This window comes from Megalops cyprinoides, chromosome 7 (assembly GCF_013368585.1).
Source record: "Megalops cyprinoides isolate fMegCyp1 chromosome 7, fMegCyp1.pri, whole genome shotgun sequence".
NCBI classification, from domain to species: Eukaryota; Metazoa; Chordata; class Actinopteri; order Elopiformes; family Megalopidae; genus Megalops; species Megalops cyprinoides.
Window position 1 is genome coordinate 34053544 of NC_050589.1, and position 288358 is coordinate 34341901.

At 44.4% G+C, this 288358-nt stretch overlaps 7 protein-coding genes across 12 annotated transcripts in view; 5 read left to right on the forward strand and 2 right to left on the reverse strand.

Moving 5' to 3' along the window:
- Positions 1-764: 764 nt before the first annotated feature.
- On the reverse strand, positions 765-39285 carry si:dkey-65j6.2 (uncharacterized protein KIAA1755). Its single transcript, XM_036534126.1, has 24 exons — positions 38993-39285; positions 25358-25555; positions 21755-23066; positions 18676-18855; positions 17492-17615; positions 16130-16223; positions 14740-14826; positions 13561-13677; positions 13293-13391; positions 12813-12961; positions 12072-12210; positions 11149-11271; positions 10639-10830; positions 9227-10158; positions 8429-8678; positions 7580-7669; positions 6666-6890; positions 5855-6025; positions 5393-5570; positions 4174-4290; positions 3259-3519; positions 2888-3135; positions 2427-2506; positions 765-2091 (listed from the first exon to the last, which is right to left on the reverse strand). The coding sequence occupies exons 1-23, from the start codon at positions 38993-38995 to the stop codon at positions 2465-2467; spliced, it is 5331 nt and encodes a 1776-aa protein (XP_036390019.1). The 5' UTR covers positions 38996-39285; the 3' UTR covers positions 765-2091; positions 2427-2464.
- A 54829-nt stretch (positions 39286-94114) lies between these two features.
- LOC118780162 (disks large-associated protein 4-like) lies at positions 94115-230387 on the forward strand. Of its 4 annotated transcripts, XM_036532503.1 has the most exons (16): positions 94115-94416; positions 108126-108260; positions 130449-130521; positions 177051-177111; positions 192671-193917; positions 194658-194881; positions 195947-196033; positions 196777-196930; positions 198955-199195; positions 217800-218176; positions 218625-218713; positions 220951-221378; positions 223920-224011; positions 226148-226300; positions 227440-227689; positions 228332-228349. In XM_036532503.1, the coding sequence occupies exons 5-15, from the start codon at positions 192745-192747 to the stop codon at positions 227662-227664; spliced, it is 3243 nt and encodes a 1080-aa protein (XP_036388396.1). In that variant the 5' UTR covers positions 94115-94416; positions 108126-108260; positions 130449-130521; positions 177051-177111; positions 192671-192744; the 3' UTR covers positions 227665-227689; positions 228332-228349. The 4 variants fall into 4 exon arrangements, with proteins under 4 accessions (XP_036388396.1, XP_036388395.1, XP_036388398.1 ...); XM_036532502.1 differs by having other exon boundaries at positions 227440-230387; XM_036532505.1 differs by lacking the exon at positions 195947-196033 and having other exon boundaries at positions 227440-230387.
- Positions 230388-249363: 18976 nt separating this feature from the next.
- On the forward strand, positions 249364-255553 carry LOC118781002 (homeobox protein TGIF2-like). Its single transcript, XM_036533831.1, has 3 exons — positions 249364-249687; positions 251400-251641; positions 252878-255553. The coding sequence occupies exons 1-3, from the start codon at positions 249669-249671 to the stop codon at positions 253721-253723; spliced, it is 1107 nt and encodes a 368-aa protein (XP_036389724.1). The 5' UTR covers positions 249364-249668; the 3' UTR covers positions 253724-255553.
- Positions 255554-257441: 1888 nt separating this feature from the next.
- Positions 257442-263727, reverse strand: LOC118780472 (myosin regulatory light polypeptide 9-like). Of its 2 annotated transcripts, none has more exons than XM_036532969.1 (4): positions 263623-263727; positions 260401-260596; positions 259447-259608; positions 257442-258336 (listed from the first exon to the last, which is right to left on the reverse strand). In XM_036532969.1, the coding sequence occupies exons 2-4, from the start codon at positions 260582-260584 to the stop codon at positions 258161-258163; spliced, it is 522 nt and encodes a 173-aa protein (XP_036388862.1). In that variant the 5' UTR covers positions 260585-260596; positions 263623-263727; the 3' UTR covers positions 257442-258160. The 2 variants fall into 2 exon arrangements, with proteins under 2 accessions (XP_036388862.1, XP_036388861.1); XM_036532968.1 differs by having other exon boundaries at positions 260401-260592; positions 263623-263687.
- A 2395-nt stretch (positions 263728-266122) lies between these two features.
- Positions 266123-267800, forward strand: LOC118781259 (E3 ubiquitin/ISG15 ligase TRIM25-like). The gene has a single exon (XM_036534212.1). The coding sequence runs from the start codon at positions 266138-266140 to the stop codon at positions 267728-267730; it is 1593 nt and encodes a 530-aa protein (XP_036390105.1). The 5' UTR covers positions 266123-266137; the 3' UTR covers positions 267731-267800.
- A 1658-nt stretch (positions 267801-269458) lies between these two features.
- On the forward strand, positions 269459-270856 carry LOC118780839 (tripartite motif-containing protein 14-like). Its single transcript, XM_036533556.1, has one exon. The coding sequence runs from the start codon at positions 269459-269461 to the stop codon at positions 270854-270856; it is 1398 nt and encodes a 465-aa protein (XP_036389449.1).
- Positions 270857-275227: 4371 nt separating this feature from the next.
- Positions 275228-288358, forward strand: part of chchd6a (coiled-coil-helix-coiled-coil-helix domain containing 6a) — a 68219-nt gene continuing 55088 nt past the window's right edge. For both annotated transcript variants that reach the window (XM_036533945.1, XM_036533946.1), the window contains exons 1-4: positions 275228-275502; positions 278369-278459; positions 278881-278947; positions 280373-280517. In XM_036533945.1, the coding sequence (XP_036389838.1) occupies positions 275419-275502; positions 278369-278459; positions 278881-278947; positions 280373-280517 (387 nt within the window). In that variant the 5' untranslated portion in view covers positions 275228-275418. The remainder of the gene's footprint in view (positions 275503-278368; positions 278460-278880; positions 278948-280372; positions 280518-288358) is intronic.

Consider the following 288358-nt stretch of genomic DNA (forward strand, 5'->3'; position numbering starts at 1 on the left):
CCTGAACCCAGCCCACATGCGTCCACACGCATAGCTCCTTAATCAAAGTGAGCTGGCACCTTTCTGCCAACCACACTGCATAGTCTTGGCACCACTTTGATTTTGCAGTGTCGAGGCAGAAAAATGGTCTGTCGTTGCCCTCTATCTAGACTGACATGGTCCACAGCTGCTGTTCCCTGTTTTTGCAATCGCTCCTTGGTTCACAGCATGTCATCCAATAGTAAGTCACGTTACAAACAAAACAATGGCTGTCCAGTGGAGGAAGGTGATCCTTTTGTTATGCTCCTTTTGCCTTTTGAATGTGATCTGTCGAAAATCTGAAAACAGTCGTCCATTACACTTGAGTACCTTGATCTTCTCTGTGTGAAGCTGTTAAATTGACAAACCACGATCCTGTCATTAGAGAGCCATGAACTTGTCATACTGAATTTGTCATAGTGATTAACATTAGCAGGTCCGATTATCAGGCCAATCCTGTCATAGCTATTACATGATCGGTCTGACCCTGTCACAGTCATTAACATTAACAGGCACTGACTGTGGGTTATAACAGTCCTTTATTCATGACAAAGTTATATTTAGTAAATGCTTTATTTCCTACCTAACCATCAGTGGACAGCTTTATCAATCAGAATGTGAAGAGTGGTCCCAAAACAAGAGCATCTTGTAAATTGTAAATTCTGCTATAGTTTAATGAATGAAAGGCTATAATTATTATTATTATTTCAGAAAAAAACAGACCACATACCTAAATCAGTGCTTTCCTCACACAATTGCTATGCTCATTGAATGAGCTACAATATGTAAAAAAATATATATATTCCTGCCACATGGTTTTGCAGGTCCCTCACTGGCACGAATTATACTGTGACTGGAGGATTGCCAAGTCTTTCAGTACTAAGGCACGCTGACTTTAGTCCATACATACAACATCTTTCATAAGTCATCAAGTGACCCTGAAGAATCTCCAGTATGTTATCCTCCAATCACTTTCATCAACAGGTATCTCTCCACCCTTTCACCCTTTCACTCCTTTCACCCTTTCAAACAATAAAGGCCACATTCTGCATAGAGAAATTGCCACAAATATGTACATTTTTCTCAATAACATAGTATGACTAAAGGGGATGTCTGGCACAACTGTATTTTACCCAAATATGTTTACAGGGCTAATTGAACAACACAGATATTATAAAAATAATATAAGGTACAGTGATCAGTTTCCCTGATATATAAACCATGCATTTTCCTCTAAAATGCACAAAGTGGTTATATTTCACTTGTATCCTACCAAAGCCCAGCACTGTCATAACAGGGAACACCATTAAATTGATTTGAAACAAAAAAATACCACACTATTCGCTGTACTGAACTATTCTGAGTGAGTCTATTTATAAGTAGGTTTTGTTTTGGCATCACAGTAATGTGACATTACCACCATTATTAAAGTCATAACAATATTTCAAAATAATACTGTGAAGGTTATGCTGCCATCTGTTGCCAATGAGCACTGTACACAATGCAACATTTTAGTGCACCAAAATTAGTAATATATTAATACATCATTTACTACCAATGTGAATGCAATGTTCCCCATATTGACTGGGCATTGTGCTAATAATGATAAACTGCAGGTCTAAGGTGCTATATAGTAACATAAGACCTCCTGATAATGTTGTTCCAAGTCATGTTGGAAAAGGCAGAAATTTCAGAAACTTTACATGCTTTTGCAACAATGGTAAAAAAAACAAGTAAATTCAACAGTGAATTCATATCTGGATGGGAACAAACATCTCAGAATATAGACCAAGTTCCAGTAATAGTGTGTGGCCCGCATCCCTTTTCATATTCCACCATCCATTCAGCTTCTTCAGCACAAACTCAGACTCCCAGGTCATGAATGCAGAGAGGCGAAAGGTACCCGATCCAGAGGATTTGGTGAGTCAGTGCTTGTCGAAAAAAATGAAATGTTCCCTTTATACAGCAGAATTTTGTGGAGTTCTGCTGGAAATGATGTGCCAAAGCTGCTTATTCAAGCTCATTCCAATTCCTTTATTCCTCTAAGGCCCAGCTCTTTTTGATGAGTCCTACCTGTGGTCAGCATTGGAAAAGATAACATGTAACTCATTGTGACCCTGAAGCTGTATTATTTGCAATAATATATCAAAATAATAAATCAATAGTAATAAAACTGGTCTCATTGAACTGGGAAATAAAACCAGTGCCATCAATATGATTATGTATTAAAACCATGGTGTGGAGTTAATGGTCTAAATATCATTCATTATGCACAAGTGTTCTTTATGTTCATAACTCTCCAGTTGCACAACAATATTGAATCAGTGATGAATGTTGAATGTAAGTAAAAGCACTTTATAATGTAAGTACACACATACACACATTTTAATAATCCCTCTACCACTTACAATCTCACCCATGGCTTCAATTCACCCACAGCAACAGGTCAAACCTCAGTAGATTTCCCACTGGCAACCATCTCTTGAACCTGCAGGGGAAAACATGTTTGACTTCTGGGGCTGTGATTCTTCAAATGTCCAAAACAACTCTGTCTGTTTACTGAAATGTCTAGAGGTATTCTATTACAATCCTGTTTAATATATGGCTGGTAAATGTGTCTTGTATTCATAAAATATTCTGCAGGATCAGCAAATATTCCTGTTTTCAGAATGATTGGCTGGGAAAATATTTATATTGTATTTATAAAACATTCTGCAGGATCAACAGTACCCTAACCCCAAATGCTCAAATAAAAGGTTCACATTTCAGATCTAAAAATATGATAACTATATCTTTCTCTTATAGAAAGGAATTTAAAGACATTAAGCATACTGTACAATAAGAAATATTTTTAATTGCTATTTACTACCTTTGCAGGGCCCTGAGAGTTGGACTGAGCCAGGGGTTTGGGTGCAATGGAGGGTCTGTTCCTTGATGCCACAGACGTGGTGGGTTTCTGGTACTCTGGCTGTGTCTGGTGGGCGTGGCCAGCCTTGGATCGCAGGGAGGAGGTGATGGAGCCGGACTCCTCTGCCTCTCCACCAATCACAGACAGGCAGCTGCGATCAGAGCCGCTGAATCCGCTCACGCTTTCCCCGGACGACTCGGAACTGTCCACTGGAGCACAGCAGTGAAGGATACAAGTATCACCCAATGTCATATTCCTCTGTCTCTGTGTCACACATCTTTTGTTTCCTGCGTAACTCCTTTCCTAACACATCATGGTCGACAGCAACTCACTCAAAAGGTGAAGCTTCTCGCTCTCATGATCCAGGTCATCGTCCCCAAGGGTTCCTGGCCTGGAGAAGTCCTCATGGGGCGTGTCTCCTTCCTGGGACTGGCTGCAGAGGTAACTCACAGGAGGGAGGGACCCTCGACCGGAGGAGGAGGATGAGTGGCTGCCAGAGGTTGACGCACTGCTGCCCGAGCCAATGGAGTTGGGCCGAGATAACATGTGATCTTGTGTACCGGAGACTACGGAGGTGGGTAACGCCTTGGATTCTGGAAGGTGGAAATTGTCCAACGTCACAACAGCAAGTGAATGCATTACATAATAAAAATTACAACTGAAATGCAAGGAGTTGTTTTATGTCTCAGACCTCAGAAGAACCACCATTCAAGAACCACCCATCAAGACCAATCGGTCTTTAAACCGTATGCGCTGCCCAGATGCGCTGTGCAACCATGGGGCAACTGACTGTCCCATCCCGATGAGGTGGCTCCTCTCAGACACAATCCATGTCTGCACTGGTCCCTCAGTGGTGGAATGAACTCCTCATGGAGTCAGGACAGTAGAATCACTGGCCATCTTCTGATGCAGACTGAAGATCCATCTCTTCAAACTGCATCTTGGTTCCACCTCAGTCCCCACCCCCTACCACCTGCTAATTGTACCACTTGCTGTTTATTTTATGTGTAGTATTGCAATGTGTTTTGGATTCTGTGATCTAGTGACTGATTTATGATAGTATACTTGGCTTCTCTTGACTAGTCAGGTTGCACAAGTCACTGGTTTGGAAGTGTTGTTAGCCTGATTTGACACTGTTGATCACTTAACTTAAATGAATATATCTCTGTTCTTGTGTTGGAAGTCAGTCTGGATAACAGTGTGTGCTAAATGAATGTAATGTAATGTATGTAATGCCTGAGCAGTACCTCTCCCAGGCAAGACGCAGTTGATGGCCCTGTCACAGATAGCTGCATCACTGGGCTGGATATCCATGAATGGTTTGCTGCCAATTCCCATGGACACCCTCTCCTGCATTCGGATCTCTGCAGAAAAAGCACCACAGTAAAGGTTTCTACATTTATCTGAGAGAGTGTTCCTAACTGAGGAGAACAGCAAACCCTCCTGATTCTTTAAAATGGTTAAGGCTCTATTGGGAAATGCTCTTGTTTTTAACTTATCTATAGGTTTATATAAGAGTGCAAGACATTTCAAGGATCAGCATCAAAAAAGGCACCTGTGGTTGTTCTACTAAAATTATTCAACCCTGTGTTACCCAGGAGATTATTTACTGGGTAATCCAGTCTTGTAAAGATTATTGACCTGGTGGGTACCCAGTCTGTCCATGTAGCAAAGGGCGAGAGCAGCCACCCCACCTGGCCTCAAACCCGGGTCTATAGGGTACCAAACATGTGACTTTGACCGCAACACCAAAGAGGCTCTTTGGCCATATGAGGGACCCCCACGTTAGGTTGACCCCAGTGTGAGGGACCCCAGAGATGGGAGAAGTATGGCAGGGGAATGCGTGAGGGACGCCTCGGTGCGTGAAGTACATGGGACGCGCTTCCCAAAGGGGAGGGCAGTGTGACAGAGTGCTGTCTACTACAGTTGAGTATGCGCTCTGTCTGCCATAAACACAAGCCTGGCTCTTTGGCGTCATGGTCAAAGTTGCAGGGTTGATACCCTGTAGACCTGGGTTCAAGGCCAGGTGGGGTGACCCCTCTTGTCCAATTAAAGTCTGTCCCTGAGGTTTTCAAAAAAATCAATCATTTTTTATTACAAAATTGAAATGTTTACTAAGGAAAAGCCATGAAATAATAATTGATCAATAGTGATAAATTCCCAGTGATGATTCAGAGAACAGTCCCTGTGCACACACTTGATTATGATAATGGGAAACATGCATTCAAAAACATTTTGAGTTAAAGGCTCATGCTTAAATGCTTGAAATTTGTTTCTTAGACTATGAATAGTGAAGTTGATGCCTATGTATGAATTTCTTTCCAAAAAAGTTTGTTTTTAAAAAATATTTTTGGCTACTTGGTTTTTATGCCTTTACTATTATTCTAAAATGTGGAAAATGGTTTAAAATTAAAGAAAAACCGTTCTACGAGTAGTTGTGTCCAAAGAGAAATTAAGAGCCCTGACCTCTGCTGCGCATTGCCTGATCCCACAGGATTCGCTCCAGGTCCCTGGTCCAAGCCTCCTTCACTTCCGCCCTCTCCGCCTGCAGGATGTAGGTGTCCTGCGACTTCCTCCTCCGGAACCAGATCTCGAAGCCCAGCCCACTGTCTCCAGAGTTGTGCGTCATCCCGATGTCTGAGGTCTGTGGGAAAAGCAACACAACACCGAGTATAGCTATGTGAGAAGTAGCAGGTGTACCTTATCAATATTGCACTGCCTGATAGGGTAGTGGTGGGAAGGAGCCGGGCTGGCTGGCTCAATTCCCAGGTGGGGCACTGCTGTTGTACCCTCAGGCGAGGTACTAATCCTGAACTGCCAAGTAAATATCAAACTATAAGAATGGATAACATTTGTACAAAAATTGTACACTATGGAAGTCATTTTGCTAAAAACCAATTACAATGTCATATAAATGTGTCTGGATACCTTGAAAGACTGCTTGTAGATGTACACATCATTCCCCACTTCTGTTTTCTTGGTCTTGCTGAAGAGGATGAGGTCCTGAAAGAGGAAGACATGGCGGAAGCACTTCTTCTTCTTGAACGACACCATGAACTCGTCCTGACGGATCAACTGTCCCTGCTCCTTCAGGTTCACCTGGTGACAGGAAAAAGTAAACAGTGGCAGAGGACGGAGGTATCCATGATGACTCTTCATCTCAGATATACCTGTCTCATTTCCTCAGTGTAGCATAGTAGTTAAGGAACTTGACTTGTCCCCACTGAGTTTTACCCTTGAGCAACGTATGTAATATGGTGAGCTTTGTTAAATATACAGCTAGAATATGAAAATATATGGAAATACAAGATATGTAAGTCACCTTCATTACGGACTGCTAAAAAATTAAGAGTGATACATGTACAAGTAAGTCCTTATTTTTCACTTCGAAAAATGTCTACAGCTGTTTTCTTGTACATTGTATTAGGAATAAAAAAGATTTCACCAAGTGTTCTGAAATCAGCATTGAAATTGAATATTCAGCAAAATAAATAGACAACAAAATAAAAAGTCTTTCAAATTTCTTCTCTTCAGTGTTGCATAGTGGTTATGGAACTTCACCAATGACCACATGCCACAGATTTCCCCGTGGGTCCCGACATGAGCACCTTCTTTATTGCATTAGGAACACAAGAGATAAGACACATTCAGAAATCAGGAGTGGAACTGAATAATTCCACGCACTGACACACACACACACGTGTCTAAGAACAGGCCCCTATCTGAGCTTGGCGCTTACGTCACAGTCGCGGATGTCGTCCATGGTGAGGAGGTCGTTGCCGTGGCGGAGCTGGAACTGGACGACCTCCAGGGCGGCCTGGATCTCGGCGCGCTCGCGGTGCCGCTGTGAGCCGCACTCCTTCAGCATGTCCTGCAGCAGGAGGCTGTACTTGCTGATCCTTTGCACTGGCTTCAGCAGGTAGGACGACAGGTCCATCTTGTCCATTAGCTCCCGCTGTTTCTGCTACCCTCGCGGGAAAAAAAACTGAGGTTAGTGGGAGCATCTCTAGCCACAGCAGACTCATATAACACATAACAGTTCTTATAACCAAATATAACAGCTGCCTCAAGCCACTGACTGGATGTAATGTCACCTCACTTGGTGTTCCATATGTCAAACACATGCTGCCTGAAACAATTGTCACTCTAGGACTGAATTTCCAACCCATCAGGTCCAAAATTAGGAACCCCTTTGGGACCAGCCAAGGATAAATGTAATGCAAATGTATTTTAATTGTTTAATTCACTATTTTTAAGTCAGCTCTTCAGTCATTGATTTTATAAAGCATCCCAGCTCTCAGTCATTCACTGATTGAAAGGTAACTCTAAATCTCTATTGGAAACTGGAAATTCTCCCGCAGCAAAATGACCCACTGATTGGGGGGTGCAGTGAAGGAAGAACTGGCGTTGTTATCTAAAGGCTGAGAGGTTGAATCCCAGGTGCAACACTAGCATTGATGCTAAATGAGTGTTGGGTTAAATGAGACATATTTAAGTTGTTGTTGACATGGGCATCTACTAAGCACATCCACAATGTCATGGAACCAGTATACATTGACTGTGAGAAATTCAGATTAACAAACCAGAAAATGCATGCACAGAATGCAGCCATTGAAATTCTTCTCTGATGGCCCACTTGGAAGAGTCCCTCACCTGGAAGAAGTCATGACCGTGGTGAATGAGCAGGGAGTCAGACTGTGGTTTGTTCTTGCTGTACAGCGCATAGAGGCTGAAGCTTTCTTTCTGATTTTGGAAACAAAATATCTGTCAGTCAATTTTGCTAAATTACATTACATTCTGAGCAATTTTGAATATTCTGAACAATCTAAAATTTCTGAACATTTTTTGAAGAAAAAACTTTGTAGGGTTAACAGCATGCATTACTTCAGTAATAGCACCCAGGTCCCATGTTGACAATGAATAAGTATATACATTTGGTTAGACAAAATAATGGAAACACAAAACAACATGTGAATGTTTACTAAGTAGTTTGGTCACCTTTTGACTTCAAAACATACCCATTCCTTCTTGGAAAGAAGTTATATAAGTTTTGAATAGTTTATAGTGGGATGCTGGACCATTTCTCACAAGGTTAAACCTCCACTTCTTTGAGAGATTAAAGGAGGTGGAAAACTACTCTGTACTCTATGGTCTAGAATTTCTGATAAGCATTCAATGATGTGTAGATGTGGTGATTTGGGAGGCCATGAAGATGTTTGACTTCATGCTGGTGTTCATGAAACCACTCCTGAGTCTTTTAGCAGTGTGCATGGGGGCATTATTGTCTTGAAATATGGGAACATCTTCAGAAAACAATGGCTGTGCCAGAAGGTGCACCTGGTCGCCTAAGATGGCTTCTTTTCTTTTGTCATAATTCTCAGACCCAATGACTCCCATGTGAAAAAGTAAGACTATTTAGTGGGTCCCCACGACCAACACTGAGAAACAGCTATCGATACCACACTGGAGAGCGGTGATCAGCGAGGGGGTTCTGGGACGTACGTGTCTCAGGAAACAGCGGCCCACTCTGAGTGGCTCCCTCAGGCAGCTCTCCAGCTCCTTGAGGAAGAAGAGCCGGTGGAAGTCGTGCAGCTTCTCAAGGTTGCCGAAGATGCGCCCGCGCTGGCCCCTCAGGTCCTGGGGCACGTCCGGCCTCTCCAGCAGAGGGTAGTAGTGCGTCATGATGTAGCCCAGCGAGCGCGTGTACTCCCGCTCCGTCAGCAGTAGCTCCTCCATGATCCTCTGCAGCTTCCTGCCACAGTGTGTTACAACACGCGTTACCCAGGAAACCAGGCATTCTATGACCAGAGGGAGCTGGTATAGCATCCCATAGTTTCCTCCAACATTGCTTTCTGGCAATCCTGGAGGCTGAAAGGAAGGTTAGAAGTTGTTGTTCTGCTTGATCAAAAATATCTACTTGTGAACATGGAAGAAAAAAATGACTTGTTTTAACATAATTTAAAATTACAATTATGTAGCATCAGTTGAGTAGGAGCAGTATAATATGGAGGGGTAATCACTGGATGGCCAAAGTGAGCTGTGAAAGCATGATGGGCAGTAGGATCATATGTGTCAGAGTAACTGTTGCTCTCATTTCATCACCTGAGTCATTTGTCAACAGAGACCATGTTGTCATTTGTCTGAATTGTTACACATGAATGCCAGATAATTGGACCTGTGTGACTTCATAGCAAGCTTTGTGAACAAGGGAAAACAGGAGAACATAAACCCAAATAACATACAGCAACCAAGAAGCATTTCTCAGAATTTTTTTCCAGGTTGCTGGACGGAGTAACTCACAAAACATTGCTGGCACTTTCCTCCACGTTGGGCAGGGACGCCGTTCCCTGGCACCTCTGAACGCCGGGGTTGAAGGCGGAGCCGGAGGGTCTGGAGTCCTGGCTGTCGCCCGCCGCCGCACAACAGAGGTCCTCGCTACAGAAGCTCCCGTGCCGTGAGATCTGGAACTGCTGGGCCGCCTGCAGGATCCGGCGGGACGGCTGGCCGCAGGCTCGCAGGGAGGGCGGGGCCTGTGGCTCGGAGCGGACCGAGTCGGCCCCGCAGCCCTCGCTCAGGGACCTCCCAAATGCCTGCTGCCACGGGAACCGCTCACGCCCAGCGGCATCCACACGCCCAGGCCCCGCCTCCCCGATCCGCTCCGGGACGGGCGTATCCTTCGACTCTGCGGGGGGCCTCCTCTCCCCCTTTTTCGCGGGGCTCCGGGGTTCGCTCCCAGGAGGTGGCACCACCTTCATCCCTTTGCAGCTTTTGCTGTCGGGTTTAAAGTTGAGGTTAAAGCAGGTCACGGTGCCGTAATCACTCTCAATCGCACCACAGTCCATGTCCTGCTCAGGACCTGTCAAAGTCCTCTCTGAGTCGCACTGCGACGGAGCTCCAGCGGAGGGCGCTGATGAGGCAGCCTCCTCTGTCATCCGGCCATCTGGCACGGCTGCACCCGCATCAGTCCGCTGGGCCTCGTCGGTGCTGCTCATCCACTCCTCCAGCTGCTGCCTCGCTTCCTGGCACTTGAGCCAGGCCACGTTCCACGCCCGCATGCCCCGGGAGCCTTTCAGGGAGCAGGCGCGGATCTTCACCTCCTGGAAGCGTTCAGGGGAAAACTCACTGAATCTCTCCCGGAACCTCTGAAGTGTGCTCTCATCGCCCTCAGGTGGGAGGCAGCCAGCCTGCGACCTCTCCAGGTACTGTTTACAGTCTTTGGCAAGTTCACTAGCCTAAAAACAGAGGCACATATGCATTTCATATTATATGTATTCTATATAATAATGTTATGTATTGTATATAGTCTCTCTCCACAACTTGTTCAAGAATGCCTTTCAGTCATTTCAAGGGACTATACTTCTCAGTATTCAAGATATAAAAATAAACTGCTAGCATAGACCCTCCTTCCAGAGCAGCTAAGTATTACATTGCATTGCGTTATTTACCTATTATATTACCTATTCATTGATATTTTTACGCATACATACTGTATATACACACATATACATACATATATATACATTTATATGCTTATAGCACTGTACTTATCCTGGATGACTTGTATCAGTCAAATTATCCATCTACACAGCTTGATAGTTAATGAGGCAATTATGCAAGGGTATGGGAGCTCCTCCCCCAGCCTACCAGGACTCCAGCCTGCAAACCCTGCCCATCTTCCCACCCCCATGCCTCCCGACCGAAACTGGGCCAACCTTTTCACAGAAGCAGCACAGGCCCGCCATGGTCTCCAGCTCTGTGCGGCACTGCTCCGCCCGCGACAGGAAGTTGGCCAGGCTAGACTCGAAAGTGCACACCATTGTGCGGAACACCTCGGTCTCCGGGTAGGAGGACCCCTGGATCTTCTCGGCCTCCGTCACCAAGGCCATGGCCTGCTGCTTCCGCTCCTGAAATGGGCAACAGGTCCTGTTAGATGCCGTGTGATTGGACCATTTTACTGTGTGAGTGGGTGTGTTTCTGAGTTAGTAATTTTTCATTATTATTATTACACATATCACAGAGGCAATAATAACATTGGTACAGAACTCTCAGAATTACAATAAAAAGGCATAAAGTGCACAAGCAGCTCTAAAATAAAAGCATTTAAATTTAAGTACACAGTACCTGTCAATTATCAATGACACAAGATACTAATATCATTCTAATGGTAATGCAGAGACCCACACGGAGGCAGGTCCTTATGTCTCTGACAGATGTTGACTTACGCTGGCCTGAGAGAGGAAGAGGTTGAAGCTCTGAAGAGTCTGTTCCACTCTTTCCAGGGAATCCTCAACAGATTCTGCCTCCAGTAGCCTCTGCTCTCCCTCTGCATTGAACCACTCCCTGATCTACAGGCACCAGTTACGAGGAGAGGATCATCAGCAGCGGAATCATCATCGCCATCATTATTACTGTCAGCATCGTCATCATTTACATGGTCACCATCATCATCATCATCACCATCATTAATACTGCCACCATCATCATCCTCAACACGGTCACCATCATTATCATCATCATCACCTTCGTCGTGACCATCATCACCATCATCATCAACATGATCACCACCATCGTCATCATAACTTTCACCACCACCTTCGTTAACGTCTGCATTACCACCTTCATTATCATCATCACGTTGATTAACTGACATCCACACGTCACAGTCACATAACTGTAATTTCAGCTATAAACACATTGGGGTTATTCTTCATCTGAATTAACAGTTACTATTACTACTATTCATAAAGACTTTCACATATTGTATACCCTTTTCTAGGTACATTCTCTCTGCCCCATTTTAAAATTTCAGACTTACTGGTCTGCTCAGTCAGACCATGTGCTTTGTCTTAAACTCAGAGTAAGAAGTGCTGCACCTTTTTCCTCACACAACATAAAAAAGTCCAGCACACGCTTCATGATGTTGCTGGCAGTGTGGAACAGTGGTTAAGCGGCTTATTCAACCCCAAAGACAGCAGGTTCAAGTGGGGCAATGCCATTGTACCATTAAGCAAGGTACTTAATCTAAAGTGCTATATTAAATAAGCATCTGTATACATGAATGTCATGTAAAATGTGAGCTATGGCTCCGGATGAAGGCAGCTGCGAAGGCAGCCATACTGTAGCGGGAGACTGAACTGTGGCCTACCTGCATGAATCTGCCTTCCAGCTCCCTCAGCTGGAGCAGAAAGTCGAGGTGCTGCAGAGACTGGTTGGACCTCATCACCACTGTGTGGACACGCTCCTCCACCTGGTTGTACAGGCTGCTGACTGTGTCCATCGCGTCCCTGCGGACAGAGAGCACAGTTTGTGTCTCTCTAACCTCACAGGAAGCCATGTCACTCACCATGTCAAACTTAAGGCTAAGCTATTTTTTACAGTACACAGCGTTCACTTTGCGTTTCAGTAAATGGACAATAGAATGAATAGAAGCTTGTGTACATAAGGTTGTTGTTTTTTGTTATTATTTTGTCATTTTGGTAGTTGTATATTTTTGTTATTATTCCAGTAAACAGACAATAGAAAATGTGTTAATTATGATTTCAACCAAGGTTATTTTTTTGGATTTTTGTCAATTACATTACGTTATTTATTTTGACATTAATTTACGAAAAAGTCAATGCTACCTTGAATTTATTCTTGGAGGTTGAAGCAAATATTAAGGGATACCATTTTGATACTGTTTTCTATCTCTCCAAAAACCTTATTTAATCATTGCTTTCCAGGCAAACAGAAAAGCTACATCTGACAAGACAAGACAACCTGTTTTGTCCTCTTTATTATACTGGTGTTAAGGGTACACTGTTCACATTCTGTGTACTGACTGCACTGGAATGAAATAAATTCAATAAAATCTTCACAGATTTTTCTACAGTGATGGCTGAGTTACCGGTAATCTTCCGACTGAGAAAACCGAAACTCCTCCTTCCGCAGTCTGGCCAGGATGGCTCCACCTTCCCTCTGCAAGGCGACCAACTGAGCGTCTTCCAGCACTGCTTTCATCATCGTCTTCTGCTCATGAATGCATTTCTGCACATCCTACCACACAAAACAAGATCCTGGTGAGTCCAGTCTATCGGTGGTAACACTGTTTCAGGTAATACTGCAGGAGTGCAAATTACAGTCAAGAAAACCTTTTGAGGATTTTCTGCCTTTTAAGAACAGGCTGTTCATGTAATATCATTAATATAATATCCTACTGAAAGTAAATATATGGTATACATTTAGGACTTCTCTGAATCCATTGGGTTGTATCTGCAATTCATGTTTATATGAAATGCAGATCGTCAAGTGCTCTTAAAATTCTTTGTGATGAGAGCTGCTAAAACCGTTTGACTTATTGATCAGTTAATGGATGTATTGACTATACCTGCACAGTGTCAATTTTATTGACACCCTCAAATTTCCTGATGGCCTTCTGGAGCAAAGCCGAAGCCTCTCGCAGGTTTGATACAAAGGGTTCCAGTTTCTGCAAACACAGGGATTACTCATACCGGTTAGTAAGATGTGTGTTTCAATAAGTGTTTCTAAAGTACACCCAAGATCCAAACTCATAAACTCGTATTATTACTGCACGTAAGGCTTTGTAGGAGGCCAGGGTGTTTACTGGACTGGAGCATATCACATGATTTCCTCACCTGATAAAACTGCAGCCAATCACTGTGGCTGTATGGAAAGCTCCCTTCCAGGCCCGCAGTCAGTTGGTGTCCGTCCACAGTCTTGTGGAGTGCCTTCAGTGAGGTCACCACATCCATCTGGTCAAAATGCACAGATGGTGATGGTGGTGTTGGCATGTTAGCCCTTGTTTTGTCTATGGGGTCAAAAACGACCCGTTTCTGAGTTTAACAGCAGAGAAAACCCCCTAAATTCATTTTTTTTAGCATGAGATTCAATGACTTTTCCTGGAGTGACCCCACCACAAGAAAGTGAAAAATTGCCCCTTTTTACATTTTTATAAATGCTGTACACCATCAGCTGTTGATTGTCTTTGGGTCTTTTTTCAGTACGCAGGGAATATTAATAATAATAATAACAATAACAATAATAAACACATCATTTAAACAAAAAAAATATTATGTGTGTTTTGTAGTAAAAACAAGTGGTGTACACTGAATAAATACAGTCTCTCTGCACTGTGAAGTAGGGAAACACAGTTATTCACCAAGTTGTTGATGAGTGACAGGTTGTTTCTTCATGCAAAATAGATTTGGGGTTTAAAATTCAATTAAGAGGCTTTATCATAGGAGTGTGGTGGGGTGGGTCATTTTAACCCTGAGGGAAAGGGGAGTATACGGGATGTGGGCGGCAGTGTAGCATAGTGGTTAAGGAGCAGGACTCGTAACCGAAAGGTTGCCGGTTCAATCCCCTCTGGGACACTGCTGTTGTACCCTTGGGCAAGGTACTTAACCCACAGTTGCCTCCGTAAAAATATCCAGCTGTATAAATGGATAACTTTGTAAAACAACTGTACCCTATGTAAGTCACTTTGGATAAAAGTGTCTGCCAAATGAATAAATGTAAACATGAAGATTAAACAAGGGTTCAATGATTTGCTGTCATATACTTTTATTTTATCATTACTATAATTCTGGCCATTCTGTACACATAGTACTGATTTTTGGTTGCTCAAGTATTATGTATTAAATGCCATATTAGATGAACGTACCTAAGAGTAACTAATAAATGAGTACATAAAAGGAAAAATAAATAAATAAACAGCCCAGTACAAAGCAAACCTGCCAACAGATGTTAAATGAACACCCCACTTCCTCTAACTCTCTCACTCTGTTACCCCCTCAGCCCACACGAGCCCTGACCTGCAGTCCTGGGTGTCTCTCTGGACGGGGGCTGGTCTCTTTGTCCACCAGAATCAGGACACAGTGGACTGCATGGAGGGCCTGTTCCTAGGGCCAAAAGAAAGAATGTCATATGTGAATTAACAGGGAAACACCTTGAGGTTGCAGACATGCTCAACTTTTGTTCGCAAATGGTACAGAAGTGAACAAATGCGTTGTTCCCTACCCTGTTTTCAATATTACTGAAAATAAATACAGGATGGCAGGTGAGTGAGTTGGTTATTGTACTTGTTGACTTGCATCTTTGTGCTCGCAAGCTCAAAATTAATTTTATTTTTTACTGTCCCCATGTGGTATTTTTGAGTAGTGCAGGTATAAACACAACCAGAACAGCACTTCTAAACAGAGAAGAGAGACCCACCAAAATAATTCTTCTGCCCTCTCCTGACTCCTCACAGAAGGCAAATTCAAAGTACTTACATGGTGAATGAACAGATACCCTGGAATATTTAAACTAAATAAACATTTATTCACATACTGAAGCATTTAATTATGATTTCATTTAAGATCACCTGGTTATTCTTGAAAGCCTGAAACAAATACAGTTGCGTCATGGTGAACTGAGCATAATACAATGTTAATTCATATTTCATGTTCAATTACGTAAGTATACGTTATTTAGTCGTTTTTAAGAGGTAACAATACCAAAAACTCACAGTATGATAATATCACGATAAAAAGTCCACGATACGATATTTATTGCGATATTAAAAATGAAAAAAATGATGCCTTGAAAAATGTCCTTTATTAAATAATAAATCAGCTTTTTTTATTCATATAAAATTTGTTTTTCCTTTTAAATTAAAGTGCTTCTGCTTTCCTTCTTCAATAAAATAAAATTAGCCAGCCATGACCTAAGCATGTGCAAAAATTGGCATGAATTGTTTTTGGCAATGAATGATTGAACTAAGTATGTACATTTCAGTGACGGCTCCTACCAAATCTGTCAAGGGGGGGGGGGCAATTGTTGCGATGATGGCTAAGGTGACCCGTTCCATGAGTAAATTAACAGCTAGCTAACCAGATATTGTCACATTGCATTGTGCAAATTAGTCAGCTAGCTAACTTGACATTGTCACATTGCAAACAAAGCGTTAGCTACTTCGCAGCCTGCTAGCCACATTTTCTGCTCATACCAGCTCTGCGAAAATCCCCAGTTATACAATTTCCCCGCCTTTGTAGATACATTATATGTAGATACATATATTTGGAGAGCCAATATTTCTGGTGTGTTGGTAATGAAAATAAATAACTACTACTACTGTTTATTTAATCTCTCCTTGATCCAGTGCAAACCTGGCAGGGCGACACTTTCAATTCTGAACCCTAGTTTAAGAAGCAGTGGGGTTACCTGGGCCAGCAGTAAGGCCTTATAGAAAGCTGGGGGAGGGGGTGTCTTCCTTGCATCCGTCACCAGTGTCATCCCGAGATCTCTAACCTCTTTCCTAGGACAAAGAAACAGGGCACGAGCTCAGACCTGAACGTGTGTTCAATCAGGTTTCTTTGTCTACTGTCCTGACTCCAGAGTGCTAGTTACCAGCATTTTATTCAGCCCATTTTCATTCAACATGATATAATTTCAACATTTTAAGGTAAACAGCTCTAAGACAAAAACAAAAAGGAAAAGAAGAGTGTAGTGATGTCATTGTCTCAATGTCTTTCTCAAGAGGGAGGAGGGAGGTAAATTGTTTAAAAAGTCTGCCATCACATGAACTTTCACTTTACTTTAACTTTAACTTAACTTTGCTTTCAGGAAGGCTGTGTAATGGCTGGCATCTGAGCCAAGTTTTGTCGACAATGAATAATTAACTACCTGTTTTACTCCCAATAAGACTGTGCAAACCATCTGTATCTCTATGACTATGCAAAGTGAAGTCTCATTTGAGTGAAGTGATCTCTTTTCAAATCATTTATTTCAATTGCTTTATTCATGTTGACAGCTTTGAAAAAAATGTATTAACCATTACAGAAATGGCCCTCTTGCATGTATGGGGCTGAATTTAATATCTTTAAGTCTTGCTGCCCCCTTGTGTTGAAAGAGTGTAACAGATTTGCCACTAGATAATGTAATTTCCAGGATAGCTGCCAATATTTTTGGGAAAAAATACATTCATATCTTAATGTCAAGATACATTTGTTAAATTGTCATTTTTAGTCCAGTAATTTGAAATTGAATAACTGTCTTCCTGGAACTGATACTCGTGACATATTGGATATGAATATTGGATATGAAGTATGAAGTACATAAAGACCCAAAAAAGCTGAACTATTTCATGACACATCCAGCTGTTTGGATAAGTGCAAAATGTAAGCCGGACCTGACAAGGGTTCCTTTTAAACTGACACAAAATGTAATGATACCTTTATTTTTCAGTTTAAAAAATCAGAACCCAAATACTGTAAATGTCATGTGCATTAAAACCAATGAGGGAGTGCCAGTATCTGAAATCTAGAAGGGGATCTCACTGCTCTCTCTCTCTCTTTACTTGACAGCTGTCAGAACAAAGGTGAATCTTAGAAAAAAAGGGAGCACTTCATTTTGAAACAATCAAGGCCTTCATCCAATAATCTCAGACACAAGCTCCACCAAGATCTTTGAGATTAATAACCGGGCGATCCACCGACCGTTTCTCAGGGGACGGCCCAGGATGGCCCCTCAGAACGCTCTGCTTTGGTGGGATGGGGTGGGGGGGAGGGGGGGGGCGTGCCGTACCTGGGAATGGAGTGGAAGTAGACCAGCAGCTTGCACAGCTCCTGGCTGGACACCAGAGGGGATTTCCAGCCCTTGTGATCCCCGTACACCTCCACCACGGGCCGGCCTGTCCGGTCTCTGCTGCCTGCGTGGGGAGGGGGGGTAGGTGACATCAGTCTGGAACACAGTGGCTTGAATGCTGGTGCCAATCCTCAGCCTGTACCTCCATTACCAGGTACTTTCCAGAGTGCTCACAGTATCTAATCATTCTGCCAAGCTTCGCAGATCAAAGCCCTGCTGGCACTCTGTTTGAGCATTACAAGCGTTACAAGCATACAGTAAACAACAGGATAGCTGAGGCAAAGTGAGAGACATTCGTAATGTTTTAAAATGGATGATTATGCAGTATACATATATATACATCATAAATAACCAGTGTCCTCTAAGCAAGACATGTGGAAGGAAGAAAGCTGATGATTGTCAAACCTGCTTTTGATTGTTTTGATGATTGACAGTTTCAGTAAGGATCATCGATCAGCAGCTCTTTTGCTTTAATTATACATAGTGTGGCCATGTCAGCTTTGGACACTTCAAAGCCATTTTGACAATATGACAACCCCATTAAAAGGTGATCTCCGATCTCTCTTTGAAATCATCTGAATTATGCAACACAGCCCTATCTTCTTTAATGCGGATGCTTCCATTCAAATAACAAATAGCCAATGCTTAAACATGGTTAAATGTAAAGCAAACCCTGGCAGGTAGATGGCTGATTCTAAATTTAGAAAGAAGGACAATTATCATTTTTAAACTTTTTATCCCCCCTATCTCTTGTTCATGCGCTGCCACAAATCTAATTACTGCATTTAAATAGTGTGTACAATGATCAATCAACTCAGACTAGCTCACACAAAAAAATTATGAATTGAGAATTTATATTGCAGTGTTTCTAATCCTGGAGCCACCCTGACCTGCATATCTTCTATCTATCTTTGCTCCAAACACACCTGGGGGAAGATGGAAAACATGCAGAGCAGGGGGGCCCCAGGACCAGGAATGAGAATCAGTGTATTAGAGAATGTATAAATACATTTCAAAATATATAAATTACACAGGACAATGTTACAATAGTGAGCCTACTCAAACAATATAATTGAATGAGCTGATCCCATGAGCAAGTGAATAGACGAAACTGGTGATTTCACCTGGAAGACATGCGATCCCCAGGTGGAGGAGATAGCTGCCGGATTCCCGTGATGAGGAGGACGGGGGGCCCGAGGGGAAGGGGGAGGGGACCTCCGCCGGGAGCGCTTGGAGCTTCTTCTGCTGTCCATTAACGTGGGGCGAGGGAGTGTGCGTTTCAGCCGGGCCTGCCTGGATAAGATCTTCAGACAAGGGGAAATCACAAGCATCGCGTGACGTGTGTGAGTTAGTGAGAGCACTTTCACGTTTACGTTTGATCTTTTGGCAGACGTTCTTACCCAGAGCGACTTACAAAAAGTGCACTTCCGCAGTATGCGCTTTAGCACAGATAGGACCCAAAGAAAACCTGATGATAAACTGATGTCATGACAACGACAACAAAACAAATGGCATGAAAACGATGCATTGCATCTTCTAACCATTAAAAGAACACTGTACCCTTCAAACATGTCCATGTGTGTCTCTGTACTGGCAAATGGCATCCAACGAAGATCCAACACAGATCCTATCAATTTTCCCAAGTAAAGAGCATGTCTGGATATTTGTACAGGAGTATGCAGCATATCAGTGTTATCAAATATTATACACCCCCCCCCCACCCAACTAGTTGGATGTCCTGCCATCTGGCCATAGGATCAGAATGAAACCAAATTCAGTCAAGAAACCTTTTGTACCATAAGCATTGTTTTATAGGTTGATAGATCAATGTACAGGGGAACAATGATCATAAACAAATTATTGTAGACAACTGACATGAATCAGCATGACCTAGCAAGGGTATTGTGGTCATACAGAAGACGTTATTAATGGGCCATCTATTCTTTTAATTTGTTATTGTTTTTATTATTTGTAATTATCATTATTTTCAGTAAACCGAAAATGAAATGAAAAATGAAAAGTTTGAGACGCCTTTGTGTTTTCTGTATAACTGGCTTACATTTTATTAACTTAAAATATAGCACCTTAACCTGCTGACATACCACCCATACCACCACTCTTTGGAAATTCTTAATATTAATATTATTATACCATAATATAACCATAATATTGTGCGCATGTGTATGCAGTCTTTAAAGATGACAGAGGTATGTCTCTGTATATATGTTGCCAAATGCTGGAGTGTTGTACATCAGGAAGAAAAGAATATCAATAAAGTAGAGCTCTTGATGAGTGTAGCAAACATATGCTGTATGTATTCACAATCCAAATGACCCTGACCTCCCCTTTACCATTCCCACCCACAACTGTGTGACAGCCTGCAGCATGGTGACTGATGGCCTCATTCCCACCCCAAACCCTTGAACTCTTGCCTAAATATAACACCCTCCCTCCACTGAAAGGTCAGAGGTTAAGACTTCTCTGGGTGTAAGAATAGCATTAATATGGATCTGGCTTGTGAGAAGTTGGCCAGAACTTGTATTTTGAAAAGGTCCAATGACTCACCCCAATTCCTGTGAACTGATCTGTCCTTTAAAGCAGTCTCACACCTGATTGAACTCCAAGTGAAGAAGGATAAACACAGACCTCCGTAAACAGTACTGAAAAAATTGCTACTACGTGTTACTGTATGTTCAACCTACGGTCATCACTTCCACGCCTCTTTGGATCACAAAATGATCGGGTTTCAAGTTGTTTTTCCCACTCTCCCAGGGCTGCTCCAGATTGTTTTGTCTGCTGGCTATGAGGGCACCATCAATTGTGGAATTTTATCTCCTGTCAAATGCCCCCATTCTCCCTCCAGTAAGCACTGGAGAAACCCGATACCGGGAGCGGTTTCACACTTCCCCGCTCAGCGTTTACCGTTTTGAGCCAAAGCGAACACGAGCACTGCTGCTCCTTTGTCTGGCCTCCTTCATGCTCGTGTGATTGACAGGCCACCCTGTGCCTCTTTGGCTGGTGAGCTTGGCTTTTCCTTTTTTCCCCATTTGAACAATCTGGCTTACAGGCCGACAAAGACGGCCTGTGTCCGCCACCCCCCAGCCCCCCCGTCTGCCCTTACACCCTTTGCGTGTGTCTGAGGAATTCCCCTTGCCCTTCTTAGGGCGACAATCTTTCCCCTTTCTTCCTCTGACATGGTCCCCCCCCCCATAAACAGAGAGCACAGGTTATGCCAGTCAGGAGACACTGGGCATTCTCTGGGCAGGCTATCCTGGCCCCCACCCCAGCTCTGATCGTTCGGTGGAATTGAACGCCATTGTTGTAATGGGAGACCAGGCAGTGGCTTAACAGACACAGCTCCCCCCCCACTTTGGTTTCCTCCACTGGGTTTCTATTCACTTCAGCAAAAAAGATGCTTAGATCACTGTGCTGTTCAAAGCTCAAACAGCTTTAATGTCTGATAGTGCCATGCGTGAAAAATGGGAGGGTGGTGTCTGGGAGGGGTGGGGGGTGACAGTAGTAATGAAAAGGCCACCCTGTTGGGACGAGTCTATGCCAGGGAGGCCCAAACCTAACCTTTCTACCGCTGATTGTATCAAGCCTGTTTCGGACTGTTTTGCATGACTACAAAGTGTGTAGACTGAAAAAAGGATCATCCACCTGCAGCTGATTCCTTCTTAGGTAATCACATTCACTGTACTCAATTTGACTTTTCCTACTTGGCATTACATCCTTTCAGTCATAAAAAAGAGATTGAGTTGCAGTGCATGACGTACTTCTGTATACAGAGATTAGAGGTCAGTCTTAGCTTTGAGGCAGTCTTTAAGTTCTAATTGGGTCAGTGCCACCACATTAGACGCAAATAAGTAAAAAGAATCGGCTACAAATGGTCCTTATTGTTGGACACGAATAACATAAAAACAGAAAAATCAAACACCATATAAGGATAATCCAAAATTTTGGCCTTTCTCTTTTCAAGCTAAGAGCCTCCACAAAATTTTTTTACTGAAGAAAGACAGAGCTCAAGCATGCAGTCTGAGACATAAAATGTCTACAACTTTTGTAGTCTCCAGAGATATAAAAGCAACTGATAGCATATCAGGTTAAAATCATTTGATGAACAGGGGTGACAATATATCGTTTTAGGTAACAAACATGAATGACATGACATGACATGAGTTGGAGCACAGTGGTATCACTAACCTTGCTTGCTGCCTCTCCGTCTGTCTGTCTTTGGGGACACCAGTCCAAAGGCTGTGGTCTTCTTGCCATGCACCACGTGCACGGTGGGAATCATTTCCGGACAAATGTCACTGTTGCTCCGACTGCTCAGTCTCTGTACCACAGGGAACTTTCTTGCTGTCTCTGACACAGACGAAGGGGATGGGGAGAGGGCCCTTCCCGCCCTTTTAATCTCGTCTTTCAAGTCTTGTGCAGTAAGACGGGGCTGACCGTTGATGACCCTGTTGTCCCCAATGTTACCATGACCTGCAGCGAGGGCGTGGCAGTGGTTTCCAGGTTGGCAGCAATTCAGTGGCTGAATGGGGGCTCCTCCCTCACCCAAAAGCCCACCTCCATGTTCAGCCTCCTCCAGTACAGCCAGCATGCTGCTTCTTTCGAAGTTGACTGGGTTCTGTAGAGCGGCCATGTAAGACTCTCTGTACCTGCACCTCAGCTCCTGTGATCTGGGGTCCTGGCCCATCCTCCGCCTCATGCAGGGGGTGCACGGCTCCTCTGAAAACTTGACTGTGCGGCCACAGGGGGTGGGGGCCCTGGGCGGGGCCGGGGGGGCTGGCCGGACCGGCCTGATGGCGGGGAGGGGCTTCCCTTGTGCTGGCATCCTGCCAAGGGCCAGGGCCTCCTTCTCCTTGCTGAACTCCACCAGATCGACGTAGTCGCCCTCCATCTCGCGGTTGTGGCGGCTGTCCCAGGTGTTGGGGGACACCCAGCCAACGGGTCTGCCAGCTGGCCTGGCCCGGTCCACCTTGATGAGCCGGGAGCAGCTGTCCACTAGCCGCAGCGAGACGGAGATGCCATCCTTGGCCGGGAGGATCCGCGTCTCCAGGGAGAAGGAGGAGGGGGACTGTGGGCAGGCGGGCCCGGTGGGGCCCTGCGGAGAAACGGGAGGCGTGGCGGCCATGGATTTGGGCCTGTCCACAAACTCAGGGTTAGCAACCTGCGCCCACGGCACTTTCACGATTCCCTGATCCGTGGACAGCAGGCAGCGGCGCAGCGGCGTCCCATGCCGGCCCTCGTTGACGTCCCGGAGCCAGTCCTCGGTGAAGATGCTCGGGTAGGACGTCTCGGGGATGGGCGTCTCCTCCACCTGCCTGTGCTCCTCCAGCAGGCTCTTGAGGACGATGCGGGCGGCCTGGTCTGCGAAGGGCGCCACCTGCAGGTAGAAGTCCCCCGGGCGCAGCAGCAGGGGGTTGAGAGAGGCCAGCTGAATCACCACCCGCTCACGCAAACACAGTGGCCAGCCCTCATACCTGAACACCACGTCAGAGTACGGTGCCTGAAAAGGGACACATGACATTAGCTGCAAAATGTCTTTGAACAACTGATCACATACACATAAACACATATGCACATATAACTCAGATATAGATCTATATTAGCAGTGATGACAGTGCAATAAGCCCTGTAATGACCCAATAACTGCAAGACTAAAGACAGGGCAGACACAGAGATAACTGAAAAAGTGATGTACAGTTTGTAAGTCTTCCCGGGCAAATGAATCACAGAGCAAACTATATTTGAAACTGTGTGCAGGGAAAAAAGCATGAGTTACAAAAATGAGTTTATAATGAACAGGGTTATAAAATTCACTGTAATATACTATATTTTGACATATCAAACATTCAAAACATTCAGACATTGCTCAGGGGGGTATGCGAGTGTCGTAGGGGTATATTTTGCTGTCAGTGAAACTAATAAAATTTGACCACTGTATTATTTTAATCACGAGTGGATTGGGATGAATGACATCAGGCATACATTGTCGAAGATTACATACATACGTTGGCACTACGGCAGTCAATGTGAATGATTGCGTAACCCATAAAAATCATGCTTAATTGATCAAAGTACTGTGCATATGTCTTTAATTATTGTAGACAAGCTAAACTTAGTGAAAGTACTGAAAAGTCAAGGAAAATTGAAAACTGATGTTTTTTAGCTGTTCATTTATGGGGTATCGGAACATACCCTCAAAGTCGCAACATGAAATTATCAGAAGTGCATTAAATAATAATTATTACTTTTTGTCTTTTCCCAATAAAGGGAGACATTTAATAGGCCTTGTGAACTAAACGTTTATAAAAAGGTATGCTCCAAGCCTAAGACGCCGCTTTCGCCGGAGCGAGATGAAGGGCACCGATAGCGGCCGGCTCCTCTGAACTCGGCGCACCGTAAGAGCTCCCTCCCGGCAAGATAATCGCAGGGAGGAATGCGCTGCAACGTGAGAGCGATCCTCTTGATCCCGGTGCCAAGGCGCTGCCTCCTCAGCCAATTAGGTAAACATTACACGTTCGGCGGCTGTGCGAGCCACGGGCTGACCTCGGACGCTGGTACCAACGAGATTCCTCTACAACCGTGTATAGCGGAATATGCTTGGAATGTTAACGTGCCGCGCTACTTATTCAGACCGGCGATAAAAAATACGATTCCCAGGCGTACGGTCCTGTCTACTCAGCTGCCTGCCTGTCTCTCAGGGGCATTCAAACCTCCGGGATCCTCTTAGCACAATGGGCTGATTGTTTGCCGACCGGCACCAAACAAAACCCTTTGTTTGTATGCATTATCGAGTATCGTCTTAGTCATGATCGGTCTTTTTTTGCGGACTGATACAATGAGTGACTGTAGGGCCACATCCTCCCTTATACTACGTGGGTTTGAAATGTGAGATATGTTAGCTTTACAATAACGTCATCTGTTCAAGTATGAAAACGGGTTTGGGGAAAGATCTTCCACAAGTTTTTACACTGAGTTTAGATGTAGGATTGTACTGTACCATCGTTGTACCCTGAGTACACTCTTAATAACATCTTCAATCTGAAAATGCCAAAATACTTTCACTATTTTATTTTTCATTGTAAGTGTACAGTTGAATGCAGGGTGTTAAAGGTTGAATCCCTGGTCAAACTGGATGGAGTGTTAAATAGATATTTAATTAAATGGGAGTTATCAAAGCTTGTTATACTATTTATACAACAACTCAGTATGCAGTAACTCACTCGCAACCTTTGGGAAAGAACTGATTTTTTTATAGTGTACGTCAAAGGCTTTGCACGTCACCCCGTCGTTGCATTGTTGTTGTTCACTATCCAAAGCAGTAGAGGGCGACAGTCCTGCATTTGTTTTCCAGAAACAAATAAGCTGCTCGCCTAGCAACACAATGAGGCAGGTTTCTGAATGTACTTTCAAAGAACATAATACCTCTAGACTAACAAAATACCAGGCTACATCTTCAATATAAAGTTGCAATATAAAGGCTGTTCATGCACGGAATTGTTACATCAAAGGCAAAATTGTTCATTTCAGCTGTTAACAAGCTCGTATTGTGACATGCTTGTAGATGATATGTCTACACTAATGCCAAAAATACAGAATTAGGGGGAACTGTATGATGCTTAATGCCATTTTTTTCTGAGGTATGAACTATATTGTCTCTAAAAACTAGTATTACATAGTGCATCTACATTAATGCAAACGTGCAGAATGAGGAGCGGCTGCGCTTTGCTTCAGACCAGCATTATTCCCTGGGTGTCCGCTGCACTGCCTCTGCTGTGCGGGTGCCATACTCACACACGCGGCCTGCTGCACGCTCTCTAGGATGTGCTTGGCGGGGATGAGGAAGTCCAGCAGGCACTGCAGTGCGTCGCCCCGGTAGCGCTCCTCGATGACCCGGAAGAGCTGGCTGAGGACGGTGGGCGCTGTGGCCTCGAAGGGCGGGTACAGGGCAGCGAGGACGCCCTGGATGGAGGAGTCCAGGGATTCCGGGTTCTGCAGAGATAAAAAAAAGAGTGCGCCTGTGTTGACGGGTTTCCAATATTATAGGCAATTTAGATGGAAATAGGAAATATTACCTCAGGTCTTGAGAATGTGTAGCCTACCCTTAAAATCACTGGTTATTTTTTTTACATTCTGCCCAGCATTGGTAATTAATCATAGAAGTTGTTATGCACCCCATTAATTAGGGCTGTAGTGATTAAAAGATTTATGAGGTAGATTAGTCAACTGAAGGTTTTTTTTAATGCTTCAATTAATCACAGTTTTTCCAAATCTTGATATTATATTATAAAAGCTGCATACCGGACACAATATATAATTTCTAATAAACATGATTCATGCTCCAAACGGGTGACACAGGGGCAGCCTTCCAAAGTGTCTGAGGAACAGGCTGGCCCATGAATTGGGGCAGTGATGACACTTCTCCAGCGCAGCGGGATGGTGCAGATAGAATGTCAAACGGTGCACAGTTAGCATGCAGCACAGCGTCCCCGCATCAGGCATACAGTGCAGAGCCGTCAGCTCTGAAGGCTGAACTACGCCGGAGAAATTCATTTTGGCTGTTTGATATAATGGCCGATTGTTCCTTGGCCAATCGCTGCAATCAGGTCAGGCCTTTGATGCCTCTGTGAATTTCCACAGCCCTCACTGCAGCTGTGAAAATATGAATTCCAGTTTCCGCTGGTGGCACCTCGAAGTTTTAGCAGAGAGGGGCTTGTCTAATTTCATTTGTTTTCCTCAGGGGAAAGTATGACATGTGAAAAGAATGGCAAAGGCTGTTTTGAGCTCTTGTTCACCCCTTTCTTTGCCATCTTTTAGCCTTGAACTCCTCCGTTCAAATGCCTATTTGTATCGCTCCCCTGCTATGTAGCTACAGCATGTCCATGTTTCTAAAAAGTCCCTGACTGTGTACAAGTCATGTATAGATGTACAGCTCATGTCACATGTCTCTGTGCTCTGCTTTTGATGTGTTACACTCATCAAAATCCTCCTACTGCTCAGTCCAGCTGTACCTAACCACAACGTGCTTTGTCCTTTGACCACATACAAAATGTTTGTTACTTTTTACCATTCTTACGCAACATGTGTTCGGTGGCAACTGAAATGAATTGGAAATGCTGAGCAAGAGCCGAAAAGGCAAGAGGCTGATTTTAGTTCATTATGCAAAGCAAACTGCAGTTCAGTTGAAGAGAAACCTCAGACCTTGTGTTTTTGAACACAAGTTGACAAAAATAGATGAAATAACTATGCATATAAAAAAGGACAATTTAAAGATGTTATTCTTGGAGTCTGCAGTAAAACTCTGACCCTCAGATGTGTCTGCTGCAGTGTTTCAAAGGCATCAGATACTTTTTGTGTATGTCTGGGTGCGGCTTTGTGGTGCACTTCTGGTGTGAGAAAGAGTTTCTAATTCCATCCCGAACAATGAAGCACAGCGGCATGGAAGAAAATGAAAGAACTACCACAACAAACAAACGTTATGAAAATTTGAGTGGTTCTCACCAGAAAACGACTATCTGGCTCTTAACTTCGCAAGCAGGGGTGGTGCTGCGATTACGGTCGGATAAAAACAACTGTGAAAGCACGGAAAGAGTAAGGTTGGAGTGAGTAAGAGAGGTCTCTCCGCTCTCCATCTTACGGCCAGCTGGAAAGGAAGGGGTGTAAAAAGACACAGATGTGCGCTGGAGACGGTCGCGGAACCCGTGCTAACAGCGCCTGTCTGGTTAAGATAGTCATGCTAATACAATAAGACTGGAGCTCAATTTATATGTTATCACTGCTCTGCACTCCTCAAATCAACCAACTGTGCTAGAAAAAAACACACACATGCTGAAGCAATTGAGTGCAAGACTGATTTCAGCTTTCTTCCATGCGTTTCCAAGGAAATATAGCCTTTTTCTTTGTCCTGCCAGAGACAGATGTTTTAAAAAACATGAGGCAAATCCAGAGGTGAAGTTCCTGTAGATCCAAGTGTGTTTTGCTTTACAGAGGCTTAGGGAATGCAGAGACTGCATCTGCGTGTCACTAAAAGGTCACAAAGACATGTTCTGCAAAATATAATAGATCAATGGCTTAACTAATAATTTACCATTTCATATATTTGAAGTTTGATATGGATTTGAAGCGTCCTGGGGCGGAAAAAAAAAATCATTTGAGAAAGCTCCCTTGGAAAGTGTTTTGATGGAAACACGCTGATCTGACCGCCCCTGATGGGGCTCGTTGTAAACGCTTGTTGCAGCCTGCCCGACACTGTCCCTGGGTTTTACTTTATAAACAGTGACGGCGTTCGAGTAAAGAGGCTTATGGTACTAAAACAACAATACCACATCCTGGCTGACCTTGTGACAAGTTTTGGTAATTCACTCGGACAAGCAGAATTAGGCGAAGGGATTTTTTCTTCTTCTTTTCGTTATATCAGTGGCTCAGGCTCTAGAGTCATAAGAAGGTCATGAAGACAGATCCTTAAACATGGGTGCAGGTATGCAGGTTTTATATGCAGAGCAACAGCTTGGCACAGTGATCAAGAAACCAGGCTTAGAACCGTAAGGTCTCCAGCTCGACTGCAGGTCGAGTTCGGACGGTGTACGTATGTTGCACCTTTAAACAAAGCGCTCGATCTGAATTGGGTCAGGAAGAAATCTCCTGTATAAAGGGAAAATATGTAAAAACAAATGTAAGCAAACAATTACGTAAGTCACCCTGGATATGACTGTCTGCTAAACAAACACAGCAATAATACAATGCTCTGTTGCTCACAGTAATTCAACTACGACCAGAGGTTTATGCTCAGCATAGCTGTGGCAATGGCATTGCTCTGGAGATGCATATTCATGTGTGGCTGCACTGCACTTGCTTGTGGCGTCACAGCAATCGCAGTTGAGAGAACTTTCCTGCATCCATGGCATGTACCTGAGCACAGTGTCCTCAATGAAAAATTCTGCCTCCTTAAGCCGACTACACAAGTTTGCCGCGATACAAAAGTACTGAAATAGAGAAGCACCACAGTGATTGCTGCCCAGGCTTTAATCCATCCCAGGTGCAGACGGGGAGTGGAAACAGGCCCGAGAGCGGGGTCGGTGTGCATAAATATTCAGAGAAATGCACTCGAGAGCCGTGTGGCCGAGTAGGACCTCAACAGGGGAGCAACGGCACATCTAAAAGCTGCTTGCAGGACAAAGACACCGAGACAAAACTTTTAGCAAATGATCAGTTTGAACCACATGGGCAGTTTTTAACTTATATTACAACATTGCAAGTGTAAATGAGATCACTTCCATAAAATGGCAAAACAATTGTTTAATCTGCCAATGAGATATGGCGTAGAAATAAAAACTGAGCTAACGACTCAGGTTGTGCCTTTGTCACATATTTGATTCCACATTACTGTGCTGTTTGGTCAAGGATGCATGTCATCCAAGAGAGGGAACCCCAAACAAGCACAAGACCCAAACATGCTAAGTTAGAGCAGGTGTGAAAGGAAGAGGAAAAAAATGACACATCTTAAAACAAAGTTCAGCTAGATGTGTGCAACTTGGGATCAGTGTCCCAACTTAAATTTAATGACCCAAATACTTGTGTATTTACACCATATTTAACTACACACACTGTAATTACATACATACACATAGTTACTTACTTACAGTTAAACCTGTTTGTGGATTATGCAATCACGCCTCTAATAAATGCAATGTGTATATATGCACAAATGTTGCTGTGTGGGTATACAGTAGCATCAATGTAGTACAAATGCACACATATTAGGGCCACTTCATGTAAAGTGGGACCAGGATGAGTGATTAGCATGGTGGAAGGCAGCTGGTGGCATCAGAGGTTGGTTGCACCTACACTATGTATCCTAGAGGAGCACGGGAAAACCCGTATGAAAGTCTCTTTATAGGGTAACAAGAGATTGCTACCTTAAAGAAAGAACCAGACAGAAAAGGTTAAGATCATTTTCTTGCAATGTTTAAGGTTCATACCTGACAGTATATCAATGAATGGTCTAATATAAACCTTCTACAGTGTGTGTACTCTGGCATGAAAAATGGAAGTTTTTTTTGCTGATTTATAACGGCAGTATGCTTAGGCGGAGGTCCTCCTGACAGTCTCTTATTGAGGTGGCAGATGTGGTGTAAAAACTACTTGAATGCTCCCTTGCCTCATTCTCAGAGCTGGACACTGTGCAGGACCCTGCAGTGCTGACAGTCTCAGATGTGCAGCACAGGCCAATGGAAACACAGTTGAAAAGGTGCTGCTAAATTTGAATGAGGAAATCAAACTCACTTTAGACCATAACATTACATATTATCCACAGTACACTGGCAGATGTAATTTTCAAAATACATAGCATTATGTAAATGACATGCTACAATATGTACAATCAAATATCTACAAAAGTACAAAAGTACTTTTATCCCTGACGGTTTCAAGTATAACTGGAGCCAAAAATTGGAGAAAGGGTATTTACTTCAAGTCACGCTTAGCTTGTATTGTAACAATGCATATCTGGTCTGTCAAAACTAGATTCCTGCTGCTGGACATCATTGATGCACTGTAGCATCTAACCCATAGCCTGGTGACATAGTGTAACAGCAGAATTTATTGCCAATGATGATATAATAGCATTCTGGCAGTCTGTTCAGTGACAAAAACAATTCCTACTAAATGAACCCAGTGCTTCTTCAGTACTTCTGCACTTCTGTGGAAAATTCTTTCTATCCCAAATGGTGTGGAACTAGCCGCCTCTGCCCTGTTACTCAGTGTGCTCTACTGGCTGCTCTTATCCAGTCAGGAGGACTGCTGAGGGACTCCTAATTACCTAGGAGTAGGTGTACAAATTAGGACTTAGCTCAAGGCTAAAAACACCCTATGACTAGCTTTTATTCTTACTCTAACACTTAAGGGCACATTTGCCAAACAGGGTTTTTTTCACACATGAGTTCAGCTTTTCACTTTCAGTGGCTTTGTGCGTGCTTCCCCCGCTTTCTGCAGTCTGGCCCAGTCTGGCTCTCTACCTCAAACCGAAAGCTTTGCTTTGGCGGAAAAGTCCACCTGTGTGCTGTTTCCGTTCACGCGATTCTGGACCTTGCTGTGGGGGAGTGAATGCTTTCTTGTGGTAGGTGGCATCTGTTGGAGGTAAAAATGGCGTAATGTCTACACAACTGACTATATAACTTCAGACTGTCCTCCTCCTGGAGCCATGAGGGGAGCCTCGCGTGAGGCCTTGGTGTCTGGTTGCCTGTTGGCCTGCTCTCCGCCTTGCCACCCAAGCCACATGCTTGAAGTGGCTCAGAACCGACCTCCACTCGGGAACACTGTGAATGCTCTGCGTTTCAACGGCAGCTTGCGCAGGCGTTGAATGAATTAATGTAGGCATAAATAAATGTGAAACGCACTTGGAAATGCACCCTGTGAGCCACGGGGACTACAGTCTTAGAGAGGGTGTGTTCCCTAGCCATCTGCAAGACCAAGACTGTGTCTGCTTAACAAGCGAAATTGAATGGAGCCATTGTAATTCTGCTCTAACTTAAAATCCAAAAGCCGAAATGTGGCATAATGACCCATGGTAATAAAATGCAGGACACATGTACTATAGTATCAGGGAAAACTGTGGATTATTGTGTCCAAAACTGGGCTTTGTCTGCAGGCCATTCCTTGTCGTCCGTCACATTTTGCCATCGTTTTACATTTCAATGTTTGACGCAAGAACCCGGCAGGAAAAAGGCTTGCTCTGTCCTCCATAATGTCATTGCTGCCCTACAGACCTCCGAACCTGGCTGATTTAGCCACTCCTAGCCAAACTTTACATCACACTTGAAAGACATAAACAAGTCATTGGCTTTCTTAAGTAAGCCTCTAAGGGGATGTGTGCCTCAACCAACCCTGACAGAGGCTTTTGTAAACCTGAGGGATTCTGCAGCTAGTGCTGCCCGTCCCTCTGCTCGGCAGATTCAAACCTGCTGAGCAACATCTGTGAGACAGTTTGTTTCTGTTGTCCCGTGGTTGGCTGCACTAAGTGGCTTAGGTCTGTCGGCCTGCTGAGCCACACCTTTGTCCTGTTAAAAAAAAGACTGCTGAAGATCTTGTGGGGGTGTGCTGCAGCTGTATTCAAGGACACCTCTCTTTCCATGGATCTTCCCATTGCCCCAGGGGTTCCTGAATTAACCCATGCATTACTTACAGCCCTTTATTTCTCAACCTCTCTTTCACTAGATGGAACATAATATGTTTCCAAAGTGAAAGTCAAAGGTCATGGGCTTAAGTAAGCTCAACTGTGTGGCTGCTAGCTGCTTCTGCTGTATTTCAGGATTGATGGTGTTATAAATGGATCAAAAAATAAAATGAATGCTTTTACGGTTTCTGAGAATGACATTTTCTGAGAACTACATTTTCTACTCTTCAGTTTAGAATATGAAAAATATGACAATTTGTCCCATATATTCACACATACTTCCAGTAAACATCTAGAACTGGGGAAGCACATTTACATTTGCATTTATTCATTTAGCAGATGCTTTTATCCAAAGCAACATACAAAAGTACATACAGTGGGCAAACAGGCACAAGGGCAAGATGTGTACACGTCATACAATGCAGATAGTGCTGAAGCTGAGCACAAGGTCGGTGTAGCAAGCCAGAACTAATCTAAAGGTTACATATATCGACTACAATCACTGGGACAATAAAGTACCACTGTACTACCTAGGCACTGTTCTTCATTCAAATACATAAACTACCAACACACTGATTTTCATAAAGGATCTATTGTAATGACTTTTCCCCTCCAGTTTTCCTCATTTTTATCATTTTCAAACAACTTCTCATCAGAGAAAATGACCATTGAAGATATGGAGACATCTTCCCAAAAGACCCTGACAACTCATCGCGTTCTGCAGAGATAACAGCTCTCCCGGTAAACCTCTGGCTCTTTGTCATCCAAGAGGATGTTTGTTGAACTAACAACCCCTTTTCAGCCTGTCAGATCATTTCAGTGCACCCCTTTGATGCCAGAGCTGCACATTTACATGGCATGAGGGCCACCAGACATTAGGCAATGGCCCACAGGTAAGCCCACGCTTAGTGGAGATAAGAGACTGGAGCCAATTCAGCGAGCCTGCAGCTGAAGTCTCGAGCACAGCAGAAAATCCGCCATGTGGGAAAAGCAGTCATAAAGTGTGGCTGTGACTCAAGAGTGACTCACATCCCTGAGCAGTCTGGGAACAGGTAGGTATATCAGCCCCCCCAGCCCAGACACAATACTACCCACATTACAGTCACGTCTCTGGGGACAGAGGGCTGAGGGAAACGCAAATCCATCAGGAGTTCCTACGTGCGTGTAACACGGTTTTACAGCTCCAGGGTGTGTGCAAGCGCGTCTGCACACAGGTCAAACGCAGACATAGCAGCCCTTTATCTGGCTGTTCCCAGACTGACCGTAAATCACTGTCAAAATGCCTTTATTTGAGTGGTTAAGAGTCTGACTTTTAATGCCCCTTTCTTCTTCTTCTCTGGAGTCTGTGCTTAATGGTCTGGATTCAGTGATGAAATATTGCAGCAATCCTCACGTTAAACAATGCTAATGAGTGTTTTTTCAGTCTTTTTTTTAATGTTTTCAGAAATTCAATCACCCACAGACTCCTCACCAAACCCTTTTCATCTGAACTCGTAAATCGAAATACTTGCAAATCCCAGAGTGCTGGTCGCCTGAACCACCCCTGTGGGCAAAGGCCTTGTGCTGCAGAGCACGAGGGCAGCCTCTTCAGATGGGAAGCGTGAGCGGGCAGTCCACCATCGCACGACTGCGAATGAATGAAAACAAATGGAGGGGGAGGAGGGGAGGGGGGGTGGCTGTGTTTTCAGCTGGCAACAAATAGCAGCTCTCTCAGCTCTCATCATGTCATTCCCTCCTCTTTCTTCCTGTCTTTTTCCTCTCTTTCTTCAGAAAGGGGGAAACTCAGAGCGACAGTGCTGCCTTTGTCTCCCACTGCTCCTCTAGGCCAAACTCAGGGGTTTGGCAAAATACACCACGACTGAAGTAGGCTGCTCGCTGTTAAAAACAGAGCCCCTAAAAGAGGGAGTACTTAATTTATCCTGGCTTCAATGCCAGTTAATGTCACCTGTTCAAGTGCATGCAGCGTGAAAAGCTATCAAAGTCTAAGAAACAACTTCTTTTTGTATTTATATGTTGGGAAACAGCCATTACTGGAGAAGACACAAAAATTTCCCAAAAACACAATCTCAAATTTCTGCTTTTTCTACTCTGAAGCACCTCTAGCAATGAGGCAGGCAGAATGTCCCCAAATAACAGTGCTGTTCAAATCTGTACCCTTGACATGAAACTATGGAAAAGGTCTGTTATTTTCAGCAAAGGGATAATTCATGTTGATTCACTGACAGAGAGTCACATCAAATATGCACTTAGACAAAGCTATTCACCATCTGGGATGGCTTTTGGTCGCTTTGGACTGACCTGAAAGGTGAGTTAAGAGATGTTTCTGTCCCTTTTAGCTCACAATCTCATAAAAAATATCTGAAGTGTTGGACTGTACATTATATAGGGATATCAAAGGCACTAGAAGCCAATGAGCTACAATCAGTGGAAGCAGAGACTTTCCTTCATGCAATGACCAACTTGTGTGAACCTGAACGTGTTTTTGATCAATTCGCATGAATAACATCTGGTTCCTGGTTTACCTGATTGTATTGAATGTGACAGCGTTAACTTTGTGCACTTAAAATAAAATACTTTTAGTTATAGTTAAAAAGCAACCACTTGTTAAAAACCACAAGTTAAAAATATTCAATGTCAAGCAATTTTGCCAAGTGCAATCGAATTTCTAAGTAGCTAAAATAATTCAGTGTGGAGAGCATTAAGTTGCAGTGACAATAGACACAATTAAGTAAGATGGAATCAGCTGCTGACAGGTGATTTCTGTTTTAATTGGCAAGCTTGTTAATCATGAAAAACATAATTAACCTCTTCTTAAGCCCTATTTCTGCCACCACAGAATCAAAACAGCAGGCATGGACTCCATTTGTATACGGGCACCTGCACAATATACACTGTGAAAAGATACTGTAGCAGTTAACCTGGCTACTGGAGTCCAGTTAAACAATACATTAGAGACTGTTCGAAATGAAGCACACATACTGAGGAGGGCACTCCAGGGAATTCAAAAAATAAGGACTGTCATTGGCTGTCCCTCATTCATTCCATCCTATTCCTGTCTTATATGCTGTACACCTGAGGAAAAAAGAGAAGTTCCTAAAGACTTCATTCCAACAGCAGCTGTGTCTGGGCAATTTGCCAGGGGAACTTTTGAAGTATTCTTTCAGCGTATTTTAAGTATGGGATTATAGATTTTGTTGTGTACAGAACATTTGAATATATATTTTTGGGTGGACTCCGTATGGTACTCATTGGCAGGGACTCTAAACCACTTCTGTGATATCTGACCCAAAACTTCAAATAAAAAAGGTTCCAGATTTCCTCTGTTTACATCTTCTCAAAAACCTTTTTTCCAAGTTCAACATTTGAATGCCAAATAAATCCGTCTGGGTGCTCCCCTTGAGGGACAGAGCTTTCGATTAGTCATAACCGACCACCACCTCACACCCCTCCCATAGTCAACATAAGCCAAACTCAAAACAGCCCACGTACCCCCTCTGAGCACTCCCTTTTTCAATTTGGCCTAAATCATTTTCTACACAGTTCACAGAATCCAGGAATAACAGGGTTTCTCATTGCCCAGCGGTCAGGCTTGAAACATCCCATGAGAGATGCGAATACTTCAGAACGGTCAAGAATTCAATAACATCAACCTGCCTTTCATTTCTCGGGTCACAGTGTGAAATAACACTCCTGAGAGCGCCGAGTCGACCAATCAGGTGCCGCGTGCAAATCGCACGGACCACACCTGCGAATCACGCACCAGGAAGTAAACAGGGCTCGCCGCAGCGTTGGCATGCAAATGTTGGCCCTTGGCGCAGGTCGGCCCGGGGAATGAAAACGGCCCTTCAGGCAGGACTGCTGGCTGCACCCGGGGCTGAAAGCCTGCACTATGTTCCCGTGACCCACCCAACCCTGCCTGGGAGACCCAAACAGCTTACGGGCAAGCCCGGTGGACATAGTGTCGTCTTTGTGCATAAAAATAACCCTGCGTGTCTTGGAACGGGAGGGGGTGCTTGCTGTAGTTATATGAGAGGCAGAGCTCCTCTAACGGCTGTTAAAATACACAGGTTGGAGAGATATCCCCCTCTAATATTTATGTGCCTTTCCAGAGACAGGGTCACTGAAGTCCAACGTACACTGAACACTGTGAACCTAAACGTTTCCTCTTCATTCTGTCAGCTACTTTGATGAGGGTAGTGGTGCCTATTTCAGTATGCAGTAACAACAAATACCTCAGGGCAGGGCAGATGCATTGAAACTGATAACTGAATGAAAATGTTCAGTTTATCTGATTGACAATATCTGATTAAACTGAATTTGTTAATGCCACAGGATACTGGTCAAACATAACTGATTGTTTCTGTGTTAGCCACACTTTCGAACAGTCCGACTGTAACTAGTTAATTACTATGACTGAGCGTGTGTGCGTACAGATGCCAGGGGCAGTTGCTGTTTTTTGTTCTGCCTGCTGTCTTTTTTCAACCGTTTTCAGTGGGAGGAGTGTGCATGTGCTGCAACAGGTGCTGTATAATGACAGAGGGGAGTTTGTGAGAATCAGACACTAAACACACACACACGCACATACAGACATGCATAAAACCGAATACGCGCGCACACATGCACGCACACGCACATGCAGACATGCACACACTCACATACACGCACACAAATGCACACTTAGACACGCACATACACATACATTAACATAACATAAATTCATACACATCCATGCACAAACACCCTCACATAAACAGACTCACACAACCACACGCATGCCTGCACACATGCACACATATGCACATATGCACGGACACACACAGACAAAGACACACAGACACACACATTCAAACGCATGCACGCACACACATACACATGCACAGTCGCACACACATGCACACTCACTCTGATTTGACTGTTTTTACATTGAGGAATTTGAAAATCTGGCTTTGCATACACGACACAAACCACAACCATTAATCTGAATTGTCTCAACTGCATCTACGTTCATTCAGGGAAAAATCAGATCTGATATCAGAAAAGACGTACTTAGCTTCTTTCATAATTTTACACAGCACTGTATTGTTCAGTGCTGCAGTCATTAATTTTGTGGAGAAAAAAATGTTTGACTTGACAGGAAAGCATGCCATGACCTCTAATAAACACCCACACTGAAATGCTTTCTGGAGGATCCAATCAGAGAAAACAGATGAGAGCACTGTTGAGCTGCGATGAGTTGTCATTGGCTGGGGGGTGAAGTCCAGATGAGTCTTGTTTGTTTGGTGGGACACCTGTGAGCTTGTTTCTCTCTGGTGTAATGGCTGTGAACACACAAGCTTCTAAATAATGGCTCTGGTATCTGCAAAGCCATAATCTTATCTGCAAATGGGTTCCATATCAAGCCGCGAAAGAGTAGAGGAAGAAGTTTCAGATAAGCTTGCGTTTGATAAATAATGACGGTAGACTCTACTAAATTTAACATTAAATGCATGCTTCATTTTAGTTTGGAAAATCATAACAAGACAAAAGAGGTCAGATGTGAAAAGAATTTAATGCAAATTTTATTCCATTTCCAAGCTCTGGCCTTTTATTATCTTTAGCATTTTGGCTATTTGGGATCAGTCCCAGCTCTTAAAAGGCTAATGTCATTTGCAGTTCCTAAAGTCAGTCACCATGACCAGAATGGTTTAGCACTGGTCCAAAGCACAACTGCCAACGTCCTTTTCACAGGTGGGTCTCTAGCAGCAAGTTTTAGTTTACATAAGCTTTGAATACATGCACCAATACACATATTACCTCTCCCAGCATATAAAATTACAACCTTCAATACTGTTGCTTGCTGAAAAGCAGGTGTTGCACACTAACAGTCCACTATATAATGCTAACCTTTGTCAATGTGATAAACAGCAGTAAACAGCTAGTGTCTGCATGTGACCCCCCCCACCACCAGCTACTGTACAACTGAAAAAAAGAAAGAAAAAAGGAGGTGCTATCTGCTGTTATAACGTAAAACCTTCAGCTGATAAGACTGAGACAGGAGCAGTGTTTGAATATAAACTCTGACAATGTCAGAGCAAAGTCAACCGCTTGGCAAGTGTAAATATATTCCTGCTTATGAATGTACGAGATGGTGTGTTTTTGTTAAAGTGCATGCATGTGTCTGCACGTGTTTATGAAAATACATATGTAAGTGTGAGAGAGGCTGCGTGTGTGTGTGTGTTCATGAGAATATGTAAGTGGGTGTGTAAATGTATTTGTATGCACACACAACTTAACACACCTCCACCCTATGAAAACAAGTAGATTATCATGAAAAAATAACAAATAACAAGCATAATCTTTGAAGATCTATGATCACTGGGTTTGCAGAACAGCAAACATTATATTTACAACCCCAATAAGCTCTGCAAATGGGGCGTTCTCGCACCAAAACACCAATTATATCATCTTGAATCAACAGTGAGATTTGAAGTTGGTTTAAAAACCTGCTGTCAGGCAATTTAAGGGAACTTAAAACCACTTATATTAAAGGGCTCCAACAACAGGCGCTAAAGCAGACATCTATTTTACCCACTTACTCATCTTACTCAGCTCTCGTTCCTGTGTAATCACACTGAGCCAAATTAACCGGTGATAGCCATTCCCCTTGGAGATCATAGCGATAAGACAAGTGGAAACAAATACAGGACTTATGGTGACCTCATGGGACGAACTTTGGGCTTTAGCGAACTAAATGTTCATGGGTTTTGAGGTCACTCAGCAGACGGTGCATCACTGCTGTGTGTAAATGAGAACTACCATGCGATGTTCACAAATGTGTCTTCATTATTTATATTCTACAGAGCAATGCGGGGAAATCCTCTTTCTGTAGTTTCATTTGTTTCCTGCCTGAGAGGAATTGCTCAGATGCCGAAGCAAGCGCTACTCAGCAGTAAAGACACAGTGGCTGCATTGTTAAGCTCTTCAGTAGGCATGGTAACCTAAATCTCTCACCTGAAAGCAAAATGCTGTACCATGTAACTACACTCAGGCTACATGGAGAGAGGGAAACCAGCCGTTAACCTGCGTGTTTCAGAGTTTGTTGTGAGGGTGCCTTTCAGGCTGTTACTGACAGCGCTGTGACCGCAAATTCAGACAGCATTTCACAAAGTTGTAAAAACTCTGAAACCACAGTCCCAGCACTCATGTCTCTCTCAAGAGCCCACAGAGATCTGGAAAGCAGACGCACAACCAGAAAGCAAACCAACAATAAGTGCAGTTACCATCTTTCCTAAGGTGTCTTGGCTATCCGGCTGCAAGCAGTCATCCTCCTCACTGTGTAATCCTGTCTGGGGGGAAACTTTTGTGGCTATCCGCCCCGGGGCTAATTTAGTCCTCTGTCCATGCTGATCGGCACTAAAAGAACGGCCAGAAACGAAGGAGTCTCCGTGTCTTAAGACGCGACCGACTGACCGGGGCAGCTCCCATTCTCTGGCGATTTTCTGGCCGTCTGTCAGCCAGCGTGGAGAATCCCCTGCTGCAGAGAGCTCAGCTGCCTGTTGTGCTGGCTCTCTCCCTCTGCTACACGCGATGTGCGCTGACCAAGGAGTCGAGGAGAGGGCAGAGCATGCCAACAAGGGAATGAGAGAGAGAGAGGGAGAGAGAGAGAGAGGGAGGGAAAGAGAGGGAATGTCTGAGGAGGGGGGGGGGGCGGAGAAAAGCCTTCCCTTTCAGCGGAAATCCCCCTTAAGACTTTTCAGAGTTTTCTCAGCGGCTACTCCAGACCCCTCTCTCTCTCTCTCTCTTTCTCTCTCACTCTCACATACACACACACCCACACACTCTTCAGAACACAGCAGGCAGAACAAGGAAGACCTAACGCCTTCTGTGCCTCTCCCTTCCCTACAGTATGGTGTCGTGACAGCATATCCCGCTAGACCCTGCCCTGCCCCCACCACACAAAAACACACACACGTGTAAACACAGCAGAGATCCCCCCTCCACCCCCTTTGCACCCCTCAGCGGCTGTCTGCGATACATACTGCATCAAAGGGTCCTCAAGCACAGAGTGTCAGCAAGCGTGAAGGACGCCTGCCACACAGACACATGGTGACAGGAGGGAGTGTCGATGGAATGTTTCACCTGCGTGGTGCATTGGTAAGTCAGGGAATAATACAGGGGAGAAATGTTTGGCAGAGTGGATCAGGAGGCTAGCCAGAGGGGCTGTGGGAAGCTCCCTTTCAGAATGTGGGCAGACGCTGGATGAGCTGACAAGAAGTGTCTCCTTTAACCCCTTGCCCGAACAACCAGAGACTTCCCAAAAACAGAAAGAGATCAGCTCAGGGTCTGGGAGGATGTTCCAGGTCAAGAGTGGGAAATACAGGTGACGGTAGGATGTGACCAAACTGCTCTCATGAAGCCCATCAGCCCACAGGGTTTTCATCAGTGTTTTTCATAATGGTACGTCCGCTTACAGGGCGAGAACACTGGCAGCGCTGAGCCCTTTCCAGGCTGTTTTGTGTGGGCCAACGCTGTTCAAGTTTTGGGGTTTTGAGACCCTGCAGGGATGAGAACCTAATCCCTCCCGGTCCACTCCTCTGCAACGAGCAGCAGGCAGTCCCATTGGGACGGACGTGTGAACTGACAAACCTCTCATTCTTCTGCAGTCCTCCAACTGTGACTAACCTTAAACAGGTCCTTTTTAGATCTGCACGCCCCCACGGTGGCCTTCCACCCCGTGCCCTTTAAAACTGTGCGCAGTCGAAACCCGGTCACGCACCACAACATCGCTCCTCTCGGCCAAACTAATAAAATCACGGTCAGGCAGACTCCAGAATTAATTAAATGTTTTCGACGCCATCTCCAGTTTGGACTGGGCCTCCCCACTTGGCCTGGTTAGACACGCCGGTCTCTCCTCACCATTGTGTCCAGATGTTTCTGAATAAGTTGATTGATGACTAAATGCATCCCGCACGGCTATTGCGGCCACAGATGTTCCTACTGCCCGAAAAACAAAAAACGATCAACAGATGTTGAAACTGGCGCTGTCCGTCTGCAGGAGGAGGCAGCTTCTGCCATCCATCCACCTGCTGATCTCAGCGAACTCAGTGGGTTTGCTCTGCATGGCTCATTTCTGGCTGGTCTGCGAATGAGGACTTCATAAACATAGCTTAAAATTTCCACGCTTGTTGCACATTGGGCTGGTATGACCTGCTCATACCAACGTAATGAGCAACTGCACCAGCTGTAACTGAACTGGTGTCTCTCCTTGTGTGAGAATGCATGCCTGTGAACTGACAACATTCCTTCACTTCTGTGTATGCGTATGTGTGTATATGTGCCTGTGTGTATAAGAGATATGACACTTATACATGACTTAGCGCGCATGCATGCAAGTGTGCATGCATGTGTATGCATGTGAGCTGATGACATTCCCTCGTTACTGTGCATATGGGTATGTGTGCATACACATGTGCCTGTGTCTATACATGTGTGTACAGGTTTGTGACTGGAGACAGTGTGCAAAGCAGTGTGTGTGGTGGGATAAGACATGGAAGCTAGACTCTGAACTCTTCAGCAGAAATCTGTCAAAGAACTTAATTTTATGGAGAACAACTCAGTCCCTGAAACAAGTCAGTAAATCATCTTTTACAAGACCTGCACCTCCAAAATCCACTCACCGCTCAGCAGGTCAGATAACAGGAACCTCCAGCATGTGTTGGGCTGAAACGTACCCGAGACATGACAAGTGAGTCATCTGAAAAACCCTGCTCTCTGAGTCAGAGATCTTCTGGGCGAGAGTCAAAGTGAGATGATTAAAGCCAGTGACGAGAGACTTACAGTTCATCAACCCCACAATAGGTGGAGCTGTCAACTTTTCACTCACTCATTGACCTGTCATGTCACTAACCAGTCATGATGGTTTGCTATGGAGAGCCATTTCTTCTGATTGGCTCATGCAAGTGAGTGGCCATCAGCATCTGCTAGCTCCACGTATTATGGGACTCAGGAAAAAAGCAGATGGATCCCTTTCTGCCTCCTCCATCAAGATGAAGCAAAAGGCAAACAGGTCAGCCAGGCACTGCAAGGTGCTCCGTCGGGAAAGGTCACGCTCTGCGACGGAGCGCCTCGGAAGGTTTCGAAGGCTAAAGCGCAGGCCCTGGGCTGAGAGGGGGCGACCGCTGAAAAGCACAAACAAAGGCCAGTGATATCCGTCTTCCACTCTCACAGCCCAGCCCTTCCCTGCCGATTCATTATCTCCGTCTACCAATCTCTGAGCAAACACTAACCTCACTCTCCCACCGGCTGTGCCCCAGAAACTGGCGTTTACAGAGCACGGGGAGTGCGCCCCCATTTCATGTCCAGGCTTCCTGCACTTATCTGCACTAGGTGGAGACAGAGCGGCCGTCCTACACAGGCGAGGAGCTGGAAGCACGGCAGCACAGAGTAAGAGGGAGGACTCCGCTCCTTTCTGTGGCCGTGGCTCTCTTCCAGGGAGATACCAAACTGTTTACGGCTCTGATAGGCTTTGTTTGGGCTGCGGGATGCGTTATCGGGGCCGTCAGTGCCAAATTCAGTCACGATATGTAAATACAGATCTCAGACAGGAAGACCGCCCAGACGTGACTTCCCCTGGAGAAAAGTGGATGACATCATTACTCAGTTCTCCGTTTCTGGCCAGCGTCTGACAGCTAGGCTCTAGCTATTGTACAGTGCAGAGTGACAAAGCACAGCACACACTCTTCTGTAAGCTCCTGTCATTGCATTGTTGTCAATGTACAGTTATACAGTCATAGTGAAAGTACATACAATATGGGGAAGGGACCAGCAAAACATCATTAGTGGCTTTTTCAGAAAATACACACATATAAAGCATTTAGAATGGCCCTCTGGGAAAAAAAATGTGTTTGGCTGGACATTTATCAAACAACATAGTTAAGGTTGTCCAAACAAACGCTTTCCACAAGTTTCACTTTCAACCAAGCATCTTTTACCAACAGCTCAGATGCTCATCTCAGATTAGACTAATGAACAAAATGACTGCTCAGTGTAATGCTTAAAGATTGAAGTACAACATTTAAGAGAAAAATGTCAATTTTTCTGTATATTTTGTTTTCTTGCCATGTTTCTCATCATGTTTTAAATAATAAGAAAAATGCAGAACACAGTATGTATATATTATATGATAAAACTGCTTAACTTTTTCTATCATAATGACACAAGCACTAACATTAAATAACATTGCTGTGTTTTAACTAAATCTACTGCTTCAGTATGGTCTGGCCATACTGTGTAAGTCTGCTTACAGTATCCTTGCATATCCTTGTCTCTGTTTTACTAGGGCACAAACCAGAGTGACGATCATTCATAGAGACATGAAAATTTGCACTGTAGATAATGAAAGCTGATGGGCCTCCAGGTTGCTGATCTAAATATACACTTTTTGATTTGGGCAAGTTACCCTTCTATGTACTGTGCTGCTGCTGCAGATCCTCATGTCAACCCAGTGATAGAAGCTAGTGGCATAGTGTGTGCGTGTGTGTGTGTGTGTGTGTGTGTGTGCGCGCGTACGTGTGTGTTACAGGGAGAGAGGGAGAGAGACAGACCGTGAGAGAATATATGTGTGTGCAGAGAGAATTACTAACCTGAAAAATAAACACACCTAAAATGCTAGTATTAACTGACTACCAATCACATATAAGATTACAGATTACATCTCACAGATTAGACTTGATTTACTGTTGCACTCTTTTAGGAAATTACATAACATTTAGGTAGTTAATGCATATTACCAATATTATCACCAGTAGATGTAAGTAAGTATATACGTACGTTTATTTTTTCTGTATCTATAGCTACTACAGTATTACTATGACTATGCTCATTTGCTACAAGTGGAATCACTATAACTCAGTGATCATATAGCATGCCATTATACATTTTTTCTACATAATGTCTCTTAAATATATATCTCAGCATACAACATTGTGCCAGGAAATGCCAAACATCTCATTTCTCCCACTCATGTGTTATTAGACTGTCTTCACAGGTGGGAGTTATCACCTTTGGCCAAGGGGTGGTTCAGACAAGGAGGTGTAATCTGACAGGAGGCTCCTCCCATCCTGTAAAGGTAGGGTGCCGCCCCGCTGCAGGGGCCCCCCCATGCCTGAGGAAGGAATGCCAGCAGAGGGGGCCCTCAGGAGACAAGAGGACCTACACTCGGTGGCCCTGAAGCTGCATGCAGCTCAAGGAACGTCTCCCTTATTGAAAATATCACATGGGTTCCATTACAGCTGGCCCGGGCAGCAGGCGGAAACCTTTTTATAGAAACGGGGCCGGGGCTTCGAGGGAGGGGTGCTTTAAACATTAAAGAGTGCTCCGAGTCTGCTGTCTGGGTTTTGTTATGGAGGGGAGGGTAAAGCGACAAGCCCTGACTCATCTCTTTCAGCCAGACATTTTCGATTAACAAAAAACCCCCCCCCCCCCCACCACCCCAACTTATCCCCCACCATCCATGCCCTGTCCTTCTTTCTCCCCCTCACTAGAGGCGTGAATGGCAGCTACTGATTTATTGAAACATGTGGAATGCCAAACGTCGCTGTCACGCGCCTCTGAGGAGATGGGAATAGGTCTTCACGCTGGCTTCGACACGCTGCTTTGAGTTGACCTGTTTGTGACTTGGCTGACGTGACCAAAACAAAGCCCTCCACGGCGCTCCGCTTGAGTGAAAGCAGACCACCATCCCCTGCTGCCGCAGCACAAACTGAAGTGCGCAGAACCAAACCGCTACAGAGGCTTCCAGGTTCGGAAAGTTATTTTCATCCAGAGCGGGGGGGAGTCTAACCCATCTCCCGGAGGCTTGAACGCATGCCGCTTTTTTGCTCCAAACCTCTGCTCTTAATTGCTTAATTTCCCCAATCATTCATTCAGTTTGACCCCTTCCACATTCCTGAAAATGATTAATTACAGCAGACCAGCTGTGCTGGGAGAATCAAGTGGGCCAAATGCCAGCATTCCCAGTGGTCCTCTGGACATTGAGAGTGACACCTTGGTTAAGATAACATACACAGTTTAAGATCCGTGTCTTATAAGTAATTACTACTGCAATCTACTACAGCAGTGAAATATGCACTCCAAGCATTTGGCATGAGGTGCCAAATTAAGGAATTCTTTTTCAAATTTTCCAACACAAATGTATTAATTACCTTGAAGTAAGACAGTAATCGTGTTCTTTTTTGGTGCTTTATAAGTAATTTCCGGCATTTACTTCAAGTGCAACATCTGGGATGAAATCACGGAACATGGAACCACTTTGGTCTTTTCAACTTTGGAACACAGACAATCATTAAAACAAAAAAACTTCTTAGAGGAAGTAGTGTGATGCATTCAGACACAATACAGGAGCAAAAGAAGGCTTTTTAAAATCTGGCCATGGAGACCCAATTTGTAAAAGCCTCTTTGCCGTGACAAGAAGATTAAAGGACAATGACACGCTAAGTTTTTGGTTACTGAAAGAAATTGTCTGCAGACCTCCCACAGCAAAAACGCCCTGCATATTAAATCTGCACAGCTCATGTATCCCACTTTGACACTTTGTGTCACTCTTTTTTCTCTGTAACAGAACAGTAGTTAATGCTGGTTTAGGGGGGGTCTTCACTAACACAGACTCACTGGCAACAGCGCTTGGGGCACGTGCTTGGTGATATTAAATGCTGAGACACACCCAGGCTTATTTCGGGAGGGAACGCTCGCCCATGCAGCTTGGGGGAGCGGGAGGTCCACTCTTGGCGGTAATTGAATGAGAAGAGGATGGATTGCAGACTGCAGGGTTTCTCTCATGGTGTTAGTGACACCCACACGGCCATGTTAGGTGCAGCAACCTACATTCAGGCCCTCTTTTCTCCTAGCAGACCTATTCTGTGAACGTCCAGGGTGTCAGGTGTCAAGGCGTGGCCACAGAGGCAAGACAGCTGTACAGGTATCATATATATATATGGCATGGGAACAGGTCACTTGGATAGGACATCCTGATAAAAAAGGATGCCTCTGACCTAGAGGAAAAACACCTTAAGGTTTTGTGCATTTAGAGGAAATCCCCAACTTTAAACCTGACGCCCATTCATTTTGTTCTGTTGTAGACTGGTGGTATCCACTCCTATTCCTGGATACCCACAGGGTTTTAGAGTCACCTTTCCACCAGATGGTCAACATCAGGACCCATAGGGGATTACTTTCCAGTTAAAACCTGATCTGGACAGCTGCTGAGATTCACTCGGATAAGGTCCTTGATTCAAACCCAGGCAGCATTCTACAGCCCAAGACACTGCAAGTTGAACAGTACAGAATGCGTCTGAGGGGAAGAGAAGCTGGGAAAAAGCAATGTTGAAATACAGTTGGAGTACTGTGGAGGATTTCATTGGCCGGAGTGGAATTGGATTGCATATCTTTAAACCCTACAGAACTGCTTGTCGGTGCTTAAAGCATGTCCTATTGAATAAAATGACATCAAAGGGTTCTCTGGGAGTGGTTATTGAGAGCCCCCTGTGGAGCCTGTTCAGGTGCACTGGTTGCCAGGGGAGACACTTAGCATGCGGGTCAGCCGTGATGCTCTCATGATCCTACAGACGTGAATCTCTCTGGCTCCCATGATTGCTGCTGCTATTGGAGACATGAGCTCAGCCTTGGAACTGCCAGAGAGTAGCTGGAAAGCATTAAGCAATAAAGGACTTATTCCTTCATGCAAATGAAACCAGACTTTAAACTCTACTTTACATGTACTGTATGTCAGCATGGAACTTGGACAGTTTTATGTAAAAGGGTGGTGTTGTCAAGCAGTTGTCAGAGAACTCGAGTTCTTACACGCTTCACATTCAGTTCCCTGGTGGGACTACGTAATTGTACCACTGAGCAAGGTACTTAACCTGCTCTGCTTCAGTAAATATCCAGTTGTGAAGTGGACAATGTGTGCACTGTATGGTACATAAGTCAATCCAGGTCTGTGTGGCAAAGGTACTGTAATGTGTGTGTGTGGACAAGGATGCAAGCATGTGCCGACTCCATATGATTTATTGCGCTAAACCAAAACAAAAACACTTACAAAAACAGTAAGCCGAGGGAAGAACAACATGTAAGAGTTGGCCTGACGCTGGCATCCCTCTGCCCCAACGCCCTCAAAATACTTATGGACTTTTTTCTGAAGACTAAAGCTTTTCCATACTGAATACATAAGCTGCTTAAATGAAAAATGTATGCTGCAGAAATTATAATCGTTTGAAGATCGGCCATAGACGCCCTTTATATGCCCCATCTCCTTGACAGCACAAATGCCTTCCACAGGGTTTCTGAAAACACCCCTATAAATCAATGTTATCCCATTGTAGAGCTGGACTACAGCCTGCGACTGACCTCTTTGTGAGTTTGGTACAGGCATAGTATTGTTAAGTACTCTCAACGTAAGAGGTTTCACATGGAGTTTATCACGACCGCAATCCGCGTGCCTGTCCAATCATACATGTTCATGGAATGTGCAACTCATCTCAAATGATGATTCACTGCAGCGGAGAGGTAGATTTTTTTTTTATGGTTCCCAGCAAGGCCAGTCAGAAATGACAGGAACGAGAAGGCCCAGGTCAGTGGTTTGTTGAGCTCCTAATGGGAGAGCGACTAATCTCTCCACGATTTATCACCCCCTTAGAACCGTGTGGAACCGCTAATCCCCGGTGGGGAAGCGGGAGGGTGTAAAAACCTCTCGGCCCAGTGTGGTTTGGAGGCAACAGATGTTTTTTTTTTTTTTTCAGCCGGAGCGCCGTGCCAGAGAGGCTGCGGTCTAGCAACCGTCGGGGGGCAACTGTTGGGAGGGGGGGCGGAGTAAATAAAACATGCTCGGGAGGACATAACGGCAGCATTGAAAAACAACACCGGCAATGGGACTGTTTACTTCAGGAAGGGACGTTATAGCCATGTCAGGCCATTCCAAACTAAACAAACAGGAGCACCTGCAGACCTGCCAGCTATCCTGTATATTCAGCCGTGGGCCTGTGTATGTTCCCCCTCCAATCAAAGCCCTACACAGCAAAGCCCTGTGCACCATTCGAGTGAGCCAGCATGACCACATGAGAGCGCTGATCTGTCCAGGCCTCTGCTCCCTCCAAGAAAGTGTCCTACAGCTTCTAGTTTATTGGCAGAGGAAGTGGAAAGGGAGATTGGCAAATTAAACATCTCAAGTTTTCACGTTTTCAAATCTACAGCTGCAGAGGTGTTACACTCCGAAAGCTTAGGCTTTGGACATACTTATGACACATGGTGAATGGCACATGGCTCTTTTTTAACGCCATGTTTCTAATCTCATCTTTCTTTGCTTCTTAACACATTTTTTCTCCACACTCACTGCTGCAGTAGATGCTGGTTAAGTTATTCAGTTATTCTTGCTTGGGGCTTGTATCCAACATTATTATTACTAAGTCTTACTTTAATAATAATCATGAATGCATTCATACCAGCAGGTCTTGTATGTCTTGGATGTCAGTGCAGTGAACAAATAACTCCCATCATGCTTTGAGCATTTACAGTAAACACACAAAGGAGAAGGAAAGACATAAAAGTGCCCCATAAAACCTCCCACTTGATGACACTTGATTGCAATTCCCTTGGTACTCCTAACAGTCTTCAATATTTTGTTACTACTGAGATTATGTGATTCCCTCAATCAAACAAGACCAAAAATATGATTTCTGATTTAATACTGGTATTAATACTCTAAACAGCATCAGTCACTGTGTGTACGCAGACAAAAACTACCTTTTGTAGTATGACTTGATGATAACTGTGATTGAGATTCAAACCATTAGGGGGCATACTTCTTCTGCTCCCACAGAAGACAAGAGGACCTTTACTAAGTGTGATATTTCAGCCGTCACACAACACTCTCCCCAAGAGTGCTGCATTATTTAAGTGTCTGCCGTCCCTAATCAAAAGGATGCAGTATATGTATTTTACTACAAGAGATTGATCTTAAATCAAAGGGGCAAGGTTCTGTAATCTACAATTAAAGAAAACAGCTAGATGAGCAAGACATTTCAATACAGGCCAGACAAGACATGCACACACACACAACAAAGCCTTGAAGGGCCCCTAAGGCTATTCTGAGAGTAAATCATTGGTATTTAACCCTACCTTTAGCATTTAACATGTAGTATTTAAAGATTAACACTATTTTTAACAGGCCTTTGAAAATGAAACCAGGAGAAAGTTTTTGATTGAAGATAACTGTCTGGCCAATCAAAAGTTTTCTGTGGGTTTATCTTTATTCAAAAGTTCCATCAGAAAACTTGCAGGCAAAGTTGTTCTGGTTCCTAATTTCAAGCTTGGATTCCTTTCAGATGAAAAAGCCCTCATCTCCCCAGGTCATAATCTGCAGCTTGTTTTTATATACCTGCTAAAGCAGCAGGATGATCACACACCTCAGTGATAGCAAATCTAAAACACCTGTACTGATACATACACACACACACACCCACACCCACACACACACACACTCACACATACACACACATGCACACACGCGCGCACACACACATAAGCACACACACACAAACACACATGCACACGCACACTCACACACACACACACACACACACACACACGCACAAACACACAGGATCTGCCAATTTGTTACATTGATACAAGGTGCTAAATATTGATATAAGATGCTACTTAACACCTTCAAGCCAATGCCTCTTCAAGGCCTCTCAGGAATGCCACTTCACTTTTTGAAGTTAAGATGAACATCAAAGCTAAACTGAGGAAAATCCATAAAGGGCTTTTAGGGGTGCCCTCACCTAAACCTCTTAATTTAAAGAAAATCTTGAGAAGAGCGTTAGAGCTCCACTGAGTTTAATTTCCTGTCAGCTACCTTGTCTGTCCTACAGTAATAAGTCAGTCAGCCTCTGGCTGAGCAAAGAATCAACTTCGGCCGACACTCCTGGAGCTGAAACTGTCCTTGAGTGAGTGAAAATGTAAGTCAGCCACTTGCTCCCACTCTGTGCTCTCCCTGAGAATGTCCCACAAACATTTACGAATCCCCCCGGCATCACTGGAGATGTCATATCATATACCCGTAATCTGAGTGAACGAGCGCCCGAAAGCTTGATCTTTCTCCGCTCTTCGGCGAAGGGGCCCGCGACCTTGCACGGCTGACCTGACGTGTCACGGGCCTGCCTCCTCCCTGCGGACTCAAAACCTCAGCCTGTCCTTGAGCACCGCGATGACCACGTGAGCATTGCTTTAAAGCTACGTAAATTAGGCTCTCCCCTCAAGCATGCATTAGTGTCTCGCAAAAACGGCTGAAAACATGGGAACACAAACCCTACCGGAAAACAAAATCTTGTTGAAAAAGTGTGACATAAGGTTTTCAGTGACAGGCAGCAAGGCTTGTTTAGTAGGACGAATCAGTCCTGTTTTGTAAAGATAAATGCACGTGCACAGCTTTTCTACCTGAACAGTTTTCCTGGTGTTTCAGGTCCAAATGCTTACTGTCCTTTTTAAAGAAAGCTTAATTGAGTATATCTCAGTTGATGCATGTAAAGTAAACTACAGATAATTTCTTAGAGAACAGTCCTAAGTGCTCTTTAAGGTCATCCAAAAGGATAATGGAGTCTCCGTTGTTGTTTTTTTTCTACCTGAGCACTCTGCACACAGTCCTTAGTCATGTCTACGGACAACTTCAGAGGTTACTCAAACACAGGCAAAAATCTGTCTCTTTAACAGCAAACAAAATGACATGCAGCCAGCTTCACTTTCTGAACAAGGGCATAGACCACACATTTCAAAAACCAGTTAAGACAAACAAAAGAATGAAAATAAAAATCATTGTTATTACTCATTATCATTATTATGTTTATCGCCATCACTAGGGTGGTTCTTTGTACAGGGCATAACCTCAGCCATTCTTGGGAGCTCTCATTAGCCCTAAAATCAAATCATTTTTCTTGTTCCATATCCATCAGTGCTTTCAATGTCATCCATATCTGTGCACAGGTTTATCACTTATCCTCCACACAGACAGCCACAGAGGAGTGGTCACATGCCCTCCGCCAGCTGGAGGCGGTAGGGATGGTGGAGCTGATGGCCCGTGGAGCAGAATATGCACTGTTCATTATCTGCCTCTTTCAGAATCCCTTCATTTTATCAGCGTTTCTAATGGACACTTGACAGCTCTCTGCAATTACTGGCCTGCAAATGCGAATCCATAATTAACTCAGGTGGGATGAACATCAAAACTAGACGTGCATCTTAGAACCCATCACAATTCCTAAAAGCCCACTGCAATGTTGCGGTGTGAAGACAGCCAGATGTGAAGAGGTTTTCTCTGCTGGCCCGGCGGGGGCTGGGGGGGTTACTGTGAACTAATTGAAGCTGGCACGGTAAGGCCTTCCAGATGGCGGCGCGAGGTAGACAGGAGTGCGGCGCGTTGTTTCACGGTGTTATTACCCCTCCGGAGACAGCGCCGGTCTGGAGCGCACGGCATCCACACGGCGTGGACACCCCTTTAAAAAGGGGGCACGAGAGGGCAAGGGGGAGGGCCCCCAAGACCGGTTCTTCAAAGGCCTTTGGCAGTTCCCTGCGCTGATGAGGCTACAGTATGGAGCTCGCACTCACGCGATGAAATTCTAGCCCCCGATCAGTGCTGAGACGCTGCTCTACCATCCGATACTACGCCCTGATTTCCTCTGCTTTAGTTGGTAATGTCCGGAAACACTGTAAATTGTGAGCAAACAAATCTGTCGCAAGCTAGTTTCCTCTAAAGTTTGCTTACCTATCCTATCCATCCAAACAGACAAAGCAGGGAAAGTTTCACCTTTTACCACTTACAAAGGTTTGAGGGAGTTTTTGTGTCTGATTTAAGCCCCTTGTGAGAAATATTGCTTATGTAATATCGTGCCATATTTCAAGTGTTCCTGTTGGGCATCTGAGGAACCGTTTATGTTACATGAATTACATTTGTGTGAATGTAAATGAATGATCTCTGTAAAGCAGTCTGTAAGAATTGTTTCGTTATAAGCTGCATCAAAATCAAAACCTCCCAGCTGGGGTCCAAATGTGTGAAACTGAACTAACTGGAAACAGCCACGTGCAACCCTGCTGCCATATTCGTTATCGCTGCCGATGTAAGGAGAGCCAGAGCCACCCGGTGGGAGAGCCGCGTTTGGGACGCTGCGGCGACCTGTGTGAGCCTGTCCCCTGACCCTGACTTTCAGGGCGGTCACAGCGTCATAAATCACAGTGTTGTTTTTAGTTCCGCTGGCCAGAGAGCAGCTGCAGGAGCTAAACTCTGAACCTGTGTGGAGACTGGCTTTGAGTCACACTGCTTGAGGATGTTCCGAAAGCGCAGACCCCGGTTTGGCAAATGGACATGGAGAGAACGGGTGTGTATGGCATGTGGAACAGGGTGAAGAGAGGAGAGAGGAGATTCCAGTAAATGAAGGAACGTCGAATATCTTTGCCCCGGGTGCAGGAGACCTGCTGAGAGTCAGCCTCGACAGCAGAGCGGATAGTCCTGTAGCCATTTGATGGGACCTCACCCTGATTCACCTCTCCCACGTTCACCCCCGGCAGCCGGGGGACGAAACTGACAGTCTGCAGCTGCTTAAACAGCAGGAGATGGAGGCCCTGCTGGCCTGTGCTTCCAGGCCCCCATATTTATAACCAACCGACTGCACGGCTATACTCTGCGCTGGAGTACAGACAGCAGCAGCTGGAGAGAGAGAGAAAGAGTGAGGGAGTGAGTGAATGACAAAGAAGAGAGAGGGAGGAATGGAGAGAGGAGAGAGTAAAAGAGACAGAAGGGGGCAGAGAGAAAGAGGGAGGACAGAATGGAGCCTGAGACAAGCAAAAAGGAGACAGAGAGGGGGGCAGACAGCGAGGGAGGTCTGGGTGGGCTACAAAGGGGAAGAGGGGGGGTGAGAGAAATGATCTTTGGAATGTGAGTTATGGAGACTTTTCAAGAAAAGGCTCCAAGATTTTCCTTTCTTCCTCTGTTTATAAATGTTATTATGCTTTTGTGAAAACAGCACTGTTTACATTAAAGATCCATTACAAACATTCTTGTGCAATACTGTACATTTTTAATGTTATGCCAATGAAGAGCATTTGAATTTGAATGTGAGGCGGGGGGGGGAGAGAGAAGGATGGGTGGAGCAAAAAAGAGAACACAGGAGGGTGACAAAGTTGGGAGGGGGGAACAGAGGTGTGGACTAATCACACCTCTGCAAGTCTAACAGAAACATAGCCTGGTGTTCCTGAGCAAAGCCTCAACAGCAAGCTTACAGGCAACAATCACAGTCAGAACTGGTCTGAATGAATTGTTCCTGAGATTGACAATTTGTGTTGTGGATCACCTATCTATATCACCTAAGCAAGAGACAGGTATGAATACACCATTATTTGCAAAGGTTTGAATGGGCCTAGGCTTCTTAAGCGAGAGAATGTGGTCCTGAGTAACATTAGCGCCATCTCCTGGACATATATTTAGAAAAATAATTTTACCCACAGTGTGGCAAGATAGTGAGAAAAGCAAGTAAAGATTCAACACATGAGGGTTATGACATTAGACAGCAGTATATCACAGGATATATTTTCAGAGTCAGATTACCCACACTTGAAATGTAAATCAGTCACTTTACACTCAGTAAGCAGGGCATGTGATTATTTCTACACTTCCAACCAGCATCCAGATCAGATGATTTGGCTGGAATTCACTCTGAAAGCATTAACAGGGACCCAAATGTAGGTCTTGGCAGAGGCACTGCGGAAACACAGGCAGGTTTCTGCTAGATCTCTAGACAAAGCAAATCTGTGTGTGTTCTGACAAGCACTCACATCTCTGACATATCTGCCCTTTCAGATAAGGTCAGATAAAACACCATGAGGAGGGGACGAGTCCAACTTTTACAGTAACGGTGACAATAGCTGTAGCAGTAGTAGTAACAACAGTAATTGTGGTGGCAGAGGTAGCAGTAGTTTAGTGTTAGCTGTGGCTGCATAAGCTGTAGTAGTGGTAGAAGTAGGTAATAGTAGAAATGGTAGTAGCAGTAATGGTAGCAGTAGCAGTAGTGGCATAATCCTCCTAAAGGGCATTTTAACTTTTTTCTGAAAATATATCCGTACAATTTTGATTGACCATGTCTATGCAGTTGAAATGAATTCTAGTTGCGGAAAAAAGTCAACAAGTATTAAAAGTCAAACCCCAGAGAAAGCGTATGGTTGGACAGACCAGTCAAATCTGTAAATGCAACCTTGTATTTAGGCACAAAGCACTTTCTTGAATGACATCCACTGCTAAGATCAAAGCATTGTCATAAAGGCTAAGTCTACACAGTTGAGTTCACTTGAATGGTGGTGGAGAGTCTTCTGTCACAAGCTTCCATCGATAAACAAGCGATGAGACAACTGTCCAACAGTTATGTCTTCCTAACATTTTATTACCTTCTTCTGTGATTTAGCACTTAAATCCATTATCAAGTTGATCTAATGAAGAATCACAACCAAAAGAAATGGCTCCTTGGCGTCAGTACAAACATTCTGATTGCCCAGGCTTTCTTCCATAAATTTCTGCAGGTCAGCAAATTAGTGCAAAAAACACTCTTCTGATTCTTTCCAGGTTTCTCTGTTGAATAGCTTGAGTAAGATTTATTTCCCAAGGGCTGAAAATATACACATAGGATCATCTCTGCATAGTCTGTTGTGAATTAAAAGAAGGTATTCAAACTAAAAAAAATCCCCATCTTCACTTTATGATCAGTGTTACCCAGACATGTCATATAATACTGTATACAGGAAAAGGTCTACACAATACATTTGCCTCTCTTTGATTATATCAGACTCAGTCTCAAGCATGGAATTTTGCTTGCTGTTTTTTCTTTTTTGTATTGAAACATTTTAAGATCATGCACTGTTTCCCCCCATGCATTTAATGATGAAAAATGATGATGACAAGGAGCTTCGTCTTGGAAACAGATGAATATAATCTGTCATAACTTCCAGCCAACTGAAAACTGCTTTTGGGAGGTTAATGAAACAGAACATGAAAGCATCCAATAACATCCAAACATTTCGGCAGTTCTTCACCCCCGCTACCTCGGCTTTGGCATCGGAGGTCGACTTCCTTTGCGATGAGGGAATGGTTTAAATGATTCAAAGCAACTGTGCATCAGGCTACCTTTGTGAACTCCTGGTTTTGCCATGCGGGAAAGCTTTCAATTAGCAGCTGGGTGACAGTTCGACTGACTGGGGCCTCTCTGGGCAGCAAGACTCTGTCAAAGTAAACGCTGCTCGTGACATGGTGACTGCCGGACACTGCGGCCAAACAGCAATGCATGATGGTCCAATGGCTGCTATGGCAGTGTGGTGTGGCATTGAGGGAACTTGACACTGTCAAAAAAGGTTGTTGGCTCAAATTCCATTGTACTCTTCTGCTTCAGTAAAAAAACTGTTCAACTGTAAGACACATCAATATGTAAGCTATGCAAGTTGATCCTGGATATTCATTTTGACATATCACTACTGAAAATCTCTGTGGCTCAATGAAAATGCTTATGGCTCCTATATTTGTTATTACATAGAATTTGGCAGTGGGCACATTAAACAGTCCTGGGAATACAGAGACATGTGACTGTGTTCTCTTAAGCAGTATTTGCATGCACAAGGGCACTAGGGTAACCCACTCAGATGTGAACGTGATAAATGGTATTCAGTGATATTGATGTGGGACAGCACTCCTATCGGTGTTTTTCTAACATCAGAAAGCTCTACAATTAATACACTGTGAAAGTGGATTTGAAAATAATTTTTCATTTCTGGGTCAGTGGAATGTGCATTCATTCAACAGTAAGCAAGTCTTTTCCTTGGTGGTCTTATCTCCACTTTGACATTGTAAATCACTCCCTCATTGCATGCAGTCTAGAAAAAAGCTGTTAAGCAACCTCTGTTGGTTCTACTATTTGCTGATTAAGGATTACACATTACACATGACAGAACACTAAACTCATTTCAAACAGGAAAAATCCTGATGGTTTTCACTACAATGGGGTTTTTGGGGTGTGTGGGGACAAGAATTCCATGTTGTCTTTCCCCAGCAGCTGAGACCATCAGGACACGTGACGTGACCTGGCCAGGTGCAGCATTAAAGCCGTGACCTCTTGCCGTGACCTCTCCTTTCCTGGACATGACAGATCTCATGGAATGGGGAAGGTGTGAGAAAGTTGACCCACACTCCCTGGCGTGGAAGGGAAAATACACTGCATGCACAATTAGTAGGCAGATTGTATTCCTCAGGATTAATTTTATTGTTGAGCAAATACAATGCTCTCAGTCAATTCAAAATGTTATTGAACCTCAAACCTGAATGTTTAACAAAGGAAAAGTGAGTTTTGTTTTTCTCAGGGGAATATATAAGTGTGCACAATTATTATTCAACTATTAGCGTGCAGAATTAAATTACAAAAACTAAATTACTACAACTAAATTAAAAAAAAAGATTTTTTCCCAACTCACTTGTATATTCTCAATTTTTAGAGTAAGTGAAACAAATACGTAACACAAAATGACAATTAAATAACATTTTTGGCCTTTCAAGAATATTCAGTGACCAATATAGCCACCCTTCTTTTCAATAATTGCCATGAGCCTTCCATCCATGGAGTCTGTCAGTTTCTTGATCAGTTCACGATCTTCTTTCACTGAAGCAGCAACCACAGCCTCCCAAATGCTGTTCAAAGAGGTGTATTGTCTTCCCTCACTGTAAATCTCACAAGGGCCCCCAAGTTCTCCATAGGATTTAAGTCAGGTGAGGAAGGGGGCCAGGTCATTATTCGGTCATCTTTGTGGCCTTTGCTGGCTAGCCAAGCAGTGGAGTACTTGGATGCATGTGATGGAGCATTGTCCTGCATAAAGAACATGGCCTTCTTGAATGCCTGAGGACTTCTTCCTGTACCACTGCTTGAAGAAAGTATCTTCCAGGAACTGGCAGTAGGTTTGGGAGTTGATTTTTAGTGCATCTTCAACCCGAAAAGGTCCAACTAGCTCATCCTTAATGATAGCAGCCCATACCAGTACCCCTCTTCCACCTTGCTAGTGCCTGACTCGTGCCCTGTGTCCATTAGTGATCGAGCCACGGGCCCATCCATCTGGTCCATCAAGAGTCACTTTCATTTCATCTGTCCATAAAACCTTTGAAAAGGTCTTCAGGTATTTCTTGGCCCAATCTTGACACTTCAACTTATTCAGTGGTGGTCGTGTTTCGGCCTTCTTTTCCTTGGCCATGTCTCTGAGCACTTGACACTTTGTACTTCTGGACACTCCAGGTAGGTTGCAGTTCTGGAATATGGTGGCACTGGAGGATAATGGGTTCCTGGTAGCTTCACATTAAATTCTTCTCAAGTCTTTTGCAGTTAATTTGCGCCTTTTCTTCTCCATGCATTTTTTGCGACCCTGTTGACTATTCGCAACAAAACGTTTGATTGACCATTGGTCACACCTCAATAGTTTAGCTATTTCAAGAGTGTTGAATCCGTCTGAAAGGTATTTTACAATTTTTTACTTTTCAGTGTCAGTTATATATATATTTTGCCCATTTTCCCTGAGGTAATGAAGCTGCCTACTAATTATGCACACCTTAATATAAGGTGTTAGTCACTTTAGGCCACATCCTCCCTCATTATACAAATACATATCACCTGAAAATGATTAAATCCAATAAGCATTCAAGTTTATATGGTTTGGAGTTGGAAAATGTGCAGAGAAATAATGATAAGGTCAGAATACTCACTTGCCTAATAATTGTGCACACAGTGTAGACACACAGTTAAATACATGGATCATTAAAAAACTAGCTATATATATTAAAAACTGTCACTACAAGCAATTTCTTCCATGTTTAAATAATCAAACAGCTCAATTTGAGTGACGACCACCTCTGATGACACTCACATCATGTGATTAAAAATCTCCCTCTCTGGAATCACACATCTATCTACGTAAATGGACTGTCTAATGACCTACAAGTGCACTGGTTCATAGCAATTAACTGCTGCACCATCGCCAAGATTGGTAAGCCTGCGCCATTCACAGCAAAATGAAACACTAACCCTAATTGTTACTAAGGCTTATTGTTAGGAACAGCAGTGATAATGAGCTGTAGGAAACTGGAAAAAGATTGAAGCCAGTCAGTCTGTAAGGCGTTCAAAATGGAGGTGCAAAACATTTAATCTCTTCTGTTTCAGGCTCTCAGTATACCACCTGTGTCTGACATTAGCATATAAAAACATTTCCACCTGTCAATTGGTGGAAGCCACATCTTCAAAGGCACACCATCCACACAGCTCCTTTAACAATGTCTGAAACAGGAGAGAGATATCGGTGGAATTTCAGCTGCTTACTTCTGAGGGAATTGTCAATGACATACTTCAACAGATAAAGAGATGACCCACTTCTGAGCATGTCTGTTTTACATGACACGTCATACTTTGTCATGTAAAACATGCCTGTCATAAAGGGGTGTATATCATAATATAGACAAGTGTCATATTGACTTCCATCCACTCATAGAGGAGTGGTGATTCACAGCAGGGTGATCGCCTGTGGGCTTTCAGTAAGCGTTGGCCAGGGGGCTTTCTTATTATCCTGTATCTCACTCCAGCACTGAGGAGGATAAGGAGGACTGGGCTTGCCAGCTTTCTTGAGGGTCTATCAACATCCTCTGAGTTCATCCTCCCGGCTCCCTTTGAGATTTACCCGACGACGAGATAACAGCTCTTATCACACTACAGAACAGCAATTATGTCTGGATTAAGATGACTCACTTCCTTGGAGGGCAATCCACTTCTCAATATCCCACACTGCCCAGTGGTATCCACAGACTTGCATGTAGGAAGCAATTTGCAGATCTTTTGAGCACATAGGCAGCAATAATCATTCCCGGATGCATTGCTAAAAAGGCCCACCGGTGAATTACCTTTCTGTTACGTTACCTTTGAGGCCGCACAATGCATTCTGGTAACGGCATGATTTTACTGTTGAACTCTCACATAGGCACTAGGTATTAATTCAAGAAACAAAACCCTGTTAAGTGGGGCTAATGACAGGGAATGTAAATTACGTGGGAACTGTTACACCATTAGAGGTGAACACACTTTGCACAGCTGTGCAACCAAATTATAATAATCAGTACAAGCAATTAGCTTTTTGGGATTCCTCTAACATTTATTGTACCCATAGTGCCTAGTATGGCAGAGCACCACTTGACCTGCTACATTCACTGAGCTGATGACTAATTAGTGAGCAACAGGCAAGCCTCTCTGGTCTTTACCTCTAAGTTAAGCTAAGACCCTGGTCAAAATATATTAGATCTCTAGCCGTTGCACTGTAATTACAGTGTCACTTTACAAGAGTTAATAAAGCTTTAATTGTTAGTCTTCTGCGAGTATGTAATCTATCCTCTTGCAACAATGTGAATGAATATGATTTCCGCCTCCCACCACATCACAAAATCCACCTCTTCAATGCCCCCCGCCCCAACCCACTTAGCCACAACAATGAGATGAAAGATGTACCCTCCTCTTGTAGCCATAATAGCAGTTTGAAAGCTTGGGACTGCTCTCCCAGGTAATATAGCGCCATTCATCACTGTCTCGCTGCATTCAGCTTCCTGCTGAAAGGAGGATGTGCATTTTAAATCAAGGTCAATTTCGCCTCACCGCTTAACAAAGCTGCTCACAGCAAGAGCTCTTTCGCCTTCCTTTGTGCAACATTACCGACAAGAAAATCCACAGGAAAAAAGAGAAAATATTACCTAAAACCACAAGAGCCACTCATTCTAACACTTATGGCACTTTGTACTTAACCATAAACCCCAAAATGGCTAAAACGTTAGCTTAAATCCATTTTTTCCAAACATACTTTGACAATAAAATATGCTGCTATTATTTCATGCATGGATTTGTTTTCCATGGGTTTAAGTTTTCTCCCAAGCTGAATAAACTGTGCTTGTGTGTAAAGCACCACTTCTGAGTTTCAAGCAAACAAAACCCTCAGCGCTGTGCAAACGTTAGAGCCGCTGCCTTAAAGGGCAGGCTGCGGAAAGCTGTGGAGTGTGTCCATGATAGACATCAGCAAACTGGCAGTTTTGTGCTAAAGTTGCTCTGACTGTGCCTGTATGCCTCTGTTTCTGCTACCAGCATTGCCCAGACGATGAAAGCTGCAGTCACAGGCTCCCTCTCCGAGACCGCATTAACCCAAACACATCCCCACGGCCACACCCTTTGTGAAACGCCGCCATTTGGTTTCCAGACCCATGGGAAAACACAGTCCATGCTCTAGTAGGCCCATGGTGCAGCAAAGTCAAAATGTTGCGAATGTGTTGTTTCATTTTTTTGGTGGAAACTGGGGCCCTGCTTGAAACAGACACGCAGGCACCCAGCTGAAATAAAACTGACCTCCATTACCATGCCCTCTTACCAGCATCTTCTTACACCTGAGAGCTGACTTGGTGGGTCAGATATTCACAAAGCGTCTTACGTCCTGTGGGCACCAGGACGCTGCGAACTCATTTTCAAGCTCAACAGAGAAAAAAAAAGAGATTGAGACAGAGACAGTGTGAAACTGGGATAGGTCAAGACACAATCAATGAAGATACTGTACACTGGTGTCGCTTTTGGGGAATTGCAATTCAGGAGTTTCAGAGAGTTCTGTCCACATACCACGACCCAATATAATTTAACCACAGTTAATTTTGATCTTACCTTTGATTATGGAGTTTAAACAAGTGTTTACTTTAGTTAGATCCCTGCACAGCATTTTTTCACTACTTTCAGCAATGGTCAAACTCACGTCACATACAAAAGTGAGCAACACTTGTCTAAATCGTTACTCAAAGTGAAGGACAGTTGCAGTTAGCCTGCATCTGGGCCTGTGCTCCAGGCCACCTGTGTGTCTCATCACAGTCTATTTTTGAACCTGGCTTAGAGAATCAGTATTTAACACACAGGCTACATTTTATTGTGGGCTCCTGTCAATATTTGTCACCATTAGTGGGACTAGGAGGAAGGTAGCTGCCAATGCCAGCTCTGAACAAGAGGGCTTTCATACCTTTTTTGCTTTCATTGTGAAAAATTCTGAACTGTCATCACGTGGCAACTATTTTGCGGTTATTATATGTGCAGGCGTCAGAATTGGGTTATATGTATTGTATACTACCTGACTAATAACAGGAGTTGCTTTGCGTCAGAAATGGCTGAACCATAAGAAACCCGAAGGATAAGAATACTACACCATGTATGTGTCGAATTGTGTAATGTAGCTCGATTATACAATCCTCATCTACATGGTACAGAAAAGTCAGTCTGACATAATTTTAATCCCGCAAAATTCACTTGCGCACATCTTGAACATAAAGCAGTTTCAAAGAAGCAATACACGGACACGTTTTTGACAAGGAAAATAAGGTTTTGTTAGCGTGTTCTTTTCCATAGCTGAAATATTAGCCACATTTTGGAGGTGAATTCTAAGCTATATGCCTCATTGCAACAAAATTGATCTCTGAAAAATTCCAGAACAATAACGGAATACACAACGCAAAGTAACCTCAAAACAAACATGCTTATCATAACAAGGTGTGACCGGCCAATTAAAATGTATCTATTACAACTACGTTAATCAGTACTGGCAAATAGGTGCCTTAGCTTAGTACTCAGTTAACAAAGATCTTTATATGCGCATCCTTTCGTAAGAAATCTGAAATCATTCAAGGAATTGTCAGCAACCTTACCTTTTAATTCGTCCCCCCTGCACAGTGTATTTTGTCAAAAGCCAAAATTCGTCGGTTGCAAACGCAGAGTGATCCAAGTCCGGCTTCCCTCGGTTGATCTAGGGTCTGACGTTCAGCTACTGTACCGATTTTCGCCGCTCTTTCCGATGCGCTGCAGCACAGTCTACAGGTGGGCGGCGTTGTACTGCTAGAAGCTGATCCACTTTTCAGCGGAAGGGAAGGGAGACGAGAAGGTTCACAATGAGAATGGCTTCTAGGAGATTATATTTCAATCAATTATGCACTGAATGACAGTTCCGTTTGTTAGGGTCAAGATAGATGTTGCCACGCTGGTGCCATGGCGTCTCGACTCTCCCTTTCAAATCTAACTAATTTGAAAAGTGAGTACTCTGTTCTACTTTTCTAGCCACTGCAACTTAACTGACATTTTTACTGCAACTTTACTGACAAGTTTCCCAGTGAAACCGTCGCCTAATGAAGATGAAATCCCTATTTGACGCAGTTTAATCATTAGTCTATCCGAATGCAACCAACATGCCATTTCTTGATAAACGTCGGTTTAAAACGGTATCTTCCAATGCATATTAAACTAAAGTGAGCAGATTGCAGTCCACTGAAAGCCACAGTTAAATGGCTTTCGTGACATTTGAAAAATCATGCACAGAACACGCAGGAAGGAAACGGAGGGAAAAGTCGTGCTATGTGAAAGTGTGGGAACATTTTGAAAGGCCACCAGCAAGATGTTTATTTAAGAGGGATACTATTTCTGAACTTTTCCACCATTTCAACCGCGGGCCACGTACACAAGTCAGCTGCTGCATTGTCGTTAAGAAAACAAGGGCACTAATGCTGAAAGAACCAGACATTATAACAGAAATAGTAATGCAATCATCTGAAATAGCTACATGATGATAGTGTACATATGAACTGTATTCACCTCATTGCATGATAATTATGATTTTATAGTAGACCTAGCAGTTATTGTATCCAGCTTTTTTAGTCTGAATTTTGTTTGATGCATTTATGTCATATATGTAAAAACAGTTAAGTAGATGTGTACATATAATAATAATAATTTTCATCATCATGTTCATCTTCATCATGATCAACTATATTCAGATATTATATTTAGAACAATTGCTATAATTGACATTAATATACCATATCATATACTGTGTAGATGATCGAATGAGCCTGAGATTGGGTACAGAAGTGTCCGATTACAAGTGAAGATGCAGACAAACACCTGCTTGTGACTCATCGTAATGACTAAACGCCTAAAAAGTTGTACAAGATGAAATTTATCCATACAAGATTAGGTCTGCATGGATATAATACTTCATAATGAGACTTTAGTCAAGAGATGAACGCAGGACATACTGTACATTGTGTCAGTGCTTGGCAGGACTCCAGAGCTCTGGGTCTATTGGCTAGAAGGCCTGAAAAAGCTTTGACTTTTAAAACAAATACAGAATCTACCAGAGATTGTGAGATACAATTTACGTTGGAAAATATGTTGTCTGTTTATTTGTTTTATCCTTTTTTAAGAACAGGCCATATTGATTTGAAGTGGCCCTGCTCTTGACTTTAGAGTCATATTTCACATTCCACAAATCTCATTCTAACCTTTCTCTTCTTGGGAAAGTTGATGCACAGTATATTTTGTTTTAAAGTATTTTGAAAAATCTCATCGATTAGGTACAAAAATTGGAGTGTGTGTGTGTCTGTCTGTGCACACATGGATGTTTATCTGTCAGTGCAAGCTGTAATAAACAAAAATTTCCTAAATAATATAGACCTTAAGGTATGTGAAGACTGCCCTCTTGTGGTTTGATTTTGTTGAAGAAGTGATCTTTCGTTAATTTATCATTGAATTCATTAATGAGAAAGTATATATAAACATAACCATCTATGCTATTTTCACTATTTTTATAGGTGCTCATCTTAGGAATGTGATGTCATATTTCATAAATGAAAATAAGAACCATTACAATGTCCATCTACTGTACAACAATCCTGCCTCTTTATAACAAGTCTTGTACACATTAATAGCAATTATCGAATAGTAATATCTTGGAAGCCCATATCATGCAAATAGATCACAGACTATACCATAATGTGTCCAATTCCAAATAAATAAAACAGTTTATCTATTCCTAATTGATACAATTTATCACAAGCATAAAAATACTATACATTCTTATCTTAAGGCAGGTTAAATGAGATACTTTGACAATGAGCCTGCTATTACATTTACACAGCCACATGATAAGTGAATACTATTTGCGTGTTTTCTGAAGCTGTAGTTGACTCCACAAAGATGGTTAATATATTTATTTTAAATCTTTATCATTAATTTATCTTTATTTATTTTAAATCTTTATCATTCTAATGAGCATTGTAGACCAGGTATACTCAGGTTCCAAGTTGTTTTATTAGAATGGGAAATCGCAGGGCAAGATCATGGTGGCAGAACAGGCAGGGTCAAAAACCAGGAAGGCAGTCCGAGGGGTCAAAAACAGGAACAGCCTGGGTCAAACCGGGCAGGCAGGCAGATCAGGCAACCAAGGCAGGGCAGCAGGTAGGGACGAGGTCGGAAGACAGGCAGAAGTCAGCACGGGGTAACATGAGTAATCAGGCAGGTGCGCAACAGAGGGAAAAACTGAGATGAACTGGCAACAAGACAGAGACAAGCAGGGTATATAAAAGGCGGGGCTGAAAAGGAGATGGGATGCAGGTAGACAGGTGGAGGCGATCAGGAAATCAGGTGGGTGGGGACAGGGCGGAGAGCGGGGCAGGGCTGGAACACATGGGAACTGTAAACGGAAGCACATGGACGACACTGACGGACAGTTAGGAGGCCGAAGTACTGACAACTGTACTCAAAATGGCCCATAAAACTCCTTTTTTGTCCCTAATTTCTGATGCAGTTCCTCAAGAAATACTGTAGATGGCAATATGAGGATGCAGGCAGTGTTAATTTTCAACTTTGTTGTTTTTTTTAGTTGGTTTTTAGAGAAACAGGATACCAGTTGTGTTTATCTTCACATATATATTTATATAAATATCAATATATTTTTAAAATAAAGCACCTTTGTAGGAAAGATGACATGCATGTAAATATTTGGCAACGCCCAGAAACGGCTTTGTGCTGCAGCCTAATTCAAAAGTCCTCCGAGATTCCATTGGCCTTCATACAAGTGAGCTACCAATGGAAGTCTCTGGAAGCAACCTCTTTTATCATGAATATAGCTCTGTAGAAGCAAAGGCACATGCAATCACATTCACATTCACATTGAACGTGATTTCATAAGCATGCTACCTGACAGATAATAAAATAAGAGCATCGCACTTGGGCCAAGTTTCCATGCATTGGGTTCCTTTTAACGTAAAAACACATTTTTTGTTTTAGTTGATAATGCACATAATTCCATACTAATGCAATCTTGTTTCATGTAGCCTGCTCTGGATGTACACCAGCTTCTGTGTGACTTGATAGTCTTGTTTTGGATACATATCCTTCATACCCTGTTACTGTTTCACTTATAGAGCAATTGCAGACTGTATGTTTCTCTTGCAGCTGCACAATGCAATGCAGACAAGATATAATCATTTTATCTAACTTTTTCCAGTCAGCATATGATGCAGTATTTGCACTCTGTGATCTGAGCTGGTCTTTCATGAGATGCACAGGGATGGTGATACTGACCTCGTTGCGTCTGTAGATATCCATCTGAATGGGTAATGTGTCAGATATAAGATATTAACACTGTGATGGAGGGTTACTGCTTCGCGTTTAAGGAAATGTGCAGAATAAAGACTATATAAAATATATACAAAGAAATGTCAAAATGAAAATTGGAGTGTAGTTGCTTATGGTTTGGAGTTCTTAAGATTTTGTCATTTTTTGTTTGTGTAGTTTCTGGTAATATTCTTGAACTCCCCAGAAATGATCATGGCAGTTGTTTTGTCTTTCCTTGTGGTGCGTCAAATGGTCGTGATGCTAATCTCGTCCCAAGTCTTATCTTTAAACATGCAGTTGTCCATGGTTGTGATAGGGAGACTTAGATAAAAGAACTACAGACACCAGACTAGCATATTGTGCTTAGTTGCATAATTTACAATGTGTGAGAAATTGCTGTTGTCTGTAAATAGCTCTTCGAATGCTGGCTTGGAGTGTACACAGCATGAAGAAAGTCAGAAGATATTCAAGCTTTGGCTGGCCTGATATGATCTTCAGGAAGCCACAAAATGTAACACTGCTTGATATCTTTTTTCATGCTGTTCTATACTCATCGTAGTTTATAGGTTTAAATCACAGATATTTTTAACAATAATTTTAGGTAAAACATCAAACTGACCAGCATGATGAGATTCTGTACCTATTAGATAAGTAGAGCTGTACTGAGCTTGTAATCAATATTTATGTGCTTTGCACAGACTTGAATTGTTCCTGGGCCTGACTTAAGAAGCTCCCGTTTTATTCAATACCATCTACCAGTAAAGCTGGGTACTGCTGTAATGAAGCGAGTATTCTGTTCAGGTAGGCATCAGCAGTGACCTTGGATTCAAGCCTGAAATGTTTTGGTTAGAAGCCCAGTTCCCTGACCACTACACCACATGGCCACCCCTGTGAAAAGGAACCACGTAACCATAGATTTTTGTTTCGCTCTCCACCAGTCTGTGAGCCACCTGGATTTTAATTTGTCCAGATTTATATTTACATATTAATACACATATGTAAATTCATATATATAAATCCAGACTTCCCTCCCCTCTTTGATGAGGTATCACCTTCTGGCAGATGTCACAAACAGCATAAACATGCTGAGATAAATGTAAGCCGGTTTAATTCCCACTGGTTAATTCGGCACTAACAGAGACATACTGCAACATAGGGCTAAACCTTCGTATCCAGTTACGCTAGACCTCTGAGTGGGGGGAGGGGGGAGATATCTATTGGTGAGGAAACCTGGACCCTGCCCAGGTTCTGGAGGGTTGCCAGTATACTGCGCCCAGTTGAAAGACATCCCCTCACAGAGTTGGGTTGGGATATGAACCAGTCCCATAGTGGACAGAGGGATGGAAGATTAGAAAGTGTAATACATGCAAAAGCCAGTTGATGGTTTGTTTCTGTTGGTGTTTAATTCTACCCCCCTGGGATCCGGATCCAGTTTTCTAGTTCCAGGGCTTTAATCTGAGAGAGGGGCTAGCGCATCGACCTAAAATGTTGCCTCCATCTGTGTGTATCCCTGCCTCCAAGCCCAGGCCATCTGCCCGCCATGCTGGAAAATGCTCACCACGGGAGAGGAGGCTCATGGGATTGCAAGATGGAGGGTCTGTGGGTGCGGCTTTGTGGCTGCAAAAGCTTTCTCTGGGTCTCTGCAAGCTGTCCTGTTTGAACACTAGAATCAAAACAAAGACTTCACACAGAATATGGAGGTCCTTGCTGAAAAGGCCTGCTTTTTGTCCTCCATACAATTTATGATTCATGCGTGTCCAATAAAGTTTGACGTACATGGTGTGTGCCGTACTTCCTCCTGTCACATACCCTTGCTGCATTCTTTGAATCTCACCACACCGAACAAACTGTTCTCTCAAAGGGTTCTCCTTGTCATTATCATTATTGATCTGTTTGGCAGAAGCCCTTATTCGAGATGAGGCCAATAGCTCACAGCTTTCAAATTGTCCGTTTTCAGTTTAAACACCTTGCTCAAGGATCCAGTAGCAGTTCCTCTCACAGGAGTCAGACATGCAACCCCTTGTTAAAACACTGACTCATGACCAATGCGTCCATTTCAATGGATGTGCAGAGTCCGGGGAGGATAGAGTGAGCTCAGGAACAAGGGCAGGGGGCAGATCTTAGACAAAGCAACACACCAGACTGTAGAGAGAAACCGCTGAGATGTCGTGGCTTAAACCAGGGAAAGAGACGCCTGGGGGACATGACTCGGCAGTGAGTCCGCTCTAACAAGGCCGCCTGATGCTTTGTGGTCCACTCTGCTGCAGCATGCACATTTGGTTTGATCTCCATCGCTTGTTGACTCTAATAGTTCTCTGTTCCAGGCAGTCACTTCCATCTCCGCTTGTGCCTTGTTTTTTTCCAACAATAAACGAGTACAAACGGAGTGTGGCCACCAGCCCGTTGCCAACTGGGCTGCTTGTCTGTCCCCTGCAGTGCTCTCTGATTGCTTCTGGATCTTACACATCCCTGTTGTGTTTGCAATCGGATCTGCCTCTTCTCCTTTTAACTGAAGGGGCTCAACTTTCTGTCACTTACCATCGACATCCTGGGGAACAGAAATCAGACTGCTACATTAAGTAGTCTCTTGTCTTCCTTGGGAAAAGAATGCAGATAATTATCCAGTTTAAAGAAGTGTGAGTTCTAAATTAACTCGACGCTACTAAATATTCATGAAAGCACTGAAAGGATTGAATAGTGTGAAGCCTCAAACAACAAGGCAGGATAGCTCTGCGGTGCTCTTGAAAAGATGATTAAGATGTCAGCATCAAGGCCTGTGATATGAAAGTGTTGAAGAACTCTGCATTGTATGGGCTGGAAATGCTTTTCATTTGAAGAATTTCCTGAATATTGATTTTTTTTCAGTTGAATTTTTATAGTGTGGATGGTTTCAAAGATCCAAGGCAACTGAAGAGAACTGTGGGGAGTTTGGTTGTTGTCATTCTGTTACCGTTATGAGTCATAAGGGCATAATCCCATCCAGATCACTCCATTTAAAAAAAATCATCTCAATGCTTTTTAAAACTTAATAAGGGACATTCAGATATTTCTTTTCCTTTCAAAACTATCAGCCTCCCTTCAGCATATCAGTGCACATTTCATTGTACCCAAGTATAATGACAATAAAGATCATTCTATTCCATTCTATTCTATTCTATGTATCCCCTGGACTCTCCAAAGCCAAAAATATAGGGAAAATATGCTTCGCTGAACTTTGAGAGACTAAATAATTTCAACTCCCAGCCTTTGATGCAGGGAAAAGGAAGTTCAAAATTGCAGCGTGACCCTTGATTTTGGTGCACTGTGGAAGAGTGCACATTTGCACTCTTCAAATGTTTGAGCTGAATGAGAATCAAATGAGGAGGGCAAAACACCACAGAAGCGGTGGTCCGCTACAGGGGTCTAAAGAGAGTGAAAACACTGAAATGAATTAGCAAGCTCTCCGCTACTTTGTTTTGCGGTATTGACATGTGTAATGATTTCATACTCGCCCTCAGAGAAGCAGCGGGCCCTCCGTGGAGCTGAATCCCATTCCGAGCTCATTAGCGCGGCATTGCACTCGCTGGCTGCACCGTCGAGGCCAAACGGGATGCGATTGAACCCATAATGCAACACGATGGCAACCCTGCAGGCTCTCTGTTCTCTATCACAGCCTCAGCGGGTGGCTGCGATCCCCTGGGTTGCGCATTCTCGGGTGAGACCAGGGGAGAGATTGCACTTCTGATCCCCTCCTGGTCCTATTTCCCTTTTGTACAGCACAAGGAGCACAACAGGGGTGTGGGGAGGGGAGGTGGCCCGGTGCGCAGAAGCCTCAATAACCTCTTTCCCTCCCAGCCATCACTGGATGGGGCTGTTTGCGCTCAATATCATTGCCTCTCACTTCGTGCCTTCACTTCTATTTCTGTCCACAAGGCCGAAGGTGAGTCACGGAGACCACAAAATGAGTTTAATAGAGCCATTTCTGACCTGAAGATATTACTGAGTGAAGATCTTATTATTGGCATGAATTATGTAAGATATTGCCCCGTGTTTGCTTTTGCTGTGTGCCTGCTGCCTGCATTTTCAGTGTCAACTGAACAGTTCCCATTGCATTTAAAGGGTGTGTATGTGTGTGTGTTTGTGTGTACATATGTGTCTGTGCATCTGTCTTTGTCCACCATATTCTTGATAAGTAAGTTTGCGTGTTCCATTGATTTTAAGTATTAGCTCAGTGGTGCACTTCCCCAGATAATCTCTGATGTGAGTTTATTAGCTCCACATCTGGAGATATTTAGCATGAACCATGAATTTCAATAATTTTTCCTAATTAAATTTATATTAGCCCAGAAAGCATTGATCCAATTTTAAAATTCACGCTCCACTTACCTTGCAGCCTAACCAGTGGCTCAGAATTAACAGTTACTGTTTAATTAATAGTAACTGTTGAACTGAACAGGGTCAAATCTATGCTTGCCTTTCATTCCTGTTGAAATACTGCTCTGGCTTTTATCTGCACAGGGTGGACACCAAAAGCTACTTTTATTATTATAGGGGGCACAGGGATTAGGGAACTAGATTATAGCTATTAGATTACTGTTATATTTTTAAGAGCTCAAAGAATGGATTGCAGCTTCAAATTTTGGGTGGGGCACAGGTCCTGAATTGCTTCAGCAAATATCTAAAACAGTATGTAAATTTTTCCCCGAAAAAGGCAATGCTAAGCCCATGAATGATGTGATGTTATGATCATGTGAGCTTCAGAACAAGAGCAGTGTGTACACACCCCAGAGCTGTGATATCTCTCGACCCTTATTGATCATGTTAAAGCATCCTCCTCCTTTGTGAGATGGCCCTCAGACAGACCCGTGAAACCTGTGATCCTGCTGGAGGAGATGATGTCATAAATCCACATGCAGTATTTCATTACCTCTATTCCATTCGGCATGCCTGCCTCCAGGAAGGCCCCCCCAGTGGCTGTTAATAAAAATAGATGTCGCACCAAGAGTAAATGTGCAAAGCAAACTATCCATTTTCAATGCAAGGAAAAAGGGATGCTGCTGTGCCGCACTGCTGTGCTCTCTTTGGCAGGGCATGTGATGGCAACAGCAAAAGATCCTTAGTGGTCAGCGATGTGGTAAATTGCAGGTCTAATTTTTTTTTTTTTTTCGAGGAAATACAAAGCTTTTGTTCTGAGGATTAAAAAAGACAGAAAAAGAAAATGCAAATTATCCATGTATTTTGTTGTCATCTCTGACTGTGCATTTTGGGGTACTCCTTCCCTAAATTTTGCAATAATTGCATAGAAACCGAAAGCGAGGCTTTCATGTCCTTGTTGAAAATAGAGAAAGGAGGGAGTGAACTGAACTCTTCGTCAGTGTTATTTCTGATTTTATGACCTAGATGTCTGTCTGACCTAGATGTCTGTAATTGCAATTTGAGTACAAAATTTTCTACTGTGTAGATGTACAGAACACTGTGTCACTGCCGTGTAGTTCCAAAGGAGATGGACACCATGCAGGGCACATTGCTGATATCCTTGCTCTTGTAGCGAACAATATGGACCAATTCTGGGCTGGTCTATTTCAACCAGAGCTGCCAAAACACAGTCCTAGGAAACTCCTGCATCTGCTAGTTTTTAAACTACACGCAAATGTAACTCCTCTCTGAGCTGTCAGTTAATCTCTAATATGAATAAGCTGTTTACAATGTTCTGCCTTCTAAGGTTACATTATGTAAATACAAGCAGCATGCTTGTTTTAGGACTCTCCTATCAAACAGATCAGTTTCTAGATAACCAATTGAATGTGCTCTGTAGCAGTTCCTTGAGACAGAGGTCATATCTGCTGTTGATTGATAGACCAAAGGAATCTGTACTTTGACAGTCTGGGGACCTGGTTCTTGAAAGTAAACATATGTCTGTGAAAAACAGAGACAATATACATGATAACAAGCAGTGCCTACCATCTGTTAAAATGTAGGACTGGGGTTGGGCAGCTTCGATCCAAGATATTTTGATAACAGCAAGGTAACAGAGAAGCATGTGCCACATCATCTTTAAGATATCCAACCCAAAATACTCTAAAAACTATGTTAAGAAATGTGATGACAGATTAGCAGATGAATCCTCTGTGCAGATGTCTATAACTATTTGCTTCACGGCAAAATTAACGATAGGCTTTAAAACAACACATGTTATTATGGTACACTCCAACTGTAAGTTATTGGTGCATGAATAGGCTAATTTTTTATGAAAGTGGAAATATTACTGTCTAATTTTGGAAGTCATTCCTTGATTTAGCAATGGAGAGATGAAAGATCGGCTACATGCTGAGCCCGATGTTGTCTGTCGCTAGTGTAGAGACTGTCGTTTGTGAGTCATTTGATTTTGCTGCGCACCCACCCCACCCTCCACTCTTTTGCTCTCTCTCTATCTCTCTGCCTCTGTCTGTCTTTCTCTTCAGAGACCTTTTCAAAATAAGACACGGATCTCTCAGAGGCTCTGTCCTAGAAGACAAATGGAAGGGTTTTAAATATAACCAAGTTTGCAGACTTTGGATGAATGACACAACGCTTTTGCTCACGGCAGCCAGAAGTGTTGCAATATGTCAGCTTTCAGGGCAAGTGCAAAACGTTGCAAACCATGGCACATAGAACCAGCCACAGCATATTCATCACTTTGTGGTGGGAATGAAATGTCTTTCAAGATAAATTCACATCCAGTTAACTGTCTAGATCTATTTCCTTCTGCTTTAGCTTCACCTGTTTCTTACTCCTCCGGGACATGGCTTTGAGGATATTTTACATCAGTACTTCTGGGATTACAAGTAAATCGATAAAGCAGCTACTCTCATTATACAGTTATTAATTATATGTATATTCTGTTGAATAGTATTGCATTAAGGGTATATTTCTTGGGGTCTTTTGAATGGTAGAATAGTTGAAATGACTAAGGCTAAGTCCTCCCTGGGAAAGTAGGTTGCTGCTGGAAGTGGTGTCTACGGGTCAATAGAGGCCACCCTTCCCTCTGGAAAAACCAGTGTCCAGAAAACCAATGCCCTAATACAATGATGGGGACACCGTATTGTAGAAAAGGCTTTTTTTTTCAGAAGGGATGTCATACTGTGGTCCTGACTCACAGTCGCCATTTAAGATCCCATGACACTTGCCATAGAGAGCAGGGAGTCTCTGGTGTCCAGATTCCTTTCAGTCTGGTAATCTAATCATCCTCCAAATTAATTTCATAAATAAATCCCTCCCTCTCCTGCTCAGCTGATGTGTGGCTAGCATTTTGCTGTAAAATGACTACTGTGCATCACCCAGGTGGATGCCACACATATCGGATTCCATTTATATGGTGCCCTGGAAGAGGAATCCATTATCATTATTATTATAAATTCTAGTTTTTGTAAAGTCAGAGCTATGATTAAACAGTAATTTGTAATTTTTGTAAATTTTGTAAATTACATATGGAAGTTCAATGTAATAGGATACTGTCCTCAGTGTCTCCTAAGTGCCCTTAGCTAACAGTTTTGTCCCCCTGCAAACTTGACAGGCAATAAGATATTGTGTTACTTACAGAATAATTTACAGAATGTGTTACAGAGCCATTAGTCTGTCTGTCTGTGTCTCTCTTTCTCTCTCTCTCTCTCTCTCTCTCTCAATTTCATTTCAATTTATATGTCTCTTACTGTTGGAACGATATGTTTGTATTACTGTACTACCACATGAATTAAACAGTTAAAACAGAAAGTTTGCAAAAAAAACACATAATAGCAGGATAATAATGACAACTCATCAAAAATAATCTATTCAAAATAAATAGTATTCTGTCTCTCTCTCAATCAACAAAAAAAAAAAAAATTGATAGACCAGAGCAAGTTTTCCCCAAGCCGTTGCATGATGCAAAATGCATTGAAGTAAAATGTTACTGAATACACAATACTCCTCTCTCATTGTCCCACTGCAACATATTGCTCTGCCTAGCAGTAATGCAATGAGAAAGAGAAAAAGGCAACAAAGAGAACCAGAGAAATGTATGGCAGCGGACCAATGGATCCAGAGTTTCATGGTGGCCAGTGAATTTTCTCTCCTCCCCCTAACAATACAGACTGATGGTGAAAAAGCTGGCTCTGGCATAACTCTTTCATGCTGAGGAAACAGAAATGTCTGTCGCATGCTCTTTGGATCCTCTCACCGAGGGATTTACATTACATTATTTATCTGCATTGCGGATGCCCCTTATCCAGGGCACCATGTACTGCTTACATTTTACATGGGGTACATTTATACAGCAGGATATTTAACTGGAGCCTCTGTTAAGAGTGCACAGTCCTGCCTGAGATCTGAACCTGCAATGTTCTGATTACAACCCGAATCACAATCATGCACCGCTGCCAGGGAAAAGCTCAGGTCTGGGTGAGTTGTGAGCAGCTCTAATACCAAGCTGAATGCTGTTTCTTCTTCAGTGGTCTCTTATGATAAGTGTATACAGCACTGTGAGCTTCTTGTGGAGCTGTGTTAGAAATCCCCCTTTTCATTGGCCTGAAAGGCTCACACCTTTCCTAATATCATAAAATGCAACCCAGGGAAAGTGTTTGGCTGGATGTACTGGACGTGTATACATCATCATTGAGGATTATTGATTTGGTGTGGCAATGATATGTCTAACTAAACACTTTCAAGGGGGGGCTGAGTCCTAGAGACAGCATTTAAAATCAGCTTCAAATGAATTTCAGTTTTCAATGAGATGTTCAGAATGGGTGTTAGCTGTATTATAAACTACTGATGCAGAGAGCACTCTGGGTGTGTATGGACTCTGCGCTCTATGTACTGCACTAAACAGTCAGTGTGCAGTCTACCTCACATCTATATGAACAAAGCGGCTTTCAATAGCTTTGGAGGATTTGCTTGCATGCATTGTTCTTGAGCTTAACTGCACCTGAGTGGTCATTTCAAGGTTTGTGGGAGTTCCGGAGTGTAAGGCGGATCCTCTCTGGAGTATCTGAAGACTGAAAATACCCAAACTCCCCTTTGAGGTTTAGTCAGATGTGCAATAAACCATGCCAGCAGGAGAGGTATAGCTTACATTATTGCTTTCATAGCTAAACGTGCAAGACATTCACTGCAATCAGATGGAGCTGAGCAGGGATATCGATTTGTTTTCCTGTTCAACGAGCATGACACATTGAGTTTGTAACCACAGTGAAGCGGCTTCAACCACAGCAGCATCTCAGTCCAACATTATTAATTCTGCCCTCACAGACATAACATAGGGGGGTTTTGATTCTTGGGAAGATATTCTGAAATCTGATTCTATCATTACAAATTAATGCATGCCGTTGCTTTTGGGTGGTCATATTGGAAGGCTAGGTCTGACTGACTCATCAGAAGGACTGTAATTAGACAGAGTTGAGCGAGTGTGTGAGGGTCAATGATCTTGGAAGGGTCTCTGTCAGCCAATGAATAGCAGGCCTTGCATCAGCATCATCATTCAGTGGAATTCTGTAGCCAAACTGCAGCCTGCAGATTAGTTGCCATTCCTTGGCTTTGCTGCACACCCTGAATTTGACCTTAGAAGCATCATCAAAGTAAATGTAATCTAATATCTACAAAAATATCACTTTTTTCACTTCTCTGCACAGCATTGTTGGTGAGTGTCCGGGATCACCAAAGTCAATGGTGTAGAAGAAAGTGAAAAAAGTAATACTTAAATTTGTTAAAACTATGGACAAATTGCAGTGGCATGACTCACCAATTGCTTGTAGGTCACTTGGTGTCACCACTTAGACACACACCTCTCCACCAAGAGTTGTTCTCTTGTTCAGAGCACGGCTCGTGAAAAATAGCTGTTCTGGCACATTTACAAAAGGCATAGAGATGTTGAGCGGGAAACGGTCGACTGTAAATTAGTCAGAGTAAACTAGGGGGAAAATCCGTATGGCCCTCTCAGCCATAAGTCTTTATGAGGGCCCTCACCCACACTATCCCAAAAGCCACTCCAGATCCACGGGTTGATTTAGCCTAGCCACACTGGTTACTCCGATACACACTTACAGCACTGTGCCATATTACAATTAGTTAATGGGCAGAATGGGTCTTCTCCGGTACAAAAATCTGCCACAAATCCCCCATAAGCCTCAACTAATCCTGCATCGACCTGGCAACCGCTGATGGCAAACACCACTGCTGTAAAAAAATCACAGAATCTTTCAGGAGTTCCTGTGACCTTAAACCGCTCTGAGCCAGAGATTCCAGGCCATGCCTCCAGCCTGGCACCACCATTTTGCATTTCCCTACAGCCGACAAGCCCACAGCTATTTTTTTGTTTTGTTTTTTTCATCACTGCTGATATTTTGTTCCCTACCTCGTTCTGTTTTTTTTTTTTTTACTCCCAGCGTTTTTCTTTTTTTTCTAATTAATTCTGGCCGTTGATGTTCGTGCCTGCATTAGTGAGCCATCTGTAGCACAGTTCCGCTGGCCCAAAGGCTTAATGCGATGTAGTTTTAAATAGAAGTATTGGCAGGGTCGGCCCAAATTGAGGGAGCCAAGCTCTGAGACGGGAGTTTTAACTGGGCAAGATGTTAGAGCTGTTATCCTAATACTGACCTAATGCTATCTTAATGAGACTTCCGTGGACCACGCTGAGTGGTTTGGCAGCTTGTGGGTTCCACGTACACATACATAGCATTAGCTCTTGGCATAACAGTGTAATTATACAATCAGACAGTATGAGTATATATGTATATGTGTATGTGTGTGTGTGCATGTGAGTGTGTGTGTGTCTGTCGGTGTATGCGTGTGTGTGTATATCTGTGTGCATGTCTTCCATGTGCATACTCCCATACACAAACCTCAAAGTACTCCCTAACTGTATTGTTTGCATTGCTGCACTGTGGATCTGAAACAGATTGCACAGACAGTATGCAGTGCACAGTACTGAAGATTCCACTCTGGAAGACAGAGGTGTCGCAGAGCTATGGTGAGGACAGCTCATTATGACTGCTCAAAGGAGAAAGCCCAAGAGGCTGCACTCTAACACATGCTAAAAGTGCCAAATGTCGGGCATCGCTACGAGGGTAAAGAAGTGCTTCAGGACTTCTGTGGCAGCCGCTGGGAGAGTTCCTTCCCGTGGGACAGCGCGCGAAAGAGAAGGTCACAACAGGCAGGCGCACAGCCTGTGAAAGGTCGCAGTGTGCTTTAATCTTTTGACGGGCTAATGGAAACGAATGCGCTCGCACACCTGTCTGATCGGCTGCTTGTACCTGTCAATTGCCATGCCTCTCGCTGTCTCGCTCTCTCAGGACAGGCGCTTAATTAGGTTAAGGGCGCACGCCCACACCACCCCCTAGCACCCCCCCAGCCCCCCCGAGCAAACTCTTGCCAGCAGAACTGTTGCAGAGAGTTGATGTGGACTCTGGTGCTTGTCAAAGGAGAGCATGGTCTCTTACTTCTTTGATGGCTGCTTCCTAATGTTGGACCAGGCTCTTACATAACCACCTGCTCTCTCTAATCTCTTTTGTCCCGCACCCTTCCTGCCTGCTAAGATGCCCCCCGCTCCTCCATCTCCATCTCCTCCAGTCTCTCTGTCTACACTGCCTGTCTCTGCATCGCTGATATGCTGATTGGCCACCTGTTATTTGTTATTTTTTGTGTCTATATACACGAGCACCCCGAGGAACAATAGTGCCACCTACTCATCGTCTCAGAGAGAGAGATTGAGGGACTCCCTCAGTGAAGTGACAGTACCTTTGTCATCCCACTAGATGGCAAAAAGTCACCAGTAAGGTAATCCATAGAAGAAGGTGCAGTCTCAGAATATTGCAACATTTGTGGTTAGATATTATGAAAATTATTCATTGAGGATATATTTTAGAGAATTTTTTTTTTTCTTAAACAATATATTTAAAATATGTGAATTGTTGCCATTTTGGTAAATAGCAATATATTTCTGCAGTATATTTATGGGCTGAACAGCATATTTCTCAATGTATTGCAATATATTTGATTTTCTATGGGATTCCTTCAGATCAGCAAGCAGATGTTAAACATTCAGATAATTGCTCAGTTTTATGCTCATTTAATTAGACAGTATGACCACTCATTTTCTGTCTGTCCGAATTTCTTCTAACTCTTTCCAAGTTGAAATCTTAGGTAGAGTACCACAGAGATTGATTTACCTGCAGCCTCAACACAATGCTGAAGTTATTAGTTGTGAAATGAATACATTTTATTTCATGCTGAATAGCTGCATATTATGCAATGTTTTTTGATGAAAAAAGTAAATGCCCAGGGATTTCAAAAACACAAAATGCATTTACATAAGCCTTGATTTGTTGCTATGGATCAGGTTACAAGTGACCTACTTAATAAATATATAAATAAATAAAAACAATACAAATGTAAAGTAGTTTTTAATAAAGCATGCAGGAATATTGCATTTGACAGAGAATAATTACAAATGTTTCTTGGGGAAACATTCAACTAAGGAAGGAGTTCTGGAGTGGAGTGGAGATGCCTGTCAGCTTCAAAATGTGAATAAATAATGCATTTTTTTTTTTATTTTTTTTCCAACAAAGAGGTTGCTGCTGCAAAATCGTCATTTTGGAAACACTGTTATATAATGCTATCTGATTGACATTTATTTGATCTCTACTGTTTTTATCTTTTTATTTACATATTAAAGTTTTGGGGGTACAAACCTGCAAAAATTATAAGCAAAATATACAGTCTGCTGCATATTTAAAAGGACAGAGTGCACTGAGTATTGGTCAAGAAATCCATTCCTATTCAGTACAGAACCCTCCAGGATAAAATTGGTGCACTTCAGGGAGATGTGCAGAGCTGAGGAGAATAACCACAAAATGACAGCATCAAATTTAAAAATAAATAAAGATGACAATTTGGAATAATCAAAGCTGACGACAAATGATCCAATGACTCAGGTCTGACAGAATGACACAATCAGAACTGAACGCACTGAGCGGCTGTGTGAGGAAACTGTCCTAAATGAAAACAAAAAGCAAAGTTAAACTGCGTCAACATTGGATTCCAGCTTGAAGAGTTCTACATTCATTTCAGTTACAATTTCAAATGCAGTTAAGACACGACTAATGGATTTCTCATAATCCATCTCAGTTCAGTTAGATGCTGACACAGGTATTGTGTGTACTGCATCGGCAATTTCTCCCATTTTTGACCATGTTCACTTTACACCCTCCTGGAAATCTCTTCTAGTCTCCTTTGCTCAAGCTGCAGGCATCGAAGTGCAATTAATTTAAGACCAAGGGTGGTTCGCTCAGACATGAAGGTGGGAAATTGTAAGTGAGGGACAGGATGCGCACTGGGGTAAAACCACGGTTTCTATGCAGGGTGGGCACGAACACATACAAACCACTAGGGCTGAAACTAACGACTATTTTGATAATCAAATAATCTATCAATTATTGAAACAAATGATCGACTATTCGGATTATGAATCGCACAATTACTCAATGGCTCTTATTTATCTATCGGCTTTTAAATTTAGCTTGAGGTTGTTTTAGGCATATAAAATCTATCAATAAAGATGAGAACTTCATTCAAAAATACGTCTTTTAATGAATGGGTACTAGGACTATTTCAGCGAGGGCGGTTGCTTGCTGGGGAGTACAAGTCTGCTTCCTTTGAAAAAAGCCATCTATGGTGGCATTTCGAGATCCAACAAACCCATAACTCGTTCGAATTAATCTGAATGCAACCCACACTGGGCACACACGCATAGACACGAGTTGAAGAAATTTTTCACAATTTAGAAAACATCAAATTCTCCGGTATTCTCTAAACTTGTGCACTCGGCAGCAACACTATCTCCAGCCATAAACGTCACCATGACAACAATGCAACGTTTAAGCAGAGAATTTCTAAATAGCAGACGGGCTCTGGTTTAACATTGTAAAGTTAGGGCACATTTGGAATGTGAACAGGATCGTTGTGAATAATAGGTTATTATTTGCTACACTGTATGTTCAACGTCATTAATAAGATTAATGATTGATTTAATAATAATTAATCAAGAGAAAATGTATTTCAAAATAGAAAACGTTACAGCTCATAACGTGAAGTAACATGGCTTTTAACATTAACATTAGCTGTGCTAGCTAGCTAACTAACTTAACCAGACGAGTCTTCATCATCCAGAGAGCCAACGTGCCACCTCTTCAGATGCTCGAGCATAACTGATGTGCGCCCATGCCAGGCAAGGTCAGGTTTGCAAATGTTGCAGTTCACAACCTTCTTGGCAGAGTTAACCCTTTTGCGCGTACGGTCACACCGGTGTGATTAGCCGTTTAGCACGTATGCTAAAACCGTTGCGATTAGAAAACTAGATTGGAAAAATTCTAGCTAATTTTTGCTTTGAGGAAACAGCGAAAACATTTTAGCATTAAAATATAGCAAATGCTAAGCGAAAACTATGAGAAGCTTAATAACACTAAAGAAAACATAATGTAACACATGTGCTACATAGCATAAAAAATAAGTTACGTGCGAAAGGGTTAAGAGTGAAATGCTGCCACCCTTTTGAGGTCTTTGGTCATGAAGGTGTTGCCATCTCTATTGTTCACTCCAGTAAAGCAACGTAGCTTAGGCTACCTGTCTGGGCATTCCGAGTCAGCTCAAAAACACATGTGATGATGTCACCAACTAATCGACAATTAAATTCGTTGGCAAATAATTTGGTCATCGATTTTAGTCGACTACGTTGATTATTCGTTGCACCCCTACAAACCACACTGATGTACAGAATCAAAACAGCACGACTGTGATGCCACGGACTCTAATCATGGCTTAGGTGGGGTGGTGGGTGGCATGGAGCTTCGGCAGGAGGCGGACCATGTTTTTCAGTCGGTTTGTGAAAAGGCCAAAAAAAGGGATGTTACTTCCTGTGCTTATTTTAAGTAAGGCCTCTATAAATAGGCCAGAATCTGCTCCCACAGAGGGGAATAATTGGCGTGACCTCTCTGGGCGCAGGCAAGACGAGCTGTCCATGTGTTAATGCCAACCCTTCACAGCACTACTTCACGCAAAGAACCCAACAACAAGCCAGGGTGTAATTTTTTTCTCTTTTTTCATGATGTACTGCCCACAGCAATCTCCAGCAATAGGATATTACATGAAAAAATAACCACTAAATAACCAAATAAACTACTGAAATCCTGATGTGAAGGCTTACTCTAAGTCAAGACTTGCTTGACTTTCTGAGACTATGCTCTCAATTGATCTGGCATTGGATCATGGGCTCTGAAGAACAAAAAGGGAGCAGGTCATTATTATTTATTTTAGTATCATTTTTTATTATTTGTTATTTGTCATAAGGTGGTAATCTCTTATCTGAGGATAGGGAAAAGATTTCATTAAGCTGGGGCTTCTTATAACAAGTTGAATTTCTAAAAAGGAATCTTCATTCGGACAGGGAAAATAAAGTATTTGTAATGATGTATACCAAAAGCCAAAAGGCTCTTCAGGAGGGAATTCCATGTCATGAGGATTCACACAGTTTTGATTTTGATTTTGCACATGTATCTGAGTTTAAAGAGATCTGCTTGCATCAAAAAGGCATCCTGTTTACAAGCTAGCATACATAGATCTTGTTGAGGAACTTAATTAGTTGTCACATATCATACTGCTGACATTCTCCTACTCTTAAAGCAGCCCCTGAATTTCGGAATGTGTTCCTTTAAAACAGAGAGATAACAAAAGTATGTGGCCATGTTTGATTCAATGAAGCAATATTAAGCGAGGCTTAAAATTAAACCTTTTGTGTTTTCATATGTGGGACTAATTATGCATCCGTTTTGAGTAGTTAATCCACAGAATTTTCACTGCCTGTTTGTGTCCATATAAGGGAGACTTTTATTTTTGGGGGGACCTTGATCTGATTAAGACATTTGATATACACTATTGAAATTGCACACCTTCAGCAGAATATCTGTGCACATAATTGAATGAAAAGTATATTGATCCATTACCCAGCAAAACAGAAATGCCAGTCTCATTGTACTAGTTCAAGTCAATAGAAGTAGCTTTGAATTGCACCTGTTTAACCTTGAGAATTAAATAAGAATGAGATTTAAACTGGAAGTCAGTATCCTTCTGCTGTCACACTGTATGTGTTAGCATGCTCACTTCAAACATAAGAAAATTAAACAGGACGTGGAAAAGCACTAATTAACAATTACACAAATTATGTTGGAGGCAAGCTTGTGATTAGTAAACAGCTGTAGTTAATTCCTCAAACATGGAAAATCAAATCCCAAGCAACGCACAATCCAGTCATGTGTAATTAACGCGTGAACATGGAATTTAATTTTTTAGGACCTCGCGCTACCAAAACAAAATGACCTTCAAAACAAAACATTCTTCTTCCTTAATCATCCCATGAAATGAAAATATAATAAATCCATAGCTCTACTATGCTGGTGCTGACACAGATACAATTCAGTGCCTTCAAAACGCTTTTCTGTCCGTACCAAAACACAGTCGGTAGGTCTGATACATTAGTCACCAATAATCAATTCACTCATTTAAGGGGTTCATGAAGTCTCAATCTGCCATCATTACCAGGGTTGGGAGGGTTACTTTTAATATGTATTCCACTACACATTACAGAATATGTAATTTTGTAACGTATACTGTTAGATTACTTAAGGTAAGTAACGTAATCTGAATACTTTGGATTACTTTCTGAACAGTTTTTTTTAAAGAATGTTCATCCAACTAAAGTTCTGGACGGTTATTTTTAGAATGTTCACTTAGCAGTGGCTGACATTTTGGCACCCCCATGTTAAGTCTATGGGCATTTATCGCAGTTTCTTCAGAACTGTAAATGTTAATTCAAAAACTGTAATTACACAAAAACATAGAAAAGAGTTAGAAAGAATTAGAAAAGGCACGAGCCACCCTAAATACATTGTAAGTGAGAAAGGAGTAGCTTAACAATTTAATGTATAATATGCATAGTGTACAATTGTTGGAGTAATCGCAATTTTGAACATGTGAAATTTCACTTGTTTTGTCACTGTATCTACTCGTTAGCTAGTTAGCTTTAATGTTATACCTACAAGCCTACTAGCTAGCTGAATAGCTAATCCAGTGCAGCCAAAGTATGTAGAATAGCTAGCTAGCAATCAATATTATCTTAAATAATGAAAAAAGAACTTACTTCAAGATGCTTCTTCAGGTTAGAGGTCGACTCTTTTGAAGCGGATAGCAGTTTGGTTGCTGGCAAACACAGCTTGCATTGTACTGTTATGTTGCGACCTTTGCCAAATTTGAAAGTAAAATGGTCTCGTTATTTCCATGACATAAACGCGTTGCGCTGGTTGCTTTCTGTCTCACTCTCCATTCTACTGTCTTGTGAGTCAGGCAGGCTGCGCGCTTTTTTCTTCTTTTTTTCCCGTGAGGGGCATATGGGAGATATGATATCATTGGATAGATTATCCAACTGAATAAACATTAAATGAAAAAAATAAATTAAATTAAATGAAGAAAATCCAATGTAATCCTTTCAATAATCTTAATGGTAAGGGAATACATATTTTGTATTTTACATTTACATTTATTCATTTGGCAGACGTTTTTATCCAAAGCGACTTATAAGTGAGGTACAATACAACACAAGCGAAAAACCATGCAGAATCAACAATATTAGAAGTACTGCATGACAAAGTTCCAAAGGTTGGCCAGGCGAGGTACCAACTAGCTAGTAAAGCTAGCGACTGCGTTAAGATATTGCAACCAAACCATTACAACCAGACCTTTAAGTTTAAACCATTACAAGCAAACCATTACACCAAATCAATATGTTAGACAGTTACAGCGAAACCATTACACCAAATCAATACGTTAGACAGTTACAGCCAAACCATTACCTTTTTTAAAAAAAAATACTTTAAATGCATAACGCCGTTACATGTATTCCGTTACTCCCCAACCCTAATCATCATCCACAATCCACAATCCCCTCAGGTTTCCACAGCGGGCCCTCCATCACATAGCTTGCAGGAAGTGGACTGATGGAATGCCAGGCATAAGGTATTGAGGTTGGCCCTGAGTGCCCAGCTCCTCTCTGAAGCAGAGTGAGTCAGCATGGGGCACAAGTTCAGGGTTAGCCCGGTGAAGTGGGCCCTGGAAGCGAGGACAGTGTCGCTCCTCCTGGCTAGCCACTCCAGGCTGAGCCATAGGAGATGCTCTGCTGCTGCAGACATGCAGGGGTGACTCAGCTGTTCGGAGCAGGGGTGAGTCAGCCAGTCATCCTGGCAATTTAGGACTCTTCAAACCTAATTTCATAGCGGGCAGAATACTGCATTCTCTGCATACAAGGCAAGGGAGTGGAAGGTACAGACCACAGGATGGAATGATGAATTCAAAATGGCCACGTGGAGGAAACCGGAGGAAACATTTGCGCGCCCACTTTGCGGTCAACCTTATGCAGGGTAACTTATATAGCTGACATCTGCTTTACTTTGCTGTCCACTTATCCAGTTGGATACTTATACAATCAACTGAGGCTGATTTCTTTGGAGGGCGATAGCAGTGTCCCAGTAGGAACTTGCAACACTCAGTCATCTGCCATCTCCTAACTACCACTCAACATTACTGTGAAGCCTATGGAAGGAATACAATCATTTATACTGCATGGTATGGCAAATGCTAAATTAAGATACTGGTTTGTACAAGCAGTCTGCACAGAGGACTGCACCGTGGTGTGCAGCATTACTAATGTTGTCACTTACATGTTTAATATGAACCAATTAGAAAGCTTTGCTGTCCATAGAAGAACGTGATTGGTTTAGATCAATGAATCCCATCACTGTCCTAGAATCAGCTTGGACTTCTTCTTAGCCTGATCCGAAACCACACAGTTTGGAGGAGGAGTCTGCATTGCTAGTGACAGCGGCAGAAAAGAGGCAGCTTGTGAAGGCGTATCTGTCACCAGACCACAGTAACATAAGGTACATCATTATCCCAAGGATACTGCTGACTAAAGAACAAACACTGGCTGAGAATGGACCAGGCAGCTCGGATACATCTGTTTGCTTTGCACAAGAGTCCATCATAAATCACACCATTCAGAGGCAGACCTACAGGCAGCCAGCTTTAGCATTCACCCTCTGAGACCCAACAGAAATCTCTGGAATCCTTGTGTGTTGATTGCTGTGATAGCGCTTAGGGTTTTCTCACATATTGTGTGTAGCATTATTGCATGAATCACCTACAAGACAAAGGGAAAAACAGATTCATATATAAAGGTGATGAAGATGTGCTATGATGTGAGTATATATTTACCCCATACATTCCCATGCAAAGCCTCCCCTTGATGATTCATCTGGCCTTAAAACCCCAAAGTCTTATTTTAACATAATATGACCCATTTTAGGAAATCATTACCACTCTTTTGACTAACCTACATTTCGAATGTAATACGATTTTTTTTGTATCTTGTCCCTTGGAGTTAAAAATCCCCTTAATTTGTTTGTGCAAGGTTGAAGTTTCATGGAAATTCAGAAAATAAATTTTAAATTGAAGCCTGTTATCATTTTGTTTGAAAATGTCTAATTGTACAGTTCATATATGCCATTTCTGATGAGGTAAACCTAACACGGAATATGTTTGGTAAGCACCAGAACTTCATGTACTATTTGAGAATTACTTTGCCAGTATAGTATACTGTATCTAGTGGGGCAATGTGGTTAGTATGCTTATGACCTGAAGGTCACAGATTTGGCTCCTGGCTTGTGCAGGGTCTACTCCTGACCAAGGTATTCAGTCTGTATGGCTTTAGAAATGATTCAGTTGTGCTGTTGAATAGTATGTAAAATTAAGCCACATGAGTCACATTGAATGAGTGCACCTGTCATGCCAATGGGCTACATTGTAATGATATTGATAGCGATTGAGCTTGGAAAGTAAATCTAGAAATTAAATAATCGGAATCAAAGATACTGGAGGTGTGATTTGGGTCATGCGCTTTAACAAAAACAGGCTCTACAAAGCTGGACAAGAAGATCAAAGCACTTGCATGGGACAGCAATGCTGACATACCATCATTCAACACCGGGTGACAAAGGCCTCACTTCAAATCCTGATTGCATTTTGCTCCTTTGCTCTGGTCCCTTTCAAAGCGGGTGGATCACTCACGTGCTTGTAATGACTATCGATTGATGGCCAGCCAGCGGTGAGCAGGGGCCCTTCAGAAAATCATTCCAAAGCAGCGTTTGGGGCTAGAGATGCCTTCCATCGAGGTTGATGAAAGATGCTGTTTCTTTTGCAGGGTGAATGACATTCACCTGTAACTTGAAAAACCCTCGGGAGGAAAAAAAAGGAATCTTGTCAAGCCTCTCTGTCATGAGGAGAGGAGTGTGGCACCAACACTGACAATAGTTGTGCAGTTTTAAACGCGTGGCACGCAGAGTGATAATTACACAATCGAGTAGCGCGGGGTTGTGAGAACCCCTTTCATGTGTTATGAAAGGTGTTGATTGAGAGCGATTTATAGCAGCCTATCATTATGGTGGAAAATTATTCACACAGAGCATGTCCCCTACAACAGCTATATTATCTTACTATGTTAAGGTGTCGCTGTGCTCAGTGTCTGAGTCTGCCTGTTTTGTGGTTGTTGTTGTTTGTTTCCCAGGTACTGAACTGGATTATGCTTCCCTGCCCAACCACCCTACCCAGATGTAGACCATGTTTGTTTGAAAACCAATCTCTGTGGGTTTCTGTGTGAGGCGAATCCTGTCGCAAACTGGCAATTTTTAATTCACTGCAAAATGTTGGCTAATCAAGGGCTAAAATACAGAGCAGCTAAAACAGGCATCAGTGTGAATATTTCTGTGCAGACTTGTCAAAATCTTGCCTCCAATTGAAAAGACTCCATTGAAGTTCAGCAGCCCGGCAGACTTGTCACGCTCAGAGGGAATTGAAAATCAACATTTTAGCGCTTTACAGATTCACAAATAGAAATTTGCCAAAGCAGACACAAGGGTCTTTTTGTCTGGACAAATGCTGCAGAGAATTATTTTACTTCACTTTTTTCACTTTGTATGCTAGGGATGTTCTGGATTTGACAGCCGTATGAGAGCCGGCTCAGATGTTGACATTTAGGCAGAATATTTAAAGGTCCACCTAAGAGATACATTTCCTCCCTGTTCATGTTACCTCTGACAGACACCTCATTAAATGTAGAATTGGCCTTGTATTAAATGAGGCCTGCAATACAGTGGTCGCCTGTAGCAGACGGGCTAATTTGATCTTCCCTGCAGCGTTGCCTTACAGTCTGCAGGAGCGCGGACATTTTCACATAGCGGGCTTAGAGATTGCAGGTGTGAGTGCTGTGGTTTGAGAAGGTGCAGGAGGCAATGTGAAACCTTCCCTCTCACCCAAATGAGCCAGGTTGGGGTGGATTTGCATAAGAAGGGCCCAGCCTTGTGGTGAATTAATGAGTCCTTACCTGCTCCCCTGTATTGCCCCCATATGTTGTAATGAGCTTTGTCAATACCACCTTTTTGTCAGCCATTATAAATTACATTGATGTGCTACAATGGAAGCAAATGCCATATGACTTCGTGGTGAACCTGACCATATTTCATATGTACTTCGAGGGTTTGTCCATTTGCCGGTTGGGTTGTATGCCTGCTACAGGGGCTGGCTGACAGTTGCATTGAACATTTGGCTTGCACATCCTCCTTGGGTGTTGTGTTTTATTTGACACATCATGAGTAGTTATTTGCAAGCACTGCCGCACTGAATGACATTTGCGCATATTCCTTTGCCAACTTCTGTGTTTATGAATGTAGATGACTTTGTAATCATATTTGTATTTTCATAATCAGCTTGATAGTAGACAATAACAATACATGCAGACACTGTAGGGGCACACATCCTTCTATGACACAAAGCATTGTGTACAGTTTTGTAAATTACATTTTATGCTTGACACTACAGAGAAGTTTGTTCTAGTGTCCACGTGTTTAATAGATAAGTAGGAGGGTGGCAACAAGACATGACACGACAGGATTTGACGGGAGACTTAACCCAATTTCAGTCTGATAGTCCCATTTACATTATAAAATCACTGGGTTTAGTTTCTTAAGTGGGAATGCACCCTGTGTAAGTTGCTCTGGATAAGAGTGTCTGCTAAATGACAATGGTGTAGTGTAATGGGAAATCTTCCAGTCCAATGGCAAGACATGTCCTTCAGCTGTAATCACCCAAGCATCCAGCAGTATGTTTTTCAAAGAGAAGCTGACATTATCATAGGCTTAACTGAAAGTTTTAATCCAATCGATGAATTCTCAAAACATTCGACTCTTATTGGCTCAGACAATTGAGCCAGTCGTAATCAAGTGTCCTGTGATTTCATTAGCATAAATAATTACAGCATTCCTGCTAATCGACACAATGCAAAGCCAAGCCATATGCTGATAGACTGTAGAAAGGCTTCCCAATGTCCCCTGAGGGCCCTGTTACACCAACAGGCAGGAGGTGTACTCTTTTACTATACTGCAGAAAACAGGCATTGAGAACATGCTGTTTTCTTCCGCCAGCTAAGACAGCCTGTCTCTTAACACAGCATGGAGAGGGCTGCGCTGAATCAAACGGCACGATCCGCCATACAAGACTTCACTCACAGGGCAAAGCCTGCTACTTCCGACAGCAACGTGATCCGTTTAAAATGTGCTAATGAATCCCCAAGCTATTCTGCATGCTCATTCATGCGCACAGCAAAAAAGACCTGCTACACTCAGTCAACGGAGGGAATTCAGCCGAAATCCTTGGTGAATGCATATTCATTTCCATTTTTTCATAAACCGGTCCTTTTTTGTAGAAACGCATTCCCTTTATGGGATAAAATATGCGAGCAATGTAATCCAGCTCAGCGTAGTCAATTAAAATGCAGACAGGATTTTATGTTCCTCTGCTGTTGGCCCTTTAACCGTGTACTTGGGTAAATCTGTCTCATCTTTGCCCCTTCGGCAGTGACTGCCAGTTGGAAGCAAGAACCACATATGCCAAGAATTAAGGTCAATTGATCAACATAGCTCTGAACTGAGGCCTCTGTTCAGTCTGTGGTGCACTTATCCTTGAGTCTAAAATTTAGGTGTGTGTTGCTTTTTTCCAATTCATAACACAGCATTTTTTTTTTTTGGACAGAGAGCTTACAGTGTCATGATGTAGCAGCTCTGTAATAAAAGTAACACTTCCTGAAATTCACGACTTGAGTCAAGGGCCAAGTCCATTGTGGTTAGATTCAATTGAAACTTCAGCATGAGTGTTTGACCAAATACTGACACTATTTTGGTTCAAGACTTCTACCCAAGACTGACATGCAATCTTGTGGATACAAGTCCAATAACCATGACAGTCCACACTGACTTATTATCTTCGCCCCAAGGGTATTGCAACTTAGCTTCCAATGTCTGTCAGTCTGTCTCTCTGCCTGTCCACATCAAATGGGTGCTATGTCAATGTTTAAGTTCCAATGGCAAACAGCATGTTTTACCAGCATGATGTCAGTCAATCTGCTGCAAGGTGTCCAAAGGGCTGAGAGCACTCCTGCACTCTGCGTGCAAGATGCCAGCAGTTCATAATCTGTGCCACTGTGCCACTCCCCAGCCCCCATGTCCTGTCCCCATTCAGAGACAAATTGAGCACTGTCATTACACTGCTTTCAAATTAATGCTGGAGCCGCATAACCATGGGACATGTTCCTGATACATTGAAGATCCCTGCACCATTCTCCTGTATTTTTAGATTTAATCGGTGCACTCAACTGGCACTCAGCTAGCCATGATGTGCAGAGCTATGTGTGTGTGTGTGTGTATGTGTGTTATGGATACATACATATATATATGATGCATAAAGATAGTAATCATCTCTTTGTAAATTTTATTATAAAGAATCCTATAGATCAGACTTCAGGAAATCAATGTGGGTTGGTGGTGTTTGTGAGCATGACATAGGCTGGAACAGAAACTAGCTCAACAAGTTGATTCGTTAGTAACAAACTTGTGAACATCCAATCTCAATCACAGACAAATCATTTCTTTCCTGTTTTTATTTGGTGTGTGATTGTACATATGTTTTCAGGCCCTGCCTTCGCCTATGATTGCCTCACCTTTAGCAGTTTGTGTGCCTTAGAATGGGAGTGTGCATGGGTGCCTGATGAGGTACTGGATACTGTTAATTGCTTAATTGGCCACACCCACCAGCTCATGTAAATGAGACATTGATTATGCGAGGGGAGATAAAGAGAGAGTAACGCTAGATGTAGTAAGTATTGTTCATGCATGTACGTGGGTATGCAGGCGTACCTGTGTGCTTGTGTGTGTGCCTGCGTGCGTGCATGCATCTGACTTCTTTGTTTAACAGTTTTACCCCTTTCATGTATATCTGTTGTAATCTGCTAATTTATAATAAATTAAACATTTTTGACAACTCATTCCTGTGTTTTTAAAATAATTTGACCATCTTGTTCACAAAAATATAATTAGGTAAAAAGACATGAATTAACAGTGCACCACACCACATCTCCACAATACAAGATGTAGCCACTGTGTGTAGTTGTCAGTTTTTTTCACTGTTGTCATTATCACAGAAGCTATCTGAAGCCAACAAGGGAAATCGAAGGTAAAAATACAGATGAATCCCATTTGCGCTAAATGCTCACTATTGCCAAAAACAGTTCCACACGACACCATCTCTGGGAAATAAGGAGAGAGAGAGAGAGAGAGAGAGAGAGAGAGAGAGAGAGAGCGAGAGAGAGAGAGAGAGAGAGAGAGAGAGAAGCTCACAGGATTGTATTGTGTCAGGGCTGTTAAGAGTGTTGGCGGTTTCAAGCAAGGCTGACTTGCAAAAATGCAAGAATAACTAATTTAGTTTGCAACACCTGAGTCTGCCGAGGCATAAATTAAGTCTGACTTGTAGAAGCTGTTTGTGCTAAGCTAATTAGCTGAGGCCTGCTCGGTGCTTGATACATGTTGAAACATTGCAGTCTACTGATGGATTGCTGGTAATTGCTGGTGCCTCATTCTTGTCTGTCTTTCCTAAAAGTTTTGCCCTGATCATTAAATGCAGGCAGCTGTTCGCTCACTGGCTCCTGCTGCCACTGGCTAAACTGGTGTGGTGTTCACAGGCTGAATTAAGAAAAAGACACCGTCACTTTTGTCAATTGTAGATCAACCATTTCCTTTGCGTCAATGCCCTTGCCACATACCAGTGTGTTCTCGGCCACTCATTTGCAAGGTCTGCGATGCGTACGAGGACGCTGTCCTGTTTTCGACATTCTGTGCCAACTGCGCTCCTCTCTGCTTAAATCGAGCATGCTTTCTCCCAGGGGAGCGCGCTGTTGCTCAGGATTGTTTCCAAAGACAGATCAACCCTGGATAAGCCATGTCAGACTCAGGCAAAACAAAAATCAATATTCTACATGTGCACCTGACCCTTCTTATATTAAAGGCTGTTTGGAGTGAGATAAAGAGCCTGCAAGACAGATAGATGCATGTACACTGTAAACCAGTCGCCCGTGGAAGACGGTTCTGCAAGAAGCATCTCTTGGATTCTTGGAGGATTTGACCCTGACTGGATGCAACACAATTGAACGCCATTGATTTCCCTGTGACATCTTCTCACTTCTTGTTTGTGTTCTTGGATGGTATTGGATGTCGCCTGCATGTTCATTCCACACCTGTTATGTGTTTCCCCATTGGTTTCATGCCCTCCCCCCAATCCCTGTGTTGTGCCAAGACTCACTAATCATAGATTGACTTTCTATACCCTGCAGAGGTGAGCTGGAGTTGAAGTCATCCTTCAGCATTTATGAGGTATTCTCTTAAACATAAGGCTGGAGCCCTGTTTTATGGTTTCATGTATTAATTGGTCCTGATCTGATGTTTTTTTTCAGTGTTTATACAATCATCTAATACCTTGTGTGTAGTCTGTGCCCCAGATATTGAGCGCCTTCATTCCTCTCATGTGATTGGTTAGATTGCTTTGTTTTTTCCTTTTCTCATGTTGGAGAGGGTGGAGTGAGTCCAATTTGATTTGCGACCTGTTTAAATTCCAGAACAGGGGTCTATGTGAGGTCTATGACTCTTGACCCTTCACACATGCTAAAGTAGCTTCTCTTCCTTTGTTCTTCTCTTCTCTTTTTTGTGATACAGGAGGTAGTTGTGTAACAGCATCATACAAAGAGGAAGGGCAGATCTCAGGAATTTAAAACAGCTCCTGAAAGACAGGAACTCAATCATCACTGACCTCATAGAATACATACACACTACAGTTATCTAAACACTGATTTACACCCCTCCAACATTTTGAAACCACCACAAACCACTGGTGTTCCAATGGTAAACTTAAACCCTGCATAAAAAGTGGAACTAAAAATCTCCTGGTAGCATTTGCCGTTTACATGTTTGCTTTCAGCCTCGATATGTATGCTGGTCCTGGTCTTATCCAATCCACTTTCTGTGCTATTTCCCTAATAAGGCATGTTTCATATGAAATAATTCACAAGTGGGGACTGAGCATTAGATGTCAGTAAAATTTCAAATTTATCAGGGATTTTAAATAAATCTTTTTTTGTCAGGATAGTTGGGGGTAATATTGCCCTGCTGGGTATGTTCTGATTCATATATGGAGTTTATCAGAGGACAGATGAGCAGATACAAGAGCACAAAAACCTTGCCTTCTGCCTCATTTGCATGTAATTGCTGTGACTCATGATGGAAAAAGACCATGGTGAGATGTTAGGGGGTGAAAACAGAAATGCATCCAAGTCACATGCCATAGTAATCATGCTGATCACTAAATTTAATCAAAACTGCCGAGTCATCTTAAAGGAAATTTCTCTTTAGTAAAAAGAAAGAGTAGTAAAAAAAAAAAAAGAAAGAAAAAAGCTTCCACAGATTAATCCAGTACTGTATCACAGCATAGTTTTTTCCTGTCGATTTATACAGGGGGCACACTGTTTTGGACTGGTGCTGGATTAATCTGGCAGGTAGATACATATACAGTATATAGTTGTTGCCATTGTATTGTTGTATAGTTGTTGGGCATTGTATTGGGGCAGAGCACGCTTCTGCTTCAGCACCCCCTGTGGGGGCGGGGGGAGGGGGGCTGGGGCAGTGAGGGGCAGCATAGTAGTAAATTGAATGGGTCAAGGGTGATTCCAAAGATAGGGTGAAAAGACAGGGGGCATATAAAAAGAGCAGAATTATACCTCCAGGATGCAACATGAGGAGCTGAAAAAGTTTACTGAAAATGTGACTCACCAATTTAAAGCCTAACAATTTAAACACAGTTAAGTTTGTTTAGAGAAATGGCCTCACATATGGATCAATTCCTGTCATGGACAACTTTATTTCCTTTAACATTTTAGTTTGAGATTTTAAAAATAATGCTCTGAAATGGCTATCTGTGTTCCACGGGACAGTGTTACTTTTGCAGTAGTTTGAATTAAGTCAGCATAAACACAAAGTGCTTCTACTACAATAAATCTTTGGTTTTAAAACATGGATTAACTGCTCAGTGAAGAAAATAACTGTAGATTCCCCTCACTCACAGGTCCCCTTGTACAGTGGCCATGACTTAATAAAAAGTGATTAAAGCTAGATCAAAACAGCCCCAACTGCACACATTGCTATAAAGCAGAGTATGCAATTACCCGATATATAATCATAGTGAGTTGACTGTATTCTTCTTTTTATTATTATTTATTTGAAAGATTTTTTTCATGCACATCTAACAAGGCCATTTGGCAAGTTACATTAAGTGCATATTACAGGAGGAACAAAAAGAACAGATGAAGAGCAGCCAATGAACAGTGACTGAAAGTCAAGCTGAAAACTAATGCAAAAATACAAGCATAAAAACACAGTTATGGAACAAGTAAACCTTCAGTCTGCTTTACAAAACCAAGCACATTTGCTTTACATTAGCATTGTGTCAACATCTTGAAAATGGTAGCATTTTCTCTTTTGAAAGCAGCCATGTGTAGCGATGTATGTTCACTGTTATACTGCAGACACTTCAAAGTGAACATTTATCTTACCAAAATGTCACAGCTACAACATATGCTGTTTACAAATGTGATTATTACAAAGTTATGTCATAATCTCTTGTACCTCACACCTAGCCACAAATGAGACATGTGTGCATTTAGATTTTTAGAGATTTAGGCATTTTTACCCAAAATGATGATTATTTTGACATCCACTGTAATCTTACCATCAGTACAGAAAAGTGGGTCCTCAGAACAAAACAAACAAAACTATTACAAAATCCATACTAAACAGAGGAAAAAATCTTGCTTGAGTTTAAACACAGGGAATTCTGGGAAGGGTCAGAGGTCAATAGAGGAGTTGATAAGACTTCAAATCTCGTGTTACGCTTCATGATGATTGTATAATTCATCAGTGCAATCATTACATGTTGTTGAAGTCATTTTCTTTGTTCGATTAGAGGAAAGTAAATGACGCAAGCATGCTTAGCGCCTTAAGGAACTTGTCCTACCACAGAGCGGAAATGGCACGCAGAGAATGTCAATGTATTTTCAACCTGCGCTGTCCCTATGTATTCATCTTCCAGCAAAGCGAGGCTGGTCGAAGCAGGTAGCTGTCCGTGGTGCTGACTTTGCTCGTTTGAAAAAGATTTGATTTCAGCCCCCCGTACTTTTCTTTTAGTCCTTATTTCCTGCGCTTACGTTCTACAGTGTTCGCTCTCCAATCTCTCCCCCCCCCCCCCCCCCCCCCCCCCGCGCCACCACCCCCACCTTCTCTCTCTCTCTCTAGCTCTCCCTCATCCTAAGTCCCAAAGGACCGTTGAGCGCTGCAGCATCACTGCCCGCCTCACGGAGCTCTCTCCTCACTGCAAACGTGAATGAACTGCTGTAATGGGGTTCTCGAAGAGGAGCGTTTTCCCCTCGCCTTCTTTGACGCACGGAGAGAATGCGAAACATTAAATAAAACAACACACATACAAGCTTTTTTTTCATTCTCGTTAATTCACCTTTTCATAATTAGACGAGCGCAGCCGGTCTAATAAAATCCCAGTCTTATTCCGGACCCTTCACTAACACGATCAGGATAACCCATTTGGTTGCATTGCTACGGATCAACGTCCAGCGAAAAAAGGTATGTTTACGTGTAGCGTTTGATTCCGGCTCTCGTGTGTGTTTATTTATGTTTATGACATAAATATATGTATGTCCTAGCGCTATATCACAGGACCTATTTAAATATTTATGTTCAGCGTATCATGTGAATTGTGGAGAGAGGAGAAAGGTTGATCTATTATTCTACAAATACGTGTTTGGTATAAAATATGTAGGCTACTCTGTCTGCGGTAACTGTCGGTGATTTTAAAAATGAATATCCGTGCACTCGTATTCAACAAGAAACTGTTTTTTTAAATGTTGACCGTACACTTACCTTTTGTTTGACAAACATTTCTGTATGAAGAGTATGTTTACATTTAAGGCGTTCATTCATTACAGGTAAGAAATACTGGTTTTTATGATATCTATTAAACAATACCCATATCAGAACATCAATGGTAAAATGTACTTGAATGAGTTCATTGCAAATGGCTATTTGATTGGGTTAGGCTATTTGTTTGTTTGTTTGCTTGCCTGTTTGATTGAGTGGTCTGGAGTTTGATAGTATACTAATGACTGGAAAGGAGGAAGTGCCGATTAATTTGCAAAACAGTTGCTCTCTCAAATGGTATTACAGTTTGTCGCAGTAATAAATGGTAGATATGTGCTTTATCACGTTTGTTTACGACATCACGTCAGCTGTATAAAGTCAGTTTACCAGAGATACATTAGCTACTATTGCGATGTCAGCTCACAGCATGGATACTAAAGTCAAACGTCCGTCAAATGATTCAGTCGTTCATGTCAGCATTGCTCCGAAAACGGTTGTTTCTAACTGCAGTATTTAGCGAGTTTTTACTACTAATAATAACAGCAGTACAGATAGGCCGGTGTCCCAGTTTCATTAATGACTTGGCAGTCTTTGGACCTACCCTAAGGTCTTTTCCTTACGTGAGCTTTACATCATTCGCATTTCCACCGAGCAGTAACTGGAGGAAGCACGTGAGGTTGAAAGGAAGGACTCAGAGCGCCGGCTTATGTCACTTTCCCCTCGGTGTGTAGTCATATGAAATAAGATCAGAAGGGTAAGGGTTGTCGTCCACCGTTGTTACGCTTGTAAGTTCTCTCCTTGCTCCCCCGAATCGCTCTTTCTTTCTCCGTCACCGTAAGGACCGAATGTATGCTACACCGTGTGTAATGCGTTAGGCAGGCCTATATATATAGTTCAACCTTTTGTTTTAATATATACACACACACACACACATTGTGTACAAGCTTAATTGACAAATAAAACAACAGCGGACAAATACAATGAATGACCTTGGTAATTACATTAATTGGATCATTATCCCGGGTCACATAGTTTGCTACTTCAGTGCGAACCGATGGGGGTTCTGTTTACGAGTCCTGGAAAAGAAAGAAAAAAGTAGCTGCAGTCAAACGATTTGTGACTTTCCGCCCAGGCCTGCACCGTTTTTATCGGCCAGGAATCCAACAATTAAAAGCTCATTTGAGGAGCGGGGCGTTTAATAATTCATCCGCAGTCTCTGCAACAAATCTCCATACCGCGAAGTGGACGGTGTTGTTGTGACAGCTTGGAGCTCCCTCGTGGCCTGCAGCGAGGGACTGTTAAAGTGAGGAACCGATAATGACAAGAACAGATAGCCAAAAAATGTATTTTAAAATTAAAGATAATAGACAAAAAATTTTGAATTGTTTTCTAGACGTCTTCTCACAGTGAGCAGCCAAACAATATTGGTATGAAAGTGTTTTCTTTTTTACTGTCTACACCCGGAAGTACCAGGACATTGTGTTCTTTTTTATTTCTCCCTTGTTAAAAGAGCCCAAGAGACATCAAATTAACATTTGGTGTAGCGTCCCCGTTTTGACGCACAGTGTTTTTTTAATGACCTCAATAACATTGCCTAACTGTTTTAGTGGCCTCGATTTCTGCCCTGCCAGAGTCCTCGAGCTAAAATACCACACTGTTCAAATACGAGCGCCACTGCGTGCCTGAGCACAGCCGCTTGTAAATCTCTTGGAAACGATCCGTCATGCTGTCCTGGCTTTGCCACGGGTGCCTAACATGGCAAACGTGGATTTTTCGTGTCATTCCTTGGTTACAGTGTGCCAGCATTGCCTGTTGGGAAGTGCTTCACTGATGGTTGTAACTACAGACACATCAGAAGAAAATGTCCACACTGTATCCAAATACAATTTCAGTTACAACTTTCTTCCAGAACAATGGTTCATTTTTTCACTTGAGGGTATACCTGTATTTCTTCTCCAGAGTCATTGACATATATTGGCTACAAATGTAGAAACGGCACTTTGGCTATTTGAAATATGTTATAGTGTCTGTGAGAGTGTGTGTGCATGTGAGTGTATGTACGTTATTCCCCACAAAGGCTTATTGTAGAACAACTTCACATAGTCCCAGAGATACACTTTCTGCATCTCTGTGCAACATTACATCATATATTACACCTTTAATGGTGTTGATGAAATGGGAATTTAGCATTAACAGTCTGTTGAAGATTTTAAAGTAACGAAGATAATGCTATTTAAGTTACAGGATATCATAGGCTGTAGCCTACATACATATGGCCATAGAATGTGCGTGTACCTGTGACACCAGAAGTTGAGGTGGGGGTGCAGGGAAGACTCCTCCCCACTTTGGCCACTGTCAGATATTTGTTTTGTCTCCCAAAGGCAGAAAGAAGTTCAGGACCTAGGACAGCGGGGGGGGTCTTCTACAGGGAAGCACAGCTGAGGTTGATTGGCAATCAGCCTAGGTGCTGCTTGTTGCCTTCATCATGCCTGCTGCGCTTTTGGGAGCAGGCTGACATGGACGTAGCTCCAGTCAGTGGCATGGGCAGCTTGTAGTTTGCAGCTTGTCCTCAGTCTGTGTGTGTGTGTGTGTGTGTGTGTGTGTGTGTGTGGGGGGGGGGGGGGGGTTATTGTTGTGTAAGCACAGCATTGGGATAAATATATTATCGACTCATTTTTGGAGTATTTTCTTTCTTGTTTCCTTTGTTTCATTTTCACTAAGCAAAGGGGAATGAAAGGGCCACTTATGAATTTCACATGCTTGTGTGTGTGTGCATGTGTGTGGGTGTGCGTGTGTGTGCGTGTGCGTATGTGTCTGTGCAGGCATGTGTGTGAGTGTAGTTCATCCGATCCACACAGGGCTCAGTGGCCAGAATTTCAGTTGACACGATCAAGTCATTTCCTGCTACTGGTCAAATGCCAATAGCATTTTTACTTAAAGGCGTGCGTAGGACTTCTTCAGGGCAATGAGGAGGGAATCTCATTTCATTTTCATCATTTTCTCTTTTTCGTTGGAAGTCCTTCTGAAGGCAGAAGGAAGCAGTGTAGACTGGGCCAACATCAATTAGCTCTGCTGTTTTTCTTTGACTGTTGGCACAAGGCCAAGGCAAAGTCCTTGTCTGTAATTTTCAGCTAACCCTGAATATAATCAATTAGTTACAGTTTTTTGTAATGTTTTATACATTTTTGTGCATTTCCGCTTCTTGTTTGCCGACACTGCTTGCATGAATGGAGAAAGTTGCATCAGAAAAGAATTCCTTGCTCAAATTGAAGGATGAGGCGCATTGTGTTTAGACAGAAGAGGGGTCTTTGGTGCCCTTAAGACTTTTCTCAGGATTGTGCTGTTTGTTTTTTAATAATGGAGTGTATGTTGGTGGGATTTCCAGTTTTTGTACTTCAGTGCTGAACGTTCTCACATCCAGTCCAGAGTGTTTTTCTGCCCTCTGCCCTTGTGCCACGTCACGCTGTGTGTTTTGCAGAATGAGTTGGGGGGAAGGGGGGGGGGGGCTCTGTTGCCCCACCCGTCAAGGCTTGCAGTGCTCTTATTAAAATGTCCCTCTCCCCCAAGGTGCTCCGCTGAGTCATTCGTGAGCCGGCCTTAAATCGCCTGCCAGGAAGCTAATAGTAGAGATAGCACCACTCTTTACAGAGGGGGGAAAAAAAGGAAAACAAGTCTGGCATGTCCCCAAAGTAATCGTGGGAGTCGCATTGGCAGGCTCAGAGGAGGGTGTGACTGCAGTAAGACGTCGTGATGCCACACATGGCAGACTCACTTCCCCTGAATTGACCTCGGTACCGCCCACCCCCTCGTGAAGAGGCCCCTGTCATGTGACCTGTGACAGGGCCAGGTCAAAGGTTAGCCCCTGGCTGACTGCTGTATAGTTGTTGTCTGCTTTGGGCACAGACATGAATCACAGCCCTCACTGTTACTGCAGCAAAATGTTCAGTGTTAAATTGACTCTGACAGGTTACCTTTTGGAGGTTACTGTTGGGCTCTCATGGAGTAGGTTAGAGTTATTTTAACACTGAATTCTTTGCTGTGCTAGTTTGATTTTCCTGAGGTGAGAGAGACCACCTTATCAAGGCCTACATTAGGCAAAGCCACAATGTGCCTCATCCTTTGAGAATACAGTTAAGACATTAACATTTTTTTTTGTTTTTGTGACAACTTGCACATTTTTTTTTTTGCTTCTTTTAGCCAAAGTTGCAAAAATGAGGAAATGAAGTCAATCTGGATTAAATTTGTGTTGCACAATTGAAAGACTCATTGCAGTACAATTGAATTTAGGCACAAGTGCCTCCACCATTGGGTAAACAGCCCTTCAGCTCATTGTTGAGAAAAACATAACAATGTTTGCAGTCACTGAAGCAGAGAGGCGGCAAGGTTATTCCATTTGTTTTGAGGGTCACGGGTAGAGTGCAAAATTTACGACCACCTGTCCACCTCTGTCTCTCCCCTGATGAGTTGTGCCGGCGTGGCGTCGCTGGCCCAGTGCTGCACCTCGACCAAAAGCATGAAGAATGGGGACAAGGGCTCACTTCATTGTGATTAAATGATGTGATTAGCCAGATCAGATGTGCTGTATGGGAAAACACTGCTCATCGATTGTTAATGGCAGGCAAATGGTGCATGAAATAGTCTCGTGCTGATTTAGAGTCAGTCAGCACCAAGCTCATGGGTGAAAGAACAACTGCTATTATTACTATTACTATTATTATTATTACTTATTTAGAGTGCTTCACACCACATACATTTTCATAGTATCTGGTTTTACAGCTGGATAGTAGATTGTAGATTGGTCTAAGGTACGATGACGGTAACCCACTTTGAACCTGCAGTCTTCTCATGACAGGCTCATCTCTATGCCACGCGGGGGATCCGGTTTAGTGGGGCGCAGCTGCGTGTTGGCGCTTGCGTGTAGCGAGTCTCTCCTCCTCCCCGGACGGGCAGCTCTTCAGGCACCCTGCCCAGTGCACACTTATTCCCGGCCGACCATCTCTGGCTCTCCACAAGCCGCCCTGCTCAGGACGCGTCTGTCACACGCAGTCCCCAGACGGCTCAAGAGCCGTGTAATTGCTGCTATGACGAGGGACGGGGCAATGGTGTCCCCTTGCGCTTGGCCCGCAATCTGATCCAGTCGTCCGGAGGCCGTCCAAGTCCTCCTTCACTATCTCTCTTTCTCTCTCTCTCTCTGTCTCTCTCTCTTTATCTCTCACCCTCCCTCTCCATTTGCCTCGTTGTTGTCTCCCCGCCGCCCGGGTCACTCTCTGTTGGCAGGGCGCACCCGGAGTGAGTGCCGGCACGTTGAACCCGAGCCAGGGAAAACCTCGGAGGGAATGTGTTTAGCACAGCAGATGAATTCCCCCGTACAAGCAGACGCAGACGGAAGATGCTAGCCAGGAAACTGCGGTGTGCCACACACACATTTCATGTGATTTTATTCTGAGAGTGGCCCTCCAATGTAACATCTCTCTAGCGGGTCTACTCGTGTTAAACCTGGTCGTTCGGCAATCCCGAGTGAAAATGGGTCGATGAACGCGGCAAACTGCTTATGATAAGACTTCCACTGCAGGGCAGGATGCGCATCCCCCTTGCTGGGTGTTAATGTGCTGTGTGACATTCGCACTGCCAGGGGTTTCGTTGTAGTCCGGGTCACGAATGTCCACCGTCGTTTGAAGTACAGGTTGTCAGGATGGATGGATTTGTCTGCTGTTCAGAGAGGACGTGCAGTCAGGCCTGGCTGGAGTTTTGATTCCAGCTGGAGGATGGATTTGAGACAACAAAAATAGATCTGGGTCTATAAACTGGAAATAGTTCTATTTACCAGGATCGCAGCATGTAGGATTACTTTAAAAGCCAACGGTCCTAAAATAAACACAAACCAAGGCTTGCAGTGGGGGTGGGATGTTTGAAGGCCTCCCTCCATGTTTTTAATGTACTCTGTCATCCTTGAGTGGAAGTGTATTTTTAGGTGTTTGACCACAGTACATTTATTTCTGCATCTGACAGTCCATTCTCCATAGAAACTAACAGATCTCTGAGAGTCGGAGAGAAATGATTGAGAGGGAAGAACTGAGAGGGTTCGCGGCTCCCACGGCAGCTTTTACCGTCGGTACCCAGCACCAGCTTATCTCTCGTGATACCTAGGCCAGACAAGGCAGAGTGGGTGAAGCCCACAAAGGAGGGCCTGGGTCTCTGCTGCCTTCTAGGTTTTAACACGCCCCCCCCCCCCCCCCCCCCCCCACACACACACACACACACACACCCACCCACCCACACACCTCGCTGCAGTCTGATATGCCTCCTCTTCACACCCTCTCTACAACCTCATAGCACTTCAGCTACTTGCAAACGATGCCCTCGACCTACTGCTGTCCGTCAGAGAACGTTCGTCTGACTAATATAAGTGGCACTCAAACACGTGTTGGTCTTTCTGTTTTTTTTTTTTTCCAGAAATAAGTGGTGTAATTTAAGCGCCAGTCAGACGATCAAGGCACAAAAGGGTGTGTTTTGTAGAGTTCTTCTCAAAGAAAAAAAAATCTGGGGAACATGTTTGGCTGGCTGTACAAAGTCTTTAAAAAGCCTTGTAAAGGCCATCTGATGGTTGGAATGTGAAGTTTCCCTAGGTTTCATATTTTTCTGTTTGAGACCCCCACGAGCCAGGACACATACCTAATCATTCTAGGGATCATTAAAAATGATGTGTCTGCTGTGCAATAATGACGTTTCTTCGTCACTTGTCTTCGTCGACGAGTACAAAGTACAAAAGAGGTACTACAGATGGAATAGGTGAATGAGCTGTGGTGTGAAGGGTCCCTGGATCAAAATGTTTTCCTCTATAGTTGCAGAGTTCCCTTGTATGGGAAATTTGCACAAAGAATGAATGACTTCACATGCAATGGGAAAGACAATCTTGCAAGCAAAAGATGGAGGACAAAGTCAAATGTTTAGGAGCAGCCAGGCTAGCTTGACTCCAGTCCTGGAGGGCTGCAGTTGAGGAGATTTTCATGGCTGCCTTTCATCCAAGGATGCTGTCAAAAGAGGGAGCAGGAAGGAAAAGCTAAATTTGTGACCACAGAGATTTGTTGAATTAGCCTCCAGATGCTGTGGCCCTCCAGGAGTTTTTCTGCTGTAAACTCACAGAAAGCAATGGCATCCTAAAAAGCTGAACTAACATGTGCTGACTGCACCTACAGTAGAAGTGTTCATTTCAACGAGGAGAGTAGTAAAACCACTGGCAAAACCTTTTCAACGCTGTTTGTGATGTGAATAGCATAGCATAATCATAACATCCCAAAGCGTCCTACCTTAGCCTTGACAGAGTGAACTGAAGCAGACCAGCCCTACTGACAGAGATGCCCTGTCAATCACATTTCAGGGGCTGGCCCATGGGGGAGTGACTTAGCTGAGCAGCCCCCAGGACACTCAAGAAATCATTTCCATTATCCCTTTTCCCACCAAGACACAACAAAAAGGGAAAGAGGAGAAATAAAAGAATAGCCCGAGCTTGATGCCAACAGACCAAAGGAGAGAACAAAAACCCGCCATTCTTTCCCGTCCACCATTGTTTCATCCCCGCGACCTGACGCCCCTCATCCTCCACATTTTAATTTGTTGAAATGGAGACCATGTGCATCTGCTAGGCTGCGGTTATTGTACTGAAAGTCTCCGCGGCACGGTCTTGGCTGTGTTACAACCAGACAGAATAGATCCTATGACACTAATTGCGCGCTAAGTCGGACAACGTACACCGGGGACGATTAATCGGTACACAGCAATTAACGAGCCTGTTTCCCGGGGTGCATAATTATTTTTTTTCATACATTCGAAATGAGAACAAATCTGGAAGAGAACTGAATATTTGTTCCATTTAATGTTGTTTACAATCTTAGAGTCCTGGTTCTTCTGGTGAGAAAATAAATTAATTGGGATGAGCAGTTGTAAATTTGATATTTGATCACTCGTAATTTCACTAAAGACTGTCACAATATTCAGTTATTGTGGTATATTTACATGTAGCTCCCTAAGCCTGTGCCTCAGAGGTTGCAGGTTCCATTTTCAAACAGGGTACTGATATTGGATGCTTAAACAAAGCAATGGATTTCTGTAGTAAGTGACCAAGCTGTGTGGATAACAGAAAAAATATATACCATATAAAATTCACAGATCTATAAAATTCATGCTAATCAAACATACTGTAATAACATGATCTTACAGAATCAAGTCAAAGTCCAGTACAGTTAAACAAAAATACTCACCAACAGTAGGTGCCTGTCAGTCGAGGTATTGGTCTTTTGGGGCGGTCAAAAATTACTTCAGCCATGTGCAGTAAATATTGAAGGCCTGCCTGGAGCCAGTGAGAGGTCAGGGGGCTCTGGTTTGTTGGAACCATGAAGGGTGATCCATGATACTTTAGTGGTGCATAGAATGTAGCACTAAGTATGTGAGCAATGGAACTGACTGGGGCTCCCGAACAAAGACGCCTGCTTGGGAAGCACTTTAATGAGACAAGAGAAGGGAAACAGAATTGAGAGGAGCTGGACATGTGCTGCTTGAATATATATTGCATGTGTCTTCTCATGACAGGACAAGGCTTTGATCATCAACTCCAAAGAGAACCCGTTTTCCTGCACCAAAAGCAATAATAAAGCCCAGCGATGGTGCCTCTGGGTGCTTGCATGCACAACTTTATTTATGCGACTCTATTATTCATTGTGGGTGTTTGAGCCGTGAAGGGGTTCCTGGTATGTGTACACAATTGTGCATGTGCTTGTGCACCGTTGAGTGATCTGTGTGTGAGTTATTTTTGACAGCTGCCGTAATCTTAGCAAAACAGAAAAGATCATTTGGTGCAAGACATCAAAACCCACGTTTTAGTCCAGGTAAATACGATACGCAGTACTATTGACAACAGTATACATGTTAGAAAGGACTCTTTTTTGTGGTCGATGATCATCTCCATAAATGATTATTGACCACACCCAAACAACAACACAACCAGTTTCGCCTGATGTCCATCAATGGGGTGGTACGAAAGGGGCGGGCATCTAAAGTCGTGGATCACCCTCATCGCAACACTCACAGTGGCCTGATCCCAAAGACTAAATGCTGCGCATGACACACAGTCCTCTGCTTCACTGTGAAGGACATAATAAAACACATGATCCCCTGCCTCTTATTTGCAGTGACCACCCCTGTAACCCAAATAAGGCAACCAGTATATTCTGACAGCTGTGCAAACAAAGAAACAACACCTGCACTATGCATGTCACACTGTTTGTGCCTGTATTTGAATCTCTCAATAAACATGGTAATTAGTGCCCGTTTCCTAGTCCGGGGTTATGACTAATGATGTATTTCAAATTCAGTTTTTCCTAGTGTTTGTAATAATAAACAATGAAAAGCAGCCACATATGATGCTTGGAGGGAAAAGTCCTATTGAGATCACTGATGCTTCTAAAAAAGATCTGCATACCGCGGTTTATCTACTTTAACAACAAACGTGTTGATAAATTGATTTGGCACTTCACCTGAAATGGAATAATTCAAGAAGTTCTTGCCAGTGGGCATTTGCGCGGTGGTGAGAACGGATCGACTTTGAAGTGTTTTCTCCCAAACCTCCCTTCAGCAAATCAAGCTGTTCAAACAGAGCATCAGGTAGGCCTGCGCAGCAGGGTTTTAGATGAGACATTAGGGACAAAACCGAATGACCTCTGCAGCAATGGAAAAAAAACCCAAAACAAAGCAAACAGTGCTGATTGTTGTGAAATGTGAAAGCCTGTACATTTCATTTTAGTCTGTCTCTCTTTCTCTGTCTGCACTTTGGCACACAACAAATGAAATCTAAATGGCAGTGAATTAGATACAACAATTGTTCGTTAGTTTTTTGGATACTTGGACAGGACTGCTATGTTGATGACCATGCCATGGATGGCATGCTGTCTGGGTTTTTGTGGTAGAGTATTTAATGCATATGGGTTTGGTGTGCCCACAGGGACCGGTGGTTTCAGGAAAGACACACCATCAAAGAGGTAATACTCATGCAGACCATCAGGAAACACACACAGCACAGCAGCAGTGATGTGGGCAGCCTCTCTGACATATTCCACCCAGTTAGTGGTACCATCAGAGGCACAGTTTCACTTAGAGGTGTGGCCTGCATTTTGTATTTGTACAGTTCACATTACAGCAAGAACCATCCTTGTCTCTCCAATGTCATTACTCCTGTTGACAGACTGACCTGCATTAGGATCCTGTGAGGCAAGTCCATGAATTAATGTTTCTGGGGTTTTGCCATTTAGCAGAAACTTACATACTTAAAGTATGCATTTTCTTTTTGATTTACAGAAGAAAAATGCATATCTTGCGTGGATCAATCTGTGACATTCGGTTTTGTCCCATCTGCATAACAGTTCTGTTCCACATCATAGCCCTGCTTTAGGCAGAACTGCACCACCACTGCTACATGGGACTTTGATGCCATCGTGACACCCGGCTGCAGATGACTGCAGAAATCTGAGAAAGCATAGCTCAAAAGACTGCAAATCAATGTAGCTTAAGAAACTTTACAGTGTGGATCAGCACAGTGCTGCTTGGGAGCACCTGTATCTCTCACAGGCCCCTGATATATTCACTTATATATTTGCTTAGAGAACAGACGGTTAGCTTCCATTTCTTAACTGCATCGATTTACACTGACACACACACACACACACACACACACACACACACACTCGCACACACATACAAAGAGACGTGCACACATGCCTTCACACATGAGCATGCACAATCAGATTAAAAATCAACAATATTACATTACAAATTCCACTGGAAGGAAATTAATTTGTCATCGAGACAGGGACCAGCCCAGCATGCCTGACATTACACCAGAGTAAATCAGCATTTATTTAAAACCCTGGTAAAACTGTCGTCCACCATCAACTGCTTGTAGAATGCTGACACCACTGAAACCAGTTTAGAACTCCCAGTGGACTATTAAATTACCCTGCAACCATTGCGTGTGCTTAGTGTGTGTAGACTTTATGACTTCATCGGTAATATGTTTGCTATAGGGCAAGGTTAGAGATGCAGACAGCTCAATGCAGTGATTGAAACCCTTTACCCTCAGGGGCCTGTAGCATGAAAGAAATATCACTGGCTATACTGCATGTAAGGTTTAACATGTAACATAAAAATGATGAGGCTCCTGGCATGGTCGAGGTCTGCAAACTAGAACATCGAGTGAGGAGTTTCTGAAAATTGATCGCTGATTCTACAGAAATTAGACAAATTTGCATTTTTGTGAAATCTGATGTAACCCAGATGAAATCGGACTTTAATGTACAAATCTGTAATTTCCCCACATCTTAGAACATTAAATGAAGATATTAAAAATTATTTATGTAAATTTCTCCATTCTCCTGTCTGCTTTGTAAGCACCCTTTCTCCACTCCACCTCTTCTTAACTAATCAATTATGAAGAAGGGGAGGAGAGAATTGTTAGTTGTAAATCCCTGTTTTTGTCACTTGTGAATGAATGAATGCTGTTAGTTCTTTGGCGATTTCTTCCTACTGATCAGCATAAAATGAGCTTTCAAAAAGAGAGGTTTCACTCTTTCTTATCATTGTTAAATTACCATGTTAATGTTGCGTGGGCACAGTAGGTCTTGATGACAGTGGATCAGAGAAAGTCCAGATTTTTTCCACACTGTACATGTGAACGTGTCTGTTTGTATGTGCATGTGTTATTTTGTGTGTGTGTGTGTGTGTGCGTGTGTGTATGTGGACATGTATGTGTATGTGCATGTGCGTGTCTGTGAACATGAGTTATGTTAGGTTGCTCTGCTTCAGCTGTTGCAATTTCAGGATGATGGCTCCATCCCGCTGTATGTTTCTGAGATGACTTTTGAGACTGATAAATTGGAAGGTTTCCTCTTGATCGCTGATCCAGGAATGACACACACAAAGAAAAGTGGGGCGTGTGCTGAGGAAAAGTGAGAGGAACTCAAGCTGATTGAGCTGCTGGTCCTGAAAACTTTTCAGCAATCAGAGCGGCACAGACAAAAAACTGATCTCTGCAGTAGGATATGAAGACAAAGTGCACATACAGTATCTGAGAGTGACAGCTGGGCAGTGTAGAATTTTTTAGGTGTTTACTGTGAAAGGAAATGCATTATTCAAACAGTATATAAATTGTTTGTGGCAGTCATTGGAAGGCCTAAAAAAGAGCTTGTTACAGTGGAAATAGGAGCTGATGTAAGTATATAAATATGGAACAGAAGAGATTGCAGTGAGGTGAAGGGGTAAAGATGAATGATGCAGATTATTGAAACGGATTGATGCATACAGCACTCCGCTGTAGGCTGTGGAGATTTCTGTGGATGTGTGTGCATGCGTGTGTGTTGGGTGTGGTTATTGAAGCTGAGGGAGTAGTAAGTTGAGGCAGTTTCCAGTAAATTAAGTGGTGCCATAGAAATTACTTGAGAAAAAAAAAAAAAAAAAAAAAAACTTACGCTTTGGGAGGTGACATCGGACACTGTCTCGTTCTCACTATGGAAATGCAATTACTGTGCATGTAATCTCTTGTAATTAGTTAGGCCTCTCACAGTGAGCCAGGCCCTGATCCACTTTTTCAAAAGGACCCAGTGGTGATTCTGCTGCTGCTACCTTCTTGAGTCTTTTTTTTTCCATTTCCTCCATTTTAAAGGTAATCCCGGCTCCTGCAGTGACTGCTTCATACATGTGCGCTAGGATCTCATTGCAAAAGCAGAGGAAGGGAAGTCTTAAGAGATATACAGTAGACCAGCGATCTGACAAGTCAGGGGCTTCTTATTTGGCGGTTAGCTGGCAGGCACCCGTTGAGCTCTGAGATTTCTCCAGTTATCCGCTTTCAGGATGCCAGGGTGACATCAGATTCACCTGCAGCAGTAATGGCATGGCTTTGCAGACAATAGTGCTGTGATGTGGGACAGAGTGTTGATGCAGACTAGGATGAACTGAACAGACCCCCATCTCCACCACAAAATTCTGTAGAATATGCAAAACACAAAAGGCCATCCACATCACTGCACACATACGATGCCTGCCCCAGTGCAACTGTATAGTCTGATGGTTTGTCAGAGTGGTCAGAGTGAGCCATGCCCATTTCCCCACCTCTAAAAATGCTGTAATCCAGTCACTGACATAGCTGTAATATCCACCATGATTTCAGTATGTCTTCTAGATAATTTATTGAACAACATAAAAAGCCATTTAGATTTTCCATTTGTTGTGTCTTGTAAAGACACCCACATTAAGCGTCCCAGCTCTCCCGTTTTAGGAGAATCTGGGCTTTTTTGGTTGCTATTTTTTTTTCCTTTACTGCAGTGGTCATTCAGTTTTGCCCCTAATGTCTCATCTCGAACCCTGTCGTGCAGGTCAACAGCCTGACCTCCAGTCTGAACAGCTTGATTCGCTGAAGGGGGTTTGTGTGAAAACACATCAGAGTCGATTTGTTTCCACCGTTGCGCAAATGCCCGCCGGCACGCACCGCTTGATGTATTCCATTTCAGGTAAGGTGCTGAATCAATCTATCGATGAATCTGTAGTTAAAATGGATAAGTTGCATTATGCTAATGTGTTTAGAAGCACCAGAGATCTCAGCAGGCCTTTTCCTACAAAATCTGTGCAGTGTTTTTTGACGGATTGTCTAATACTACAGCTAGTGCAATTTGAAGCAATTCATTAGTCATAACCCTGCTTGTGAATTTAGAAACAGGCGCAGCTTACCATGTTTAGCAAAAGATTCAAATACTGGCTATATACAGTATGGCATGCACACTGCAGGTGTTGAAGGCTGCAATTTCATAGTCAAAACTTACTGTTTCCCTGATTTCAGTACAGGCGTGACCACTGTAAGTCAGGAGAAGGGGACTGTGGTGTTTATTGCGCCAGCAGTGCAGTGCTGCTTATGTCATTTATATTGGGAACTTGGGCCACAACTATTATTTTAGTACTGCATAGTGTTACGATGATACAGCTTCAATGTAGTAGCACATCATCAATGGAAAAGGAGCTCTCATCAGTGCAGACCCACCCCATCGGTAGTGTCCACATCATTATAGCATTGCCCTACTGATGGAGAATGAAGTGAGCTAGTTGTGTTGTTGTTTGGGTAAAAAGTGTGGACAGTGATTAATTATAAAGATTTTGAAGGTGCACTTCCGTATTTGCCACATCTTTAATGAGGGTCATTTTGTTTTGATGGTGTGCATTTCCAGGATGCTGTCAAAAGAAATTCATAATTCCCACCCACACACACACACACACCCGTACAGACGCATGCACGCACGCACGCACGCACCCACGCACACGCACACACACACACACACACACACACACACACACACACACACACACACACACACACACACACCAACAATCATTATCCCTATGTAGAAATATTTTTCCTGTTCATGTTTTTTCCGACCGACAGCAACACTGTAGCCCAGAGAAGTTAATGCACAGCTCAGAAAAAGCAATTAATTTAATCAACGTGGCACAGGAATGGAATTGTCATTATGTGCAGAAAATGCAGCCTGCACATGAAGTCAGCCTGTGGGCATACAGAAGAGTGATATCTCATAAACTGGAAACAGAGTGGCCAGCATCCTCTTCAAACAAGAACTGCGAACCACTTATATTCCAAAGAGCCTGTGATGACTTTATAGATGAAATGTGTTGCCAATAAATGTGAAGCCACACAGCATGAATTCAGGGGAAAATTCACAAAGTTTTGATTGCACATTATACTCTGTGGAGAATCGTCATAGTGCATGTTGGAAATGTGATTAATGGACAACTTTCAACCTCTTTCCAGAATGTTCTGGAAATGTCAGCTTTGTATCAGCAAAGCACACCCATGTTTCTGTTTTTCTGTATGCTGCTTGGATAAATGTTCCACAGCCTTGACTGAGGTTTGAATCACTATGGCTGTGTGAATATGTTGATGATTTTTTTTTTTTGTGTTGTGCAATTTTTTATATTTTATGTTTCATGTTTTGTGTTACTGCTTTTTTGGTTCTCTCTCTAAAGAGATTATAGACACCTAAGTGTTTAAATATTACTGTGCAGGCATCCAAATGCCTTTGGGAACAACTGTCTTATATGAGCCAGTCAAAAGTGTTTACTCACTGGACTAAAACTTTTCGATTGGTACTAACCTGTAAGTCCCTCATAAGACTTGATTATGCCACCCAGTTTGGGGTGAAGCCTCACCCTCCCATCACAAGCAAAAGGTCTGTTTTTATATCAAATATAGACTTATACTGGTGTGGTGTGTCAGAGTTCTCAGCAAATCTACAAGGATTTTCCAGAAGGTGTAACAAGACTTAGGGTGGCTGTGGAAAAGACATGGAAGTAAAATAGCTATAGAAAAAAAGCACCATGTTTACGTGTTTTCTGATCCCCAGTTTGCTGGATCTGAAGGCACTCTACTGAGATGTTCTCAGCAACTAAAAAAAAAAAACAACAAAAACAAGAAAGTCTCATTCAATTTGCATGCTGTGCAGTTTTGAAAGTGGAGCGATTGGTTATTTTTTGAGCCCAGGCAAAGTTTTGCCCAACAGAGCCGAGGAATCTTCTGCCCGTTAAAGTCATAGATTAGGAGCAGCTCAGATTTAAAGGATTGAAAATCATTGATGTGTCAGCATTGCTGCAATTTAATTATTGCAGGATCTTACAGAACAGCTCACAAGTCAATGCAGCTGCTGAATACCCAACCAAAGCTTTTTATTTCCCTCTTTTGAAGTGTTTGCTGAGAATGCAGTCCATCTGTCAAAGCTTCCACTGAGACAGTAGGGAAACATCAGTCAAAAAGTTTTGATAGGCGGTGCCAGTGTGGTATAGGGAGTAGGCTGGTAGATAGAAGAATGTACGTGTGATTCCCAGGTGGGACACTGCTGTTCTATGCTAGTCCAAGGTACTTCACCAAAATTGCTTCTGTAAATATCCAGCTGTATAAATGGACCATATATAAAGTGCAATCAGTGTAGCTCATCCTGGATAAAGGTGCCTGATTTCCCATCTTATGTGCAGTGTAATTTTCAATTGTTTTATATTTGTGGTACTTATTACTCAGTGGCTTCTGTAGCCATACATCAACTTGTCAGGAAATGTTGCAGGTTTCGTTTCTTAATGGTAAGGATATTACTTTGAGAACAAGGCTGGTAATGATTCGTCTTCCCAGCCTCTTAAGATATGAGAGCCGATACTTTTCCTTATTGAACACAATAAATCAAACTTCTGTGTGCTCCATTAACCAGACTTAGCCTGGTGTGAGCCTGGTGGCTCATAGGGTTGGAGATTATCCCTGTGGCAAGAAGCAGCCTGATGTACAGATATGCTCCCTGGACAGGATACCAGTCTAAGGCAGGGCTATTAGCCACAATTCATCTCCTTTAATGACAAGCAATGCCTACTTCTAAAGTCTTTGAACATAAGAACAAGGAATTGGGTTGATATGCACAAGCCATATACATCATTTTAGCTCACCATCTACAACAAATCCACAGCAAGTGTGTCAGGTCTGGTTTTGAATGACTCAATGGTATCTGGATCTGCCATAAATCCAAAGAAGTTAAACCCTGCATTAATAGGTCTGACCTTATGACTCCAGCACTTCACAGTTTGGTCCCATGGTGTAGTTCCATAATCAGGTTCTCAATTGACACTAGAAGCTGAACGGTACTCGTTTCTTATTTTTGAAACTCAAAGTGGCTGTCAGATGATAATTGACTGTGGATGGTTTGAATTGGCATGGCATATGCTGGTTCCTCTGGCACCAGGAAGCTCTCAGGTGATGATTTGACTCACATTAGCAGCTTTTTTTTTTGAAGTATTATTGCACCCACCAATTTCCGTTGCAAGCTAAAGGGGCTAGCCGGCTATGATTTGACAGTAGAAGGTACGTTTTTAGCTGTGTAGCACATTACGATATGTGTGACACAAAGAAACGGGAGGAACAAGAACAGTGTGCTCCCTGAGCAGGCTGACAGTCCATCTCTGTGCACATCTTACATTGCTATATACTGTATCTGTCTGAACGCATCACAATAACCATTCTTCTATACTGACATACTCATATGCTATCTGAGCAGATCTGCTGCACTCCTTTTCTGCTTTGTGTAGTTTGTCATCTGTAGCCTGCTTGAGGGATGCGCTCCCATTGCCTCTATTCCCAGCATGCTCTGCAAAGAGAAACAAAGCTGTTCTACCGATATCCTGTCAGTCATGTGACAATGAGGAAGAGAACCTTCTGACAGGTGAGATCTGCCTCTTGTCAGAAATATTCACATCGTTATGAGAACCTCTCAACCAGGCCTTCTTCAAAATGTGGGTGTGAGGTCGTGCTGTATCCACTGCAAATCATCTTTCTCTTTTCCCTGTCTTTCCATCCATATCTATTTGAAGTTGGTGAGGCTGTTATGAGGATTCATGGGTGATTGTGCACTTTCTAGGCGTTTTTAATACCCTGTTCTTTGTGTGAACGAGTTTTTTTAATGACCTAATAAATTCCCATTTTAACAAGGCTGTCCTTATGAGCCTTTTGCTCTTAGAGGCTAAAAATGAGTCTTTATGTCTTTTTTTGGGCCTTTAAAAATTCTGTCTAGAGGGGAATTGTAAGAAAAGATAACTATTTCAATGAGAAGTGGCCCAAACAGAGAAAATGACAGGATAACTTAAAGCTGCGTTAGGGCAGGATATGACAACTGAGTGGCCATGACACACAGTCACAAGAGCCAAGTGCACTCTGGGTAACTGCCAGATGATTTTTTTACAATAGCATGTCAAATGGTCAACATGGGGAGTGTATGATAAGTGCATCACACTTCATTTGTGTGCCCTGCTCGTGCGAGGCACAAAGAGTCAAGAGCAACACTTACACTCACACCATTACCCACACTACTCGTTCAGTGTGGGCTGGTGTGAAGTATGGCAGTGTAGCAGATAAATTCAATCCAATGGCCTGCTTTAGCAGGCCCCTGTCTTGTCACATGAGAAAACAAAACCCTGGTTTGGTTGGACATGCCAAGCATGTAAGGGCCATTTCCTTGATGTCAGGAAATAATATCCTTTTAGTATCCCTAATAGTATCCCAGTTAATATCCCTTTGCTTGGTATCTCAATCCTGTTATTGTCTTTTTAAACCACCTGCCACCCACCATTAGTCTCAATGTTAAAGGGGCTCTTAATTTCACCAGGAAACCCATTTATTGTCCTTTTAAGAGTTCATTACACAATTATTGAGAACATTAGACTTAAGCAATAAATTGCTATGGAGTAATATAATTGCTGTACAATATGGCAATAAAATGTACAAAATAATGTTTAGTTTTCTTTATGTAACTATACAATGCATGAATAAGCATAGTTAAAAGTGTTCTTCATGCTTCTGTGTGGCAGAGCAATTGGAAAACGTTAAAATCTTGTTGAAGGACTTCAATTATATAAATTGAGATCACAGTGTACATATTAGATGATGACTTTTTTTTTCGCAGAAAAGCCAGAGGATCTATTTACCAAACACACAGCTGTCAGGGAGAGCTGGGGCAATAAAGTCCCGACTGTTCCAAAACTAAAGCTGTCAAAGTATCTCATGCCTCTTTTTTTGTAACTGATATAAAATTTCATAGAAATCAAATAAAGCTGGCATTTACTGTGCTGGCCCTGTGATCTCCAGGGGGCCATACTCCAGTATGGAAGTCCTTTCCTGAGTCCAGTTATTTCTCAGTGCCTGGCTTTTATTTGTGGTCAGCAGTGAGATGTGGTCATTCCTCGGACCACTGAGCTTTGCTTTGTGCCACAGTTTTGGCCATTACACTGATTTAGGACCGGTGTTACATGTAGCCTGCAGGCTTGGAACAACACCCATTTCTCTTCCCTGTCTTGTCCTGCTCTCAAGAAAATACATGGACACAATAAATAACTAAAAACGTGTGACAGCCATTATTTGAACCCCAAATTAACATCGTGCCTTGTATTAGTTGCTTGTTGACCCTGAGCTGTGTGTTCTTAGTGTCTATTGCAAAAAATACAACAAAGATGGCAGCTGAGTGTTGTTGCCGCTTTAAAATACAGCACAGAATTATATTTATTCATCATTTACATTTTACATTTAAATTTAAATTTCTCTTTTTTTAAATTGGTTTTTTCATGATATTACCACTATGTGATCAGTATTCACTAGGTTAGTGAAAAATTGATCATCAGTTTTGAGACATGCTTTTGAAATTAAACATATGCTTAATAATGAAATCATTATTGCTGTAAGGAACAGTCACTGCAGAAAGTGCTAGTTGTAGTTATTGCTGCTCTGTTATTGTACATGTAATAAATAATACTGTAAATATAGTAATACACATTTCTGTATGAAGAACCAAAAAACTGTAAAAATGATTTGTATGTACAATGGATTGTTTTACAGGCATAGACATTGGAAATACTGGTAGCAATCAGAATGGCAGGCATCTCATTTCATGATTAACTTTTTAAAACGATTAACTTTCCTGTTTTCATAGTTATTAACTTTTCTTATACATACAGTAATTATACATTTAAATTCCCAAGCTGTTGGGCCATCTTCCAGGTCTCACAGGTGGATGGAATTTAAAACTCTGGAATCTTCATTAAGCTGATCCTTCCCCACATCTTACAGATCCAGTCCCCAAATTTGCATAACAATTGTTTCTCTTCTTCACTGATGTAAGTTTTTTTTTTTTTAATTCAACCTTATATTTCCTCTGTGACCATTAAAACCTCTGTCTCTGCTCTGTCAGTTCATCCAGTAATTTAAATTGCATTTTCCTCCAAATCTGACAGAGTCCTGTATAATGAATTAGCTGAAAGATCTTTTAGGCTCTTAGCTTAAAACTGTTTTAAAATAGAGGTCCCCATCAAGATTTGAACATTTGCATCTAGTTGTTGGAACAAAAATCTAAGATTACTTCAGTATAATGGTCATCATTACACTGTGTGTATGGACAATTACATTACATTACAATTACTGTCCCCCCTATTATTATTATATGCTCAGTAAAAATGGCCTTTGTGCACAAATTTCAAATAGAGCATTGCAGGAGCTAATTGTTGGTGCAGAGGTGATTTCTTGAAGCAGGGGTTCTTGCACTGATGAGTGGCGGAAAAGTGACTGAAGAAGCCTGACCATTGCGTATACCAGCAGCCCTGAACAAAACTGCACACCTGCGTCTCACTGCAGGACCGACTGGAAACTGCAGCTGTGAAGGATGTTGCCTCACTGACTGGCTTGAGACTGAAGAAAATTGGCAGAAAATGCCCCTCCACCAACCAATGGGGGGAGTGAATGGGCAGAGCCATTGTGTGCTCATGGTCTCTGATGTGCAAGAGCCAATTAAATGGCTTTACTCTCCATAGCAGACCACTGTGATTGGTTTGGACCCGTTCATCAGTAATATTGCACACAATTTGGGGTCCATAAAACATTGCTTTCCCATCTCTACTTTGAGCCGAGATGTGCACAATCACTGATACTCTAATTTCATTTTAGCTCCCCAGTCCCTGTCTGATTGCCCACCCCACCCTACACTATGAGCTGCAGCATCATCAGGTTCTCCCTCACCATCACAGGGATATCCATATGGGAAAAAAAAAACATCTCTAACATCTTCTGCCATTTTTGTCCTTGTTTGTTTTCGCAGACGTGCTATTTGTGTGTAAACACCGCTTTTGCGTAATTCACGGCTGTGGGAGACAGCTGTTCCCAGAGACATGCAGAGGATGAGGCCGTGGAAACACTCCTCCAGTTTATTAAATTTGACTGGATCTAATTACCTTGAGTGAGTGACGGCGGCGTGCAGTGTGAATGCAGATCCCTCCGCGGCCTTTGCCCGTGCTTGAGACGGACTGTTCAGCGTAATGAATAGTTTTATTAATCATTGCAGGGTTGCTGATCCGGCGAATAAATCTTTCAGAGAAAAGGCAGCCAGTGGCTGAAGGGGAATTGCATTCGTCAATTTATTCCAAACACTTCCCGCCTACAAAACATTTGTGCATTGCGTGCTCTCCCAGCCTCCAGAAGGAAACCGAATGGAGGCAATCAACCACATTTAACAGGAGAGGGACGGCGCCCTCGAGGAGACGTGCCAAACGGCGGAGCCTCGGCGTGAATGGGGCTGTGATTTGTGTCTGCTGGTCCCGGCTCAAAGGCCGACCTGATGTAGACGCGCTCAGAAGAACCGCGCGTAGTCTCTCGTCCTAATAAGGGAAACAGGCAGTCGCACAAAAAAAGCATGACTGCGCATTCTTTTTTTGACCGAGTCTGTTTTTCGAGTGATGACAGCGTCACAGTGCCCGCACGAGGTCTCGAGTGCTCTGCTGCGGGGCTAACAGCGGTGCAGCAGTCGCCAGAGAAAAACAAGCTAAATTAGCTCAGCAGGGCTGTTTGTGTTTCGACTGTGCGTCCTAACAGGGTTATGCTTGCGCACACACACACACACGCACACGCATACACTCATACACACACACACACACACACACTCACGTGCGTGATTGATTGGGATGGCCCTGGGCGTATGTTTTTGCCAGCCTTGCGTTTGCATCACAACTATGAAGCCACCCTTCAAAGTTGGCAAACTGATTAAGGCGGGAGTCACGGGGGGGTTCTGAGTGGCGCCGGAAGCACCTGTCCCCGCGCCGTGTGGCCCGTGCCACGCGGCGCCACTTTAATAATCCGACGGGCGCATAATGAATTCTGTTTAAAAGTTCTCAAGGGCCCTCGAAGGTTGTTGATTCAATGGTCCTGATTAACAATGCCGCGCCGTGGCCAGCCCGGGGCCCCGGCGGGTTGTAAATGAAACGTTCCAGACCAAACAAGGACCTGTCAGTCACGCACGCGGACCCTGGGATGGAGGTTATCCCAAGCCCGTGGCAAGGAAGCGAGTGGCGCTAATTAAAGCACCCACCATACAACAGCTCCACTGCCGCACGGCACAAGCTCGGGGCCCCGGGGTCAGAGTGACCAGGTGAGCCGGTTGTGGATGCACGTGGCTTATGGAATGTCCTCTCTGACAGAGCAGCCTCCCCTGGGCTTGTGGTCATTGTGTGCCTGTACAGAAAAGAAGGGGGATGAGGGGGAGGACCTTTTATCTCCTTAGCAACAAAAGCTTTTCAAATGTGAATGTGAAATGTGAAAGCACAGGTCAGAGCTCATCCCGCTCTCGGGGAGCAGAGCTGCAAAGCTGTGTGCTGCTGACCCCGCCCCTCAGGGGATCCTGCCAGTCAGAGCGTGTACCCGAACAGTAAATCTGCCCAGCAGCAGCTTAGAGCAGGCGGTGGCCTATATCACACCCTCCCACCCCAGACAGGCCTGCAAAGTTGGATGAGTTTGGGGAAACTCATCCAACTTTGCGATCAAGCACAGCAAGAAACAAGCACGCAGACAGCATGTCAGCTCTTTCACGTTCACCAGATTGTTAGAAACTCCGGTGACAAATGGCAGAAAGATGACACACCAACAGCCTCCCAAAGGCACTCTCTCTTTAGTGTCATGGCAGGCCACTCCTGAAGCACACAGCAAACTGACAGGGTCACAGGTCATGGAGGATCACACAGCTCCAAATCCAAACAGCTCTTCCTGACATCTAAATGGTAATTTGACTGGCACAGTGGGTACCATCATACAACCTGTGCCCAGCAAACCAATCTCTCACTTCCTAGTAGAGCTGGAACATTTTAAAAATCTGCAAACAAAATACACAGTGCCACTTTTCATTCCTGCAGTTTATATTTTCTATTCACGCTCAACCTAACCACACTCCAACAACTGAATAGCTTTATTTCCCAGCAGTGGATCAATTCTACAGTGTAATTAGGGAAAGATGGAATTTCTGCTGTCAATGGATGTACTAAATTATGCATTCAAAAGGTAAAGGACAGCGTCTCTGTGAGGCTGGAATTTCAAAGTCATCTGTCTTTACAAAAAGTCCATTTTACCATTAACATGTTAACCAGCATGTGTATGTACAGAACATATAATGGCATGTATAATTGTCAGCTTGGAATGTGCATAGCAATTAGTGTGTGACAAATGGCAGCTATCTGTTATATTAACGTGTGCAGTGTTATGGTAAAAGCATGAAAACTCTCAGCTTGGAACATGAGTGAAAACGGGATGTATTGGGGATACTGCTAAGGAGACAGCTACTTTGTGAATAAATATTACTTTATCAAAAACATATATATGGTACTGTACATTTCAAAAGCAAAGAAACTGGCATATGAAAGACAAGAACAAGTGTGCTGGGGTTAGGCTGAATCTGGGCCAAAGTCTGTTCTGTGCAAATGCCTTTTCTCCCCATCAGGCAGGACAACTGGGTAGGAACATGCTGCGAATACGTAGCCAAGGATTTCTTTTGGCACATTGTTCTTGCATTAGGGTTTTGGGTATAATTAGTACCTCTGTGCTGAGACCATAATTATTTCCCAAAAAGAGGGCACTGTCAGGGACCATGGCTAATTAGCTTTTCGCTGGCTTCAGAGTGTTTCGTGGTCCCCGGCGACGCATTCTGGCCCTGACAGCTCTGAAGTCTTTCAGCATCTGATCTGAGTCCGTGCTGGGGTTCTGGGTCAGCGGTGTCAATCACTCAGGTGCCAAGCTTTTAGCTTTCATTCACATATGTAAAATGATAATTCCTCTCCCTTGCTTTTTCTCTATCTCTCTCTGTCTACAGTACATATAAAAATTACACACAAAAATTGCATATTCAAAGGTGAAAAAATAAAAGTAAAATATTTAAAGTAAATATGGAACACTAAGTGGATTACAGACAGAATCATGGTTGTTAATTATCCCCCATAATTCACACTGTAAAGGCATGCTCTATTCAGGCACTCTCATGTTAAGATGCTAAATGTGTCCTACTTGCTGCATTGTGCCGTGTGGCTGAGAAAGGGCTTCAGCACGAGGGCTTATTTTCTGAATGGGTGATAAGAATCCCACAGGCCGTCATCTTTTCAGAGACCGGAGCCTGCCACCTCTGTCCCCCCTCCCTTGCTTTTAGCCGAGGCGGACGCTCCACTCGCTCTCATTAAAGTCGGTGCGGCCAGAGAAGCTGTGAACCGCAGCAGTGAGAGCGCTGGGGTTTGTGTCGGTTGTGCCGGAGGTTGTGACATTCACAGCTGCTGGAGGGTGCTGTGGCACTGTGGTGGGCCGGCAGGTCTCGCGCTGTCCCTTCACACCGCACCCCCAGCCAACCATAATGGCATGGAGCCGCTACAGTTAGCATGCTGAACCAAAGGGGCACAAATCTCGCCTCTGGCTCGTGCCGTCAGACCCAGATAATGCCCACCTGCCGCAACAAAATTGGGTCAAGTCTTTGGTAGGACCGTGATATAATCGTCCCCAAGCTGAACCTCCCCAGAGGGGGCCACCGCAGGCTGTTCTAATCAGAGCTCGAGTCTGTCGGTAGCAGTTGTCTGTTGCATGGCATTCAGATGATTGGATTTGCCACAGAGGGCAGGGCAGAGCTTCTGGAAGGTCATTCGCCATCAGCGCACATAGTAGTGGACATTCCAAACATCAATGTCAGCAAGCCCCGGTCACAGTCAATCTTCAGGACCACTTACCTTCAGAACAGCATAGTGATAGCCCTCTATATGCCAGCCGTTTGACGACACGTTAAGGAGCAGGGTTTGAAACCAAAAGACTGCAAGATCGATTCTCAGGCAGGCCACCGCTGTAGTATCCTTGGGTATGGTACTGAATTGCGATTTGTGAAGCCGAATTGTATCAGCAAATATCCAGCTGTATAAATAGAGAATGTAAAAAATGTGAGTCATTCTGGATGATAGTGTCTGCCAAGCAAATGTAATGTAGTGTATAATAGATCCATGAAAAATTTAGCTGTTTCACAGTAAGGTATTTTGCCTAATAGAGGAGGAGAGGGCGATGCACAAGTTTTATTAAAGAATGAGTTTCCCCTATGTGTGAACGTGTATGCATGTAAGTGTGTGTGAGTGAGTGTGTGTGTGAGTGTGTGTGTGTGTGTGTGTGTGTGTGTGTGTGTGTGTGTGTGTGTGTGTGTGTGTGTGTGAGTGTACATGTGTTCTGTGTGTGCAGGCATGAGTGCATGTTAGAGGTTGGTAGGACACATCTGTGTTGTGTGTGCATATGTGCGGAAGGCGGACCTTTCCCCCTCTCCATCTGCCAGCAGAATGCTTCAGTCCACACAGCTCATCTCTGACAGTGAGTCATCAAACTGCGCTGGGTTTGTTAGCGTCACTTCGGCTCCGGTGCAAGCCTCAGACACAGCCATCCCCTGCAGAGACCGGTCTCCCCCCAAAGGTCCACTTTAATAAGCCGCAGCAAAGCGACACAGGATGGCCGGCAACAGGAGCCAAAGGGATGGAAGTGCGCTTGTGTGATTCAGAAAAGGCCATCCAGCTGAAAGGTGTCTGCAAGGATGCGCTGAGGGACGCGAAAGGTCAGCGGCAAAGAGTTCCACCTTCCTCTGCTGGCGGAGCGACGAGGCCCAGTGAGCCGGCCCCCTCTCTGATCTTGCTGGGCTGATGTGCACCACGTCTTTGGGGGGACCGAGAGATAGCATAAAGGCCTGATCTGAAGGTGCAAGGTAGCGGGCAAGGGGAGCAGCAACCACGGCTGCAGCGGGCTTTGATGTTGGGCAGAGAGAGAACAGAGAGACAGAGAGAGCTGTTCCACGCTGCCGCGCTCTCATCCTGCTCTCGGGGAGCGGAGCCGCGAGGGAGCGGGGACGGAGCGTTCCTGCATCTCATTGCCTACCAGGATCCATGCACAGAACTCATTTTTCAGGCATAATCTTCCACCTAATGTTTATTGATTTGTGAGGTGTGTCATCCCCTCACAGTAATGGAATGGGGTGCCAGAGATGGTGTACAATGCATATTTCGGTCGGGTTTTTACTCTCCTTGCTAGTTCTCTCTTTTGTCTACTCCACTCAATTCCTCCAGAATAGTGCAGATTAACATATGCTGTACTGTGGGAGGCACACAGTCCACGATGCATGTCGGTACACGAGAAGCCCCTCGTGGTTCTGCTGTAATTTCAATTCTTCCAGCCAGGAGGAGTGAGGACACATTGTCCAGATGCAGGCGAAGAGCACTTACAAACATGCCTCAAAAATTGATCTCCTGTAATCACGCATTCTGTCGAAGCCTCAGCTGCTGCTGCAGTTTGTTGGAAGTGGACCGTAGAGTGGAGATACGCGGGGCGCTCTTGTCTTGTCATGCTTGGCTTTGTCAAGTTTAGCTCACATGTCTCCCACACCGTACGCACCGCAGCAAATGGGCCTCACGAAAAGGACTTCAAAATGCGTGTTGTGCGTTTTAAGTGTCCCGCAGACAAAGCATGGGTGCTTTCTGATCACAAGTTGTTAATGGGTGCTGCTCCCAGTGATCATGCACTCTCCAGTGTGCTTCCCCTTTTGCTTCTGGAAGGCAGTGTAGCGCAGCAGGAAAGGACCACATTTGCATCATGGATTGCACACAGCTGTACGAGTAAGCATGTTCCTAAATCCAACAGCATGTTCCTTAATCACCTCCTTAATCCCAGCTGTACAATGTAAAACACCTACTGTAAGCAATGTAGTGCAGTGTGGCTTTGGATAAGGGCACCTGCGAACCATTTGACTAATGTCATACGCTCACCTCCCCTGCACTAGCAGGTTGCTACCTCATTGCGCGAGGAGCATTGCAGCTGGAGCGGAGAAGAAAAACACCATCTGAAAAGCTCAGTCTGTTTTCTCTGCGTTTCCTCCGGAGCTGCAATGCGTAGTCTCGCACTCCCACACACTGCAAGAGACAGCAGTGCGGTGCACAGAAACTCACGGGGCGGGCACAGACGGACAGGGATTCTCCACACAGCCGTCCTCAGCGCTCAGCCACCCCGGCAGAAGACAGAAGCCCACGCTTAAGCTTGAAATAAAATCTGAATTTCTGCTGTTTTAACATGAGGCACCAGAGTCTCAGCTCCTGTTTAAATAGTCAGGCTAAGGTGTTTTCCAGCATGGAGATCACCCCCCCCCCCACACACACACACACACACACACACACGCGCGCGCACACACATACACACAAACACCCACCCACTCCTCCCCCACCCCATGATCTCAGACATGTTTAATTAAGTCTGACTCTGAACTGTTAACAGTCAATGGGAGGAAGGCTATGGGAATCAATAACTCTTTTTTTCTCTTAAAAGCAGCGAAGCATGGAGAATGTAACATCCTGTATAATTTCATCCTGTTACCCAGCTGGTTCTCCTGTCACAATAAAGACAGGTGGACAATTTAATAGACGGGATAACACAATGTTGACTCCATTTTGGTGTTCGGAGTAATTGGCTTGTATTATCTGCAGTGTCTGGAAAGGCCTGTGTTTACTCTTTTTAGTGTTGCAGCTAATCCAACAGTTAATCTCATTCTCTCTCACCCTCTCTCTACCTGCGCAGAAATTTATACACTGAACTAGGAGACATAATGAGATGTTCTAGGAAAGGAGGGAAGAAAGGTGCTTTGGACACTTTTAGTCACCTCTGTGTGTGTGAGATTTGAATCTTCCATCCAACACGTCCTGCATTTTTCTGACTGCCAGTGAATTGGGGCTACATTTTACATATTGTTTCTGAATTCCATCCACTAAAAAGGTTTAGAATACTGTGGGTCTTCTCATTTTCCCAGAATGCACCCTGCCTCTCTAAATGAGGTCCAGGTGGCACTGAGGTAATCCGAAAGCAGCACTGGGCCTGCTGCAGACCCTCTCCCTCTTTGTCTGTCTCCATGGTGATCACCAGACACCCTCTCCCAAGGTCACCCCTGCAAGGATGAGGGTATCCCAATCCTATACCCCTCATATGGAGCTCTGGAAGGGGACACAAGCATGCATTCTACCCTTTCCTGCCAAATTTTGGACCCATGTTCTCGGTGCTTGGGGCAGGGCCAGCTATGTGCCATTAGCATTAAAAAAGATTGCTAAATAATTATGCTATTAAAATTGCATAAATACTTAAGCACATTGGTACCATATTCCTGGCACTAAGACCTTTTACTGCTGAAAGACCCAAATGGACATAAAATGTGATAACGATTTCAGCTGAAGTGAAATGTGGAATTCAAAAGGTTCTGAAAATAACCCTACAATAAGTAAATATAAGCATGTAGACCATTTCATTGAGGGTTAGTTTTGGTATTATTAACTCTGGTTTGTTCAGGTTTCCAGGCCATTTTTTGTGCTTAGCAGACAGTCTAATCCAGAGCCACTTACATAGCTTATAGTTATGCATTTCCATGTATACATCTGTATATTGACCAATGGAATTCAAGTTAAGTCCTTTGCCTGAGGGTACATCAGCAGTGGTGCACCTGGGGAATTGAACCAGCAGCATTGCTGTTTGGAGGTCTGCTCCACAGCCACTACCCCAGACTTTTACAAGAATCATCAACAATGGAATCAGCCCCTCACCAAGAGCAGACTGATGAGGTGGATCATTTCTGAAGATAGCTGCACTGTCTGCACTGGAGGGTGGGTTGACCTCCGACCCCGGAGAAGTTTCATTTCTTCCGAGTCCCCCTCCTCCCCTGTGGCACCGGGAGACAGCCGCATAGTGGAGGAGAGTGGGGCAGGGCCTCGGCAAGGCGGGGGCCCAGATTGACAGGCTCCGTTTGTTTACGTCTCCGCCTTAAGATGCACTGACGGCGTTGCCGGGACGCCGGCGTGCTTTTGATAATGCATCCGTTCCACTGGGATAATGCGGCCATACATCACACACTGACAGACCTGCTGTTCGCAGCCTCTCCTCATCCGTCAGAGCTCAATCAACTCCTGCATCAGCTCTGGCTGCCCCTTCCCCCACTCTCCCATCTCTCTCCTGCTCCTGTTCTCCTTGTCTACTCTCTCTCTCTCTCTCTCTCTCCCCTTATGTTTGCTCTCTCTCCATCTCTGCTGTCTCTCTTTACTATATTCCCTCTCCCTTTCTACCATCTTTGTCTCTACTCCTCTGCCATTCCCTTCTCCATATCTGCCCTTCTCTAGCCTGTCTCTCCTCCTCTTTTCCTTCTCTACCCTCTCTCTCACTCTCTCTCCTTCTCTGGGGTCTTTGTTTCTTTCTTTGCTTTTGTATGCTCTGGCTCTTTTCCTTTTCCTACTCCACCCCTCTCTCTCTACTTTTTTGCCATCCCTTTCTCCATCTCTCTCTTTTTCTAGCATCTCTCTCTTTCTGTCTCTCTCTTCTTCTTTAACCCTCTGCATTCCCCTTTCCTACCCCACCTCTCACTTACACAAACACACCACACACCACACACACACACACACACACACACACACACAAACAAAGCCCCTCCCCATCTACCCTCCGTCTCTGAGGCGGTGGGAGGGTTTGGTCACTGGAGGTGCCCGAGCTGGCGATCATAAATATTTCAGTTCTTCATCAGGAGGATCCAAAAAAGCCCCAGAGCGGAGAGGCTATTGGGCTCTGAGAGAGAGACAGGGCAGCAGAGGGTCATCTGTCTCCCACCTGACGCTCCACGACAGGATTGATGAGGTCCCCACAATGGGAGGGGGAGGGGAGGGGAGCAAGTGTGCCAGACACTTTCACAAACGCAGCATGTCTGATGTCAGAGAATCCAGGTCAGGTACCAGCACTCCACTCCCAAACGAGCGCTCAAGAGTCCAGCTTTCACTCCAAATATAATCAAGGGCTAATTTAGGTCTGAAATGGTCCATTTTTACCTAGGGGATTGCACTTGCAGAAGGGATTTAGTAGAAATTTATAAATATATATAGAATAGTAATATAGCAATATTTAGATGCAAAGGGCAGCTGTGTGGCATTGTGGTTGACTTGTAACCGGAACCCTGCAAGTTCAAATCTTGGGTTTGAAGCTTGTACAACATTACCTCAATTTCCACATCAATTGCTTCCCAGTGTCTGAAACTGCATAGTGAGCCGGATAGAAATGAATCAGTGAACAAATGTGTATTTAATAGCTCTAAATTTACGGCTGTCTCTGAACAGAGGATTATGGTAGCATTTGTTGCACCTCTTACTGTGGTCTCAAAATACACGACTCCCTGCTTCTCCAGCTTGTGCCATTGGATCTTCTCTCTTTACACACTCCCCTGTGCTTCTCATTTTGTTTCAGATGGTCTTAAAATGGAAAAAATGTCCTGTATTTAAAGTCAAATGATGAATTTCTTAAGAATCTCATTGGGACACAAAATATGTCCTCCAAACATAAAAAAGTTGCCAAAAAGTTCCTGTCACTTGGTTGAAAGTGAAGTGCCTTTGCTACTTCAGTAAAGAGCACATCTGCCTGAGTCTGGCTTTAAGATATATTTACGGTCCTGCCTCTGATCGGCCCTGCTTTGTTTTGAAAATCAAGGCCAAGGACTGAAATGTGGTCAAGAATCTACACTGCCTGCACTTTCAAAGCCTCCATGGCATCTCCCGGCAGAGGCACTGAAAACGCTGATGTGTCCTTTTCTAGCAGTGCTTAATGATGTATCATCCCTCTCTGCAGCCTTGAAACAGGGACTTTGAACTTTACATTATTTATATGCTCGATGTTTAGTATGAGAACCGTATCGTTTTATTCTGCAAGTGAAAAGTGCCGTTTTGTTTTTTTCCCAGTGGCATCTGATACATTAACATCAGACAGGATCAGAGCTGATTCCACTTGGTGCTAATTTGATATGCAACTTTTCTAAGTGATTTAGAATTCTATGTGATATATCAAGTTGACTTTCTCACAGTCGTGGGCTACGGATCGCTTGCTGATATTCAGAGAATCAGTTCAGTGCTCGGGTGAGTACAGTTTTAACTGCAGTTGGAGGCTGGGGGAAGTTTGTGGGTGTGCCCCTAAAGAGTTTATTGGATGTTCCGAGGTGACGAGTCTATATGTGCCATAGAGAGGTGAGGGAGCTGCCTGACTGGCACTCTTGTTGACCTACAGGTGGTGATAGTGTGCTCTCAGCAGAAAGAGGGGTTTCATCATCAACTCTGATGGGATGGTTTCAAAGCCATTTATTTTCAAATAAAAAGCCATCCAGAAGAGCATATGTGACTATAAACAGATCTGCAAAGCAGCTGGAGTTATGCTATACAGCCTTTGAATCAATAAATACCAATAAAATAAGCAATGTTTATAGATTATTCAAATCTCCCAGTCCCTGTCTGTCCTGAACATGGAAAGCAATCCGAATGTTTTGGTTTGTCTGTCACTTGGTGCAGGTTTGCCGCTGCCTGGATTCACACCTGTACAGACAGGTGCCACTCTATCCACATGTACAGTCTTGCCGGTTGCCACAGACATAGGCGAACCTTGGCTCCAATCGGCCTGGTGACTGCCAGAGACCCAGAGTCTGCCACCACAAACACTCACACGCTCTGTCTAACTGAGGATCCCACCCGGGGTGGGTGGCCATCTCTCCTTCTCTGGATGTTTTTTCTTTTTTATTTTTGCTTAAATAGTAGTGCATCAAGAACAGCAGGCAGATTAATAAAGTCTGGGGACTGAAAGTAACATTAAGGTGCCAGAGGGCTCTTTATAGCAAAGTACATTTTGTGAAGAAGAGGCGGAGACTGGTGAGGTTGTAGTCGGGCAAGCTAAAAAAGTACCTCTGACCTGCTAAATGTCCTGTACCTGGTTTCGATTGATTTGTGTAATTAACAGGTGGACCAGTTTATATAACGATAAGCTTTTTGCCACTCATTCCTTTGTACTTAACTGCATCCAGTGTGGGGGCATTATCTTCAAAACCTTTACAACCTCATACTAAAATTTTAATCAATTAAATCAAATAGATCAGTATAAAATTTAGTCCAATCTCTGATGTCTTTTGACTAATTAGGTTTAGGTAACATAATCCAATCTCTTTGTTATAAGTACAATTATTGAAGGGGCTCAGCATCAAACTGGTGATTTAAATGTGTACCCTTGCTGATCACTAAAAATATCCAACACCCAGAGGGAAGCAGTTTGCTGTACAGTGGTAACTTTTAGCTAGCTTTTTTCTCCTGATTTGACATGCATTTGCAGCTTTTAGCATGTTGAGCAGAAGAGGCACGTATAAGAAGTGGTTAATACCCATCCCTGAATCACATTTTCTTCATGCCCTTGTGTGCGTGTTTGTGTCATGCAAGGATATTGTGGAGACGGCTGTCTTCTCATGGCCTCCCTGCCTGCACGTTACGTTTTTTTATCCAACTTGAAAAACGCATCATTAAAAAGGCTTATGGTCCCTCTTATTCCTGCACTCCAGAGCATTATCAAGGCCCCTGTCTGATTAAGATGGGAGGCAGCGCGGATGCCAGCGGCTGTTTATTGTGTCAGTGAGCACCTGACGTTGTTCAAGGGTTGCTGCTCACTTGAAGTTCTGTAGCCTGTTTACAAAAGCGAGAGCCATGCGTTGTGATGCAGTCCAGCCTGTTGGCAGGTGGTCTGTCAGCTGGTTGGCCAGTCCATTTGGTGGGTTCACGCCATTTCATGCAGTCTCATCGGCTTTGCTGGTGTCAGGTTTGACTCACAGTTAGGGGTCCAAGTCACTGTCATAAACGGGAATCACTTGGTTTTAAACAGGTGCAGAACCTTCCAGCATTAAATCAATGAATAATGGCTGTTCTCGCCCAGTGCCAGTCAGGGTGTGTGTGTGTGTATGTGTGTATGTGTGTTAGTGGGTGGCTCTCCTTCATTTGCTCTAATACATACCCTGAAAGGATACAGAGGTACTTATTCAAGTCTTGGTCAATTAACAAGTTTCACAATGGCCAAAGGCATAGATTCACTTCTGCTGCAGACTGCCAGAACAAGCCAGAATTAGACCATGATTAGCTCCCATGACCTGGGACCTTGGTCCTTACCTTGGCAAACTTAATAGTATCTCTTGGTGTGCTGTGAGGTTGGGCTGTGATTCTAAAGCAGCAGCAGACCTGTCCCCATTACTGAGTTAGCCCACTCTACATCTGGAGGGTTCATACAATGAGAGAGGGCAGACACACTCACAGAAATTGTGCTCTCACTACTATGAATTCACATTGACCCTCCAAACCCTCTGAGAAACACATATTAAAATCGAATGCTAGCTTATATGACCTCTTGTGAACAAGGTCTGTGTGGAGAAGAATTAAGGTCAGAGGCCACTTCAATATGCATATTTCACCTTTCGCTGATGCTTTTGTTTTTAGCTTCAAGTGCTGTTAGGGGATGGTAGTGAGTATGTGTGGGGTGTTAACAGGAAGAATTGAGGTCTCTCTGAACGAAGGGTGGTGGGATTGATTTCATGAGGCAAGGGGGGTTAAAACTATGGAAGACACCTGAACAGAGGGGGAGCAGGCGGGTTGCTACCGCATTAACCTTGCTAGCGCGCCGCGACGGTTTCACCAGGCCTTGGCTTCATTTTTCTCTCTTGGACTGTTTTCAAGAGGAGACAAACTCCCGCATAGCACACTCCCCTCAGCTCGGTCACATTGTTACAAATTCTCGTTTGTCTCATGGTAGGTTTAATATTTCATTGATTTTTACAGGCTCTTGGACTGTAGATAAAATCTGTCTCCCTGGTTACACATCTCCAACATTATCCAAAAATACTGCCCTAAAATGAAAAAGAAAATACAGTCATCTCTGAACCCTAATCTTGAGCATGAGAATAAGGATGATCTTAGCCTATGAGCAGGTAACTGGGCACTAGTTCCAGAGGGCCCACGTCTGTAATCATTCATTTTGTCCCAGTTTGATGAAATTGCATCTATATTTCAGAAGGAAATATGTTTTGAAAGGCCTATTTTTTACATACAGGTTGAATCATGAAAATGTGTCAAATAGCATCTTCTGTTTCTCTCTTCCCAAGCACCCAATAAACACTGGAACCACATATCTACATTTGCAATGGCAAATTTTGTCAACAAATCCAAATGCACTGACCTGCTCCCCGTACCCTGCAACTGACCAAATTGTCACTGGTCACAAGTATACATATCACAGAGTACAGGGAAATCTGGTTTAGGACGACCTTCAGCTAAAACCTAATCAACCTTCTCATGAAAAACATTAGATCCCTGTGACATTGACTGCATCATTGCGTTATTTACTGGAACTGTACTATCAAATGGTCTTTTATTGGGCAACGTGTATATATTCTCATTTGTCAAAGAGTCTCTCATGGCTAACTATGGAACATTTGCAAAGATAATATAGTCCACTGCAACACTCTCAGCACATTACAGCCTCTTACCTTTCCATCTGTTGACCAGATGTTTTCATTGATCAGACACATTTGCAGTACAATGTGAACGTGAGACTTCTTACAGTATTAAAGAGGATTAAGAACCAGAAACAGTCTGAAGCATCATACATTCTGAATGTATCACATCTGTTTTGCAATCATTTTAATTGCAGTTATTATGAATACAACTCTAGTATGAGCCATTTTTGATGGCATGAGTGACCGACTAACACTAACTGATATGAATCAAATTAAATATGGACTGTTTAATTTCTGGATCTACAGATTTTTTTAGATTAACATCCAGTACGTGTTGGAATCATGGTTCATAAAGATTACATTTATTAAATTTAATCTTCTTAGAATGTCATCTGAATAAATCAGCTAGAAAAAGAAAATCCCCTACAGTTATACTGTCTGTGAACAATGCTAGATTTTTAGGTGATGCTTTTGTGGAGACTGTGATGGCCTTACTGTATTAATGTATGCATGAGCATTGTGTCAGATAGTTGCTGTCAATATTATATACCTGTATTATGCAGGACTGGTAGCAAAACGGTAGCAAAGTGTTGATCTCACATCCTGCATGGTATAGATGTATGTGTACATGTAAAATGTATACTGAAAAATCGTTTTTCTTTCTTTCTTTTCTTCTTGGGTGGTATGAGTTTGTATTACAAGATCAAAACTGTTTTCAGACTTGACAGTTCTTTTGCAGTCAGGGTAAAATAGAATTTTAAGATTTACTTGCACTTCTGATGGTTGTCCTCCCACAATGAAACTTTTTTGAGCTAAAATAAAAGGTTTTGATTTAGTATTCCTTTTTTTCTGATGGGAATTCAAAACATACCATCTATTTTCACATCTGATTGTATCTCTTTTTGACAGCATCCTTCATTTGCTTGTTAGAATGTCTTCGTTATATTCTCTCGATGAAACTGGAAAGATTGTCTTTGAAGGACTGTCTAAAATCAGTTAAATGGGCTAGAACTGCTGAAGCAAATGTGTTTCTCATGGATTGCATTATTTTTCCAACATTTCCACCCAAATGAATTTAAGTAGACTTTTTTGTCTTATCTTGTGTGCTGCGCTAATTGGAATAAGTCGCTCATTACTTAAAGCAGAAATACTGATAACACGATAGACCTTGTTACAAAAGTTTTGATGAGCAAACACTCGAGACTGTTATCAAGACAAATAAAATTGCTGATGTTTTAAAAATAAGTTTGCTTGCTCGTGAAAATGTAGGTCGCTGTGTTGTTGAGGAGCTCCAACTGCTTCTTCAAACAGATGGCCAAGCTATAAAGATGAACCGGGAGGAGCGGTTTCTCTAGACTAGCGCTAATCGACAGCAAGGGCAGGAATATAAAGCTCTGTCAATTCACCTAGCCACCGAATTCGCGATGTGTGCGCTTGCCCACACCTGTCCTAAACCAGGGATAACACGCTCTTGCGTATGTTCTGTCGTTGCAGGGCTCTGTCAATTCTGGGATTATTTCTGCCCGCTGAACACGGATCGTCCGATCGTCATCCGGAATAGTACAAGGTGAGTGCCACCGGTCTTCCACTGCGGTGGACTCGTGCCAGTCCTGCCAGCTCTTGTTTCGGTTGCTGGTGCATGTTACCCCTGGTGCAGAGGAGCCCGGGATCCGCTGGTTGTTGATGAAGGATTTATTAAAGAGCTATGGTACTCCTATGGAGGGTGTCATGGCACAGGTTAAGATTGTATGAGGCCTTTGGAGAGCCGCTGTCAGCTGGAGGGATGAATGGCTCCACAATGGCACTGCAGCTGTGACCTCTGGTTTTAAAACATGTAGTGAATAATGAAAAGAAAAATACATAAATATGCAAGTAGATAAAAAGCGAAGGGGGAATAAAAACCTTGTTGTGTCTGTGCGATGTGCCACTGATTCGCACGGTTACAAGAAGGATATGGGTACTTCTGGCTGCTGGCAGGAGATCAAGACTTTTACCCTCATTACAGTAGTCTTACAGAGATTTGAAATATCTTCCATTTCATGTGTTTGCATTTGGGATATGTTACATCACCATTGATGGCAAAGTTATCATTTGTGCTAAGATAACATATACATAAAATATTTGCATTTTAAGGAACTGCACATAAAGAAACAACATACAATCTAATTTAATAAACTCCACACAGTGAAAACATGTCTTAGCAGTACGTGGTCTCCGTACCTGTACGGGTACATGTGCCACACACGAGCACATGCAATATAAACACATTCCTTTTACTGTACATGGGTTTGTTCTATAACGATTTGAGTACATTTTGAGAAAGCGCAGGCAACTGAGATCATTCTCCAGCCGCCCACATCTGTTAGGATTGCAATGAAACAAGTAAACAAAGTCATTACTGTGTTTTTTTCATCCAGCGCACTACACTGAAGGATGCCGATGTCATCGGAATTTCAGCCACGTATTTCCCATACGCACTGCTGGTCAAATGTCTAAGCAATTGACTACAATAGGATCTCTTGCAGGCTTACCTTTGGGTAGCCACACACAAATTATTGTGCTCACTTTGCTGCCGATGCTGCATCTTGAATGCTTGCGGTCAGGAACTGAGAATTGTAGTCGAGTGTGATGCTCGCAAACGGACAACAGCCAATGTATTACCACTGTTTTATATTGTGCAATCAACAGCTGCATTGATTAGCATCGCAAAATCAATGTTAGGTGTTTTTCATCTGCAAAGTGGACACTGTTTTGCTCCCTCTGATTAGTCCTGTTGTTGCCGTAGATACTGTTGTTGCCGTAGAAATGTTTTGCAAATGGGAGGGAAACTGACAGCAATTAGGAGAGCAAACACATTTAGCATTTGAAGCGGTCTGAATGAATATTTTAGAGATTAGACACAGGCCGCTTCCAAACCTGAAGTGTGTCACAATCTGCCTACAGGGCGGCAGTTCCACAGTGGGTTTTTGTACACATTAAAAAACTTTAATATATGATTATGATAAAATAAATATCATAGCTATTTTAGAACTACTGAATGCCATTAAGAAAAGCTAGTTCAGGCAGGAAACCTACTTTGTTGCTAGGCATCAGTACCCATCAGAGACGTCACCTGTTTGTCTGTATTTTCAATCATCCAATGTCAAATATTGTGAGTTTCCAAAGGCTATGTATGCCATGCATACCTGTGTATAAACTTACCTTAGTATTAAGGAAACACATTATGCCTGGGTTGCTTTCCTCAACCACAGCCTCTACAGCCCGGCTGCTCTACACAAGGTTCTGGCAGCTACTCTCCCCCTCCCCCAACAGCCATGCAAGATATTAATGCCTTACATCGTAGGTGGGGGCGGGTGGAGGCATAGACCAACACAGCACATTATACTTTTATGGCATGTTTTGTTCAAATGTACAATACAGATGTGTGTTTTCTGAATTAACGAGTTCCCCTGAGTGAAAATATATATGATACAGTGTATGGTGAGGCTGAATATCTGGACAGGCCAAACCATCCACTCTCCCTGGAGACCACGTAGAGTCAGGTGATGTATCTCCAGAGCCAGACGGTTCTGGTTAGCCTGAAATGGTGTTGCACAGGGACGCTTTCACAGGAGCGCTGTGTTGCTAGGGCTGTGATACAAATCCCATTAGTTTCTGACAAAACAAGGATTCTGAAATGAGACTCACAGAACAAGAAAAAGTCCTTCTGCATGAATCAGAAACAGACAGCATAGTTGAGTTTCCATGCTGCTTGAGCATTTTGCTAACAACATGAACCCAATTGCCCAGTGCACAATTTTCCAATGAATAATTGTTGATTTTCATTTATTTTAAAGTAAGAAATTTCAGACAAAAGATATTTCAGGTTGAATAGTTGAATGCCTTGGAATAAAATACTTGCAGACCTAGAGTCTTTGAGGCAAAGTTCTGTTGCTGGAAAGAGTGCAGATATACTTTAATAGATGAACAGCTCATGATGAATTAAAATAATTTGCAAAATATGTTTTTGTAATTATCTTCTCTATCAAGTTTAGCAACCAGAAACTGCATGTGAAATCACTGCCCAGAGGGTACAGTAACAATTATAAATCAAACCTTCATTAATATTTATTATGTGGAGAGATTGTTACTGCAAAGAGGCCTGCTGGAATGCAATGGGCTGAGTCAGGTGCACCATGGGTCTGTCCTTGTAATGTGTATAGTAACAAAATGGTCAGGGCCACATGCACTGTCCTTCAACCAATGGTCTGTCCTCATGCCACCCACAGTTACAGAGGAGTAGTGTGGAGATGTGATTGCTGAGGTTTACATTAGGAGGGTGAGCAGAGCTCAGTTTGGACATATACAGTCACCCACCCTCTCAAGTACAGCAATACAACACATACGCCAACATAATACATATATATGGTATATATTTGTATGGATCACAGTATTTAAGAAAATTCGTGTACCCACCCTTACATACTCACTTTCACACACTCAGAAATACTTGAGATAAAGGCTTGCTGTTGCTATATTTTATGATCTTCCTCGGTGTGTCAGCTTGCCTCGTCGGCTTGCGGATCCTCTCTCTTTTAGTGGGTTGACGTAAGGTTCTGAAATCACCTCTTTACCTCGCGGGAGAGCTGCGTTTCCCTGACAACCACGGATGAAATCAATGGGGCTCAAATTCTTGCTAGCGGCGCGGGGCCCGTGCGGCTGGCACGGCAGTGATCGCGGCGGGTCAGCGTTTCCACCGCTTCCGCTGGGATTTCGCCAGACGCCGGCATGACACGCCGGGGAACTGACAGCCGCCTCCTGTGTAAACACACAAATCACTGTCCGTGAGGCGAGGGGAGGAGACTCTCCTGCCGCACGGTGCTCCTGCTCAGGAAGGACACTCCAAACTCACTGACGGACCGCTGTCAATTATGATTTGTGTGCTCACCAGATTCCGTGTTGTTTTACCCAGTTGGGTAGTGGCTGAAGCGACCTGGGGTAACTACCTCACTCAAGGGGCTGATGGTAGCATTGCATCTGGGATTCGGACCTGAGGCCTCTCAGTTGGAAGCCTTGTCCCCTGACTGCAGTGCTTTATAGCTGTCCATTGGACAGTAGTTCCTACTGATGCCTTTTTGTAGTTCAGTCTGTCTGTGCTGTTATTGCCATTGCTGTGGTAATGCTGGAGATTGTGCGGCCCTCCTGCTGCGGGGTGGACCATGCCTGGCATGGAACACTGGCGATTGTAATGCCATTTTTTGCATCAGAAGGACACCTGCTGTAAGCCAGGCCTGCAGTGAGACCGGGGCTGAGATCACTGAGGAACCTTGATGTATTTCAATCTGGCCATATTTACAGTGCATTCCGTGTTATCTGCCTCTTGCTCCCTCCTGCTCTCTTTCTCTGCCTTGCCGCACGCAGAGAAAGCCCTCAGATCTCCAGGCTCCGCCGCAATCGATGGATGCGTGCTGCAAAGCCGGCTGCAAAGCGTTGCGTCGACCCCTGGAGAGACTGTGCACTCCTCCCGGCTTCGACCTGGTGGCCAGCTGTGAGACCGTGAAAACACGAGCACCCTCTTTTCTATTCGATGCCTACAGAACAAACTTGTGTAAATGATCATTTTCGCTGGGTGTAATATTTATGTTGTTATTTTCAGCTTTTTTTCACATTAACAGAATATCCATTTCACACCCAGTAGAGCAGTGCATAGCATTACGGTATATTCACTCTACTCTTCAGATTGGCATGTACTGCTAGCGCCCAGTAATTTGTATGATTTATATGCCTGGGAGACACAATTCTCCATGAAAGCTTTCATAGCCTATATTTTATATATTATCATCTGCTTATGCAGGTGGATATTTTCTTAGGCAACTCAGATTAAGTATAGTGCTCCAGGGGCAATACCAGTTATGGTTTATGGTATAAACTAGCATTATGGTTCATGGATAACATGCACTGCATCTCCTTGTGTAGGAGAAAACCAAAGACAGTTCAGTGTCGGAATCTGTGACTTTCTTTTAGCTAAAGGGGTTGAGACCCATCTTCACTGAATGTGGGAGGTCCTGACTTGCTGTCATTCTAAGGGGATGTAAAATGCGGTTACCGGTATTGGAAGGTGAACGTTTCATACATGTACCAGCACAGGCTCTTAGCAAGTGCTGCAGCAATCTGAGTCTGAGGCCTTGTGGACGTCCATTTTGTTTCAGGCTTGTCTGTGAATGCTGCAACGCATCATTTGACACTTGTCAAAAAGTACTTACCTGTGACTGACATTATATAACTTGTGTCAGATGAAAAAGAGAGGACTGGAATCAAGAGGAAGAACTTTAAAAGTTGCAAATATCTCACAAAACTCATTTTTAGTTCAAGGTTATACCAAATATAGAGTGTAGCTGGTGCAAAAAATGGTGCAAACGTGGTATGTCACTGGGGGTCTGAAACTATTATTGACTGAAACATTTTAACTTTTTTGCACCTTTTTACTATATATATATAATGATTATATAGGTATGTAGGTAGGTAGATAAATAGATGGGAGAGGTATGTGACCTTGATCTTGCATCTTAATCACTTGGGGTAAACTGCTGGACTATTTCAAAGCATAGAATAATGGAACTGTTTCCATTTATTTGCTGGTTTAACAAGGAAGCTCCTTTCCAGTCTATTGTTGCAACTGCATGTGTTTGACTCATCACAGACAGCAGAACACTATTGTCAGAAATCTACATCTTCCAGGATGATACAGATACAGCACATTGCCAAGCAAGGACCTGGAGTTTGAGAGCATTAAATAAGCCCTGCCCCAGCAGTCTCGAAGTTTGCTTTGTGCTCTGAGAGCTGGAAGTCAGAAGGATTAGACTTTGAACTGAAGACGTGTGGGAAAGGGATTTTTTTCCATTTCTGCTGTGCCCCGTGTGTCTGTGTATCCGAATGATGTTTCTGTCTGTTCTCTCTCCTCCTTTTAGTTCAGCTCCCGGAGCCAAATGAGTCAGAGGAGCAGAAACCGCAGCTCGCGCCAAATATTGAGGGGAAAAATAATTAGAGATCCTTGCCGCACCGCGGCAATGCGCACGTGCGCCCAAAAGCACCGGAGTGCGGGCCGGCGCCTCCGTCACGACAGCAGCCCTGCGTGACGAGCTTCTTTTTTCGGTCGTGCTTGACCCCGCTCCGTGTCGCTCTTTCACTCCAGTATCACCCCCACACGCCCCCCCTCCTTCCTTCCCGCACAGAACAACCGCGGACTGATAGCTCCGTGCAGCTGTGTCACAACAGAACCCCGCAGAGAATCCACCCCCGTCTCTGCGACGCTCTCCCCGCGCCCCTGACGTCCGCAATCGCCTGCGCTTTCCGTGTGTGTGTGCCTGTGCTCCCTCTGCGCGCCTGGCGGATGTGCGACACAGAGGGCCTGCCACAGGAAGACGGTGCCCACGTGGAGCGCCTGTGCCCAGCAGAGAGCCTTCATTGTGATTAGTGCTCTCGGAGTAAAAATAGACTCCCCGCCGCAGCCGATACAACAGTCTCGCGAATGCCGCTATCGCTATCAGCCGCGGCAGCGAGGGCTCCGGTGGGGCTGCTTTCTGCAGCCATCTGGGAGTCAGCTCTTGTGTATGTTTGGTAAGTGACCTGAACGTGGTGGCTCTTGTTTTTATTTCCCTGGAGGCAGAGACCTGAGTTCTGACACTACTCTCATTGATCAGTAAACAACACCCCCTCCATGGTCATTATTTTTCCTGTTTTGGGGGAGGGGGTTGTTTTTTTCAGCCATTTTTCAGTTATTGTTGATGCTGAGAGGACAGGTGACTGATTAAAGCTGGCCTGCAGTAGTTTCAGTTGGATGTACGGGGCATTCAGAAATGTGAAGCACATGAGCTTGTGTGTCTGGGATAAACGCTTCCCCTGGGGTTAGTTTTCAAATACTTATAGAGTTTTTTGTTGAGAGTATAGAATGTTTTTATGGTTCACAATACATTTAACATGGCATTGTAAACTACTGTATTGGAAGCCACTGGTAATTTTTTTTTCCAAAGGTAGGCCTTAGGCATTCATTTAAGGAGATGTGCGGTCATCTCAGAGCTGGGTGGCCCTATATGCTCACTATGCAAGTTGTGTAGGGCCCCGCAAATTACGCAAGGGCCCTGCCTCCCCCTCGTGTCAAAGCGGTGTCACTGTTTACAACTTCGATGAGAGGATGAAGTGGAACTATTCTTCTAATCACGAAAAGAGAAAAAAAACACCATGAATTTCAGGAACAGCAATCAGGAAACTTGTGTTCTCTCCTCTCCAAGTTTGATGACAGCAAATAACAGTAATGTTAAATTAATGTGCTAGCTTGCAGTGCATCTCACTCTAGTTTGTCTGTCTGTCTTGCTAACCTAGCTGGGCAGTGCATCTCTTGGTCTGTCTGTGTCTTGCTTGCTTGCCAGCCGCTTCCAGGGCTGTGTTCTGTGACTTTGCACCTGACAAAACTGAGAGTGAAATACAACTACGTTTGATAAATGCTAAGGGGCAACAGTGTTTATAAACTGCAGCTCAGAAAAGATAACCGCGTCGTGTGAACATGCATTCTTATGCGCATGCACGTAATGAAACTTGCGCTTTCCAGCAGCTAATCACACAGCTGTATAGGTTTTATTTTACTGTTTTGATACATATAAAGCTGTAGCCATAGCCTGTAGGCTTATGTTTACATTGTATAGCCAAAGCTAATTGTATAATATTCTGAGGACTGGACTAATTACCAGGCAGCAGAGCCAAAGCGCAGTGTTATATTTTATTATTTTCTACATTTTATATTTTCTTCAATTGATTATTTATGTTAATGTTAATATTCACTTAAGTTAAGATTCTATAGAAAATATTCTATTCACTAAATATTGTCTTGTTTATACCTCATTCTGTTCTGTATAGGTCTACTTATTCTTAGATCGACAGACGGGGCAAAATGTTTTAAAGGAGGGAGGATTGTAGTGGGAGCACTGGGGTGTCAGGTGTTACTGTGTGGCAATGGCAAATGGATTACATGGCTCACGGGTCAGGTAGGAGGGCCCCTTAGCAGAATTTTACTTAGGGCCCCAGGGAGGTCAGGACCGGCTCTGGGTCATCTGCACCAGAAACTACCCTCCAGACTCCCGGCCCTCATTCAAATCTATGCCCGTTTTTTTGGTCACTCTCCATGCAATGGCCAGCCTCTGTAGGCATTACTTTAACATACCATAAAATAATTTGGGTAAAAAACTCCCCGCATTTGAAGCTGTGCTTTTCATTTTACCTGTGCCTTTGTATCCTGCTCTGTGCTGGGGGCGGTAGCTTGGGAGGTGAACTGGTGTGCCACGTATAATCTAGAGATGGGTGGGTATTCTGCTTCACCCCTGCAATGGCTTTTCCTCTGCAGCAGCCAATGCTTAAAGGACTGAATCATTTTAAAACAAGTTCAACCTCAAAAGTTAAAAAAGGAGCCCACTCCCAGGCAGACGGGAGACCTTTTGAATATTTGAAATGAAATTTTGTCCTGCAACACTTTTGAATATCTTTTAAGAGTGTGATCCTTCTGTGGCATTAATTCAGGCGGATTTCTGAAAGCTGCAGAAAAGAAAAAAGTGCTTTAAGTGTTTAATCTCCAACTGGGTTACTCAAGTGACTGCTCAAGTGTTGCATGCATCCCTTTCAATTGGTCGGTCAAACTGAGGATTGCTATGAAAAATTCTGGATTTTGTGGTCAGATCTGAAGCAGCCATGATCTGGTCCGGTATGCTTGGTAATGGCTGTTGATGTCAGGGTCTTGATGTTGATGTTCGCTGTTCGCAGTGCGGGATGCAAAGCAATGGTGTTGAATGACAATGTAATGAGTGGAGTCCCTCCAACAGAGCATATCTTGTCCCTTGAGTTAACAAACCTTTTGTTCTGGGATGGTGGGGGGGGGGGGGGGGGGGGGGTGCGAGTGAATGCGCTGTTTGGTATTGCATCCTGTGTCACTGTGCAGACTCTCAGCTCCCGCATCACAGAGCAGACCCGCATGTATCACTTAGTGCCATTTCCAGACTAGGGCAGGCAGAGCACTCCATCTGGAAGGCTGCCCACAGTGTACATTTATTAACCTTTACTGACCCCGCACTGCGAAAACATACCGCAGTGCCATCTTCCAAAATAAAAGCTGTTCCATGCGTCATTTTGACATGCAAGTGGCAGAAGACACTGCTGTGGTCCTCCCCTCTTTGTGTGTGTGTGTGTGTGTGTGTGTGTGTGTGTGTGTGTGTGTGTGTGTGAATGTGTGTGTGTCTTTGCATTTGTGGGTCCTGTGTGTATGCTGTGTATTCTTACATACAATATGAAGATTACTCCGGTCACTGCTTCCTTATTGCTGTTCTGTATTTTTCAACATCAGGTTAGCATTATCATTTGTCTGCTGAATAAACTAGCATGGGTGCTGCTCAGAATCTGAAATAGTGTGATAAGAGCTAAGAGAGTGAGCAGATAGCAAGTGAAAGCACTCCCCTGGCTTGTGCTTTTATTTTGTAGTGCACTGTTCTCATCATTACACACACTCATGCCTACCATTATTGAATGTTTCACAATTATTCTCAGTGTTCAACTCTGTGTAAGTGCAGTTTGTCCTCAGCAATAAAAGTAAAAAACTCTCATTCACCTTGCTGCTTTTGGTCACAGCGTTAACATCAGTGGTGCAGTATTCTACTCGTCAGAAATGGTAAAGCAGTAGGTAAAGTGAATTTGGATGGCTCTCCTTGCTTGATGTGTTCAGAGGACAAAGTTAACAGGTAGCCTTAAAGATAGCCGCTATTCAAAGATCCAAGGTTTGTAATCTGTGTAAGGCTACATGACAGAATTCAGACCCTTTGCGTTGTACAAGTGAGCACATGAGTGGCAGTTAATCCTTTATTAAGGATTCATATTTATAATGCTTGCAGTGGCTTACGCCATCAAATGTTATGACATGACAGTGGTCTTCACTAAAGCCAGGAGTCTCCAGTATAAAGAACAAGCAGTGGCTTCCGTTGAATTATTCCATGACAAAGGTGGGACCATCCCAATCAAAAGCCTAGCAACTGTTTCAAAAAAGAGCCAGGAGTCTTCTTATTGAAGCCTTTGAACCTACCTAACCTTAATCATTGCAGTTTTTTCCTTTCCTTAGAGCCTTCCAGACTTCCCTCTCCCCATTCTTTTGCACGTTGGTAGTACTTTTTCAGCAGAGATGCTAAATGGCACCACTCTGTGGGACACAAACCAGGCCGTGTGTCCTCAAGGACATCCTAGCCTGGCCCCTGACCCCTTTCCAGAAATCTGAGCGATATGTGGTGACCATTCTGCTGCAAAATGGCTGCAGCGCATCACCCAGGTGGGTGGCCTCGCTAAAAAAGTGCTTTCAGATCCTGAATGAACCATGCCAACGTGTGGCCCTTCCCAGTATATGCACCCCTGGGAGTGAAGCCAAGAACCACATTAAAACACGGTTGGAGTGATTTCCTGCAGCATATAGTCAGCTAGCTTTGTTTAGCTCCTCGGTCATATTTATGTAGCTCTTTCAACCAAAAGTTCAGTACATGACATGAGGTGTTTATTTGTCCAAGTGTCATGATTGTCAAGGGTTATTAGACAAGTATGAGTCAGAATGATTTCATTTATGTGTTCTTTTTTATTGTATTTTATTTTCCGTTTGGTTTTCATTGAGCTTAGAACATACTGTAGAGACCTTGAAGGCAGAGATCTTTCACTAGTTTGAAATCATAATGTGCCCACACATTTGTCAAAATGACTTCCATAAAATATCTGAATCCAAAAACCTTAATTTTTAGCAATGGACAACCATGTCATACAGAATACAGCTCATAGGTTTGTCATGTGCACTAAGGTAGTAGTTTTTTCTTCTTTTTTTTCTACCCAAATGTTTAGTGCCATATAGGCAACCATTTTAAAACAGTGGGTGTTATTTTTATTTATTAATTTTTTTTGTCTGCAGCTGCATATGCTAATGTGCACTTCTTGGTCCATTTGAGCTGTTGTGTAAACCAATTCAATTTTAACGCATGAATTTCTGAGGTAATGCTGTGCTCTGGTCATTCCACAGTGAGATCAATTGCAGCCATTTCATCATCTGATAGACTGTATGGTGCTGTGCTCAATAGGAGAGGCATTGGATCTCTTGATTGGCAGGTCTCTTTTCAGCATTTTTGAGTTTTGAGCCAGGGTGCCAGCTCTTCTGTGTTAGCTGCAGTAGGACACGGCTGGATCCCTTTCTCTTTTTTTTCTTGAACAGGAGTTCTTGTTCTTCTCCTGGTGTCTTGGTTAGATTCAGAGGTAGAGCTGGAGATGGGTCTGGATTGCTCAGAGATCTTCCACTCCAGCTAAGGTTCCTTAGATTCTCACTCGAATGCTGAACAGAGGTTTGGCACAGAGTCTCCTATGAAGAGATTCCTATATGGTGTACAGGTTGTAAGAAAATGGTCTGCTCTGCTTGCAATGTAAAGATCAGCATGGATTGGACATCAACCAATCACCCAATTTCACACCTCAGAAAGTGAGCTGTGCAAGGGTAAGTCCTAGTTTTATGACCCTTTGGTTAAGCACACACCAAATATGGAGAATTTCTCTATCTCGCTGATGTGGTGCAGAGAGAGGAAAATCATGAAGCTCAGAAACTCAGAAAAAGAAAAGACATTCCAAACGTCGTTTTAATTGCAGTGGTGACCAGTGACCTACAAGTAGACAAGGCAAAAATTGAACTCGCCAACAATGGCTCTGATCCTTTGTTTTGTCATGAACAAGCTTGCTGCTTAGGATAAGGACCACCACTAAGCAGCCCATTCCATCTCGCTCTGTGGTAGCATTACCTAGCAACAGTTCATGCTAAATCAGATGAGGGAGGTTCACGGACAGGAAAGGGGAGCGGAGGTTGAGGAGATGCAGTTGAACAGGGTCTGTCAGTTGGCGTGTGAGATTGAAGAGGATGTACACAATGCACCTTATTACCACCATTATATACAGAATAATATCCCTTTAAGACCCACTGCGATGCTGCCAATGTGTGCTCATCCCCTCTGTAATGAATCCAGAGAGCCTACTCCTTTGTACGTGGCAGAGAGAATGACAAGTGTTCGTCGCCACCTGACAGGTAATAATATAACATCAGATAGAGCTACAGCTCTTTGTGTATCATACAGTTATAACCATGACACCTGGCTATGCATGGTCACCTAATGCTTCATACTGATTAAGGCAGGACAGTGGCTTTGTCAACACCCAGTCATCAGGCTTCATTAAAGCCCTTTCCTTTGCCTTTGGCTTTGACAGGTAGAGGGACACACCACAGATACACGCTGGAACACACCCCAGTTGCATGCTGAAGGGTCTTCCACTCAGCAATGGTGTCCACAGTTAAAAGCAGTTTTGGGGCTTGATCAAAATCACTAGTTGTGTAGTGTTGGTCAGGTAGGTGGGATTGCAACCAAGTGATTGTAGGTTCAAATCTCAATTAAGATCTCAATTCTGCTGTTTAGCCCTGGGTCTTGCCCTTGAAGTGTATAAGAATGTGTTAATATACTGAATGGCACAATATCCAGACAGATTCAGGAGGAAAATTGCATGCTAAGAGTAAGGCTAACACACAAATAATATTATGCAAAGGTTTGTAGTTTATTTCTGTTTAACAGCGCTGTTTAAGTAATAGTTATCATTAAAAAATTCCCCAATTCATTAAGATCGATTCAAAATTAGCTGTTAAAGTACCTAGGGCCTTGAACAATTAGTTAAATAACTACATAAATGTGACTGAGACAGCATCCTAGGATGTAAATTAAGGATTTAATAAAAACTGTTTAATAAACCCATTTTTGTATCTTCTCCTAAGTACAAACACACCTCCAAAATACATTGCTTTTTTTTCAGAAAGGCTTTGCAGCAGATTAACTGTTGGGAGAAGTAACATGCAGGTTAGTATTCAAAACTGATTAAAAGCTTAACTAACTGAAAAGCCATCATGGACACTGTGCCTCCTGGAGTAGGATTCAGAAAGACAGAGACAGGCGCAAGTGAAGGCTGCAAAGGCTCAGAGAAGGGTAGGGGCTTGATGTGGGTTTATCGGCCACCGTCCCTGTCGTCCCCTTTCTGTCCCCCGCTGTGAGTGATGAGCCTGGGCTTCGACAATGTCAGCAAGTTGACACGGTGACCCGGTCAGCGCGGTCTGGCTGGACACCTGACCCCCTCCCACTGCTGTCATCCATGTGCCACTGGGAGCCGGAGAGCTCACCTCTCAATTGATCTGTCTCTGGTCCTCTGATCTCAGCTTACAGTGACACCACTTGTCAGGTTCTGTCTTTCTCTCTCTCTCTCTCTCTCTCTTTCTCTCGGGTCTCATCCCTCCTTCGAACAGTACAGGCTGTCTGCGGTTACACTGGGTCATATTTCACTCTCGACGCAGTTGAACGTGGGCTGGGGGATAAAACGGGCAATAAAATGGAAAGGAGAGCGCGGAACTGGGGCGGGGGGGGGGGGGGGGTGTGGGGGGGGGGGGCGCGTTTGAGCGGCTAATTCAATTAGCAAAATCGTGAGTAATGACAAAAGAATAAGTTCGTCAGCCTGCAATTATGCATCCCGTTGTTGTTCAATAATCCAATTTGCTCCTAGTCTGGATGAGTCACCCAGCCCTTGCCCCCCGTTTCTTCCTAATTAGTCTGTGTTATGAGGCTGGCGTGGAGGCCCCTTGCAACATCTTTTGTTTTTGTTAGTATCGATTTGGCTTCTTCCCTTGTTTCACTTTACTTTGTGCCCCGTGGCAAGGCTTTCCATAGGTGTCACTGGTCTTTGGCGTCTCGGGTCAGGTAGGTAATGACTTTTCCCAGCTCTCTTCCTGTTCTCTTCTTAATAGCTGATACTGCAGTGTTATTCCATGAATGGTTAAGGGTCTTCCACTCAGCGATGGTGTCAGCAAATTAAAAGCAATTTTGAGGTTTGATCACATTAGTTGTGAAGTGCTAGGTAGGGTTTGCAGTCAGGTTGTTGTAGGTTCAGATTGCACTTAGGAGTCTGCTAGCCTTGGATCAAGCCCTTGAGGCAGATAACTATGTGTGGTTGTTTTATTTTATGGTCTGATGTAGCATTTATTACTAATGTATTTAATGTGCAATATCCTATGAATGTTGCATCAGGGTTATATTTACAGTATTAGCTATGAATTTGCAAAGGAGGTGCCAATGCTCTTGGATGCCATGTGGAAAAACAGCAGTCTTACATATTTGTTTCTGATTCACTTTGATGTTGTGCTGTGTGTATCGACCAACACCCTTCAGAACTCTATGAAATGGTAAAAAATCAAAGCTTCTATTTATTCCTCAGAAAAGGTATCAATCTCTAATTAACACAAAGGAAAAAATTAAATTAGAAAAGATTTTTAAGTAAAAGTAAAATCCTGTGGAATGACAAATTCTTTTCATTTTTAAGCATAATTACATCAACTATTGACTGGTTAGAAAGTGAAATGCCCAGATTTGTGTTTCAGATCCATATCTGTGCTTCTTTCACTTTGTTATCTGAGGGGTGAATTTAAAAGGGCATGAGGGGGATTAAATTCTTTCCCCAGTGCACTGGAATCCTATTTGCGACCTGCCCAATTTTTGGGTAACTTCTGACTTAATGAACCCTAAGAATTTCCTGCAGTGCTCCGACAGCCAGGTCCAATCAGTGGAGTCAAGCTGAATGGCAGAAAGGCAGTGTTTAAAGAGCCTTCATCACAGGCTACTGAACAGGGAAATGGACCCCGTTGTTTTTAAGGTGCATTCTGAAAATCACCATCTTAGCTCCTGCAGGAGGAGGAGGTTGCTCAAGTGTGTCAAAACCAGATGGGAGCGCTATAGCATGTAGCAAAATGACCTTTATGCGGGTCTCATAAAATATCATACAATATCATTCAGTGTGATTGCCCGTCCAAAGGAAATGGAGGGTCACCACAGCATAACTAAAGCATGCACACAAACACACATATTCACTCACACATCACACTCACTCTCTCTCCCATACACACACACCACACCGTCTGTCTCTCACCCACATACACATATACTCAGACACCACACTTTTGCTCTTTCATGCACGTGCACACACACGTACACACACCCACGCACACTCAAAGGCACACTCGCACGCACGCATACACAGTCATTCACTCATACACTGCACTCTCTCTCTCTCTCATACACACACACACACACACACCACTCACGGAGAGATATGATGTCCCATTCTCAGTCTCCACATGAATATGTATGAGGATGATGTGAAATGAGCTTTACTTCCGTGTCACTCTGATTGAGCCCTCGGAAAGATGAGCTGCAGCTAAGAGGAAATGGTCCCTGATGGTGCCAGACAAACCACAGCACGCTTCAGGTGCTGCTGAGTCTTACCGAGGCTCAGAGTCACAGCCCAGCGGTTACACAGCCGTGTGCCGTTCATGCAGCTGGTGAGGTTTCACTCAGTTAATAAAATAACAGCTCCAGGGCAGGTGAACTCCGTGAAAAACAGTTCTGAGGACTTTTTCAGGTCCCCGCTGTCCCGTTGGGAAGGGACGGCGGAGGGTGCTGTGCTTTCGGGATCCTCAGACTTCAGGGGCGGCGCTCCGTCTGCCGGCAGCGCGCTCCTCAATCTTTAATGCAATGTGAAAAAGTCTGTAATTGCGTTCTCAGTCATTATGACAAAGCCTTGCGCACAATCGACTCACTTCCCTGAGGTGGGCTATTAGTTTGTCAGTCTTAGGAGTTGTGAAGCGCAGATCCGTAATGGCATCTATAAAAACAGCAAACAAAACAAATACAATAATACTCAGTAGGCAGTTTAAGGCAGCACTGGCTTCTGCTGTCGCTTGCTTTTATCATTTTCAAGGTGTTTACTATGAAAGCAATAATGGAACATTAGGGAATGGCGGAATTAAGAGTGGTGAGGTTTGTGTCAAAAGAAATATGAAGAGATTGATCGCAATGTGCTGGTGCTAAGTGCTTGTATATCCAGCTGCTCTGTGCCACAGAAGTCAGCTCCACCCCATCCAGACACTGTCACAGCTTCCGTTAATCACAAGGCTGGTGGCGGTGTGTGTTTTGGTGTTCATCCAGTCCTGGCCGTCATTCTCAGCACGCACAGGGGAGGCTCCCTGTGTCGTCCAGCTCGCCGCACTGCCGGTGTGGTCGTAATCTTTGCTTTATGACTCCGGGCGCGCCCTGGAGCGCTCTCACACGCATTCAGATCGGCCATTTTGACTGCGGCAGCTGATCTGCATGCAGCAGGCTCTCTCACTCTGTCCACTTTACCTTGAACTTGGGGTGTGTATCTGGGGGGTGCGGGGGAGGATTTTGCCTGAGGCAGTAAATTTCATTCAGAAGCACAATGCATTCTGTGTGCGTCTGCTCTCTGTGCACTGCAAAGTGAAGTCTTCCTGCCGCCGTCCCCCAGCTCCCACCCCCACATGCCTCAATCAGAGGACATACAAGAGGGATAATCCATATCACAGCGCTGAACCTTTCGCCTGCCTTGCGCTTTGCCTCGATCGGACGTCCCTGTAGCACCCTGTCACCTTTGCCCTCCTTCCGTGCCCCCACCTTGTAGCAGGTACGGCGAAACCGCGAGCTAATCAAGTAGGTCGCCCTCAATTAGAGCGATTGCATTCCGCCATAGTGGAAACGTGACTCCAGGCACGCGGCCGCCTTCCATAATTAGGCCGCTGGAGTTGCGGGACGACTGAGCGATGAGCCCCGAGCGGCTTTTCGGAACATGGTAGGCCCTGACGTCTGTGACGATGCGCAGCCCGGCAAAGGCTTCCGTTTCTGCCCGTGCCAAGTGCTAATACTGTTTTACAAACCCAGCTGCAGCGACACAAATTTGGAGGGCACTCAGATGGCGCTGAGTAAGGTGGCAGGGGCTGGCCACGGTTCCGCTCCCGCGAACGTTGTCCCCCTGTTTTGGGAGCGGAAGGTCTCACCAGCCCTCTTCATCATCGTAATTACTCTGGAGGCTGCCTGGCCACTGCAGGGCTAATGAGGACAGGTGCAGGAGGACAGCCTAATTCTGCACCCGTGGCGGAGGTACATCTCTGCCTTACACAGTGCTTACATCAAATTTCATGGATTGCGCTGCCCTGTTTACAGTATGATGGTCTTTCATATGACCATAGAATGTTGCAAAATGCTGAAAAAAGAGCTGTGCAACTGGAGCCAGCGAAATCCAGGTATGAAGGGCAAGACTGCGGGAAACGGTGACTGTAACTTGTTTAAGTGTTGTGTGACATGAACACTAATGTACCGTTATTTCCAATCCAAGCAGGTGCAGCATGTGTTTTTCATGACATTATGGTGATAGAGGCTTAAACATTGTTTGGAAGCAGAACCGATCGACGTGTTTGCTGTTCAGTACAGAGATTTCACCCCTTTTCTAATGGAGAGGAGAAATGGTTGTTTTGCTTAGCACCGTGACTTGCCAAGGTATGAGGCTGTCGCTCGGTGCTCTGAAGCAGCCGTTGATTCACATTCTGCGTTTGCCTCAAACTTGTTTTCTGCTGCACATCTAATTTGGAGAAAAAACTTTAAGCAATAAACAGTTAATTTCTCACACATTGAACTAAAGCACCACAGGCATAAAGACATTACACAAAAGTGTATTAAACATTAAGGTAGTGGCCCCAGAGAAGTATACTGAATGTAGTATCCTTCTCCACAGATTTTTTCTAATGTGCTCCTATAGCTGTTCGCAGTGCAGCATACAGATGTTACGATAACAGCTGTGAACAGAGGTACCACACCCCAACCCCCACCCCCCCCACAGGGCCTGTAATCTCGCACGTCACTCAAGTACATGAACTCAGGCAATTCCCTCAGCCCAATTCCCATGTGCGCGCTGTATACGTTACACCAGATGACGTTCGGAAACAAATCCAAGTAGTCTCCTTTAGAGCATTAAATGTACACTAATCCCTACAGATGAATTACAGCCACAATACAGCTGGGAAATACAGCAGACCATTATCTGCTTAAGACGCATCTCTGCACAGCCCATTGACTCTGGGCAGTATGCTTCATTGTTATTTATTTTATCGCATTTGTTCTCTCTCTCTCTCTCTCTCATGTTTGCTATCTGTTATATTAGACATAATAGGCTCCGTTGTACAGGCATTGGAGCTGATAGAATGGGCGTTTTTAGACATTACAACAAGGCCACTCTATGTGGTTTGTTTGAAACTATACAGCGTCTCAGTCATTGTGATTGGATTGGGTTATTACACGTTTGGTACACATTTGTTACATACTATTACATGTGTATTACACCTACAATGTTAGCAGTGTTGCGGGAGTCCTGGGTGGCGCGTGGTTCAGATTTAGTGCAGCTGGTCGCCCCCAGAGTGCGCGGTCTCTGTGCCTCGCGTGCGTGTTTGATTATATTAAGGCCGGCAGCCTGTCGGAGCATGGCGTGGCTGACCCGACCCGTTACTCACGTCACAACAGCGCACGTCCGCTCACGTCACCCGGTGCCACGCGAAGTCGCCATCGCACCGACCTGGCACATCCAGCTGGCCCGGTCCTCTCCACATCCACAGACCCGCCGTTTGTCAGTGCGTCTCCCTGCCAACACAAATACCGCCACTCTTCCTCTGCTGCCCTCTCTCTCTCAGTCTCTACTTCTCTCTCACAGCACAGTTGAACTCAAAGGAGCTTGTTTAGTAAGATAAACCAAAATAGTGGTGCTAAACAGGTCATATTTGAAAACTTCCAATTTAATAAGGAATATGGCACACTGTATAAAACTTGTATCCATACATATGTGTAAATATAGAGAAGTTAAACAAAGAAAAAATAAGTACTTCTTTAGCTTTTTTAAACCAGAAAAGGGACATTTAAAAAGATGTCATAACAGGGCATAAAAGGAACTATAAAATCCCATTCCTGCAGCACAGAGCACTCATAGTCATGCTTGAGAAACGCCATTTTGTCTTTGCTTTACTGTTTGTACTCCAAAGGTCCAGATAAGACCATAAGAGTGTCTGAAATATTTTATGGTTTGGATTACCCTAATGGGAATTGTGCATCGTGCTGTCCAAGAAACTGACTGATGGTGGTGCTGCGCTGCTCATTGAGCTCCAGGGCCAACTGGCTGAGGAGACCCTCCAAGGATCACTGCCTTTCTCTCTTTGTCTGAGTTGCATTCTTTTTCTCCATCTCTCTCTCTTTCTCATCCTCTTTCTCCCTCCCTCTCTCTTTCTCCCTTTCCTTCTCTCTGTCTCTCTGTGTGCAAGGGCAGTGTGTTCACTGTCCTCAGGCAACAACCGGCTACTTCAAATAGTGCAGCCTATGGGTCCCTCAGTATCACAAATGTTTTTCTCTTCATAGCATCACAAAATGCAGTACATTTAATTGGAGGCAGTTTTGTTCCCCATTGTCTCATTTTTTTGGACATTGTGCTTGTTTGGCTGCAATATTTCATTTTGTTTTCTTATTGGTTAGTTTTGTTTGTGTGTGTGTGTGTGTGTGTGTGTGTGTGTGTGTTTTGTTGGTTTTTTTTGTAGGGTGGAGGGAGGTGGGTCTTGATAAACATAAAAACATATATTATCAAGCTGATGTTTTTATTGTTGCTCTAATGATTTGTCTCAGGGTTTTAATAGTTTGTTGATATGTTTAACTGCCAGCTAGAGTCCTGTAGTGTTATTTTGATCATACTGTGTGCTAAGTAGATTAGTCTATTATTGCCTTGCTGAATTCTTGCAAATATTGTGACATTTATGTGGTAGGAACAGCTGTGAATAAAAATGTACCTTTGGAGATTCACAAATTGTCTTACAGCTCAGGATTGGGTTAGTCCCTCCCCAAACCACAGATTGATGTGTGTGTATGTGTGCACTTGGATTCTAACAGACTCAGTAACTGTTCTCCTCTGACTAAATTCTGTAAATAATAAGCCCTCTTTCTCTGTTTTTCCCTCTGTCTCCCTCTGTCTCCTCATCTCTCTGTACCTCTGTCTTTCTCTCCTTTATATCTCCTTCTCTCTTTTTATGAATATATCTAAGCCTCATAGTGCTATTGTTCTTGGCAAGTGTGAAAACGTATTTGTACTGGGGTGAACAAATGTACCATCTTCTGTATAAGAATTGAAGGCCTCCAAAACTCATATCAGAGTAGGAAGGAGGTCGGGGGATTGAGGAAGGAGGGTTCTGAGGGTTCTGATGGGATACATTCTCTCCTCTACCCTAGTCCCCCAATCGGTGCTGCAGAATGCGGAGGCCAAGACTGATTTGAGAGTCAGGTTTCGCCTCATTCAGGCAGGAGAGCATTTCCAAGCTGCCTTCACTGATACTGTGCTCTGTGCCCAGTCAGGCACACTGTTGCTTAATTACCCAGACTCCACTCACAGCTTCAACTGCTCTGCCAGTGTGTTGCTTTGGTGCAGAGGCTGGGCGGAGGGATGGGGAGGGGTGTCGACCGGGGAGGGGGGGCAGCTAGGGGAGTTAACTCACTGAAGCTCGTCAGGAGGAAATAGGCCTGAAATCAATTTCCGCCAGCAGCTTGTAAAAACGCCTCAATTGGACATGCCACACGCTCCCCGAGCCAGCAGATCCGACACAGGCAGGGCCTTCCTTTGCCGCAGGTCACTATGCCCATCCCCCGTTGAGACACTCAAACTTTATTAAAAAATTTCCTTTCAAAAGATATGGTATAATTTCTTTTTTTACCCAATGTGTTAGCGCTTGTTATTTTCTCAGCTATGATTCAGAATCCCAGAAATCATTTTTGCAGCTGTTCTCTTTTCTTTTTTCAATTTCAAATCCAAATCCAAATCCAACCACTCTCACCACTATTCTTTATTCAAGCAGAATTCAACCAGTTTGCTTCTATTCATGGTGTCAGCTGAAAAGATTCACTGTGAGGTTTCTTGCTGAGCCAACGTTGCAACGCCCTGCCCTCTACACACACACACACACACACACACCCTGGCTACTTCCTTGCAGACCACATCTGGTCTAAACTTGGTGATGTGACTGTTTAAACTGTCCGCCTCCCTTGGACACTAATGAGGTCTGTAGGCGCAGAGATGCCCAGGGCTGATTCGTTATCCATTTTGTGGTCCAGCACCACAAAATCACACAGGCAGAATAGATGCAGTTTATGTGCACACTCAGCAGTGCTGCTCCATGAACGTGCATGTCGTTACCCAAGTTTGGTAGATCCTAAATCACAAAAAAAATGCTGCAGCTCTCCTCTAGATGTCAGAACCAGGTCTGAGCACAGACATGCACTCTACAGAAGCAATATACTCGACCATTGGATGATATTTGCTGACTTTGGTACAGAACGTAGATTAGTTTCAGATTTGACAAACACCAACTCCGAGCTGACAGAAAAATTGTGAGTGCGGGGTCAGACTTCTTAAAGACGTGAGCAAGGGAGATTACTAGAGCTTGTCTGTGTTATTTTCTCTGCTGCTCCATTCATAACCAATTGAAGTCATTCATCACCACTGTAGCATTGCTTAACATGATTATCCCACGAGGAGCTGTGAAACATTCTGTGATGGTGATATCAAATCGTGCCGGAAATGCAAAGCGCTCATCTTAGAAACTGTTAAACTGATGTCTATGAGGCAGATTAAACATAATAACGTTTTCATCTGAAAGTTGATCAGCACTCAATGAAGAGGAGAAAGGAAAGCCAAAGTATTTTTCTGTCATTTACATATGAATGCAAAATGAAATGTTGGAGGAAAAAGGAGTTAATCAGAAAGATTGAAAGGGGCTGAATGTGTCTTTACTAGTCTAAGAAGGTTCTGACGCTAACACGGGCAATTTCAGACAGTAATAGTATAGGTTAAAAAAGGATCCAATCTTAGTTTGATTTGTAAAAAAAGGATGTTAGAATAAATCTGTACAGTCAAGATAATGGATGGCAATATATCCAGTCACCCCCAACATATCCGGTGAACCTACATTTGCAAAAGCTGGTGGGCTAGTCTGCACTGGATCACATTTCTTTTTTTTTTTTGTCCTGGAGGGAGTTTTTTTTTTTTTTGAGGTTCCTTTGGATGTTGGATTATATGCTGCATGAAGGGTAATATCGGAGAGGCAGGGAAGCAAAGTTCACGTTTCTGCTTCTTGGGGAGCTACCGCAGGAGTGGAAAGAGACCCGGGGACAGATTTACAGAAGGATTACATGTGCACCACAGGCAATTTGCAGGCCCGCAAAAAAAACATGCATGGGATTTGCGAACTGGGTGAATTCTGCAATTACCAGCCTATTTCTCAGAGACGGTGTCACTGTGCAGTTTTGCCCTTGATGCATATGCAATCCTTTGCATGCATATGAATAACCAGGATGAAACTGGGAGGGGATTTTGCATATGAGGCTCATTTAGTATTCTGTTGAATTTACTAAAGCCTTGTTTAAAAGATGAAATTGAAACTCATCCCGCCTGGTGTATTTACTTACTTGTTCAGGGTTCATCCTGCCTGATTTGATTGATTAATTGATTACAGTTGTCATTCTAATATTAAAGGCCAAATGTTTTACTTACATGACATGGTGTTTCTTCAAATTTACTTTACCATAAATTGTGTAAAACTGCACCTTGTTCAATGGCCTTTCTGGTTTTATTTTGGCAGTCTGGTAAGATATCTACTTCATATTTGCTCTGTATGCACCTATTCAAGATGTGACAATGCTATTCTGTAACATGGCCTATCTTCTCTATTTTTACTCAGTAAATCTTGTTTTTTTTTCATCGGTGTGCATCTGACTGTTCTGCCAGCTTCACTTCTTGAGCTGTTCCTGTGGTAAAGCAAGGCGACTTTATTTTGTGCATGATCTCACTCCACATTCTGCTCTTGTATTTCTGTTGTGAGGGTTATGGTTTCATTAGGCTGCATTTTATTTAATGGCTTTCCATTTCCCCAGCGGCCAGATCAGCAACACATAAAATATGCATTCCGTGGCCGGCCAACAGATCTGCACTACATGAAATACAAATCAATGCCCAGTCACAAGATCCCCATCATGTAAAATATGCCTGGTGGACAGAATCATTGAATACTCGATACACAAATACTCACTGAGATCCCGATCACCGCGATCAAAGCAGTACTTTTTGGCATTGCATGTCCAGTCACCACACAGGCGCCACATCACAAATAATACACACTTAGATCCCGATTACTGAGACCGAAGCAGCGCGTTTGAGTTTTACTAGCCCGGTAAATCCACTGGCTTTCACAAGACAAATTATAGGCGACGAATTACGACAAAAAAATGGGTCGCAAGTCCATTTCCCTAACCCCTGCTTCACACTCCCACTGGTACGTGCAACAATGCAATGCTGCCTTTGTGTTTTTAATGAGCGGAAAGCTCAAAGCTAAGCTCTATAGCGCTTGCTTGTTTGTGTTTTGAAGCATCTGTGTCTTATCAGCTTACTGTACAACACCCATGTCTCTCATCTGCCACCACCATTCTCCCTCCTTCCCCGTCATATCCTCGCCTCTTTCAGCGTAGGTGCCATTTTGTTTGAAAGCAGAGCAACTCACAGAAAAAGCAAAGACAATAATAGTGGCAATAGCAAAGAAATAAGAGAAAAATGTTGAAAAGTAATGAAAAGCACAACAGACAACAGGATGTAGACATAAAAATCTAGTTTCACTTTGAGGAGACGAACAATCCTCCAACCTAGAGAAGAATGTGGGTTCGTTATCAATTAGAAATGCTAGTAGAGGTGCTCTTTTAAGAGGCTGTTACAGTCTGAAAGCTGAAAGCAAGAGGAACCTTCCTGAAGGGAAACTTGGTACCAAACAATCAACCTGACAGGTTGATGGAAACTTTGGAAGCATGTATATTTACCAAAAAAGGGAGGGGGATGCAAGGACAAGGCGGAAGTTTATCCCTTTCTTACTTTAGCGGGGGCGCTGGGACTCGCTCCATGGGTGAGTGACGGTTAACCAAATTTGTTTAATTTCTCAGAGACCAAACAAGAATGCCTTCCATTTTAAAGAGTGTACGTTAGAACCCTCTGCTGGAGAGAAGCAATGAGCACCTACTTACAGCCAGCACCCCGGGTAAATTTGTTTATGTGCGCACTGTCCAGAGTAGAGGTGAAAAGCAGGTAGTGTTAGTTATCAATAGTGTCCTTATGATACATTTCACAGCTGTTTGTATTATTAACTGTTAACCTGCTGAGAGTAGTCATTATCCAGCTCTTTTATAATGTCCCCAATTCACTAAATCCAGATAAATATGTGACTCATTTGACAGAGTTTTTCACAATTTATCTGTAATTCACTTGGTCCTTAAGCTTGAGTAACACATTTGGAGTGATTCTTTTGACCATACTTGCAACTTGAGATCAGAACCTGCTGAAATAAAATGAAAAAAAGCCCACTGAGAATTAAAACAAACCTGTAACATTTGCTTAACTTCAGCATTGAAAGTGAAGCACACATTAAATTATAAAATTCAGTCAGATTGAATCTGGGCCTGAGATCAATGCCTTAGAGGCTAATACCCAAGGCATTTTGCAGCCTCTTTCAAAGTGCAGTGAGCTTCAGGGTGCCTGCGGACAATCAGACCAAAGATATGAGATTTTGGCTAGTGAAGGGGTAGCCTGCAGTGAAGGGACTCTGCTTATATGTGCCCACAGAGGACTGCTTTTGCTCTGCCTGAAGCGTACCACTGCACCAGCTGCATAATAACATCCATCAAGCCATCGTGAAGTCTAACCTTTTCGCTGCAGAAGAGCCCCACTAGTTTGCGTCATTTATTTCCGTGCCATATCGAATAATTTAAAGTGCTGCCAAATACTCCTGATGAATGAGTCTGCCTCACTCAATATGACTGCGTGCGCTTTGCTCAGTAAGTACAGCATGAACTGGCAGGGACTGTACAGCAACAGGCGAGTTTTGGTCGGGTTTAAAAAAATGCGGTCAGATGCGGTCAAAATGTGATTTATGGCATTTTCTTCACCATTCCCACTATCTTGCGGTTGCCTTCCTGATATGTAATAGGATATCTTATTTTGGCTGTATTTTGCTCTCACAGCATTCATTGATATCTGTTTGGTACTTGTAGTACAACCCACAGACTTTGCCCAAAGCCATTTGTTCAACATGGCCTGGAGAGGTCATGCAAGGCGATTGTTGCTGCTTGGTCAAATGCATCATTGATGGGAACTTTGGTATGGGACATATTACATGGAGGGTAAGAAGTGAAGGGAAAGCCAACCTAAAATCTGAAAGCTTCTTAGGCCCACAGCATGTCCGTGGTCATTTGGCTCTCGCTTCAAAGTACCACCCATTTTATCTGGCTATTGGTGGGATGTAATGTGGCTCTACGTTCTAATTGGATTAAAGCAACAATTTTGCATAATTAATTACTTATTAAAGGGCAGTGCTGCTGCACCGGAGTATTCAACAGAGTCTTTTAAATAGACCTCCACATTCTGCAGCAACCTGGATGCCCTGAATGGTCTCCCATCCAAGCTAAACCCTGCTTATGTTTGTGAAATGAAGACTGCAGGGTATGGGCTGGTCTGCTGAAAATCAGGGAGTGTGTGATTGATTTGTGATGAGTTTTCTGGTGCAAAATGGCTGCCATTCTCCCTAACTATAAAGTTCTCATATCTGTGAAAGTAAATGCAATCCCTTCATCCATTCAGAGCAATGGATAAAAATCCAAAATTACCAGAGAGAATGTCAGTAGTACTATACATCTATGGTTACATTTTCTTGTCAGAATCTCCTCATCCCTGGCCTTTGACTATGGAAGGCATGGAGTCACAGCAATTTATCAGAGAATTCTCATTATGTCCAGGATCTATCTCTCTAGAGATCAAATTTAACTTTTCAAAAGCCTCTCCAACAAAGACACAAGCCTTTCAGTGGCCTAAGGACAAATATTCTAAAAGTGCAATCGCATCATTTCAAAGTGGTTGTTCCTGAGGGCCATTTTAGAACCCTTTGAAATGCAGAGGTGACAGGCTCACAGAGCTAAATGAGCGGGGTGTGCATTTGGAAATGACTAACCTGCAGCATCCGGGGAAGCACTCCCCCTCACCCAAATATAACCCGGAGTTAATGAAGCATCGCGCTACGTGTTTCTACTGCTCATGCCGTACTGTTTTAATTAAAGGGGAAACGTTCACTTCCAGAGCCTTCATTCCTGAGTAAAAACACAACATTTCAGCCACGCTCCGTGATCTCTAGCACTGCTGTGGAAGGTGCAGATTTGGATTTGTTTACAGTCAAGTAGAGGAGCTCTCACACTGTTCTTAGTGATGCTGAAATCTGTGATAACGCTTGGAACGGAGTGCAGCACCTTTAGTTTTTATTCCTTTCTTCCTTTGAGTTTCATTAGAATCAAACCGATGATCAAACCGATGTACGACAGGCACTAGATACATCCTCCAGACAAGCTGATGCCCAGGAGGAAGTGATGTCACCTCCCCGCTGGGAGGAAATGATGGTATCTTTCCCAAGAGGCCGTGACATCACATTGCCGTAGCATCTCATTACCGCGAAGAGGGGTTTAACCGTCGTTCGCCAGCGTCCTGGAGGCAGTCTTCCCCATTAATCAGTGAGCCATTTGTAATGCCACATTAAACTCAGCAGTGTCTCAAACTAGATAAATGAAGATAACCAGTGGTGAATCAATGATGGTAGCAGCACTATTAATGGTTTTATTGTTGCGGGAAGCTCCTCTGGCTAATAAGCCTGGCCAGCCTCATTTGCAAGAGCGTAAAGCTAATTTGGATGAAAGATGAAGAGAGTCAGCTGACGGCACTTCCTCCGGGGGGCTGTTTTATGTCATCTGCAGCCGTCCAACCACAGTGCAGTAGTGAAGCGTGTCTGTGAAAAGCAGAACAGATAGAGATGAGCCTGAGCTGGGGGTGGGGGTGGGGGGGTAGGGGAGCTGTGTACATGAGGGATGGACTGAAGCGCGACTCAGAGGCGATAGATAGTGCCTGACGGCCATCCGCAGCTGCACGTCTCCCCTCTGTCCCTTATTAGCACTCCACAGCTGTCTCCTCCTCTCTCTGTCTCTCTCTTTCACTTTCTCGCTCTCTCTGTCTCTCTCTTTCACTCTCGCCTTCTCTGTCTCTCTCTTTCACTCTCTCGCTCTCTCTGTCTCCATTTCTTTGTCTCTCAGTTATTTGCTTTTTCTCTGTATAAATCACTCTCGCTCTCAATTTAATTCAATATGATATGCTTTTTTTGGCATGACAAAGATTAAGTCCGTATCTTCGAAGTACTTGTGACAAGATAAACAATACAATATCAAATTAACAGCGAGCGACAATAAACATTACAGTTCTTGTCTTTATCACTGTCACTCTCTCAATCTGTCTGTCTCGCTTCTTCGCTCAAATTAAAGTTCTAATTGTGCGTTATTGGCAGTGCTTCACAATGTTTAGTAGGATTGCCAATGTACAGTCACAGAGTTGGAATATTATACAATATGATTAAGAGTTCAATTATGATAGTAAAAATAAGGCAGATTTAATAAACGCAGAGACACCTGCCCCCCTACTCCCCACCCCCCAGACAGAAATGTTCTTTCTCTCACTCTGCTTCTTTCTCTTCCTCTCTCCCCCTCTCTCTCACAGTGACAGGATGGTATTTATCAGAGCTGGGAGTGCGAGGCTCTGCCCCTTCCAGCCAAGCACGTCCTTACCGTCAGCTCTCTAGCGAGGCGGCACGTGTCCCGGTGTCAGCTTTACGGGAAACGGCCATCACACATACGCAGCGCACTGTGTGTGTGTGTGTGTGTGTGTGTGCGGTCAGGACAAGCAGCAGGGCTTTAAGTATGAACCAGCATTTATGAATGGAGCAGCTGATCTCTGTATTGATTTCCTTCAGAAACTCTGCTGAGTCCATTGAGTCCCCTGTGGGCTATCCAGAATGACTTGCAGATTAGGTTTGCGTTAAATAATAGCAGGGCAGAGTGCCACACAAGAGACCGTATGCAAAGTGTTGGGTCAGCGTTGGCAGGAAGGCGGGCTAGCGGTCTGTCTGGGACATCCCTGGGGCCCGGATTAGCTGCCAGGCAGAAGAGATGCGGAATGGTTCCATCCTTGGGATGCCGGGTCAGAAGAATCAGCAGGTGTAGGTCAACAGCATCATGCTCCGAGGGATTTTTTTTTCAGAATATATTGTGTTTTCAGTGTTAACAGTAGTCTTAGTGAGTTACCTGTCCAGAATTTCCCTTTGTTGAAATTTCCTGCTTTGATTTCCATGTATTCCCAATTCGGAGGCTTCCTTTAAACCTGCTGGGTTTTTGGTTTGCGGTGGAAAAGCATCGCCTGCTCTGTGGTCAGGGTGTGAGAAGGAGGTGAAGTCACCGCCATCGACTCTCTGCACGGCAACAGCGATCCGTGTCTGCCCCAGCCCCCTGTGACAGGCACTGCGTGTGCCATCAGTCCTGTAGCTGAGCCGTCTCGCTGTGGTGAGACCGCAGGGGAAAGTGACTCTCGGTTACACCAGAGAGAGCAGGCTAAATGACATATGAGCTGCAGGATCTGTTTACGTTCATTCAGACAGTGAATCCTTCAGTCAGTCAGTGACGTGGGTGGATGTGGGGGAGATCAGACTGTATCTGAGTCCATTAGGGTGGGTGGCATCATACCCTGGAGTTGTGATAAGAGTTGTGATCAGTCCACTGTGCAAAAAAAAAAGGGGGGGGGGGGTTGGTGTTTAGACTGTTGTGTCCTGTATGGGGGGTTTCCTCCGGTTACCATGACCATGCGATTTATTTCCATTCTGACTGTCTCAATTACCAGGAATGTAGGCTGTGCCAGACTGTGTCAGTGACAGAGTGACATTCCTTGGTAATATGTGGCCATTTTCAAGTGTCTGAAAAGGGGGTCTGATTTAAGTGCAACTGCTGAATTCATTTTTAAAATATGCTGTGCACAAGTGGCAAGCACTGCCAACATTTGGTACAACAAGGCTTTCAAAGACCTCTTTATTGAAATCTCTGTCTAGAGCAGCCATGGATGGCAGCACTAACATAGCGCTTAGCGTGTTAATGGAAGTGTTAACATGGAGGTTTTTTTGTTCTTTTGTGAAAGGGACTGTGATTTCTCTGAATAGTTATGAATGAGTTCCACCACTCATTACAGAAGCCATGAAGCGAACCACTGAGGCAAAAAAAACCCACTTGACACTAACTTATTTTTAATTAATGTTCATGCTTCAATCAGTCAATTTGCACAATAGATGAAATCTAATTACTGTAGAATAGGCTTGTGTTTTTTGCAAGTGTTACAATTTATATTGGTGTTATTTTTAGGATAGAGTGGGATAGAGATAGTGTAGTTGTCGCAGAATAGAACAGAACGTATGAACAAAAGCAGTGAATTCATCGCACTGGCTTTAACTAGCAGTAAACGTACAGGAAGATACAACGTGATGTACGTGTCTCAGTTTTTCTCGTCAGCTCCTGAGACAGCTGGCCATAACATATTAATTATAGCAGCGTTTCATTGTCCTTGTGTTGCTGTGATTATTTTAGCCATATCATATGCTGCCCCCCACAAAAACAAACAAACACACGCACAGACCCCCCGCCCAACACACACACACACACACACACCGGCTCTGTGGGTTTGAGTAATCAGCCATGCCGAGGCGTGTGTTGATGAATTCAGTGTTGATTTAGTGCACAAGGGGGTTGTCAGCAGTGTGTGTGTGTGTGTGTGTGTGTGTGTGTGTATGTGGGCTTCCTCTTGAGGAAGGGAAGCACTTCTGTTCCTGCAGTGCCGCCTGTGACGGATGGTGTGAAACTAAGCCTTGCGTTTTGAGATTTCTCTCGCGTCCGTTCCAGCTGCGGTCACCTGCATGGCGGAGCCCGCGGTGCTTTGTCACGCTTGACCACCCTCAGGAGCCGGGCCGCAAATGAGACAAGCGGCCGAACGTGATCGTGCTTAGAGTGCAGGTTCTGAATCGCGGGGGACGGGTGCCTGTACGGGTGAGGAAGGCGGGGGTACAGACTGCGGTCAGACCACATAACCCCTCTGTTTGTTTAAGAACATCTGTTAGGAGAAAATATCTTACAGGCCAAGCAGAAGTACTGTCGTACATAGTCAGAAATACAGCCATGGTTCATGGTGGCGTGTTGCAATGTGGCAAAGGCACTGGTAGGAGGTTGCCGACTCGGGAGGTTATGGCTTGGTTTCTTGCATGGACAGTGCTGGCTTTGAGAAAGTCGAGGTTCAGGTCAGTGATTATGTATTAATCAGCACGTCTGACACCATGGTTGTGTCTAAGTCACTTTAAAGAAAAAAACTCTCATCTGATTCCTGCATACATCTGTACCATGCATAGCATTATGGGTAATGCAGTCTACTCCACATTCCTTCCTGAAGCAGGAATGAGCTAAGGTGTACTCCATCCACCAGGATGTCATTTTATCATCTCCAGTGAGTACTGAGCAATTACATACCAAATTCACATTTATATACCAAATGTGTACACCAAATTACATTTAATATATATTAATACCAATACCAATAGTCATACCAATACATATTCAATTGACATACCAAATTACATTCAATCTAATTGCAGAATTTTTTCTAGTCATTATTTTATGAAATACAACCTTTGAAAACCTTTTGAAATGCTACCATAAAATTTACTGTTCAGTTGGAGTTGCAGTTTAGATCAAGAGCAAGAATTATGGGAAGTCTTCAGTCTTGGGCACAGACAACACATGGTCAGATACTGATGCATCCTTTTAAAAAAGGATGTTGTGATGCATCATAGTCACATGTCATTGCAGCATTGAAATTATTTTAAGTGTGCCAAGGATGATCATTTAAAATGCCCCTGCTCAATAGCTTCGGTTTTAATTAGATACATTGTGAGCCTCGTTTGAGGATCATTCTTCTCTTTTTAATGTAGTCTGAGAGGTGACTCGTTTATTGCAGTAAATTTCATTAAAGAGGAATTGGAGAAATGCAATGCCGTCATACCAAAACACTGACTGACAGGGTGTCATAACAGAATCCAATTACACGGGCAGGATGTATGCTTCGAGCCCAAGGAGCTAGCCTTCTTAGAGTAGCCAGGTGCTCTGAGCAAAGACAGGATGAACAGGTTGGGTGCTATGTTTTCCCAGAATTCCCTTGGGCCCATAAATAGGAGTTGGATGATTAGTCATATTACCAAAGGTAAAAAATTCCAAACCTCATGTCTATCAGTGAGACGTGGAGACTGACTAATTCAATCTGCCATTTTGATGTGTGACTATGGTGTCACATTTTTACTCTGGCTATCAGTGTGGGGATTTTTATATGTATTTGGACGTTGGAGGGGGGTGTGGGGAGTGAGGGGGTGGCTTTGTTACACCTAGCTGCAGGTTAAAGTGGCTGTGGTCAATCAAATGGCCAGAACTCAGCACAGGGAAATCCTGCAGGAGCTTAATGCTGGCCCCACACTAGAGGATAATTGGGTAGATTTTGGGTCTGATTCGACTCTCCCGACAATTGCAGGGGCGTTCTCGACTCGAGGCTGGTCTAAACCGATAACTGCCCAAATGATCCTGTAGAGTGAGGGGTTTACAGACATAATCTTAATGTTACCGACTTGATCAGAGTCTCCCCGATTTCGATGTTTGATGTTTGATATTTACAATTTGAAATTCTGTAGTGTGAAAGGAACAGCGATGGAATATTGAGCAGAAACCCGCAATAGCCAATGAGAGCGAGCTGCCCAGGAAGCGTCACCAACCAGATGTTGCATATTTGTGTAGAACAGAAACATTGAACATTCGTACAAGCCAAGTGCACAATAATATTAATATGAAACGGCATCTCCATGGCAGAGAATGTATAAAAATGACTACATTTCTAATGATCACAGGTCTCACTCTCCCCTCCACCTGTGTACAAATAACAATAATGTTAGCTTGTAGTAGTAGCTTGTACTAGCCCTGGCTGAGACTAACTATAAAACTTTATTTCCAGCTCACCTCCAGCTCCAGCAAAATGTATAAGCCATGCTGATTCCGTCTTCTCAGCCATGACTTCATCCACAGTTTTTTGCTCCTTTTTTTTCGGTGCAAAACATAGCACACACAAGTGCAGCAAGCTGAAGATGACAGTCTGGCTCCATGTTTGTTTTGCTCTGAAGTCACATTTGATCACGTGAGTTTCTGTGAGATCCCAAGTCCCTGGAATCGCCACTCTGAAATTGTTTAGTATAAACGCCAAGTGTGTGGTCCTGCGTCTTAACTGAATCGTCTGGTGTGTGCATTCTTACGATTAAAATATCAAAAATCCGTTAAATCTGTCTTTATGTCTGTGGTCTCCCATGTTTTTAAAATCGGTTAAGATTTGAAAATCCGCTAGTGTGCACCAGGCATAAGAGAATAATGAGGCTTGTTTTTTATAGATCAGGGCCATAGAGATTCACCGATCTGCATAGCATGAGGATCAGCTGTTGCAGTGAGATCAGTGAATAGGGCGCGGTTTAAGTATCAGAGAATTGAACGCACAGATGCTGTGCAGCATTGATTCAAATCTCCTCTCTCTGATGCCGCTCTCACTCCCCCCTCGGGACACCTGGAGTGAATCTGACTCCTCCAGCAAATGTTTATCCCGCAATCAGCCCCATACACACAGAGCGCCTGGCAGGATCACAATGGCAAATGAATCTAATTAATAAGAAAGGCACATCTTCCCAGAAACGACAACCCCCCCCCCCCCCCCCCCCCAGTCTTGTCTGAGTGTTTACAGGAGCTGGCTTTGAGGGAGGGAGGTTGTCTGCTTGTCTAATTGGCTGAAACCTTTTTGATTGCATTACATTACATTTATTCATTTGGCAGACACTCTTACCCAGAGTAACTAACAAAGGTACATGAGAGAAGGCACACCAAGCCAAACCAATATTTTGGATCACAGTTACATGTGCAGAGCTCTGGCTTACTGGCAACCATGTGAAGTGGTCCACTGCAGCACCCTGTTTGACATGGGAAATGTCAAGCTAACATTGGTCACAACTGGTTGCTCTCGCATAATGCACAAATGAAATGTCCCTTATGGAAGCAGGTCTGGACAGCGCTGTGCTGGTCATCCTGGATGTCCCCTGGTCCCCAGGACTGAATACTGATATTTTACATGGGTCCGTGTGCTTCAGTATCCTTAGCACAGCGCCGGGGCGTACAGGTTTTAATTTATTACACTGCAGCACGCTTTCCAAAGAGTGTCTTTATCTTTAGCAGCAGTCAAGGGTGGACGGTGGCAGCTTTGTTTGCGTTTCGCTGTCAGTGGTCCTTATTTGTTGCTTCGCAGTGCCCTCAGAGTCAGCAGGAGAGAGGCGGAAACAATAGAGGGCAATTAAGACACCCGAAGCGTCCGGACACTGACAGCCAGCTTCAGGTCAGGCTTCCCCTTTGTAAGTCCTGGCTGCTGCTCTTCAGACGGTCCTCTGTGAGAGCTGAACAGAAGACTTGGGAACCAGGCAGGCTCTTGTTAGGTTGGACTCAGGTTTTGCTCTGCGCTGTCACATGTCTCAGTGCAAAGGAGCACATCACAGCCATAGCTCCAGAACACAGCGACAGCAGCCCCGCACAGGAAATGCTGCACGCTCAGCTAAAACACAGCTCTTGCTTGTGCTGTGGGTCACACAACGAAAGAGTCCATTCATTCATTCCATTTTTAACCACACTGTGATGATAGCCTCACTCACACAGCTATAGTATTGATTGATTCATACAAGTAGCAAAGGAAGTAGTTTTGCAGCTCCCATGCCTTTCAAGAGTCCATTAGAAGCCAGAAGAGACAACCAATTCCAGCTGTCCTGTAAGAAGCCGGCAAAGATTAGCAAGAAGCGTTTGCTAATTATTTTCACTATCACACCTACGCCTGCCTTTTCCCATGCTGTTCAGTGTTCAATCTGAGAGTGTGAACAGGATATATTTTGGCCTTATCGATTCAATCAGGAGTACACCAAAGAAGTGTTGTATGTCTCCCTGAACTGACAGGAAATGCGCAGATCCCCCTTCATGCCGTAAAAATCTAGAGGAGTTCTTGCTGAAAACGAAGGCGCTAAGACTTTCATTTTCTCCTTAAAGCTGCAGAGATGGAGCTGGCAGCGGCTGAGCAGACAGGCGCTGGAGCGGCCGGTTCCCCTGAGAGGGGAATGCTGGGGCTCAGAGCCTGCGCGAGCAGCGCCCGTTGAGCGCGGTGCCCGTCAAGCGCGGCTCCGCGTTCCGCCATCCCGCCCGCCGCAGCTCCCCGGGGGGCGCTCCGCCGCACTGCTCGTAAATCTGCGTCCTTGGAAAGCCCTGGCGGGAGGGCAGCGAGGCACAGGCGTGAAAGTGGCACACGCTCCACTCCCCTCTGGACAGCAGCTCTCAGGGGACGTTCCGTTCGGAGCTGAGACTCTCATGCAGGGTCCGAATACATTTCTGCGCTGAACACTATTTCATTTTCTGGTTTGCATGAGAGGGAAAGCATTTGTAGGAAAAAAAACTATTGCCTTCAGATCTGTCCGTTTTTGGTCATTCCGATATATTTCTTAAACATTTTTTAGAAGCCAAAGATGTCCGCCATTCACCTTGCATCATTGCATTCTTCTTCATCGTTATGGTAAGACCAACAAGAGGATTCTGTTTTGCAGGAACTGAAATGCCCAATGGTGCTTTACTTCGTGCACTTCTTGCTGGATCACAGACTCTGCGTTGGTGTTTTAGCAAAAAAAAGGGTCAGGTTACACAGGTCAACGTTTCAAAAGCAACGTGATTAGTAAATAGTGTATATGCTTGCGATTGCTATGGGAAACGAGGGCAGCATGCATCAAGCATTTTAATTATCACTGCGGAGCATGGTAATTGCATGCTTGTTCGTGGGCACTTGCATGCTGACGCGTCCCATCACAGCTCGTGAAAAAGTCTTTTACTGCGACAGTCCAGCACCAGATGTTCAGAGAGACAGGTGACACAGGTGTCCAGATGTTTGCCACCGTATCTGTTTGCATCTGGATTCTAGAGCAAGCAGGACAGAACGGGTCCGCTTCATCCTGCGAGCCGAAAAACATACAACGCCGTATGGGTTTGGTAATAATAATAACAGTAAGGTTCCAACAGCAAGAGTTTTTTTATGTTTCTGTGTTGCAGAGTTGAACACATAATGGAACTAAGCCTACCTGAGGCAGGTGAGACTGCCTCACAGAAACTCGGCCCTGGGAGAGATGCCAGGAGAAACAGAAAGGAGTGTAATGTGACCGATAAAGACGGCTGTCCTTGGTTAGCCTGCTGCTCACACTGCGTCTGCTTTAACTGAACAGAAATGCACTGCATCAGCTTTGCCATTCCTATTTAAAAGGTGTATTTTCGCTTTTATATCAGGTGGCACGTTTCTGTGTGCTTGTTTATCGTTCCTGTGGGCCTCGCATTTATCATGTGCAGAGTTGATGAAGTACTGTAGATCCTCAGCTGTCACACGCAGCACCAGAGACCAGCGAAACTGGCAGCTTCAGCTTATTCTGTTATCGCCAGCTACTCATGTGAAGAGCTGAAAGAGGCACGCTGCTGTTTTTGTGTTTTTGCTCACTGTGCTGCAGGCTGGGCTGTTTAAGCAGCAAGGCCTTCTTTTCCAACAATGTCGATCTTGAGGAACGGCTGGCGAATCTCTCCCTTTTTCCAATGGGGGGCGATGGCTACCCAGAACATGGGGCAGCAGAGCAAATATCTCCCTCTGCGGGCCTGCACTGTGATATTGCTGGACTCACAGAGGGTGCCTGTGACACCAGGGGGACCGCTCTGTTCCAGTGGAGAGGGCTTAAAGTTACCGCTACAGCACTCACATTAACCATCTTGCCCTGGGCTCGTGAGCCACAGCAAGCCGCTCCCAATCCACAATAACACTTCTACAGTTTTTTTAAGGCCACCGATCACACGCTGCTTTTGACTGAAAGCTTTAAGTTTCTGTTGCCTCGACGCCCGGTGGCTGGGCTTGCACAAAACGGATGCAGATGCTTAGTTGAGCAGGGGAAAAAAAAAATGTTGGGCAAAAATAAGTTGCCGTGTTGGTGGCACCCATGGAAGCCTCTCTGCGTGAACTGCTCAGATCACTACAATTAACGCTGGCTGTGCACTCCGCATTGTCTTCTGCCTCCTGGCACCAGCTCCCCTCATCTCTCCTCATTTCTCCTCATCATTCTCTCTCTCTCGCAGCACCTAGAGGCGCAGGTGTTTCCGCCGCGGCACTGATTCAGCGGTTGTGGGCGCGGTTGACTCATCAAGCGGAAAGTAGGTCACTGATGGGGGTGGCGGGTAGTTGGGGGGGGGGGGGGATTGCAGGTTGTACTAGCCCACTCATCCCATCCCACCACTTTCAGGTCACGGGGGCTGGGGGCGTGTCCGCCCAGCACGGGCAAAGGGGAGGTCTGGACGTAGGCTGAAAGCCGCGTATCCGTGGCTCTGAAGGTGAAAGCGTAACCTCCCGTAATCTGTTAAAAACTATCTGCCTCTATTGTCATGGTGACAATGCGCCGCATAATAAAAAAGAGTGCCCCGTACCCTCAGCGGGGCACTAATTCACCTCGATTTTCTGCCGGCACCGGTCCATCTCGTGTTCTAATCCCTCATGAAAGGCTGATAATGGGGCTGCATGCTAAAGATTTCCGCCTCCGCGACCGAGGGAAGTGGCCGAAGAAAAGACAATTAAGCTGTATGCAGAATGGCAGCGCTGTCCTTTTCAGATTGAAACGTTATCTGCTGTAAATATTTGGCTCCAGATGGGAAGGGATTACAGTCTTTGTTCTGCTGGAACCACTGAGCAGCATACTCTAAACAGAAACCGCTATAGTCAAGGAGATCACAATATTCCCCAGTTTACTGCATTAGTTCAGAATAAATGCTCAATAACAAAATTAAGACAGACAGTACAGTGATGGAGGTGTCGATACCAGTGTGAAGTTTCACACTGGTATCAATTTTTTTTTGGTTTCACATTAATTATTTGTTAGAAGATAACTCTGTATATACACAACCACTTTATATCCTCAAGGGAATGCATAAACAAGCTCTGTTCTATTAAGATTAATTCATAGCATTAAACAGATGGTCTTCTTAATCCACAATGATTTAGAAGCCATTAAGATGGCATTGAGCTCAGCAATGACAATGTGCGGGCAAATTGCTGTTACAGCAATAATCCCAGTTGTTTGGGATTGCGCTTCCCAAAGCACTCTTTAACACTGTGAAACTTTTCAGTAGCTGTTATATATTTATGTCATACACCACCGTGTTTCCCAGCCCTGATCCCATTGACACACTGTATATGATGTTTTTTTATTCCAGCTGAGCTCTCAATTAATTATGTTTGACTGAGCTGTTGATTAAGCACTCATCTGGGGCTGACATCACCTTTCAGTTTCTCTGCTTTAACTGCTGTTGGAAAGAAATGTGTTGTCTACAATAGGTTTGTGCTAGCAGGAAGGTACAATTAAAGGCATATATCCAACCTCGTTTTTATAAAATGTCCAGTCCTGAAATGTTGGGGCAGCTGTCTCACTGTCAACACTCTTCAAATGTTCTAACCTCTACATATCTAGTTGAGCTATTTTCAGTCATAATCAGATCAGATTAATAATTACTAATTGATTACTAATGAATGATTCACTAATTAATGATCCACTAATTAATGATGATAATTATATTAATGATTACTAATATGGTATTACTCATTTGCTAAAGTGGAAAAAATTACAAGAAATGAGTTGAAATAGTTAACAGCACATACCTTGTCAAGTTACACTGAACCCAGATCAGTTCAATTCAGAGCTAAATTAAACCTAACACTAATTTAGAGATCAGTTATAATGGAAAACAACACCTGTCTGAAAACAGGTTTGGTAAATTCTTGTACACATTAATGATGATTATTGCAGCCTCTCTAATGCACAGTGATACAGGATACTGTAGGTGAACTTTTAGCCTCAAATCAAATCATCCCCTGGTGAAAGCCCTTGATTCCAAACCTCTTCAAATTCCTTCCAAGGTTTGAAAGGGGCTGCCACATATTAATACTATTCATAATTTATGGTCCACATCATATCCACTTTCACTTGAATCCATCCTTTGATCTTTTCTTAAACTCATTAATAGAGTGGTTTAATTTGAGGGGATTGCTCGCTGGTTGTTGCTCTGTCTGACCCGGTGCAGCCCCGTACTGGTTGTGCATGAGTGTCCTGATCATGAAGAGGGGCATTTGGCTGTGGTACTCTCAGGACGTCCCAGCTGGTCGCACGCCCCCACCCCCCACCTCCCCAGCGCTCTCTCCCTTCTCTGCCCAGCCAGCTGCTAGTGAGACAAGCACAGCTGCTGTCGGCTGGAGATCCGACTATCAAGAGAGACTAATCCCTTTACATGGGGAAAAAATGTCTCCATTAATGTCATCTTGTTTCCCCTGTCTGAGCCAATCAGGCTGCAGCGTGCAGATGCTGCACGGCTCCCACTGATCACTGGTCCTCTGCCACTCTGGGACTCTCTCTGAATCTGTGAAATCCGATCTAATCAAGACCCATTCAGAGATACTACACAGATCCTCCCCCCTTCCCCCCTCTCTCCACTGAGTGACCCTCATACCCTTTCTACTTCCTTACTGGAGGAGCTAGAATTGGCCACAGCCAAATTTGTGGTGGAAATATGCTGCATGATATCACAATCAAGCAGACAGATTTAATTGTATCAAGCTATACCAAAGCTGCCAATAATTATTAACCTACATAGTCAGAAAATATGACAGATTATGAGTAATTCATTAATGTTTTTGGGTGCAGAGCACTTTCTGACATGTGGTTAGCGTCATAGTTTAGACTGGCGTCAGTCCAGGTGGCAGTCCAACTAATCCAGGTTAGTTTAGGTCACTTCCTTGCTCATATCCAGCACATTATAAAATCAGAACTTCAGGTTTCATCGGGCTGAGCGCTTACAATTCCAGAGGCAGGTTTCAAACCCTTGGACTTTGCACTGTAAAGTGCTGACAGAATTTGAAATGACTTGAGAGGGGAATTTAGCCCGCTGCCAGAAAATAAGTTACACAGTAACAACTCTGCAGAGTTCAGAGGGTGGTGTAAAGATATTGTGTTGGGAAGTACAGACTCTGCCATTATTCAAATGAACAGCCATAAATAACGGGCCACTCGGTCGTGTTTGGGCAGTGAAGCCATATTTATGTGCTCTCCAAGATCACTCTCTCAGGATGTGCATTCCTCTATCTGTCCAGGTTTTGGGCATAACACTCACCATATAAAGGTGGTGTGAAATCATGAAGGATGACACTCTTGAAGTCCATTTCTCAAAAATGACAAATCAAAAGTGCCTTGGGAGAACCATAACAAAACTATTAGGTTGTACCAACAGGAATTTGAAACTACGTACGTGAGAATCAAATACAACTCTTTCATCCATTTTTTTTCTCCCAAAAAATTTTTAAATAAAACAACTACACACTAGAAGAAAGTCACACAGGATTTGTGTGCATATAACTATTTAGTTGGCCAAAAATAAGAGAAAACTGTGATCTTCTGATCCTCTGTTTGAAGAGGAAGAAGTGAAAATGGAAGTATTTTAGTCCAGTAAGTAGGCTATGATTGGTAATGTTTAATAACATCCTAAATGGGACATTTTAAGGGCTGCACTCTAAGGTTTATGTTAGTACTTGCTTGGTCTAAGAAGTATGCTAAATAAAGTAATTGGAAATAAAGTATAACGTTCACACACTGGCAAAAATGTGAAATATGACTGCAGGTGTTTCACTGCTTAATTTTCTCTGTCTCTTCTAACGTGACCTAACAAGCCCCCATGGTGTCATTCATTAGTCTGTGGTGGCCTCTCGTTTTACACATTATTAGTAGGCCAGGCACTGCAGGTGCAAAGGCTCGTTATTGTTATTGCTTGGTCTCCTTTTCTTTTCTCTCCACCTCAAAGGCAAGTCAGGTTTTTGCATTTGCTAGCCTCATGTGCTGATAGCCTCCATGTGTTTTTCTTCCACTGTTTGTTTCCTCTTATACTGCTTTCCAGGAGTCTTTTGCCTGCCTTTTCTTGGACTCAGAATGTAATTTTCTGGAATTTTCCAGTTTTCCCTGAGTTTTCTGTTTTATTGAGGGTGTGCCCTTGAAATGCAGGTGGCACTGCATAATTACAATTGTTAACTTTATTAGCATATTAGTATTATTAGCATTAGTAGTCTAATTGTGATTCTTTGCATTACTAACATGATCGTTAGCATATTAGTGTGATTGATTTTTCTTGTAATTACATTTCAGTAATACTTTCAATGTATGAATTTTCCATTAACTTCCACACTGGTATCACTTATTCATGGCTTATTGACCCAGAATAAATAATAAAGTCCAATGGCTTACTTGCTACTTATAATAATTACTCTTGTATATTTGTTTGCCAGTCATATTTGTTTACTAGTGTCATGCTTATGCATGTAACAGCAGTGCCCCATCTAGGAATTACACGTGCAGCCTTCTGTTTACAATCAGAGATCCTTAATCACTTCCACACTTCAGCAATCATCTACATTTCGTGCATTTACCAGGTTGCTCCTGTTTGTTAAGACAAGCAAATATGAGTCCATGCTAACCATACACAATGGAACCTGAGAGTTGGTCTTCTGCAGTCAAGCAGCACTAAAGCTAAGGCACTAAATGTGTGTGGATTAAAGAAGAATTGAAAGAGGACAAAGACAAGCACCAGTAATGGGAAAGTTGTATGTGAATTACCCTTGAGAAATGCACATCCCTTTTTTTAATTACACTTCAGTGCATGTAGTGGCAAATGAACGGAGCTGTGTGTTGGGATTGCTTTAATGGGCAAAGTGCTGATGAGGACTGTAACAGAGAGAGTGCTATTAGTTTAAATGTTTTAGCAGGCTCAGCTTTTGAAGCTGCTGGATCTGAACAATGGGAGATTGCAGCCTCTGAAGTGCACAGCAGGAGCTGGAGGCCTGTGTATGCGAGAGGGGTGATTTCAGAGGGAGGGGGTGGCTCATCCTATCACGGCTCCTTGCTGCTGGCAAACTTATTCCTCAGATGAATGCATAAATGAGCTCCATGTCCTCCTGTCTCCTCCCATCTTCCTATGTCATTCCAGAAGGGCCCCATCCTATCCCATCCTAGCAGTGCCACCGTGTGTCCTCCCACCTATGCCACCCCCCCTTGCTAACAGTGCCCCCACTGTCTCCTCCCCCATTTTGTCCAGTACCCTCCCTGGCCCCTCCCACATTACTCTTATCTCCTCCCACCAAGGCCTTCTGTCAGCAAAGGGGGAGGGATCTAAACCAGGGATTGTCTAAATGTCTGCCTCTACAAACCGGTGTGGAGATAATTAAGCTGTAGGTTCTCGTCCTTTAATGGGGCATGCGCTTTGTAGTGAAGGACATCCAAGCTGTAGGGCAATCTATCTGAGTATTTAACTACCTGGTGTGTTTGCTGATCGATTCCTTTTGAGGGGGAGGTGTAGACCACACCATTTCTACACTGCAGTTTCAGTATTCAGATCTGCAACAGAAAGTCAGCAAAATTCAGTTCATTTTTCTTATTTCAGCAATGTAAACAAAATAGCATGGTACAGTCTTCTGTCTTTTTTTCATCCCGTATCATCTCGTACATTTACACGGACATGGCTCAGTAGTTCTTCAACTCGCTCCAAATCCACCGGCTAGAGCACTCCACGATCCTTTTGTCATCCCTATGCTTACCTGTCTTCAAACGTAGGGCCACAGCATCTAGTGAGCTCCTAGAGTCTTCTGCATAGAGTAGCTGTGGATATATCAGGCTTTGGGGATGTGTGTGTGGGTTTTATGTGAGCTCCTCTCATTTCCTCATCAGCAGCTCCGCTCCCAGCAGCACACTCAGTGGCAGGCGTCCCACTGCAGGGGGGTTGAGAAACAGAGGTTTACTCACACAGCTCTGTGAAACCAGTGAGAAAAGAAGGCCTGAATAAACAGACTGCAAACTGTTTTCTTGATTAGCAGTGTCATCCTCTGCCTTATCTGGACCTCAGGCCTATGAAGCAGCCCCAGGGCAAACAGATGTGACTGGCTATAGCTTGACGGATGAGGCAGATATGACATGATGTTTTTTGAAGGAAACAGGGTAGTAGATGCCTGCCTGCCAGACTCTGCAATTAATGTGTGTGCATTTCCTTATGCAAAGTGTGCTGTGATCAAATGAACAGCGCTGGAATTAACTTGAAGGGACATGGGTGTTTGTTAATTTACCCCTCACTTGCTGTTGACAAATGTGTATGTGTGTATATGTGGGGGAGGGTCCCAAGAGATATTTCCCTAGGCTTTTGTGGTCTTCCTCACAATTAATCACTTGAAAATGAGTCTATGCTTGTTCCTTTAACTGTCAGTGCCTCAGTTATCTCAATTCAAGTGCTTTGTGCATGGATTAATCCATCTGAGACTTGGACCTGCAACCTCTTGGTCATTCTTCCAGGGTCTGAACCATGTCCCTCTCTCCACTGGGATTCACAGAGCAGATAAGACATTTCTGATCCCACAACCAGAAGGCTGTAGCATCTCAAATAGAATAGAACAAAATAACTTTATATATTCACCCACACAAGTGCAACACTAGGAAATGAATTACAACATCAATTAAAATCCCTTGAGATGTGTTAGAATTCCCTACCAACCAGACACTCACAACTCACCCATCCAGGTATCACAGTGCCAGAGCAGGAGGGTGCCCAGCCAAATGGCACATCTTCTGAGTGGCCAAATGCACTCAATGAATGAGTAACTGCACTGGCTCTGTCCCCTTGCAATAAAACCAAATGTGTCTGAATATAGAAGTTACTGAAGAGCAGCATAGGGGAGTAGTCCTGCAGTTCCGAGACGCATGCGAGTGGAGGTCTTCTCACCGGGGAGATTAATGAAGGCAGCTCTGCAGCAGCTACCCAGCAGCCATATATTCACCCCTAAATCAGGAGAGATTTAAATCAATGCGCTCCCCACTGTCTTTGGCCACCAGCCGGGAGGAGTGTGTGTGGCGGAAAAGGGCATTAATTAAGTACCTGTTTATATAGTGGGATTCATCTGGCCAGCTTCTTGGTTCAGTCTGCGTGTGTGTTTGTGTGTGTGTGTGTGTGTGTGTGTGTGTGCGCGTGTGTGCGTGTTTGCTGGGTTTGGCTGCAGGGAAGTGTAGGAGAGAGCCTTTATACTATTCACTTTGTTTCTGAGGGTTTATCAGTTTGTGATGTTAGGACGAGGACTGCCGTTTTCAGGGGGAGAGAGCTTTTGGTTCATAGTCATGCGCCATGAATTGCAAGACTGGTGCTCCTTTTTGTAGAGTGCCATCAGCAGAATGAACACACAGCCCTTCTCCAGAATTCTGACATAAGTGTTTCGAAATGTATGTTATTTTTCTGTTCAACTGAAACTCTGGTTCAGGCCTCAGGCAATGCCTTTTCCCATACAAATGCAGCTTCTAAATCGTATTCAATAAAGCTGCAACTGGACCAGCAGGCACCTTGAATTGCGGCGCTATCTTCAGAGACGCAGGGAATTAAAATGTTCCTGGTGTGCTTTCTTTTTTCTTCCTTGATACACCAGGACCCTGGAGAGAGTCCAGTTTACCCACCGTGAGACAGAAAAGAGTGCTAATTAGAGCTCAGCTAACCTTGAAGAGCTCATTCCGTCGTTTAGCGTCTGCTCCTCGTTAGCGTCACTGGGGGTTTGCATATTTTAAGGCGCTGTGTGAGAAGCTGTTCGAGGCTCTCCTTGTGTGGGCTCATGTTGGGAACATCATCAAAGTGACTGTTTGACATTAATGTGCAGAATTTTGCAAACTGGTCCTCCAATTACAATTGTTTCTACACATTGTGAGATTACCTTAAAATACTTCTGGGCCCCAGCAGAGCACATCTCTCTAGTGTAAGCTTAGCCCTCTGGCCTGGGTTTAAAACTGGCCATGTCATTTGTCAATATGAATGGGGGCCTCCACTGATGGAACAAATTAGCTTCATTCTGGTGTTGATAGGGCCAGGCAGGTTGGCCATGATCCCAGGCACACAGCAATTCCTCAGGCACCTATAACTTGCTCAGATGACGTCATTGGAGTGACACCCATCCTCCAGTTGGCACCCACTTCACTGCAGTGCACTGTGGGACTTGTAGTTTGAAAAACAGCCACTGGCATGCATGTAAGTGTATCAAAGTATTGCATTTGTCTCTCTTTAGCAATCTTATATAACTGCTTAAAGTACAATTGGTATTCAAAAAAAGTGTTTGACAAAAAGTAAAAAGCATAAAAAAATACTTCAGACCTAAACCAGCAAGGGGTGATAAGGAAAGAACCATTACATCTTGCATGAAACAGCATTTTATACTGGCAACCAGTTATTTACGGCCTTACAAGGACTAGCCCTGAGCTATTGACTGTACTTTGGCCCGAACTCAGACTGAGCTCATTACATTATTTATTTGCTTGGCGGCCAGGCTTACCCAGGGTAACTTCCTTTAATCTGTGCATTATTCATTTATACAGCTGGATATTTACTGATGAAAATTGAGTTAAACACTGTCCTCAATTTCTTTACCAAGATCAATAACCAAGAGAATGTGAACGGTCACTCCACTCCAGACAGGCACGTAAAATACAAGCCATAGTTCATATTGCTCGTAACTGAACATATGATAACTTCCCCTGAAGCAGATAGCCTTGTGTAAGTATTGACATAATCACTTTTAATCACTTTCTAATGGTTGCAAACACAGGTCTGACATAGGTCTGGGCCAGTGCTGATCCTGATCTGAGGACTACACCTAGCAGTTGAGCCTGTGTGTAGTGGCCCTGCATAATAGCCCTGCCAGCTAGTAGCCCAGCTAGCTGACGGAGCCGTCCCTTATTCTGCCTGAGGCAACTTGCAGTGTTCACTTGGAATGGATTGTGATTGCAGACTGTGTAGTGATCTAGTGCAGTGAGTGGTGACTAAGGATAAAAAAAAACAGGCTCAAAATATAAATTATAGAAAGGTAACAGCGAAAGCCAGCACTCATCAATATTTCTCCATCATCATCACTCCATTTGAATGAATTTCAGCTTGATTTTTTTTTTTTTTGACAAAATATGATTAAAGCTTTCTTTTATCATAATAATGAATTCAAGAATGGTTCCAGCTACCATGTCCTGTCAGGGACTCAATGATATGAATGGACCAGTGTTATGCTATGAAAAGCTTGGTTCTGATTGGTTCAGAGCAGCCAGTGATTGACAGCACATGCTGGCTCTGCATCTTATGAGATCTTATGAGACCTACTGGAATTGGACACATCATATTTGCTGCTTTTGGGTTTCAGTGGAGGTCACAAATAACTATGTTTGGTTGACCTTTTCATGGAATAATGAGTTTGACATTGCAAAACAAATATATGATGTGAAAGATACGGGCTGTTGAAAGTGTACTTCCTCTCACTGAAGCATAGGACCAAAAGTCTCAAACAAATTAGTTTTGCAGACAGGTCTTCAACTTTATTGATTAAGAATAATTAGTTGTTCAGTGGGGCCTAGAATAGTTTATTTGTTGAGGGGCAGACATTAACAAAAGTGTGTTGAATAAACAACCTCATTCTTTCTGTACTTTAGTTTAATTCACCCCATACAACACTTGTCTTCCTCAATGTAGCAGATTAAATTCAGAGATGTCAAATAAAGATCAGGACTCAATTAACAGCTCAATTAACAAACCAAATTAATTGAGAGCTCTGCTGGAACAGAAACTAGCACACACGCTGTGCCCACAGGGTTGGGTGATACTGGCTTCAAAGTCCTGAGCAAAAAAAAAAAATCCCCAAAAACACACACTCCTCTTAATGCAGCCATGCTACAATATCTCGATGGTTCGGGGCAAACTTTTAGATGCCTCTCCAAACCGTCTGAAATATTTACGAGGCTAAGCGAATAAACGTGTTAAACGGCTCAGAATGGAATCTCAGGCTCCCCCCTCTCTCGTGGTCGCTCAGGTAGAAGTGAATGTAAATGGATCGGGGCACTGAAGGATTCACCTTTTTGCTTTTCCTCGCCTGAACTTTCCGTGTGCCGGCTCCTGCTTTCCTGAGCGACAGGTGAGGTATAGACTTAGTAATGCATGTATTCAAAGGGTGACTGATAGAGGCAGATGGGTTTCCACTGGAAAATAAATAAATCAATAAAACAGGTCCAAAAAATGAATTATGGAAGGGCATACGCAAAGCCAGCACTGATCAATATTTCTAGCTGCTGTTACTCTGAATTGGCTGGATTTCATTCACATTTTTTCTAGAGTTATGACCGATAAAACTGTGTATTGTTTCAAAACACCATACAAAGATCTTTCGCAATCCACCTATTTGTATTTACTGCAAAATCATACAATGGAAGGTAAAATTAGAATTGAAATGTATTATGTGCCTTTCAAGAGTAACCCTTGCACCTGTGCTGTTAAATAAAAGGAAATTGTTGGTGTAGCATCAAGTATACATTAGTGACTGAAATCCTTGAATTAATTGTTCAATCTGGAACAGCACATTTTTGTTGGTAAATATAAGGAATATTTTTCAAATGTTATTATTAACACACTGAATACGCTACTGCTGTCTTCAGAAATAGATCAGTCTTGTTTCCTTACTTTAGATCAATAAAATGAATGAAAGTTAAAACAGAATTCAAGAATGTATGCGTGTATGGTATTGCTGCTCTCCCACTGAATTGATTGCAGCTGCAGTGGCCAGTTATAAAATGCCTCTTTTGAGGGTTGACTAACTCTCACTAAGGTTTATAATTCAAATATGTAATATGTTGCTCTTAATTAAAAGGCAGCTATCAATGCTATGTCAGGTTTTATTACAGCGATAAAAAATTAAGATGGGAAACCTTTTTTTTCACCTGCGCACCCTTTACAGAGTTTTTAAATTTTCTCTTCCTTTTAAATTCCAACTGGCAGGTCACAGCACGGCACCCGTAAATGGGCAGCCAGGCTTTCCGTGGGGGGTGCCTCGTATTCGTTGGAGCGGAAAATTGCTTTGTCAGTGTTGAAAATGTGACATTCTAAATGTGCACCCCACGGGCTCCCTTAACTCCCCCCTCTGTTTGTTTGACAGGAAAGGAGCGCGAGAGGAGTGTCTTCCCTTGACCTTGCCATCCGCAGAATGAGCCACCGATGTGAGTCTTCTTCTTCTTTTCTTTTTTTTTTTTTGCTCACTGTTTTTCCTGTAAAACGTGCGAGTGATAGATCTGACTGGGGCGATCCGTGTGGAGTCAGGGGGCCAGTGGAAATCGCACAGGCATTTCTGGCTGGTTGGACATCTGCTCTGCTGAGGCCTGGAGCACTTCAGGGCCCATAATTGAATTAAAGGTGAGAGACGGAGGTCAGGGAGGGCAGTGGCCTCCGCAGCTCTCAGTCGGAGGGTCGAGGAACTCCAGTGTCGCCACTCACAGGCTGCAGGAGTTGGACTGAAGGGTCCTCCGCGGGGGCTTTGTCTCCTATGAATTGCAGTTGATGGGTCGCAATCACTACTGAATCAGTGTGCTGTGATTACAGTGGACAGCCCGACCGACTGACTAAGGTTAAGAAAGCTAAGCACAGAATAGTAAAACACGCAGCTTTTACACGTTACTTAACTTGTCTCCTTTCCTGCATGCAAGGAAAGGGTTTGTCACACCATGAAAAATTGGGAAGGAACTGTTTTAGAAATAGAACAGGGGACATGCGGACATGTGCGGTTTTAAGAGGGATTGCGTGTGCCGTGGATTCAAGCTGCTCAGGTGTATTTGACAGCATGTTTCCCTGCAGGGTGAGATGGTTTCTTTTTGTGATGAGGTTCCCTAAGGCCACTTCACTGTCAAGAAATAGGCTGTCACAAGCTATATTGGGATGATGTCAGAGACCAATTAGGTTATGCCAGCATCATTTCCCCTTGTTTAATCCTGTGAAGGTGAAATTCATTGCCGTCGATATTCAGAAGAGCGTGGAGTGACGATGCAGCAGTGATGCACAAAGCCCTGTTGGCATCACACTTGGCAGGGCCATGTAATGCACCAGTTGGCAGAATCCACTAGGTGACATGTCCTCCGATTGGACCGGCGGCCACAACCAATCACGGCAATTGGATGGCTGGGCGACGCAACCCAGCAACATGGTTAGGTGACACCACCAGGGGTCTCAGTGATATTGCCGGGTCATCGTGGCAGGACCAAGTAACAACACATCAGTCTGTCTGCATTCTTAGTCCACACAGAACCTTATATTATTAATGGGACCAAGTTGGTACTACAGGGCCTATACAATCTCTTCATTACTAATATCAGCTGAGGGAAATAACATGCATTACTGCAGTAAAGATCATCTTGAGGACTGGTACACTAATCATTGTTAAAACCGTTAAAACAAAGATTAGCAACTGCCTCTAAAAATTTTAACCGATTATATGTATGTTATTGTCACTAGGAAGCACCTGTATATAAAAACTGCTGCAGGAAAAAAAAACTTGTAATTATTATTATGGTCCCATTGTTCAGTACTAGCCTAGATATATCCATCCACTACTATATAGACATAATGAGGAAACGGTCACATTCCTCAGTTATATACATTTAATTGGATGTAACTCCTTCATGGTCATGAAGCAATCTGCATGCAGTGGAGAGCTTTGTGGGTTTTTTCTGTTGGCTGCTGGAAATGGATTTTCCTGTATTTATAATAAAACCTTTGAATAAATTTGAATAAATGTGTGTAGTGCAGTGGCAGGTTTTAAAGTTTCCAGTGCAGCTTCTGCGGAATAGTGTCCTGTTATAATTACAGGTGGGAAGGACATCAAAGGTTCTGCTCTGATTAAAATTTACTTTATCTCCTCTAATATTTTAATAATCAGTGACAGTGGTATCAGCCAATGCCTAACTTCAAACGCCGCCTGCTAATACATGCAAAAATGTTAAAAGGAGCCGGTGCCTTGATGATTTCCCATCTCTGCAAAGCTGGAATGGTAAATCTGTCTCTGCCAAAATGCAGTGCCACATGACTCTCAGTTTCACATTATGTGGAGTACATTACCACACAGTAAAGGCCAAATCAACCTCGTTGTTCAGCTCGGTTTTCTGGGTTTTCAGTGCTGATGCAGATATACATGTGATATTTTATGTGTCGTCTGGACCTGAGAAAATTTTCTGTAAAACCCTTTTGCTAGTTTGTAGTTGTATGAAAAATATTCAGCAGATCTCCTGAGCCCTTATCTTTGAAACTCAGCATAGATTTAAACAGTGTCACCTTGAGGCTTCATCAGCCAGCCCCCCCCCCCCCCTTAGGGATTTAATTTAATACAGCAGCACAGCTGGTTTATTGCTTACATAATTAATAGCTAGGGAAGAATCAAAACACTTTCTAAACAATTTGTTTGATTCTGTCTCTTCTGTCAGAAAACCTGTCTAAAACTCATGGATTCTGCTGGCTGCATTTTACATATTTCATATTTCAAGTCATCCAAATATTGTGACATGATTGATCGTTGCATAGTATATTGCACACCATGCATCTAGACCACATACATGTGTATTGTGAGACTACTTGTAATAATCACATGTAGGTTAAGCAATGAATATAAAATAGACATTTGATAAAATGATATTTTATGTAAAAGACAGACCTTATAGAAAAATATTATAATGAACCCCATAAACCTTTGTATTAAACCGCCGATGTGCCCAGTGGTGAATATGTGCTGTCTGAAGTGTTTCTACATACAGCACCCTTACCTGTTAGCGAAGCAGTTTTTGAAGCATTGGAAAATCAATGGTTACCGTAATTCAAGAGAGGAGCTGTAGTATTCAAGTCCGAATTTCTTGCATTTTTCAGCTTTTGTTCAGTTTTAAAGGTCAGTTTAACAGTTTAACATTTTAGCTAATTTAAAATGAAGCTTTTTGGAGGGGGACAGGTGGGGGGGTGGTTCATTGCGCCTGTGTGGTGCCTGTCTCCTGTCCCGCATCACTCTCTTTCTTGGCCCTTGCTCTTACATTCTGTGGTGATCAAACACCTTCCCTACCTTCCAAAAAAAAAACATGCTGGCGTGCACACAAAGAGTAATCACATCTCACAGCCCCCCGGTCCCAGCAGAGTTTCAGCACTTCCCAGCGTTCGCAGCAATCAACGCCAACTCGAAAGCTCATCATCCAGAAGTTATTTCGCTCAACTGAGAGTCCTCTCTACACTTATTCAAACGTCTCTGACAAGCAGGGACAGGTTTGGAAAGCATCTCTCAGCCCCAGGCTTGGCTTTCAGGACACATTGAGCATGAGAGATTTTCCACACCTTCTAAATAGTCCCTTATCAATACCATTTTGCTGCAGACGGATAAGCCATTTTGTTGCAATGTTTCTGGAATTTCATGGTTGCTGAGCTTTTTGCACAAGCGGTTTCTATAGAGCTATCTGCGGGAAGGTTGGCAGTTTTCAAGCCGCTCTGCAAAGGACGATCACGAAGATAATGACGGAGCTGACGCCTCAATCTCAGCAAAGTGTTGTGACTCGCAGTTGCTGAGATTATGGCCTGTCATTGATGGGCTGTGCTGTTGCTGGAACGTCTTGCCAGGTTTGAAACTAGAAGCTGTGAACACCTCAGACAGCAAGTAACCGTGCACTGACTGGGCAAAATCAAATCCAAACATCAAACCACCATTTAAAAAATGACAAGATCATGTCAGTCTTGTCCCCCATCACAAAAATAACACAAAGACTCTGGCTGTTCCATGTTTTAGTGGTATTTTGTTCAATTTTTGGACTTTTTGGACAGTTTTTGGAAAGCTTAGCCCAGTCTGTAGTATACTGATAGTTCAAAGACATTGCCCACTGCTGGTGGACAGGATATTGGCAGTTTGAAAGTTCTTCTTTCAATGTTCTTCTTTCATGAGGCTTGACATGAAGTTTTAGTCACCTCCTGTGCCCAATCAAGGACTCGTGACCAAAAGGTTGCCGGCACTGCTGTTCTACCCTTGGGCAAGGTACTTAACCCCCAATTGCCTCAGTAAATATCCAGATGTATAAATGGATAACATTGTAACTGATGTAAGTCACTCTGAGTAAGAGCATCAGCTAAATGCCAATAATGCTTACACAACAGTCAGATTTGCTGGAGCATATTATGGTCAGTCACAACTATCATTATCATCCTGATATCAAATCAAACTGATATAAAAAAAAAAGACAAATCATTTAATCAGTGTCAAAATTTGTATACTTCATTTTCCCTTAAAAGGTAATGTATGGGTTCAAGTCATCTTATGAAAATGACCAGGAGCCCACAGCAGTGGGGCTTCATTCTGTCAGGGTAGGTGGGTATGCCACTCTGCTCTCAGCACCCTGTGAGTCATTAAGCACTCCAGTAACATCAGGGAGACATGACTTTGCTACATGGCGCATTTGGTCTCCTGATTCAGACTTGTATTGTGAAGGATAGTCGTGGTCATGGTCATAGTGCACATGGCCATAGTCACGGTGCACTACCTTGGATTTCATCTGCTACGCCCCAGCAGAAATAAACAAATTGTAGAATTGCCGATTCCAAACAGGCTTAAAAAAGTGAAAAAAATCATTATTATAATGTATAAATAGAGCAGCGCATTTGCTTTTGTTGGGCAGTGTGCAGGATCTGTGGGTATCACCAGGGGTAAATGTCAGGCACACAGAGCTCCTGCCAGTCTCCTGCCAGTAAAAGAAATGAGTAAAGCATGGCAGCTCTCAAGGCTGACCGCTGAGACCTTGGCTACCCTCATTGTATTCTGTCCCCCCAGCTCTCTTCTTCCCTGTATTCCCAGACTCCTTTGCCAGAAGGCCAGAGCCCTGATTGGTTCACGCTCCTACACTGCCCCGCCTTCATGTAAGCTGCCATCCTCTGCCTTTCTGCTCCATTGCCAAGCGCTGTCAGATAGACAGCCCAGGTAGCAGGGGCCAACTGTATGCAACCATTCCTGAAAAGAACACGGCCACGGCCTTCCGGCCCTGGCAGATCTTAAACTGAAATACAGGCAGGAAAAAGAAAGACAGTAGCAAGGGAACGTCAGAGATATTCACACAACAGATCGTGGTGTGAGCTCCTCCAGACAGAACAGAAAGTGGAACGAGAGAAGGATGTAAGGAAGGAACAAAGTAAGCAAAGGAAAGGATGTTACTGAGAAGCACCATGGCTCTGAATGAAGAGAAGGGAAATCGGCCTGCTGCAATGCAGGAGACTGTCACGGCAAAACATTCTGAGGGTAATGGGCTGCATACCAAGAGGCCCGGACAGCACCTCTTACAACGGAGCATGGCTGCATAAGAGGCTTTGCTGAGGCAGCCGAGAGCTCATACGTGCTCTGAGTTTCTGCACGCCTCTGAATGCTGCCACCTGGCACCTGAGACTGATGAGCGCGAGCGCCGAGACTGACTCTGTAATCCCGCTTCGCTGCTTGATGAAGAGTAATCTCTGCCTCGTTCCGTTGAGGGAATCGGCATCGCTACACGATCACCATTTTGCGAACCCCAGTCTGCATCTCCTCCGATGTCTGTCACGATGAGCACGGAGCTGGAAGTCAGGGAGACTAAAATCCACTTTAAACTGACAGTTGTCCTGAACCTGTTTTCCTTGATTACGAAGGCTGCGAATTTAAATAAGAGTCAGCCATCTGCAGCTTGTTCCAATTTTAGCTGAACAGACACAATGTGGTGACATTGCTTGTTCTTCTTTGTGTTAATTCATTTTAATCATAGCGCAGAGAGTGCAATGATTGTAATTATAGCACAGAGAGTGGGTTAGATTTAATTTTTGATATTTTTTTCATTTTGGTTTAAATCTAATGTTTCTTATGGTGACGTAATGCGGCTAGATATAGTTGAGTTAAAGTAGTTATGTTTCTTGTAATCCATCTGAAGTGCAGCATGGTAGTGATAAGAACACCACATTAGTTTGGTGAAAAGTAAAAATCATCTTCTAGGTAATCATTTTTCAGTTATTATTCAAGCAGAGCAATCAAAGCCAGACTTGGGACAGCTTAACTGTAAGCTTTCTGGTAACTGTAAGTCTCTCATGTTTCAGGTTGTCAAACCTCCACCAATCAGAATGGAGTCATATCCATGTAAAATCAAGTGCTTGTGACATGACTCATGATGCCCATACTGCCAAACACCCAATATTTTTACAACCTCCCTGTCACCTGACTCAATGACATCCTTTCAGCCCACAGGACTTTCAGTCATGTACCAACGGAGTACCTGTCAGAGAGATGAATGAATGGTGTTTTTTGTGACTCCAGCATGCCTAGACGGAAAACTGAATTTCAGTACTGAATCTGACTTTGCCCGACAAGTCAGGAGTGTGAAAATGTGACTGGTCTCGGAGGTTGTTCAGTTACGTGCTTCATCACTGTAACGGACATAGAGGGCAGTCCTGAATCTGTAATGTTCTTCAAATGGATGCAGTCAATGGAACCCCGGTCGGGTCTCCTCTGCCGTGGCCCGAAATCCGCACTGCTGCCAGGGCTGACGCTGTGAATCACAGGGAAACGGGCAGAAGCGGAACGGCTATCTGTTCGGAATGCACCTGCTTACAGGCCATCCCCCACATATGCACTCCTGCCCAACGGGCATCTGCCTCTCGTTCCAGACACTCCCAGGGGAAGACAGAACCTCTCCCGCTGTGAATGGTGATTGGGAATAGAGCAGAGATGTACGTCAGCCACCCCCTCAATTCACTCTCTCTCTCATGCAACTGCAGTGGCGAGCACTGGCAACGCGCCGCGCATTGCAATCTGTGTATGCCTTTCCTCAGAGCTGGGCAGGAACCAGGGTACAGTGGTGCGCTGAGCCAGGAGGGGTGAGTCTTTGGCTCAGGAGAGGTGGGGGAATGAGAACAGCAAGGGAAGTAAGGGAGGCCTGGCAGGTAGCAATTTTTGGAAGGGGGAGGGTCACCTGCAGTGCCGCTCTGCCCACCAGACTAGAGTCAGCCGTGACCTCCCTCATTCAGGACAGCTTTCAGTACATTACATTACCTTGCATTACATTACATACTGTAGCTATCTGAGTTGGATAGACTGAAACTACGCTTGTCGATGAGATACTGGCTAGACTTCTTGACAAAAGCCTAATATTTTGCTCTCTATTGTCAGCCTACAAAATAACAGGATTTAATATTTGAATAAACAAACTGAATCCCTTTAAACTGGCAGGTGGATCATTTGGCCTTGGAGACATGCATTATGAGTGAACTGTCCTCAGGGTTAGAGGACAGGGTTATACAGCTAGTGATGTCCTCAGCGCTGCAGAGAAGCTCACGGGCTGCAGCTGGAATTGTCCCCTCAGCTCGTCCCTTTGTCCCTCAGCAGTAGAGGAGGTGTTGTAAATAGATAAGATACCTGCCAAGACTGGATCACTGTTGCCCTGGAAACAGCTGTCTCTTTGATGGACAGGCCCACCAGGGGCTTATTTGCCACTTGGTTTAACCTCAAACTAATCCGACTGAGTGAGGTTTACACCATCGCAGCACTGTCAGGGAGGTTACTGTACCTAGCAACTGGCTTTACAGCAATTGACTGTGGTCTTATATGCTCAAAGATCCATTGAAAAGTACAAGCTCGTAAGATTGATCCTGAATGTTCCACTGTATCTACCCATTCACAATAAAGGGACTGTTGAGTACGTATATTTCATGTCCGTGTCTAAGCAACTTAAAAAGTAATCAGTGCCATAGGATCCACATCCTGTCTATATGACTTTGACTGGGAATATTGTGTAGAACGCATCTATGAAGTTATGACGTGCAAAGGGCGCCCTCATTGGGAGGGAGGACTGAACTGCGCAGCTGCGTCCAGCAGCACGTCCCTGAACTGGCAGGAGTGCACTGCAGTGGGTGGGAGGCGGCTTTAAAATGTGCTGAGCTGTAATCAGTGAAGTTTCCCTCCACAAAACCAGCTGTGCTCAGAATGCTGAGGCCGGTCCCCGACCAAGAAGTGGAGACGCGGTCCATCCAGAGAGCAAAGCTGCTGAACACGACACACAAGCCGCTCGGCGCTCTGGGATAGGTGCCCCAGGGATGTTGTCTTGCGTGTACTACGGTTTTCCACATGGGAGACCGAATTAGAGCGGGTCTGATTTTTTTTAAAAGCACGCCACTCACTAGACCCCGGACCATTGCATAATCAAAGGCCGCAGCATTGCAGGACGAGCCGGCACAGTTGCGTCATGGGCAGAGAATGCGAATTCATTCTCAACCATCTGTGGCTGCGGCCGCGTCAATGAAATCGGCGGCCCTGCCAACTCCTTTGCCGCTTTGCATTGAAGGTCCTTCCGTGGGGTGCATTCCGATAAGGCAGCGGTGCTGCCTCGGTCCCGCGAAGCTCTTCAGCCGAAACAGCGCGTCCTCACAATAATGATAAATGACTCAGCCGTGGTATTGCATGCAACCAAACTGCCCATCCCTGTGTTGTTTTTTTTTTTTCTTTCTCAGTCGTCTCCTGCGGCCTTCAGGTGCTGTGATAGATGCGGGCGCGGGAGCGCTCGGCGACCTCAGCATAATGGAAGCGTTTGATGTAAGCTCCCGGCCTATTCCTCCCACTCCCCGCCCAAAACCGGATCAGCCCTGAATCACAATGAAAGCACTCTGAATGGTAATGCGGGCATTGCCGGCAGTGAAGGGAGAGCGAGGCTTCACAAAACACCACAACCATGTGGAGCCATTCCATGCTATCTGAGACTAGCTACTTTGAACCAGTTGTAAAGTTTTGCCATTGGGAGTAAAGTTTTTTTCATTGGTCCATACAACTCCTTGATTAACAGCACCTGTCAGCATGGTACATGGCCTGTCGGCTCAACCCACAGTCTTCATGAGGCCTTTTGCTTACTTCATTGTCTACCACTAACCATTCAAACATCACCCTCAGTGCAAAAGACAGACAGCTTCTCTGTCATGTGAAATGACTCTAAGAATATTGCTGGGGATGAAGAGGAGAGGAAGGACACAGTGTAATTGTGACATAACTAGGCCTAGCATTGTGCCTATATGGCCAAGGGCAGTTTAGTTATTAGGGAAAGATTATATCATGAGGAAAGACTAGGGGATCATGCCAGGAGGGACAATCACAGATGCCAAGGTCAAAACAGAAGCCCTCAATAGTGATAAAAATGCACTCGAACTCCAAGAGAAGAATTGTTTCATACTCTCAGCTCAGATTGAGCTTTAGTTGCCAATTAGAGGAAATCAGCTGTGGAGGTGAGATACGGCCTTTCAGTTTCTGCACAGTCTTAACAATTAACCTTTGTGCTGTGTTCCTGACCTCTCGTTGGGTACAATGAGTACAATGTACAGAAAGACTGAGAAACTGGTCCTGAAAAAAAGTATTGTTCATGTGTGAAAACATCCTTGTTACTGCAATGGAGTCAGGGTCTATTCCATTTATCCCAGTCTATTCCAAATTTGAGCAATTCAGGGAATGAACTGAAACTCACTTCAGCTTCACTTTAAAATCAGCCATCGTTTTCAATGCAGATTATTCAGTTCATAAATTGAATTTCAATTCACATCTTGAATTGACAAAATTAGAATGAAATTGACCCTAACTCCGCTGTGCAGTAGCACTAGACTCATTGTGTCACTGCAGGGGTATTTAATCCTCATACCATTTCAATGGTATATCATGCAGCCGTGAGAAGCCTCTTCATTTTTGCACCATTTTGGGTAAATCTCTATAACTGTAAGAATTTGCCAATATCATCTTCACCTAAAAGCATTAAAGATGACTACTTGGGAAGCAATGTGGAATTGAGGCATCTTGCCTACCAACCTAAATGTGTTGTTTATTGGCTGGTCAGGCTTCCTGGTAGATACAGTATATGCCTAATGACGCACTGCAGCAATCTACTTCAGTGATGTAATGAAGATCTAATCTGATCCAGAGTTTAGTTTCAGATGAAGACATTTTTCCCCTGATGCTCAAAGGTATTTTTCTTGCCATTTTTAGACTCCTCTTAAATGTCCTCATTTATATTAAAACAATGATTTAAACTCAAAGTGACTCCCATTGCTTGTCTGGGATGGTAACAAAACATAACTATATTTAAACTGCAAAACAATGACTGCTGAATGCTTTTGCTGTCAGAGCAGAGATGGTCCTCTGCGCTTCTGTCTGCAGCATGACATTTCCTCTGTCGTTTGGTGTGATAATTCTGTTCGGTCCTCAGAGAGTGGTTAAAAAGAGGACCCATGAAGAACAAGAGGATGAGTTTTACTCGTGCAGTGCTTAATGTGGGGCCCTAGCCGAGAGATGAAGATGCTACAGACTGTGTTAAGTGAGGACAAGGTGAATGCAAGTCACTGTCAGCTCACCCAGCATGGGAAACGGCATCTCACCGACACACTTACATTCTTACACCGTTACATTCTGACACTACAACACACTCACACACACTTGTTCTGCCTTCTGAAACTGTGGCACACTCACTCTCACACCCTATGTTCTACATTCTGACCTTAACACACACACCAGACACCCGCCCCCCAACTTACACACTCCCAGCAATACTCTTGTTCGCTGAAATTCTCTCTCTGCCTTCACTTCATAGAAAACTGAGGCAAAAATTTCAGACCCTTTTCTCACCCCCTCAGCCCTTGGATTCGATTCAGAGGAGTTTTATTCACTCAAATCTCACATGTTCTTCAAAGGCAAGGCTGTTCGCCAGATGAGTTAGCCTGTAGGCAGTGTTCACAGCGGCCCGGTGAACCGCGGCAGGTGGCCTTGTCTGACCGAGCCTGCCCCAGCGTCGCTGTGGCTGCCAGCTTTCTGCCCGTTCTCCCAGGGTCCGCCGCGGCGCCCCCTGCACTTTTGTTTTCCGCCTCTCTTCCAGAGGGCTGACCTGTGCCCCTCTGGCTGTGCCTCGCTGTAACGGCGTGGTGTGGTAAGGGGGGTCTGGGAAAAGGTGGGTTGTGGGCGTTGTGCTGGGGGAGGGAGAGGGGCAGCGACCCCGCTGGCCCCTGAGCTCCGAGCCATGTGCTGCTGCAGACCTTTACACCAACCCCCACGCCCCCTTACTTCCCCTTATGAGTCAGTGTCACCTGGCAGCCTCTGCACGTTCCTGAATCTCCTGCTCTGGAGGAACCGTTACGCCCCTCAGCCATTTCACTGGCACTGTCTGGGGGGGAGTAAAGCAGGTCTGCTAAGCTTAACCTCTTCATCCCTTTCAAAGCGATCCATTCAGGAAGGCCAACTTACCATGATATTAGGACAGTTTCCTACTATGTTTACTTGACATAGGAAACAGACAACACTCAGACAGCACCACCTTCCAACAGTCTGTTTCACTTGTTATATGAAACATAGAATATTAGAAATCTCCATGTCAAAGAATTAGATGTGTTGGCACATTTGGTTAGACAGAACTGAAATAAATAATAATAGTTTTAATTGAGAGGAACATCAGTGCTATTTTTGGAATGGTTTGCAATACGACTGTTATGTAATAATAAAAAAGTCAGCAAATATTTCCATTTGCAGCAGACCTTGACTGTGTCTGAACACTGAGTGTGTCTGTGGTCCACTGAGTAGCTCCATATGTAACGCCCATGCAAATGATTCACATTTTCATTGTAAAATGTGGCCCTCAGAATAATTACAGTTAGTTAATAGCTTTTGAAACCAGTGAGACATGTGCAAGGTGCTTTAATAGCCATAAAAACTTCAGACAGATGGTCAATTTGAATCTTTTCAGTTAATTTGCTCTGCGTCTCGGATAAAACGTTTAGTGGAATTTGAATGAGCTCGTTATAACGTTAAAAAATTCTCCTTGACTTGCAGAGTCTTCCACCGTCTTAGTTTCCCCAGCCACTGTGGCCGGTGCCAGCTTGATTTGGTCCCTAGCCCCACCTAATGGCAGTACACTGAACTGCAGCCATCTCCCGTACAGCGACATGGAAGGTCAATAATGACTGTAGGGTAAGCCAAGAACTCCTTTCACGGTACTGACAGATGGTCGCTCCCCTGTTCATGGGGCAACAAAATCTGCTTCATAAACCCCGCACAAGGTGTACGCAAACATGTTTTCTGCAAAGGGCCAGTGACGCCGGCCACTGGACATGAATGTTTGTTGCATTCTGGTTGCAAAAAATTGGAGGGGGAAGACACATTTCAAGGTTTTCAGAGTTCTCTCTCGTGCGTCTTTTAAATAGCCTCTCTAGCATGAAGAGACTGATAATCATCTTCGCCTGGCTCATGCTCTGTAAAACCCATCTCACTCGCGGCCTCCCCGCTGGTCACCGTCTGCCTGTCACCCGCGCACGCGAGCTGGACCCTGTGTCTCACACAGGTTTCAAAACAATCCTGATAAGGCTTCAGCATTCATTCAGTCGCCTCTTTAGCGGCTAGCTTTCCAGTGCAAGCAATTTAATAGACTGGGGAGGCGATGCCAGACGTCCTGTTGTGTGGAACTTGAGTCTTTATTTAAATCTGTTTGTCAGTTTTTCTTTATAATGTCACCCCCCCCCCCATCTATTGCACTGCATTGGCCGCACTAGATATTTGACGTAGTAAACTATTATAAAGTTGTTTCTTTTTATTGATCTGGATTTGACACATTGGAGTGCAACTTCTCAGTGAAATAAGAGCAGAAAGTCTAAATTTGACTAAACATAGTAAAGTAGCAGTGAACTAATAAGGTAATGCTCCTTACATGGCACTGCTCCTATGAAGTATAGGGTGTAGGAGATTGACTGGGAGGTGGAATTATATACATGGCAGATGACATCAGAGCCGAGTTGAAGATACAGCCAGCAAAGCCACAATTATGCCAAATGAACAAGCCCACGGATTATTAATGCCAGGGATATCACAGCCGGCTGCAAGTTAATGAGGTCTTGTTGATAGGTTTAGCCATGGATTCGTTTTGAAGATGTTTCCCGCTGAACGATGGTTTCAGCAACATATCAATCCAACCCAGACCTGAGAAGTGATGTATCTAAAAGGTACCCCTTCAAGGGCACACTAGCACTGATGAGATCTGACACAGCTCTGACATGCTGCATAAACACAACTGGTGCTCCTCATTATTTATTCCTGTTTTCAATTACATGTTGGGCCAACGGATAGAGTGGTAGGCCCTCTTTGCAGTTCGAAACACAGCTAAACGCTGTTGGAGTCCATGCAGCTTCAGTGAAAGCCGTTTGTATTCACTAGAGGAACGGATGACAGGATTTATGGTCCTCACTTGTGTGTTTCTCTAACAAAACAGCAACACTTCACCCTGCTGTCATTATTTTACATTTATAGATCTATAGCTCACAGTTATGTTTTCAAGCTTGTAAGAACAAGCAAAGTTTTTTGAAATTGTACACTGTGAGGTCTCATTTGACTCGATGGGAATGCATCAAAGAGTTTTCCAATGGAGGCCCTGATGTCTGGGGGGAGGCAGGGAAGAGGTGAAGGAAAGGTAACAGCATTGTTTGTGCAGAAGTGGTAGGACAATCCAGCAACAGCCCACATAGCCGTTACACTCCCAGATTGTGAAGCTTGTGCTTTCCCATGACCGTCATCTCTCAGGGGGCAGGTTGGGTGCCAGGGCTTCTGGGTAGGGGGGGTGGGGGTCGGTGAGCGCTGAGCCGGCGATGTGACAGGCTGCCCGATCGAACCGCTCCAGCCCCACCCACGCTGATGCAAAACAAATCTTCCACAGGCAGGGGCCCCTCTGATCGCCAGGCATTTGCCAATCAGCAGCTTCGGTCCTTGCATCCAACACAATCGGCCTGTCTTCCACAAGGGGATCTACATTACCTCACCTGGCTTCAAATGCACGTTTTCATATGACACGCAATACCTGTTTTCGAGCTGCAGCCTTGTGTTATATAACCGTCTGTGTGGGGGAGGAGACAGAGAAGTTGCCATGTTATCGCGGGCATCTGTAGTTTGGGACAGGTGAGAACACCAGTGCGCCAACACCTGTCCTGACTGCGTGTCCCTCCTGCCAGTCCTACAGCCCCGCCCCCTTGTCAACCGTGACACCTGCTAGCCAGCAGACAGCCTGGGAACGCAGGAGGGTCCTACGCTCCCCTTGTGTCAATCCTCTTACTGTTTCACACAGGCACCACACTGGCCAGCCCTGGTCCTCCTATGGACAGAGGCCTTTCAAGCCCGTGCCAGGGCTGCCGATGAGTCCCGCGGGCTCGGGCAGAAACAGATGGGCGCCCGGGAGCGAGCCCGCCAGGGATAAGGGCCTCCCATGAGCGCCGGCACTGCTCGACGCCGAGCTGGAAGTAGAAATGATTATCCACCGCAGGTCTGCCGGTGGCGGGCGGCTGGGCTTGGAAGCTAACAAGAGGCAGGTTGCAGGGAAGTGGGGGTCAGTGAGCAGGACTGGCAGAGGAGACAACTGCCCTTTACACGCGAGCAATATCACACACTGTCACATACACACACACACACAATATCATATACACACATGCACACACATACTATTATATATACACATACACACAAAATCTCACACATAGTCACTGTCATATACACACACAAACACATAATCTCACAGTCACGTACATTTGTACATGTACACTATCATATACACTGTCACAAACATATGCACACACACAATTTCACACACTGTCACTGTACACTCACACTATCACATAAATACACACACACACACACACACACACACACTCACACACCAAACACACACAAACATATAAACACACATGCACATGCAGTTTCACACAGTCACACACATACCTGCCCTATTATGTACACACAAACACAATCTCACACATTGTCACATACACATACATACACACACACACACACTCTGACACACTGTCATCAGGCGCAAAGACACTGTCACACACATTCACACATTTGTGCTTTGCAGTCACACACAAGCACACAAGTGTATGCACACACACAAATACTCACAACCCACACACACACACGCGCCTGCATGCACACGTACAAAAACACATCATCCATGAGTCCAGCTGGGTCTTGCAGCCATGTCACACCACACCTTGCCCCTAACTTCACCGGGCACGCTGCACCTGCACTCTGTGTCAAGCTACCTGAGGAGCTGAGAATAGACTCTCCACGATCAGAGAAATGAGCAGGAGTCATTTTACATGGTCCCCTCCACTGCCTCTGGCGTCATCTGGGAACAAAGCGTTTCTCACCAGCGCAGTCACAGCTGCTGATGTATGCCTGTAATTGTTGGTCTCACACAGGGCTCGGAGTGAACTTCTAACCCCGAGCCCACAGCAGTACATTGTTTCACAGTGTGTTTGTCTTCGATTTCCTCATTACAGCGCTGATGGTCACAGCAGGGGAGGGACCAGGGCAGTAGACACTTATCTTTCTGATGAGGACGATTTCAGCCGCTCTCAGTTCTGCCAGCGTTAGTTGCCTCTTATTCGGGGGTTAACATGAAGTGACAGTTGAGATTTTAACTGATCAGCCATCTGATATGCAAGGGAGGACAGGTTTGTCATACTTTGAATGTCAAAACATGGGGGGAGGCGTGTGTGTGTGTGTGTGTGTGCGCGAGGATGTGTGTATGCGTGTGTGTGTGTGTGTGTGTGGGTGTGTGTGTGTGTGTGGGAAAAGGTGTGTGTGTGAGGGTTTGTGCATGTGTGTGGGTGTGTGTGTCTGTGTGTGTGTGTGGGAAAAGGTGTATGTGTATGTGTGAGGATGTGTATATGTCTTTGAGTATCTAACCGTCCTTTCCTCTTCTCTTTCAGGAGGACCCGACCCTGACCTCTGCTTACCAACCCCCAGTCCAGAACCATGATCTAACAGGGACACTCTGGCCACCATGAAAGGGTTGGGAACCAACCGTCGCCACCTGTCCGACTCCTGCGACCCCACGGCCGCCCCTCAGGAGCCCCTGTACCCCCTGGCCGCCGACCCCCGCAGCCCCTACTTCCTGAGCCCCACCATGGACCACTACGGCACCCTGGACCCCCAGCACTTCTCCCCCTCCAGCCCCACCTCACTGCCCCCTGAATGCCTGATGCCCCTCAACAACCAGATGTCCAACAGCATGACCTTCCCCCGGATCCACTACAACTCTCACCCAGACCAGGGCGACCTCTCCCCGAGCTCCGTGACGGGCGGGGGCAGCATCGGGGGCATCCGGACAGGCACGCTGGCCACCTCCGCGTCCATGGGGACAGGCATGGGCCCGGGCCTGAGCGGGGCGCACGTGATCACCAGCGGCTCGGCCACCATCTCGGCGGGCAGCAAGATGAACCGGCTCCCCGCCAACCTGCTGGACCAGTTCGAGAAGCAGCTGCCCGTGCAGCGTGACGGCTTCAGCACGCTGCAGTTCCAGCGCGGCCGTGTGTCCAAGCAGCGCAGCGAGAGCCCCGGCCGCATCCGCCACCTCATGCACTCCGTGCAGAAGCTCTTCGCCAAGTCGCAGTCGCTCGAGAGCTCGGTCAAGGGCAACGTCAACGGGGGCGCGGCGGGCGCCGACGAGGGCAAGCAGAACCGCCGGAGCAAGAGCAAGGACCGCGCCAAGACGGAGGGCGCCAAGCGGCGGCCGCGCTCCAACATGTCTGGCCTCTGGAGCTCCGAGGACAACCTGGACAGCGGCGCCGACGCCACCAACTCTGCCACCGCCACCGCCAACTACCGCAACAACCCCATGGCAATGATGACGCTGGGCCGGCCTGTGCCGGACAGCCAGGGCCCAGCCAGGTACTTCCCACAGGGCTACAACACCATTGGCGGCCACATGCTGAAGACCTCCAAGAGCAACAACGACCTCAAGTATCAGGTGTGCCCAGCCCTGCCGGGGCCCGAGGGCGAGGGGAGTGGGGCAGGGGACAACAAGCTGGTCAAGCGGGGCTCCTGGTCCACGCTGACGCTCAGCCAGGCCAGGCAGGTGTGTCAGAAAGGGCTGGCCACCATCGACAGGTCGCTGCTCAAGTCCAAGTCCTGCCACCAGGACCTGACCTGCCACTACTTGCAGGTGGGAGCACGAGTGAGTAAGCCCACCTCCAGTCTTCTCCCAGCCATTCACACCTTTGGGCTGCTGTCCTAAAAAGTTATTTTGATATTCAGTTTTGATTTTGGTATGCTGTTTGCCAACTTACAAGTTGGCATGGAACACTTCATATCTATACATTCATTGTACAAATATAATGGGTCTGTTCACACACACACACTCATGGGAATTTCAGCACTTGTAACACAAATCTGGGCTGCAGTTGTGTGCGCTGGTATTAAACTGCCAATATGGATTTGTATAGTTTTATCAATTCAGTGCCTCTACCAGCCAGATTAGTTCCACTACCTTTCAGATCCAGTTCATATGAACTCATAATTAAGACAATGGCTGGATTAAATCAAATTGCAAAATATGCAGGAAGGGTGAGAAGAATTGCTGAATGAGCACAGGTTCATTCATACCTGACTGATTTTACATTATTAGCTGAGCAGATACCCTTGTACAGAATGAATTAACGATTGTTCACTTGTGTATGTGAAAGCAATTCAAGTTAAGTATCTTTCTTAAGAGTACTACAGCTACAGATTAGTTGGGATTTGAACCTGAAACTTTCTGGTTAGCCAGCTCCTGTACCATTATGCCTCACTGTCGCTTTGTTTACTGATGAAAAATAACAGCATTTAGCCAGTGAGTCAATGTGGATGAGTATTGAGGTAGCATGGGTCAGGATTTGGGGTAGGGCAGTGACAGGGGGCTGTGTCGCGGTCCTGCAGGTGCCCCTGGGGGACTGGAACAGCACCCTGGGCCGGACTCGGGGCTCCAGCGAGATCCCATGCCGGCGCATGCGCAGTGGCAGCTACGTCAAGGCCATGGGGGACCTGGAGGACAGCGAGGACTCGGAGGGCAGCCCCAAGCCCTCACCCAAGATGGCCGCGCGCAGGCAGAGCTACCTAAAGGCCACGCAGCAGTCCCTGAGCGAGCAGCTCCCGCCACGCAAGTAAGAGCGCCACGCACCCCTGGTCCCCCAGCCAACCACTGCACGCGGACACAAACCTGCATTCAGACGGGAATGAGAATGGTTCCTGCAGTACTCTACACTTTCTTACAGAGGAGGCGTCCTGGAGAATGCCTGTCTTGGCATTTGAGCGCATGTGTATGTGTGTGCATGTGTGAGGAATTTAAGAGACTGATAAAATAATGAAATTAAAAAGGTTTTTGACACTGGTGAGCTGTGCTGCCACCTACTGGAGAGGGTGTTCTTTTTTTCTCGTGCTTGACACTTCTTTGTGAAACATGTTTCTTGTTGACATGTTAAAAGGCTGGTCGTAAATGAACAACAATGGATGAATATATTACTGAACATCTAGAATGTCCATTCTCATTCCAGTGAACAAGTCCTGATAAAAATATCATAGAAGGATTCACAACTATTTTTCCATTAAATTTCATAAAAAACAATAAGCTGGTAATACAATTTTCTCTATGGATATACAAACACATGAAAACAATTCATGGCAACTAAACAAGCAAATTTTATTTACACTGTGAGGGAACATAATATCCTAGTGATTTTTAAGTAAGCAAGAAACTATCATTGTTTTCCCCAACAGTATTTTGAGTAAGATTGTGTACGATGTCCACATTCAATTTGTCTACGGCTTGAAATTATATCTCAGTTAATTGTCAGATCACTTATCAACCACCAGATGGCAGCATTCCGACTCAATCCTGAACAAAAAATGACCACTCAATCACTCATTTATCTGTAAACCTTTTACCACAGAGCAAGGACTAAAAGCATTCCGTGGTTAATGATAATTTGACATATTTGTTCACACTAAATGTACTGTATATATGAGTTACACCAAAAGAGGTTGAATCTCTGCAGAGAACTTCTATTGACTATTGTCAGGAGTGTGAAGTGAAGGAGTCCCCTGGGTTTGAATGGGCAGAGTCTGGTAGCAATATTAATGCTCCTCCCCCACATGCTCCGCCCCCTCCCTCCTTCCCTCTATCCCTCCCTCCCTCCTTTTGCCCCACCCCCTTGCTGTGGGACCTGCAGATACTGGGATTTTTCAATGCTGCAGGACGACCTGGGGGCCTTGTGGTCTCCACTGCAGAGTGTGACTTCTCTGCACCAGCTGGGCAGGTCAGTGGCGCTTCCAGGGGCCGGCAGCAGGGGGCGCGCTTCAGCTTGCTGTAGAGAGAGACCGCGTCCAAATGACCCCAAACGACCCCACGCTCTGTCCTGTCCTCACACCTTCTGATGTTTTAGGTGCCCTGTCTTTGTCCTTGTCAACATATGGCCGCTGAGGAGTGCCTATCAGCTGACACGGATTAGAGGAAATGTTTTTCTGTGGGGGGGGGGGACTTCAAAATATGGGTGCGCAAACAAACGTTTCCTCAGTGTTGTCACCTGGATGGCTGGCACACGCCGCTTTCTACACGCTTTATTAAATGTTCATTTGCTTTTGCATGTACAGTGTATGGGCCAATCAAGCAAGGGATCTAACAGGGGGTGGTCCTCAGGCACACCGCATAACCACCAAGGTTGGCCAGATGTGGCCCCTCCCATCTCAGGGACTGAACTGAATCACTTTGTTCTGTCTCTTTCTCCCTGTCTCTCGTTCTCCTTCTCTGTTCTGTCTTTCCCTCTCTCCCTCTTCTTTATCTGTCCCTGTTCTGTTTTCCCTCTGTTTACTCTCTTTCCCATCCTTCTTCTGTCCACTTTCTCTTTTTCATTCTCTGTCCTTTCTCTCACTCTATCACTTTCTATTTCCTTCTTCTCTGCTCTTTCCTTTCTCCCTCCATGAACTGTCTTTCTCTCCGTCTGTGCTTCTTTGCTTTCTCTCTCTCTCTCCCTCCCTCTTTCTCTCCCTCTCTTCCCCACAGCTGCCTTCCGTCCTTGCAAGAGCTCTCCACCAATCGCAGTTTGGACAACCTGGACTGCATAGATGGACCTGTTACCTCCCCTTTCCAGCGCTGGAATGACGTGGACTTCAGCCAGGGCTGCAACACACTGGGCAAGACAAGCTGTACAAGCCAGGTGAGTCACCCATCCCCATACCCCTGAACCCCTAAACCACCAGGCCCTGGGTCTCAGGGCCCCAAGCGATACCCCTGCTCCACTATCAGATCCATATCAGTGCTAGATCTCTTTACTCCCGGCTTCTGTCTCCAATTCACCGAACAATGAAGGACACGGCGACTGCAAGGCTCAATTATTCAATTATTCAGAAAGAGCTCAGCTCCTCCTGTTCTCTGACAGTGTCACCCATGGCAATTACCATATGAAGAGAATCTGATTCTTGCCTGAGCCTGAGTCTATACCCTAGTAATGGCTCCAATGAGCTCTAGTGTGTAATCTGTGTCATGAAACCCGTGTCAAGGCTGGAAGAGGGATGTGGCTTCTGCCAATTTGATTTGCATAATGAAAGCTTAAACTCTGAAAATATCATAATTTGAGGTATTCTGCATGTAATGCCTTCGACAACTCTCCAGGGCTCTGTAAATTAATGCGGGTTTCACATCATTTGGAAAAAGTCAGTTTTGATGCAGTGTGAATAATTCATACATATTGCCTGCAGTCACCTTTCAGTGGAGGTCGCTGGAGTTATCTGTATTAAGTACAGAGTTGAGCCAGGGTCACAGTGCTAGGAGCACTGGAGTAACTGCAGAGAACGAGCCCTGTGGATTAGCACAGTGAAAATCCTGGCTGGCTAGCATTTGTCTAAACTGGCAAGGACTGGAGCGAGGCAGACATTTGCCCTGAATGTAATTTCAAGAAATGATCAAGACCAGGGTGCCCTGATCACTTTAATCCTAAATTCGCTGGTTTGCTGGGTTGCTGTCCGCAAGACGGAAACCGTAAGGCTCATTTCAAGCACATCGTCAGGATTGAAAGATGCACTCAGAAGTGGATTTGAATGAGGCGTGTTCTTATCTAAGTCTCAGATTATGATATCAAGTGTTCAGTGTAGTTATTTTGGGAAAAGCTTGGCAGTTTTTGCCTTGTATAGCAGGTACATCAGGATGAGCCTCAGAAAAACTCAGATTCCTGCTAAGGGAGGAGGTGCACGTTTTCGTGTGCACCTTCTGTGATACGGTGAGGGCCACATCAGTTGAATGTGAGTTGAGCTACAATTTTCACCAGGATCAGCTGCAGGCAGAACAGAACAAGCAGAAAACACAAGGCCATCGACAAAGGAATATGCGATCAGTCTAACAGCAAACAATGGAAATGCTAAGATGGAATTCAAAATGGGGGAACAGCCTGGACACCAAATTTTAATAGCTTCACAGTGATGGATTTAAAGACAACATCCAAGTACTGGGACCAGGGGGACTGAATATCTGCATGGCTGTCTGTAAATCTCAACCAGTGCTTCAACTGGCTGTTGGATACAGGCAAAACCAGAGGGAATTCTCAGCAGAAAGACTACATGTGAGAGACAGTGACCAGTGACTGTCCGTGGCTCGTAAAGTCATCTGCCCGTGAGAGGGATGCTCTGAGTTTCTCCCTGAGCTGCTTTGAAGATCTACCAGAGGGAATGAGCAGGTTTTGCACAGGATTACTCTCTCAGTGATATCTGCTAATGAATCAAACTCATTTATGGCAACATACTGCACTTCATGTGGTAGGTCTTCCCTTGATGGACAGATTCAATCTGAGGATGCAAATTTCAGTGTCAAAAACTCTGAAATAGTAAACCGTCCAATACACGTTTTCATTAAACACTCTTGATCAATTGATATTGATACTGTTCAAACAGGCCTTTTGGAATCCTTGATTTTTTTACGTGGCATTACATTACATTGGCATTTAGCAATTGATGACAGCAGACTAAAGTTACTGTAGAGAGAGCAGCTGTTTTAGAAGTAGCTCTGCACTGACTTGCATGTCAAGCTCTGGCTTTTTACCCCTGCTTTGAGTTTTACTTTGCCCACCTGCTGTTGACGAGAGGTGCCATAAGGTGATCCCACCACCCTCCCTGTCAGACCCGCCCCTCTGTCCCAGCATGCCTCAGGACCGCAGGGTGCCCGCGGGTCAACCTCTGCGTGTCCTTCCAGGTGCGGGAGCCGGAGGGGAGCCGGCCATACGAGGATGCCTTCCCGGAGGCCATATTCCACGAGGGTGGCCACCGGCCACCGGAGCCCCCGGACTTGCCCCTGCCCACCTGCTTCCGCTCGCGGAGCCACTCCTACCTGCGCGCCATCCAGGCCGGCTGCTCCCAGGACGAGGACACCGCCTCCGTGGACTCGGACTCGCCGCCGCCCACCACCACTGTCCGCACCTACAGCTCCAGCACCAGTGAGTAACCCTCTGGGGCTTGGGGGCGGGGACCGATGGGGGCCGATCGTGCAGTGGTCGCGCACAATAAACTTCTCAATGTGAGGAAAAGCTTATGGCTCACATGTGTGATACAATCAGCAGGGGCAACTTCAGTTTAGTAGAATCCTTGCAAAGAACAGCCTGTGATCCCCTGGCAAAGTGCGAGACCTCTTGTTTTCGAAAGCACGTGGGTGCCTTTTTAAGATGCCACAAAATCACTCAGCAACAGCCTGGCAGGTTTACACGTGTGGAGTTGCAACTGGTTACCAAGTGCTCTTCAGTTATGGTCCTAAGAAAAAAATAAAGTTCAGACCTGCAAAAGTGATTGGCCTTCACTGATGATGATGGCCATAGCAAGTCATGTGTTCCTTTAAGATAAGGCTGAGTTCATTAATGACAGTACCAGTATATCTCCTTATTAAGTTAAAAAGGTCACACATGAAAACAGTCAGGAACAGCCTGGCAGGTTTCAATATGCAAACTTAAGATGAAATTAATTATTAACTCTTATATAGTTGCTTTTGTTCTGTGGTGACTGAGGAAATTTTAGGGTGTCAGGGTGTTTCTTTTAACTTTTTCTAATAAAACGTAAGGACATTGTGATTGTGTGTCTGTAGATTTTGGAGGAGGATGCCATGAGACAGAAAGATATTATTCTTGCTCAAGTTCAAAATGTAGGGCTTTGAGAAAAGCCAAATGACACATATGGCTTGACTGGTGTGTCTTAGAGCTGTACCCTAAAGCTGTAGCAGCTCAGCCTAATGAATGTGACACTAAAATGAAAAAAGAGCTCGTGAGAAAAGCTGAGGGCAAAGGCATGCAGTTTAAGCTATGCTTTCATGGTGAGCCACATGGAAATTTAGAGCAAATGCAGAGTAACTGACATCCATCCAGGGACAGTTAGCAAATGGATAGCACGCAGTTGCGTGTGTCATAAAATGAATCCACATCCCCTTTAAACAGGCTCAGTGGGGACGCAAAGGACAAAACATTCCTTTTTTTCTGAATGGATGCGTCCCTAAGTCTGGGGTTGTGGCATCTCCAGACCCCTGGGGAGCTGTGGGTGAGCTGGTGACACTGTGTGGCCGATTTGCTCCCAATGAGGCAGAAAAAGGTGACGCTGCTGGTAAGGACTGGGTCTGGACCGGGGCCAGCTGTCTCCCAGCACACTCCCCACCCCCCTTCCCTCACTGTAAATGAGGCGACGTACAGTGAAGTGGGTGGTGGTTACACACCTGTGGGTTTTGAGTGTCAGGATGGAAGCCTAGGTTCGAGTCGGTGGACAGACAGCGCTCAGCGAATCTGCCCCCCCACCGCTTAATGTGTTTTGACAGGTTCCCACTGACACAGCTAGTTCCGTTTCCCCTGTGAGACGCACACACACAGTCGTGCACGCACACACACGGGCTGACCTACATTCTAGAAGCAGAGACAACTGGTGGAGAGCAAGGGGGGAGAGTGAGGGAGGGGGGGTGGGAGAGCGCTTACAGCTCGGGCTCGTCAGCCGCTCTGCGCCACAGCATAAACGCTCAAAAGCCGAGCCAAAACCCTCTGTACAACAGGCATCACCGGCAAATTAACACACTGAGTCTGACTGGCTTTGCAACTGGCTTTGGGGGAAGGATTAGATGAATCACAGCGGCGCTGCTGTGGGGTGGTTCAGGCGTACGCTGGTGACTCAGTTGCACGGCTCGCCTTGAATTTCTGACTGAGGCAGAGCTGCAGTCTTCATAGTGTTATTGCTACCACAGGAGACTTGCAAATTGACCTTTTTAACTCAAGCTAACTGGAGATGCTTATAAAAAGGGCTATAGTTCTCACATATTTATGTCATATTACAATTTTTTCAGTATATTTGGTTTTTCTCAAACCATTCCTTTAAGTGTGTTTAGCTCAGTGTGGCACAGCTGGCAGTTCAGTTTTAAAGGAAATTACAGTTATAGATTAGACTGCTATCATCTTATTTCACTGCACAGGGAGTCTTATCAACTATGTCACCCCGTTTCTTCTGTCACATTGAAAATAAAACAGTAAATCGGGTGACGGCGTTGAATATGGCCACAAAGACACATTCTGAATCTGAATGCTTGAAAATTTTTACAATGAATTTCACTGTTGCTCCCCAAAGAAATGTTCCGGGATTCTGTCAGAACTACAGAATCAATGCGACCCATTGTTGAATAACAGACTCCATGTGAGGCGGTGTTATGCCCCGGCCAATCAAAAGGCTAATCAGACAGCTATTACAGAGGTGAAAAGGCCAGAGGGGAGGAGCTGGCCGGGCTTAGACCTAACCGCCGGTATGAATACAGTCTTCACAGCACAGACGGCATCGTCAGCCAGCTGAGCACTGCCTGAGGCGGGTTTGTTCTGAGAACAGGAGCTGGTGGTGCTGCCGCTAATGGTGCATGCTTTGATCCTCCAAATTCTGCCCAGTGCACCTTTGCTTTAAAGCCACAAACAAGAGCATGGCTTTGTCCAAGAACTGTGAGGCAAAACGGTTGAGGTATTGGGTGTAAACGGTGCCGATTCTGCCATGCTCCTGACGCGGGTCCCTCAGTGCAGAAATAGCTTGTGGAATGCAGCAGTGAATTGTGTGGGAGGATCGAGAATAGTGTATTCATTCTGCTAAGCCTCTTTTCCTCAGTAGACAACTAAGAAAATTTTAGCTGCAATAAAAGCTTTGCACATCCGAAGCAACCCACATGTATGTTTTTGCATCGCTACCTTTGGAGAAGGATATTTAGGCAAAACACTGCTGTAATTTGAACCGCTGAACAAAATGTTTTAATAAATATAGTCAATTCAAAGTTAAATAAAAAATAGTGAGACTAAACTTAATTTGGATGACAGGCAGCTTGAATTGATCTGCATATGATCTGTTTCCATAGAAACAACTGGAGTAAAGGTCTACTGAACCAATACAAACTGGAACAATGTGTGAACTAATAGTTCTGAGAATTACTTATACAAGTTTTTTAGGGTATAAAATGTTTACAAGCATGAAATACTGTCAGAGGGCTATTTTGGAGGTATGATGGAAAGTGAGGTGAAGGGAAATGACAAATAAAAAAGGATCAGAAGATCCTGGTATGAAAAATAATTCATATTTATGCAGAGGAGCAGGCAGCCATTTTAACTCCAAGCGCAGGTTGGCATTCCCCTTTCTGTCTTCTGACTTCATCTACTGGACACTGAAGTCGGCATGAAGCAGCCCTGAATCAACAATATCCATTAACGCAGACTGCAGTTGTCACATCTAATTTGAATATAACTATACTTTGTTAATTGTATTCATGTGTTTGGAGAAATTGCTTTGTTATATTACTAGAGAAGATTTATGCGTATAGTCTCCCTTTGCGACGAATATTAAGACATAAAACTACGTTTTAGGATTCCATAGACATTCATTCATAGAAGAGATTTCCTCTGTACTGTTTCAACGCTGATATTACTACTTCAAATTATTGTTGTTGTCTGCGGTGGTCATCACCATTGTTGTATTGCAAATATCAGTAAACATGACGTCGCTTCGCGTCGTGCCTGACAGCATCCCCTAGCCCTGCTATCATGATATATCATGAGCTCTCGTGCCATTTCGCTTTATTCGCCGGGTTCCGAAACCGTTATTTGCCACCGCTGTCGGTGGTACCTCTGACGCGACACACCTTCTGTGAGATTCAGCCGACAGAGAAATCAACAGAGAGATTCATGATGGACTGGCTGTTAGGACACTCAATAAGAGCGTCCTCATCCCTCGTCTTCCTATCTCCTCAATAAAGCGTTTCATTTTGGGCGGGGGGAGACTGGCTTAGTGTTGCCTGCGTAACCTACGTAGCGTGAGGGAGAAACAAAGAAAACCAATGAAGATGATGATATTCAGAAATTAACCACTGATATATAAATTACGGGGCGGGGCCGGGTGGTTGTTTTTGTGATGCAGATTTATACGGCGCGAGCCTTAAGAATATAGCAAAATTGGATTGGTGTATTATCGCGACTGAAGGCAGCCGTCTTCCAATAATATTACGATGAGGGTGGGACTTGAAAAAATATACTCCAATCACGTTTATAGAGGGTGTTTCCAAATAGCTCCTTTCTTTCCGCGACGTGGAGTATTGAGTTTGAGTCTGTAAGGTCTCACGCTCAATCGGAGAGTGACATCAATTAAAAAGAAATAAACAACAAAAATAGATTATTGATCGTCCAGCAGGAAAAGCGGTGGAAGGAATGTGGTTGATCTGGTACACAGATGTTGAAATTACGGACACGGCCATCGATCATCAAACGAGGACAAGAAAATTAATGCTCTATTTTGTGGTAAATACTCTATAATCTAGCTAAGTTAGCTGGCTGTATTAGGGCTAGCTAATTACTTATCAAACGTTAGCTAATGTAGCTGTTGTTAAACTAAAATTAATAGCTAGGCAGATGATGACGAATGTCTTAGAGAGGTAACTAATGACAATTGCTCGGTAAGCTACCTGTCTATGTAGCTAGGTAGACTAGTCTAGCTAGATAAATACGGTAAAATTTAGAGTCGGATTACTATGCGTGCTGCCTAACGTAGCTGTCTCAGAATAACAAAGAAACGTGAATTCCGCCTAGCTCTCAGTGATGCCGCTAGCTAGCCAGGTATCAACTACTATATCTCATAGTCATAGCAACCAGCCACAAGGAGCGTATTCAACTATTGTTTTTTCCCTCTTACTCCGCTATCTGATGTTAGCTAACTACCTGTGGTGGGGCAAGAGCTTGATTGCGGTTTGGAATTGTACTTACTGTGGAGCGTCCAACAAACTGGCAAATATTGGCAAAGAAATTTGGCGAATGTAGTTAGCTAATGTTATCTATATAATTTTGTTTGCTCGGTCTATTAAGGCACGATTAAAAGATTGCAAGCTAGTTAACTCAGATCGCATGATCGCAGGGTTGTAATCTGTGTAAACTGTGCACCGACAATGATAGCTAATATCCTAGGGGTGAAATACACTTGGGCTGCGATTGCTAATATTAAGCTTGACAGACAGGTATAGTATTTTGCAGAAAGACACCATTCTTCTGTGCCGGCTCTTAGCGCATAATGTTAACTTCTTTCGAGAGTCAGTCACGTCTATGAAGCCAGCTACACAAGTACCGATCGTTTTCAGTAACTTTTTAGCTAGCTGTGTCAGCTAGCCACCTAATGAGGCTTGCCAGATAGCTTTGCCATGCGTGTGTTAAACACAAATTTGGTTAGCCTTCTAGTTTACAATATGAAATACCTCTAAGCTTGTTACTTGCAGCTAACTAGTTGAACATGTTTTATTTGGTTGTTAAGAGTGAGTTCAGCTGTAAAAAAAAATGATTGTAAGGATTGCTAGATGGATTTCCTTCTGAAGTTGCTAGTTAGCTGTGATGTGGCTAGTCACAACTAATAGCTGTACAGTTTAACACTGTATTTCAAAGATTATGCCTAACTGTGGTGCTGTTGTCGATGCTGTGGTTCTGCGGGTCACGACCACGTGTTGATAGGCTGGTCGAGATGCTGTGTGTTGGCTCTTTTAATTCGGCTTGACAAGGTTACCGCAGAGCGGCTTGCTGCACTCTCGTTGCCACGTCTTCTCCGTCAGCCTTCGAAATAAGAAAACAGAAACCGTTTCCAAGACAAAGCGAATAAAACTAAATAGGAAACTGGCTTGTCGTCATTCTGTCTTAGAATTTGCCTCTTTGTTTCGGATTTGCATTCATATGGGGTTAAAGTCCGAGTCAAGCCTGAAAGAGTAGTTTGTGAATGGGCCAGGACTTCACTCAAGGCTGCAAGGACCGGACCTGAAACCGCATTATAACAAGGTGAACACGCAAAATAGCCTAGATAATATTGCCTTTATTGTTAGCATGTATGTTAACCCTTCAGTTACCATTGAGCAGGGTGTTTTATGGCATCTTAATTTCTCTGGCAAGACAAGCGTAGTACACATAGAATCTGGTTGCACACAAATACTGGGACCTGGTGTGACAGATGCAGATGTAATACATTTTTTATTTTTTTTTTACTTTAGCTGGGTTTATGAATTTGTATCAGACACCAACATTCTAGAGTTACTTGCTTGAGGTCATTTTTGAAGGTTCTTTATTGTTTATTATTTATTATATTTATTGGTCTCCACCTGATCTTTACTTCGCTGTCTGGTCTGATCTGAGTGAATCTGTGCAGCATGTTGCTCGGAATGACACCCTCAACATCTTGTACAGTGCTGTGGCTATAGTGAGATCAGGGTGCTTTGATTTTGTGGCTAATTGTGCCACTGCACACTGCCTCTTACAATTTTGCAAGGTCTTTTGGCTGGCTAGTTAGTTCCTGTGAGTTAGGACCATGATGGTATATTTTAGGTATTACTGTCCACCTTGCCTTCTTGCATTTCTTTTCGGCTAAAATAATAGCTATCTTGAAGGTCTGTTCATTGTGTTCTCACAAAGGGTCTTCACATACTATCTTGGAATGTGGTTTGTTATAATTCAGTGAGTTTCTGGCACCATTGATTAATAGGTGGTATCATAGTTGTTTCACTTCAGCTGTTGCATGTTGATCAATCCAGCCTGTCTTAGAGCAATAGAGCATGTTAATACTGTGCAATGCTGACACAATGCAAAGCATGCTTCATGACTTCCTTGGATCAATAGATTACCTTAAACTGCGCCCTGACTACTGCTGACTTTTTTTTTATTTTCATAAACGCATTGGGCTTGATTTGTAATGTCACCTGACATGTGGGAGAATAATGTTCTTTGGCATACTAATGATTAGGAGGGATTTCTTGGAGATAGTAAGAGTGGCTGGAACATATTTTCCCCCCATAGAGAGCAGATTAAATTAGTATCGCTGCCATGTTAATGGAAGATGGCAGGAAATATTATAGATGTGCTTCAAAGATGCTAAAGCACTCAGGCTATAGCATCAGTCTGATCCCCTTTAAAAGGGTTGTACTTTGTAGTGGGATTATTATGTGAAATGGTTTTCAAGATGCTGTATTTTGCTTCCTTATCTGCACTCTGGCCAGCATGTAGTATCGATTTTTGAGAATTGTTTTCAGCGGAAGCATTTGAATTAGATAACCACAGAGTTTAACCATAGAGTTTACCCATGCCTCATGCTGGTTCACCATAGAATATGCTTATTATTCATCAAAAGACAATGTCAGCACTGAGGTGTGTATGTATATTTTCTCATAATTCAGTAGTCGTCAGTGTTAAAGGTATGTTTTGTGGGGCATATGAAGAAGCAGGTACTGTGCACTGCAGAGTAGATGCATCCAGGATGCTCAAGTGCAGCGGAGCGCACTGGCTGGGAGAGTGTTTTTCTTCCATTTTGGAGTCATGGGAATTGAAAGCCTTGTAGCTATTTCAGGCGCTATCTTTAGCCTCTCGAGCACTTTATCTGTTGAGCTTTGATGCTTCATGCACCATTGGTGGTTTAATGCGCCCTCCGCCTGATCAATAATTGATAAGCTTGCTGTCAGGTGCCCGCTGGAGTGCCGTAGCTGGCGTCCCAGTCCTCCACGGGGATCTCGCTCCCCAAGGCCGACCTCGGTTAACTTCAGCCTTGTCACAGCTGGAGGCGATAGAGGCCGAGGGTTACATGGTGGGGACTACAGGGTTTTTTTGTCTTGTCAGAAACCCAGAAATCTAAGAATAGTCAGTTCAGTTAGCTGAACTGAGGGGTGAAACCTGAGATGTCGTCGTTTCTCAGTTTCTTTTTATTCAAGTATTGATTTGGCATTTCTCTTATCCAGAGCGATGAGCACGGCTGTATACTGGAGTGTATCAAATTCATATCACAGGAACAACAAAAATAGCAGCAATAATATGTACAGTAAATAAGCGTCAAGCTGAAAAACAGTGTGAACGGAACAGTAAAGACATTATTGGGGAGATTGGTTGACTGCTGCTGGACACGGCATAACTCACAGTTCAGAAAAGCTGTGTCAGCTGAGATGCATGGGGCTGTTACTTAAGTCTAGAAGGCATTGTTGGCACATATAGATATTGCCTTATGACAAGCTTTTTCTACTTTCTTGGTTAGCGTAGGTTAGCCCAAATGAGACACTCCACCCCACTTACTCATTCTGCAGCCTCAAGCCAGAGATTTAGCAGAGACAAAGCTTCTGTCTTTGCAGAGATGATTCATGCAAATTCTGGGAAGTATTTGGGGTGAGATTTATAGGGGAAAGTATTTTGAGTCACATGGAGGATACCCAGTCCCTTACCAGCTTGGGGATTCTACCAGACAGCATTTTTAAATGACAATACATTATTAATTTACTGAGTTAGTCTTTTTGTCCAAGGCAACTTGTGTAACATACCTTTTTACGCATTGTCCAGTTATACACCTGGATAGGTACAGAGACAGTTGGGTGAAGTTGCTTCTTCAAGGCACAAAGGCACTGCCCCACCTGGTAATCAAGCATGCAGCTTGGAACCTGCAAAACTGATTCTCTGGAATTCATTGAGTGGTAGTTATTTTTAATCAACAGTACTTTTTTTAATGGCTATATTTTAATTTCACCAGGGCTTCAAAGCCAACCAGACCCCATCCAGATAGCTGGCATGTCTCCATTGGTAGAGGAAGGTTCTGGACCATTTTGCATCTGTGTGCTTTGCATTTGTTAATCTTTGTCAGGACACGGTGCCTGTCTGAATCAAAACAGAAGCCTCTGTAGCTCTAACCACGTGGTGTGACTGGAGCCGCATGGATCCTTTTATACCAGAAATTGTGTAGCATTCAATCAGCTGTCTGCTTTGTTCCTCAGCTCACCTGGGAGGAAAATGGTCTCTCTCTCCCCATCAGCAGCGTTTAATAAGCAGAATTTCATGCCGTGATGTCGCAGCGTGGCAGGCGAAGGTATGTGGGAGGCCTGACTAATGTGGAGGAGGAGGAGAGAGTCTGCTTGGTGTGGAGCCAGCGACACCAAACTGGCATATGTGCTGTTGGTTCAGAGGAAAAAAAAAGAACTTCCCGTCATAGTTCGGCATCTGTAACATTTTATTCGTTTCACCCATCGGTTTCGCACCTGCCACGTGATCCACGGTCTGAGGCGGGCAACGCACCCCTAAGGTGAGGTAGGTCAGGCCAGGTAGGCGCGCCCACAGCGTCCCTGCCGATGCCCCTCGCCGGCAGTCGCTGGGCAGCCAAAGCAAAGAAACAGGAATCATCTCCCCCGTTCAGCCGTTTACCGGCACGCAACGCTTGTTTTGTGGTTGCTGCGGCAACACAGAGGGGTGTGCGCCTCTGTCATGGTTGAACCGTTCACTAGCAGCCATTGTATTCACATTGCATGTGCTTGGTATCTTCAAGCTAGTCTGAATCCAAGCTGCCCCACCAGAGCATACATCTGTAATACTGTTAATTAGATTTCCCTCCCTGAAGGTTGAAACTGTGGCTGTCAGGCTGTTATTTGCAGCTTAAAGCGCACTGTTCTGTCAAAGGAATCCTAATATACTAAAGATAGATCACCATGCTCTTTTCTAATGAGGAGACTACAGTGGTAACGGTAACAGGTATATCATCCTGGTTAGAAGTCTCCAGTAAATCTATGTAGACACACGTGTATGTATATATGTGTAGTGGAAATTGATACACTATATGGACAAAAGTATTCGGATGCCTGACCATTACACCAACAGGGACTGTAATGACGTGGTATTCAAATACATATACTTTTAAAATGGAGTTGGTCCCCCTTTTGCAGCTGTAAAAGCTTCCACTCTTCTTGGAAGGCTTTCGACAAGATTTTGGAGTGTTTCTGTGGGAATTTGTGCCCATTCTTTCTGTAGAGCATTTATGAGGTCAGGCACTGATGTTGGACGAGAAGGCCTGGCTTGCAATCTCCGTTCCAGTTCATCCCAAAGGTGTTTGATGGGGTTGAGGTCAGGGTTCTGTGCGGGCCAGTCAAGTTCTTCCACACCGAACTCATCAAACCATGTCTTTATAGTCCTTGCTTTGTGCACTGGGGCACAGTCATGTTGGAATAGAAAAGGGCCTTCCCCAAACCATTGCCATAAAGTTGGAAGCATAGCATTGTCCAAAATGTCTTGGTATGCTGAAGCATTAAGATTGCCCTTCACTGGAGATAAGGGGCCTAGCCCAAACCCTGAAAAACAGGTGTGGCCAAATACTTTTGTCCATATAGTGTATCTTGTATAATGTAATGAATGCCACAGTGACTAATGTGCAAAAGAAATAAACAGCATAATTTAGTTTCCTTTTGTCCCAGAACAGTGAGGGCTGTAGTTAGAGGCTGATAGCTGCACTTCATTTCCTTTTTTTTTTTTTTTTTTTTTTTTTGAAATCGCGGCAAGTGGTTGATTTGGTAATGAGGCCTGTAACCTTCACGAGCATCCCACCCACATTTCTCTACTGAGCGAGAATGAGGTCATCGCCTTGCCTATTCCCGCAGTTATGTTGGTGGTAAATACTCGTAAAAAGTGTGAACCAGAAGTCAAGGGTCAACGGCACTTATGCACTTAGAGAGAGCGGCTTATTCGGGCCAGTGAGCATTGGGCTTGTTATGAAGGGGAGAGTGCGCAGTGAGTCGGACCCATTATTTCTAACAAAGGACGTTCCGTCCCACGTTCTGCAGCAGGAAGCGATCTGTGTGCAGAAGGTCAAAAAACAGCGTTCAGAGCCTATTTCTTTTAGCCGAAAGGCCGGGGTAAAATAGACTTTACTGTAATGAGCTTAAGTCCTTCGGAGTTTGTTCCACTGTTCTTTGTTTGTGACTGTGGGCGTTCAGGAGTCCCAATGTATCGTGATTGTTTACTTGGCGGAGTCCTTTTGTCCGGAGTGGGAAGGTGGCATTTGTTCCTGAGAAAATGGGGAAACCAGCAGGCACATGGAATGGCTCGGCAGTCTCTCAGTGTGCTCTGAGGGTTCACTACTTACGAGTGTGTGGCCGCCATATCGTTATTTTATCATTTCATTAGTGGAGGTTGTAGATGATGAAAGCTTGTCTTTTCTCACTTTTGATTTCTCGTTGATTTGTGCACTGCCAATGCAGTCTGTGAAAGGCCCTGCTCACTGTACCGTCTGTCTGCGTCGTTATTGTCTGATGCAGCTTTGGAGGTTGAGGGGTGGCGGAGAGGGCTGTCTGTGGTCTGCCTCTGCACGCAACCCACGCCAAACGGAAACTGAAATTACATCGCCGGTCCTCGAGTTAGCGAAAACGATACCGATTCTATTCAGCTCAGCACTCCGTTTAATTCTTTCGGTTGCTATGTTGTCCGTAGCAACTGGTCATAACAGGGTTGTGGAAGCGCTGCTACAGAAGGATCAACAATGATGATGTTCAACAGACAGCAAAGCCTTGATGCAGATTAGAGTGGCTTGTGGGAATCTGTGTGTAGCTTGGATCATTAGATGTTGGCTGTGTTTGTATGTGACTGCTGAGCACTCTGGAGAGGGGCTTTCAGTGAGGGTTGTTACTGTGAATCAGTGCTTTTGCTGGGATGATGGGGTGAAGGAGTGGTTAGATAACTGGATTTGTAACCAAAAGGCTGTGCAGTAGAATCCTCCATACAGTTGAATCTTTCAATCCTTCACTTGCTATTGCAAGTTTCAACACAGAATTGCTTCAGCTGAAATGGATGATTCATAAATCTACAGCTGTAACATAATTGGTGGGAGCAAACAGGGGCGTGCTTTGAGGAAATAAAACAGTGATGCAATACAATGGTGGTGTCATCGTATAGTTCGGTCCCGCCCACACGGGGCCCCGCGCGTAGACAACGCAACACGTGAACAGACGGTGACTCACTGGGGCGGCGGGTGATCTCAGCGTCGACGCGTACGCGGTTTCCGCGGTGAGATCAGCTCTGCTGTGGGCCGTCGGCGGGCCCTCGTCTGAGGGACCACCCTCCCTAAGTGTAAATTATCCTTTTTACGCGGCGCTCTCCCCCATTGTGAGCCCTGCAGTGTGCTTCCGGGGGCGGAACGCTCTGCTTCCACCTATTGTGCCCCGGCGTTCAGAGGCCTGCATGTAACCTCTGCACTCGGTGCATTCTGTACTGGGGCATCCGTCTGCCGGACCCAGCATCTGTCAGGGTTTGAGAGAGAAACGTGACACCCTGTCAGATCCACGGTGCGCTGCTTACTGCTGCTTTTCCCAACTGTTCATTCACGCTGTGCCGGTGCTGGGCTCTTTTAGATTGGTGCCCTCCATGTGCTGGACCACGCCTCCTGTTACTGGCATGTGGTCAGGCTGGCCTGACAACGCTGAGCCCCGTCCAACATGAACACCCAAATCCATGCAGGATGGCACGTCCAAATCTCTCCGGCCGCTCACTGACCTGATTGTGACGGCTGTAATGTCCAGGGATGACATGAGCCATGTACTGAGGAGTTTGCTATATTTTCAGTCTGTTTTCTCCCTCCTTCTCTGTGGTGTCAAACCCACCAAGTTACAACAGGGACCGAATCCAGAAAAATATGTTCCCAAGTAAAGATTAACAGCCAAATGAGATGAAGAGGATTGTACGGGCTGTTCCAAGACGTTGCAATGCTGGCCTGTCTCAGTAAGTACTCTCGGGGCTTAGATGGCCAGGGATCAGGGCTGTGTCTGACTCTGGATTCCCACCACACTGGTCCAGTTACCTCCGAAGACCTTCTGACCAGGCCATGTCTATCCTCCTCACTGCCAGCCTTCCCAACAGGCAATGAGCCCAACCCCCAATACCACCTTAAAAGACTTATGATGAAGTAGGCCACTTTTTTCTTTCTTGTCATAAGACTCAGGACCTACCCAGCAACTTGGTAGTAGGCCTATGTTTTTTTACCCTTGCGATTTGTGAGCAGACTTCAGTTGCAGTGTGTTCACTAATGTGCTGTAGGCAGTTAGGTGAGCTTCTCTGCAAAAGGGGAGGTTCATCAGTCAGTCTGGGGGGGGTCGTATGTAGATCCTGCCGCTGTTTATCTGCTCCTACGGTGTCTCTCTAAGAGCCTGTTGCACTGTGACCACAGAGGACACCGGTCCATTCTGCTATACAAGCACTACAGATCTGCTGCGGCACCCCCTGTGACTCCCCTGCACATGCTCTTTAATGGGCTCTGCTTGAGAGGGCTTTAACTGATCTACAAGGATATCCTCACTGCCATTGCCCTAGTCATTTAGTAGCAGTAGTTGTTCTTGCAGTAGCTGTGCAGTGCATACTGTTCATAATTCGAAACTCCTGGTTGTGTGCAGAACAGCTGCATTATGGAGCGCAGTAATAACAGAGGAATGGTTTGCACAGTGCTGCATTTTTAATAACACTACATAGAGGCTGACAGTGCTTAAATAAATGTTTGACTTGTGTCTCCCTTGGTATATATAGGGGAAACCGCTGCCCTGGAAGACAGCGGCCAGATTTGTCACAAGACACTTAAGAAGCAGTCCCCATTCACGATTTAGGCTCACTGGTAGGGCCAAGGCACCGCCCCCTCACATGTCGGCCAGCCACACCCATCTTACATGTTTGTCCCAGAACAGCCTCATCTAAGCCTGCCCTCCCACTCACCCATTACTGGAAAGCCGACACCTCTGAGCAGCGGGGTGTAAACAGGGACCTGGTGCTGGTGCCCATTGCTAGAGGTGGCAGCTGCAACGAAGGCCGCCGGCTCCCTCATTCTAGCACTTTCCCAGTTTGCTCCTCCATTATACGATAATCGTTCGTCTGTTAGCAGCAGCATAATTGGTTTTGAGTGGCTGCTGAGTGAGCAGGAATGAGAGTCATACCAGTGTTCTTTGCAATATCCCACTGTGGTTTCTGCTCAGGTTGACTTCGTGAACGGTGAATTTTTTAAAAATTGTTTTGTAAATGGAGAAAAACAAGCAACTGGGTCTAATCTGATATCTGTAATCCAGCCAGCAGCCCATGAACTGTGAACTCAATCAGCGGCCTTTGTCTTTCAGCCCTTTGGAGCCGTTGGTCGCCAGTGTGCCTTTTTTAGCGGCTCCCAAACGGGTCAGACTTGTGTGGTGTGACAGTGTTGTGTGACGGTAGGTGGCCTGATGCTGTGTACCGGCGTTATTCCATACGTGCTGGGCACCACATATTGCATAGTGAGCTTTAACGTGGTGATTGGTTGCTGTTTTATGCCCTTTGGTCTGTGCAACGCCCTGGTGGTGTGAGGACGTGATAAATGCAACAGCACCATGAGGTGGACTCCCTCGGTTACTCAGACACTCTGTGGAGAAAGATTGTGCATAAAAACCACAGTCATGTCCCAGCTTTCCCTGCCTTTGTAATCACATTCCCTTAACTACCCCGCGTCCATTTGTTGGCCCTGCCATCCCAAGGTCTCGGAAATTTGTGTACTGCTGTGACATCACTCATTTCACTGGCCGGTCCAGTTTATGAGTAAAGGATGCTTGAATTTGCATCATGGCACGTGTGCTTTTTGCAGAGTGTGTGTGCACGTGTGTGTGCTTGTGTGCTTTTTTCGGAAAGGGCAGGACGCTCACTGAGGACGGCATGCTTTTTTTTTGAATGAGTGTGTCCGTAACGTTCTGGCACAGCGATTCCGGTGACGTCGCGCCGCCGTTGGCAGTGTCAGGGCAGTGGGTCTTCAGCCTGCGTGTCTCTGGCACTGCCAGCAGCCTCCTCTGCCAGAAGTGTCTCTACGCTATGCTAATAAACTCAGGAAGCAGAGCATTATACATTGCAAAGGTCAGTAGGAGTGCATAACCAGCCTAACACGCCGTGTGTATGTGCTTGTGCCAAAGGAAGCGATCGATACTACAGCACCAGTCAGAGCACAGTGAAGTCAACCACCTCTTTGTGTGGGCAAATTAGCACCGGATTGCTTGGTTTCTCACAGGCAACAGAAAATATCTTCATGTCAAGGTTTCAGAAAGACTCAGACAGAGTCTAGTTGTTAATTGCCCTGTTTCATTGTTTTGTGTAACTATTCCCATTTATTCATTTGCGGGTCGTGTTTCTCCAGACAGGCATTTATTCCAAGGATGTGGGTACACAATAGCAGTGGAACACGTGAAGAGTGTCCAGCTTTCAAATGTACAATCAATATAAATACATAAAGCGGTATAGAGCTATATAAAGATATGTTCAACTGGACACAAGTGTTTACGCTGCTTTTGTAAGGGAGACCTTTCCTCGTTTCATAGTAAATAAGGTGCCAAACTAAGGATTTTAGCAGCAATTACAAGAGGCCACTAAAGCAACATGAACTTGAGTACACTTCTGACGCTGCATAAGATTTCTCTCTGGGTAAGGGGATGATGAGGTGTCAGACTCCATGCAGGATATGTTTTCGCCCTAGGAGCTAAGATGCCATCTGAATAGGTTGCTTTTGTGTTTTATGTTTGGTAATGCTGTTGCAGAAAAAACATTTGACAGCCTGTAGAGTCCTTTAGAAGGCAAAGAGAATTTGAGCAGAAACAGCCCTGACTGGTACTATCTAACGCAATCCCCTCAAGGGATACAGGAAAAAGCATAGCTCATTGTGACATGATCCGATTCCGAATTCTAGCTGCACATACCTGTGTGGTCTCGTTATCTTAAAGATTAAAATGTCTTTCCGCTCTGTCAGGCAACAGAATGATCATGTGATGCAGTGACAAGGTTGGTTTTCATTCTTGCACACTGTGGGAAGGGACTATACCAAACAGTCGCAGTGTAAAAGCCAGGCAGACTCGCCAGACGCGCTCTTGGAGGAGGGAGTCGGTGGTGTCCACCCCTGGGGGGAAGCTGGCACCGGGGTGAAACTTTAGGCGAAACTCGGGGCGAGATGGGCAACAATAATTAACTGCTTAAACCTCTTGCATCTATTCCAGGCATGCCAGGAATCTGTCCCATTCCAGGGGAATGAAGTTTCCTTTTGTCCTTGACTGGCCGCATTCCCGGGGCAGGGGCTGCTGTGCTATTCGCACAATGCGCGAGACGGAGGTCCCGCGGCTGCAGATTCCAGCCTCTGTGTCTGCCTGTGTGTGCGTGTGTGTGTGTGTGTGTGCGCGCGCGTGCGTGCTTTTCGGAGGTTGGGCAGGAAATACACTGTGAGCCATGGAGCGAGGATCAGGCATTGCAGTCAGCCTTTTGTTCAGGGTATTAGTGCTTGTCTTTAACATACCTGTACAGGGTTTTAAATTCTGTTTGTCAACACTTAAGATTTATCCATTTGGAGAGAAAGAAAAACATTTCCTTTTCTTGTTCTTATAAAAGAGAATGATTTAAACACTCTACGCCACATGTCAGGTAAATGTCAGGGAGTTATTGCCTCATGTTATACAGTCAAAGACAGTAGTGACATTTTCTGAAATCCCTGACCTGCCTCTGTGCATCTTGTGGGGATTTACCAGCTGGGTGGATCCCGTGTCTGGTCCTGTATTTAGTGTGGGAGATGGAGCAGTCACATTCCTATGTGTACTCACCCGACCAGCTTCACAGAATGTCCCCTGCCGGGACATCTGCTGGCCCCACCCAGCCAGCTGTTTACTCAGCGTCCCCGCCCAAAAAAGTATGCCCACCACGCTGTGGTTGGTGTGTGTGGGTTTTTTTTTTTTCCCTCTTACTTTTGTGTGGTCTGCAGAGAGTCAGCCTTCTTGAGGATTGCGATAATTACAACCCCTTGAAAAATGCAGCACCCTCCTTTTTCCCTGTTAAAACCAGCGAGCTCGGAATGTAAACACTGGCTCTGCTGAGAAGGACCGTACATGGGTTTGAAATCGGTGGCTTTTCCAGCAGCGAGCGTAGGGAGACCTGAGCCAGGACCGAAACGGAAGGCTGTCCTGTCAGGGGTTTGCCAGAATTGGATCTTACCTGCCGCTCGCTGGTATGTGCGCTGGTATGCCGTGTTTACAGAGCGCTCTGCTCGGGTGATGTCATAGTTTTAGTATCTCACGGCAGCAGTGACACGGCAGGGGAGACAGGTGTCCATGGGATGCCTGTGGCAGCTGCTATGCCTGTCGGGTCAGGCCGGGTTCGCAGGGATGTCTTCAGTCTGTGGAAATAAGCAAGAGTTAATGGGTAAACACAGACAGGGAGCTGCTGTCAGCGCGTTGGTGTCCCGGCATGTGCACGCGGACCGCTGCCCTCGCTGAGGAGGTAGCCGAGCACACGGCTCCGCTTGTTTAGGCTGGCATTCCAGACACACAGGACTTTTTATTTTCCACAGGTCTGTGACGTCAGGGAGAGTTTCCGTCGGGGAGGCCGAGACCTGCAGGTCGTTTATTTGAGGACAGCGGCGCCGCCGCGCTAGTCCCGCGTGACTGGCGCTCTGCGGCTCAGGGAGGGAAGCGAGGGAAGGCTGCAGGGCACGGACGAAACCCTGCCGCAGAAAAGAGCTGCAGGAGCTGGCGTTGGCTAGACTCTAGAGAATTGCAGGTTTGAATCCAGAACGGGGTCGGGGGTAGGGTTGGCGCTTCTGTCGCCTGCTTGAGTGCATTTGAGGCAGTTATTCCAAGCTGTGTCAGTTGTGTACGTGGGTAATGTTTAAAAAGCTTCCTTGGTTACAGCTGTGTGCTAAGCAAATGATTAATGCAGTGTGAGTGTTGGGAGAGTATTGGCTTAGGAAGGAAACACAGCTAGGCTGTTGTGTTAATGGCAGTTTGGTAACATCGCACCTGGCTGTGCTCCTACCAGCTGCCCTCGTTTGCAGTTGGCTTCGCTCACGGTGGCTTCCGCTCATTTGGTTCTCAGTGTAGCATCGCCTGTTTGAGTTTGCATGTTCGTGTAGATGGGAAAACGGCCAGGCTTTGGTGCGATCACTGAATCAGCTGTGCCAGACAGGCCAGACGTTGTTCCCACGCCTGTCTGGCGGATAATGGTGCAGAGATGTACAGATAGGAGAGGGAGGGAAAGGAACAGGCTTTGCGTGCTGCCTGGCTCCCGAAGCACACGCAGACTTGCTGCGCCCCCTCTTAACGGAGCCGGTAGGGGAGAACACCGCTCGCTCTCACGCACCGGGGTCATCCCGAGGCCAACCAAGAGCTATTGACATCTTGCCGCTGACCCGGGCTTTCTTTGAATGGATCTCATCCGGTGGACCGAAATGAAAGGTGAAGCGTTTCAAAGCTGCATGCCGCAGCGTGCTGGGTTTACTTCAAATTCAGGCTCGTCTATCAGGAAATCAGGATCATTAGTTCTTATTTTTTATATAGTGCTGCAAAGAAAAATATGCTTGAATCTCTGCTAAAGGGGCTTGTGCAGTTTGCAGCCATTGAGTTGTCAGGCAACATGCTGTCTCCACTGGAAAACAGCACCCCCTCTGGCCTGGGAGAGATGAGTTGGTATGTAATGAAGGTAGCCTCTTGTGCGGTTGCATTCTGTTGACGCCCTCAGTGGTAGAGATCTCTTAGTCTCCCGGAGTGCCCCTGTTTTAATGCTTAGTCCAGGAAATGAAGTGGCAGCAAATTTGTCTTCCTATCTTGGAGCATGTCTCCACATTTAATGGCATCCTTTGTCCAGCAAAAGTAGTGTTTAGCATGAACTGTGCTCCAACTGATCTGACAGCATCTCCCATGCAAATTCCAGGCTACCCCTGGTTGGCTCTGAGTCTGTCACTCCTAGCCATTGATCCAGCACCCTCTCTTTTTCTCTCTCCCTCCTGCAGTCTCCACCTGTATAACTACCTGTAAGAAGACTCCGCCCCCAGTGCCCCCCCGCACCACTTCCAAGCCATTCATCTCAGTGACGGTGCAGAGCAGCACCGAGTCCGCCCAGGACAACTACCTGGACAACCAGGACCGCAAGAGTGAGGCCAACAGCCAGTCAGGACTCAGCAACTCCTCTGACAGCCTCACCAGCACACGGGCCAGCAGCCTGGCCAAGGGCCCCCCCGCCGCTGCCCCCCGAGTGCCCCCTGCCCCCAGCAGCCCCCCCGAGGAACCCCAGCATGCCATCCTGAAGACCACCACGTGCGCCCTGACGACAGAGGAGCTCCAGGCTGACCCTTTGCCCAAGAGGAAGCTCTCCTCCATTGGGATCCAGGTGGGGTGGCTTAGAGGTGCCATCACAATACTCACGTTATCTAACAACTTGGTTCCCATTTCGTGAACTGTGCCAGTTTAGTGTTGCCTGTAATGTTGGGGCATTCAGTTACACTCTTAAGTGATCATTCTGTGCCCTACAGTGTTCTGTGTGTGTGAAATAGCCAGTTTGAAAATGTAGACACGCCTAAATAGATTGCCCATGTGGCCTTATGTGAGAAACTATCACACTTCTATTGCAGAGTGCTCGTCTGGAAAGCTTTAAATCAAAATTTCATGCAGTTACGCAGTTAAAACCTGCTTGTGGTTGCCTCAGGCAAATACTAGAATTACAGCCAATTGAATGCGAGTTTGTAGCTGTTGGTGACTTCTCACGTTCACTGTAGTGGATCGAGGAAATGAGCCTATAAAGTCTACATGGGGTGCACTCTTCTGTGATTGGTCGGCAGGTGGACTGCATTCAGCCATTTGAGAAACAGGAAACGCCCCCCTTGACCAGATTCCAGTCAATTGGAGTGCAGGTGGAGGAAGGCTGGCAGTAAGTAGTGTGCTCTGCAGCACTTGCTTTGCTTGACATTGATATCTTTATTTATTCTCAAGTGTAGGGCTCCCATTTTCAGTTAAGGCGCTCTTCTTATGTACTTACCCTGCCTTTGGCATTTTTTATCTTTACAAACTACCCCTAGTATTTTTTTTCTTAGAGCAGGGTTGGATTACTCCTTTCCGGTTAAATAAAGATTAATAGAAAGATAGCATCCAATTACAAAGGCAAAGATGATCAAGATGTCCGTGGACATTTCCACAATGGAAAAAGAAATGCGCTCACAGTGTTCAAGCAGGCATTGAAAGGCTTGTCTTTTCTGTCTTGTAGAATTTAAAAAGGAAATTGCATCTAAAGTAAATTCAAGACCTTTATTGTTTGCTTTGGGTCCCCAGGGGAATGAATCCTCTCTCACATTTCCTCATTACAATCCCAGGCTTCATGTTTAATTTTAGATTTCCATCCCAGTTGGACTGACCTTTTCCGGTTGCGTTTTCGCGCGGCAGCACTGTCCCCTCCCTCCGCCTCCGGCCGCGGGCAGGGGCAGCGAGGCTCCTGCCAAAGTCAGTCCACTGTCACAGTCTGAACGGGCACCCCCCGACACCCCCCCCCCCCCCCCCCCCCCAACGCACCCCGCCCCGGCCTGACCCCCTTTCGAGGTTTTTATAACAACGTCCTCCTGCGAGCCCAATTAAGCCCTTTATAATGTTGTTTGTAGAGTTTGGGATAATCCAATCAGCCGGGTCCCCCTTCCCCCGTTCGCTTTAAGCAGCTATTAGTGTGCCGGATGGGGCTCTGGCCTCCCGCACGCCCTCGCTTACCGGCGCTGTTTTGGTGCTGCAGATTTCCTCTCAGCTGACCGAGCAGGCCTCCAGCCCCAGATGCTCCCCTGGTCTGTCAGCGAGACAGACTCATCATCCCGGAGCCTGGGCACTGCGAGGGCCGAGCACAGATCAATACACCAAGACCCCACTTTTCCTCCCCCCCTTGGGGGGGTTAGAGCATGCGTTCAGTTAATCCAGAGAGAACCGCAATGGGAGCTTACGATTCTACGGCAAGCAGCTCGCTTTTGCTGATGGATTTTTAAATGGGGCAGTTGATGTTAAGTACTATGCTCAATAGGGCTGTGCCATATCGTATCATCCATGATATACTGGTACAATTCCTCCCCATGATAAGAATTTGTCATCCCGTGATATTGACGATACAGTTGATGACGTGTTAACATACGCGTTGTAACATGGGCATCTCACCATCTCAAACGTAGAACGAGAACAAGCGTGGCGGAAGGCGGAGTTCCAACCCTAGACAGTGCAACAGAGGTTGTATATGTGTTTATGTTTCCATTTGTTGTATGTAGTTTGAATGTAATAGTATGAATAAAGTCAGAATCGGTATTTGCATTCCAAACTTGTACTTGATTTGAATCATTATTGTGTTTATATACCACTTTGATGTTTTGCAGCATAGTTTAAGACTTGTTAAGTTTGCACTATTTAAACATTATTTGTACTGTTACAGAAGAAAAGTATTTCTACAACATTTCCATTTGTTTTTCCTGGGGTTAGATTATGAATCCTGCGAGTATTGGTGTTTGCATTTTCACTGGAATTGTAATTTGTGAATAAAATGCATATTCTATTTTTTAGCCTACTTAATTGGTATAGTTTAATATTTGATGATGGTCAGGATTAAGTTTTACTTTTTTGGATCAATGATCGTGTTTGCACGGCTGTCAAGACTGTATGCTGTTGTGACATGTGGCCAAAAAGATAATGTTGAATGGTACTATTTTCATATCGTCATTTATATTGTTACCGCAAAAAATACCATGTAATACCGTGATATAGTCTATATCGCCCACCCCTAATGCTGAAGCGCACAGCAGCAACCTTTCCCCTCGGGTACGAGCCCATGGTCCCTGTCTTCTATATTCAGCCGGTGGATCTTGGAAAGTAATGTAACATATGCACGCAGACAGAATCCCAGGCTAGTCCCTTTTGTGCTAGTTGTAAATGCCTTGAGTGTTGCTGTTAATGTTAGGTCTTTGGCTAATGATGGGAGAGAGGGGCTTCATGAAACCCATAATGGGTGAAGCAACCATATGCTGTCCTTCGCTGGCAGATATGAACCAGTCGAGAATCTGTGTAAATACTGGCTGAGATCATTGAAGCACTAATGGAAGGTGATGGTATCATTCTAAGTTCTTGCCCCCAACTGTCGCTGTGTTCCAGGCTAAGCCGCTCCAGCAGCATGGCGTCCAAACAGGAGACCGACTTGGACACGCAGGATCTCGCCAAGCCCTCGGAGAAGCACGTGATGAACAGCGCCAGCCAGTCGACGGACTCCCCCGTGCACCGGCCCCAGGGCAACGGCGAGGGCGTGGTGCCGCAGGTGCTGTCCAACCGCACGCGGAGCAGCTCCTCCTCCTTCTCCGAGAGCCTGGACCCGGCGCTGGACCCCTCCTCCCTGCCCCCGCCCGACCCCTGGCTGGAGAGCGGGAACGGCAGCGCGCCGCCGGGCCCCGCCCCACCAGGGGCGCCGGCCTGTCGCCGTGACGGCCACTGGTTCCTGAAGCTGCTGCACGCCGAGACAGCGCGGATGGAGGGCTGGTGCCAGCAGATGGAGCAGGAGACCAAAGACAACCCGCTGTCAGAGGAGGGTGAGGGCTCCCGGCCGCACCACACACTGCTCCACAACGCAGAAAGGCTGTCTCACACACCGCACACTCCAGTCACACAGCCACTGATCTCCACAGCATTGCAGCTCAACGCAAGAGACCAGCTTCAAGATTGCATTAGCTCAATCAAATTGGAATGAGGAGGGCAAACCACTAGATTTAGTGAAACCTCTCAAGGTTTAAAGCTAGCTGTTTCAGTGTTGCTCCCTGCCTTGCTGGGTCTCTGTCAGGAGAGAAAAGACTCTTTCCCATGTTGTTTCTTTGAATGACAGGTAGAGTAATTACACAAACTGCTCTCTTAGGCTTTTTCTCAGGCAGGATTATGAACCCTAGTCACATGATATAGGACTGACGTTACTCTCTGATACTAACAGACCTGTGAACCTTAGTCACATGACATAGGACTAACACTGCTGTCTGAGGCTGCCACTCAGGCATGCCTGTGGACCCTAATCACGTGACAGATGAGTGTAGTGTAGTGGACATTAGACCCTTGTCTACATTGCCCCGCAGAGAGACTCAGTCAAAACACAGGCAGCAGGGTAGCACAATGAGTTTGCAGGTTTGATTCCTGGATAGGGAAATGGTGTTTTGCCTCCAAACAGGGTGCTTAACTTGAATTGCTTCAAATGTTTAGCCATACAAACAGCTAAAAGCCATCCTATGAAAGCTTAGCAAGTTGCTCTAAATAAAGACATCTACCAAGCAGGAACATTATAAAAAAGGTACTTCTGTCTTAAGGAGCAGTGAAAGAGTGAGCTAGCACTAATGGACAGCACTGATGACTATCCAATAAGTGCTGGCAATAAGGCCCTAGTTTTATAGTATGACCACCTGGTCTTCTGTATGATTTTATTGCTCTAACTTCATTATTCTGTGATCTGATTTTTAACAAGCAGTAGCCACTCGTTCCTAATTGCTACACAGACCTCCAGTGTATTGTAGTGCAGGCAACCTGGAAACCCAAATGCGGCTCTGTTTCCAAAAGTAAAACCAAGAAATTGGGGGCTCCCTCCATGGCTCACTGGGTTAGAGTGATTCCTCAGCATGCACTGAGGAAGTGGCCCAGGCACAAAAGCGCCCATCTTCCAGCAGAGACCGGGAGCCCTCAGGCACAGAACAAATTGGCTCCATCATGGGTAGAGGTGGGTAGGTGGCTGGTTTATCCTTATACCGCCAGGTAGTGTGTGAGTGTGCTGGAGGATCGACTCGTTGTGCCCTGTGTGTCTGTATAGAGGTTTACATGGAGTCTAATGCACAGCTAGTGATTGGGAGGGAAAAAACAAGAAGGAACCTTACATTATTGTCATTTGGCAGACTTACAATTTTACCCATCTATACAGCTGTATATTTACTGAAGCAATTTTGGGTTAAGTACAATGCCCAAAGATACAATAGCAGTGCCCCAGCAGGGAGTCAAACCAGCAACCTTTCAGTTACAAGCTCTGCTCCTTAGCCACTATGCCACGCTGCTGCCCGACTTGGAACCGCGCTTGGAAATGAGTGTCAGTGGAAATTAACAGACTGCGGTTCCCTGTGGCGATGACAAAGCCATCCGACCTCATCGCTGTGATAACCCTCAACTGGATTTCCGTACTCATGCCGTCTATCCAGTAATGCGTAGGAGTGCCCTGTGCTTGGTGCCAGACTCCTGCAGGAGAAACGCAGTGTCAGCCGCTGTCCCTTGCAGCCGCGCTCTGACATTACATTGTGAGGTGCTGCTGTGGCCTTTGCATGGCAGTATGCCACAGTACATCTCGGCTGCTCAGGCCCTGAAGCTATAGCAGTCAACTAGGTTACGTTACACCGCATAATTGCATTAGGTTATTTATTTGCTTATCAGATTTCTTTATTCGGGCCAACCTGCAGAGGTCACATTTTTTGTGTTATCCAGTTCGTACAGCTGGGTACTCGCCGAAGCAAGTTGAGCTGAACACTTGCTGTCTGAAAGCAGTCTGTCACCTTTATTTGAACCTGAAGCTTTCCAGTTAGAAGTGTAGTTTCTTAATCGCTGTGTCACACTGTGTTTTTCTCCATGTCTTCCTGTCGGGCAGCTGGCTCGGGTAGAGCTCGCCTGAATTCACAGATTTCTCAGCCTGATGCGCAGGTCTGTTCATTTTCCCTTATGGGAGAAACCAAGTCCCTTTGCGTGCTGACTGCCCACGACAACCCACATGATCAGACGTGACTAAACGCACAGAGACAGAGACTTTGTGCTCTCAGATCTCTTCATTACAACTCTCCCAAATGGATCCGAACACAGAAACCCTGTCTGTCGTCTGTGCAGAGGACCCGGAGGCATATCTGCCCACAAACGCCTGCCTGCATTATCTTAACTGACCTTCTGGCAAGATCTCTCAACTCCCACTGTATGGAAGATTTGATCCACATGCATACCCGGAAGGCGCAGACGGTTCTCTCACACTGATATCATCACAGACGGCTTTTATAGTGGAGGGGAAGGTCAGCTATCACAGCCCCTGATCTGTACACGTGTATATGTGTGTGTGTGTGTCTCTGCAGTGCTGGGGAAGATTCGGAGCGCGGTAGGCAGCGCTCAGCTCCTCATGTCCCAGAAATTCCAGCAGTTCCGAGGGCTCTGCGACCAAAACTTGGTGAGTAGCCTCCTTCCCCCCGCCCCGCAAACACCAGGTGCACTAGTTATGGCTCAGTTAATTTGCAGTGACATCCCGCCCAGAAACGGACACAGGGATTGGAAGACATTGTCTCGGAGGCTCCCGGACGGGCATTTCAGAGCGCGGTGGGTCCTGTCTTAGTTTATTTCAGCCTCCTTACCTCAGGCTGCAGGCAGTTGGCTGCTGTCAGGCACCTGGGTCTCATCACATGTTCTGTTGTGAAGAGGACTCTGGAATTGATTTCTTTGGTCTGAAAGAGCCTTTCAAGAGCCCCTTCGATAGTTTCCCAGCTAGTGTCACAAAGCAAAGACAGGTTTTCGCTAAAATTTCCACTCAAGTGTTACAAAGAGCTATGGAGGGTTCTTTTTTTTTTTTAAAAGTTAATTGATGTCTGACACTCCCTAGAGGTATGTTTGAGTATTCTAGAGCAACTGTCCCCCAGAGGCCTGGTGCTTCCTCAGCCTCTGCTCCTGGCCCCTGATCATAGCCGGCTGTGAGCAGGCCACCGGAATATAAGGGGGCGTGAAGTCCTCCCACCGGTGTATGTCAGACTGCTAGTAGATGTGTACAGCTGGACAAAAGCTGGTCTTTGGTTAGGGAGTTTACCAGGGGGTGTAGAAGGGAAATACTCAGGTACACACACACATACATACACAAAAACACACACTTTCATGGACTTCTTTTCCCTGCGCCACCCTGCCATCCCTGGCCTCTTCTGTCCCTGTGTCTGGTTCAGTTACTGTCCTCGCCTAAAGGGCGGAATGTATTAGACATGTCCGTTGCACAGAACAGAATAAATCAATCAGGGCAGTCTGACTCTGGCAGCTCTCCTCCTGGCTCTCTGTCATGCTATTCCTAACCTATTTCTTTTATATCACATAACCCTATTGTCTCTCCTGCATGTCAGTTTGCACGGGACACATCAGAATATTTTCTTACTTTCCCCCTTTGTAATTCAGGGGAGGTACTGTCTCCCTTCCTTATAAATTAAGCAACATTTTTTACACAAAAGAATTGGCCAAAACTAAATTATACTGTCCAAATTTATGACTACATCCATGTGCATGTAGCACTCATTCCAGAGCCAAATGATGCGTTTCCCTTTTTCCGTATAAAGAACAGTCTTTCTGATTCCTCATCTGAAGGCTCCATAGCTGTGGTGAAGGGTGTAGTTGTGAGCATAAACGTTTGTGCATTCGAATGTTTCAGCGCATGGGAAAAACAGGAGTGGCCTCCGTTTATGTGGTGAACAGTAGGAGTTCCATCTCTTCATGTAAAGGATGAAGGAGCGTCTGCCATCCATTGAGATCACTGAGAGCAGCAGTTACCTGTGCTGGCGGCGGTCACTTCGCCACTCCCAGCGTCGCCATGGGAACACGGGGAGAGAGAGCCGAGCAGCCTCTCTGTGCTCCGGATAGCGGGATTGGCATAGTAACGGCGTCCGGGGCTCCTGGACGAGCGTGGCGGGGTGGGGGTGGGGGCCGGGGTTGGGGGGAGGTCACGGAGCAGCTCCTCTTCACGGGAGGAGAGTAGGTGGGAGGTGTGATTACGGCACAGATCACATGGCACGAAGCCACAGCAAACGCTTGCGGGCACTCGTCTATGCAAATCAGCGCGAGTCCCCCGAACGCCGCTCCTCTTTTTGTCCGTGCGTAGCGTCTTAATTGGATCATCCCTGCCTCAGCCTGTATTAAACCTCCCACACTTCAACTGTAGTACTGTACCATCTGCCACGGCTCTCCACCTCTCAGTTATGTTAATGTAATGTTGAATCCTGTTTATAGTCCATATAAACAGTGTTCGTGGCATGACAGACTTCCTGTCTGCGGAAAAGTTGTGTGAGAGCACCCTCTAGTGTTTGAGGGTGTGTAAAACACAAGAGGGCTCTGGACCAACAAGGGCTTCAGACAACCAAGCCTGTGGAAGTGAAAACCCATTCTCATATTAGTTGCAGTTGTTGTATTCTCAAATTTGTGGTGCTTGGATTGTTTTTAAGCATGAGAATTCAGAAAAATTCTCAGGCCCAGTATAGAAAATTGGGTATCAGCAGGTCAGTTTTTGTCCATCTGTTGCATGTGAACTGACCGCGTGTCACTCTGACCCCCTGCCCCTCAGAATGTCAGCGCCAACCCACGCCCCACCGCCCAGGACCTGGCCGGGTTCTGGGACCTGCTCCAGCTCTCCATCGAGGACATCAGCATGAAGTTCGACGAGCTCTACCACCTGAAGTCCAACGACTGGCAGCTGGCCGACTCCCCGGAGAAGAAGGTACCCCCCTGCCCCTGCCCCCCCACCTCCACACCCGTCAGCATCGCCACACAGTTCCAGCAGGGGGCTTCTCTCTGCCCAACGCGTGGCTGACCTCACCAACCCCCTCCCAGCTGCCTGCTCTCCAGACACGCCTGTGTCCATCACCACGCCGACCAGCCACGCATCCCAGACTTCTTCCAAAGTGCCTGTTGGCTTTTGTATGAGTGTGCCTGTGAACGCCTCCATGAGTGTATGGGTGTGTGAGCGAGAGAGACGGACAGAGCATTTAAAAGACCCAACAATGTAATTTCATCACATTTACATTACATTTAGCAGACAGTCTTATCCATAGGCTAAAATTTTATCTGTTTATAGAGCTGGATATTTACAGAGGCATTTGTGGATTAAGTACCTTGCCCAGGGGTACAGCAGCAGTGCCTGAGTGGGGAATTGAACCAGCAACCTTTCAGTTACAAGCCCTGCTCCCTACCACTTTGCCACATTGCTGCCCATGCTAATGTAGGAAATTCCATATGAGTCAACACCATCAATTTTACAAAATAAAAGTGGTATGAAAATTAAGGCTCACCTATCTGCTGTATGCACCGTTAACAAGAAAATATTGATCCACTAATTACACCCTAAATACTGGGACAATAAACAGAAATCCATTTAAGGTGCAGAAATTGTCACGGCCTATTCATGTACAGTCATGTCACATTGCATTTAACACGGCGGAAGGTGTGTTCTGGGTTGCTTGCAGTTAAGCCTTGGGGAGAACACTTCTCCGTACTGCTTCCTCAATTGCATGTGGCATTTGATCTGGCTTGTTGACAAGCATCTCCGTGCAGCACTGTTTGCAACGTCTCCGGAAATAAGCATCAGAATAAATCAAACAGGGTGTTGACTGTGATACATATTAACAGTGTCTGTGTAGTGTTTACATTGAATCAACTCATTTAAATGAATTTATGGGTCTTGCTTACTCCAATGCAGAGCTCAGCATGGGTATTTTCCGCTGTAGCGTCTGTCTTTGTCAAACTCATTCAAACCTGCTTTCCTAAACCTACTCCTGAAGCAATCCAGCAGATTCTCACTTGTTTCTCCTGATGTTTTCTCTTTGCCCCCCAACCCCCACCCTCGCTTTCTGGTGCCAGGAGGAGAAGAAGCAGCCCCCCCCAGTGCCAAAGAAGCCCTCTAAGGCCAAGGTGGCGGCGGGCCGGGAGAAGGCAGGGCAGACGGACCCCGCGGACAAGCAGCGGCAGGAGGCCCGCAAGAGGCTGATGGCGGCCAAGCGGGCGGCATCAGTGCGGCAGAACTCGGCCACGGAGAGCGCCGACAGCATCGAGATCTACGTCCCCGAGGCCCAGACCCGGCTCTGAGAGAGAGAGGGGGAGAGAGAGAGAGAGAGACTGAGGCAGGGAGGCGGGAGACTGCAGGCCTCGCTCTCGAAGAAACACATGGGGTAGGCTGGTCCCTGTGGCAGCTCCGAAGGAGGGGAAAAGAGACTACAGCAGAGGAGAGCACACGCAAAAAATAACAACAACAACGAAAAAACACTCCTTTTAACATGGCTGCCATGGAAAACCTCAAGACTTTTATTACCGTTGTCATAATTAATATTATTGTTACTATTATTGCGGAAAACTATATCGGACTGTGTTAAACGTTCTAAGATCCGGAAATCGGGCGTCGCCCGGCACGCGGACTGAGGCGTCAGTGTCGACGCTCCTCTTCTTTTCTCACCCCTCTCCCGCTCCCTCTCTTTTGCACGCCAGCCCTCTGAATCTGACACAGACACACAGACACACACACGTGCGTTTGCTCCCTATCGATCTCTTGTCTTCCTGTCCCTCCTTTTGTTTTACGGCCAACTGTCGCGGCGAGCGTTCCTCGCTCCCCTTAACTCCAAGGATCAGGTAGTTTCATGGCTAAGCAGGGAGTTGCAGGGTTTAGGGTTGAGGGTTGGGGGTTGGGGGTCGGGGGGTGGCGGGCAGGTCTCCTGCACCTTCTGGAATAAACCCAAAGGACCAGTGGTAGTGACCAGACAGAGAGAGAGAGAGAGACCATGTCTGTCTGTGGTATATGTCACTCTCATAATTGTCATTCTGCTTGTTTTTGGCAAACCCGTCCCCAGAGCTGTTTCTCCAAGCCAGCGCTCATGTCCCTCTCCCTTCATGTCTCAGTCGTGTTATTTATCTTTTCCCTCCCTTTGCCCCGGCCATGCTCAGCCCTTCTCGTGGCTTGTGGCCTGGTGTCGTGGCAGTCAGTGCAGTGCTCATTGCCCTGTGTTCAGCAGACTGAGCACACGCGCGACTCGCATGCTCGGACACACTCTCTCTGAGGTTCATTTTACTTTGGGGGCCGTTGCAGTGGCCAGTTGTGTGTAAAAATGTTCCTGTTGACCATTAGTCTCTGGGCTTTGTTACCATAAGCTTGACCACTCCCTGCCATTTCATTTCTCCAGCTCCAATAATGCAGTTCCCATCTCTGTGTTCCATCTGGCCCACTCCCAGGACCATCTCCAAACAGCTTGGGCACTTCAGTCCACTCCACTCTGAGGCCTGGGTCATCTGAGGCAGTAACTGCTAACCCAGAGCATCACGTGCCTGCGGTGAAATACTGAACGCAGTGCTGACAGTTTTAAAAGAGTGCTCAGCTCTTTTAGCGCAGTGCTATTACTTCTTAAAACAAGCTGGAAGCGAGAGCAGTCTGGCCTCCACCCACTAGCACAGGTAGAAGATTTAGAGCGTTTTCTGAACCACCGTCTGCGGTCTGTCTGTCGCAGCTTTCAGCAGTGACCATAATATGCAACGACCTTTAGAGAGCTGCATGTGAGGACAGTGAGGCGATTGAGCAGGGCTCAATGTGGACAAAACAATGCACACTGTTTTTGCTCGTCATCGTTCCCCTTCGCGTTTCATTGTCCTTCACCTGTTTCCGTTTTGGAGAAAGCGATCCGGATTCGCAGTGTCCGCAGCTGTTCTCCGAAACTCCGCAAGTGTCGTCAGGCGACGGGATGGCAGAGGCCACAACAGGCAGAGCTTCAATGCACTCTCTGTCACTGACTGCCGCAAATCAAATGGGAAGAGCTTTCTGTCTGTTGGTTCACGTCGAGGAATCACTGATGGCAGCGCCAATTTTCCTGTTTGTGAGCCCTTGCTCTCCCGGCTAGTGCCTGCACGGCAGGAGCGGTGCATCACCCTCTCCGGACCGGCCCATTTCCTGTACTGAGTTCCCATCATCCGCCCAGCAATCATAGAGGCTCAGGGCCTGATAGGGGCCTCTGTCAGCCTTATCAGGACTCCATTAGCATTAGCATCCGGTAATACGACTGCAGTAACACACACAGCACTGAGCTGTTACTGTTAATAGGAGTAAAAAGCATACCTGGGGTCAGTTCCCTTTCAGTTCACCTCATTCAGGACTCCCACAGAAATTGAGTTAATTAAAAAGTCTTCATAGAGAGTGATGGGCAGTTTTAGGTTCAGTTCATTCCCTGAAATGGAGTCGACCCTGATTCTGGTGAAAAGCACACTGACATGGCTTAATTCCAGGTCCTGTCCCTTTTCCTTGACGTTTTGCCACTCCGAAGTGTGTGACCTGGTCTCACAGGCAGCTAACTCAAGACCGCCTATGGCCCAGCCAGTCGTGATTGCAGCTGATAATTTTTAGTTGATATTTCTGGCGATGTAATCCTTGAGCCCACAGCAGAGGTTAATTGCAGAAACATCAGAATGGCATACAGCTGATGCCAGTGTTTTCAAATGGCGTGGCATTGATGGCAATTAAAATTGTTTTTTAACTATATAGTAGCATAAAAGTGTTACATAGGTGTAGTTATGTACACATGTGCATATAGATGCACTTAAGACCTGCAAAATATGGAGAATTCTTAACATCATGAGCGCTGTTTCTTTAAGGGTGTCCGCACTTCCGTACTGGTACAGACTCAGTATTCAGGGCATTGACCACTAGTTTTAATGGCGTTTCCCAAGGGCCGAGCACTCCCCCTGCTGGCTAGCATATGCACTGCACCCATTTTGATTGCTCTGAGATGCTGTCAGCAGACCCCAGCTGCAGAAGCTGTTTGCTTGGGGCAGGGAGGCACATGTTTGGAGGTTTGGTGGGGGTGGGGGTGGGGATGGAGATAGGGGTGGGGAGGTGTTCTTTTCCTTTCTTTGTTTGTCATACATCAACCAGACTACAGACATGTACCTTTCATTGTCTGAGGAAATCATTAAACATCTTTTGTTACACGTCTTTGTCATCTGCATTCTTTATTGCGCCTATCATTCATGGTATTGCTTTACCATTGGTATTGCTAAATGTATCATATGGCAAGTTATATAAAATACAGCCTACCTAATCAAAAGTCTGTCATGTAAAATTCCATTACAGTACCTTGGAGTCTTGAGGACTGATGTAATGCTTGTGAATGAACACCTTGAGCAGTGGACATACAGGTTCTTTGACATGAAGATGAGGTCATTCAGTGAGAAGTATTTTTTTTTTCTTCTAAAAGTGTTTTTAAAGTTGGGGGTTTGGTATCTTTTATATCAGATAATTACTTTGCACTAGCAGGTCAGAAGTCATGGCTGACTGAATCACATTGACTGGGTGCATGACCAAGTCTCAAACAAAGGTTGTATTTCACTCGACTGACCTCTGACTTTGAGAAGCGTGTCAGCGCTAAGAGGTGTCATGATTAGGGAACTTCTCTGATCTCGGTTTAGGCTATGCTCAAGTGTTCGGAGCTGACATGTCGATCTCATCAGTAAAGGAATGAACACACCAGAAGCGGAGAATTGGCAGTTTTGCTAGAAACTTGGCAGCATGTCCACCTACATGCAAAGACAGATGGAGTGTGTGTTTCATCCTTGAGTTACAAAGTACAGTGATCTAAGTTCACGTTCCACATTCATGCATATGTACATGAATGAGTGCGCAGTCATGCACATCTCAGTTGTGCACTTGTCCCTGGCTTTATATGTCATCAGAATTTACATCCTGTTCTTTGTAAATAGGCGCACCTCCTGTGGAAAACCAAGCAGCCATGCCCGTTGGATGGCTCTTGGCGGCCTATGTCCTGTGGATCTTCCTGTGCTTTCTTCATGCCGGTCATCAGGGTCTTTACTCTCATAAATATTTTGTTTGTAGCTAAATTTATTAGTTTTGACAACTTAAAGTAATGGGTACTACCTTATTCCCTTACTTCATCCTCCAGTATATACTCAGTGAGTATACACCATGTAATATGGAAATCACAGCAGCCATATCTTAAGTCAGCCCCCTTTCCTGAACACAGGAGTGTGTTACTTTTATTTGAAGTACTGTTTGACCCGCTTTATAGTTAATATATTATTCTAAATGAAGATGGTTGACTTGGATCTAATGGAGGTAAAACCTGAAGTTTTTGTTTGAACTTGGGTGTAAGATGTGATTTAATCTAAGGGGATCATTATTTTTCCCCTCAGGGTGTCCTTTGGCAGTGTTCTTTGTGTGAAAGCTGTGTAAAGGGGAAAGTGATTGAAATGGACGTCTGTTTTTGTCATGTGAGCTTCTATACTGGAATTTGTAGTTTGATTCAGGGGACCATTTTCTTTGAAGTTTTGCTTCTAGTTTTCTCAGGGGTAAAGAGTGCAGAAAACATTCTAAATCAAGTTAGAACATGAGATTACAGTTGCATTTTTCACAGTAGCTATTTATTTCATTGCAGTACTCATCTAAAATAGGTGCAGACAGACCGGTAATCTCAAATATGACTGTGATGGGGAGAGGACTGAAAAAGATGCAGGACATTTGACCTCTGATCCTGTGTAGTTTCCTTTCAATCCTGCAGGTGTGGATGACTGGTCTTGTGTGCAAGATATAAATTACGTTTATGTTCTTTGGAGAATACGGCATTAGATTTACCCACAACCCTACAATTTATGGTTTTTGACAAGAATGGCCTTCGGATGATAGCTCTCCAACAGTGCATGGCAAATCTTCTTACTCTGCAAATATACAAGTCTGGATTTATGTCTGTTTTTCCCCCCTCAGTTTTCAGTGAATTTTGGAGTTCAGAGTGCTATCAGTGCACATCAGTGACCTTAAGATCACTTAAGGCCTTGTTGAGTATTAAAGGGCTATAGCTGAGATGAGATCTCTAAACAGGCTAAGTGTCGGTAGTACTATCAGTTTTTGTATTATCAAGACACATAAAGGACAGCTTTGCAAAAAGTTAAGCACTCCTCTGTCTCCTACATGATTTTTAAAATTTTTCAACATCTCTACAATGCAAGCTGTGAAGTGCTCTGTGACCATTTTTTAGTCAAGAGCGCTAAATTAAGTAAACTTTTTTTCTTTGACTTTATTCGGTTCTGTACTTGCAGAAAAGGCCACACAATATATGAATCTCTTGAAAGTGGCACTGGACACTAGCTATACCACTGGATTTTATACAGAACTTATATTCAAGCAGGAATCCTGTTTTGTTTCACCTGTGTTTCATATGGCTCTGAGATTGCCTACACCCGGGGGGGTGCCAAAGTCAAATCCTGGAGTGCTGGTGAGTATTATGGCTCTTGATCCAACCAATCACCACTGGCGTGATTAGTCAGATAAATTAATTAGACATATACATTAATGCTGATGCATTTCCCAACATACAGTACAGTGGAACATTAATGTACACATACAAGTGCAAAGTCTAGCCATAAATCGTCACATTGTCAGATAATATATCAAACTGTGTAAATCACAGGGCTAATTAACACAGTAATAGTGGAGGCTGGAGCAAAAACTGAAATGCACACCAGTTGTCCAGGAGCTGAGTCTGATTCCCTCTGGGGAGACAGGAGTTTTTTGGCACCCGGGGCTTAAAGGTTGGGGGGAACTGTCCTTCCTTTCCTGCTGAAGTTCTGCATCGCCTGGCACTAGTCTTTTCTACCATCCTGGCTCACGGCTGGAGAGAACTCTTCTACTCTGTCTCCCCCCCAATCCCTTTGTCTGTTTGAGTCTCTGCCACTGAGGCACAGCAAGAAAACACTCTTGCCAAAAGAGTTAGCAGCAAAAAAGGACAAAGTTATGAATATTACCAATAATCATTATTTTACAAAACAAGCACATAATATTTTACTGACTAAGGTTTGTTCAGTATCTCTAATGCTATTCTAGTTAGACACTGTATGTTAGGGTTTATCTTTTTTGGTATGAAAATTAAAAAAAAAGAGTTGCCAAAAAAAATAAATAAATGAGAAATGAGTGGATTTTTTTCAGCTCAAAAATGTAGCTCAAAAAGATAACTGGAGATGTTGATGAATAAACTGCCTTCTTTTAGCCCAGTGCAATGCGTTCTGGCTTCTCTTTCTGACCAGGTGTGTAGTTACGAGATGGGGAGGGCATCATTTCCAACAGCACTTTGTGGACATCGTGGGTGGAGTGTGGTGTCAATCTCAAACTCAAATACACCAACCAGAAAACATTGCTCTACACTGCAAAACTCTATGATGGCTTCAGATCACGGGTCATTGGCAGCATGTGATAGCTCCATCCATTTGGGGTTTCAAGATGTTACTCAGGTAACATGTCAGCACACCCGCTGTAAGTAACTGGAAAATAAGGCAGGCATACGGGGCATTGTGATGACACTGCAATGAGGTCTTGACACAATTTTCCTTTATCTCCAATATCCCACCTCTTTCTCATGTCATGTTCATTACACAAAAAACAATACAAGCAAACTGGGGTTACTGACTGCACAATATAACCCAGTCAGCAAAGATTTCCTTTTGCCACTGATTCATTAGCATTGCGGGGGGTGTTTGCCAATTAACACTCTGAATCACAACCTATTGGAAAGGCTTCCATTCATCAGATTGTGTTGTAAATCAGTAGCTGTTAATAATGATTCATGTTCTTTGGCACACCACTTAAGCCTCAAAAGTGTTGAACCTTGACAGATTCATAAGTATTGAACGTTAATGGCCCCTTTCAGTAGATTACATTGTTACTTCAGTGTTCGAATCAAGTAGAAAGTTTCTGATGGATCCCAGTGTGAAATACAATCTGTTCATATAGTTATGCATAGCCTGTTTCTGTAGCAGAGATTTTTTCTTAGCCCTTCTCTCTCAGAAGGCAGCCACAAACAAAGACTTTTCCATCACTTCTCCCTGCCGACTGATACCTGTTCCACTATCAGCACTATTGTCAGTTTTTCCAGATATACTGTATGTATGTGTGTGGCCAAATTATTCCACAGTTCATGTCAAATTGATATTCCCAGATAGCAATAGCATGCCAGTTCTTTTTCACCAAGGACACTCTCAGTAAGTATGAAAATACATACTTTCAGCAGTATTGGGCCAATGAAATGATGGGAGTAGGGGAGGAGCATGGGAAAACCGAACCAAACAGATCCAGAGGAAAATGAGAAACAGGTAACCCTGACCCCTGACACAAAACCATGTGAATGACTAGGGATACTGGTGGCAACAATGCACATTGATTGCACATCTGTGTCATCCCTTGCATTGACAGTTCTGTTCAGCTAATAAATGGGGCGGCAGTGTAGCATAGTGGTCAAGGAGCAGGACTCATAACCGAAAGGTTGCTGGTTTGATCACCGCTGGGACACTGCTGCTGTACCCTTGGGCAAGGTACTTAACCCACAGTTGCCTCAGTAAATATCCAGCTGTATGAATGGATAAAATTGTAAAAAACTGTCACCTACGTAAGTCGCTTTGGATAAAAGCGTCTGCCAAATGAATAAATGTAAATGTAAAATGGATGTCTTAACATCCTTCAGTATAACAGCACAGGTCAACAACAGCATGTTGATAATCAAGAAAATGAGGAAGCCTACTGCTTGAATGTCAAGGAAGTACATTTTAAGACTGAACACATCACTTTCTGATACACACAGCCTTCCACATAATATGCATAATGCTGTATACAATTTGGATGAGTTTACTTATTCTTTCATTTATTCTGTTTAATACTTTTAAAAGCATCAACTTGTATCCACATGACATTTCATCCAATGTCTTTAAATAAATTATTCAATAATTAAAATGAGGTGACATTTAAAATGTGATCATTAACTTAATGATAGTCAAAGAGGTGTAATGTAGAGTATCATTAAAATCTCAGCAAGAATGTTTCTGCTACACAAAAATTCCAAGTGGCTCACTCTAAGCTAATAGATTTACCATAAACCTTTTGTCAAAATAAAGCAAAATTAGGACAATTTAGTCCCCATTACTGTTTTACTTCTTTTTCTAATGATTATTATTACCAGCTGTCTACATATCTCACAACATTGTTTGTTGGTTTGCTTGATTTATAGCCAGTGTGTAATAGTGGAAATTTCTGTTCGGCAAATGCGTGATGCCCATGCAACAATCAGTATAAACACACGGCAGTAAAATCATGAATTCTTATAATGCAGATTGGTTTTCACTGGATGGAGTCTAAAGCCTCCAACCCTGAACAGTGGGTTGCCGGTTTGATTCCCAGGATATGGACTGCTTTTGCCCCTAAGCAAGATGCATAACCTGAATTTCTTCAGCAAATATTCTACTGTACAACTCTACGTCACTCAGATAAGGACAACTACTAAGCACAGTAGTTGAAGGTGTCTGAGCTAACCTCTTCCACTCCAGTGTACATCATTACAACTTCATCCTTTGGAACTCATGTCAAAACTTGTGAATTGGGTATTGATCAGCAAAAGTTACTACACTACTCATAAACAAGCTTTTCTGAGTCAGCCTCACACACAGAAGAGGCAGTCACACTTCAGGATAACTGTGTGCCGGTGCACTGAAGGGAGAAATTAAAACCTGAGGGGCACTCAGTATGACATTTACACCTTTGTCACGCTGAGCAGTTCTCACAATGTCTGCCAGTTTATTCAGAAACCTGTCTTGACCTGCATCTTCACCAAAATCTGATCAATCAATCCTATCCCCATAGGTAGTAAATTTACCAAGATTCATCTACTGTCAATAATAGTTATCCTGTTAACAGACAGATAGACAGGCAAAATTGCAAACAGGTGATCAAATGACTTCTGCCTCACCTCCTGGTTGAATTAAAAAGGAATCTTCTGCAGACTGTCTGCATCTCTGCCTCTCATTGAACATAAAGTAAATTAATCTACCTTGCCATTATTAACTACAGTCACAGAGACCCTGACTTGACACACATCCAGAACATCACCTCACCACCATGAAAATCATCCTTTTTCTGTTCTTCGGAGTTTCAGGTTTGGGAATCTGTATACAGGAAAACCCGTGTGTTTCTTTACTTGGATATTTTAATAAGTTAATCTGTGATTCTAAAAAAACTGAAGATAATAATAGAAATAAGAAGAAGAAAAAGAAGAAGAAGAAGAAGAAGAAGAATGATGAGTTCCTATGATGGAACTCCACTGAAGTTTCTTTTCACAGACTCTGTGCTAAGGAGCATGACAACTGTGTAGCGAGCAGCAGATTGATTATGTTTTTTAAAGAGCAAAAATTGCCAGTAGATGCACTTTTTTAAAAATAAGACCCTTTCCTCATCATCAGAATTCATCTGAGTTTGGCCTGGATGGCAATAAGAGGTTTCTTGCGATCATTAACTGCTCCAGTGAAAGCACAGATAAATCCCTGCCTATCAAAACAAAACCAACCAAAAGAGTACAGAAAACAGTGTTTCAGCTCCAATACCACAGTAATTATGTGGGTTTTATCATGTCACTTGTACATTTTCATTAGACATCTATTCATGAATTCCCAGGTTGACTATGGTGTGTCTCTGGCATCACCAGGCTCTTGGGAGTTCACAGAGCTTCAGGTCAGGGCACAGTATGTGCCAGAGCCAAGACTGTGTGATCTCTAAACCTGCTTTTGCTTGGCAATAGTTACAATAAATGGCCTTAACACATGTGAGTTACTTTTGTTTTTTGTTAAGGGTACATTATTTAATCAAATTGTGTGCTGATGTGAACTGAACATTCATAACAGTCTCATTTGTGTGAGCTCATCATGCAGTTACCTTGCTGCTGGGGAGAGGTCTTTCTTAACAGAAATGGATGGATGCTGATTTTACAGTTGTTTTAGGATGACATTTATATTCATTAACTACATACATGAAATACTGCATACAACTTTACTTCATTCATTTGGTTGATTTTATTATACATTCATAAAGTTGAATGCAACATGTTGTCAACAGGTCCTGGGTCAGTTTACTTCAATGTGTGTACGTTGACATATGCCAGTGGAAACAAGCCTTTACAGTAATATATTACTGTGGTAGAAACACATGGCATTCCACAAGGTTCATGCCCAATCATCTCATATAAATGCTGTCACAAAGATACTTGACTTTGAGATCACACCTTTGACATAGCCTTGCCATTTTTACAGTATATGTAAAAGCCAAACCCATGCAATTCCAAATCCATTTAATAATGTATTTCAGACATTTTTACTTTTTAACAAGAAAGAAGAAAGTTCATCCTTCCTCCAAAGTTCATTTTCATCCTTCGTGTCACCCAAAACCAATGTTTATGGCTCAGTCTTGCAGTCTAGTTTTTGATGACAGTGCAAGTTTAATGCAATCAGAAATGCCTGCAGAATTCTAGCAGCATATAAGTTAGATGCTTGTATGCAAATCACAGATAGTGTAGACAGGCAGGTACAGCAGTTCTTTTTTTAATGTACATCCTAAAAATTGGAGTGATACAGTTATGTACAGGGGCCCTATTGGTTTTCTTGTAAACAACAACAAAGATAATTGACAATTGTTTCAGCATTCAGTCAGGAACAGCCTGCTTATTTTAATAAAGTTTCTCTTTTTCTCTATTTTACAGTGGTGTCCAGGGTGTTCAATGGTTCTTTCTTCAAAGTACTGTAAATCAATGGCATCAGCTGTGTGATTTAATTTTAAAAGATTCTATTTCAGTTTTCTTCTTAGGTAAAAAAAACTCAATTTTTCAGCTAAAATTTGCTGCTGAGAAGGTTAACTTTTATCCTTCTATATTCTATATGCCCTAGACAAGAATTTTGGTCAAGGATGCACAGGGACTCATAATCTGCATACCATATACTCATACCAGTTCAACCTGGTTTGACCCAAATAATTTTGACTCTGTATGGCACTACACTGCCTATAATCTGTGCCACATGTACACAATGCATAGGCAAGGTTCAACTTGATCCGCATCCACAAGGCCTGCCCTGAATCCAGAAGGTAAGTAAGAACTCAGGAGGAACGAAAGATAAAAACCTACAAAGATAAAATAAAAAGTTGTCATTGTGAGTGACAATATATTCATTTATATTTATATTATTTTATTATATTTGTTTTGTGGTGCTATTTTACTGCTTTGGGCGGTGGACTGTAACTCAGAACAGATTTATCTTATCAGCATAAACAGGTCCTAATCCTTTGTGCAGACAATGAAGGTAGGGAGACGTGGTTGTTTGTGACACCAGTTGTACAATTACTGTTTGTTAAGCCAATTTTAAAACCATCTTTTGCATCGCAATTACCCCACTCCTTCTTAGAAGCAGATGACAGTTGTTGTTAACAAATGTCCCGGGTTTGAAAGTCAATGACAATTCCCATTGCGGTAAACAAGCATATGTGAACATGACTTACAATTTTCGTTTTTAGTGTGGCCCATTCAATAGTTAAACATTTACATTTTCCATGTCAAAAAATAACGTGAGAGTTCATTTTGATACTGAATTTGGAGGTTCTGGTAAGAATCAGATTAAAGTCTTTTCCATCCTTCAGCTTTTCTCTTTATGGTACTCACCAACAAAATACATTCTTATGGAATTTTCACCTAGAATTTTGCCACTTGCATTGATTTAGTGTGTCAATGTTTAAGAATAAAAATGCAGAAGAGGATGCTTCCAGCCACAGATTGGGCAATTTTAGACCTTGCTATCAATACTGGGGACTAGAGACAGAGAGTAGCAGTGTTGTAGCAATTGCTGTCCCTTTCAACTGAAACATCACAAAAAAACACCCTGATAAATGGCTTAATTTGTCCAACCAAGTGTTTATTTAATTTGAAATACAATTTCATTTCTTTTTTACTTCTTGTGGAATTATTTTCTCTACAGAGAAAAATAACTAGAGTTTGAAAGAAATTTCAGTCTTTGAGAATAAAATGGAACATATCCACTTTCACGTTATTTCTATAAAACTCAATTTTATATATCTGTGGAATCTACCACTTTCCACTATGGTGTCTATTGTTAAGAAATTTAAGGCTACTGCTCAGGGGCGGAGCTATAGGCGGGGCAGTTGCCCCTGGGCCCGGGCCCCTCCTGAGTTGTGGGGGGCCCTTCATGGCCCCGATGTGGGCCCCCTTTAATGCACATTCCAGGCTGCGTCCTTACGATCAGTGCTCTTTCTTCTCCCACTGACAAATCAATAAGCCAAGCCAGCTCAACTAGGTGCCGGTCCCAAGCCCGGATTAATGGGGAGGGTTGGCATTAGGAATTATAGCCTAAACTATAATGAGAATAGATGATTAACTGTTTAATATTGGCCTATGGTTTTGCACTCCACTCTTGTCACTGGCATAGGCGGGGTTGGGGCCGGGGGGCCCTTGACCAATTTCTGCCCCAGGGCCCTTTGTAAAGTTGTTCCGCCACTGCTACTGCTAGTCTGGCAGCCCTGTCAGGAATAGGATGCAAGTATATCTTTCTGCCAAGCACTGTGTGACGAGTGGTTCAGGAGGCAACTGGAAAGGTAATAGTTGGAGATCTACAAATTACCATCTTCAGGATACAAAGTGTAAAAACGTACTCTTTTTGACATGGCCTGCAGACGTGGCCTTCATCACTGAGTTGTGAGGCAAGAGCCTCTTCTGAAGGCAAACCACAAAAAAAGAGGAAAAAACTACCACTGGGCGACAATTGGAAGGGTGTTTTTGGACAATCCTATCAGCCTTGTGATTGTAGTAAGTGAAACATGTTGAGAGAGAGAGATGGGAAAAACACACCCAGCGTGAAATGTGGACGGGTGGGGGTTCTGTTATGTTTTTGGTTTGTCTTGCACCTACAGGTCCTGGAGCCCTTGTTGAGATAGAAGGAGTCATGAATGACATTTTGGCCAAAAACTGAGATCCCTGTGCCAAAAAGCTCAAGCTTGGCCAAAAATGGACATTCCAGAATGACAATGATCCAGTGCATTCACTTACATCTACAATAGGCTGACTGAGCTCTACATAAATGCTCTCAACTGCCCATCTCAATCTTTAGACCTCAAGCCAATCAAACATTTGTGGTCTGAACTGAAGAAAGCCGTTCACAAACAAAACTGAGAGGATCTAAAGGGCCTAGAGCAATTCTGCCTGGAGGAAAGGTTAAAAATGCCTCCTCAGAGGTGCCAGGCCCTCATAAAACACAACAGGAAGTAACTTGTCTGTGTAATCGAGCCACCAGAGGAGACTTGACAAAGTACTAACTACAAGGGTGTTTGTAAATAAACATGACCCTTGTGTTTTCTGGAATAAAAATCATTATTCTTGAACAATATGATTTTTATTATGTGCAGTTAATGTTATCATTGTTGTATATTATTTAAATGTATTTAGTTGAATGTTTTATTTTAAATGTATTTATTAAGCAGAAAAATATCCAATATGTCCATTTTCAGTGCATATCCTTTTGTATTTATTTAATCAGGAGTATCAATAAATATGAAGTGCACCGTGTATTTGGCATAAATTCTGGCAATACAGCTTTTTAAACAATGTTTGTAATGGTTTGTCTGGTGTTTGTAGTCCTATTTTAAAGTCATCTTGGAAAGTAGGAAATTAAATTACCCACTAATGTAATAAAACAAGTGAATTGTTCTTGTGTATTTCTGCTTAGCTAGGGGGTGTTTGTTAACCCGGGTGTGTAATTGAGGTGGGTATTATGATGCAGCAATCATTCTGTGGTGATAGTCTGGTGGGGGATGGAATCAGGGTTTGTATAACAAGGGGCACGATGTACCCATTTTCTTCTTCCAGAGTGCTTGTTTCAAAACCTTAGATGTCGGTCTTTGTGTTATACACACAATTACAAGGACCAGAAACATAAAAATATAAGACAAGTTGCTCTTGTAAACTTTCTAAAAGAATTACTCTTTGCATGAGCGCTCCGCTCATTTTCAGTGGATAGGCCCACCTACGCGTGTTAAAGACCACCGGCGGAGTTTACAGCGCCGACATTTCAGTTGCTTTGCACAGCGCAGCGTTAATCTTTCAAGCTGTTCGCTCCCCGTTGAGTGGTAATTAAGTCTACTGGCTATTTTTTAAAAGAGGGTTACAAAACATTACTCAAGGAAGACACACTGAATCGTGTTGTGATAGTAGTAGAAGTTTACGAAATTACAATTAATTTTCCGATAACCATTACCATTGAGTCTATACTTGTCTAACTTCGCCGGCAACTGACTTTGGGGTGTTTAATCAAAAGCAGGGTATTTATCAGCGAAAATCCTGAAAGATAAATTTCACGGATCACTTGTTGAGCGTTGGTTTCCATTGAAGGGATATGAAATCATTCATTTCAAATTCAAATGGGCATAGCATAGTAGCCTAGACGTGATCAGATATCGCTGTAGATTCAGCCGTGAATGAACTCGGAGGAAGTACTTAACATCTGAAAAGGGATGGGGGTAACCCTCTGGGGTAACAGCAAGGTGTGAATGTGGATGCCGCTGTTTTCCTGCGTCACTGTGGTGTAAACTGCTGATTTATTGTTCCCGGGTTAATCAGATTAAAAACCGACGTTTCTTTACCGTCTTCAACTCAAAGTAATTTACTGTATCACCACCCATCCTCTTTTTACACCTGCGACTTAATAAAGCTACCGCTGCAGAAAATAAACTGAAAAACGCTCGATTTTAACTAATTGATTTAAATGCGTGTTTGTAGATGCATGCATGCTTGGTAGACTGTCAGTATTAATGATATCCACATGCAGTTCCGAGACTCATCCCGATTATTTATTTCCTCTCATCTGACTGGCGTTCTCTTGTCAGCACATAGCTAACTGCACAGCGAAATAGATAAGAATGATAGCACGAAATTGACGTCTGCAGCGCTTGACTGAACTACCACAGCCATACTGTGATTTCAAGGGGTTGATGAGTCAACTAAAATAACCGCATTGCATACACAAAGTAACTGCTCCGGGCAACCAAGGCCCTTCTTGACGTTTAAATTAGCTGGGCACTTTGACTGTCTGTCACTCCATGATAACACTGGTTGTCGAGGCCCATGCCAGCACCGTGATTGGATCGGGTGCGCAGTGGAGGAGGGATTTCTTGGCTTTGGGCTGGATGTGGCTGTCACATTTGCAAACTGAGGAATGAGATGGTGCCGCTGTCTGCAGGTAGACGGGATTGAGGGTCAAAAATGCCTGACACAATTGAGATCCAGTTTTAAAACGATCGTTGAAAAAGCAACGAATTCTAAAACAAAGTCCAAAAATAGCTCGCTATTCGGAGAGCACGGAGACAGTCAAAAACGACGCGTGGGATACTGTGTGTGTCTCGAAATCGCTGTCTGGGAAGCACGCATTTTGCAAGGAACTTCAAAAAATCACAGCCAGCAAACAAAACCAATCTAGCTAGCTCGCTAGCTGACTAGCATCACGAAGAATGAAACCTTTCAAGAGAGGTAGGTTGCATGCAGGCCTGTTTTCAGTGCTAATGCGCTTTTTAAATGGTATTTTGTGGTCGTGATTAACTGAAGGAGTGTGTTCCGCTGTTGATTTAAAATGGAATGCGGCGTTTTGTTGCGAGTAAATGCAGCGTGTTTGTGTTTGAATTTGGAGGGACCGTGTTCTTGGGAAGCAAGCATGGTGTCCATCTGGTGGAGTGAATGAGAACAGGCTTGTTTGAGGGGTTCTCTAAACGTATCTAATGTATCTAAACGTAGCTGCAAGAGCCATTAGGTCAAAACGTGCGGACAAAACATCTGATTTCTGGCCGTGCTGTGTTTGCATTTTCCTTTTGTGCTGGAGTGCTCGCTAGCAAAGGAAAGGCTGGACTACTGTTTTAAACAGACTAGCTTCGTAGCTGCTGCCATAGTTTCTAGATACAGGGGGGTCATAAAATTCCACTCCAGCGACCCCCAACAAACTGTGGGGCGCAAATGGCAGTTTGCTTTGTCAACTATTCGTAGCAAGATGTTTTCATTATAAGACAACAATGCTTTGCACCGACAGGATTGTGTCTACTCTAAGGATTGTTGTGGGCATTTTGCACAGCGCCTATCCTTATTTAATTAAAGACAAAACACTTAAGAGGCTACTGGCAAGACGGCTAATTGCACGATGGAGCTTTGCTATCAGGGCATCTTGCTAGCGGCGTACAAGCATGGATGTACTGACTCGCCACCTTGTTTTGTCATTAATTATTTTGTCTGTGATGGACTAGAGTTATTTAAATTGATTGATGGCTAATATGCGGTTTGGTTGAAACTGAAAAGTTCGGTCGATCGCAACTGTGCCAATTTTCGTCAAGATTTTAATGCAGGCGTTTCCGAGTGCGGCAGTAGCATCGCATATTTGTACAGCTGTCACGGCGAGATGAGACGCAGTCAATAGGCCAAAAACGTGAGCAGATCTGTGCTACTGCTGTGCTGGCTGGTTAGCTACAGTTGAGTTTGCCTGCCCCGGGGCAACTGGAACTCGCTCCGTCGCGCGAGACGTGCACAGTCCCCTCCTACGCAGGAGCAGTGATGTGCATTGCCATTGTCTGCTTTGTCAGGACAGCGCTGAGGAATTCCCACATTCTGGCTACTGCTGTAGATCGGATTTCTTTCTTCGCGGCATTCACCGCTGCGGAGACCGCGAGCCTCGAGGGCTGTGTAGTGGTTGCATTTCGTGTGCTCAAACATTTTTTTGTTTGTTTTGCAACAACAATGCCCACTTTCATATTGCGCCTTCACCCTAATTTATTTGTGATTTGCCGTCATCTTGAGGTGTCGGCTTGGAGATTAATTCTCCATGATGATGTCATTGGAAATTCTAACAATAGATTTGATGTTTTGGAATGATTGATTTATGTGGGAATGTTTCCGAAAAATTGAACTCCACAAAGCAAGGGGGGTTGAATCCAAAACATTCACTGCATGTATCATAAGACAAAAAACAGAGCCACTCGTGTGTTAAAAAAAAAAAGTTTTTAATATGTAGGCAGATTACCTGTGTCCTTAATCACTGTTGCTCTGGCAAACTTTTGTAGCGTATATGGTATAATACAGAAACAAAGTAGAGTCTTAAACGTGGTATTTTTATGGGCAGTACATTCATGATTAAAGCGCTGTATCTATATCGTGGCGTTTGGAGATCCACAAGAACCCACCCGTGTTTTTGTTTTCCACAGTCCGGGAGGAGGAGCGCGAGTTCTTCATGATGTCAGACAGCGACGCTTGCGAGGATGACGGGAGCGGCGGCTTCCCGCTGGATTTGTCCGGTGGCTCAGAGAAACGCCGTCGCCGTGGAAACAAAGATAATTGACAATTGTTTCAGCATTCAGTCAGGAACAGCCTGCTTATTTTAATAAAGTTTCTCTTTTTCTCTATTTTACAGTGGTGTCCAGGGTGTTCAATGGTTCTTTCTTCAAAGTACTGTAAATCAATGGCATCAGCTGTGTGATTTAATTTTAAAAGATTCTATTTCAGTTTTCTTCTTAGGTAAAAAAAACTCAATTTTTCAGCTAAAATTTGCTGCTGAGAAGGTTAACTTTTATCCTTCTATATTCTATATGCCCTAGACAAGAATTTTGGTCAAGGATGCACAGGGACTCATAATCTGCATACCATATACTCATACCAGTTCAACCTGGTTTGACCCAAATAATTTTGACTCTGTATGGCACTACACTGCCTATAATCTGTGCCACATGTACACAATGCATAGGCAAGGTTCAACTTGATCCGCATCCACAAGGCCTGCCCTGAATCCAGAAGGTAAGTAAGAACTCAGGAGGAACGAAAGATAAAAACCTACAAAGATAAAATAAAAAGTTGTCATTGTGAGTGACAATATATTCATTTATATTTATATTATTTTATTATATTTGTTTTGTGGTGCTATTTTACTGCTTTGGGCGGTGGACTGTAACTCAGAACAGATTTATCTTATCAGCATAAACAGGTCCTAATCCTTTGTGCAGACAATGAAGGTAGGGAGACGTGGTTGTTTGTGACACCAGTTGTACAATTACTGTTTGTTAAGCCAATTTTAAAACCATCTTTTGCATCGCAATTACCCCACTCCTTCTTAGAAGCAGATGACAGTTGTTGTTAACAAATGTCCCGGGTTTGAAAGTCAATGACAATTCCCATTGCGGTAAACAAGCATATGTGAACATGACTTACAATTTTCGTTTTTAGTGTGGCCCATTCAATAGTTAAACATTTACATTTTCCATGTCAAAAAATAACGTGAGAGTTCATTTTGATACTGAATTTGGAGGTTCTGGTAAGAATCAGATTAAAGTCTTTTCCATCCTTCAGCTTTTCTCTTTATGGTACTCACCAACAAAATACATTCTTATGGAATTTTCACCTAGAATTTTGCCACTTGCATTGATTTAGTGTGTCAATGTTTAAGAATAAAAATGCAGAAGAGGATGCTTCCAGCCACAGATTGGGCAATTTTAGACCTTGCTATCAATACTGGGGACTAGAGACAGAGAGTAGCAGTGTTGTAGCAATTGCTGTCCCTTTCAACTGAAACATCACAAAAAAACACCCTGATAAATGGCTTAATTTGTCCAACCAAGTGTTTATTTAATTTGAAATACAATTTCATTTCTTTTTTACTTCTTGTGGAATTATTTTCTCTACAGAGAAAAATAACTAGAGTTTGAAAGAAATTTCAGTCTTTGAGAATAAAATGGAACATATCCACTTTCACGTTATTTCTATAAAACTCAATTTTATATATCTGTGGAATCTACCACTTTCCACTATGGTGTCTATTGTTAAGAAATTTAAGGCTACTGCTCAGGGGCGGAGCTATAGGCGGGGCAGTTGCCCCTGGGCCCGGGCCCCTCCTGAGTTGTGGGGGGCCCTTCATGGCCCCGATGTGGGCCCCCTTTAATGCACATTCCAGGCTGCGTCCTTACGATCAGTGCTCTTTCTTCTCCCACTGACAAATCAATAAGCCAAGCCAGCTCAACTAGGTGCCGGTCCCAAGCCCGGATTAATGGGGAGGGTTGGCATTAGGAATTATAGCCTAAACTATAATGAGAATAGATGATTAACTGTTTAATATTGGCCTATGGTTTTGCACTCCACTCTTGTCACTGGCATAGGCGGGGTTGGGGCCGGGGGGCCCTTGACCAATTTCTGCCCCAGGGCCCTTTGTAAAGTTGTTCCGCCACTGCTACTGCTAGTCTGGCAGCCCTGTCAGGAATAGGATGCAAGTATATCTTTCTGCCAAGCACTGTGTGACGAGTGGTTCAGGAGGCAACTGGAAAGGTAATAGTTGGAGATCTACAAATTACCATCTTCAGGATACAAAGTGTAAAAACGTACTCTTTTTGACATGGCCTGCAGACGTGGCCTTCATCACTGAGTTGTGAGGCAAGAGCCTCTTCTGAAGGCAAACCACAAAAAAAGAGGAAAAAACTACCACTGGGCGACAATTGGAAGGGTGTTTTTGGACAATCCTATCAGCCTTGTGATTGTAGTAAGTGAAACATGTTGAGAGAGAGAGATGGGAAAAACACACCCAGCGTGAAATGTGGACGGGTGGGGGTTCTGTTATGTTTTTGGTTTGTCTTGCACCTACAGGTCCTGGAGCCCTTGTTGAGATAGAAGGAGTCATGAATGACATTTTGGCCAAAAACTGAGATCCCTGTGCCAAAAAGCTCAAGCTTGGCCAAAAATGGACATTCCAGAATGACAATGATCCAGTGCATTCACTTACATCTACAATAGGCTGACTGAGCTCTACATAAATGCTCTCAACTGCCCATCTCAATCTTTAGACCTCAAGCCAATCAAACATTTGTGGTCTGAACTGAAGAAAGCCGTTCACAAACAAAACTGAGAGGATCTAAAGGGCCTAGAGCAATTCTGCCTGGAGGAAAGGTTAAAAATGCCTCCTCAGAGGTGCCAGGCCCTCATAAAACACAACAGGAAGTAACTTGTCTGTGTAATCGAGCCACCAGAGGAGACTTGACAAAGTACTAACTACAAGGGTGTTTGTAAATAAACATGACCCTTGTGTTTTCTGGAATAAAAATCATTATTCTTGAACAATATGATTTTTATTATGTGCAGTTAATGTTATCATTGTTGTATATTATTTAAATGTATTTAGTTGAATGTTTTATTTTAAATGTATTTATTAAGCAGAAAAATATCCAATATGTCCATTTTCAGTGCATATCCTTTTGTATTTATTTAATCAGGAGTATCAATAAATATGAAGTGCACCGTGTATTTGGCATAAATTCTGGCAATACAGCTTTTTAAACAATGTTTGTAATGGTTTGTCTGGTGTTTGTAGTCCTATTTTAAAGTCATCTTGGAAAGTAGGAAATTAAATTACCCACTAATGTAATAAAACAAGTGAATTGTTCTTGTGTATTTCTGCTTAGCTAGGGGGTGTTTGTTAACCCGGGTGTGTAATTGAGGTGGGTATTATGATGCAGCAATCATTCTGTGGTGATAGTCTGGTGGGGGATGGAATCAGGGTTTGTATAACAAGGGGCACGATGTACCCATTTTCTTCTTCCAGAGTGCTTGTTTCAAAACCTTAGATGTCGGTCTTTGTGTTATACACACAATTACAAGGACCAGAAACATAAAAATATAAGACAAGTTGCTCTTGTAAACTTTCTAAAAGAATTACTCTTTGCATGAGCGCTCCGCTCATTTTCAGTGGATAGGCCCACCTACGCGTGTTAAAGACCACCGGCGGAGTTTACAGCGCCGACATTTCAGTTGCTTTGCACAGCGCAGCGTTAATCTTTCAAGCTGTTCGCTCCCCGTTGAGTGGTAATTAAGTCTACTGGCTATTTTTTAAAAGAGGGTTACAAAACATTACTCAAGGAAGACACACTGAATCGTGTTGTGATAGTAGTAGAAGTTTACGAAATTACAATTAATTTTCCGATAACCATTACCATTGAGTCTATACTTGTCTAACTTCGCCGGCAACTGACTTTGGGGTGTTTAATCAAAAGCAGGGTATTTATCAGCGAAAATCCTGAAAGATAAATTTCACGGATCACTTGTTGAGCGTTGGTTTCCATTGAAGGGATATGAAATCATTCATTTCAAATTCAAATGGGCATAGCATAGTAGCCTAGACGTGATCAGATATCGCTGTAGATTCAGCCGTGAATGAACTCGGAGGAAGTACTTAACATCTGAAAAGGGATGGGGGTAACCCTCTGGGGTAACAGCAAGGTGTGAATGTGGATGCCGCTGTTTTCCTGCGTCACTGTGGTGTAAACTGCTGATTTATTGTTCCCGGGTTAATCAGATTAAAAACCGACGTTTCTTTACCGTCTTCAACTCAAAGTAATTTACTGTATCACCACCCATCCTCTTTTTACACCTGCGACTTAATAAAGCTACCGCTGCAGAAAATAAACTGAAAAACGCTCGATTTTAACTAATTGATTTAAATGCGTGTTTGTAGATGCATGCATGCTTGGTAGACTGTCAGTATTAATGATATCCACATGCAGTTCCGAGACTCATCCCGATTATTTATTTCCTCTCATCTGACTGGCGTTCTCTTGTCAGCACATAGCTAACTGCACAGCGAAATAGATAAGAATGATAGCACGAAATTGACGTCTGCAGCGCTTGACTGAACTACCACAGCCATACTGTGATTTCAAGGGGTTGATGAGTCAACTAAAATAACCGCATTGCATACACAAAGTAACTGCTCCGGGCAACCAAGGCCCTTCTTGACGTTTAAATTAGCTGGGCACTTTGACTGTCTGTCACTCCATGATAACACTGGTTGTCGAGGCCCATGCCAGCACCGTGATTGGATCGGGTGCGCAGTGGAGGAGGGATTTCTTGGCTTTGGGCTGGATGTGGCTGTCACATTTGCAAACTGAGGAATGAGATGGTGCCGCTGTCTGCAGGTAGACGGGATTGAGGGTCAAAAATGCCTGACACAATTGAGATCCAGTTTTAAAACGATCGTTGAAAAAGCAACGAATTCTAAAACAAAGTCCAAAAATAGCTCGCTATTCGGAGAGCACGGAGACAGTCAAAAACGACGCGTGGGATACTGTGTGTGTCTCGAAATCGCTGTCTGGGAAGCACGCATTTTGCAAGGAACTTCAAAAAATCACAGCCAGCAAACAAAACCAATCTAGCTAGCTCGCTAGCTGACTAGCATCACGAAGAATGAAACCTTTCAAGAGAGGTAGGTTGCATGCAGGCCTGTTTTCAGTGCTAATGCGCTTTTTAAATGGTATTTTGTGGTCGTGATTAACTGAAGGAGTGTGTTCCGCTGTTGATTTAAAATGGAATGCGGCGTTTTGTTGCGAGTAAATGCAGCGTGTTTGTGTTTGAATTTGGAGGGACCGTGTTCTTGGGAAGCAAGCATGGTGTCCATCTGGTGGAGTGAATGAGAACAGGCTTGTTTGAGGGGTTCTCTAAACGTATCTAATGTATCTAAACGTAGCTGCAAGAGCCATTAGGTCAAAACGTGCGGACAAAACATCTGATTTCTGGCCGTGCTGTGTTTGCATTTTCCTTTTGTGCTGGAGTGCTCGCTAGCAAAGGAAAGGCTGGACTACTGTTTTAAACAGACTAGCTTCGTAGCTGCTGCCATAGTTTCTAGATACAGGGGGGTCATAAAATTCCACTCCAGCGACCCCCAACAAACTGTGGGGCGCAAATGGCAGTTTGCTTTGTCAACTATTCGTAGCAAGATGTTTTCATTATAAGACAACAATGCTTTGCACCGACAGGATTGTGTCTACTCTAAGGATTGTTGTGGGCATTTTGCACAGCGCCTATCCTTATTTAATTAAAGACAAAACACTTAAGAGGCTACTGGCAAGACGGCTAATTGCACGATGGAGCTTTGCTATCAGGGCATCTTGCTAGCGGCGTACAAGCATGGATGTACTGACTCGCCACCTTGTTTTGTCATTAATTATTTTGTCTGTGATGGACTAGAGTTATTTAAATTGATTGATGGCTAATATGCGGTTTGGTTGAAACTGAAAAGTTCGGTCGATCGCAACTGTGCCAATTTTCGTCAAGATTTTAATGCAGGCGTTTCCGAGTGCGGCAGTAGCATCGCATATTTGTACAGCTGTCACGGCGAGATGAGACGCAGTCAATAGGCCAAAAACGTGAGCAGATCTGTGCTACTGCTGTGCTGGCTGGTTAGCTACAGTTGAGTTTGCCTGCCCCGGGGCAACTGGAACTCGCTCCGTCGCGCGAGACGTGCACAGTCCCCTCCTACGCAGGAGCAGTGATGTGCATTGCCATTGTCTGCTTTGTCAGGACAGCGCTGAGGAATTCCCACATTCTGGCTACTGCTGTAGATCGGATTTCTTTCTTCGCGGCATTCACCGCTGCGGAGACCGCGAGCCTCGAGGGCTGTGTAGTGGTTGCATTTCGTGTGCTCAAACATTTTTTTGTTTGTTTTGCAACAACAATGCCCACTTTCATATTGCGCCTTCACCCTAATTTATTTGTGATTTGCCGTCATCTTGAGGTGTCGGCTTGGAGATTAATTCTCCATGATGATGTCATTGGAAATTCTAACAATAGATTTGATGTTTTGGAATGATTGATTTATGTGGGAATGTTTCCGAAAAATTGAACTCCACAAAGCAAGGGGGGTTGAATCCAAAACATTCACTGCATGTATCATAAGACAAAAAACAGAGCCACTCGTGTGTTAAAAAAAAAAAGTTTTTAATATGTAGGCAGATTACCTGTGTCCTTAATCACTGTTGCTCTGGCAAACTTTTGTAGCGTATATGGTATAATACAGAAACAAAGTAGAGTCTTAAACGTGGTATTTTTATGGGCAGTACATTCATGATTAAAGCGCTGTATCTATATCGTGGCGTTTGGAGATCCACAAGAACCCACCCGTGTTTTTGTTTTCCACAGTCCGGGAGGAGGAGCGCGAGTTCTTCATGATGTCAGACAGCGACGCTTGCGAGGATGACGGGAGCGGCGGCTTCCCGCTGGATTTGTCCGGTGGCTCAGAGAAACGCCGTCGCCGTGGAAACCTCCCGAAGGAGGCCGTGCAGATTCTGCGGAGCTGGCTGTATGAGCATCGCTTCAACGCGTACCCGTCAGAGCAGGAGAAACTCAGTTTGTCTGGCCAGACTGGCCTCTCTGTGCTGCAGGTGAGCTCAGCCTTCATCTTGTGTCTTGTGCTTGTTCTCCTGACCCTTCCGTTTCCTATCCTTTAATATTTTTTGTATCCCAGGAATAAATATCCTTCTGGTGTAGATTTGTTTTTTTCTGATGCCATATTTTCAAACCGTTCACCATCACAAACTGTACAGAAACTGTTTCCTGCGTGTAATGTATTGCCTGTGGTATGAATTGCGTCCGATTGTCAGTCTCAATAAACAAAGTTAAATTTATGAATTGGAGGTGTCACAGCTCAGAGAAAATGGCTGTGAAGTTGCACTCCTCTGAGATGAACTCAGCCTCTGATGATGCCTCTTTAGTGGTTTGAATTTAAAAAAAAAATGAAACATGCGCTTGCTATAGCTGTGGTTTGGACAGCGGTGGCAAAAGAACCGTATGTGTTGTCAGCAAAATGAAATTGTTACCATCTGCATCTCTCACTTTGAAAAGAATGGGGGTGAAAAGTCCAGCACTAAAGTTGTTTATGTTGGCTGAGCGACAGCGTTCTGTATTTTCAAAGAGCGCCGCGACACTCAATGTCCTACGAGACTTTCTGGTGTTGACATTGATCAGTGTGCTTGGCATTGCATCTGAGGGATTTAAAACTCACACATGTAAACCGGGGAGGGAAACTCAGATTTGGCCTTGACAACGCAGACACGTCTGCTGTAACCAGCTGTCTGAAGCATCCTAGCATTACTGTGTTACAGTACATGATGCCACCGGCCCTGGGGGTTGTATTTACGCATTACACACTCGTGGCACTGGAAGAAGCTTTTGTTTTTAGCGAGTGGGTCACATTTGGAACCTATGTTGCTGGTTTTTTTGTCTTACCCTTGTACAGGGTGAGGTTACATACCTGAAAGTTTCAATTTCAGAAACCAATTTTACCTCAGTAGTTGAGGCACTTTGCTCTGTGATGAAGCAGCAGTGCTGTCTTCTTTGTGACTTATACCCACACTATTTCATACCTACACTAATCCAGTGCTCTGACCACTACACTGCACACTCAAACACCATGAAGTTTTAATTATTTTGAATTGTAAACAGCCTTCAAATGTAAAGATCCTGGATGTTTTTCTTTGAATGTATATTGGAGTAATCTACCCCACCACCTTTTCTGTCAGACATTTCGGTTCTGGCTAAACATAAGAAAGTTTGTGCCAGATGTCTTTGCATAGGCCACTTTGCAGATTTGGGTCAGCAGCTGTTTCTCCCTCTTCCAGATCTGTAACTGGTTTATCAATGCCCGAAGAAGGCTTCTGCCAGACATGCTGAGAAAGGATGGCAAGGACCCCAACCAGTTCACCATCTCCAGGAGGGCAGGGAAGGGCGAGGCCCGGCTGTCCGGAGGAGGGGGAGTGGGGCGAGCCCGGTCTCCCGAAGACACGCCCTCTCCGGTTCCTCTGCTCCGCCCCTCTGTCATCCGCCCCGCCCCCACGCTGGATCTCAGCCTGCTGGGCAGCACAGCCACTGCCATCCTGACGGGCGCCGGCTGCCTGGCTGCAAGCAGAGAGGGCGGGGTCATGGCCACCATCCTGACCCAGACGGACGCACTGGGAGCCGCTCAGTTGGGCACAGCCACAGTGGTCACCAGTACAGGCACGGCGAGCCCCACGGGGGGACTGTTCAACACGCCACCCCCCACGCCCCCTGAGCTCTGCCCGCAGGACTTCAGCGACCTACGGCTGTTGGTGGAAGCGGCCATGCAGCGGGCGGCCGAGCTGGACCTGCAGCAGAGGGTCCAGGCACCACCCGGAGGCCCAGCCCCTGCCCAGAGCCAGGGCTCGGAAGCTCAGGGCAGCGTGGGATTGGACCCCACGCCGGAAGGAGAGGGCGCTGTCAGAGGAGAGAGCAGCGTGGGTAAACACACAGTGCCGGTGGTGGTCTCCCAGGCCCCCTGTATAGAGAGGTCGGAGGTCGCGAGTCTGTCCTCAGGGCGTGGTGCGTACGAGCCTGCTGTGTGGGGTGTGGTGTGTGAGAAGGCCACGCCTACAGCACAACCAAGCCCCGCCTCCCGTGTTTGGGCTCCCCCGCACTCCCTGATCACTGTGCAGGAGGCCGTCAACTAGAGAGAGACGAGGGCCACTGGGTATGGAGAGATATGAGGACTTCTGAAAATGGGTCCCACTCAAGGGTGAAGATTGTTCGGTAGTCATCTGGGAAGCCTTCTGCATTGATCTGCATGAGAGCAGAGATGGGATCGCATGCAGGACTTTTATCAGGACGTTTAAAGATATATTTTTAAAAACATTTTTACTGGATAAGGGACCATTTTAACACTGCAACACCACATTCCTGAGGCTCTGACACAGGGCATAAGACATATGAACTTTGAGACACAGGTAATGAAACTGCACATGCCCATGTAGAGCCAATGGGAGCTGTAAGAGAATAGACTGTCTCTGTATATTTTTTTTTCAGCCATTTTTCTGGAGTAAGGGATTGTCAGACTGGCACATGCTCACATGTTTTTATTTCCTTACTGCAGCACCGCATAGGCTGAATGTAATATGTTTGACCTTGAGATGGACGTTTGTCAGGTTTGTATCCAGCCTTTTATCGGGTGAAACGCCATCTGGAATGTTCTCTCTCCTCCCATCCACAGGAGCAGCCATTCACCATTGTATTGTGTTCACATATGCACTTTAAAATCAATCTGGCAGAAAGAGCTTCTCATTCAGGCCTCCATTTGATGTAAGCACATTGCTTTCCTTGTGTATACACAGTATAAGCAGTTGTATTTTTCTCTTTTGTTAAAGACCACCAAGTAATGGGGAAAAAGTGACGTTTGCTTATATTTAAGTGACCATAATGAGAATGTCCTCTGCCCTGAGTAAGTCTGACAGAAAGTATGGGGAACGTAGACAGACCCAGAGCTTTGCAATGTCGTTGGCTTTCATGGCTGCACCCTTCTTTTAAAATGTGTGAACAAGAATGATCCGGGCATGCAAGTGAACTGACTGGATTCAGTGACATACTGCTTTTTATGTCATATCCTCGTAATTTCAAGGTAACCTGTCACAGACTGAAATACGTTGTCTGGCCTGCTTTAGGATGTCTTGTGAGCTTGTTAGTGTGTCACTTGTGTCATTGCATTAATCACCCTTGGGCGGATCATGTGTGGGAGACAGAAGCTGATTGCTTTTGAGGGTGTAGAGGTTTTTCCATCCACAAACACCAGCTGTCTTTTTCATGGAAGCACAGGTTACTTTAATTTGACCTGATAATGTGAGAGGTTCTGTCAGGAGTATTTGACAGGCATTTCAGTCAGTTGTACCAGATCATTTCATCTTCCTCCAATCTACACCACCCTCTTCTTTCTGAGCTTGGTTCAGTCTGGTTTCCTGATATCAGGCTATTCATAGCTGCTCTCCAGATGCAGTAATCAGAGCTGCATGTTGTTAATGTCCCATTATGGTTTGAGCATTATGTTCAGGTTTGGCTTCTGTCAGTATTGGGTCATCTTGAATATTGAATGTTGTACAGTAGAGGATTTGGATGAGGCAGCAGAAAACCAAAAAATGACTTAGCATTGTTGTTAGTTTTGTTTTCTGTCAGACAGTAGCTGTTTCCATGAAAAGGCCTTTATGTGTATTTCTGTCAGCGCTCTTCATGGGTCGTGTCCTTGTGTCAGCCGTCGCAGTTCTGTGTCACAAACGTGAGGCCAAAGACTTCTCAGCAAGGCCTCGTAACAGCATTATTTGAAGCTCCTCACCACAGTAGTAATCCTTAATAGGAATCCTACAGTACTGCCAGAACACAAGAAAATGTGTCATTCAAGAATAATCGATTCCACGCGAAAATGATGTCCATTAAATATCTTAGCTTTGTGCCTGAGATTCTGATGATGCCTGAATGGAAAATGTATAATGTTTCCTCTCAGAATTTCTTCATTTGAATGTAAATGTAATGTTCATCCTTCAGGTAGAGATGTGCAGATGTAGCGCTTGGCTTTTAAAAAAAAAAAAAAAAATCACACAAGCTGGAGGAGGGGGAAGGGGAGGGCAGGGTCTATGAGTGGGCATTATATACTTGGTGAAAAGTGGAACAGTGCTCTGTAATTGTTTGAACTGCATGTTCTTTCTGTTATGAGAGACAGACTTATTTTTCCCTCAGCGTCCTTCCTGTACTTGTTCTACATGCTGTGATATATGAATTTGAGTTCCCTTTTTTTTCTTACTTCTGTTTCTCTGTGTCAGAAGAAAATGTTTTGTAGCAGCGGTTACGTTGCTCTCGAATGAGCGAATCGAATGATGGTACCAAAAATGCCAGCTTGAAATGCATGTGTTTTACTGTTGGTGCAAGCTCTCACCTTGCACTGTGAGACAAATGGGTTAGTGTAGCATATTTTATATGACCAAATGCATTCTGAAGATGTTTTATATTATATTTCACTTTAGCATGAGTACGTAAGAGTGAACTGGCAATAGTGCCTTATCTGGGATCGAGAGGGAAGACATCCCCTTTCTTCAGATAAACTGTTGGATAGTCTGTGCAATATTTGTAGCCTTAACTTTAAATGTGTTTTGTACAAGCATTTCAGAGAATAAAAAGGGTCAATTTTCATAAACGTTTTAAATTTGATGTCCTTTTTAAGGGTTGGGATAATCAGCTGACACAACACATCTCCTGCTCCTGTTTGCTTGTTGGTAATTTGTCAGCCTCCTCATTGCTGAAGTAGCAAAGAGCCCTAAATTGCATTGAAAGTATATGCAGTTAATCTTATCTGTTGTTAATTACATTCTGAGCGTCATCTACAGAGTGATTATATTATGGAAACGGCTGTCTAGCTGTAAAACACTTGAAGAATGCTCCGGCATAAATTTCAGCAGACGGCAAGTGTACATTTTGCATTTCATGTTTAAAAAACAGGTTTCTAACCACCATTTTCATTAGTAGCCTAGCCCTCTTGTTGCCTGAGAGCTCACTCTGTTTGTGAGAAGATGTGAGTAAGGACACAGAAATGTTCAGACATCTTTCTACCCAAGTGTCTGGTCTGTAGGTAACAGTGCGGAACCAGAAAAACAAAATATTCATTTTCACAGCAGCAAAGAAAATTATTGCAGGCTATGGTTGTGTGGAAATTGCATGGAAACCGTGGCTGGTGTATTTTCAGGACATTTCATGCTGGGGTTTCCCATTGCTAAAATGAACCAGACTTCAAACCTCTTAAACCCCTTAAACTTCGAAGGTGGGCAAGGGAGGAAAACGGCTGAGGTCATAAAAGCAACATGATGGCTGTATTAGCATCTGTATGATGTCCTGCAAACGTGTGATAGTACTCTGTCTGACATGTAGAAATTGGTGAAATATACCATTTGGGTAAAGGAGCATTTTATTTTTGTAATGCAGAAGGTATTACAAAAGGTAGACAACTCCTCAGGAAAGTCAAAAGTAAATCCTCCATTTGGGAAAAAAAAGTATGAGGCAGATTCATTCTGTAAACACATTCATATTCCTTCTCTCAGAAGCAGGTCCTTCATGGTCCAGGTGACTGATCTAAATCTGGCAGAATAATTTAATAATCCAGGCTGCAGTTTCACACTATGACCATTAGAGGACGACACTTATGAGGTCTGATAAGGATTCACAAAGATGTGAGCAAATCTGTAAAAACACACCTTTGGACCCCTAGTGGTCATTGTGTGTAAACGTGCCCATTTGGGTTTCAGTTCATTTACAACTATGATGAAATGCCTGTGCAAACGCCCAGCACTTCAACTTTTAATGCATTCTAGATCCATATATGCTGTGTTACATGGGAAATAAGGAAAGAACCAAAGATACATGGGTAGAAGTATTGTTTAAAACAGGTTTTCATTATTTGTTGATTCTGACATTCACTTCATAATCTCAGGTTCCTTCTTACAGTTTTGCACTCTCAATCTCCCAATTTCCCACAGTGCATTCTTTTCTTGCAGACAGTGCACACATTTACAATTACTTTTTTTACAAGTTAAAACATTTTTTTTTTACTTAACATAGTTTCAAAAAGGACCCCTGGCCTTCCCTCTGCTTGACACACAAGGCCTCTCAAAACCTGGGTGGATTCAAACTGGCAAACCTTAGACACAAACAAGGAATTGTAAGTGTCCACTAATAGTAGCTGCTGGGAAAATAGAGCTGGTAGATTCCAGCCTGAAATGCAGCAGTAGGACACTGGTATATAGAAGACCTCTGAATTAAGCCAACTAATCATACATAGCAAAAGTCTGGATATGCTGTTACCTGGGGAACAAATGAATATAAGATAGCCAGTCCATAATGATTCTTTGACTATATCAGTCAGGGTCCCTAAATGGAAAATATTTTGTATTGTACAGTTCCAAACTTAATGTGAGTGCAGAGAGGGATGTTTGCTTTACGGTGGACTCCACTTAGTGCTGTTGTTGGCTTTGACAGGCGAATGGGTGTTACAGGCCGAATTCGGTGCACAATGGAAGACGTCTGGTTCAGGGGCTGGAGTGAGAGAGATGGATCAGGGTGTGACCGGAGGGGCAGGGCCTCTACATGTCATCCTTGTCCTTGGCGCCGTGCTTGAGGATGCGGGTGAACTCGGCGTAGTTGAAGTTGCCCTTCTTGTCGATGGGCGCCTCCCGGAAGAGCTCGTCCACCTCCTCGTCGGTGAAGCGGTCGCCCATGGTGGTCAGCAGCTCCCGAAGGTGGTCCTCGTGGATCACCCCTGCACATTCAGTTACCATATCAGTATCGCTGTTTGCTTAAAGACGCCTGGTGCCATTCTGTGATTGAATGCGCTGCAGTTTCAACATTCACTGTTTATTTGCATGCGGGATCAGAAAAACGTGGTGGAAGTCCTACTATTAAAATAAATCCAAAGGAATGTGGTTTGTTGGATCCAACGAGCATGCAGCAAATGGATTGCTCTTAAAGATTGAAGTGCTTAGTATGTTAACATAATCTCCTTTGGATTTTTTTTTACAGAACTGTTCTTTTTGACACAAGTAAAATTAAAATGCATAATGCACATATTTAATAACTTTGTTTTTACAGCAATTAAGGCAAAATGACTACTAGATAGCACTGAAATGTGTGAAGAAAACTTGAAATTCTGGCAATATGTATTTGTAGCGAAGGGTGAGAGTAGTTTGAGAGCAGGCTCTTTGGCGTCACGGTCAAAGTTGCATGTTTGGTACCCCGTAGACCCGGGTTCAAGGCCAGGCGGGGCGACTGCTCTCGCCATTCACTACAAATGGTGTTAGAAGTGGGATGGCTGGCTGCGAGGCCATCGGAAGCGTGCGGGACCCCAGAGATGGGTGAAGCACTGGTGAGTGGGGCACCCTGGGATGGGAGAAGTATGGCACGAGAATGCGTGAGGGATGCCATGGTGCGTGAAGCGCATGGGTGCGCTTCCCGAAGGGGAGGGTAGTGTGACAGAGTGCCGTCACTACGGTTGAGTATGCGATCTGACTGCCATACCAACGAGCCTGGCTCTTTGGCGTCGCGGTCAAAGTTGCATGTTTGGTACCCCGTAGACCCGGGTTCAAGGCCGGGCGGGGCGATTGCTCTTGCCCTTCGCTACAGTATTATATGTGCAATGTGTTTTATTGTATTTTATATAACAGGGTTCCTGACTCAATGTGGGTGCAAGTTCAAATACTGGGTGGCACACAGCTGTTCACCAGTGTAATCGAGTGCTTCAGGAAATGGCCATCTGTACAGTGAATGAAATGCAAAAATGCAAGCTGTATTAGATATCTAAATTATGTAACCTAATGTACTGTGCCATAGACTAGCATAAGACCCTGCCCCCTCCTCCATCACTGCCCCATACCGGATCCCTCCTCATCAAAGCAGGCGAAGGCGTTGCGGATGACATCCTCTGGGTCCGTGCCATTGAGCCGTTCTCCGAACATGGTGAGGAACATGGTGAAGTTGATTGGACCCGGTGCCTCGCTCATCATCCCCTCCAGGTAATCATCTGACGGGTTCTTACCTAAGGAACACCAGGGATTGCTGATCAACTGCGTACATCGCCACCAAGAGGCCCACTACTCCCTGACTGAAGCTAAGCTGACCCGCTGGCAGGTCGGCCCCAAAACCCAGGGCAGCTCCTCCATAGCCCTGCACTCCCTCTGCCAGCTCACCTTAAATAATACAGCCTTGAATCTTGAGCCTTCCCTCATTCAGAGACCATCTGTCAGCATGGAAGCAATATTGTCAGTATTCCTTCCTGGTCTGTCTAAGAAGTTTCACATTCTAAGTGATTTGTTGCATTGATGATTTCCAGTGATTCTGCTTTCATGCTAAAACATGTTTTTTTCGCATAGGCTTCCATAAAATTTGTGTCTGACTTAACTTAATGTCTTCTTGCAGCTGAGACCTGATTTAGCTTAATCCAGGTGTTTTTTCCATTATTGCATTAAAAACATGAATACATTCAAACATACATGCACACAGGGGGTGGTTGCAAAGTCCTAATCTAATTTTGTGTTAACATCTTTATTTCATCATAAAAGTATAGTATTAATTTCCAAGAATTAACTCCTCTTGGGTTACATCTGAAACTGGAAAAAAGATTAGGATTTTCTGACCACCCTGTGAATTACTGTCTTCGGACAGACAAAACCTATGCCCGCCTTGTCTGCCCTGAACACATTTACTGATATTGATGCCTACAGCGAGGTAAAACCTCAAGGGCCTGGTTGCTTTCTTAATTTAGCCTCCTGTTCAGGGCATGGAGTCTCACTCCCAGCTGCGCACCCCTCCCCGCATTCTCCCAGCTCACCCAGTGAGGCCAACATGTCATGGAGGTCCTCCTTGTCGATGAAGCCGTCGCGGTTCTGGTCGATCATGTTGAAGGCCTCCTTGAACTCCTGGATCTGGGACTGGTCGAACATGGCGAAGACGTTGGAAGTCGCCCTCTGAGGGCGCTTCTTGGTGGTCTTCCCCTTGGCGCGTTTGCTGGACATGGTGGCGACTGGCTGGGGAGACGGACGGCGACAGGACCTGGCGGTCAGGAGCAGCACAGGAAGGGCTGTGGCACGTGGGGCCTCTGAGTTTGAAAGCTGTGCTGGTTCTCAGACTTCGATGATACTGCATACTTCCAAATAACGTGCTTGGAATTCATGGAATGATTATGTGTAACTAAGAGAGGCTTCTTGGCAGGTGCTGCACTCCCTGAATATGTGGAAATATGTCATGCACTGATACAAGGCAGGCAACACGCATCCCTCAGGCGGTTTATGTATAAGGGTGTAGTCATTCACTACTGGTAAACACTGATGCAGTGGCTCCATCTACTGGAGAGCAGGTGCGTTGCATTCTGTAAATCCTAGCAGAGGTATGTGTCAATGTTCTCTGACCTGTGACTATACTTTCCCTCTTTGTCTTCCCTATAAAGAGAATCACCTATACCAGGTTGTTATGGGCTACCATTACAATAGGGAAAGAAATTTAAAAGAACTGCACTGGGAGTTCTGCAGTGACCTTGTGGACCTGATGTGGGCGAGCTTGGTACTGGTTGCTTTATGATCTTTATTTATGCATGAGAGCTACACTTGCTGATCAGGGATTGAATCTCCCATTCGCCATTACTCAGCGTCTTGCAGGGCTGAGCAGCGCCGCTCAGGTACCAAAGTAATTAGCCCCTTTTTTTACTCCCACCTTGGCATGTGTAACATCCAAGTTTAATTATTCACAATTAACAAGAGAGGGCAGGACAGAAATAAGTTCCCTAAAGCAAGGTCTGGAAGAAAATGGATACGGTTTAAATATTACCCATATGGGGTCTGTCCTGAATTTTTTACTCTTCAAACGGGTGGTTGTGAAACTGCAGTGAAACTCAGAGCTGAGGTGAAAGGACTATGTCCCGCTGCATTATCCTGTTATGGTTGTTCAGGGATGAATCACATGAAAGTAGACTGTAAATTGTTTTGTCTGTCAGGGCACATCAGTATATAACAGTTACCTGTTACAGAACACTGGGGATTAGAGGTGGAGGGATGATGGAGAACAGATGTAGTCTAAACCTCAGGGTCACAGCTGGCATTATCCCAGTAGGAGAAGTGCAATGACATGATAATAACTAGCACATTTATTTCAGAGGGGTACTAACCAACCCCCGTGGATGTCTGCTTCAGGGAGAACTGACGGACAACACATGGTGTGAGGACCTGCACATCGCCCTGTGGTCAGACATTTGCTTTACAACAACGCGCACCACTTTCCCTGGTAGTCATATCAGCAGCCGATGACTGCAAATTAAGGCTTAAACCAACATGAGCTCTTTTTCCTATCTTTGACTGCGTTCCTCTTGCCATTGGCAACACAAAGCTCCATTGACTCTCTGTATCTGCACCCCGCTGTAAGATAAATTTGACATCAATTTGAGCCGCACGTTGGTGACCACACCCCTATAAAGTCTTTATCTGTCCTGCCCATCCAAATTCCCTACCAACCCCCTCAGCACCAGCTCTCTCCACTCCCGTGTCCCATTTTGAGGACAGCAGGACCCAAGTACACCATGCAAAAATACCTCTAGCAATCAGCACCCTTGTTCTGTTGACAGGAGCTCCAAATCTTGACCCAGGACACATCCTAGTTCCTGGTCATTCAATCCAGCTAAGCACCTTTTATGGAAAAGTCATTGCATTTATATTCTTTTGAATCTAATGACTAGTATCATTTGGCTAACTTGCGTATATTTTTTAGGGCAATGCATAGCTATATTTTCTCATTATGTCCGGCGACAGATTTAAATCCTTTTTTTTGCTATAGCCATAACTGACATGCTATGCTTGTTACAGCTGGGGGTGTGTGATAGTAATAGGATCGGAGGTGACCGGCCCTGCTGGCATGCCGGCTGTTTGTTCCCTGAATTCCGGCCCGACGCAGAGAGAAGGAAGCAGAAAACAAAACACTGGCCAGCTCCTTTCAGAAGGGAGAAGGAGTTCAGAGCTATCTGTCATTTCACACAAAACTCTTTAACGCTGCAGAGAGATTGCTTTAATGGCCTTTTGTCTGGGGTGATGAAATGAGAAGGCCAATAAGTATCATGATAACATGAAAGAATCTATCGTATTCACAGAGGCTTTTCCTTATGCCAGCTCTCCGTCACAGTGATAATTTAGATGCTAGGTCACCGTTCTCAGGTCAGTTCGGTTCCAGTGGGGGAAAAAACGTCTCCTTTGTGTTCTTGAGAGGCAAATTAACGCAAATTAGTGTTTTTTTTAAACGGGAAAGGAAGCTCACAAAAATAGATAACCATTAATTTCTTGGATAAGTTTAGATTTTGTCCTAGACTTAACACAGACACAGACACAGACACTTTTCTATTCATGACAGTTCCACTTTGTGTTCATCATTTTGTTTTGTGCATGTATGTTTGCATGTATATCTCACATATATGTACATAAATATATGGTTAAGTGTTGAATGTTTTTGTGTGTGCTTGTGTATGTGCATGTGTGTCTGTGTGTGTGAATGTATACAGCAATTAGTTTCTTAAGTCACAGTAGTAAGTAATCCCTCTGCAATCGATCCCAAATCACTTGCTACTTTTACTCACACAACTAGTGACATGACCATTGAGCATACGTCTTCATAGCTAAGACCACACTGACTCCTTGCTACTGCAGTTCTGCTTACACAATCTTTCCCTAAACAACTGAGTTCAAAAAGCAATCAATTCAAAAGGATGCAGTTCAGTACAAGACCTAAATACATCAAAAGTCTCTTACTCTCACTGTGAGCTGCAGAGTTCCTCCCCCTCAGCAGAGCTGTAGCACGAACAAGATACACAGTGAGATCTCTCCTCTACCTCTCTGTTCCCATCTTTACCCTGGAGTCCTGCAACAGTGTGCCAGGATCCTCAGCGGAATTCCAGCCACCTCCCTGCCTGTTCAACCCGATCGCCTCGCAGTGGACTGAAAACCGAGCAAGAATTCAAAGCCCTTGACCACGCTGCAGGTCACACAAGGAAGAATAATCGAGGAATTCTCGATCTCACCTTAGTTTTCGGGAGGTGTTTAAGTCTGGAAACCCTCACGCCTTCGTCTTGTCTCACTTCCAAGGCAGAACAGTTATCTGAAAAGTTTGTTGGGAGAGTCCCAGCTTCATTCTCCCCACCCCCCTGTCTCCCTCCCAGCCAATGGGCTGTCAAGGCTCCCCTGACTGGAGCCCGCCCACCTCTGGGATTTATCCATACAAGGGAAAAGAATGTGCAGGCTGGAATGTGCCGCTGCCGCTACAATGGCCGTTAGGATACAGTAATCGGGGGTTGCGTTGTGCCTCCAGGAAGTACGATAGGCTGCCTTATTTAGGAAGGGAAAAAGGGTCTGCGTGTGTCTGTGTGGGTTTGTGTACTTGGGAAAGGAGGTCCGTTTCCTAACATGCTGTTTCTCTGCAGGCACAGGCCAGACAGCGTGGCTGGCAGGGCTGAGGACTCCTTAATAAGGCATCAGAGCCATCCTTTCCTCGAAGGAGCGCCTTCATTCATGCCACTGAGGACACCCGCTTCCTGTCATCAGTGGAACCAAACATTAATCATCATTAATCCTCTCTCTGCAGGAGTCTGGTCTGTGTCAGGCCATCTCTCATTTTTGGCTCAAGGACAGTATGACAGGTTCTCTTGCCCTTATCACTTCTGATCTCATAGTGAACATATATTATTGAGAAATCCTTTAAATCATTGCGACGAGATTGGTGAGAGGTTACTCATAACATTTTTACAGGCGTGGTTAATTTTACGCTCAATCTAACTTTAGGCACCTAGAAGTGAGGAATTTTTCGCTGGCTGCAACGCAGGTTTTAGTGTTTGAAATTACGGTGCCGTGGTAACCAGAATCATCCACATAAGGATGTTACAGACTTCTGTTTGACTGTGTTATACCTGAGCTCTTCAAAACAACCCAGCCGTCTTTATATCTGAGTACCATTCCGCTCTCTCTTCATTCCAACAGCAAAAGTGAAAAGAAGAACAGAGAGTGTGAGGGTCATTCTTGGCTGTTCCTTCTTCTGAACAATCTGTCAAAGTATGCCAGCAATGCTGGGAAGCAGAGTCTCTTTTCATTACAACATGCACAAGAAAGCTCGAGAAAGGAGGGGGGGGCATGTCTTTAGCTGCTTTGCTGAAGGACCTTGGGAAGATTCTTCATTAGGTTACAGAGGGCCATACCTTCTGGGCACTTTATCTCACAAAGCAGAGTCAAAACAAATAAATCCGATGGAGAAATGGCTTTGATATATATTGAAATGGCTTTGATATATATATGTGTATGTATGTATGTAGTGCCTTCTTTGTGCTTTTGGAACGCATGGTATCATTGCTTGCCCTTTATTGTCATTGCTTGCCCTTTATTGTCTGTCTGTAAGTGATTTGTAATTGCAACTATCTGCCACAAGAGGTCAGGAAAAAGTCAGAAAAAAGTCTTTGGATGTATGTTTTTTCATCTGGCAGACATTGTTATCAAGAGCAACTTACAATCCGTCACTGACCATTACTGATCCTGAAGTGTCATCAGCGTGTTGCAAACAGTTCTGTTCTGAAGTTCTGTTTCACAGACACTGATGGATACTGCATATATACATCCAGTCACTGTGAGAGAAGTCCAGAACAATCTTATTTTATTTCCCTGAAAGGTTTTCATGGTGAGCCAGATCCCTTAAAAACCAAGTGGACCTTGACAGTGATAATCAATGTCAAATACATGTATATTCGATATGAACACTCATTCGTATTTGTTTTTTTATGTCTTTGAATATAATTTCCTTCAGGCTTTTCAACACATGTGTGCCCAATTCTATGTGTGCACCATGAATCAGCATATATCGTGGACAATATTTTGATTCCACCACTGACATTCTTGAAATGTCCTATGATTGATGTTATGATTAAAAATGTCATCAGGACACCTTTGATTGACTGTGGGATATGGGGTCTCTTCATTGGATTAAAAATAAACTTCCCACCATATGTGGGACACTGCCACATTGGCTACTGTGATGACTGATCTTTCAGCCATAGTGTTATGTGACTGTGGCATCCACGGTGATAAGACTAAGGCTCTGGAATGTCATCACCTGAGGAAATGTTTACCGTAAAACAGAGCTCAGTGGAACCCATTCTGTTTGTATGTACAATACCAGAATCTCACATTGCACTATGCAGTCTAGTGTGCCCACAGCTGTGGGAAGTGTAAGATTGAGCCAGTATCTGTAAATGTGAAAAATCATTGTGTATATTTAAAATAATAGCATTGGCAACAGTATTATACAAAATTGGTACCTTAACCCAAGTTTTACTCATTTAATCATAAAACATTGAAAAATAGTAAGAATGGGTTAATGGGTTTGCTATTTCAGGGAAGCCCCTATATGAAAGTACACGGTAGAGCCGCCTCTTGGAATGCTGCTCTGCATATATTTCAACCTGCTCTTCCAGTACCAGCTTATTCCAGTAACTTCCTCCTTCGGCTCGCAGTGCTCTCAGAATGCGTCGTGGCACTGAGACGAGAAGCAGCATCATGTCTCTGTCGTCGTCGGACGGTCTCCTGGCCCGGGAGCTCAGCTGCCCCATCTGCATGCAGCTCTTCTCAGAGCCCGTCATGCTGCCCTGCGGCCACAACTACTGCCTCTCCTGCATCCAGCAGGCCATAGCCTCTGAGAAGGTCCCGCACTGCTGCCCCGAGTGTCGGGAGGAGTACGAGGGCGAGGAGGTACTGCAGAGGAACTTCAAGCTCTGCAACATCATCGAGGGATACAAGGCCACCACAGGGACAAGCAGGGACGAGGCGGAGGTGCTGTGTGACCAGTGCCTGGGGACGGGAACGCCGGCCGTCAAGACATGCCTGAAGTGCGAGATCTCCCTCTGCTCGCAGCACCTGCACCGGCACTCCCAGAAGGAGTCCTTCAAGAGCCACATGCTGGTGGAGCCCCTCTCCGACCCGGGCAGCACCAAGTGCCCGCTCCACTCCAAGGCCCTGGAATACTTCTGCGGCAGCGACCGGACCTTCCTCTGCGCATCCTGCTTCATCGAGGGCAGCCACCAGGACCACGACATCAAGACCTTCGCGTCGGCAGAGGCGGACATGCGGAAGATCCTTGAGTGCCACGAGAAGGCGGTCCGCAGCAAGCTGCACATGACCGACACCCTACTGCAGAGGGGCATCGGAGACGAGGGCATCTTCAAGGCCGCCAACGACAAGCTGGCCGCCAAGGCCATGGCGCTGCTGGGAAACATGGCCAACCTGGTGAATGGGTACCAGGCGCGGCTGAGCCAGCTGCTGGAGGAGGAGCAGAGGCAGCTGCAGGAGAGCTGGCAGAGCAGTCTGCGGCAGATGATAGGGCAGCAGGAGGCCCTGAGGGGGGCGCAGCAGGACCTCCTCTCCGCCCTGAAGGAGACGGACGAGTGCCGCTTCGTCCAGCACTTTGTGAAGATCGAGCCCCAGGCCAAGGAGGCCATCGCCAGCTCCGTGGCCGCACCGGTGCCACAGCCTCTGAACGTGAAGAGGCTGTGCGCCAACATGCGGACGGAGGACTTCAAGGCAGAGATGGGCCGCCTGCTGCAGGCCCTGCACACCCTTCTCAACCCGCTGGAGCTGACCTTCAACACCAACACCGCCCACCACAACCTGCTCCTCTCCAACGACCTGAGGACGGTGAAGTACAGCGCCAGCCGCCAGCCCCACCTGGACCACCCGGAGAGGTTCCTGACGGCGCCCCAGGTCCTCTGCTTGCAGGGCTTCTCTAGCGGCGAGCACGTCTGGGTGGTGGAGGTGGGCGAGAGCATGTGGTCCGTGGGCCTCTGCTACAAGAGCGTGCCTCGGCGAGGGGACCACAGCCGGCTGGGCCACAACCCTGTCTCCTGGCGTCTCCAGTGGAAGAACAAGAAGCTAACGGCCTGCCATGCGTCCTCCAACGTGGCACTGCCGGAGACCGTCCCGCCCGTCCGCATCGAGGTGGCGCTGGACTACGAGGGCGGCACACTCAGCCTCCACAGCACCATGGGCCCGCGCAAGCACCTGTACACCTTCAAGGCCAGCTTCCGGGAGCCCGTGTACCCGGCCTTCAGCATCCACTCCACCACCTCTGGCTCCTGGATCACCCTGAAGAGCTGAGCCAGTCTGCTCGTCTCCTGTGTGCTGTTAAGGAGCAAAGTGACCCAGTTCAGCGCTGAGCAATGAAGAGACCCAGCACTGCAAAGGGGAATGTGGGAAGCTGTATGTATTACTTGTATTACTTGCTGTTCATATTACGTGTAGTATTGCAATGTGTATTGGATTCTGTGATCTAGTGACTGTGATGTATGGTAGTGTGTGCACTTGGCTTCCCTTAGTTTCTAGACTGTCTTGTCAGGCTGCACAAGTTAACTTGCAGTAGTGCTTGTGTTATGCTCACACTCACTGATCTGGGAGTGTTGTTAGCCTGGTCTGACAGTGTTGCTCATTTAGCTTGAATGGATACACTTTTGTGCTGGAAGTTGCTCTGGACAAGAGTGTCTGCTAAATGTAGTGTAATGTAATGAGGCCTAGGGTGCTAAAACAGGTAAATGTGTTCCTCAGAAAGAGAGTCAGCAGCACACCTTTTATATTTTCAACTTATAAACATTTATCTACCACAGGTGCATAATAATATTTAAATTTGGGGAAAAAACTTCAATATATATCCTCAGCAAATTGAGGTATGGCTTTCACTTGCAGGGACCAGGACTTCAGTTCACAAACCTCTCATGGACAAGTTAATTTTATAGTTTTCTCTAGCCACAAGATATACCTTATTGCAGTGAACACTTGGAGCCTGGAGTAAAAACAGAGGCATGCTGGTATGCTAATAATAAGCCCCCCTTCATTACCGTTTTACCATGATACTACCTAGAAGAGAGTAAGATGCACACCATGGCACAGGTAGAGTGAAGGGGCATGTTCACAGGAAAAGCTGAATGTAAGGGAGGAACTAATGCAAAGCAGATGAAGATTTATATCAGTACTGTAGGAAGGATTATTAAGTGCCTAAATTCATCAGATTTTGACATGGAGAGCATTATGCAACAGGGATAGTTATTGTTATAAATAAACCACTTTTGTCTGAAACTGATTGTCACATATAGATTATTTCTTTTTAATATGTACTTTTGTAAATGGTAGACTTGTCTTAATCTACAAAATATAACTGGGGAGTTAAAATCACAAATGTTTTCTCAAGTACCAAAAAGTGCAGTGTACATAAATATGTTACATTCGACTGATGTGATTGAAATATTACCCTAACTGCAGGAAGCAAAAATGAGGACTGCAATTATGCATGCAGACCTTTGATAAACAATAAACATACTGGTTTACTGGACTACATTAACAGTTTCTGTGTCATTTTTTGTTTGTCAGTGTCCTGATTGCCATGCTTTCTCTGTAATGTGCTGTTACTTGTTGGTCTCATCTCTTCAAGATATATGTGTGATTACTGCACTGTGTGATGTGTGGGCAGAGATATGTGTGATTACTGCATTTTTTCTAAGTACTATGTAATTACCATGCTGTCAGCATAAGAGGTTCATCCTCCCAAGATAGTTGTTAATTGGTGGAAGATAGTAATAATATTTCAGTAACATGTCTACACACTTTTACTTTATTGCTAACTTATATTAATACACCTCTTCATTGTACAGGGAATGAACTCTGACCCTATAGTTTGAATAAACACTGAAATAGCTGGGGACTTTGATCTACATCTCTGTGTGTGATGCAATCAACCGCTCAACCGCTGCCGTTCTCAGCTCCACCACTTCCTTGTTCTGTCACTCTCTCCCTCTCGTCGTCTTGTGAGGGTGCTGTAAAGGCTGTGTTAGTAAAATGTCTCTCCCTCGCCCAAAACCTGAAGAGGAACCAAGTTGCCCTGCCCGTCCTGTGGCAGAGGAGCACGCCTGTCTGCCCTCTCCTGGTGGGGAAGTGGTCCTGCAGCAGTTCGGCCAGCAGGAGAGGGAAAGAGAGGCCCCGACGGGCAGGCCGCGGGGTGGAAGCGGGCCTCTGCTGTGCTGCGATCATTTCCTGGGGAGTGCTGCACCAGCTGCAGAGCTCTGTCTGAGCTGTGGCATCGCCATGTGCTCCCTTCACCGGCAGCTGCACGCGAGGAAGGAGGCTGGCGCAGGCGGCGCAGAGGCAGAGCCCACACTCCCTCGGCCGCAATGCCAGCGCGAGGAGCCAGGCACGAGCGTGCACAGGTCCGGGCTGGAGTCTCAGACAGCGGAGCTGAGGGCCAGGCTGCATCTTGCTGAGGAGCTGTCCCGCAGGGGGAGGGAGGAGGAGGCGGAGGTCAGGGCCGTGAACGCGCGCCTGCGAGAGAGGGTGGCGCAGCTGCTGGAGCAGATGGCCGCACAGGTGAGGGGCTACGGGGCCGCGGTGACAGAGCTCATCGAGGCGGACCTGCGGAGGAGCGAGGAGGCCCTGAGCGGCACAGTCTGCAGGGCTGAGGAGCTGCGGGGACTGCTCAGCGAAGCGTGCACCCAGGCCCACACCGTCCTGGCCGAGACGGACGAGGCCGCCTTCTCCCGGGGGCTCCGAAACATCCAGCCGCAGCTGACCCGACTGATGGCCGAGCCGCTGGGAGAGGCCGCCGATGTGCGCCTGAATACGAAGCACACATGCGCTGCGATAGAGAGGAGCAACGCGGCGCTGAGGGAAGGACTGGGTGCCTCCCAGCGAGCCCTGCGTGTGGTGCTGAACCCCTCGGAGGTCACCCTGGACCCCAACACGGTCCACCCCAACCTCGTCCTGTCAGAGGAGCTGAAGTCGGTCACCTTCAGCACGACAAAGCAGCCGTACCCCCAACATCGGGACAGGTTCAGCAGCTTCCTGCAGGCACTGAGCTCCCAGGGCTTCTCTGGCGGGCAGCACCGCTGGAGGGTGGAGACGGAGGACTGCCAGTGGCTGGTGGGCGTGTGCTACAGGGGGATGGCACGGGTAGGGGTGGGCAGCGCCCTGGAGAGTAGCCCCGGGTCCTGGTGCCTGATGTGGTGCGACAACCTGCTGAGGGCCTACGCCCAGGGCCGGGACACCCCATTGAAGAGGACCACCGCCCTCAGAGCGGTGGAAATTAGGCTGGACTACGAGGCGGGCAACCTGGCCTTCTACAGCACCGGCGGGAACCAGATCCACCTGCACACCTTTCAGACCTCGTTCACCGAACCCGTGCACCTGGCCTTGCGGATGATGTCTCGCCAGCCCAAGTCACGCATAGCCGTGTGTTCATAACTGGCCACGGGACAGAAGGGCCTGCATTGCCATTCTAACTCAATATATTTAATATTCATTTGAAAACACTGGTTTCCCTTCATACTGGTAGTGGAATAAACAAACTGAGTGTCTTTTAGCCATTACCCTGACTGAATAAAAACAAAAACAATATTCAGCAGGGGGTCATGAAAGAGTATATGCAATTTGGGTGTGTATGCAAATTGAAAAAAATTTCAGACAATAGAATGAGTAATGTGTAATTAAAGTGCAATTTAGTTCAGGTATGAGCAGGTGCGTGACCGAAAAGGCGTGGGCTCTGAGACTTGTTTTTCCATTGGCAGTGAACAGTGGCAACTGATCATTTGTTATGGTTTCCATATATTTGCTTTATGAGTCAGCATAAAGTGTAAATAGGCTTTCTTCAGTATGTTCAGGCACCTGGATCCCATTGGAAAGAGGTGTTGACCCATATTTTATATTAGGACGAATGACTCGGCATCTTGGTTTTTTTTTTTCTGTTGAAATTTTCTGTGGATGTGATAGTAAAGAAATAAAAACATTGGGTAATAAAACATCCTACTTTGTGTGTCCTATTTTTATGTGTAGCTAGCGGATACAGCTGCTCAGATCATTACATTATTGGAGCCGCATGAATCCAAACACAGGACGGGCTCCATTTTCTCCTCTTGGTGAAGAGGGTGGTTTGGATGAATTGGAACGGCTACTTTTCCTAGGCTGTGATATCTTTATGACCCTTATGCATAGCCATGACATGATAACAGGGCTATGCTGTGGTGTGGACAGGGCTGCTGTACTGTAGAGTATGTTGGGATGTAAGTGCGACTGTGCTGTGTGATCCCAACTGCAGAGGTATGTCTTAGATTGTGCAACTAAATAAGCACTTTTCTACTGACAGCATCAACATCTATAGCCACAGGGGCTGCCTCTTCTGGTTGGGGAACTCCACATTCGTCTTCCCGGTAACTGTCAATGGGTTTAAGCTTAGTGTTACTGGAATATACTGTACATCATACTTTAGGGTATTTGCGCTGAATCTATAACAGTGACACATCTGGGCTTACAACTGAGCACGGCCGGGAAGGAGATGTTTCTCTGCAGGTGTCTCGTTCGGCTGCCCTCTCATGCTGTGGCCAGGAAGAGACTGCGCAATCACACTGCCATCCTGTCCCTGATCAACTTACGGCAGACCCCAGGCAGTGCCACGCTGTGTGATGGCATTGTTAATGGCCTCTGTTAAGCCTCAGCTTCCCTTTTTTAGTCATGCAATTAACTAATCGTATTGTTGCCAAAGTGCAACAGGAGATTTTGCTATAATTGACCTATTTTAAATCTCACATAGGGCTGTATAATGAACAAAATCTGTAGTTTAACTTTTCAATTATTCAACAACATGTACCTAGCAATCAATGAGAAAGTAATTCAGAATTCTCTGGAACGTCAACAAGTATGTGAGATATGAAATGAAAGGATGAATGTGTTCAGTCTGACATACTAAGCACTCACAAGACAGATTGGCCCTGACAATGCAAATTGATAAAATCTTGCTACATCCAACCAAACCCGTTTCATGGAATTGCCATAGAACCACAACAGGTAAATGACCTTCCCACCAAATTTTCTTTTATTGATGCTGCGGACGACACCACAAAACACAATGAACAAGATTTATTTCAACCTGTGATGTTTCCTCTGTCTTGTCTCTGACCCGCTCATGGCCATCTCTCTGGAGGAAGGACGTACATGTGCACACGTGTCTCTTGTTTGACTGCTATGCAGACGTGACCACATTCCTCCTCGTCACTGCATTTGCACTGAACCCCTCCATCACATTCCTCTGTCTTTTTTTGAGTTCTTGGAAAATATTTACCACCTGTTTGGTTTGTGCATGCAGGTGAATGTATTCTCTTTACCCATTTCCCCCTGTGACAGCTTGGAAATAACAGCTCTGCTGTTGCATTAGCATGAAGACTCATTGCAGTTTTGAACTTGGCTCGGGCTGGATCACATGGCATTCTGAAATATGTTAGCCCTCAAGATTATTTTTACTTTTGTGCTTGTTTTCTGAAAGCAATGACAGAGGGCTTTTTCTACCCCCAAGGCTAAATGAAGACATGTCAGAGTATACAGGGAAGTGGAAAAACACAGGTGCTCAAAAGGCAAAGTACATATAAAAGTCTACAGGAGTAGCACAAAATTGCAAAGAATTACTTTGAATAGGAAGCACGCGTAATTTTGTCCACATAAGGAACTTGGTGACTTGGTTTGTACCGACACTCATGTGTATGAAAGGCCTTCAGTCTCCATCAGCCAGCAAAAAGTGACTGTGGAAAAGCATGTGAATTGAATCTTGAGCCCATACAGTGACTTCAGTGGACTGAAATGTCTGCTAAAGAAAAAGCCGAGCACTCAGAGTACATATGATTAAGTGAAGTTACATAAACCAAAGAAATAACACAAAAAACAATATTTTCAATATGTGCATGCAATCATGTGTCATTCTATTTCAGTCATGTTTTCAATGAGGATGTACTGCAAAGGTAATATGTCAGCTGTTACCGTCATGCTGTGAGATGTGGAAAAGAGGTGTCACAATGCATCACAAAAAAAAAAAAATATATGGAAACAGTACGGAACATGCTCTGGGCTACTGCTGCCGTGAGAGCTTAAAAAATGGATACTGATCCTGAATCAGTGCTTGGTTACAGAATCTGTCTGCACTTTGCAGCACAGGGTTAAGGTGCACATGCTCTGGGAGTGCACACCCTGCACAGCTGAAATGAACAGCATTCTTGTGACTACGATGTCACTCTGTCATCTTAATGACTTCTGGTAAATGTCTGAAAGGTGTGCATTGACTGATGATGATCTGAACCAGGAAAAGTGCAAGCCTTACTGTCACTGACACGTAACCCTGCTCATGTCTAAGACAAAACTGAAACAAGGCATCCGCAAGCCACTGTACAGAGAATACATGCTGATGGCTGTCACTTCTTTTTAGAGTCAGTCCGGTCCAGTCATTTACAGATCTGAGATCAGTGAACTGGAGGCCTTCTATAACGAGCTGTTCGATGGTAGACCCACGGGGTGGGTGGCATAAACCACATTGTTAACTGCTGGAGGACCATCAATGACTAGAGGAAAGTCTCTCAGGGAAATGCGAGAGGGTGTGACAAATCCACTAGTGATGAATGACTCCTATAGAGAGCCTTCAGTTTTTGAGCAGACCCTTAAAATATGACCCATGATATCAATAGCTTGCTAAAGTGCCTGTTTCTGAGCATGAAGACTGCAAAGGCGAGATGCATAAAAGCAAGCACTGCAATGTGAGTACTACTATGGGCCCTTCTGATAGCTGCCTTTAGGAGTCTGTCCAACCACTACCTCGCCTCAAAATACCTTTTCTGTAAAGTCATCGGGAGGGGTTTACATTAGGCTAAGGCTGCTTTCCTTATGCTTCTTTCATTTGCATGCAAACACTTCATTCAAGCTGTGAGACACCTCAGAATGAAGTATCCTTATTAGGGACCTCACACTTCTTTCAGCATTCTACTATCCAGCAGCCAACAAAACCCCAAACAATTGCACATGATGCTGTGCTCAGGGTGTGAATCAGGGGGTCAGTATTTTTTAAGCACACTGTGCAGATACTGCATAGATTCACTGGATTCTCATATTGTTGGGATGGCTCATCATTGTAATTTAGTGAGCCCACCGTATTGCTAATATACATACATGATACATACATACATATGATATACATACATAAATACCAATTTGTATATAAGTGACCTCCATACACATACACACACACACACACACACACACACACATGCACACACACACACACACACACAGACACACATAATGAAGCTCAATAGCCTGCATCCTTAAGACCTGCTGCACAGCCAGAGTGTGGCACTATGGATCATAGTGCGTCAAACATTCCAACAACCGACATTGTTCCAGCCTTTCAGTATTTAAATTTTGAATTCCATTTAAGACGTCTCCATCTTGTGGTATATCTCGGTACTACAGTAGGATGAGGAACTGTACTGTACGTCTGTGTCTCTGATGTCACTCGAATAGATGGTGTAAAACAGATTGCGTAATGAAATAAAACGTTGCACTTTAGATACATGTTTTTGATCTCTAAAATTGCAATTTCAAAAAAATAAATAAAAATAAAATAGGTTTACATTTAATGTTTTTGATTTTTTTTTTTTGGTGCCGTGCGTGGAGATTAAGTAGAATTGTCAAGCAGATAAAGTGACGCACGCCGCTGGACTACATCTCCCAGTTGCCCTCTTGGTCGCATCCGCCACATTATACAATTCAATTGGGTTATAGCATTTTGTCCGCCTATGCGCTTTGAGCGTACTGTCTTCTCCTCCAAATTGACTGACATTTCATGCATACAGTGACGCGTTTCAACGACTGGCTGAAAGCGGGATACGTTATCAATTGACAGAGAAAAGACCAGTTTTTTCGTTCCCTCCAGCTGGCTATTTTGCAAATTCAGATAGTTTTATTGGTGACATAGGGTTACGGTTGCGGACGGGATGGGGAGCACAGAGAGCTCGACCAGGAAAGTCTCTTTCGGTCTTGATGAGGACGACAGAGTCCGGGTGCTACATGGAGTGAAGGTAGCTGGCTAGCAAGTTAGCTATCAAGCCGGGAGCAGAGTTTTGCTAAGTTGAACCCATCATAGCTGCAGCAGCTATGCATGCTTGCTTGGTAGCTAGTTTGCTTGCTTGCTATGTGTTTCTGTTTTGCTTTTTGAGCGTGTTCATGGTGATGTGCTTTTTTCTTTAGGTAGGTAGCTAGATAAATGATAATAACGGGGGTGTTCTGCTGCCTCGCTACAGACAGTGTATGAGTAATATTTCCATGACCTCACGTGAACTGGGCGAGGTATGGCAGACGCTGCGTTATTGCAGCTGAGCTATATATCTCGCTGCTTGGCGAACGCGATGTTCGTAGTAGAAATTGCTCGGTAGCGTTTCTGTATTTTACATTTATCATAAGACTACAAGGCCCATGTAGCTCGCCGTTGAGCGGCTTACCAGAGGACGTCACATGGCAAATGATGACAGCTTTGCTGGCTGTCGACATTTCTACTAGACTGTACACTGTCCACCAGCGTGCTCTCACTGCCAATTATGTGTTAGCAAAATACGCTTTATTAGTGCTATATTACTACTGCTATATTACCGTTCGCATATAATATCCAGCTGCATGGATGTGGATATGATTTATAACGCTCACTTGCGAGAGGAAACAAATCTCGCGCCCCAACCTGTCAGTCAGCACGTGCACTGAAGTCTTGCAGTTGCCGACGCCCTCGGGCTTTTCCTCATTCGCTCGGCTGGTTTGATATATCAGCTATTATTTAGTTACATTACTTATTTTTAGCTTAATACGTCATTTAAATAGGGTGCTTTTGCAGTTTGTGGCATGGACCATTGACATCGAACGCGTGGAGTTTTGGGGGAATGGGTAACTGACAAACTTGAACTGTTTAACAATATATAGTTTAACATCAAATGGAACCTTCTTAAGTACTCACTGCTTATGACTTCACTTTGCTGGGGGCAATATTTAATGAACGGCGTGTGACGTCACATTATATGGTACTGGGTTGCTCTTCTGTTCAGGATAGGCTGTTGAGGAATTGTCTCTGAATAAAAAAAAAAAACTATTCTCTGTCCTTGTTTGTTATCGCTGAGCCAGTGTGTATCCTTATTATATATTCCAGCAGTCACTGGACCTCAACGTATCACCAAGCATTTTCTCCAACCGATCCAACCGCATCTGCGTCGGATCGTCACAGAGTTCTATAACCGGTGGCAGCGGGTGAGCTGGAAACAGGGGAAGCCCGAACATCACCTTTAAATCTATCATTACTTTCAACCTGTTCCCCTTTATCCTCCTTGATTAACAATAAAACAAATAATTCACAGAATAATTGACACCAATCGCGTGAATAAAGTAAATGATTATGCTCGCGAAACAGCGCAGATTGTCCGTAGTTTGTGTGCTTGCGAAAGCTGCAGTGTGAGATTTTTTAATTAACAAGGATGGCGTTTATCGATTTAAATTACATTAAATGCTCATGACACATCAAAGCTTTTGTGAGGTCTCTGTTCTAAGCGTTATTGTTCATTGCACTCAACCTAACCTAAAAGTTTATTCTCAGTAATTTAAATCGCTTTAACTAAATTTAGCTCCGTTTTGTCATTTGAATTTTGTAACACAAGAAAGCTATAATGTGAAACATTTAAGAGAAAGATTTGGGATTACTTGCCACTAAATTATTCAAATTGCCATCCTTGTTAATTAATCTCATGTTGTAGCTTTCGCAATAGCACACACATTTTAGACAATCTGCGGAGATTCGCGAGCATAACGATTTATTCTAATTACGGGCTTGGTGTCAATTATTCTGTGAATTATTTGTTTTATTGTTAATCAAGGAGGATAAAGGGGAATAGGTTGAAAGTAATGATAGATTTAAAGGTGATGTTCGGGCCTCCCCTGTTTCCAGCTCACCCGCCGCCACTGTCTGTAACCATTCTTGGTAAAATGAACAGACATCACAAGTTAGGAAAGTAAAAAAAAAAAAAAACAATAAAACATATATCATCCCAAAGTATACATAGCTTCAAACTTATAATATAAGATGTAACATACTCAAGGGAATGTAATAGAAACGTAAATGTGTGTATTCTATACATGGGGCCATTATTTCATTGCCAAGTTTATTAATGTAAAGTCATTATAAATACAAAGGACTATGTGTGTGAACTGTAACATCTGAATAGCTGTAGAGCATGGCTGCCATCCGGGAGGCTGTGGAGCTCTAAGCTTTTAACGCGCAACGAAATAAGTATTTAGCAGCACGTAATTAAAATCATTTGAGGCGGGTCAGTACGTTTTTGACTCATCATCATTCGTGGAAATGTTTTGACAGAAGGAGTGTATGACTATTCTATTTTTTTATTGAGATGTGCATATGCCACTTCCACAATAATTTGTATCAGTGTCTTTCTAGTCGCTCATAAAGTGGAAGCCGTTATCATAAAACTTGCATTTGCCTGAACTTTGCAAATGGTTAAATACCTGACATTATTGTAGTACTCAGGTGGAGGCAGAAGGTACACTTGGCACAGGAGCTAAGGCCACCCGGCCTGCCTCCCTGAATCCTTAAGTGACTGGTTAATGCTAATACTGTGACATGGGAGATGAACAAATCCTCTACCTGTTTAGTGTAGAAGCCCAAATCAGGAGAGTTCAAGAAAAGTCAGCTACTTTAGTTGTGTCCAAATTAATCTAGGACCACAATTAGAGCTAACATGGACTGTGACTTAAGTGCATGATGGTGACACACCCAGCTGGAGGTGACCTGGGTCATGCTGGCAGAAAGAACGGGGATTGTGGTTTGTGATTGACAGATGTCACTAACCCCCCCCCCCCCCCCCCCCCCCTTTGTTCCCCTGTCTCTGCGTTCAGCTCTCTGAAGATGTTCTCCAAAGGATGCGGGGCGTGGCACCTGAGACGGACTTCACACCACCACCTGCCACCACACCCAAAGAGGAGCCTGGTACAACGCCCACAACTCGTCTCTCTCATTCCCTCATTTTCACTTTGATTCACTCCATCTCAATATGATTTATGTATTTGCTGATTTGTTAATTGGTTTTATCCCATGCACTTCCCACAATGCATTGCACTAAATTCACTCAAATGGACAGAGGGGGACACAAATGCAAACACCTGCTGTGATTTATTATTTACAAAAAAGAAAAAAATAAATGAATACTTGTCAAGCATATTTTGGCTCAGTATGTAATTATAAGCAGCTATTAAGAGCAATTGACATTTTAGAGAAAAGATAAAAATGGCATACTCATGAGACTTTGACACCTCTGTGTACCACATATGAAATATATAGCAAGACAGACTGATGATATAACAGGGTCAGCTCTCTGTGTACTGGAGAGTGATGCTGGCTGCTGTTGCAGGCCCGCCACCCCGGACCCCAGACCCGCGGCCCACTGCAGCTGAGATTCAGGAGGAGCTGCGCAGGAGGTGGGTCTCTCTGGGTGTGTCTGGGGGAGGTTGGCAGCAAAATAACTGTGGATGATGACTGCTTTTGATTAAAGGTGCACCGTCTCTGAATACGTACAGAAATTGGATTGCGGTTATGACATTTTAATTGTTTAATTGTTAATTGTTGAACTATTGTTTTAAAGTTTTAATGTAATTGTCAGAAAAAATCATCATGTTGATTAACCTCACACAATGACTGGAAAGTGCTGGTACTTGTAAGATAAGGTTTTTTCAAGTAATCCAAATCTGGGTTTTTGAGTGAATGTGAGCCTAAATTATTTTTTGCAGTGGTCTTTTTTCCCACATGTAGCTGTTTCACTGAGGTGATAAATTGGTTTCAGCAGTTTCGGGCTCGTGTGGTCTTTATCTGTCTTAACACTGCAAGGGTCAACCCCAGCAGAATAACAAGAGAGACTTACAAATTGGCTCCCCCTGGTTGTGGAAATTGTTTTTGAATGTAGCTGACACCTTGAGGCCAGTGTTGGGATTGCATGGTGGATATGGGACTGACGTGAAGTGACAAATAGGTCAGGAATGCAAGCTCAGATTATTGTTTAACAGGGGCCCTCCGTTTGGAAAAGCAATAATAGAGGTTTTGTGAAGCTTTAGTTCCTGACTACAATTTCTGTTTTTTGTTTATGTGTATTACCTGTTACAATATGAAAAAAAATGTTGGTCTGTCAGCTGGCCTAAATCTAAACCTAAATATCCCTGGATTTAGTTATTGTGTCAAAGCAATAAAAAGGACTTTGGGAACTATAAAAGAAAACATGCTAAGTATAAATAAAAAATTGTTATGTCAATTAATGCATACATTAAAATTCAGTGCACCATATGTGCGTAGTGTGTTGTCAGTCGTCTTCGTATATGTTGGGAAGATGGTCACTGTTGTGTTTATAAGATGCAGCGCGCAGTCTGTGATGAGAGTAGCCTCTAATGTGTGTAGACTGGCCAGTATTGTGTCTATGTTGAGTCTGTATGTAGTGAGAGTGTAAAAATATGTCTGTAGTGACAACGGTCAGCAGTGTGTCTGTAGCAAGAGTGGTCACTAATATGTATGTTGTGACAATGGTCAGTAGTGTGTCTGTATGTAGTCACAGTGGTCAGTGGTGTGTATGTAGTTAGACTGGTGAGTAGTATGACTATAGTGACAGCAGTCAGTAGTGTGTCAGTAATGATGGCATTCAGCAGAGTGTTTAATGACGGCAGTCAGCGGTGTGTCTGTAATGACAGTGGCTAGCAGTGTGTCTGTAATGAGAGTGTTGAGCAGTGTGTCTGTAATGAGAACGGTCAGTAATGTGTCTGTAATGACGGTAGTCAGCAGTGTGTCTGTATTGACGGCTCTCAGCAATGTGTCTGTAATGAGAGCGGTCAGTAATGTACGTCTGTGTGTCCTTTCCTCAGGTACGAGCGGGAGCAGGCCATCGTGCGCGAGGAGCTGGCGAGGATCACGCGGAGGGAGAGGGAGGCTGCCCGGGAGGAGCTGACCGTGGCCATGAGACGGGAGAGGGCCAACACGCGCGCCGAGGCAGAGAGGGCCAAACAGCTGGTGAGCTGTCTGCCCCCCCCCCGCACCACACAGGGCACTCTGCAGCCCCCAACACAATCTCAGACACTCTAACACTCTATCAATCTCTAACACTCATGTGTTATTTACTGGCCTGGAGGTCTGTACTGAGACAGACCTGCCTCACGGATTTGATTATACTGACTTAGGCCATAAGAAAAGGCACAAGTTTTTCTCAGCGCTGAGCAACCAGATTCACTAAATAATCTTTTCTGAAGGTCACTGCAATCTACATTTTGGTATGTTGGTAATAATTTGTCATTTGCAGTTTTTTCTTTTTGGTTTGGTTTGGTTTGTTATGTCCATATTATTATAATAATAACAAGGATGACCTGAAACGGAACCCTTAATCAGTTGTAGATTCTGGAGAAGTTGTGAGTAACAGGTGTAGTCAGTTAGCTGTGGTTTTGAGCCTCCAAAGATGGTGGTCAGCAGCGTCAATGTGAGAGCACAGCCTGCCATGAGGTCGTTAAATACAGATCGGTTAGTGGTACTGATGTTACATGAGGACCACCCACTGTTCCTCAGTGGTAATTCCAATTGCCTGTAGCAACATTCCTGACAAATAGTCTGACAGAGATGGTTTCTGAAAACCACTCCCCCAACCTAAAAAATATACACATGGTAGCTGTGTTCATGTTAAAAAAGAACATCTTGTCCGTGAATTTTCCCCTTATTTGTGAGTAGAGGAATCTGTACGCCTGACACCGGGCCAGTCTAAGGAATCTTAATCTCTCAGCATGTGATCCTCAGAGAGGAGGAAAGGATCTGATAAGATTAGAGAACAGCATTCCTCTCGGCTTCGAGTTTAAAAAAAAAACATGTCGTGTGCTTTCTTCCTCAGTGCCTGAGGTTTCCACTCAGCCTGCTGTCTTGTTAACTGAAGAGGCTGCTCTACTTTTTAACATTGAATCGGCAGCATGCAAAATAAGCGGTCCTTTATGAACCAGCCGGTGAAGTGCACATCCAAAAGCTAATCCTTGCTTGGCAACCTAAAGGTGTTTCAGGTGTTCACACGGGCACCTAGTCATCTTCTCTGTTGAAGCTGAAAATGTGAAGAGACATATATGTGACAGTGCAGTCGGTACCTTGGTAACAGAGGAGTTTGTTATTTCAACACCACCTCAGGCAGCATACCTGTAAAATTTGACAGCAGAATAATAGCAGGCATCCAGTTACCAGTGGTAGGTTTTTAATAGTGTTTATATAAGTATCTAAAATCCATATTTAGATACATCTTAGTAAAAGCTAGGTGTAAAAATTGACAAACTGTAATCATAAATTACGTTTTTTGTGAATTTACTTCTAATATTGTCACAAGATTATGAAAAATGTGGAAATTACTCTCTTAAGATTTTTTCTTAAAACAAATATTTCTTAAGTCATTTTTTTTGGTACATGCATGTTTTGCAAAATACAGCATATTTTGAAATATGAAAAACCCAGCCCTACACCTTTTTGACACATTGCTTTGCAAAATCACATAGCTACGATCTGGAATGTAAAACATTGTTTAACACTTTCGTAGTCACATGCAGTAAGCTAACATTGAAATGTGACTTGTGGTTAAACTCATTGGTTTGATTTCTGGCCCACAGACGTGCCTCGTTGTGATGTGGACACGCAGTGTGTGACACACTGCTATGCTAAACTGATTGTCTCTTTGCGGCTTTGCCTCAGTGACCGAGTCAGTGGTCTGACACAAAGGGCCGTGTGCTGCTGGGGCCCCTTTGCGAGCCAGGGGGGCCCGACAGGACGTGCGCGCTGGCTGATCAAACGAGAGCCAGCCTCTGAGAGCGCTGTCTTTGATACGGCGGGAGGCGCCGACCCGGAGCCGCCGAGAGCGGCCGCATTATGCAAATGGCTGCCTAATGGATGGCGAGGAAGCGCGGCGGAGATGTCTCGGCTGCTGTAACGAGCCGCGGGTCGGCCGCGCCTCCCTTTTAACACGCCGGATTAGCACAGCTCGGTGCCGACGCCTCCCGCGGCGCGGCGTTTCCATGCTGTCAGCACTCCGCTGGCCTTGACCTCTCCCGAGTTCTCCCTCCGAGTTTTTGTCCGCTCCACTGCTTCTTGAATCTCGTCGAATTTCGACTGTGGAGCACATGAATGATTCCACCGCACTTTATGTTAAGGTCCCAAAGACTAACCAATAATTAACACATTATTAAAACTTTGTTGACATTTATTGCGCTGCCTGTCCTAAGTCGACATTACGCACCTCGTACACATCACCTCAGGTCAGGCACTGCATAAGAAGTGAACAGGCTTTATGACGTTGATTGATATTCAATGAACATTCATTGTATCCATTTATGAAGGGTGAATAGTATCTACCTTAGGACAGGCCCAACAAATCAATTAATGTTAATAACAGGGAACGCAAAACAGTGACAGGTATTGTAAAATAATGAATGTTAATAGCATTCATTAATCTTAATAATGTTTATTAACGGATAATTAATGTGACTTCGGTATAAACGGATCCCAGAGGTACTTCACCCATAAAAAGGCGAGGTGGTTTATGGCTGTAGGAGAATTCATACAGTAGTTTCAGGATGTGTCAGCACAAATTATCATGTCTGAGGCACCCACGTGCTGGGTTTTTAACTGAATTGGCTAGCCGAGTGGTGTAATAATAAGAATGATAGAGTTATAAATGATCATGCCTATGAATACAGCCTAACAGTAATGAAGTGTGCCAGAGCAGATGGGCTCGAGCTGTAGCCCCGCCCTCCCTGTGTATGACATCATTGTGATGTCACAGCCTGAAAGGCAGCCAGCTGTAAATCTTTCAGTCAGTAGGGCAGTGCTTCACACCTGACATGGTGTTCACAGCCTGCGTTTGCGCAGTTTGAAAACACAGAGCTCTCTCAGCCCTCACACTGCGTTCTCAGGCCCGTAAAACACTCTGTTATCTCAGTCCTAAAGCACGCCCTGCGTTCTCGCAGTTCTGAAACGCTCACAGCGTTGTCGCAGTGCTAATTAATAAGCTTGCTGGGTTTTCCGCATCCTCATGGCTTTGACGCTTATGCCGTTCTGGTGGTCCTGAGATGCGTGCTGCACATTGGCCACCGGCTTCAATCGATTGAGCTTAAACGGTGAGCGCGTAAACACGGCTGCTTTGGCTGGTTAGGTCAGGACCGGGCGAAGTTTCTCTTCGCAAATCAGTGTCAAAATTTCAACAGGCTGAAATTGCTCTTCAGATTGCATCCAGCACGCCCTCCCCCCCTGCCCCCCCACCCCCCCCGACACCCTTCTCCTCAATCCTTGATGGAATGTGTTTTCCGTGCCCCCCAGGTCCCCGGGGGCCTGTTATCTCCAGTGTGTGAGAGGTAAATTGTACCCGGAGAGTTTCTTGAGGATTTAGATAGGGGCCCGTGTTTTACACGCAGCCCCTTTCTGTAGCTGACTGGTGAGACGTGTTGTTGGCACCTTATCTTGCCTCTGACACACACTGGACATTAATAGAAATTCATTGGAGCGGCGCGTGCGGGGAATGTGCTATCAGCCGGCGAGCGGAGACTCCTTTGTGGGAAGGTAATTGCAGTTTAACCCCTCCGGAGGCTTCCCTCGCTCTCTCCGGAGCCTGATTAATAAGGACGCTAATAACAGTGACCCACCCCTCCCAGTCGCTGCCATCCATGCTGTCGCCCAGCAGCTGCCCGGCAGCTGGAGACCCCTCCCTCTTTCCATGCCTCGCAGTCCTATCAGAGCGGTAACATAATGAGCTGTCATGCTTTCTCTGTGATTGGCTGGTCTGAGACAGTCAGTGTTTTGCTGTGGAGAACAGTCTTTTGATTGGTTTATAGAAGTCAGTGTTTGATAGTACATGGTAGCTCCACTTCCCTCACAAAGTCCCACTGTGCCTCACTGTTACTGCCTTTTCCACCCTCTAGTGGTAAAACAAAGGTATTGTCATTAGCTTTAGGGAGCTGCTCATTCAGACACTCACTCAGTCAATGAGTGAGGTACACTACAAGATCTTGTAGTCCGTCAAAAATGATCATGAATTTTTAGGGGGGGGTGGCAGTGTAGGATAGTGGTAAGGAATAGGCGTTCATAACCGAAAGGTTGCTGATTCAATTCCTGCTAGAACACCTGTACCCTTGAACAAGGTACTTAACCCAGAATTGTCTCAGTTAATATCCAGCTGTATAAATAGAATACATGTGAAAATTATAATCTACATAAGTTGCTCTGTATAGGAGCGTCTGTTAAATGACAATAATGTAATAAAACGTAATAGAATGTATGTTATGATGAAGGAAAGAAACTCCCTGAATCTTGCTGTTGATCGCAAACAAGGTGGATTTGAGTGTTCGGGTTGCCACTTCGTGTGGTGTGTTAAACTGACGATCCCAGTGGGAGCGGCCCCTCCCTGCATGTGCAGTACCCCAGCCCCATGTCCCTGAGCTGCTCACAGCTGGCACTGTGTAGTCACATTGCGCCCATCGCCCTGTTAATGAGAGCGGCCTCCGAGCTCACCGCTCCCTCTCCACACGCAGCCTTGCAGTCCCCCATTACAGCTGTCAACAGATCCACCCTGTGTGGCATTTAGTTAAATGAGCCTTATGAGTATTGAATGAAGACTTCTGGGATCTCCTCTTTTCTCCTCTGTGCGCTAAGTACATAATAATGTGCGACTATGATAATAACGCTCTGGAATTGCAGTGGTGGCCTTTGTTTTTCTGTAACAAAAGCCGATAGCCAGCCTGTCCGTGTTGCTCAGGCTGCTTGGTTGGGGTGGCTTTGTTTTTGTTCGAAAGCTCCGTGTAGCGAAGAAATGGGACGCTTTGTTATTTCTTCAGCAGATGGCCTTATCAGGGCGACTTATGTAGCGTACAGGATCGCTTCCCTAACCGGTACTCCACGCTGTTGTTCAGACCCTTTTTGGCTCGACCCTCTTTGGTTTTCGTGAGAAACGGCGTGCAGCGGAAAGCCCCGTGACTAGAGAACTGGAGAGGCTAAGCTTCAGTTCTTCATGAAACCAGGTTATGGTCGCTGGCTTTGAATTGACTGGGTTGCTGCGAGCCGACGGGATACGCAGGGCGCCGAGGCCGGTGAGCAGAAGCACAGCCGAGGCCCTCCCGCAGACCGGCCCGTGTGAACCATGGGGGGGGGGGCTGCGGACGTCCACCTGCCCGCCGCTGACAGTAACAAACTGTGATTACGGCAGACCCGTCTCCCGGCCGCTGAGACGCGAGCCGGAACAGGAACAAATGGATAACCTGACCGAGTCTGACAGCCGGGCTCTGACTGGAGGGAAATTACAGTAAATGTCAAGTACTCCTCTTCAGACGTATTACCTCAGTCCACTTCAGCGCCCGGGTTCTGTTCGAAGTTCCCGAGTGTGTGTATGTATGAAAGTGTGTGTGTGTGTGTGTGTGTGTATGAAAGTGTGTGTGTGTGTGTGTGTGTTTTTCGGGGGGGCTTTGCTGACCCAATTTGTTGCTGTAACCCAGAACTAGTAACCTTGGAAAGTAGTAAGCTCATTAGTAAAGTAGTTAATCTTACATAGAACTTAGAGACATGCATTAATAATAAATTAATTATTTGTGCATTAATAATCATTGCACATTATTGCAGTGGTAATGTTCTGTGGCTTTGGAATATTTGAATGCTGCTTTTTCCTTAGCGATGCATGAAACTCCATCCTTTTTGGTGTAAACAAAGAGCACTGTATTCACTCATACAAGAAACATTGACAATGATTGACTGTTATTTTATGCAGAATTCTCCATTAATATTGATGCGAAAATGCAAAACTCTGGCTTGTTCTTTTCTTAACCTACGAGCATTTGAATACCGATCCACATAATCGATTTTTTTATTTCATGGTCGAATAATCATTCATCTCTTACAGACCTGAGACATGATTTATATTTCCTGCAAGGAAACAGAAGGTAACAACGGATGATGGCTCAAATTATTATGTCTGAGTCATAGTTGCGATTTAGTTGCGATGTTTAGCACCAAAATACAACCATTCACAGCTGCACTCTTAACTGTGTAGTGTACGTGAAAGTGAAACTGAGGTGTTTAAGCTTTTAGAAAAGGCACGAACTGCACTGCCTGTGGTTGCTTTATATGTGCATCTACATGAGTGCTCCCAGTTACTTGAGTGAAATGAGTTGTTAATTGAGTGTGGCACTGATTGCTCTCGTAAAACATCTGATAATATTTGTTTTAAAGCACAAAAGTTGAAACGGAGGCGTTAAGGCTCTAAGTGAATAGAAGGTTGTGTCAACGCAAATGATAGCCATTGGGAAAAATGTGTTTACATTTTTAGAGAAGGAGTGTTCTCAGAGTCACCTGTCACTGTTGTATTTATTGAGCATGTGTGGTTTCGTCTGAGCTTGGTCTTGTCTAGTTTGTTTTTCGGTGGCCCCTTATGTGAGAGGTTTTTGGCCCTGCAGACCCTGTAGAGTCTCTAACTCTGAGCAGGAGCTGTGTGTTCTGACTCCAGGGGGCGCTGTCCCGAGGATATCAGAGCTGACAGGTTAGATAAGACGGTGGAGAGAGTGGAGAGGAAGCAATCCTTAGGTGCAGTGTTACCCTCCCATTAGCAAGCAGAGCTTATCATTACCGTTATTATTTTTTCAATTACTTAACTCTCCAGTTAGATGTACATGTTGCGCTATCTCATGTTAAAGTGAAAAATGTATGGTATTTCCACCTCTAAGCACTTGACCTATCATTTTTTTGTCACAGAGAACCATGCTCTGCACATTTTAAGAGGGTGCGCATGAATTCTGGGAAAGAAAAACGCCCGTCGTCTTGTGCTCTTTCATGTTCACACCAAGGCTGATGCAAGAGCTCTGACAATCTGCAAATATTCAGACGCTCAAGACCTTCAGTTAAAAAAAAAAAAAAAAAAAAAACAATACAAAAGCAAAACCCCACTGTCTCCCTTTCCACCATTCAAAGCAAACGGCGAGCTTTAGCTTTCACTTCCCCGTAGTGCTGAATATGTAGATCGCCTTGGCTCTTGCGTGGACGTTGTCATGGCTCTGAAAGAGCGATTTGCTTGTAAGAATTGAGGATGATTAAAACCATTTCCTTGGCAGCCTGTGACCTTGTCTTTGAGGCGGCGGCGTCCGAGAGGTCTCTGGCAAAGCCGACCTCCTCTTTCCACCCGTCCGCTTCATCCCGCGCTCGCGCCTTTGTCTTTTTTCTCTCGATCTGCCGTTCTTTTCTTCTCTTTGCTCTCATCAGCCTTCTGCCAACACCAGCGCTCATCCAGCGAATGGCCTTTAATTGTCAGTCTTCAGAAGATTAATTTCAAGGGGGGGGGGGGGTGACGACCAAGGGGATTTTTCTTTTGGAATTGCGTTAATGCTTTTCCCAGTCTGTCAGCAGACGAGGTGATAAGTCACATTTGCATTAAAGCTCCTTTTCCTTCTGATTCATTAAAAATCTCTTTCATTTACATTTCCCAGGATAGCTGTTAATATCACCATACAAAAGTGTCGGTTATTTGCTTATTATTGATATTTGTGCATTGTAATGGAATCACTTTCAGAGAGTACTGAATGGTTTGAATGCATACAATAGGCATACTTTAAGATTCAGAAGACGAAGGAACAGTGGTTTGCCCATAGCAAGCCAGTGGGAAGACCATGGGAGCTGATAAGGTTTTAGTCCTCCCTTTGTCCGTTTCTCCACAAGATTCTTAGGTATTAAAGTCTATAAATTCAGAATTGTTCCTACCCTAACAATATGGTCTTAAGATATGATGTATCTAAGGGAAATATAGCAGGGTGAGTTAAATTGCTTGTTTGCCACATACTCACAGCGTGTAGAACACAGCTTTGAGATCT

Coding starts and splice junctions, on each gene's coding strand:
- LOC118781002 (XM_036533831.1), top strand. Junction 251,642..252,877: donor CTGGCCTCTCTGTGCTGCAG/GTGAGCTCAGCC, acceptor TCCCTCTTCCAG/ATCTGTAACTGGTTTATCAA.
- LOC118780162 (XM_036532502.1), top strand. CDS start 192,745: ATGAAAGGGTTGGGAACCAACCGTCGCCACCTGTCCGACTCCTGCGAC. Junction 194,882..195,946: donor GAGCAGCTCCCGCCACGCAA/GTAAGAGCGCCA, acceptor TGGGACCTGCAG/ATACTGGGATTTTTCAATGC. Junction 221,379..223,919: donor CAACCCGCTGTCAGAGGAGG/GTGAGGGCTCCC, acceptor GTGTCTCTGCAG/TGCTGGGGAAGATTCGGAGC.
- LOC118780839 (XM_036533556.1), top strand. CDS start 269,459: ATGTCTCTCCCTCGCCCAAAACCTGAAGAGGAACCAAGTTGCCCTGCC.
- si:dkey-65j6.2 (XM_036534126.1), bottom strand. Junction 17,616..18,675: donor GGGGATCGCATGTCTTCCAG/GTGAAATCACCA, acceptor CTCCCCACGCAG/GCAGCAGAGACCGGACAGGC. Junction 12,211..12,812: donor TCTCAGTCGGAAGATTACCG/GTAACTCAGCCA, acceptor CTCTGTCCGCAG/GGACGCGATGGACACAGTCA.
- LOC118780472 (XM_036532969.1), bottom strand. CDS start 260,584: ATGTCCAGCAAACGCGCCAAGGGGAAGACCACCAAGAAGCGCCCTCAG. Junction 259,609..260,400: donor TGACATGTTGGCCTCACTGG/GTGAGCTGGGAG, acceptor GGTGTTCCTTAG/GTAAGAACCCGTCAGATGAT. Junction 258,337..259,446: donor CTTTGATGAGGAGGGATCCG/GTATGGGGCAGT, acceptor CTGAATGTGCAG/GGGTGATCCACGAGGACCAC.
- LOC118781259 (XM_036534212.1), top strand. CDS start 266,138: ATGTCTCTGTCGTCGTCGGACGGTCTCCTGGCCCGGGAGCTCAGCTGC.